Genomic DNA, 243793 nt, shown 5'->3' on the forward strand with positions numbered 1-243793 from the left:
AACGCTGGGCACAGTGGCACATACTTGTAATCCTTGTGACTCAGGAGGCTGAGGTAGGAGGATCTCCAGTTCAAAGCCAGCCTCAGCAACTTAGTGAGGCCCTAAGTAACTTAGTGAGACCCATCTCTAAATAAATATAAAAAGTGCTGGGGATGTGGCTCAGTGGTTATGTGTCCATGTATTCAATCCCCAGTACCAAAATAATAATAAATTAATTAATTTAAAAAGTATCAGAGGTATGAATCAACAGGGAACATTAGGAGGCTTGGTGATAAGTTAATGGGGTGTGGGGGGAGTTAGAGAGTTCAAATTGGATCCTATAGTTTACAGTTTACAATGAACAGTTCTTAATGTTTCCCTCCAAATATTTTCCAAACACATTCTGTATATATCCAATTTCTAACAAATGAATCCATTTTATGTGTGTGTGTGTGTGCACATCCCACCATTCTAATTTTTTTTTTTTTTTTTTTTTTTTTTTTTTTTTTTTCGGGGCTGGGGATCGAACCCAGGACCCAGGGCCCTGTGCTTGCAAGGCAAACACTTTACCAACTGAGCCATCTCCCCAGCCCCATTCTAATTTTTATTTAATAGAGTCTAGGTTTCTTTTCATGTTACATATAGATACAATGTCATTCTTTTTAACAGCTGCATAGTATCCCATAGTATAGGTGAACAAATTACCTTCCAAAATTATACAGCACTTAGACTGTATGAATGAGCCTGTCTCCTTGCCAATATTCAGGCAACCTTTCTCTTTCTCTTTTGCAGTGCTGGGGTTGAACCCAGGGTCTTGTGCAGCTCCACCACCGAGCTGCATCCCCAGTCCCTGCCAATCTTAGTAATCCTGACAATCTGATGGGTAGAAAATGGGTTTCTCGTTTTGATTTGCATTAATTTAATCATCGGTGAGGCTGCTCATCTTTTACTCTGTTTATTAACTATTTGTGTTCTTTTTATCCAAATTTGTTCATATCTTTAATCTGCCCTTAGGTTTATCTGTTCATTTTATTAATTTATGAAGATGATTTCTACTTTTTTTTTTTTTTTTTTTTTTGCAGCACTGGTAATGGAATCCTGTAGCTCAGGCATGTTAGCTCTACCATTGAGCTACATCTCCAGTCTGAGTTTATTTCTACTTTGATGAAATTAAACTTATGTTTATAGAATAAATTACACTAGCTCTTATGCATAAATTAATTGTCAGCTGCCTTTGTTTACAGTGTTTTTGCCGTATGGAAATTTAAGTGTTTGTTCATTTATTTATTGCAGCACTGGAAATTGAACCCAGGGCTTTGTCTATGCTAGGCAAGTAAGTACTCTAGTACTGAGCTAAGTCTCCAACCCCTGCCCCCAACTTTTTTCTTGAGCCAGGGTTTCCCTAAATTACCCAGGCTGACCTTGAACTTTCAAGCCTCCTGTGTCAGACTCCCAAGTAGCTGGGATTATAGGTGTGCACCACTAGACTCAGCTTAAAGTTTTAATTTATAATTATTTTCTTCCATAGCTGCTAGGTTAATGTTATACTTAAAAGTCTTCACCACTTCCTGGGTTTAGGAAACAATTCATTAATGTTTTCCTCTAACACTTTCATGATTTCATCACGTATGTTAAAATCTTGATCCTACCTGGAATTTCATTCAGGTCAGCAGGTCCTGAGCACTTGACTTGCTCTCTTTGTTGCCCCCTAGATTCTCAATTACTTCTTCCATCTGCTCAGTCATGTTTGCATTTTCTTCCATTCCTAACCAGTGGATGAGACTCATTATGAGGACTCATGCCCACCTTCCAAGCAACATGGAAAAATTAAGAGGAAATTGGGAAGCTTGATGCCATGGCCACATCTGGACCTTTCACCTTCTGTGCGAGAGGCGTAGGTAAGTGCAGGTGAGGGCACTCATTTCCTGACAGGGAGTGGAGTAGAACCCGGGCCAGTGCTGGTGATCCTGTGGTGGCTTGGGAAGACTTGTGAATGCTGCAGGGACCACACTGCCTCTTCTGAAGGGTGGGGGATCAACCTGTGTCAGGAGGGCTTATTCTTTGACTCAGTAGGTATACTGCTGGAATTGAAATAACCAAGTAATATTCACAATCGTGAGAGTTTACTATAGCAAAAAGCAAAATCAGACATCAGAAAGAAAGACATTGAAACAGTTTTAACAGCAATAGGTTACAAATAGATAAATTAATAATGCACGGGTTGGGCTGGGGCTGGGGCTTGCCTAGCATGTGTGAGGCACTGGGTTTGATCCTCAGCACTGCATATAAATAAATAAATAAAATAAAGGCACTGTGTCCATTTACAACTAAAAAAAATTTTTTTAAATGCATGGGTCATATCAGAAAATATTTTATAGTTGCTAACAATCATGTTTTAAGGAATGAGTCAATGTCAGAGGAGAATGTTTATGATATGATTTGAAGTGAAACATAAGAATACAAACTATTGTTTTGTCTAAAACAGTTTTTAATTTTTTATTTTTATGTGGTGCTGAGGATCGAGCCCAGGGCCCCACATGCGCCAGGAGAGTACTCCACCACTGAGCCACAACCCCAGTGCCCCGTATAAGACAATTTTTATGGAAGTTATATGAGTGTGTGATGTACATATCAGTTAGTAGCTCTGAAATTGAGCAAGTCGCTTTTCCTGGCCATCAGTTTTCTCCTCTGTAAATTGGGAAACTGATGGTGTTGATCTCATGGAGTGGCTGTAGGAATTACATAAGACTGAATTAAAAACAAAAAACAAAAAAACATGAAATTATAAGTGAAGAAAGACCAAAAAGAAATATCTTAAAATGCCAGTGCTAGGGCTGAGTCTGTAGCTTAGTAGTACAGTGCTTGCTGAGCATGTGTGAAGCACTGGGTTTCATCCTCAGTACCACATAAAAATAAACAAATAAAATAAAAGCATGCTGTCCACTTACAACTAAAAAATAAATTAAAAAAAAAATGCCAATGCTGGTGGGGCTACAAACGCTTCTAATTTTCCTCTTCACAATATTTTGGTATTTTTCAAATTTTCTAAAATGACTTAATTAGGAAATAAATATAGTTTTTGAGGTAAGAAAATTGTTTAATTTTTTCTATTGTTCTTTAAATAACAAAGTAATACGGTTTGAATGTAAGCAATAGAATTTTTAAAACAAAATATACTTTCATAGTCAAAAGTTAAAAAGGCATAAAACTATGTGGAAGCTAGAGAGGAAAAAGGAAAAGAAAGGGAGAAGGGGGGGTGTCTCATGAAAATGGAAGGGAGACCAGTGGAAGAAGGAAACTGGGGTAGAGAGGAGTAAAAGGAAAGGGAAATATGGGGAACGGTATGAACCAAATGACATTGTTATTCAGTGTGCAGGAATTAATATGTAACAACAATCCCATTATTATGTATAATTATAATGCATCATAAAAATATGGGGAAAATCAAAATAAAAAGGTATGAAACTGTATACATAGGGAGAAAGCGACTCTCTCACCTAGCCCTGTTCACAAGCTCTGAGGTACCACCACTACGAGTTGGCTAAGTTGCTGTTTCATAATATGATTTTTTTTTTTTTTTTTAGTACCAGGGATTGAACCCAGGGGCACTTAAACGCTGAGCCACATCCCTAGCTCCTTTTTGTATTTTATTTAGAGACAGGGTCTCACTGAGTTGTTTAGCACCTTGCTTTAGCTGAGGCTGGTTTTGAATTTGTGATCCTCCTGCCTCAGCCTCCTGAGCCACTGGGATTACAGGCATGCACCACCATGCCCAGCTTCCTAATATGATCTTTGAAACAAAGAAAAAAAAATCATTTAAAAAAAAAAAAAAATTCCGTACCTAGCAATTTAATCTGGACCTAATGGATTCCCTGTTAAGCAAACAGGGACTTTTATGGCTTATGTAACCAAGAAGCCAAGGGGTGGCACTGACTTTAGTGCTGCCTGGGCCCAGGGCCTCCGATTCCACTGCGAGTTTCTAACTCTTCTCTCTGCCTCATTGGTGTCAACCTCACTTTAGGCTCTGTCCCCAATGCCCCAAAGACACCCACTGATGGGTCCAAGATTATGTTCTTTGGGGGGTGTGTGTGTGGTACTGGGGTTTGAGCCCAGGGGCTCTCTACCATTGAACTGTACCCCTAACCCCTCCCCTGTCTTTTTTTGAAGTGGGGTCTCTCTGAGTTGCCCAGGCAGGACTTGAACTCGCCGTCCTCACCAGCTCAATGGTGAAACGCCCTTTGACTCGATCTTTCACTTACCCACTCTGCTAACACTCACATTCCGCTTTCAAATAATCTGTGTGAAAGGGAGGCCACGGCAGTCCGCCTGCGGCTTTGCACGTGTGTGGTGTGAACGTTCCCAGCAGGCCGAGCGCTGCTGAACCCCTGCCCTGGTACTCACACCGATGTCCCCTCGCACTGGTGAGTTCACTTCTTAAGTTACTTTTTTGGTTTCAGTGAACTAAATAAGCACTTTAAACAGCACACACACCGTTGCTGTATGTCACAAAGGGGGAAGAGGAGTGGATGGAGCACAGAACTGGTGGAAAGTAAAGAAAACATGGGGGCAGGGATGTAACTCAGTGACAAAGCATCTGCCTCGCATTCCAAAGCCCTGGGTTCGACGCCCAGTTTCCAAAAAAAAAACAAAACTTGCCAAAATGATAAGAAGAAGAAGAAGAGAAAAAAAAAAAAAAAAAAAAAAAGAGGAAAAGAGGAAAGAAAACAGACTCCTGGCTGAGGGCAGGATGGAACTCATTTTCTGAAGGTCATACATATGCCAGATTCTTCCACAGTCACTTCAATACTCCTCACACATACTCAGAAGGCGTGAGGCATTGTTGTCCCCACTTTAAGGATGAGGAAACTGAGGTTCAGGGAATATAAAATCTTTGCCAAAGCTACTCTGAACCAGTCACAGAAAAGGGATTCAAAGGCAGGTCTCTCTGATTTTTTTTTCATTTTTTTGGACTGGAGATTGAACCTAGGGTTCAAATGAGCCACATCCCAGCCCTTTTTAATTTTTTATTTTGAAATAGGATCTCATTAAGTTGCCTAGGGCCTCGTTAAGTTGCTGAAGCTGGCTTTGAACTTGTGATCCTCCTTCCTCAGCCTCCCAAATGACTGGGATTACAGGCGTGTGCCACCACACCCCACGATCTGACTTCTTTTCTTCTGCTCCCTCAGAAACTTACAGATGATCCTGTTAGGTTCCAATGGACCCAAAGTCTCTACTCCAAGTTTCAGGCCTCTCCACATGTTTTTCCACAACAGAGAGAGCCAACCAGGAGGCAGCTCTGTTTAAGTAATGTTAACAGCCCGGTTTATCATATCTAGTCTGGTAATTAGCAATCTCTCCCTTGCTCTCTTCGGTTTGCCAGTCACCGCTCCTGCAACGATAACCCTTCTTCTGTGCCTCCGTTTCCTAGCCTAGGGAAGAACTCTGATGTTTGTCCAAGTCCAGGTAGAGAAGTGACCTTCTTCGTCCATCTGTTCATTCATTCATGGGTTTATTTGGGCAACGCTCACTAAACTTCTGGTGATGTCAGGCCAATGACAGGAACTTAGTGAAACAAGTCCTGGGTATAGGAAGCTCACAATCCAACCACAGCAGATACGCAAGCTGTGTCACCACCATGAAGTCTATGGGGCACTAGGTGGCACCTAGGCAGAGCTGGGACAGGAAGGTGGGAAGGCCTCCTAGAAGAGATGACACTTGAGGATGCCTTAGAAAATGAGTCGTAACTCACTAGATACTAAAAAGGACGTATCAGGCTGAAGGGACAGTGAGTGTGTGTGGAGGACATTTGTCATATTCCTCACTTTCTGTCCTTTAAATTGTTTTCCTGAATTTGAGGTGACTCTCCCTAATGAGTCCCACTTTCTCAAAGTAGAAGACAGAACTCCTGTTCTAGCCTCCCCTATATCTAGAAGGCAGAATTGCATCCAAGGCTCTGCCAATCAGGTGTGCTCATCCCACACTTGAGTTTTTTGGGTTTTGTTTTGTTTTTGTACCAGGAATTGAACCCAAAGGCACTTAACCACTGAGCCACATCCCCAGCCCTTTTTATTTTTTATATAGAGACTTGGTCTCACTAAGCTGCTTAAGGCCTCACTAAGTTGCTGAGGCTGGCTTTGAACTTGCAGTTCTCCTGCCTCACCAATGATGTTTGAGCATTAACTCCAGAGGGAGCAACACGAGGTTCTCTACCTTTTTCTTTCTTTCTTTTTTCTTTTTTTTTGCAGGGCTGGGAAGGAAATCAGGGCCTCATACACGCCAGGTAGGTACTCTACCACTAAGCCACATCCCCAGCCCAGAGAAGCAACATGAGGAAACAGACCCTGGAAAAGACTCCTTCTCTGGTTGGGGTATTACACCCTGATCTGGCTTGGAGGGCAGTGCAGGTTGCAAGGTTGAGTCCCTGGACACAGATGGAGCATTAGCATGTGTGGCAATAGCAGTCGCCACTGAAGTTGAGGCCTTTCTTTCAATGCTTCACCTTAGACTTTGGTTTTGGTTATGATGGTGGCAAAGATAGTAGGTGCCTCAGAGGCCACTTCTGCAGTTTGAGTGGGACATTGTCCCTAAAAGTGATATTTACTTTTTAAGATTTATTTTTTATTTTTTATTTTTTTTATTTTTACAGACTGCATTTTGATTCATTGTACACAAATCTGAGCAACTTAGTGAGACCCTGTCTCAAAATAAAAATGGCTGGGGATGTGGGATATGGCTCAGTGGTTAAGTGCCCCTGGGTTCAATACCTGTACCATTAAAAAAAAAAAAAAAGTTTAGAATTTTGTTCTTGATATGTGCTTCATCATTCTCTTATATAAAATGGAAAAATAATAGTACTTGCCTTATGTTTTGAGGATTGAATTAGCTAATATATGTAAGATGCTTAGGGTAGTGTCTGGCATTTAGTAAGGACTTTGTAAATGTTAGCTATTATAATTGGGAACAATACCAAAAGAACTTACTTGGTCCTAGAGTTCAGAATACAGATTTCTACTCCTCATTTGACATGTGACCTTGATGCTTCCTCTCCCTCGGCTTCAGTCTCTGATGAATGAAGACTGAACAGTGACTCTCGGACCTGCTTCCACATGAGCCAGCTCTTCCCTCTGACTCAGGGACTCCCTTGTCCTACCCCTGCCTCTGTCCTACAGGAGACCTGGAACTAAATCCAACCTGGGTCCTTTCATCACCTGGCCTCTTGCTGGCATCAGATAATCACTCCCTTCTTGGAACACGATCTTCCTTGCCTCCATGACACCTGGGCTCCTGAATTTCCTTCCTCCTTTCTGTCTGTCTGTCTCCATCTGCGTTGGCTTCTCATCTTCAGTCTACCTTTTAAATGTGGGCCTGTCTTGGGCCTCTCCTCTCTTGGCTCTGCACTTTGTCTCCAGGCCACATCCTCTGTTCTCTAGGCTTTGATCACTCTTCTCAGCAGAAGACATCACAGAGACATCTCTGTCCAGACCCCTTCCCTAAACTCTGGTCCTGCTTGGCCTTCTATCTCCTGGTAGCTCTACCTGCATATCCACAACACATCCCAAAGAGAACTCCTCATTGCTGCCAGCCCCAGACCTACAGTCTCCTTCCCTGAGGCTGACACCATGACCATTCACTTAAAGCTGTGTTAACTTTCTGTTACTGTGACAAAACACTTGAGATAATCAATTTATAAGGTGGAAAGACTTCCACCTTATAATTTCAGAGGTTTCAGTCAATGGTCTCTTGGCTTTCTTGCTTTGGACCTGTGGCAAAACAGAACATCATGGCAGGGAGCTTATGGTGGAGCAGAGCAGCTCAGCTCATGGCAGCTGGGAAGCAAAGAGATAGACAAGAAGGGGCCAAAGTCCTAAGTTCCTCCTCAAAGTTATGTCCAACTTCTTTCCACTAGGCCCCCCTCCTATAGTTCCACTATCTGCCAATCATTCCATCAGCTGAAGACACATGAGACTTTGAGGGACAATTAAAATCCAAACCATAGGGCTGGGGTTGTGGCTCAGTAGTACAGCACTCGCCTGGCATGTGTGAGGCACTGGGTTCAATTCTCAGCACCACATATAAATAAGTAAATGAAATAAAGGTCAATCAACATCTAATAAAAATTAAAAATATAAAAAAAGAATTGGTTTTAAAAAAAAATTCAAACCATAACAGATGTCCAGATGGGAAGTTCTCATTCTCTATGAGACTCAAATCTAATTCATTAGAGTCCTGTCCACTCCACCTTCCCAGAGTGTCTTCCTCATCCACCGTAGTCTTCACTGTAGCCCAGACCCTGCTCCTCACGTCCTAGGACACTGCTTCAGCCTGCACATGGTCTCACTACCTGTGGTCTTACTCATTCCAGGCCCTGCTGTACACTGGCATATGGGAATGATCAAGAAGGACTTATTCCAGAAATGCAAGTTCACATCAAAGTAGATCATTATAGCTGGGCAGGTGATGTATGCGTGTAATCCCAGCAGATTGGGAGACTGAGGCAGGAGGATTGCAAGTTCAGAACTAGCCTCAGCAACCTAGCAAGGCCCTAAGCAACTTAGCAAGACCCTGTGTCAAAATAAAACATTTTTTTAAAAAAGGGCTTGGAATGTGGCTCAGGCATTAAATGTCCCTGGGTTCGATCCCTGGTACAAAAAAAAAAAAAAAAAAAAAAATCAATATAATTTATCATATTCAGAGAACAAAAGAGAAATATAATCATTCTAATAAATGGAGAAAAAGGTATTGATAAAAGTCAATACCAGTTTGTAATAAAAACTCTCAGCAAACTAGGAATAGAAAGGAACATCTTTAATCTGAGAAAGGATATTCATGAAAATCCCATAGCTTAAATCATATTCATATAAAATATTGGTCAGGAGCAGGGCAAAAATCTTCAATTACAAATTTCTCCCCACTAGTACTAGGAAACGAACCCAGGGTTTTGTACATTGAGCTATATCTCTAGCCCTTCTTCATTTTTGAGACAGCATCTTGATATGTTTCCCAGGCTGGACTTGAACTTTGCCTCAGCCTCAAGAGTTGCTAGGATTACAGATGTGTGCCACTGTGCCAGTTGAATATCACTATTTTTGTTCAATAATTATACTAGTGGTCCTAGCCAGAATAATAAGAAAAAAAAAATACAACCAAAAATGTAATAAAAGGAATAAATATTGAAAAAAGCAAAACAATTATTCTTTTCTTTTTCTTTTTTTTGGTGGTGCTGGGGATTGAACCCAGGGCTTTGTGCTTGCAAGGCGAGCACTCTACCAACTGAGCTATATCCCCAGCCTCAACTATTATTTTCTGATAATATGATTGTATACATAGGAATTCCAAAAATATCTACAAATAAGGTATTAGGGTTCAATTGTCACAGTTGCTAGATATAAAAACACTATACAAAAATAATTATATTTCTATATGCTAGCAACAATCAGAAGATCAAGTTTAAAAACAATAGCATTTATAATAGTATCGAAAAGCACCAAATGTCTAGGGTTAAATGCAATGAATTAGGATATTTCTACCAAACATTTTATAAATTACGACTGCAAGAAATAAAAGAAGACCTAAATAAATGGGAAAATATACCACATTCATGGATTGCAAGATTCAGTATTGTTAAGAGGGCTAGTCTTCTCAAATTGACCTAAAGACTCAACGGGATTTAATCAAAATTCCAACTTTTTAAAAATTAACAAACTGATTCTAAAATATATATGAAAATGGAAGAAAAAAAAGGAAAGGAAACTAACAATGTAATGTTAGAGAAGTACAAAGCTTGAGGACTTATACTACCACATATAAAATTAGAAAATTTCCATAATTGTAAGACAATATAGTATTGGCCTAGGGTAGGTAAGTAGATCAATGATACAAAGCAGAGAATCTAGAAAATCCAGTAATAGGCTCATACATACATGATCATTTGATTTATGAGAAAAAGGACCAATACAATTCACTGGAGGGAGGAGTCTTATTAAGTAAATAAATAAATAAATAAGGTGCTAAGGACTGGGGATAAAGCCAGCATGTGCAAAATTCTGGATTCAATCCCTAGCACCTAAAAAAGAAAAAATTGTGTTTATACAGGATATTTCTGGGAGAAGATGTAGGAGCATCCTCTGGGTATTGGAATGCTCTGAATTTTGATCTTAGTGGTGGTTATAATTCATCAAGTGGTACTCTTAAGATTTAGAAAATTCAATGTTTATAAGCTATACCTCAGTTTTTAAAAATGAACATTAGTTTGGGTGCAGTGGTGCATACCTATAATCCCAGCAACTTGGGGGGCTGAGGCAGGAGGATGGAGAGTTCAAAACCAGCCTCAGGAACTTAGTGAGAACCTGTCTCAAAATTAAAAAATAACTTCCCCCATACAAGAAAAATGAAAATTAAGAAATCTAAACTGATATCCATCAATGTCTCCCCATTGCTTACAGGAGAAAATCCAGATTTTCTTTCACAGCACTAATTCCAGATGTTGCTAGTTTATCATTTGTCTTCTGCCCTTTCCCTGACTAGACTGCAAAATTCCATGAGTTCAGAACTATGCCTGCACTTAAAAAAAAAAAAAATATATATATATATATATATATTTATATATATATATTTTTAGTTGTCAATAGACATTTATTTTATTTATTTATTTATATGTGATGCTGAGGATTGAACCCAGTGCCTCACATGTGCTAGGTAAGAGCTCTACCACTGAGCCACAACCCCTTCCCATCAGTACACATTTTTAATAAATTAATGATGGAGTAGTGGCTTTATTTTGTTCCAAAAACAATACTTCTGAGCTCAATCTCCAGCCTCCTTCCATAGGTTTCTGGGATCTTCCCACAACTTTCCCGCCTCTCAGAACTGCTCACTCCTGCCCAAGAAGCTGTGTTCTTGCCCATCTCTAACTTTTGTATGTGTTGTTCTGGAATGTTCTTTTGCCTTTTTCTGACAAACTCCTGCCTATTGTCTGGGTCCTTTCCTGTGAGTTCTTCCCCAAACCCTTCAGCAACTCATCCCTTCATGTTCTTAAAACTTCATGTTCTTAAAACTTGGGTATGGTTGTACATGACAGTAATCCTAGTGACTTGGGAGGCTGAGGCAGGAGGATTGGAAGTTTGAGGACAGTGTGGCCAACTTTATGAGAACCTCTTATATTTGTAAAAAAAAAAAAAAAAAAGAGCTAGGAATGTAGCTCAGTGATAGAGTGCCCCAAATTCAGTTCCCAGTACCATAAAACTTGAATACAATTCATATCAATTTGACTTTATTTTTATGACTCCACAGCTCCCTGACTTGGAGAGCTTAGACACCTTGCCTAAGTCTCTGGCCATCTGCCCCTACCCAAGACCTAGTCTTTATCTTTCTCCCTGTTATTCTGTGCCCAGGAGGCTGACCTCTATGAACTCTATCGCCTAAGAAGCCTGGCCTCTGATTTCCTCTAGATTCCACTAGTGGGAGGCCCCAGCGGGAGAGAGAAGAAAGAGCAGTAATTCCTCACTTCCCACCTACATTCTCTATGGTCAGGTGGCCCCATTCCACAACTCCAGTGCTCACTTGATTCTGGCGACAGTCTCCCTAGCCCTTCACCCTTGGGACTTGTAGGCCCTATGGCTCCTGCTGTTGCCAACACCAGGGTGCCTTCCCTCATTCCCTCACCTAAGTGCAGTTGTCCTTTAGTATCCGTGGGGGATTGGATCTAGGACCCCACACAGATAACAAGGTCCACAGATGCTCAAGTCCCTTATTTACATATAACCTGTCATACTTTAAATCATCTCAAGATTACTTCTAAACTCAGGCATGGTGGTGCACTCCTGTAATCCCAGTGCCTTGGGAGGTTGAGGCAGGAGGAACGCAAGTCCAAGACCAGTCTCAGCAAGTTAGAGAGACCGTATCCCAAAATAAAAACTAAAAAGAACTGAGGATGTAGCTCAGTGGTAAAATACCCCTGGTTTCCATCCCCAGTAAATCCTCCCCCCAAAAAAAGATTACTTATAATATCTCATAGTTATACTGTATTGTCTAGGTAATGCTGACAAGAAAAGGGTCTGTACATGTTCAATACAGACACATTTTTTTTCCTGAATATTTTTGACTACACTTGATTGAATCTGCAGATGTCAAACCCAAGGATACAGTGGATCAACTGTAATCTATTAAACTCTCTTTAAGAAACCCTTTCAAGAGGCTAGAGATGTGGCTCAGTGGCTCACCTGCCTAGCATGTTGGAGGACCTGAGTTTGATCTCCAGCACCACATGAAGGAAGGAAGGAAAGAAAGAAAGAAAGAAATGGAAAGAATCCTTTTAGTGGTGCTGTATGCCTATAATCCCAGTGACTCAGGAGGCTGAGACAGGAAGATCTCAAGTTTGAGGTCTAAGTATCCTAACAAGATCTGTCTCAAAATAAAAGAAAAGAAAAGAAAAGAAAAAGGGCTGGGGATGTAGATCAGTGGCAGAGCTCCCCAGGGTTCAATCCCCAGCATCAAAGGGGGAAAAAGAAACCTTTCAGTTTTCTTACATTTCCCCCCAGGGCCTCCTACATGCTAGGCAAGTGCTCTACCGTGGAGCTACATCCCCAGTCTTTTTTAGAGGCATTTCCAGTCTGAAGAGTCTAGCTCAGATTTTTTTTTTTTTTTTCATACCAGTGGTTGAACCCAAGGACACTTAACCACTGAGCCACATCCCAGCCCTTTTTATTTTTTATATAAAGACAGTGTCTCACTGAGTTTCTTGGGGCCTTGCTAAGTTGCTGGGGCTGACTTTGAACTCTGGCTCCTGCTACCTCAGCCTCCTGAACCTCTGGGATTATAGGTATGTGCCACCGCACCCAGCCCCGAGCCTGTTTTTATTTTTTATTTTGAGACAGTGTCTTGACAGGTTGCTTAGGATCTCCCTAAATTGCTGAGGCTGGCTTTGAACTTTCTATCCTCCTCCTTCAGCCTCCTGAGCTGCTGGGATTACAAGAATGTGCCACAGAACCCAGCTTGGCTCAGATTTTTAAGATGAACAAGGACAAATCTATACAGGGACTCATCATATTTCAGTCCTGGACAGTTCTTAAATACCATCCAGTTGGCCAGCCTCGTTTACAGTGGACTAAATGAATTCCCGAGAGAAGGGTATGGTCCAGGTAAAGTTAGACAAGCTAACCCGAGGTCTCCAAACTCTCAACCTGGCCATGCCTCTCCATCAGTCAGCTTTCCATCTCCATAATAAAATACCCGAGACAATTAACTTATAAAGAGAAAAGGTTTATTTTTAGCAACTGTTTTGGAGCTTCCAGTCCAAGATTAAGTGAACCTTGTGTTGGGCCTCTGGAGGGTACACTGGATAGCAATGGAGTACATGGCAGAACAAAAGAGAAAGAGGCTGGGGCTGGGGCTGGGGTCCCACTATGCCCTCCATGAGTACATCCCCAATGACCTAAGGACCTCCCACAAGTCACGTCCTCCTGAAGGTCTATAGCACCTCCCAACAGCACCACCCTGGGAACCATGTCTTTAATACATGATCTTTTGGGGGTCATTCAACATCCAGACTAAAGCAGCTTCCATATGCATTAGGCCTGGCAGTGGGGGGGAGTCGGGGATGTGTTTCTTTTCCAAATCTACAAAATGACTACTTTCCATACCTTTCAGATACAAATGACAGCAATGAGTGGGTGAGCGACAAGGGACCAGGGTGGGACAGGGAGGAAGCACCATCTGAGATCCTTCCCAGGATAAGTCACGAGGCAAGAAGATGTGGGGTTGGGGTAGAGACAGGAGCCATGTCCTTATCTTTTGGGGGCTGTTGGGACAGAGGGAACAGATGTGGTCAGTGTGGCCCAAAGCAGAGCAAGGGATCCTGGGAACAGCTACAAGGAGGCAACTCTCAGAACTTTCCAGCAGAGGTGACTGATGGGCACTCGTCCCTGTGGGCACGGCAGGGGCTGCTTGCTTACCCGTCATCAATTTCTAGAGAGGGAATTTCTGTCAGGTTGGGAGGAAAGACTTGGAGTGTCTGAGTTTCATTCCTTAATCCTCAAAATACCAGAATCTTAAGGTTGAGAAAATCACATTTTTCTGGTTCATCCCCAGAGGATGTCTGAAGCATCTCTACCGCATCCCTTGGTAGCCCAGGATGTGTCGGAGCCTTCTCCCTGGGCCCCTGAAGCATCGCGGGCTCCCTCATCTCAGGACTCATCCCCTAGGTCCCCACCCTCCTTAACCCCCAAGGGGCCTTCCACAGCCTCCCAACTGCTCTCCCTTCCCTCTGCACATCCCCCACCCATTCTCCACCCAGAAGCCAGGGTCACTTGTTATGAGGTAATCATCATATCGCTTTTCGCTTAGCACTTAGCATCAAGTCCCATGGCTCACAGGCCCTGTGGACTGCCTTTGCCCACCTCTCTGGTTGCTGCCCTGCTGAACCCCCTCACTCAGCCACTCTGGCCTTCTTTCCTGCCTTGTGCTTGCCATTCTCTCTGGAATGATCTTCCTCCAGAACTTAGCATGTATAGTGGATGCTGTGGTGTGCCCCCCAAATCTTCCCTCAGGGCTGAGGTACTTACTCATCCCCCAGTGCCTCAGAGTCTCAGCAGTGACAGGTATCTGTTGAGACTGTGGAAGTGAGTGTCCTCCGCTTGCCTAAAGTCTTCCCCATCCTGTGGCATCCACACCCAGTGGCTGGTCAGCGAGGTAGAAAGCCCTGGCCTTGTTGCCTTGTGCTGGGACATCTCAGAAAGGTGATCCTTGCTCCAGAGTTCCTTGGAGTCTGCCAAGGCCTTTGTTGTGACTGCAGCATAACAGACTCCTCTCTTGACCTCACCCTACTTTCTCACTGGCCCCCCAGCCTAGCCCAAGAATGCTCCCCAATAAACTTACTGCATGCAGATCTGACTGGAGCCAGGTTGGTGGGTGTCTGAGTTCCAGTATTATCCTCTCCACTGCTGTGTGGTTCCTCACTCTGTCACCCTGCCCAATTTTGGAACTACCTTTTTGTGTTGTTTGTTCAATTCATTTTATTTGTCTGTTGTCTCTTTTCCTTGCTGGAACCTAAGTTCCCTAGGAGCTGCTGCCTTGTCCTCCTGTGTCCCCAGTGTGGATGATAGCGCCTGGTGCATAGCTGATGCTCACTAAATATGTGCAGACTGAACAAATGCACGTGGAGCGGTGAGCAGGTGAAGGAGTGAGTGGCTGTGAGTGACACTCGCCTTTCCAGTTCTCCCCAGCCCCGCCCCCAGCCCCTGAGCTAGGCATTGGCCCCTCCCCCATGTGACCCCGGCTGAGCTGGGGCCTCCTGGGAGGATGGAGCCTGCAGCCTTCTTGGCTGCTTGCCCTGTATTGATCAAAGCTGGGAGGCCTGCTGGCTGAGGTCTGTCCCAGCCGGTGGGGGCAGGGAGTGGAGAGGGATTCTGGCTGAGATTTGTCCAGGGCTTGCCCGGGGCAAAGCAGTGCTGCTAAAGATCCATCTGCTCCAGGAGCTGACAACGCCCCTTCCCTGTACCTCCCAGGGGAGGCCAGACTGGCCTCAGGAGGATGACTGGGCAGGAGGCTGCAGGGGACAGAGGCAGGACTTCCCAGGGGCTCTGGCCTCTTGCGAAGCCATCCATTGGTCACACATCGGTGTCTGTGGAGGTCTCCTGCACTTCCTCCTTAGGTGCGAGGGCATGGGTGGTCTCTGTCCAGCTTGTGGAGAGGCTCTCCCTGCAGACCACTGTACAAGACCAAGGGGTACTGCTCACACTGAGCTGGGACTCTGGTGGAATCACATTTAACAGCTTGTCCTCATCTCGTCATGATCCTGGGACATAGAAAAGGGAATGCTGAGTGGAGGTGCTGTGGAAGAAGCCCAAGGACGATCTCTCCCTCCCAGTGAGTCCTGACCCAAGAATGAATAGTAGGGATCATTCCTGTGTGGGCCTAAGAAACCATCCGGAGGGCAGAGTGACTTGCCCAGGTCACACAGCTATTAGCAGTTAACCAACCCCACCCTGCGGAAGGACTCAAAAGCACACAGCTACGGAGCATCTCTTCTGGACCAGGCCAGGCAATGAGTGCTGGAGATGATACAGGGAGCAGGGGAACCCAGGTATGGGGCACAGAATGAGCAAAAGTGTGAGGCCAGCTGGGCAAAGGTGGCAGCCCCTCCCAGGTCTCGAGACTCCAGGCTTTGTACCCTGGAACCACTAACCACAGCACTGCACAGAAGGTGCTCTGACACAGGACTCTGGTCTTGCCATCTTCCTGCTCAAAGGCCATCAGAGTCTTCTCACTGTGTCCAATCACACTAGAACCTAAATACTATCAGTCACTTCAGGTCTCCTGTGTCTTCCCCTCCTTTTACAGATGGGGAAACTGAGGCCCAGAGAATACACAGCAAGTCAGGGCCACCCAAGAACTAAAATAATGGGCATCGGAATAACGATCGGAAGCCCTCTCCCCGACACATGCCCTGTGCCTATCCCTACTGCTCAGCTGGCATTTAAAGGACTAGGGAAGTCTGGGCTCCACACAGAAGACCAAAGGAGGTGTGCAGGCCAGCCGCACTCGACCCAACTCCAGACAGTAAGCTGGATCCGAGTATCATGCCCATTTGACAGACAGGAAGCTGAACCCAAGAGCAGAGTGATGGCTCAGGGTCATGTGGCAGTTCATTTGTTCCTTCTTCATATGTACACTGGGCATTTGCTCTGTGGCAGACCCACCCGGGGGGTGGGGAGGACACCTCAGGGGACTAAAGGCCAGCACAGGAAGCCCAGGGGCTGGCAATCCACTGCAGGAGGGGTGGGTATTTCAGGGAAATCCAGAGTGGGGGCTGGAGGCAGAGGGAGCTCCAGGCAGGGCCCTGGCCTGCCTCCTGCTTCCCGCCTGCCAACCCAACCCAGCGAGTGCCTTCCTGGAGGATTTAAGACTGTGTTGAGCAGTTGTTTTAAATTTCCGGGCAGGGGGCTGCAAAGGGGGGAGGGGAGGGGTGCTGCAGGCTGTCTGGGGTGTGGGCTGCTATTCACCAGGGCCCTTTGTGGGATGCAGCTCCAGGCTGGGGGCTCCCGCAATTGCTTCCAGCTGGGCTGTCAGCCAGGCAGAGGGGGAGTTGGGGGTAGGTGAAGGAGGTGGCAAAAGAGGACCACAGGGGCATAAAGGGTCCCTTCCAGTCCAGGGTCCCCTCTGCCTCCCTGAGAGGCTGCTCTCGCTAGTCTATCAGGACAGGCAGGACATCCTTGAACATAAATGTGTCTATAAACTGGGAATCCATCCGGCCTGGACGTTTCTGAGCTGTATGGCCTTTATGCACTTAATCTTTCATTTCCTCTCCCTGCTTCATCTCCCTGCACACTTCCCCTCTTTCCCGGGAGGAATTGCTGGCTCCACCTCAGGTCCCCTCTCCTGCCCCTCCCCCGCAGCCCCTTTGTCAGAAGTTACCTGCATGCAGGGCTGTCCCAGCTTCCATGCTCTCTGCCTGGGCCCCACCATTCATTCCCTTACAGGGTGGAGAATAACTGCCTAGCAAGAAATTCCCAGGCTCCTCAGCACCCACAGTTTTGTGGGGGTTTTTTTGGTACCAGGGATTGAACCCAGCAGCACTTAATCACTGAACCACATCCCCAACCCTTTTTATTTTTTATTTTGAGACATGGTCTCACTAGGTTTCTTAGAGCCTAAGTTGCTGAGGTTGGCATCAGACCTGTGATCCTCCTGCCTCTGCCTCCTGAGCCACTGGGATTAAAGGTGTGCGCCACCAGGCCAGGCTTCATGGATGACTCCTGAGTCAGGCAGCCCAGTCCCTCCAGACTCCTCTCCCTCCTCTCTCTCCTCCCTGCAGGTATACCCTGGGCAACAACCCAGTAGAGCTACAGCAGGGTGCTCCCTGCTTTCTGCCTGTCCTGGGCTAGAGTATTCAAGGCTTGTTTAGTGCTGGCAGAAAGGTGACCAACTTTCTCCAATGTGCTCAGACACCACTTTCCAAACACTCCACCCTCAGAGCAGGGTGGGGCCAGTTTTCTGACTGTAGCCTTACTTTCTGCAAAAAGAGGACAATATTTGGTCTCATTTGTCACAATTTGTTGATAAATGGGCACAGTGACGGCTTCATGGGTTAAACAATACTGCATTAGTTTGAGGGTAGGGAGGACTATTCTCCTCCACCATCTTGAGGGAGGTCCTACTTTAATGGAAACATGACTTTTACCTTAAGTAACTCTGTGCTGTCTCCTGATGGACTCCCAAGGTCTTGGGACCATGGCTTGTCTCTGGTATCCCACACCGGGCCAGGATCTGGCTCAGGAAATCTCTCTTGTGAGATGCTCCAGTTCTTCCCCTTCACTTTACACAAAGGACACCAAGTCCCAGAGGGGGAAAGGAACTCACTCAGGGTCAGAACCAGGGCAGAGTTGGACTCGTTCCTTTAAGACACATAGAGAGTAATGTGGTGGGGCATACCCGTGATCCTAGCAACTTTGGAAGCTGAGGCAGAAGGGTTGCAAATTCAAGGCCAGGCTCAGCAACTTACGAAGACTATTTCTCAAAATAAAAAATAAAGAACGGTTGATGATGTAGCTTATGGAAAAGTGCCCCTGGGCTCAATCCCCAGTACTATAGTGGAAAAGGGCCCCTGGGCTCAATTCCTAGTACTATAAAGTATAATAATAATAATAATAATAATAATAATAATAATAACAACAAATTGGGACTGCAATTGTGGCTCAGTAGTAGAGCGCTCGCCTAGCACACATGAGGCACTGGGTTCAATCCTTAGCACCACATGAAAACAGATAACATAAAGGTATTGTGTCCACCTACAACTAAAAGAATGTTTTTAAATTTTTTAAAAATAATAATAACTTAAATTTAAAAATAAATAAATAATAAAATGTGTCAGAGCTAGATGTGATGACACACACTTACAATACCAGCTACTCAGGAGGCTGAGGCCAGGGAATCACAAGTTTGAGGCCAGCTGAGGCCATTTAGGGTAACCCTGTCTCAAAAACAAAAAGGGTCGGGAAAGTAGCTCAGTGGTAGGGTGCCTCTGCAAAAATTAAAATTTAAAATAAAAAAATTTTCTATCTATCTATCATCTATGTATGTATGTAGTATCTATCATCTATGTATGTATGTATCTATCATCTATGTATGTATGTATCTATCTATCTATCTATCATCTATGTATGTATGTATGTATGTATGTATGTATGTATGTATGTATCTATCTATCTATCTATCTATCTATCTATCTATCTATCTATCTATCTATATCTGTCCTGACAAAGCAGTAATTGGGATGGGAGCCCGGGGAGTGGGTATTAGCTCCAGTTTAGCCCCCAGTCTAATCTCAGGCAAAGTACAGGACTGCAGTCCCCTCGGACTCCTTTCTTGTCTCCCCTGTCCACCTCCACTCCCCACTGGGTTTCCTTCCTGCTAATTCTGATCTTGGAAGAGGGAATGTTCTCTGAAAGAAGGTTCCGCTCCTTTAAGGTCCCTCCCTCTCTCTTGTGCAAAGCCTCCCTAGAGAGCTGGACCAGGACTGGGGGAAGGTGGCAGGTCCCAGCTGCAGGGCTTGGTGGGTACTAGACTCAGAATGAGTCTGCACAGGACAAAGAATGTCAAATGTCCCTTTTGTTCTGGGGGTGGGAGAATTGGGCTGGGGTGGGGATGGGAGGTCTGGGCCCCGATGGGGTGGGAAGGAATGGAGGACAGAGGTATCTGGACCAGGTATCTGTGTATGTGTATGTGTGTGTGTGTGTGTGTGTGTGTGTGTGTGGTCTGCCCTCTCCCAGGCCTGACAGTGCTCTGGTCTCCTGGGGCTGGGGTGGGGGTGGGGGTCACTTACCTGGTTCCTCAGCAAGGTGGTGGGAACTTTGCAGGCCTGGGTCCCAGGGCTCTTGCAGCCACTCCTTCCCACCCAGTTTCTTTCCACCCCTCACCCGCTATCTGTGGAGTGCACTGCTGTGCTGTCCTCTTCCAGCCCTCAGAAATGAGGATGGCCTTATCACCTCTCATTCCACAGAGAGGACAAGTGACATTTGGAGAGGGGAGTGGGAAGAGCAGAACAAGAATTTGAAATCAAGCCCAGATCTAAGCTCAGGCACTTGTCACCTTCTCCTGGGAGCCAAGGTCACCCCATGCCAGATTGCACCTGAACAGAGGGATCCTCAAAAGGTGACTAGCCTCAGGCCACCTGAATGTGTGGGATAGGCTCTGGTCAGCCCAGCCCTCTTGCCTGCTCTGAATGACCAAATGGACTCACTGCCTCAAGGACAAGGTAGATGCTTGTCCTCGGCTCAGTTTAAACTCCTGGATCTGCTTTGGAGCCCTGGAAGAAGAGGGGAAGCAGGAGGGCTGGCTCCCGGTTAATTGTGTGGCTTCGTTCAGAAGGCCCATCCTCTTGGCCCCTCCTCTGTGAGACAGGTTCTGCCTTGCAGGGAGCTGGGGAGACTGGATGAGAGGATGGAGGCAAAGGAGCAGCCGGTACCAGGGATTTGGTGAAGGCAGATGCCCTCCCCCTTCCTCCTCCCTTCCTCCCAACCTCTGCTCTGCTCTTCCTGGAGGTCAGGCAGGCCTGACGCCTGGGCTGGCAGGAAGCTAGTTCAGTCAGGCCAGGGAGACAGGCAAAGGGGAGCAGGAGGAAGGAGGAGCAGCAGAGGGAGAGACTTGTCCTAAGATTCCTGTTCAGAGGCAAGAAATCACTCTTGGGAGCTCATGTCCCTGGAGTTGCACACTCAGGCTAACCTTCCAGAACCAGAGACCGTCCTGGTAGGGGGTATCCCCCCTCACTCCAAATTATCCAAGGCAGTGGACTAAACAGACCTGGAAAGAACTTGTCGGGGCACTGGGAGAATAGCTGTAGAGGGCCTGCCCTGGGGCCTGCCTAGACTTCCCCACCCCAGGCTGGGCAGCCACTGGATGAAAGCGGTGGGTGCTGGGTGGGGAAGAGCTTGTCTTGAAGCTAGTGAGCACCTTCCTGCCCCTTAAGCTGCACATTTATTTGGTGCAACCTAGGGTGACTGGAGGATCTAAGACTGGACAAAGCCCCCATCTCAGGGTTTCTTTGGACATGAATCTCCTGAGTCTGCTTCACCTGCAGGCAGGGGACCCACATGTCCCCTGCCTTCTACTGAGGTTGAAAAATGAAAACCCTTCAAATGAGGAGGTGTTTGATTTGATTGCCTCTCTGACCACATGGGCTGATCCCTGAGTCCATTCATTTAAAAATAAATAAATAAGCCCCAGCAGGGTGATGTACACCTATAATCCCTGTGGCTGAGGCAGAAGGATTGTGAGTTCAAGGCCAGCCTCAGCAATTTAGTGAGGCCCTAAGCAACTTAGTGAGGCCCTAAAAAATGTAATGAGACCCTGTCTCAGAATAAAAAATAAAAAGGGGCTGGGAGTGTAGCTCAGTGGTTAAGTGCCCCTGGGTTCTATCCCCAGTACCAAAAAAAGAAGATAATAATAGGTAGATACATAAATAAATTGAAGACCAGATTTAACATCTTGTCTGAATGCTCCAGCTGGCTTTACCCTCCTTCCTTCCCCTGGAGCTCTTGGGGTCTCCCACTGCCTAAGCCCCCCAGGACATTGAGAAATCTCTTGTCACTTGAGGGCCTCTATGCACTGCCCCCGGGCTCTCTGGTCATTTCAGCCTTCTAACAGCCAGGTTTCAGATCCACATTTCTACAGAATCTGGCAGAGGAGACAAGTCTGGCTGAGAAGGGGCTGGTTCTCAGGTCTAGCTCACTGCACTTGGGTTCCTTCCTGGGAACAGCTTTGACCCAGATGTCCTGGGTAAAATGGGCAGGTGTCAGCTGGAAAGGGGCCGCAGGAACCATTTCAGATAATCCTTTCTCATAGGGACAGAGAAACGGAGTCCCAGAGAAGGTAATGAGTTTATCTGGGGCTCTATAGCAAGTTATTCTAAATGCCATGCAAGGTCCTAGGGGCTGAGGACATCAGAAAATGAAAGGACGAGATTCTGGTCTCATGGAGTTCTTACTGAGGGGGTGACCAGCAGTGCAGGACACTCAGGGCTCTAATAAGAAAAACAGACGCTACCTAACCCAGCCAAAGGCCATTGTGGAAGAATTGAAGGGTAGAAGGAGACAGGCAGAGAAGTACCAGTGGGGGAAGAATGCTCCAAGCAAGGGCGCTTTCTCCACCCTCTGCTCCCCAGGGAGCCAGTGGAGACTTTTAAGTGGTAAAGACCATTGGCATAGGGTTGCCAGGTAAAATACAAGACACAGTAAATTTAAATTTCAGCTGGGTGTACTGGCCCATGCCTATGATCCCAGCTACTAGGGAAGTCAGGCAGGAGGGGGGGTCGCAAGTTTGAGTCTGGGGCTATAGCTCAGTGGTAGCATGTCCCTAGGTTCTAAATAAATACATACATACATACATACATAAATAAATTTCAGATGTATAATAACAAGTATGTTTTTAGTTTAAGTATATCCATGTAATATTTGGGATATACTTACACTAAAAATTATTCATGGTTTATCCTGAAATTCAAATTTCACTGATTTGGAATTGAAATTTAATTTAAAATTTGATTCTGCCTCTACCTCCTACCAGCTGGGTGATCCTTGGGCAAGTCACCTCTCTCCTGAGCCTATAATTGGGAGAATTCTGCTGGAGGCAGCAAGAGGTAGCTAGGCATAGAAAGAGGAGATGAAACCTCGCAGAGGCTTCAGGAGACGGTTTGGACACACCAGGCAAGAGGGAAAGCAGCCGTCAGGTGGTCAAGTGGTCACTTGTGGGTATGGAGATGACATTACCAGGGAATGCTGGGAGGTTGGCCGGGAGTGTGGTGAGTTTAGTGTGGATGGCTTATAGCTGAGGTTCTCTAGGGCTTTCCAAGGAGAAATATTAGGGGTAGAGCAGCTGACATGTCATTGGCCGTGCAGGGGAAGAAGACTGTGGTGACAAAACAGCAGAGGTGAAGTGCAGCATATTCTCCTCCCAACTCTTCCACTGTGTGCCCCAGTTTTAACTGGTGGCTTGGGAAAGAGTTGGGGAGCAGGCCCCCAGCTGCAGTTGGTCCCCTGGTCCCCGTCCCTGGCAGTACCACCCCAGGCTGCCTCTGCTGGCCTCTTATGACTGGAATTCGACTTTATCTCCCCAAAGGTCACCTTGCCCAAGGCCCAACCATGGGGATGGACATTCCTCGCATTCCACGGCCCTGGCTGGAGATGGCAGGCCCAGGTTCCCAGCTATCCTCAGATCCTCTTGGCAAGACTTACTAAAGACCCACTATGGGACCCGGTGGTCTGGGCTAGGGCTCTAATCAGCCAGAGTTTTAAATTCTCACCTATCTCCTACCAACTGGGTGATTAGGGCAAATCACCTCTTCTTCCAGAGCTCCCAAGTCCTCACACCTCTACTCTGACACTTGTTACAGAGGTTGTAGGGTCCAGTCTTTAAAAGTACCTGCTTCAGCGCTTGGCATTTAGTAGGTGCTCTGTAATGCCAGCTCCTCTTGACTTCTCTGAGCCTCTGTTTCCTCATTTTTATTTTATTTTTCAAAAATTTCTTTGGTACCGAGGATTAAGCCCAGGGCCCTTAACACTGAGCCACATTCCCAAACCTTTTTATCTTTTTTTTTTTTTTTTTTTTTTTGGTACTGGGGATTGAACTCCAGGGGCACTTGGCCACTGAACCATATCCCCAGTCCCCTATTTTATATTTTATTTACAGACAGGGTCTCACTGAGTTGCTTAGGGCCTCACTGAGTTGCAGAGGCTGGCTTTGAACTCATGATCCTCTTGCCTCAGCCTCCCGAGTTGCTGGGAAGGTGTGGGCCACCGTTTCCTCAGTTTTAAAGGAGGACAATAACAGTACCTCTGATAATAAGTGAGGGACTGGGCACACACTGGTGTGACGGCCCATGATATGGCCGAGTGGGAAGCCTCAAAATTCCACCCTCTCCCAGGGCCAGCATAGGCTAGCTATGGCTGGAGGCAAAGTCTGAAGTGACCTCAGGTGGTCAGGGAGCAGACAGATGGACAAATGACTTCAGCCTCCATGATACAGCTGCTGGGAAGCAGTGGGCTGAACAGAGGCCTTGCTGGGAATGGCCAATGGGAAGAGCGGCAGGTGACCCGTAGCTCTGGGCATCGTAGCCTTCTCTGAGCTCTATTATGTGGGGCTCCCCTGCTTTTCCTCCAGTCCCGCCATTCCCTAAAGGTGTGTACAGGCACGGGAACGTGTCCACCTGGAGCCCAAGACCACCATTCCAGGTTACACTCTAGGTACCTGCATCTGGAATTCCGTGCCCCATGGCACTGAGCCCACCCCCAGGACAGGTGTGTGTACCTATGCCCAGGAGCTGTTTGGGGGGGTGAAGGGACATGTGCCCGGGAGCTGGGATGGGGGGCCATGGCCCACACATGCGCTCACAGGACTACAAGTGAGGGGTGAAGCAGGAGGAAAAGAGTAAGCTGATAGGAGGGCTGCACTCGACCTCTTGCCTCAGGCTGCAGCGTGACGGCGGGCACCTGGGGAAGGGGCATACCACCCAGTCTGTGGCAGTTGGAGGCCTTTGATCCAGTGCTGACCAGCTTACCTGCACATCCCCAGTCCAATCCCTGGAAGTTAACATTCCCCACTCCTGGGGAGCATCTGGGAACAGGCACATTTAGCAAGAATGCCTTCCTTGTGCCAGACCCCAAGCTGAGAGCTTTGTGTCCAGTACCCTGTTTTATTCTTAAAATGACCCTGCAAGGCAGGTAGTAACAGGAAACTGGGGCTTGATGAAAAGACTCCCCTAAAACTCAGAGCTAGAGAGCAACAGAGCTGGGCCAGGCACCATGGTACATGCCTGTAACCCCAGCCTCTCCCGAGGCTGTGAAAGGAGGATCACAAATTTGAGGCCAGCCTGGACAATACAGCAAGACCCTATTTCAAAATAATAATAATAATGATAATAATAGTTAATAACAATAATAAATACTAATGGGCTGGGACCAGGTACTGTGGTGTATGCTTGTGATTCCAGTGGCTTGGGAAGCTGAGGCAGAATTGAGAGTTCAAAGCCTCAGCAATTTAGTGAGGCTCTAAGCAACTTATTGAGACCCTGTCTCTAAATAAAATACAAAAAAGAGCTGGGGATGTGGCTCGGTGGTTAAGTGCTCCTGATTCAATCCCTGGTACCAAAATAATAATAATAACAACAACAACAACAATAATGGGATGGGGATCTAGCTCAGTGGTAGAGTGCCCCTGGATTCCACCTCCAGTAAACACACACACACACACACAACTGGGACACGCCAGCATAGAAGACTAGCTGCTTGTATTCTTCTGCCCTTCCCAAGCAACCCTGTAAACCCCCCAAAAGCTCAGAAAGAGATCATAGCACAGGTTGAGTTTGTCAGAATTCCAAAATTCCTTTTGGACAGATTCCACTTGCACCCAAGGGAAAGGGGTGCTAAGAATTAAATCATGAAAGACAATCTGTCCTCTTCTCTGTGGTAGGGCTGGTGACCTGGTGAGGGTGCTCCACAACCTGCTGATTCTCCAGACTCTACTGTCTTCTATGACCCCACTGTCCCTACTGTCTTCCATGCTAGTCCTTTGAGCCTAGGCCTCGGGGCTCCACACTGAAGTGTCCTCAAGCTGGACAGCACCTCACCCCCACCCTTCTGCACACCCCTTGCTCCCCACCCTAGACCTGCCTCTCTTCTGGCCAGGCCACCTCTCCCACTGCTCACCCCAAGAACCCGAGCATCCCTGTCCATCACCATGTCCACAGGTGCAATTCTGCACTCTACTTCTCAGGGCTCTGATTCTGTCCACACCTTCCACTGGCTTTGCATCTCCTCTTGTTCAGGTCTCATCACGTTCCAGAAAGACCAGCAGCCCCTCCAAGCCATTCCACCAGGGCGGCTAGAGTGACCTCCAGGAAAGCAAGAGGCCATGCCACACCTCCTTCAAAACCCTTCAGCGGCTCCTGCCCCGGAACCCTCCCACTACCTGACGGTCTTCTGCACTCTCCTGGCACCCCCGCCTCCAACACACACACATCCTATTATTCGCCTCCAGGTCCTTGCCCATGCTGTCAACTGGAATCCCCTCCTCCAGGAAGCCTCCCCTTGCCGCCCCCAGTCTGGGCCAGGACCTCTCCCCTTCTCCCTCCCCTGCGGTGGGTGCTTGTGGCCTGCAGTAAGATGTTACCGAGTGCTATTCTCCCCCCCCCCCCCCCGCACTATTCTTTATTGACCCCTTTACTCCTCACGACCATTCTAGAAGGCAGGTCTGTCACCTCCATTTTTCAGAAGGGCAAGTTACTCAAAATGCCTTCTCAGGCAAGGAACTCAGGCTGGCTGTGTCCAGAAAACTGGCCACACATTCTGAGATGCTGCCTCCGGGGCAGCTGGGGGTCTCTCTCTGTCTCCACCACTAGAATGTGAGACCATGGAGGGCAGGGTGGCTCCTGGACCATCTCGTGCTCCCAGTAGCCAGGCATCTCCATGGCCCCGGGGGGCGCCCAGCGCCTGCGCTGCCCGCGCTGGTCTCTGGCCGCTGCGGGGCTGCGAGGCCCCTGGCGAGCCGGGCCTCGGGCGGCCCAGCTGGGGCGGGCTGGGGGCCAGATGGACTGCGCCGCGGCAGGGAGGCCCCGGCGGCCGGGGCGCGCGTTGCCATGGGGACCGGGGGCGGCGGCCCCGCCCCGGCGGGCGGGGGAGCAGGTGGCGGGACGGTGCGCAGGCTGGGGGAGGGGCCGGAAGGGGCCCTCGGGGTCGGACGGCCGGCGCCCCGGGCTGCGCCTCCTCCCACTGCTCCCTCCGCGACCCCGTCGCCGGCGCAGAGCTGGGGCTGGGTCTAGGACCAGGACACCTGAGCATCTTGATCCACTCACCTCTCCCACCTCCCTTTCCAGCCTCAGTTTCTCCAGCTGTGAAGGGAGGGGTCAGCCTGGGAGGTTTCCGTGGACACTTCCAGGGCACGCTACTGTTTCCAGCTCTGGGACGGCCTGGAGGATCGAAGGCTAGGGAGTTTCTCATCTTCGTAGATGGAGGCGTTTTCTCATCAAATGAGGCCCTAGACCCTGAACCGGGGAATGCCTGCTGGGAGAGTTAGCAGTCTCCACACCCACGTCTCCATTGTGCAGAGAGAGCAAAAGTAACCCAGAGCGGGCGAAGGACCTGTCCAGGGTCATACCGCGAGTGGGAGACAGACGAGGATGGGCAAGCAGGCCTTGGCCTCCCAGTGCTCCACCCCTCACCTCCGGCTCTGGAGCCCACACCAGGCTGGGGAAGAAAACCACTCAGGTTCTCGGTTCCGCAGCTCCAGTTGCTAAGCCGGCTGGAAGACTGCCGGAGGGCGCAAAACCGAGGCAAGGGTTTCCTGCCTGCAATAGAGACCCTCCTGGCTGTCTTGCCACCACGTGCCTCACAAGGTGTCCTGCGGTGCCTGCTGTGCAGCTCTGTGCCTTGTCAGCCCTGGAAAGCGGTGTGGAGGTTGGAGGCCCAGCGTCCAGCCCCAGTGAGTTAAGAGCTAGAGCCCCCTCCACACCCTCTTGTCCCTGGCAGGCCCTAGTTCTCAAGGGAGACCACCCTTCCTCTGGAATAAAGCTCCTTTCTTCTTCCTCCTGTCGGACCCGTTCCTGAGCTCTCAAAAGCCCAGTGGTGGAGGACTGGTTCTGAGAGTGGTGGGCTTGCTTCTTGCCCCTCAGGAAGGAGTCACTGGGGACAGCTTGCCCTGGGTGCAGCTGGTGGTAGTGGGTAAGCTGCAGTTCAAGCTAGAGGCAGAAGTAGAGGGGCGCAGGAGGATGCAGGGTCTGTGCCTTTAAGGTACAGCCTGCCGCTGGAGCGCCACACACACACACACACACACACACACACACACACACACCACAGACTCCTGCACACAGTCACGCAGTCACACAGCCACACACATACACTCCCAACCTCTGTTCTCTCTCCCCCCCTCCCTCTCTCACACACATACTCCCAGGCTGTTCTTTCCCTGTCTCTCTCTCTCCCTCTGCACAGACATCCACACTCAGCCACACACACAGAGGCACCCCCACTCCCTCTCTCACTCTCCCCAAGGTCTAGTTTTGAACAACAAGAGCAAGGGGAGGAAGGGCAGGGGCAAGGAGCTCTGACCTAGAAACGGGCCCTGCCTCCTTCTGTCCACCCCAGGCCCAGGAAAGGGGGCTTATCTTTCAATTTGGCATCCCTGCCTGGGTCAGGGCTGCAGGGAAGAATGAGCCCTGCGCAGAAGGCAGGTCAGGCTTTTGGAGAGGGAGGGAAGGGGGCTGCTTGGCCAGGTGCCCAGCCTGTTGGACACAAACCCAAGAATCAGAGGGGAGCCTTCCCCACCCACAGAAAGGTGGGGCTCACTTTCAGCACAAAGGAAGGAGGCTTAGAGACAAAAGTAATTGTAATTGGGCAGCTCTGCCACAGAAGGGTGGACCAGCGACCTTTTGGTTTATGATGAAGGGACCTTTGACCCTTCTTAGGTTATTTTGCACCTTTAAAGACTAGATTTTTTTTTTTTTTCTTTGAGTGCTGGGCATTGAACCCAGGGCCTCGAGCGTGCTGGGCAAGCCCTCTACCACTGAGCTACACCCCAGCTCCCTTACCAGAATTCTTCCCAGAGCTCTGGGATAAGTCTTTCTTCTTCTTTATCAAAATTTTTTCTTCCTGAAATTCCACATACAGACTGGGAGTGTTCCCTGTGGGACCTTCAGCCTCTTCATTTCAATTTCCATGTTTTATTTCCTAAGTCTTCTGGATAACTCAGTAGGGGAACTCCTGTTTATACCTCAAAGCCCAACTCAAAAGTGCACTCACGGGTATGGCACTTTCCCTGCCTGGCTTCCTTGGCTAGAATGAGTTCCTGTTTCCCATAGTCATTAAGGCTTCCTGCACGTTCTATAGTTGGAACATGTAATTAATAAGGAAGTGCATAGCTGACCTGTACCTGTTGCTTTTCTCACTTTATCTCACTTATTTGTCACACCCTATCTGCCTCTGTGGAGGGAGTTAGGATCACCATTAAATACACAGGAAAAACCTGGCCCAGCTAAATTAGCTCTGATTGAACAGCTAAACAGGATTTGAACCCGTGCCACCTGGTGTTAGCTCCCTGGGCCTTTAGCTATCTCTAACACCTCTTCATAGGACCTTCTGTCTCCTACAGGAAGACGAGGCCCGTGAGATTCCCAGAAGGATCAGAGCTGAGGTAGCCACAGAGTACCTTCTTCAATTCAGCCAGGCGTCGTTGAGTACTTCCTGGTGCCGGCCCCTGTGCTGGGTGCCGGGAGATAGAAATAAAACAGACCCTGCCTCCCATCCGTGGGGAAGGGTGGCAGGCACACAGGAAGCCCTGACTCGGAGCGGGCAGGAGTGCTGGGAGATGGAGTTAGGCTCCCAGAAGTGCCAACTCGGAGCTCGGAGGGTAAGCAGGAAGCTGCCAGGTGGACTGGGACGATGGAAAGCAGTCTGGGGGAGTGCAAAGAGAACCACACATGGGGTGTAGGGGGGTCCTCACCAGTCTTTGGCTTCATCAGTCCTACTCCCAAAATGGTGGCAAGGTCATTCTGCGCAGGAGCCTCCTGACAGCTGCTCTTGATTGACTCTACTGTAGAAATTCCAGAGTTGCCTGCCTGGAGTCTACCCCAGAATCAGAAAGATGAGGTTGGCAGGATTGGGGCAGTAGAGTGCTTGCCTAGCATGTGGGAGGCCCTGGGTTCCACCCCCAGCACTGCAAAGAAAACAAACAAACAACAACATAAAAATGAGGCTGATAATGGCCCGTCACCCCAACTGGGTTCCTTCCTCATCTTCACTTAATGAGGTACAGCCCTGGTCTGTCTCAGCTGGTATTGCTGATATTGAAATTGCTGAGGGAATTGGTGCAACCGTGATGGAAAGCAGTATGGAGATTCCTCAGGAAACTTGGAATGGAACCACCATTTGACCCAGTTATCCCACTCCTCAGGTTATACCCAAAGGACTTAAAATCAGCATACTACAGTGACAATGTTTACAGCAAATCAATGTTTACAGCAGCTTGATTCACAATAGCTAAACTATGGAACCAACCTAGATGCCCTTCACCAGATGAATGGATAAAGAAAATATGGTACATATATACAATGGACTATTACTCAGTCTTAAAGAAGAATAAATGATGATATTTGCAGGTAAATGGATGGAGCTGGAGAATATCATGCTAAGTGAAATAAGCCAATCCCCCAAAACCAAAGGCTGAATGTTTTCTCTGATATATGGATGCTAATTCACAATAAGGGTTGGGGGCTAGGGAAGAATAGAGGTATTTTGGATTAGGCAGAGGGGAATGAAGGGAGGGGAGTGGGCACTGGGGTAGGAAGTATAGCAGAATGAATCAGACATTATTATCTCATGTACATATATGACTATACAACCTATATGATTCTACATCATGTACAATTAAAAGAATGAGAAGCTATGCTCCTTATATGTATGATATGTCCAAGTGCATTCTACTGTCATGTATAACTAATTAGAACAAATGAAAAAAAAAAAAAAAAAAAAAGAAAGAAATTGCTGAGGGGAACTCCTGGGAAATGGTTTGATTTCACCATTAAGTGCCCAGTGAAATGCTGACCTTCTCCCTCCTTTTTTATTTTTCTTTACAAAGAGATGATAGCGTCTGAACCCTAAGTCATTTGGTTAGGAATGACTGAGGTTAGAAAAGAAGAGTCAGAGGGGATCCTACCCAGGATTTCCCCAAAATCTGGTCATTTGTAACTCCCCCATGATTCCCCCCGCCCCCCGTAGTTGCTTACCTTATCTACCTAGTGTTTTTCTGTAAATTAATCCAGTTTTGCAAAAATTGTATTTAACAAGGGAACTGTATCAGTACTCTAAATGGAAAACCAGTACAGCTTTCCAAAAAACAGAAGGTAAAGATAAAAATAGGGTTGGGGATGTACTCAGTGGTAGAGCACTTGCCTCGCAAGTTCCATCCGCAGCACCAAAAGGAAAAAAAAAAAAAAAAAAGATAAAAATAAATTCAGTGAAAACGAACCAGTTCTACAGTCCTAGCTTAGATACCCTTGCTTGCTGAGAGGCCTCCCTCTTTGTGACAGAGGGAGATTCACAAGTGTTAGAAAGGCGTTAAAGACCTATTAGCCCCTAGGGAGCCTTTTTCCTTCTCCCCGATTTACTCAGAAGAAGCAAACATGAAGAACTCTCATTAAGATGAGGTGGATGTTCTGTTTCCAATGGCCAGGCCTTGTGCCCCCTGCTCCTTCTCCCCTGTCTGGCTGCAAGTGCCTGACCCACATCTTGGGGAATTCTGCCTCAGTCCAAGTCTTGGCGTCCAGGGAGAGGAGGAGACATGCCCAAGGTCATTCAGCAAAGGAGTAGCCAACCCAGAACCCAGGATTTCTGACCAAGGCAGGTGTTGGTTGGAGAGAAGCTGGACCTGGGGACAGCTGAGGGAATTGGCAAGGGGGTGCAAGCACTGGCTGAGAGTCACAGGGGCCCATCCCTCCGGCGATGTCCTTGAGCGAGACCCAGCATACTCCTCTGAGCCGCAGGCCCCTCATCTATATGGTGACATGGGTCTCACGAAGACTCTTCTCCTCCTACCCTCTGGCTCTTTACACCGGGGAGATATGAGTCCTCAGGGCCTCCCCACAACTTGCAGGCAGACCTGACTAACCTGCAAGACGCATAGGCCACCCCCCACCTCGTCTCACTGCTACGATCCTGCCACTGCTTACCCCCAGCTCACCCCTCCGTCCAGCATAGAATCTGCTGGGCACGGTGCCTGGACATCACAGGAGTGCCATCAATATTTGTTGAATGCGCGAGTCAATGAATTCTCCGCCGCGTGCTCCAGGCTGCCTGGTCTCTGCATCGGCTCTGAATGCCCTTTCCTCCTTGCTGGTCTCCATGCTTATAGTCATCATTTCTTAAAACCCTGCTTAGGTGCAACCCTTTGCTGCAGAGTCTTCCCCAAAACTTCCCAGAACTACTAATTCAACAAGTGTCCACTAGCACTTGCTATATGCCATGCCCCATGCTGGGTGCTGGGAAGACCAGCAAGGTTCCTCCCTCCTCGCTGTCCATTCTCTCCTCCGGGCTTCCCAGGACCCAGTTCCTGTGCTGTCCTGGAGCTGGCCACCGTGCATGGAGCTCCTGGGCTGTGCACAAGGTCCCAGCTTTGCCATGGGTTGCACTGTCAACCACCAGGCAGCCCTCCCCACCCCAGAGCATGAGCTGGCTGTGGTTCACTGAGCGCTGGGGGCTAGTGGGTGCCAGGCACCTGACTGCCTCTCTACAACCTTTACAGTACACACTGTGACCTGGGACTGTAACCCAACCTTGCAGGCCGCACATCTTACCCAGCGGCCCCTCAGCCCTAGGGGAGCCTCTTTCTGAGGCTGGATTCCAGGAGCCTCCTCTTTTTGGAGCCCTGCTCTGCACACCCCCATCCCCCCAGCACTGGCCTGGCTTCCTGGAATTTGTCCTCCTAATTGAAACCAAACACCGGGGCTCCTCAAGGGCTGTGCCCCAGAGGCCCTGGTGGGTTTCTCTTTTCCTCCCTCCTCCCTTCCCAGGCTGGGGGTGGGGTGCTTAGCCTTAGGCAGCATGGTTTGGGGGGTGGGGCTCTTCCCGTGCACAGAGTGTGGGATAAGGGGCCCTCCCTGCTGCTGGGATGTGACTTAAACTGTGCTGTCTCACAGGCTGGAGTCATGGAGGACACGGAGCAAGTGGGAGAGAAAATGGGGAGTGACTTGGTTAACTCAATCCTAGGAAACCCTGTCTCAGACTGAAGGCCTGGGGACTGGAGCACGGATTTGTGAAGGTCAGCTCCATCCAGACTGACTGTGTGACCTTGGGCAAGTCACACTTCCTCTCTCTGAGCCTGTGGTTCCTCCTGGTATAAAAATGGGAATATCTGAAGCCTTTCTTGCAGAATTATGGAAAGGTTTAAACAAGATAATCCACATAAGTATCAAGTGGCCCATGGTTGGTGCTCAATGAATGAAATCATGCACTATCACTGGCTGTAAATGGGTCTGAAGGGTTGGTGGGAGGCGTGTCTGAGAACACGTGGTGTGGGAGGTGTAGTTAGAAAGGCCACTCGGGGTCAATAAATGTTTGTTGAAGGAATTCTCTCCACTGTTTTTTGTTCTTGTTTCTTGTTTCTTTTGGTATGGGGGATTGAACCCAGAGGCATTCAACCACTGAGCAACAGCCCCAGTCCCTTTTATTTTGAAACAGGGTCTTGCTAAATTACTGAAACTAGCCTCAAACTTGCGATCCTCCTGCCTCAGTCTCCTGGGTCTCTGGGATCACAGGTGAGTGTTGATTGGTATTTCACAAATGTTGAACATCTCCCCGTATGCCAAACCCTGGGACAGGACTGGGAGGAAGCCTGGGGCTGCCGTTGGGAGGGATGCAGGTGAGCTCAACATCAAAGGTCTTGACCACACAGTCTGGCCACTGCTATGAAGGAAGAGAGAGGAGGCTCACCCATCCTGTGCAAACAGGGGATGGGTGGTCAGGGACAGCTTCCCAGAGAAAGTGACTGAGTGATAGAAGAACCTGACCCTCCTCAATGCAGTTATTTCAGGCAGCACTTGTCATTGTGTGCCACCTGGCCCTGGGTGCTGCCAGAGGCAGCAGCCATGCTGGGAAGCCTAAGCTGACCTTTGCCCTGGGAGTTCTGCCCTCCCCACGCCATCCTGGCCATCCTCACCCCATCACCTGATCACCATAACATCTTGTTCCATGTCTGTACTCCTCACAAGCCACAGATAAGAACAATTTCTGTCATTTCGAATTCTCCAGTTGCCACTTTTTTTTTTTTTGGCAGTACTGGGGATTGAACCCAGGGCCTTGTGCTTGCCTTGCCTGCCAACTGAGCTGTATCCCCAGCCCAGTTGCCACGTTTTAAACAGAAAAAAGAAATAGGTGAAATTACTTTGAATAATATATTTTATTAAGTACTATATACCCAACCTATTATAAACATGTGATCAATATGAGGAAATTATTAACAAGCTATGTTACCATTTTTGGAGGGCCAAGTCTTTGCACCCCCATTTCAATTGGCCACACGTCCTGGGCTCAGGAGCTGTGGGTGGTGAGCACTTGCTATCTTGGTTGGTAGAGCTCTAGAATGGGTTCTTCTAGGGCAGGGACCCTGGACTATTCATCTCTTTCTTTAGTAGTTAAGGGTTGTCCTAGGAGAGGGTACAGCATGTACATAGCTCCAGAAGCATGAAAGAGCAAAGAATATTCAGGTGACAGTAAACCACTTGCCATGGCTGGAGTGTAAAGTAAGTCACCTGGGAAGAGTGAGCCATGGTTGCATGCGTGTCTGGAGCCAAGGCCAGAAAGGCCTTGGGTGATGTGCTACGGAATCTAGACTTTGGTTATGTGGGCCACTCAGGTGGGGGTTTATCATAAGCAGAGGTTATGGCTTTCAAAGAGCCCCCTGGAAGGCCACCTGGAGGACAGTTTGGAAGGAACCAGTCATGTGGCAAGAAGACCAGTTAGAAAGCTGACATAACTGTCTTAGGATGACAATGAGGCCAAGAGGTTGGCGTGGAGACTGACAGCAGAGATGAGGAGAAGGCAGGCCCTGCAGGTGGAGTGGGAGGTCAAGAGTAACTACCGAGCTCTTAGCTTGTGCAACCTGAGCCAGACACAGGAGGATGGGAGAAGAGGAGGACTTGAGGACTTGAGAACACTAAGATTTCAATCTTTTTTTTTTTTTTTTTGGCACTGAGTATTGAACCTAGGGGCGCTTACCACTGAGCAATATCCTCAGCCCTTTTTTATATTTTATTTTGAGACAGGGTCTCACTGAGTTACTTAGGGCCTTGCTAAGTTGCTGAGGCTGGCTTTGAACTCTGGATCCTCCTGCCTGAGCCTCCTGAGTCTCTGGAATTACTGGTGTGCACCACTGTGTCCAGTTAAGATTTTAATCTTGGTAAGTGCTAGCTTTGAGATATTAGTAGGACATCTTGGTGAACATGATATGCTGTGTTTCATAGATGGTAGCTGGGCATGCTGGTGCACATCTGTAATCACAGCAACTCTGGAGGCTGAGGCAGGAGGATTGCAAGTTCAAGGCCAGCTGGGGCAACATAGGGAAATCCTCAGCAATTTAGCAAAATCCTGTCTCGAAATACAAAATAAAAAGGGCTGGGGTTGTAGCTCAGTGGTAGAGCACCCTGGGTTCAAACCACAGTACTGGGGTGCAGGGGAGTGGAGGAATAGTTCATAGATGACAGTGAGCTCCCTGTCACTTGTGGCATTCAAATAAGGGCTGGACAAACACTAAAATGGGATGTGGAAGAGGGCCTACGTGCATCCCAGGTGAGTTGGGCCTCCTGACCTCCCAGCTTGAACAGTTTCTGACTCCAGGGTTTTACTGCCTGTATGTGTGTTTGTATGGGGTTGCGGGGTATGACACTATCAGAGCTTAAGTACGTCTGTAATCTGGGGACATCTGTGATCTACAGGTGGTTTGCTTATTGGCACCTTGGACCACAACCAGACCTGGGGACAGGATATACGGAGGATGGCTACATGGGGACAGAGGCTGCTTTTCGACAGACCACAAGGGACTAACCCCGAGGTCCTGCTGGACCTGCATTTTATAACCACAGAACAAGAAGGATCCTTTGAAGGTGCCCGCTGAGGCTGCATCCTTGAAAGAGGCTGATGTAGGAAAATGGCAAATGGTGGGAATGTAGTTCGGTTGTGGACCCCTAGGTTCAACCCTCAGTAGCGAAAAAAAAAAAAAAATCCTCCATCCTTACCTAACCTCCACTCCTCCCCTTACCAATCTGATTTGTGGGCAAAAGGAGGGCCTGACTCAGGGTCGCACCTCAGGGCATGACTGATAGGTGGGCTCATGCTGAGTCTCTAAACCATCTCCTACAATCCCCCCATGCCTCTAGCTTCTGGAGCCCCTTACCTTTCCTTGGTGCTAGAAAAGTTCTGCAATGCAGAGAGGGATCCTAGTTCTTTTTAATTAGGAGGATACAAAGGCAGAAGGCAGAAGACAGACAGCCGCCCCCACCCACGGATGGGAGACTAAGTGCCCCCCAAATTACACAGCAGATGCCAGGGCTCCAGCAACAAGACCCAGCTTGATAGCTCTGTGGTAACCACGGCCAGCACAATTTTATTTTTACATTTTAACTCCTCAGTGACATATAGCTCTCTCACAGGCAGGAGAAACTGCATCCGGAATGTCTCCCTTTAAAAAAATTTTTTTTGAACTTGTGTAACACATGCCCAGTTTAATTAACCCTTTTGTCAGGAAGCTTGGTCTGCCCCAGGCTGGGTGAGAAAACTGTTTCTCCCCTGTGAGCTTGGGGTTAGTGAGAATCACTTGGGGTGGCTTGCGTGCTCTGCTGCTGCCTTGCTGTGTGGGACCCTGGGCCCCTCTGCTACCTCTGGATCTTTATTGGACAAATTATTATAATTATTAGTTTTTCTTTTTTGGTGGTGCTGGGGATTGAACCCAGGGCCTGTGCACGCTAGGCAAGCACTCTGCCAACTGAGCTATATCCCCAGCTCCCAGACAAATTACTTTATGGACAATTTTATGTGCCTCCTTTGGGGGTCTCTTATTTTCTGTTTAAAAAATTTCAGGGCTGGGATGTAGCTCAGTGGTGGAGCCCTTGCCTATGGGCAAGGCCCTCCCCAAACAAAACCCACAAAAGTAGCCTAAGGTGCTGTGTGCTCTGGGAGTCCCCAACTCACCTCATTGTACCCCACCAAGTTCCTGTTTTCATGCAGACTTAGGACTCAGAACTGGAGGCTGAATGTTTTGGATCAAAGCTCACCTCTGGGCCTCATACTCCCTGGTTCCAGGTACTGAGGCCCACCACCCCTGCCCTGCACCTCTTCACTGGATCCTTTTTTTCCCTAGCCACACACAGACTCTGCTTATTGTCCCTTGTATTTATTTCTGTACCTCTTTCTGGTCTTCCTTGGCTTTTAAACACTTAGCTCTGCTCTGTGGCTTCCAGACAACTTCAGTGACCCCCTGCCTCATTGTCTGAGGAATGAAGCCCCATCTCCTGCACCTCCTGTACCCCAAAACCTTGCCCCTGGTCACTTTTGCAGCCAATCCTGCAGCCATTTATGTTTTCCATACTCCATTCATTTACCCTGTAAATATTTGTTGGGCTCTTACTTTGTGCCAGGAATTGTGTTGGCACTCAGGAAACAGTCAGTGCCCACATGCTCAAAAAAAAAAAAAAAAAAAAAAAAAAAAAAAAAAGTGTGTTTTGAGAGCTCGGGGTCCAGGGGCTCTGAGGAGGGGCACCAAATTGAGACAGGGACTGGGCTGCGGCCAACTCCCTTCTCGCCGGTTTCCTGTTTACTTCTGACAGCTGCCCATCCCGCCTAGCACACAGATGCCCCAGCGAACCTTGGTGTTTTCAGACCGCAGTTCAATCACAAACGTGAAGCAGGCAACTTGAAATCTGCCTTCAGCTGCCCTGGAAATCTGCAAGGGAGCCCCCTCTAATCCTCCCGCCCGGTCCACTCCTCAACTTCTGCCTTCCTCTCCCTGCTTGGAGGACATATGGCCCCTTGAAGTTTTTGTTTGCTTGCAGGGGGAAAAAACCACCCAGCCACAGTGTGGAGGGTTTTTCCCTTTTATTTTTTATTAAGCATCAAGAGACATAGCAATCTGCTTGCAGATTCTGTACGTGCATAATTAATAAAATCTCATTATTTATTTATAAAGCGACACACGAGGAACTGGAGAATTAGGGTTATCCCCATTATGTGGGAAGAGAGGGGGAGAGAAAGAGTGGGAGAGAGGCGAAATACTTTTTGAACGTTGGATCCTTCCAGAGAAGTGAATCTCTTAATATGCAATGAATAAAAAGACATGTTCTCCTCATCGCAGCGGTGCTCTGTGCCCAGGAGGCATCAGACAGCGGAAACCTGGTTCAGGAGCTTAAAAAAGGAACGGGACCGATTCGGTGCTCTCAGCGCCCATCATGTTTGCCGGGGGAGTCGGCAGGGGAGACGAGCGCGAGGAGGCGTCGTGGAGGGCCTGGCCGCGGGGAGAGAAGCTTGGGAGCCTGTCCGGGTCTTGTTAAGGAGGGGGACTTGGGGCACCGAATTCCTGGCAGGTGTGGCAGAGGCGAGCAGTCACCCCGCTGGGCGCCACAAAATAACGGCATCCCCTTAGAAGGCGGCTAAGGGGAGCCCTTGGTTTCTCTGGCTAGTCACAAGGCAGGTCACTGTAACTTGGCGGTGGCGGTGGGCTTCTAAATGGCAGCTCTGCCCTTGGAATTTCGCATCCCGGATGTCTGGGCAAGACCGCCAATATCAGTAACCCAACTTATTACATAAGAGCCCCTGAGATCAGGGAGGCAGGGGTCAGATCCTCCCAGGCTTCTTGAGTTGAGGGTGGACCTTCTCTCTGTTTTCTCTCCCTCTCGTTTTTTTTCTTGAGACATGATTTAAAATAGAAAACAGGCTTGTGCAGGAACCAACCCCATAGAAGGGGGTGGTTTGTAAGGATTTTTCCCCCACCTCCCTCGAGTGCATGCAACTCCGGCAGCGGAACGCTCAGCCCTCCCCGGGCGGCGGGCTCCGGGAGGGGTGTGGGGGCGTGCTGGGGGGTGTCGGCTTGGGCAGCAGCCCCCGCAGGGTTACCGGGGCGCGTGCAGGGAAACGTCTCAGCAATTCCAGCGCCCGAGCGGAGCGCGCGGGGGGGTGGGGGCGCGCGGCGCGGGGCACCTTGAAACCGCCGGCGGCCGCGCGCTGATTGGCCGAGCCGCCGCCTCGGCGTTCCAGCCAGGCGCCCCTCCCCCCGCGCCGTCCACCCCGGAAGGAATTTCCTCCTCTGGCGGCCGCTATTGTTGTCCGCCTTCGCTGTTTGGGTCGGATCGCGTAACCATAGTATCCAAACTGTGTCCGCGCGGGGCCCCAGCCCGGGACCCCCGTGCCCCCCAGCCCCCCAACCCACCCCCCACTTTTTCTTCTTTTTGCAGCCTACTTATCATGACTTCATCGGACTCCGGGGAGCACGGGAGGGGGAGGGGGCGGGGGGCGGGGAGCTGGCCCGTTTCTGGCGGCCCTTACTTCGAGATGTTTTCAATTATAATTTTTTAAAAAGTCTGCTTTGTGGGTTCGGGGCTTTTACATTCTTCCTATCTCCCCCCGCCCCACCATTCAGCCGTTGGACAAAACTTGAATGGGGTTTTCCCTCCGTTTCCCCTTTACCGCCCTCACTGCAACCCCCGACTTTACGCTCACAGCCAGGGGTGGGGGGAGTTCGCAGAGGAGTCGCCCCCAAAACGCAGCCCATCGGGTCCTGGCTCTGTCCGGATTCGGCCTGGGTTTGAGCTGGGGAGGTAAAGGCTGCGGCGGGGTCGGAAACAGGGGACAGTGCAGCCCGGGGCTCTTCCTGGCGGGGTTTGGGGGTCCCTGGAGATGGATGCCTGTCAGACGTTGGGGAGGGGTGGCAAAGGGATAAAGGGGCCAGGACGAAGCAGCTGACAGGTTCTTGGAAGAACAAGCCCCTCTGCCCCTCCAGTTTCTCCCACAGATCTCTGAGCACAGACATCCTACTCCGCACGAGCAGCCCGAGCCGAATGCCTGCCCCCCACCTCTGCAAAGAAACAACAAAAACCCTGCGAAGTGCATTCTGCTGGGAGAGGTGTGGAGCCAGCAGCTAGTCCGCACCGAGCGGGCGGCGCGGGAGCCCCAGGGCTGGGGCCGACGGCGGGGGGCGGTGTGTGCCGGGGGTCTCCAACATTCCCAGAACTCTAGTATTCTCCCGGCGCTCGGTGGGGCGGGGGCAGTGGCGGCGGCCGCCCAAGTTCGGGGCAACACTGCCCCCTAGGGGCAGCCGCCCGAGCCTTGCAGGCGGGTCGGCATGGGGTCTTGAGGTCTGGGTCTAGTACTGGGACGAGGTCCTCTGCCTGCAACATTTCAGAGAATGGCCGAGGCAGGGAGTATCTGGGCAGGGGCTGCAGTGATCCCTGGCAGACCCGTGACAGGTCAGAAAAGGGCCTCCAAGAGCCAGTTTTTGGGGGTCAGGGGATGGGGTAGTAAGTAGGTTTGTATTTTTGCTCTAGGATTTTAAACTTTGGTGGAGAGTTGGGTGCATCCTACACAGCCTTTCAGGGATGGACTGGACATTCATGATCACTAGATCAAGTCCTTTTACTGTGCGGTTAGGGAGACTGGCCCCCAAAGAGGGAAATGCTGGCTATGGACATGGGGTTTGAACCCAGACCTCCTGTTTCCCCCTGGGTCCTGTGACTTTGGGTTCAGAGTCCTCTTTCATCCCTTATGATGGCTCTTTGTCAGGCATTGGACACATTTTGTAAATAAGCAGAGGCCGCCACTCGGCTCTGACACATGAGTGAGAACTCAGTCCCCTGTCCTTTAGACCAGTGTCTTTGGGGCTAGGGTCAGTGAGCAGACCGCCTCTCTGTGCTGGAGCCTCCTTGGTGTTCCACAACGGTCCCTGCCAGACCAGGGAGAGGTGACTGCTCCCGGCTGCGATTCAGGGAGAAGGCACCCCACAGAAGGGTGTGTTTGCCAAAACCTGGGTTCTAGGCCTCTAGCCAGCTGTCATCTCAGGGCCTCAGTGACCCTGTCTCTAAAATGGGGGATGGCAGGAGGACCAGGAAGGCATCTGGCCTCCCTGTGGTTGGGGACAAGGTCCTTCTCTTGTGTGGGCCACGCCCCCTCTTCTCTCTTCGCTCCAGGTTCAGGGTCTGCCAGGCTGGCTTCCTCCGCCCTCCCTTCCTCCCGCCCTGCAGGACTCCTGCGGCTGCCCCTCCCTCCCCGCCTGGCAGGCGCAGAGCTGGCTGCGGGAGGGAGCAGTGGGCCAGGAGCCAGCGGAGCGTCGAGTCAACCCCTGGGGAAAACGGGGTGGGAGACCGCTGTTGGAAGCTGCAGCTCGGCGCTGGCGGGGGCAGGATCTCCAAGGGTTATTTGTGTCCAAGGTAACTGGTGTCCAAGCTGGCTACTAGCCCCTTCCCTCTCTCCCCGGAGACAGGGGAACTGCCCAGAGTCATCTTGACTCCTCCTTCTCCCTTACCGCCCACGAGCAATCGGGCACCAAGTCTGGGCCTTTCTTCCCTGAAGTATCTTTCCTGGCTACCTCCGCTCCATCCTCTCCGCTGCTGCCGAAATTTGAAGGCTGTGGCCTGCTGGTCTCCCTAGGACTCTAAAATGGCCTCTCTGGCCTTCCTGCACAGGCTTCAACCTGCTTCACACCCTACCAAGCCTTCCATTGCCCTCAGAACCAGCCCCTGCTCCCCTGTGCCTGGGGCTTGCCCACCTCTCCAGCCTCATCTTGGATCCCTCTCTGACACATACTTTGTGTCCTAGTGACACTGCATGGTGACTTTTAAAGTCTTCCATGCTGTCTGGTTCCCACATACTGTTGGTCAGTCAGGACTGCCGTCCTTGGGGGATATGAAGGGAAATTGCCCTATGTTGGGAGGGACAACCAGCATAGTCACAGAATGACTGTTGGCAGAGGTCCTAAGTGGCCTCTTACCCTGCCAGGGAATCTGGGAGGGCTCCCTGAGGGAGGTGATGCTTGGGCCCGAGTCCCATGAGCGGTGGGGTTGGTCTGATATATAGAGGAGAAAGGAGAGGCAGTCCAGGGAGGAGGAGTGTCCAGGGCATGCACACGTTGTGAGAGAAGGGACTCGCGGAAAGGCTGAGACTAGCTGAGGTGTAAGAGGTGGCAGGAAGCTGAAGAGCAGCAGATCCGGGTGGTTCTTCTGTGTCGACCCACAGAGCTGGGACTTCCAGTGCAGTTCCCGGGGAGTCGCAGGGATTCTGAGCCCTGGGTTGGGTCCCGTGGATCTTGGGAAGGCAGAAATGCCTATTTTTGTCTGCCCAGTCGACCTTATTCCTGCTTCAGTTCCATGAAGGGCACTCAAGAAGAATCAGGCATGGCTCTTGCCTTGGAGCTGGCAGACGCAGTAGGTAAAGAAGAAACTGGGTCAAGGCAGTGGGAGGAGAGCGCAGAAGAAACTTTCTGAAATATGTACCTAACTGATCTTCTGCTTCACACCTGTTCACTGGCTCTTGGGATCCTCAGGGATCAGCTCTCCACTGTGTGGCACGCAGGGCTCCTGTGGGCTGCCCTGGTGGCCCTCCAGCTCCTCCCAGCCACACCCCTCCTCACTTTGTTTACTTCTGCCCAAGTTCTTTGTCGTTCCCCCAGTACACCATCTGCCCTGTGGCCCCTCTGGTTTGCTCTGTGGGTTCCTGCTCCTGGGCATGTGTCTCTTGCCCTTTCTTCATTCAGCTAGCTCGTGTGAGACATTTCTCAATATGCCACTTCCTCCAGAAGTCCTCCCTGATCCTCAAGGCTGGGTTTGCTTTCTCTTCTCAATTCTTAGGGTTCCTTGTACTCCCTTTGATCACAGCATCCATTCCAACACTGTTTCATAATCCACAGGAAACTGACATCTCCAGCTCTGCCTCACCCTTGGGTTTTCTGCATGCTCATTCTGAGCACAGAGTAGATGCTCAGTTAAAGTCTTCGTTGAATGAGTGCTTGTTAGGTCCTTCACCTGTGATTCTGCTGGGTTTCCTGGTCTCTTTTCCTTTTGCGTGCTTCGTGAACAATGACCATCAAGGACAGCCTATGGCAACCCCAACCTGTGGCAACTACAGGTCAGTTTGACTTGAAGGGTCTGAGGTCTGGCAGATGATCACTCTTGATACCTGGTATCACTACTATTTGAATTAATGTCTTTTCATAAACCTTTCCTGAGTGCTTACCCTGTATTGGGCCCTGTGTGGTCCCAAAGGACCCAAAGGACTCAGGCTATTCTTGTTTCTAAGAGCTCACCAGGCAATGAGGGACACAGACGGGAGTTATTGCAAAGATTAAATGAGATGATACATATGAGGTGTTTCCCGCCTAATGGTCCTGGCTTGAATAACAGAGGAAAACATCCATCACTGCATCATAAAATCCACACCAGCCTTCTAAGGAAGGCAGCTCCCAACTGGAAGGCCCCATTGGGTGCTGAGCTCCCTGAAGGGTGCCAGGGATTGAATTTCAGCCCAGTTAAACTAAGTCATTGACAAATTTAGGATTGAGGTTGGAGTTGGGAGGAAAGGAGGAGGAAGAGAGGAGAAAAAGGATAGGACAAGGTGTATGTAAAGAGGTCATATGAGCCAGCTTTGTGTTGCTGGGACCTAATACCTCACAGAACAACTTAGAGGAGGGAAAGTTTAATTTTGGTTCTTGGTGGCAGAGGTTTAATCTATGGTAAGGCAACTGTGGTGCTCTGGGCCAAAGGAGAAGCAGAACATCATGGTTAAAGAGGGTAGTGGAGAAATGGTGCTCGGCTCAGGGCAGCCAGCAAGCAGGCACAAAATATAGACCCCGAGCTGCCCAGAGGGATTCTGACCCTGCTATACTTCGCCAGTTTTCTTTGAAAACTTGGTAGAATCTTCCATGACCCCCCCTTAACGCCAGCACCCTGCGTTCCTGCAGAAGCGGCACCACACGGTCAATGTCAAGATACACTATCAGCTCAAGAAGTAGTCATCCCACCTTGGACCACAGCTGCAGCAGCCTCTGAGTGCTTAGGCAGCTTAGCATGGTGAAATGAATCCCAGGGAAACAACTTTCTAGGCCTCCCCCCATATGAGCAGGGTGCCCCCCAATTCTCCTTTTTTTTTTTTTTTTTCATTTTTACGCCTTGAGCCTGACATGCATGTGGTCCTTCTGATTCCTGAGATGCCCTCAAAGCATCTTATCATTTCTGTGCAAAGTACTTTGTTTCTCCTTAGTGGTGTAATCTCTTCAACAACCGCACCTTCCTTGGCCCCATTATTACATGTACTTTTCTGACCAAACTGCAAGTTCCAAATATATTTCTTCTCTGCCTTCTGCTTCTAATTATCACAGTAAACCTGGCTAATGCCATCAGCAATACCAATGCTACTGCCCAAATGCTGTGCTGCCTTGAAATTTCCTCCACCAGATTAGTCTATCACCTTTAAATTAGTCCTCGCACAGTCTCAGGACATGGGCAAAATGTAAGCAAGTTCTTTTCCAGAATGTATCATGAATGACCTTTAGTTCAGTTGTCGACAGAGTCCTTGTTCCCCTCTGAAACCTCATGAGCAATCTTTACTGTCTGCATTCCCATCTGCAGTCTGGTCCTCTGAGTGCCTACCAAAATCGCCCATTAAACTCCACTTACAACATTCTAAGTCTTCTTAGAATCCATCACCAAGCTTTTCCAAACTCCTCTCATAAACCAGTTCCAAAGGCTCTTGAATCACATGGTCAAATTAGACACAGCAACAACCCCACTCCTGGCACCAACTTCTATATTAGCCAATTTTATATTGCTGTGACCAAATTACCTGGCCAGAACAACTCAGAGGAGGAGAAGTTTAACTTTGGTTCACGGTTTCATAGGCCTCAGTCCGTGATCAGCCAACCGCATGGCTCTGGGCCAAGGTGAGGAAGGACATCATGGCAGAGGGCAGAGTGGAGGAAGGCTGCTCAGCTTCCAGCAAGCAGAGAGACAGGGAGAGCAAGGTGCTAGAGACAAAAGAGAAATCCCAAAGATGTGCCTTAGACACCTACTTCCTCCAGCCACACCTTGCCTGCCTACAGTTACCACCCAAAGTCCTTTCAAATTATTAATCCATCAAATGGTCACTTCAAAAGGGACTAATCCATTGATCAGGTTACAGCTCTCTGAGCATTCCTGCATTTTGTCTCACACATGAGCTTTCTGGGGATACCCCATATCAAACCAAACCAGAGGCCCTGGTGTAAACCCAAGCCATGAGCAGAGATGTCTTAGTATTCAATTTCAAGTCACTCTTTGTCTCCTTAAGTCCTCAGCAAAGCCCACTGTAGCTTAATTTGCCTTAGTTGAGATTTTGTGGAAATGGAGGAAAGGCTTCAGTTTCTGTGGCAGTCTCTTGGCTGTGACAGACTTAGTATCTGCAGGCCAACAGGAGAGTCCAAAAATTGGTCAAATAGAGTAGAAGGAGGAGTTTGAAATCAGAGGTGACTCTGAAAATATCAGTCAGTCCCAGGGGAATTTGCAGAAACATGGAGAAGTCTACTTAGGGGGCCGAGGCAGGAGAATCACAAGTTTGAGTCCAACCCCAGCAACTTAGCAAGGCCCTAAGCAACTTAGTGAGATCCCGTCTCAAAAAAAAAAAGAAAAAAAATAAATATAAACTACTGGGAATGTAGCTCAGTGGTAACACATCCCCAGTACAGAAAGAAAGAAAAAGAAGAAAAAAGAAAAAGAATGAAAGTTAGTAGACCGTGCATGGTATTGGTAGCAGGGGCTGTGGGAGCCAGAGGGGATCCCTAGCTCAGGCGGGGTGATCCAGGAAGGCTTCCTGGAGGAAGCAGTGCTGCTGAGAGTCCCTGGGTAGGGCTGGGCTCCCGAGGAATGTCTGCTTCTCTGGGTGCTGCCTGCTGGAAGCCGCTTGCCCCACTGAAGCTTCCTGGCTCAGTGTGTGGCCTACAGGTCCACTCCATGTCTGTTTGGGGCCCCTTCCTCATCCCTCTTCCCACCTGCTTCTTCCTCCTCTGCAGCTTCAGGCTCACTCTTGCTGCCTCCTCTAACTCTGGGTCTGGCTGGAGAAAATTAAGTCAATGGGGAGGGAGGAGTTGACAAATAGATGGTCTGGTAATTGAATTTTTTCCTCTCACCCTCCCTCTGCCCCCCAGAGAGCAGGAGGAACAGCTCTGGAGACGGTGGCTTTTCCTGCTTACCGAGCCCTGGTAATTGCATCCCCCTCCCCTGCTAGGCTGGCCAGGGAAGGGCTGAAGTGCCAGCGGAGCCAATCCGCCTTAGGATCCATGCGGCCAAGCCTGGTCGAGAGGGAGAACTGAGGGTCGTGGGTAGTGATTTGCCACAGCTGCTCAGTGGTTAGAACGTGAGCAGCACTGGAAGAGAAAGGCCACCCAGGCCAACTCCGCCACCTTCTAAGAAGGCCGGGAATTGGACTGGGAAGGGTTAGCCTTCGGTGTGGGCAGGCTCCAACCAGTTGCAGAAAACCTGGGGGCTCATGGGTCCCACGCAGCAGGCAGCCCCGTACTGCTCTCCCAGCACTGGTTGGGGTTTCCTTGGCTAGAAGCAGGTGGAGTTGGCACAGTGGCACCTGGGAGGTAAACCTGTTGCTCTCAGGTCCAGCCGCCCTAAGCGACCTCGCTACTTAGCAGCCTTTCTTCACCTAGAGCACCCTCTAGGGGCGGAGGTGGGGGCCACCAGCTGGGTACTGACTGGGCAGAGGGGAGCCAGGACTGGAAATAACCATCCGCTTCAAGGCTCATCATTCTGAAAAGCAGGGATGGCAGATGGATCTCACAAGGCTGCGGTGTGTTGGGGACGGCACCTGTTCTTAGCTGGCACTCAATCAGTAATATGCGTTATTGACTCATGGCAGGGATGAAGATACTGAGGCTCCGAGAAGACTCCAGTCCTGAGTCTCGGCTTCAAGTGGCACAACCAGGATTCAATCCCAGGGCCTGTCCCTACACAGGCTTTTCGCCTGGTGAGGAGGCGGCCGGGTCGGTGCGGCGCCTGGCTCCGCAGGGCAGGAGGGAGGGAGGCTGGCGGCCTGCGCCTGCCCCCAGCCCAGCCCAGCCCAGCCCAGCGGGCGTGGGCGCCACGGCCCCGCCTCGCGCAGCGGCGGAGGCTGCCGGCTGCGGGAGCGTTTGATTTATTAAGCTAATGTTCTCGCACATTTTCCCCATCCCGTAATGAGCTCTTTCCACCAGGGGGTGTCTGCAGAGCGACTGCGGCTTCCGGCCGCTCCGGGGGAGGCAGGGCCGGCGGCCGGCGGGCGTCTGCGGGAGGCTGGGGAGTCTGGTCGCCCGGGGAGGGCGAGGTTGGATAGTCTGGGTTGAAGAGTCGCTCCACGGTCGGGGTCTGGGAAGGGAGGCGGGAGGCCGGCCCGCCTGCCCGTGCCGCCTGGGGGCGAGCCCACTTTCTCCCGCCGGCTTCAGAAGGCCTGGCAGGGAAGCCCCTGCCCACACCCTGGCCTGGTTCCTCTGCCCTGCTCCTCCTCCTCACTGGGGATCGAACCCAGGGCCTCACATGTGCCAAGCAAGCGCTCTACCTCCGAGCTACATCCCCAGACCTTTTAATTTTGTTTTGAGTTGGGATCTCGCTAAATTGCCCCAACTTGCAATCCTCCTGCCTCAGCCTCCAGAGTAGCTAGGATTACAGGCATGAGCCACCCACCCCCTATTCACACTTCTGAGGATTCTGAGCTCAGACTGCCTGTCATCTCCCCATAGTTAGGACGTCTGTGACTTGATGTGACAGTTATGTCCTTTGCAACCAGACAGTCCAACCACCTTCTAACTGGGGAATCCCTGACCTTTTTGGGCCTCAATTTCCCTTTTTAAAATGGAGAGGAGGAGTTGATTTTTGTGGGATTGTTGTGAGAATCAACAATAACCCCTGTGGACTTCCTGGGTAAGTCCAGTCCATCATGTGCAGCGGGGAGGCACCTGGGCACCTTAATCCAGAAAGGGTGCCAGTAGCTGCAGCCTTATCACCTGGGGCCAGAGTGCTCACCTGCTCACCTGCTCACCCAGAGGCTTTGCCCAGTATGGGCAGTTCTTGGCCTTTTGTGTGTGTGTGTGCTGGGAATTGAACCCAGGGGTGCTCTGCCACTGAGCTACATCCCTACCCCTATAAAAATTTTTTTTTTGAGACAGGGACTTACTAAGTTGCTCTGGCTGGCCTTGAGTTTGCAGCCTTCCTGCCTCAGTCTCCTAAGTGACTGGGATGACAGGCCTGGGCCCCCACTCCTGTCAGCTCTTAGTGTTTTGCTTTTAAGAGACGCACTTCGGTTTTCCTCACCAAGCCCCCTCCCTCCCCACTTTTCTGGACTGGTGGTCTGCTGGCAGGAAGCCATTCTGGTCCATGCGCACTCTGGTATTTCGTCTTCATCGCTCGGTTCCTTTAGCACACGCCTGGCACCTGGAAGGTGCTCATGGAGCCAGCATGACTGTCCGGGCTCTGTGTGTTGCAGCAGATGCTGTCTCGCTGACTCCTGCCAGGCAACCAGGGATGATTAACATGGGCTCCGGAGAGCTGCCAGTCTGTTTTCTGTTGCTAATCACCCAGTGCCACAGACCGGGTGACTTACCAAGGGGAGGGCTTAGGGTTCTGGACCCGGGTCGAGGGGCTGCGTCTGGTCTGGCATTGGTGTTTTACTGGTAGAGTCCCGAGGTGGCGCAGGGCCTCACATGGCGAGAGACAGGGAGTGAGCCTGCATTTTCTGTTCTGTCTTATAAAGCCACCAGGAGGGGCCCAGGGTAGTGAAGCCAGAATTAAGGACAGGTAGTTAGTGTAGAAATAGGGAATCGGGTCAATTCGAGGAAATGAAGCCATGAAGCCGTCTGCCTCTGGAAGTTGGAGACTGCCCCTGGAAGGATGGAATGTCAAGGATCTCCGGAGCCCATTGATTACCAAATTTACCTGCCTTTATCAAGGACCACAAGCAAGGAGCTGCTAATTGGTGCCCCCTGGGCCCTTACCTGCCTGAATCACCTTGGCCCTCCCCCTGCCCCTGGCTTCTTGCTTAATGCAAAACCAGGCCTAGTCACGTAGGCAGGGAGGAGAGATAAGGGGGAGAGAACTGGAGAACAAAAGAGACTTCAACCTATAAAAGATGTAGGGTGCTCACTTCTTGGGTCTTTAGAACACCAGCCATGGCCCCCTTCTTCCTGCCGGTAGAAGTCTGTATTATTACCTTTAAATAAAACCTGCTTAATCTGCTTGCCTTGGTGTGCTTCTCTAGTGTTCAATCTTCAACATTAGAAGGAGCAGAACTCGGCACCGGTAAACGGCGGTATCAGTAGTTCAGTGGTAGAGCACTTGCTCAGCATGTGCAAGGCCCTGAGTTCCATCCCTAGTACTGCAAAAAAGTAAGTAAGTAAATAAAGACATCAGGATTCAATTGTGGGGACTCTGATGACCTTATCTAATCTAATTGCTCCCCAAAGGCCCACCTATACACACCATTGTCAAATTAAGTTTTTACCCCTAATGTCTCACAATGGGAAATCAAAAAAAATTTTTTTTTTGTGAGACTAGGGATTGAACCCTGGGGTGTTCTCCCACTGAGCTACTTCCTCAACCCTTTTTAAAAGTTTATTTAAAAGGTCTCCCTGAATTTCTAACGTTGGCCTCCAACTTGCCTTCCTTCTGCCTCAGCCTCCTGAGTAGCATGACCGTACCTGGTTGGGGGTTAAGTTTCAACAGGAGCTTTTGGAGGGGACAAAGTATGACAAGACTGGCATCCCCTTACATGGAGCCAAGATCTGCTTGGCTTCCCCGGGAGACGTTGCCCCGTGGAGTAGGGCAGGGTGGCTGAGGTGCTTGACTGACTTGTCCGGGTACCTAGGAAGTACATGGCAGAGCAGAGATGGAAACAGTCTGCTCAACTGGCCTCAGACTCATGTCCCTCCCGCTCCTTTCTGTAGATCACTAAGGACATCTCTGGGTCTTCAGCCCGCCTCCGTGGCCCTCAGGACAAAGGCGAGTTCGCAACCCTTCTGCAAGGAAGCCTTGCAAGCCCTGGCTCTGGGTGGACATGAAAAGATGGGTGGTGGGGGGCTGCCCTGGCCCCCACTGGTCACCTGCACTTGCTGTCTTGGTTTGTGCTCCCTACTGAATTTGGAACCTCCCAGTATCCACCTGCCTCCCCAAGAGAACTGAGCCTCCCCAAAGCACCACAGAGGCGGGAGAGGCCGTTTCCATGCACACCTTCCGCAGAGAACCGTGTCAGATGTGCTGTTCCCCTAAGCCCCTGCTTGGCTGCCTGCTCGGGGGATTTTGCCCTTCTCACGGGTCACTGCCTACCTTGGTGGCCTCGCCCCTCCCCAGTCTTTGCCCCTGCTGTTCCCTCTGTGGTGCCTTCCCTCTGTTGGCGGGTGCCTGTGAGCATCCCACCTCTCAGCCACTTCCTCAGAGAGGCCTTCCCTGGCCTCCAGCGAGAGGGAAGTCCCACAGCCAGCCCCTGTCACATGTCACATTACTGGCATTGGGTGTCTTTGTAGAGGTCATCTAAAAGTTCCCTGTTGCTGGATGTGGAGGCAGGAGGATCGCAAGTACAAAGTTAGCCTGGGCAACTTAGTGAGGCCCTAAACAACTTAGCAAGACCCTGTCTTTAAATAAAATATAAGAAGGGCCGGGGATGTAGCTTAGTGGTTATGAACCCCTGGGTTCAAAACCCAGCACTGCCCCCCTCCAAAAAAAAAAATCCTTTCTATGGTGTAGTCCCAGCTAGTTGGGAGACTGAGGCAGGAAGATCAACTGAACTTGGGCGTTCAAGGCCAGCCTGGGCAACACAGTGAGACCTTGTCTCAAAAAAAAAAGCAGGGGCGGCGATGGTGGTGGATTCCTTTCTTCTCAGATTCGCCTGGGCCTTAGCACCTGGCTCCAAATATGCGCAGCTGTATTCCCCTCAGGACTGCAGCTGCCAGGGCTATGTGTCCCCACTTGTCACCTTGCTAACACACGCCTGGTGTTCAGGGCTTGGATCGGCCCTTTGAGTGGGGCACTCTCTTCATCCCCACTTTACAGAAGCTAAGGTGGAAGAAACTGGCCCAGTCTTCCAGTCATCGATACGTGGCAGGGCTGGGGTCAAACCCAGATGGTCGGTTCTTGGCGTCCTACCCTAGACTCCTTCTAGAGGCAGCATGGGTGCTTGCCTGATGCTCAGAAGGCCGCTTCCCACCACCTGTGCAACGAGGACAAGCTCTTGGAACTTGTTCCTGACATCCACACTGCACCTCCAAGGACTTTTTTTTTTTTTTTTTTTGCAGCACTGGGGATCAAACCAGGCCCTCATGGAGGCTAGGCAAGAGCTCCATTCCTAGCCCCTCCAAAGAGCTTTTCTCCACACGTTTGGAAGAACAAAATTCCCTCCCTTGTGTTAATCATTTAACAGAAATCATCATGAGAAAGGGCTGCGTGTGCACACAGGAGCTGTCCTGGGCCTGGTGGGACTGGGTTTGCTGAAGGCGTGGCCAAGCTCGCAAAGCCGCCTGGGATCTTCTGTCTTTGTGCTTACTCCTTTCATTTGGCCTCTCTGCAGCCCAGTTTTCTCTGTATTTTCTGGGCTCCAAGTGCATGATAACATTCACGAACATTTATACACTTTCCACATCTGGAAAGCTGCATTCATAGGGTAAGAAAGATACTCTTCCAGGACTGGAACAATATCTGGGGTACAGTCGTGGCTGTTATGAACAGGGCCTCTGCATGGGGTGTGGCCTTTGGAGAAGGGGTGGCAATGAGTTGAGCAAATGCCTATTGTGGTCATGAAGAACATGGACTCCAAACTAGTAGATTACCCTCGGACCTATCCTCAGGGTGAGGAGGGTTTTGAGTGGTGGGGTAGCAGAATCTCATTTGCAGCTTTCATAACTGGCAGTTTTTTTTTTTTTTTAAACCCAGGGGTGCTTTACCATTGAGCTACATCCCCAGACTCTTTTATTTTTTATTTGAAGACAGAGTTTTGCTAAATTGCTGAGGGTCTCCCTAAGTCATCCAGGCTGGCCTTGAACTTGCAATCTTCCTGCCTCAGCCTCCGGAGTTGCTGGGATTACAGGCACGTGCCAGCATGCCTGACCCAGTGGCTGGCAGGCTTGCTTAGGGCAGAGGTTAGCTGGAAAGGCTAGAGGGGACACAGGACCAACGAGGGAGCAGTTACTCCTGTGTAAGCTGCTAAGGACTTGGACTTGGGGGCAGAATCCTCTGAGGAGGAGGCACTGGCCCACTCTGCCCTCCGCTCTGGTCATTTTGTCTCCTGCCTCCTGGGCTAGCTCTAAGGCTTAGTCATCCACTCACGCTGAGCTCCCTCCTGTGAAACTCCCTGCTGTGCAGACAGGACCCACAAGCCTCAGCTACTCCTAGAGTCTGAGTGTGAGGAGGATCAGAACGTCCTGCAGGAGTTCTAGGGGGCCCAAGTTATGTGGAACTACAGCGAGGGCCTGGGCCATATTCTGCAGAATTTTGATGCAGACTTGGAAGAACCAGTAGCAGTTAAAGGCATGGAGCTCTGGGTGAAGGGCTTTCCAGGCAGAGGGGATAACTGTGGCAAAGGCATGGAGCTAGAAAAGGGCCTGGATGGCTGGGGACAGCAGGGGAGAAACACTTAGGCCTTCAAGGTCTGAGGGAGAGGCTGCTGCCTTGAAATCCCCACAGAGATGCCATGCCCTGTCCTAGAAGTTTGGAAGCTCAGCAGGGTGATCCATGAGGCCAGGTGTGATATACACAGGCCAGGATGGTGTGGTGGCCACCGCAAGACAGAAGGCCCGCAGAAGCTGCCGATGACTGGGAGATAATGAACTGTAATCACTCCCATCACGACCTTATTAAACTCCGATTTCACCGGCTGGGAGGCTGACGGATGGGCCCTGGAGTCACGGCTTAGAGGGAAAGTCAGCATCCTTCGACTGCAGGTGGAAGACCAGCAGTGGAGGCCCAGGTCTCTTGTGAGGAGCTGCTGCCATCCTGGACCTGGCCAGCGTAAGTCAGGCTGGGACCCGACCTTGTACCGGTGCAGACACCGCAGCACTGGACAATAAATCTGACCTGGAATGTCTTAAGAAATCATCCAGTGGGTGGTGGTGGAGGTGACCTGGTGCTCTGTGGAGGGGGTGAAGGGAAGGCGGGGTAGTGGGGTTCCCCGCACACCCCTTGTTCTCCAAACTGCCTTTCTCTCTCTAAATAAAAATGTCATTATCGTTGGCTATTCATGATTATGGAGAAAGAAATCCAAACATGGAGGAAGCATGGTTCTTCACAATTTCATTCCCTGACCATGATCATGGTTAAAAGTTTGCTGACGTTCCGCTTCCAAGGGCCCCGGAGCTACCTTCCACCTCCTGCCCAAGACTTCTGTTCTGTGTCTCTCCCAGTGACCGCCCAAGAAGTCCCCCGTTTTACTTAAAAATATGGGAACACTTTCCCTCCAGGTGTAGTCATACTTGAAGAAGACACACCAGTGCTTGACATTACCCCAGAAATGCCACCCCCTGTCCCAGGGCATTGGGAAACACAGCTGGGTTGTGGATGAGGCTGGAGTCTTCTGTTCCCCATCCCAGGCTTGATCCTGACCTGCAGCCTGCCATTCTCATTCAAGATGGGCTGCGGAGGAAGCTTTAAGTTTTCAGCTCCTGCTGGGTCTTCCTGTTGCCAGAAGCCAGCTGTGCTAGAAGGCTCTGTGTTTAACTAGGGCCCTGAGTTCCTACAGATGCTGACCTGAGACCTGGAGGTCAGGGAGAGGAGGAAGAAGAGCTAAAGGGCATGCAAGGACAGCAGGAATGGGGGTGCTGTGCACGGGACCTGGGACAAGAGCCCAGGAATGTGTGGGCGTTACAGGGGTGTCTCTTCCTGCCTCTATTTCCCCTCCTCGGCCATAGCTGAAGATGTGGCGGGTGAACACTTCCGATCCTTTCTCTACTCCTCTGCTTTATTCTATCTGAGAGGAAGAGGGGTGACCCACTTGATAAAATCAGAGGGAGCCTGGTAAGCCTGGTGTAGAACCACTGCTTTAAAATGCAGTATATTTGGAGATAGAGGGTGTCCAGTTATTTTGTGTGTGTGTCAAATTAACCCAAAACTTAGTGGCATGAAGCTCATTTATTTATTTATTTGTTTCGCGGTATCGGAAATTGAACCCAGGGCTTCATGCATGGCAGGCAGGTGTTCGACCACGACTATGTTACATCCCCAGCCTCCCCCACCACTTATTTTTGGTACCAGAGATTGAACCCAGAGATGCTTGACCACTGAATCACATCCTCAGCCCTTTTTATTTATTTTGAGCCAGGGTCTTGCTAAGTTGCTTAGGGCCTTGCTAAATTGCTGAGGCTGGCATTGAACTTGTGATCCTCCTGCCTCAGCCTCTCAAGTCACTAGGATTACAGGTGTGTGCCACTGTGCTGGACTCCCAGCCCTTTTTATTTATTTTGAGACAGGGTCTCATTCATTATGTTGCTGTCGCTGGCCTTGAACTTATACTCTTCCTGCCTCAGCCTCCTGGGTAGCTGAAATGACAGGTGTGTGCCACTGTACCTGGCTCCTGTTTTTGATTTGTATTGTTGGGTCAGAGGCCTGTCATTGTACAGGGTGTGCCAGCAGCTGGGGTGGGTAGAGGCCCTCCTTTTCCATGTCCAATCGAGCCTGACCAGTCATAAAGCCAATTTTTCACTGTAACATTCCCAGAATTTCTGAGGTCCGTGAGACAGCCGTGGAATGATGGGGCTCCCCTGCCTACCAGTAAGGGAGGGGAGATATGAGATAGAGCCTGTGGGCTTGTGATAGGAGCACGACCCGAAGGAGGGACACCACGAGGGCGGTTCAGGATGAGGGTTCATGCAGCAATATTGGACAAGAGCTTTGCAGGTGTTTCCTGCCCTGGGCCCCACACCTCTGGTGCCCTGGATTCTTGGAGCACATGCTATACACCACTGTCTGTGTGTGTGGGACTTGGAGGTGGTGTGGAGGGAGAGAGGTGCTCCAGGGTGGGCCAGGGCTGAGGAAGCAGGCAGTGTAGGCAGCATCCTGTGCACACGAAGCTCCCCAGTGATTGGACCTCCTGGTCCTGTCTGACACTGAATTGGAGCTGGCCTCCCATGGCCAAGACAGTAAGGAGAGTGAGGACCGGTGACTCCTGTGGCTGGATGGTAAAGGACATTGCAGCTTCTGCTTTGGGTTCTTGCTCTCTTGCTCTGGGGACACCAGCTTTCTGACTGTGAGAACACTCTAGCAACCCCAGGGAGAAGGAATGTGAATAGGGGCTGAGGTCCTCGCCAGTGGCCAGCCCCAGCCTGCCTGCCAGAGGGTGGCTCACAGAGGATTCCCAATCCCTATCCTGCTCACCTTAAAAGCGTAGATGTGCATCCTTGAGCAGGGCATGGTGGCACATTCTTGTGATCCCAGTGACTCGGGAGGCTGAGGCAGGAGGATCACATATTTACATATTTGAGGTTGGCCCTGACAACTTAGTGAGACCCTGCCTCAAAATACAAAATGAACAGGGCTGGGGATGTAGCTCAGTGGTAGAGCACCCCTGGATTCAATCACTAGTACTGCAAAAATAGGTAAATAAATAAATAAACAGGACTGGGAATGGAAGAGTGTCTCCAGCTCAATCCCAGGACTATGGGATAAAAAGTGCTTGACCTTGGGCCAGCTCAAACCTTCAGATACTTGCAACCCCAGCAGGCGCCTGACTGCAGCCACAGGAGAGACCCCAAATGAGGACCACCCAGTTTCCTGAAGTTCCCGACTGTTATGGTTTGGAGATGAGGTGTCCCCCAGAAGCTCCTGTGTTCCTGCAGGAGTATTCAGAGGAGACATGGTTGAATTGTGAGAGCTGGCCCTTCCCCCTTATCTTAGGCCCTGAGCAATGGAGTTGACCATCTGTGGCCTGAAACCTCCAAAACTGTGCCCCGAATAAACTTTTCTCCTTTAAGTTGTTCTTGTTGGGTATTTTAGTCACAGCAATGAAAAAGTTAACTAAAAAACGGACTCACACAATTTGTAAGCATAATAAATAGCTCAGTTACATCACTAAGTTTTGGTATAATTCTGGCATAGCCTTTGCTAACTGGATCCCTCTCCGTCTTAGTCTGTTTGGGCTCCTATAACAAAATATGTGAGACTGGGTAATTTGTAAACAACAGGGATTTATTGCTTAGAGTTCTAGAGGCTGGAAAGTCCAGCAGATTCAGTGTGTGGTAAGGGCTTTCTGCTTCACAGATGGTAAGCTTCTTGCTGCATCCTTGCATGGTAGAAGGCCCCTCAGGTATCTTTTATCCCATGAAGGATACTTATCCCATTAATGAGAACCCTCATGATCCCAAAGACCCGACCTCTCAATACTACCCATTGGGGTTAGGTTACCACACATGAATCTGGGGGGACAAACATTCAGACATAGCACCCCTATCTCCATATCCTCCAGATCGGGTGGGGAAGATGATCTGGAGAGGGAGACAGGGGATGAAAGGGGATGTATAGAGAGAGCTCCCACATCCTCCCAGAGCTGGGGGAAGCTGAGGGCTCCAGCAGCCTAGGTCCTTCAACCTGCTCCCACAGGATACCTCTGCAGAGTTCCCAGGGAGAGGGCAGGCCCCGCAGCACCCTGAGGCTTGCCTTAGATCATCGGAGGCAGGCGCGTTTGAACAGTGCGAGCTGGCAACAGGAAGCTAGGTAAGGAGTGGGATGAGTCTTACTTGAGATGCGTGGGGAGAGAACAAACTGCACGCCGTGACGCCTCCCTCTGCTGCCGTGGGGTCTGAGCCTCCACCTTCTCTCAGCACACTACTCGGCGGAGAAGAAAACACCTTGACTTACAAGATGTTGGGACTGGAAATCATAAGACTCTAAGGTGACTGGGGACATCTGGGACTTGGGGACAGGAAAGGGACTGGATGTCAGGGAAGGGAAGCAACAACAAGCAAAAGGGACAGAAAAGAAAGTTATTTGGAAAAAGATTTTACATTTGTCTGTCTCATTGAGCCCCTGCCCCCTCCCCCATTTTGCAGCAGACTCGGGGCACCCCAAATTCTATTTTCCCATCAGCAGATCCAAAAGGACTGGAATGCAGGGTCTTTGGAAGGGGGTCTACCAAGCCCAGAAGGAGGCAGGGGGAGTGGGGAGGGAAGGTCAGAGGAGGGGTTGTTAGGCTGGCTCCCACCGTGGGCATCTGGGGGAACAGGCTCCACTTTGCAGCCCAACAAGAGACAAGGAAGCAGGGTACTTACCCTAGTCCCCCTGGTCACTCGAAGTTGCCGGGTCTGTCCATCTGTCCTGTGCTTCACAGCCCGGACCCTTCCGGCTATAGGCAGAAAGAGGCTCACGGCCAAGGGAGGAGCCTGGGCTTGCTGTCCGGCTGCCTGTTCAAAGTCTTGCTCTTCTGGTGACCCAGCTCGTGTCAGTCTGTGTGAATCTCTGTCGGATTCACCCCGTTTTCCGAGTCCAGGCCTGGTGCAGGGCAGGGTCAGAGCTGACTCAGGATGAAGCCGCTGCTGCCTGGGAGACTCCTTTCCCAGTGACCTTGACCTTTGCGTTAGAGTCCCAGCTCTGTGTCTCCTACCAATCCTCTTTCTTGTCAGCGTTCAATTTTTCTTCTCACCTTAGTGGAGTGAAGCCGGTGGAGCAGGTGGTACCCCAAAGAGATGAATTTCCCCAAAGCCTGCTCACTGCAAGGAGATGAAACCCCCCTATCCCTTCCATGCTGGAGATGAGAGGATGACTCCCAGCTCTGCCGCCCAACAGCTGGCTGACCGTGGGCCAATGCCTTAGCTTCTCTGGGCCTCAGTGTCCTCATCTGGAAAGTGAGGGTAGTTCATTCTTTGTGGAGGTGTTTGAAGATGAAGTGAAATACTGTCAGTGACGGGGCTGATCACAGAGCGCAGCACAAAGTGCAGAGAATTGCCTTGGCTGTGGCATGGCTCAGGGTAGGGCAGCTCCTTAGCATTTCAAGGCCCTGGATTCATCCCCAGCACCGCCAAAAAAAAAAAAAAAAAAAAAAAAAATTGCCCGCCTCCAGCCTCCACCAATGGATCGATCTCACAGGACCCCATGTGTCTACATATGTGTGTGTGCATGTGTGTGCACTGTGTGCATGCTATGCTTGTGTGCACCTGAGGGTGGATGTGTGTAAACACGTGTGTGCACACGTGTGCTTGTCTGCGCGGATTGCATGCGTGCTTGCGTTTTCCCGGCAGGATTCGTGGAGAGCTGTAATTATGTTTTATGGCAGCGGCAGCGGCGGCTCTGTTCCCCCAGCCATTAGGCTGCCTCCCTCCACTCGTGTGGGTGGGAGGGGCTGGAGCCGCAGCCACCCTCCCTCCCTGTCCCTGCATGCTGCATGAGCATCCCCTCTCTCACCATATGCCTGTCTTTTACAGTTCTTTGGTGCGTGGTGCTCATCGAGTGGCTAATTAGCTAAATGAATTAATTGACATCCATACGTGTAATTAGCAAATGGTTATAAGCAGCTATTCTCCTTGGGATGTCTAAAATTTCTGAGGGTCAGATGCTGGAGGGGGTACCGTAGGGGGTAAATAAGAGATAAGAGCAGCTAGTGTGAGTGCCAGGAGCAGCCTGGGGGCTCTGTGAGCTTCAAGGCCTGTCTGTGGGGAGAGCAGGCCAAGAAGGGGGGTGCCTGTGAGCCTGGGAGGGGAAACCGAGTCCATGCACTGGGACGCAGGAGGCCTGGGTTCTGGCGCCATTCATGCGACTTCCTCTGTGACCTTGGGTGGCGCTCTTTCCCTCTCTGGGCCTCCGTCTCTGCTTTAAATGGGAATGGATGGGACCAGCCTCTCTGGGGACCCTCCTCCTCTGACATCCTTCCTCGCCTTAAACCAAACTTGCTGACAACGAACAGGACGGTGCAAAGATGGGGTGTGCATCCCTCCTTTATTCCAGGGATACCATCATCACGCTGTCGCACACAGAGAGGCTGCTACATGCTGTGCCTCTGCTCCAGATGACCTGTTCACCTGAGGTCATCCAGAGCCATGCTGTCCAACACAACCTTCCGAAATGAGGGACGTGCCCCATATCTGTGTTCCTTATAGTAGGCACAGCCCACCTGTAGCTCAGAATGTGACTGCTACCATGAGAAGCAGAATTTAAATGCATTTAAATTTGAAAAGGCACATGTAGCTAGTGACTGTTGGATTGGACAGAATGGCTCACTGGAGATCCTTTAAGATTCAATTAATTCATTCATTTAATCGTCTAACAAATATATATACATATATTTTTGGTACCAGTGATTGAACCCAGAGGGTCTTAACCACTGAGCCACATCCTCAGCCCTTTTTATTTTTTATTTTGAGACAGGGTCTCCCTAAGTTCTGTAGGCCCTCGCTAAGTTTCCTAGGGCCTTGCTAATTTGCTGAGTCTGGCCTTGAACTTGAGCTCCTCCTGCCTCAGCCTCGTCACTGGGATTACAGGCATGTGCCACTGTGCCAGGCCAACAGATATTTATTGGGTGCCTGCTGTGGGTAGGCACTGGCGACACAATTGAGAATAAGCAGGTGTGACAGAGTCCCCAGGAAGTGTTCATACTGGAAAGGGAGAGGAGGGAGAAAATGAAAGAGAAAAAACAATTGGAAGCTAGAATAAAAGCTAAGAAAGAGGTTGACTAGGAGCTGAGCCAGAGAATAGAAAGTCGGGGAGATCATCTTCAGATGGGTGATTGGTTTCTGAGGAGGTGCTGTTGGAGCTGAGCCCTGAGGGGTGAGAAGAAGCCCTCCCAGGACAAGTGCTCCGGGCAGCGGCTGCAGGCATTGAGCGGGCGGGCAGGAAAGGCAGGAAAGGCCGGGCGGGTTTGGAGGAGCGAGGAGACTTGGGGAGATGATGGATTTCTTTTCTTCTACTGGGAATTGAACCCAGGGGTGCTCTGCACCTGAGCCACATCCCCAGCCCTTTTAGTTTTTTAAAATTTTGAGACAGAGTCTCATTAAGTTGCTTAGGGCCTCGCTAAATTGGTAAGGCTGGTCTCCAACTTGTGGTCCTCCTACTTCAACCCCCCCATGCCCATCACCAAGTCACTGGGATCACAGGTGTTTGCCACCCATCGCACCTGGCAGGATTTTTTCCTTTTTCTGTATTTTGTTTTTCTTGTGGTATTGGAGATGGAACCTGGAATGCTCTATCACTGAGCTACATCTCCATCCTTTTTTATTTTTGATTTTGAGACAGGGTTCAACTAAGTTGCCCAGGCTGACCTTGAACTCGTGCTCCTGCCTCAGCCTCCCAAGTAGCTGGGATTTCAGGCGTGTGCCACTGTGCTTGGCAAGATGGTAGATTTTGTTGTGAAACCCACGGAGGTCACTCAGGGGTTCCAGGCAGGAGCATGGTACAGCAGGTGCACGTCTTCAGAAGCTGGCCTGCCACTCCCTGGGGCAGGAGGGCTGGAGGAGTCCCCAGGAAGCTGGGAGATGGTTGCCTAGGGGACAGCCTGGCCAGGGTAGTAAAGAGTGCTCAGAGGTCACCTCTGCCAGGAAGCTGCCCAGCATCTCAGTTTGTCCCAGGCTTTTCTGTGCTGCCACCCCCAGGCCTGACTCTGCCATGGCACCTCACCTCTTGCTGGCATGGCCTGTCAAGGTCACCCACTGGGTAGAGTCCTTCCCCCTTGTGACCCTGTCTGATTCTGTGTCCCCAGGTTGCTCAGCAGGGGCTGGTGTGGAGTGGGGCTCAGCCTGGGTGCTGCCAGGGAACAGGGCAGTGGTGGCAGGTGTGGAGGCAGGCTGGGCCTCCCTGCTCTGCTCCCCAGGCTGCTCAGACACTCTTGTCCATGCCTGGTCTGGACTGCCCTCTAACAGCAGAGCAGGACTCCTCATTTTCCTCCTGGAGAGGTCAAATGCCAGGCCTGGAGTGGGGCCCTTTCAACCCCTTGGGTGGCTAGAGTATAGAGGTCAGATGTATGGTTTTGAGATCAGACAACCTGGGCTTGAATGCTGGCTGTTAATTTCCTGTGTGACTTTGGACGAAGCACTTAACCTCTCTGAGCACTGGTGTCCTTATCTGAAAGATAGGGCGTATAGTTGCATCTATTTTTCAGGTGATGGTGGGTCTTATAGAGTGCTCAGGGGAACACCTGTCCCATGAGAGGCACATAGTGCTATTGGCAATTGTTATTTGGGAGTCTGACAGGAGTACAGAACTGCACACGCAGTATCTGAAGGTTCACAGAGCCCCTGGAGCCCTGTCCTGGATGCACTGGAGACCGTGGGCCCTGGGTTAAGAAACGGAATGAGAAAGACCCTATTTATAACAGCAGTAAAAGAAGTACCGAAGGAACGAAGTGTCTGAAGAATCAAAGATGTGCAGAAGCAGCATGTAATAACCAATTTAACGCTTAACTGAGGGAGATTAAAAAAGACAAATAATGTAACACCCAGCTCTAGTTCCTGCTACTCAGGAGGCTGAGGCAGGAGGATCACTAGTTTGAGGCCAGCCTGGTCATCTTAGTGAGACCCTGTGTCAAAATAAAAAAATTAAAAAAAAAAAAAAAAAAAAAAAAGAAAGAAAAGAAAAGAAAAAAGGAAGGGTTCGGGATATGGCTGGGTGGTAGAGCACCCAGAATTCAATCCCAAATCCCAGAAAAATAAAAGACTTAAATAAATGGTGAGAAAGACTTAGCATTGATAAAGATATTGATTATCCCTAAATTAATACATTAATGTATAAATATATTTAATGCAACTCTAATTTAATATTTCAGCTGGGATTTTCTGAAATATGCGTTTAAGAATAAAGATCTGGGCTGGGGTTGTGGCTCAGTGGTAGAGTGCTTGCCTCCCACGAGTGAGGTGCTGGGTTTGATCCTTAGCACCACATAAAAACAAATGAAGTAGAGGTATTGTGTCCACTTATAACTAAAAACAATTTAAAAATTAAAAAAAAGAATAAAGATCCATAAAATAGCCAATACATTTCTGAAGAAGTGTCAGATGGTTTGACTTGCCCCACTAGATTTATTATAAAGCCCTAGAAGTTAAAACAGGGTGGATTGGCACAGGAAGGACAAGTGACCAGTGAAGTAGAATTGAGAGCTGACATAGACCTCTGATCTAATGTTCACAAAGAAGCATAAGGCGGCTTTGAGCAGTGGGAATGGCAGATTCTAGAGCAGTCTTTGCATCCTGGCTTTGACACCTATTGGCTGTGTGAACTTGGACAAATAGCTGAATCTCTTTGTCCTCAGTTTACCCTGTGGGAAAAGAGGGACTAGTCTATAAATGCAAGTGGAAAACTTGAAAAAAATTAGATCCATACCAACTTTTTGTCAAAAACCCCATTTCAAATTAGTTAAAAACTTACATGCCAAATCAATACTTGGAAATGTTGAGCAGAAAGTATAAGTGAAAGTCTTTTTGACCTAAGGGTAGTTCTTTAAAAAAACATTAAAAGTGCTGACCACGAGGTGCGCGTGGTGGTGCACGCCTGTGATCCCAGTGACTGGGCGGCCGAGGCAGGAGGACCACAAGGTCAAAGTCAACCTCGCAGTTCAGTGAGATCCTGTCTCAAAATAAAAAATTAAGGCACGGGGCTTGCGGATCAGTGGTAATGTGCATCTGGGTTCAATCCCTAGCAATTTTCAAGTGCATAATATATTTTCGTTAACTGTAATCATTATGCAATAGATGTATTGATCTAATTAGAAATTTGTAGCCTTTGACCCAAGTCTCCCAGAACCTCTATTCAGTTCTCTGAGTTTGACTTTTTTAGATTCCCATATATAAGTGAGCTCATGCAGTATTTGTCTTTCTGTGCTTGGTTTATTTCATTTAACAACATATTCCGGGGTTATCAGTTTGTTGCAAATGATAGTATTTCTTTTTTAAAACTGAATAGTATTCTATCTGTGTGTGTGTGTATGTGTGTGTGTGTGTGTGTGTGTGTGTGTGTGTGTGTGTGTGTTTATCTATATTTCTATCTTTATTCATTCTTCTGTTCATGGACACTTTGATTAGTTCTTTATCTTATCTATTGTAAATAAAGCTTCAGCGAATATGAAAGTTCAGATGTCTCTTCCACCTGCTGATTTCATCTCCTTTGGCTATATATCCAGTAGTAGTAAGATTGCTGGGTCATATCACAGTTCTGTTTTTAATTTTTTGAGGAACTTCTATATCTTCCCCAATGGCCATACTAATTTATATCCCCACCAACAGTGTACAAGGGTTTCCTCTTCTCATTCTTACCAACACTTCTTCTTCTTCTTTTTTTAAAATAACATTGGTGATTATGTGTATGCTAGGCAGGCTACATTCCCAATTCCCATATTTTGTCTCTCTCTCTCTCTCTCTCTCTCGGTACTGGGGATTGAACCCAGGGGTGCTCTACCACTGAGCTACACCCCTAGTTCTTTTTATTTTTTTCTTTTGAGACGGAGTTCACTAAGTTGCTGAGGCTGGCCTTGAACTTGCAATCCTCCTCTCTCAGCCTCCTGAGTTATATCTTTCATCTTTTTGATAGTAGCCATTCTCACGGGTGTGAGGTGATATTTCCTTGTGGGTTTGTTTGGGTGCTGGGGCTTGAACTCTTGGACTTGTGCATGCTAAGCATGTATTCTGCCAGTGAGCCCACCTGCAGTCCTTCATTGAGGTTTTAAATATGCATTTCCTTGAGGATTAATAATAGTGAATATTTTGTATGTAAGTATGGGCCATTTGTATGTTTTCTTTTGATAAATGTCTATTCAGGTCTTTTGCTCATTTTAAAAATGGATTTTTTTTTTTTTTTTGCTATTGAGTTGTTTGAATTACATATTTTGCACACTAACCCCTTATAAGACACATAGTTGACAAATATTTCCCCACATTCCATAGGTTGTCTCTTCACTTTGTTGATTGTTTCCTTTGCTGTGCAGAAGCTTTTCAGTTTGATGTAATTCTATTTGTCTATTTTTGTTTTTGTATGAACTGTTTTATCCATATCCAAAAAAGTCACTGCCCAGACCAACGTTGGGAGTGCTCAACTTCTGCTTTCTCCTAGTAGTTTCGCCGTCTCGGTGCTTATGTTTACGTCTTTCATCCACTTTGGACTGATTTTCTGCATACGGTGTGAGCTGAGGGTCTGCTGCAATTCCTCTGCATGTGGGTGTCCACTTTCCCAGCATTATTTCTTTTTTCTTTTGGGTACCAGGGATTGAACCCAGGGGTGCTTAACCACTGAGCCCCATCCCCAGCCCTTTTTATTTTTTATTTTGAAACAGGGTCTCATCATGTTGCTTGGGGTTTCACTGAGTTGTTGAGGCTGGCTTTGAACCTGCGATCCTCCTGCCTCAGCCTCCCCAGCCACTGGGATTACAGGCGTGCACCACTGTGCTCGGCTCCCAGGACCATTTCTTGAAGAGACTGTCTGCAAGGTCAGACACAGGTCTTCACAGGGCATGTTCTTGGCATCTTTGTTGAAAGTCAGTTGAGCGTAAATGTGGGTCTATTTCTGGGAATGTCCATTCTGTCCCATTGGTCTGTGTGTCAATTCTATGCCAGCACCATGCTACCTGATTACTATAGCTTTGTAATATGTTTTCAAATCAGGTGTGTGAAGCCTCTGGGTTTGTTCTTTTTTTTCTTTTCGTTTTGTGCTCTTAGGGTTTGAACCCAGGGGTGCTCTCCCACCTATATATCCTCAGCTCTTTTATTTTATTATTTTAGGGATTACTGGGCATTGAACCGATGCTATGGGTGCTTTATCACTGAGCTACATCCCTCCCCCGCTTTTTTGAGACAGGATTGCAGTAAGTTGCCAAGGACCTTGCTAAGTTGTTGAGATTGGCTTTAAACTTGTCATCCTCTGGTATCAGCCTCTGGAGTCTCTGGAATTACAAATTGTGCCATGGTGCCCAGCTTTATTTTTTATTTTGACACAAGGTCTTGCACAATTGTCAAGACTGGCCTTGAATTTACAATCCTCCTGCTTTGGCCTCCCTAGTAGTTGGTGTTAATAGGCATGTGCCACTGCCCTTGGCTGGCTGTGTCTTTTTGCTCAGAATTGCTTTGGCTATTTGGGGTCTTTCGTGGTTCCACACAAAATTTAGGATTGTTTTTTCTATTTATGTGAAAAGTGTCATTGGAATTTTGACAAGGATTGCATCAAATCTGAAGATTGCTTTAAGTAGTTTGGATATTTTAATAATATTAATTCTTCCAATTCGTGAATATGAGATATCTTTCCATTTATTTGTATCTTCTTCATTTTCTTTTGTCAGTGTTTTAGATTTTTCAGTGTATACCTCTTTCACCTCCTCTGTTAAATTTATTCCTAATATAAAATAATACACTTCTAAATTACCCATGGGTCGAGAAGAAGTCATAGAGAGATTAGAAATGATTCTAACTTGAATGAAAATAAAAACACAACATTAAGTTTTTGATGCAAATAAAGCAGTGTTTGAAGAAAATATACAGCATTAAACACTTACATTAGGAAGAAGAAAGCTCTTTCATAAATCATCTGAACTTCCACCTTTACAAAACTAGAGAGCAAACTGAACTGAAGTAAGTAGAAGACAGGACATAATAAATATAACAGTGGAAATTAATAAACATAAAACAGGAAAAGCAATAAAAATCAATGAAACAAAAAATCTGGTACTTGAGAGATTTAATGAAATTGATCAACCTCCAACTAGTCTGACCTGGAAAATGAAAGGAGACATAAACCACCAATATCAGATGATAGAGGGAAGATCACTGCAGGTTTGATAGACATTAACTAGATAATAAGGGAATGTTATGAATAACTTTATGCTGATAAATTTGAACTTTTTTGATAAAACAGAAATATAAAGCACCCAAATTAATTTAAGATGAAATAGACAACCAGCTCTATATCTTTTTTTTTTTTTTTTTTTTTTTTTTTTGGTGGTGCTGGGGATTATGAACCCAGGGTCTTGTGCTTACTAGGCAAGCACTCTACCAACCGAGCTATATCCCCAGCCCTAGCTCTATATCTATTAAAGAAATTGAAACTGGATTCAGTGGCTCACACCTGTAACCCCAGCAGCTCAGGTGGCTGAGGCAGTAGGATCTCAAATACAAAGCCAGCCTCAGCAATGGTGAGGCACTAAGCAACTCAGTGAGACCCTGTCTTAAATAAAATACAAAATAGGGCTGGGGATGTGGCTCAGTGGTTGAGTGCCCCTGAGTTCAATCCCTGGGACCCCCCCACCAAAAAAAAAGTTAAAAGACAAAAAAAAAAAAAAAAAAAAAAAGATGACCTTTTTAACAAATAATGCTGGGATAATTGGTTATTCATACATAGAAGAATGAAACTAGACCCTTATCTCTCAACCTGCACAAAAATCATCTTGAAATGGATCAAAGACGTAGGAGTTAGACTAGAAACTATGCAGCTCTTAGCAGAAAACATAGGGTCAACACTCTAATATGTAGGCACAATAGGACCCCTAAAGCTCAAGAAATAATGCAAGAGTTAATACATGGGATGCCACCAAATTAAAAAGCTTCTGCACAGCCAAGGAAACACTTAGAAATGTGAAGAGGGAACCTACAGAATGGGAGAAAATCTGTGCTGGCTGCTCTTCTGATGGAAGATTAATACCTAGAATATATAAAGAACTCGAACACTTAACACCAAAAACCCAGATAACCCAATTAATAAGTGGGCAAATGAACTGAAGAGATACTTTTCAAAAGAAGAAATAGAAATATTCGACAAATATATGAAAAATGTTAAACATCCTTAGCAATTAGGGAAATGCAAATCAAAAACTACACTGAGGTGTCACCTCACACCAGTGAGAATGGCAGTCACCAAGAACATGAATAACAAATGCTGGAGAGGATGCGGAGAAAAGCGAACGCTCTTACACTATTGGGATTGTAGATTACTACAACCACTATGGAAATCTGTATGGAAGTTCCTCGAAAGACTAGGCCTGGAGCAGCCACCATATGACCCAGTTATACCACTCAGTATTTATCCTGAAGAATTAAAGTTGTCACACTACAGCGATACATGCACACCCATGTTCATAGCAGCACAGTTCACAGTAGCCAAACTCTGGAACCAGCCTAGGTGTCCATCAATGGATGCATGGATAAAGAAAATGTGATATATACATACAATGGAGTTTTATTCAGCCATAAACAAAAATGAAATTATGCCACTTGCAGGAAAATCAATGGAACTTGAGATCATTATGTGAAGTGAAATAAGCCAAACTTGGGATCTCATGAAAATCAAAGGGAGTTCAGTAGAGGAAAGGGACCAAGGGGTGGCAGGCGGGAGGGAAAGGGGAGGGAAGGGGGAGTGGTGGGAGCGACATTGGCCAAATTACATCGCTACATTGTGTGCATGTACAGATATGTGACCAAATCCCGTCAGCATGTATGACTAATGCACCAATAAAAATGTGAAAAAAATTAAACGTGACTTTGAAAGAATAAAAAAGAGATTTGAATACGTACTGGATATTTGATGATATTAAGAAGTTATAGTGCTGGGAAAACTGGAAATCCATATGCAACAGAATGAAACTAAACCCCTATCTCTCACCCTGCACAAAACTCAACTCACAATGGATCAAGGACCTTGAAATCAGACCAGAGACCCTGCATCTTATAGAAGAAAAAGTAGGTCCACATCTTCACCTTGTTGGCTTAGGATCAGACTTCCTTAACAGGACTCCCATAGCACAAGAAATAAAAGCAAGAATCAACAACTGGGATAGATTCAAACTAAATAGCTTTCTCTCAGCAAAGGAAACTATCAGCAATGCGAAGAGAGAGCCTACAGAGTGGGAGAATATCTTTGCCACTCATACTTCAGATAGAGTACTAATTTCCAGAATATATAAAGAACTCAAAAAACTGTACACGAAGAATACAAATAACCCAATCAACAAATGGGCCAAGGATATGAACAGATGCTTCACAGAAGAAGATCCACAAGCAATCAACAAACATATGGAAAAATGTTCACCATCTTTAGTAATAAGAGAAATACCAATCAAAACTACACTAAGATTCCATCTCACCCCAATTAGAATGACGATTATTAAGAATACAAGCAACAATAGGTGTTGGCGAGGATGTGGGGAAAAAGGTACAGTCATACATTGCTGGTGGGGATGCAAATTAGTGCAGCCACTCTGGAAAGCAGTGTGGAGATTCCTTAGAAAATTTGGAATGGACCCACCATTTGACCCAGCTATCCCACTCCTCGGCCTATACCCAAAGGACTTAAAATCAGCATACTATGAGATACAGCCACATCAATGTTCATAGCTGCTCAATTCACAATAGCCAGATTGTGGAACCAACCTAGATGTCCTTCAATTGATGAGTGGATAAAGAAACTGTGGCATATATATATAATGGAATATTACTCAGCCATAAAGAAGAATAAAATTATGGCATTTGCAGGCAAATGGATGAAATTGGAGAATATCATGCTAAGTGAGATAAGCCAATCTCAAAAAAACCAAAGGACGAATGATCTCGCTGATAAGCGGATGATGACACATAATGGGGGGTGGGAGGGGGGCAAGACTGGAGGAAGGAGGGACTGTATAGAGGGAAAAGAGGGGTGGGAGGGGTCGGGGGGAAGGAAAAAATAGCAGAATGAATCAAACATCATTACCCTATGTAAATGTATGATTACGCAAATGGTATGCTGTTACTCCATGTACAAACAGAAACAACATGTATCCCATTTGTTTACAATAGAAATAAATTAAAATTTAAAAAAGTTATAAACTTCAGGGGTATGGTCATGTTATGAAAATGTTTTCACAGAGTTCCTAATTTTCAAAGATATATATTTAGAAATAAAATTGTATATGTCTGGAATTTGTTTCAAAATAAATCTGAGAAGGGTGATGGCAAGAAAGTTTAGGCCTATAAATAAGGTTAAAAAAAGGACTTGATAATTGTGGAGTAGGGTGATGAATACTGGAGTTCATGATTCTGTTCTCTGCAAATATTTGTTGAAAATTTCCATAATAAAAAGTTGGAAAGCTTAAAAGAGAGAGAGAGAGAGAGAGAGAGAGAGAGAGAGAGAGAGAGAGAGAGAGAGAGAGAAGGACTGGGGATGTAGCTCAGTGGTAAAGTGCACTGGGTTTAATCCTCAGTACCCAAAACAAACAAAGAAACAAACAATCAAATCATGCAGACTTAAAAGAAAGAAAGAAAGAAAGAAAGAAAGAAAGAAAGAAAGAAAGAAAGAAAGAAAAAAGAAATTGACAAGCTAATTCCAGATTTTGAAAGGGATTGGGGTATAGCTTAGAGATAAGTGTGTTTGACATGTGCAAGACCCTGTGGTCCATCCCCAGTACTGCAAAAATAGAAAAAGAAACACAAAGAATTCAGAATAGTAAAACAACTTTGGAAATGATAAAGGACTTACTACATGATTACAAGACTGGTTCTACATCATAATAATTGAGAAAATGTAGTATTGGCTTAAAGAAAAAAGTATAGAACAGCAGAACAAAATAGAAATGTTGCTGAGACGGGCCTTGAATTTGAGATCCTCCTGCCTAAGCCTCCTGAGTTGCTGGGATTATAGGTGTGTGCCACCGCACCTGGCTCATCTTAACCATTTTTAAGTGTAACAGTTCAGCAGTGTTAAATATATTCAAATTGTCATTCAACCATTCTCTAGAACTTTTTCTTCTTGTAAAACTTGAACTCTGAAGTCATTAAACGATTCTTTTTTCCCCTTCCCCCTGCTGCTGGTAAATACAATTCTATTTTCTTTTTTTAAAAATACTTTTATTAGTTTTTGATGGACTTTTATTTTATTTACTTATTTTTATGTGGTGCTGAGAACCGAACCCAGTGCCTCACACGTGCTAGGCAAGTGCTCTACCACTGAGCCACAACCCCAGCCCCAGTTCTACTTTCTTTTTCTACCAGTTGACTACTCTAGATAACTCAGTGAAATCATATAGTATTCATCTTCCTGTGATTGGCTTATTTCATTTAGAATAATGCCCTCAAAATTGATCCATGTTTAAACGGGCATAGTGGTGCATGCCTATAATCCCAGCAACTTGGGAGGTTGAGGCAGGAGGATGGTGAGTTTAAGTTCAACCTTGGAAATTTAGCAAGACCCTGTCTCAAAATAAAAAATAAAACGGACTGGGGCCATAGCTCAGTGGTAGAGCACTGTTAGGTTCAATCCCCAGGAATGCAAAAAAAAAGAAGGGACCATCATGGCTTGTGTCACTCCAATCATCCTGCCAATGTGGGAATTCCTCTTCTCTGCAAAGTCCACCAGTCCCATAGGTTTCTGGGTGTCCTCAGATGTGGACACTAGGAAAGGGTCTTGGATGTCATTTGCGGTTGCTGACAGCCAGGACCCCTGCTGAGCTGAGGTCAGTATAATGCTGCCTGCTGAGCCAGAGATGGTCTGTGTTGGCACATAGACTGCTGCCCAGGCCCACCCATGGGGTACTCATGGTTCTGGCCCTGAGGGTCTCACCCTTAGGGTGCTCTGAGAGCGTGGCTGAAGCCAGTGACAAGGGCCCTCATCTTTGTTACCACCGCAGGTCCCCACAGGAGGCTGCTCGGGGCCCAGCTATGGCCGGTTGCAGCTCTGTTTTCACCAACTGTCCCTTTCTCCCTAGAGTAATGGGCAGGATGGGTTCCGGCATCAGCCCTCTGGGTGCCTGGAATGCCCGGCCCCTTGGGCCCCAGACCTGGTGTGGAATATACTCCCCGTGCTGCCCTCCTCCTCCTTGGAGGCATTTTCTTCGGGGACCACCACTGTACTTGGGCAAGTCTGTCTGCTGGATGAGCACGTATCCCAACACTGGCTCTTCTATCTAGCGAGCTAGCTGGCCCTTCCACGCCCATTACTACTGGTGTCCTAGGCCACAGGCCTGACTCCCAGGCTTCCACCAAGCCAGATCCAGGCACTTACCCCAAAAACCAAATAGGAAAAGTAATGGCAAAAAGCAGGAAAAGAACTTTATCAATATGGCTGTATTGGGAAAGTAGAGTGAGATCCAGCAACTGAGCCCTGACTTTGGGGGATTCACATGATCCTTAGTTTTAGATAAAGAATTGGGGTGGGGGAAGAGGTAGGCATAATTAAACAAACTGTGGTCTGGTTGATCATGATCTTTGTTGTGCTGCAGAGAGGTGGCTCCGGAGAAGTCCTCATTACTTGAAGGGGCATTTCACTTACCATGAGACGATTACTCCTGCTTACGAGGACAGTCTCATCATACGGTGATTTGCTGCAAGGTCTACTGTCCTGAAATGTATCAGGCAACAACTGAAGACTTATAGGCACTACTCCAGGGGTCTGAGACAGGATGCTATAGAAGCTGACAGTCAAATGTCCTTGGGTCATAGGAGATGAGGTGCCTCAGAGAAGAGTCCAAGAAGCTCCCACAGAGAAGGGGGAACTCAGCTCAGGATGAGCAGGGTCTTCGGCTTACGTTAAAAAAAATAATTTCAGTATGCACCAGAGGCATAGACAGGGGTTTATTTAGGAAAGTAGATACATATCCAAGAGAGAAGGTAGGCAATCTAAAGAGAGAGATGAGCTTTTGCCTGACTCCTTTTTTTTTTTTTTTTTTTTGGTACCAAGAATTGAACCCAGGGGTGTTTTACCACTGAGCTACATCCACAGCCCTTTTTATTTTTTATTTTGAGACAGTCTCACTAAGTTTCCCAGGCTGACCTTAAACTTCTGATCTTCCTCCTGCCTTAGTCTCCTGAGTTGCTGGGATTACAGGCACATAGCACCGTGCCTGACCTGGCTCTTCTTTTAAAAGGGAATTTGGGCCTGGTTCAGTGATACACACCTGTAATCCCAGGTTCTCAGGAGGCTGAGGTAGGAGGATTGAAAATTCATGGCCAGCCTGGGCCACATAATGGGAACTTGTCTCACAATAAAAAGGGCTGGGTTATAGCTCGGTAGTAGAGCACCCCTGGGTTCAATCCCCAGCACCACAAAAAAAAAGTAAGGCAAGTAAGTAAGCAAACTTGGTGAGGGGTGTGTGTGAGAGAAGGGATGTAGGGATATCAGTTGGGTGATCACCAGGCATTTTATGAAGGTCAGGTCAGTCTCAGGATCTTTAGGCTGACATGGTCTTCATTATATAATCATGGATAGTGCTGGAAAGCTCCCTAAATGACAGGTTTTTCAAAATATGGGGTAATTCTCCTTATTTAATCTATTTACTGGGAAGATTAATTAACAGTTCTCAAGGTAATTATCATAAAGTGAATAGATTTATTCAACCTTAAAATTTACAGATTTCCCAGGAATTTGGGTGTGACTGCCTTAGGAGAGAGATTGGTTTGGGGAATGACAGGCCTGGAAGAGTATGAGGAGCTTCTGAATCAAAATTTCATTTCCTTGTCCTTTCTGTTTTCTATTTCTTCCTTTTCTTTCTTCTTCTTCTCCCCGCCCCCCACCCCACCCCCGCCTCCCACCATTGGTACTGGGAATTTAATCCAGGGGTACTTTACTACTGAGTTTCATCCCCAGTCCTTTTTTATTTTGAAACAGTTTCACTAAGTTGCCGAGACTGCCTTGAACTTGCAATCCTCCTGTCTCAGCCTCCTGAGTCACTGGGCTTACAGTCTTGTGCCACCTCACCTGGGCTCCTTTCTATTTCTTTTATTTTGGGGGAGGGTACCCACGGATTGAACTCAGGTGCACTTGACCACTGAGCCATATCCCAAGCCCTATTTTGTATTTTTTTTTTATTTTTAAACATATTTATTTCAAGCAGTCTAGACCTCCTAAGTATTTTTTTTAAATGGCACATTATATTTTATTTGTGTTTAGACAGTGACTTTATTTTACAAATTCATTTTTTTAAGTATTGTTTCCAAATACCTTTATTTCTTTTTTTTTTTTATTGTAAACAAATGGGATACATGTTGTTTCTCTGTTTGTACACGGCGCAAAGGCATACCATTTGTGTAATCATAAATTTACATAGAGTAATGCTGTTTGATTCATTGTTATTTTTTCCCTTCCCCTCACCCCTCTTTACCCTCTATACAGTACTTCCTTCCTCCATACTCTATTTTGTATTTTATTTACAGACTGGTTCTCACTGAGTTGCTCAGTGCCTCACTTTTGCTGAGGCTGGCTTTGGACTCACAATCTTCCTGCCTTACCCTCCGGAGCCACTGGGATTACAGGCCTGTGCCACCACATCTGGCTCCTTTCTTTCTTATTTCTTCTATTCTACCTCACTTGCAACTCTTGGCTAAGTCTTGAAGGGAAATGAGATAGGTCAGGTAAAGTTAGAGCTAATAAACCTTGAGTTATCAGTTTTTAGATGAACATCCCTTAAATGATTAACATGCCTATGTACAGAGCTGAGTAGGTCACAGAGTTAGTAAGATAATAAAGGAGACAGATACACAATGAAGGCAGGGATGCCAAGCAGTATTCTGTTTTCAGTTACCTTAAGACGTAGGCAGGTCTAGGCAAAGTCACTGCTTTTAGCCAAAGCAGCCTCTCTGAGTCCATGATGCTATGAGTGATTCCTTATTAGATAGTTCATGTCATATATAATGTAACATATATACTACACTGGGGGAGGGGGGGTGCCCACATCTCTCCGCTCCAGCCTGACTGGAAGCACATGTTCCCAGATGTTGACAGTGGTTCACTCTGAGTGAAGAGACCCCCCGGCTGGCATTCATTATCTTTGAGCTGTGTGGAACCATTCATTTTGTCCTTTCCCGGCTCTCAATACCCATAAGGACAAGGATAGTCTGTCCTACTCAGAACCTCATCCCAGCACAGGGCTGGGCACATAGTAGGTGTTCTATAAAGGTGAGGTTGACTAGCAGATAGTCCTTTCTAAGACTTTAAGGGTCTGGCTTAGCAATAACGAAAGCAGTTTTCGCGCCCCAGCGCCAGGGGCACTCGGCCAGGACCCGGTGCCAGCATCTCCGCCTCTGTCCAGTACTCGGGAATTGACGCCTTGGGGTGGGCTGGAGAGTCTGGCGCCGGCCAGGGGACCTGGACTTTTGTGATCTGCTGGCCCAGCAGCCCAGGGCCGCCCCACCCGCTCCAGGCAGGGGAGGGACCCGAGCGTTCTCGTCCAGGAACTCGTCCCTACCGCTCCCGCCTTCGCCTCTGCCGGCGCCGTTTCCGCGCCTCCCTCCAGCCTCTCCGCAGCCTCCCGCGTCAGACTCTGCTCTGGCGCCTCCGACGCTCCCCCCGCAAGCAAGCCGTTGGCTGAGGGTTCCAGCACCTGGGTAAGCCCGCTCCGCTCGCCAGCCCCTCCCCCACGCCCCTGGAAGGGCCACGTTTCCTGGGAGTCTCCCCTCCGGGTCCTCCTCCCCGCGGGTCTCTCCGGAGGCAGGTGGGCCTCTCTCCTAAGCTGGCCTCTCGACAGGCCAGGTCGTGCCCGACGCCCTCTCGCTTTGGCATGCCAGGGCCTGAAGCATCCTGGGATGTGAAGCTGGGGTGGGCGGGCCTCTCACTAGGACGGGGAGGACTGCAGAACTGGCCTGGGGGGACTTAGGGGCTTAGGGTGCAGCCAGTGCTGACTTAGTCGGGCATGTGCTGGGGCCCCAGCACTGGCCCTTGTGGTGAACAGCCCCTGTGCAAGGAAGTCAGGCGGGGCCAGAGCTCCAGCAGCAGGGCCAAGGAGGGGGTTCCAGCTGGTGGAGTTCAGGGCTGGCTGCAGCTCCCTCCTGGAGCTGGCCTTCATGACTTGCTGGCGTACCCTCTCTCCATCCCCACCTTGCCAGCTTCTCTCCCTGGACCATTTAGTCTGCTTCTCACAGGTCTCCCTGCCCCAGCTTCTTCTCCACAAAAGGCTGGGGATGTGAGTGGGCCTGGCTTTTAACCACACTGGCATCACTACCCCCTTCCTCCACCCCTTCCTCCTTTGTGGGTCCCTGCCCACTCCTACATTTATCCCACAGCTTCCTGTATTCTGCCACGCCCCAGGGGACGTGAGAAGGAACTAAGCCTTCAGCCTGGGGAACAGGAGGGGACTGAGGAGCATGCGCTTGCACTTCATTCATTTGATCCCATGTTTATGCACCTGTTCTTCCATTTGCTCACACAGCACCTTGTCCTTTCACATTTACTCATTCATTCATTCTGGGGACACTTATTAAACATCTACTATGTTCAAGGGTCTGAGTGAGCTGGGTGCAGTGGTGCACGCCTGTAATCCCAGCAACTAGAGAGGCTGGGGTAAGAGGATTATGAATTCAAAGTGAGACTCAGCAACTTAGGGAAGGCCTAAGCAATTCAGCAAGACCCTGTCTCTAAATAAAATATAAAAAAGGGCTGGGAGAGTGGCTCAGTGGTTAAGTGTCCCTGGGTTCAATTCCCAGTACAAACAAACACACACACACACACGTGCACGCACGTACACACACACACACACACACAAAAGCAAAACTCAGTGTTCAAAACATACACAAAACTCAGTGTGTGTGTGTGTGTGTGGTGGGTTGAGGATACTCTGATGATGGATTCCATCTCTGCTGCTAGCTTCCTTAAGGTCAAAAAGGGGGAAGTTAGCACAAGTTCTCTGAAATTAAGAGAAGAAGCACTGTGAGACATAAAGGGCTGTGAAGTGTGTGTGCCATGCATGCCACTTAGGATGGGCCAGGAAGGCTTCCTGGAGCTGGTGGCACTTCAGCTGTGCCTCCGTGGTATAAGTAAGGTCTGGATGTAGACTCTTCATTACTCTGAAACCGTGGGGTAGAGGCAACGGAAGGAATAAAAGAAGCCCCAAGAGCGTAAGGGAACAGTGGGCAGCAAGCTCAAGGCCTGAGAAGGATTAGAAGAGAGCCTGAACAGGGAGGCCGCACATAGGCCTGGGCTGTGCTCCCCATCTCAGCCAGCTGTCTCAGGCCCCAGGGGAGCAGCCTTGCGCTGAGTGGCTGTTCGAGCTCTCTCATTGTACAGGCAGCCTTGATGGCGTTCACCCTTCATCCTGGGGCATGCAGGTGGAGACTGGGATCCTAGGGATGCGTGTGAGCTGCAGATTCTGGCCCATGGAGGGTACTGAAAAGTGGAAGTTAGAGTGGGAGATGTTGGAGGGTCCCTCCTACTCAGGAATCTGCAGTCCTATCTGGGAAGGCTAAAGGCCCAACAGAAGGAATTTCTTGGGGCTTGGTTATTATTCACTCATTAACTTTCTCACTTAGTCCTATACCTATTCGTTCATTCAATTCATCCATCCCTCCATCACTTTGTAATATCAGGGCCTATCCTGGGGACTAAAATGACTCTGATGAGGTCCCTGTGCTTATGAGTCAAATGGGAAAGACAGACCCTGCCTGACAGTGACAACTCAGTGATACCGTGGAATATCAATGAAGATCGTTCCACTGTGATTTATCACTGGGTGGGGAGAAAGGACATGGACCTGAAAAATGAATGCAGACATTTGTGCTCCATCCAGGAAGGCCCATTCGTGGGGCCAGTGAAGACCGACGTAGCGTGGGAAAAGGAACCCTTGGAGGAGAAAATCCTCTGGGTTCACAGGGCTTCCAGAGCAGGCTTTCTGCAGACATGGGGTGCCCCAGAGGCTCACTGGAACACTCGGCCTTTGTGCTGAGGACATCACAAGCTCTTTCCACATTAAAAACAAGCCCGCTGGGACTGCAGCTTAGTGGCAGAGCACTTGCCTAGTATGTGTGAGGCACTGGGTTCAGCACCACATAAAAATAAATAAATAAACTAAAGGCATTCTGTCCATCTACAACTACCAAAAAAAAAAAAAAAAAAAAAAAAAAAAAAAAAATTAAAGCCAAAAACAAGCCTGTTGTGCTGGGTGTGGTGGTGCACATCTGTAGTCCCAGCAGCTCAGGAGGCTGAGGCAGGAGGATCATGAATTCAAAGCCAATCTCAGTAACTTAGCGAGACCCTGTCTCAAAATAAAATGTAAAAAAGGGCTGGGGATGTGGCTCAGTGGTTAAGTGACCCTGGATTCAATCCCTGGTACAAAACAAACAAACAAAATAAATCCAGGCTTCATTCCCCCCAACTGTAACACGGGAGGACTGACCTAGCTTATGGGTTCTCAGAGTGAGATCCCTGACCATCAGCATCAGCATCACTGAGGGGCTTGTTAGAAATGCAAGTTCTTGGGTCTGACTTTGGCTTTGTGGAGCCAAAAACTCTGGGGATGGGCCCAGCAATCTATTTTAACAAGCCTTCCAGGTGGTCCTGACTCAGGCTGAAGTTTGGGCTTCTCTGGACTATGATTCATGCATGGGTTTTATGCCTCCTGCATTTGGGCCCTGGTCTGGGGGCTGGTGGGCAGGGAGAACAGAGATGAGTAAGATGTGATTCTAGCCCTCAGGGACTGCCAGGTGAGTTGGAAAGGGGAAGCATACACCCATGAGAATATTCTCTGCAGGAAGAGACGGTGAAGGCTGCTGGGGTGATGAGACAGGAGCTAATTCTGTAATAAATAGCGTGAAGAAGAGGAGGCCTTTGTGGGCTGGATGGGTCTCTGCAGAAAGATATCTAGCTCTCCATTGCTTGTTTCTGACAATAAGATTGATTCAGTTGCTCTGGAAGTCTTCTCATAAGTCTAACTGAAGCCTCTCACTTTATGCATTGTTGTGGGGTCATGTAGAGAGGGCTCTGGACTTGAGGTCAGGAGTGATTCTAGACAGTGTCCTCATTTTGGGTGACTCACTCTCCATCCTTGGACCTCAATCTGTCCTTTTCTAAGATGGGGTCACTGGGCTAAATCCAGTGAGGCTGACATGGTGGTCCTCTGGAGAGAAGGTGGCTGGGGGCCAGAAGCTCTCTGGGTTTCCAGTCCTTACTTTACATAGTGAGGGCCCTGGCATTGCTCTGGCTGCCTGCCTGTCAGCTTATCTCAGGGACCCAGTGAGACGAGCTGTCCCTCTTGGGGCTTGTTTCCTTACCCATCCAGGGAGGTTGCGTGAGACCTCTTCAACTCATGAGGCCTTCGTCCTGTCGGGTGTGTTCGTCATTCTCAGAGGCACTTAGCATCCTAGGCCCTCCATGACAGGCTCCCAGACTTCCTGCAAGATGGGGCTCCTCAGAGCCCTGCATCCTCTTCTGATCCTGTTAGGCCTCCCACCCGCTCCTCCTCTCAGCCTATCCAGATCCATTCAAACTTCAGGCCAGCTTTAGCACTGCCAGGAAGCCACCTGGATTGCCCCAATCCTCAGTGCCATTGCACTGAGGGCCATCTTGCTGTCTTTAAGGTCTTGCTGACTCTAATTTCTCGTTGTAGACACAGAACTGCTAACAGATATAAGCTTTTGAGGGCAAGGCCTGAGCTCACAGGAAAGGACATTATAGTCCTTGATTCCCAGAGCAGGGAGGCCTAGAGAGGCGGGGACTTGCCTGGAATCACACAACACATTAGTGTGTGGAATCCATGTCTCATAGGCAAGACATTCCCAGAAAAGACATTATTGAGTTTGTAGTGAATGAACTAGAAGCATGAGGGACAGAGGAGAGGGTAGAGGGCTGGGAGCCGGCCTGATCAGTTCCCAGGTGCTTCGTGGTTATTGGCTGTTCCATGTGGGGCACCTCCCTGCCCCAGGGAACCTTCCTGGTGGGGCTGGATGGAGGACCAGCATGAAGCCTGGCTCACAGCAGGGGCCTGGTTGTTATGGGGTGCTTGTTACCTTCCTCCATTCACTTGTCTACCCCAGCTCCCTTGCCTGGATTCCCCCTCCCCCCTTTTTTTCTTCCTTCCAGCCTTTTTACTGTCCCACGTCTAACATGAGTGTCAAGGCCTCGTGGTCAAGCTTCTTGCAGAAGCCAAAGGGAGAAGGGGAAAATCCTGGTGGTGACTACAAGGGGCTGTGCCCTGCTTCTGGCCATCAGCTGCTGGACATGACAGCCTGGATCGGTAGAGCTGGCGACTGGCTCTCCCCAGGGTGAAGAGTCCTAGCAGGTGGGTCGGCCCTCTCTCTGCGAAGTGGCTGGCAGCTCCCTGGCCTCCCGCCATGCTGCAGCCTGACCCCTTGTGGACAGATGGAAATCTGGGCTGGAGCTGAATCTCCCGCCCCTGGGGACCATCCTGGAGCCAAGAGTCCCCATGGGGAGGATGACGGAGCGGGTGTGGGGGCTGGAAGTGGAGGTGACTGGAGTTTGGCTGGGGTTGGAAGCCGAGTGAGCTTCCGGCTGGGTGCCCAGTGGGCGGGCACTGGCCTCCAAGGTGGCAGTTCCCGGCTGGCCGCCGATGGCGACCCTTCTGCGCAGGGGTTCCAAGAGGAGGGTGGCAGGGGCGGCTGCAGAGAGGCCGGGACGCGGCGAGAAGCGCTGGCTGCGGAGGGCGGGAGCTCGGGAGGAGGAGCCCGAGGCCGCCGGCTGCATTTGGAGCGGGAGCCGGGAGCCGGCTGTGGCTCAGGTGACCTGCGGCTGTCTCTGGGAGCGCGCTGCTCCCCACAGCCTGGTCCTTACAGCTAGCGGCCGCAATGATCCAGAATGTCGGAAATCACCTGCGAAGGGTATGGTCGGTGGGCTGGGGCACGGGAGGCTGGGGGCCCAGAAAGAGTAACGTTTCCTTTTTAAGTTAGAAGTTCTGCATCTTCTTTTTCACTATCCACGGGCCATTTTCTAGCTTTCTTCGGGAAAAGAAATTGCAGAACCCTGGGGCTGCTTAATTATAAGCAGCAATTTCCAAACAAGCCCCAGGGACTGGATCCCCCAGGGCCTGCTGTTTGACTGGAGTCACTTGCCGCGAGTTCTTCTGGAATTCTTCTGGGGTGTGCATTTCTCCAGGCGCAGTCGTGTGTGGGTTTCTGCTGGCCACCTGAACTGGCTCTGTGGTGTTCCAGCTCTGGCTCGAAGGCCACTGAGCGATCATGGAAGTTACACGATGAGGGTGTGACCGAGTGTGACAGAGCAAGTGCAGGACCACGGGAGGGCAAGGCCTTGTGGAAAAATGTTCTGTGGGGTGACCTTGAAGAGTTCTTTTCCCTAGAACCTCCTAACTTTGGAACTGAGGTTAGGTGTTGAGGCCAGGGAGAGCCAAGTGCCTCCCAGTGCCTGTCAGGGGCCTTTGACCTGGTGCATGGAGAAGGGCTCAGGACAGACTGGCAGAGCTTTGCAGGGCGTACAGTGGCAGTCTATTGAGGACATTTTTAGCAAAAAACTTTTAAAAAGAGGTTGGGGTGAACGAAGAAATGTCTTATTTATCCCCCACCTCCACCTGCACAGCCACTGTTCAACCTGGCACCGTCCCCCTCCCAGTGCTTCTCTGGCAAGTTCTTCCTGAGCCCTCAGATTCAGCTCAGATGCCGCCTCCTCTGGAAAGCCTTCCCACATTTCTCACGTCACTCACTGTGCACCGCTACGTGAGCGCCTTCTCATACTGGAACGTGTGCTTGACTGAATGTCCACCTCTCCCACATGCCAGTGAGCTCCTTGCAGCTGCTCCTGGTGGACCCAGCACAGAGCTAGGTCTGGCCAGAGTCCAGGGAATGATTAGTGAATGAATGGGAACTGGCTGACTTCTCAGTCAGGCCAGGTGGGATCTGAACAGCAGGGCCTCTTGCTCCTGTCCTCTGAGCTCAGGGGAGAGAGGGTCTTCCAGGTGAATAGGATACTGTCTTCTCTTGGGCCCTGTCATATGTAACCCTTCAGAACTGTTTTCCCATTAATCCTCATTGGTAACTGGGGACAAGGGAGTGGGTAAGAGAAGTGTCATTACCACCATGTGTAATGGTGATCCTCATGTGTGCTGACTCTGCCAGGCACCAAGCCGAAGTCAGGAACGTATTAACTCAATCAGTTCTCTTATCACCCCCGTATTCCAGATAAGGAATCTGAGGCTCTGAGAAGTGAAGTGATTTGTCCCAGATCACCCTGGTAGGAAGTGGCAGAGCTGGGGTTTGAATTCAGTGCTCCTGGCTCCAGAGTTTGAGCTTTTAAGAAACCTGAGACAGAGCCCGTAATGGTGGTGGCACTCTTATAATCCCAGTTCAAAGCCAGCCTTAGCGACTTAGCGGGGCCCGAGCCACTTAGCAAAACCCCGTCTCAAAATAAAAAATAAGGACAGAAGATTTAGCTCAGTGGTTAAGTGCCCCTGGGTAAAATCCCTGGTACAAAAAAAGAAAGAAAGAAAAAAACTGAGATAGCCAGATGAAGGTCCAGAAATGACATTCAACTATTCACCCAGCCACCATTCAGATCCCCTGCACTGCCTCCATTGATTCTTGGAGTAGAGGAGGAAATTGGGCTCATGAGAACACAAGGGACCTCACATTAGCTAAAAGCACTGTGGCCTTGATTGCTACCTTTGAACTTGTGCCTGGTTGGCAGAGCTTCTTGGATTTCCTTGCCTCTTCCCTTAGGTCTTCTTGAATTCAGGAGATTTTGGGGACATTTTCTTGTTTGGTGTCAAAGCTGTTTTTAATGAAAAGCAAGCAAACCAAAAAACCCCATGAAACTGTCTTCACTGGGAACTAAAGAAACCAGATTAAACTGGCAACAGAAGTGGGGGTTGCCTCCCAAGTCCTGCTTTGCCTGGTTCAGGGACCCTTTCCAGTATCCTAAGGCACTGTGGACTGAGTGGGGGTTGGAGTCTGGTAATTCTGGCTCCTACTCACTACTGGGTACCTATCGAACGCATGATATGTATAAGTGACTGAGTGAGTGACTGAAACTGTGAGTGCCACCAAGTTTGGTAGTAGGCAGGGTGCTTTGTACTGATCTGGGGATGCTGGAAAGTTCCCCCTGTCCCGTCTCAATGGACGTCTCTTCTTTCCCTGTCCTAGATGTCAGTCTCTGCTGGGAGCTGAGTCCTGCCCTCCTGGCTGCCAGGGGCCCATAGGCACCCTAGTGGGAGGCTGGCCAGACCCTTGAGAAACTTGGGAACCTATATCCAGCCTCAGGTCTGGCCTGGCCCAGGTCAGTTCCCAGTACAGCTCAACACCTTTTTTTATTCCAGCAATGGTGACGGGAATGTTTGTCCCAATTCTCCCAAGATACCCTGTGCCCAGGCAGTGCTGGCATCAGGGTGGTGGAAGAGCAAACAGCTTGGGCGTCTGTGCTTATTCGCAGACCTGTGTGTGGTTCCCTCCCTGCAGCATGATTGTACTACCTCACTTAGAAACTGAGGAGTTTCTGTCCCACCTCAACCTTCCCAGCCTTCTTAGGGGTCTGGCCGAGTGTGGGGAGGTTTAGGACATGGCATTTGGATTAGAATCTTAGGTTCACCTCCTTATTCACTGAGTGACCTGGGCCAGGTATTCCTCTCTCTGGGCCTCAGCATGTTGGGTGATCATGAAGGTCTCCCAGCCTTGACATCTAGGAACCTTAACATTTGTGACAGTTCTGTGTGCCACCTTGAGGGTGGTCTTGACAGAGGAAGGCAGGGGCTGGTCTCCCTGGAGGAGGAGGAGTGGCGGAGGAGTGGAGACTTGTAGACATAGAATGATGTGCCTGTCACATAGTAAGTGTTCAGAAACAACTGAATGAAGTTGTGACCACAGGGACTCAGAGTAGGCTGAGGGGGTCCCAGAGGAAGAGGTGAGACTTGCACAGTCATCAGTAACCTGTTCAGGAGCTGCATGTGAAACCCAGGCTGGTCATGGGCAGATACCCTTTGTGCTCTTCATCTGTCTGGAGGACTCTTCCAACCCTTCAAAATCCAGCTCAGCCATCACTTCCTATTTGAATCCCCATTCTACCTGGCCCCAGAGTTAATGATGTCTGCTCAGGATGTGCTCCTCCAATCCCTCCGCAGGTGCTTACTGGGGGATTAACATATGGCCCAGGGCTACATGGAGCTGACAGCTAATACAGGACAGATGGTGAAATGATAGTCAAATAAATTCCAACGAAAATCTGTATGAAGCGCTGTGAATAAGAGTCATGGCCATGTAAGTGCTAGTTGTGGACCAAGCACCCATTACCTCACTTATTCTTTACAGCAACTCCGTGAAGTGGATAATGTCCTTGTGTTCATATTAAAGGTGAAACTGAGGCAGAGAGATTAAACAACTTTCCTCACGTCACACAGCTAGTAGTTGGCATTGCAGGGCTTCACAGGTTGCCTGGAGCCCTAGGAACTGAGAGAGAAGTGAGGGAGGTCAGGGGAGAGCTTTCTGAGCAGGTAACAGCTGAGCAGAGACCTAATGACTGAGAAAAGTCAGCCAAGGGAAGATCTGGGGAGGAGCCTTCCAGGCAGAAGGAACAGCGTTCATTTGGAGGCTGTGAGGTGTGAGAGCTTGGCATGTCTGACAGCTGAATGGAGCCCATGTGGCTTGGAGTGGTGAGAATCAGGGGCAGGACAGCTGGAAGAGGCAGAGACGAGGCTCTGAGATGCTGCAGCTGTGTGTCTGGGCCTCGTAGGCTGAAAGGTTTGGTGTGCTGTGAGCTCCTTGAGGCTCTCTGGTCCCTGGACTTAGTGCAAGATGCGCAGCCCCAGTAGGCTGGACTCAGGGACCCAGGGGCAAAAGCCTCCTGACTCTGCTTCTCTATATGGCTAGCATGGTGACGGTCCCAACTGCCTTCCCAAGGACTCCTAACTCCTTGTAGCAGGGAGGCAGGGTTAGGATGAGCCCCAGTACAGACCAGGCACAAAGAAATAAGGTGAGGTGTCTGGGTCATGAAGCTGGCCAGAGACTCTGGCTAGCCTGGGACCCTTCTCCAGGTCTTGTCTTGGCAGGGAGGCATCTGAACCCTCTGTGCACGCAGTGGGTGGTCTCCATCACCCTTGGACCTGTCCCATCCAGCCTCCCTTGCCCACCATTGCACACTGACAGCATGGGTCCCAGGCTGTCTGAGCTGATCCTTCCATGCATATATCAGGGTCTGGGGAAAGCTGTGCCATCGCCCCACGCATGTGCCTGGGCTGGTAGCGCGGCTACGTTGGCATCCTGGGACCTTTGGAGAGCTACCACTCCTCTGCCAGATGGCAGAAGGATTCAGAGACCTGCCTACCCACTTTGCCTCTGTAGGCTCCAGTTTCTTCATCTATGAAACAAATTTGCCAGATTGTTGATAGAATTAGACATTGGAGGAATGTAGACCTCGGCACACAATTGGCCGTGGTAAGTACTCGCTCATTTTTTCCCCATCTCATTTGGACTTGAGTTTCCTCAAGGGCTCAGTGGTAGGGCTGGTTGGTCAACTGAGATGGTAAAAGCTAACTTTTCTGTTGAGGACCTACTAAGTGTCAGGCATATTTAAAAATCCTAATAGCTCTGCAAGCCTGCTGGTATTCAATGGACTTTCTTTTCCCCTTTTTTGGTATGGGGGATTGAACCCAGGGGTGCTTTACTACTAAGCTACCTCCCTAGCCCTTTTTATTTTCCATTTTGAAACAGGGTCTCACTAAATTGTTGAGGCTGGCCTCGTACTTGTGATCCTCCTGCTTCAGCCACCCAAGTTGCTGGAATTACAGGTGTGCACCACCATGCCTGGCTCAACTGACTTTTCAGATCAAGGCTCTGGAATTAAAGTCACTCTGAGCTAGTTAGACAATTTGAAGTCTTGTCTGATCCTAGGCTCCAGCTGGATAGGGACGCTGGGTCCTGGGGTTCTTTATTTGTCCTGGTCTGACCAGGCTGAGCGAAGAAACTGACATATTTGCCTTGTACCTGCTCAGTCCTGTGGTTTGAGGGACAGATGGTATTGCTGGCTGGGTCCTCTGACAGCTCCCTGGCTTCTAGCTTGTGCTCCTGTCATTCCCAGGAGCAGCCTCATTGCAGGTCAGAGGTGGCATCAGGGCAGCCTTAGGCCCAGAGTTTGGCACTTTGGGGATGCAGGAATGAGTCAGACTAGAATTGTCCTCAGGTGTCCCCAGGTGATGAGGAGATAGAGAGAGGATCACCTGATGATGGCAATACAATGTGGCCAAGCTGTGGCAGATGAAAGCCTTGAGTGGCCCTTACCAGCTCACGGAGGGTCAGGACAGGCCTGCTGGAGGAGGTGATGGGTTCGCTTACCCTGAAGGCTTTTCGGGGTTAGGAAGTGCGGTGCAGGCAGACGCACCTATATGTGGGAGGTGGGAAAGAGCCAGTTCCATGAGGAAATGAAGGAATTTAGCAGTGACTCCTTAAGGACACTTTTCCTGGCTCTCTTGGCCATGTAATTAGTATGTGTATATATATATATATATATATATATATATATATATATATATATATATATATATATATATCCTGCCTGGGTCTTCCTCAGTGGTAATAATTTGCCCGCAGCCAGTTACACATTAACTCATTAATGTCAGTAGACGCAAACTGGTAAGACTTTGGGAGTGAGCAGAACCACAGCAGGGAGAAAGCAGAATCTCAGCTCTACCGCTCACAGGCACAGAGCCCTCAGCTCCCCTGACAATCATGCTTCATTCAGCTCCTCTCCTGTGCCAGAGGCACGACTCCTCGTCCCTCAAAGGGCTAGGTGAGGAGTCAATGGTATCCCGCAGAGCCATTGTAGAATATCACAGCCAGATGCTGGACCTTGGAGAGACATGTGCACTGGCCCCTGCTCTGGCGCTTTTTCTGGCTTCTTGTGTGTACTTTGTTGTCTAGAATGTGCTGTCCGTGCTTCACCATGTTGGGCTGTTCAGAGCCAGTGAGTCAGCAGCTGGGCTGGGCCCAGGCTGAACCAGGGTTCTGGAGGCTTGCTGTGGGGGGCGGGGGAAACAGTGCCAATTCTCAGGTCTCTCCACTCCTAAATTTTGTCCTATTTGTGACCCTAGAACAGGCCATGATTCGCCCCAGGGTGTGGCCTGGCCCAGGTGTGGTCCTGGTCCCAGGTCAGAGTTTGTTACGGGGAGTAGCCCTTTGGCTTCTCTTAAAGCAGCTCTGGTTTCCAGCAGCCTCCACGCCTCTGAACCAGGTGGATCCATGTTTTCTTCTGATCCCTTGAGAAGGTTGTGGAGAGACCCAGTACCTTTCTCTTCCTTCTCCAGGGATCCAGCCCCAGTGAGTAGTGGCAGGGACAGAGGGGAGGTCTGGAGTCAGAGGACCCTGGTGCACTCTTGATTAACTGTTTCCCCGCTTCAGCTTCTTCTCTGTATGGCAGGGCTACAGGGTAGTGACGGACCCTGTCACTTGAGCAGGTTCACACCATGAGCTTGAGGAGGAGATTAATGTTAGGTGGGTCTGCATGCCTACAGACTCTGCAAGCAGTGGGGTACAGGAAAGAGTAGGCCGGAGAGAGGAAGGGGCCAAAGGTTAAATGACTTGGGGCCAGGGGAGGGGCTGTTCCCCAAGAGAGTCAGAAGGGAAGAGCCCCACTCTGCTTCCCAGCCTCACCCTGAGGGCCTCCTGGGACTCTGAGCTGCTCTGGTCCCACCCTTCCCTGGATTCTGAAGATAAAAGCAGGGCTTCTAGGCAGCAAGTCTAAGAGAAGGTGTGTCTCCTGCAGAAACTGGTTCTTAGCTAGGCAAATAGGTGAGTGGGAGGGACTTCTGAGCTTGCCAGGCTGGCCCTGTGGACAGGGAGTGGTGGTGTGATGGTGACAGCCAGGGTGCCTTTACCTTAGAGATCCTTCCACAGCCCAGGTGAGACCCACTCTTCGGAGACCACCTCCCCAGTCAGCTGTGTTCCCCTCTTGCCTAGAGGGCAAGGGAGCGGGGAGGCTACCAACAGGGCTCTCTGAAGTGCCAAGGGCAGGGGCTGGGGATGAGGCTTGGTGGTCGAGCACTTGCCTAGCTTTGCGGGCGACCTTGGGAGGGATCCCCAGCACCTATAAAAAAAGAGGAAAGGAGTGCTGTGGACTGGTGACCTGACCTCCCTCTGGGGGTGTGCCCTCTGCAGAGCCCCTGCTGGGTGCTGGAATCAGGAGAACCCCAGTTCAACCTCCCTTTTGCCTTCTGCTGGCCAGGTGTCCTTGGGGAACTCTTTTGTTGATGAATTTTGTTTTCCTCACCTGTGAAATGAGGATTTCTGCCTCAGAGTGGAGTTGAGAGATAAAGGAGGCTCAAGGACTGGACCTGGCAGCCAGTGGGTATGTGGCAAATGGTAGCCTTAGATTTCTAAAAGCCATCTTTTTTTGTCGGGGGGTTTGGGGGTTGTAAGGGGCATCGAACTCAGGGGCACTGGACCACTGAGCCACATCCCCAGCCTTATTTTGTATTTTAATTAAGGACAAGGTCTCACTGAGTTGCTTAGCACCTTGCTTTTGCTGAGACTGGCTTTGAACTTGAGTTCCTCCTGCCTCGGCCTCCTGAGCAGCTGGGATTACAGGCGTGTGCCACGGTGCCCGGCTCTTAAAAGCGATCTTTGAGGTTCTATCAGGGTACTTCTTGGGCAGCTCCTGTCCTGTGGGCAGCCCTCTGGCTCTGTGGCACCCTTCCTACAGTTCCTTAGTGCACAAGAGCCCTAACATCTAACTGCTAGGTAAACAAAGTCCTTCCTGTCCCCATGTCCCCTTCCAACTACTACCATGTTTCTTTGCTCCATTTGCCCCTTAAAAACCATGAGTGTTTTGTGGTTTCCATTTCTCCTTCCTTTCTTTCTTTCTTTCTTTCTTTCTTTCTTTCTTTCTTTCTTTCTTTCTTTCTTTCTTTCTTTCTTTCTTTTCTTTCTTTCTTTCAGGAATCAACTTTTTCTTTAAATATATTTTTAGTTGTCAATGGACCCTTTTTTTTTTAATTTATATGTGGTGCTGAGAATCAAACCCAGTGCTTCACACATGCCAGGCAAACGCTGCCACTGAGCCACAATCCCAGCCTTGCGGTCCCCATTTCCACTTGGTTACCTCTCATCCTTTCCCTAAGTCACTCTGACAGAAGCCCCCCTTCCCTTTCCTTCCGACTCCCTTCCTTGGTTAAATTGGGGGCAGCTTCTCTCCCCATTTGCTTCAGCTCTGCTAGCGGACCAGCAGGGCACCTCCTGAAGAGCCACCCTCCCCAGGGGCTGCTCCCACCTCGCTGACTGCTCCCTATGGTCCCTCAGTATGGAGTGTGTGTCTCTCTGGCTCCCTTCTCTCCTTGGACATTGTCCGTACTAGTTACTAAGACTGCAAACAAACCACCTCAAAACAAAGTGGCGTAGAACAACTCTTTTATTACATCTTGTGATTTTGTTACCCAGGAGCTCGAGCAGGCCTCTGCTGGGTGATTCTTCTGCCCTGTGGGCACTGGTGGAGGTAACTTGGTGGTTTTTAGCTGGCAGAGGGGCTTCATTGGCTCCTCGGTAGGGATGGCTTCAAGGTTGGGCTTAGCCGGGACTGCCATTCGGAGTACCCACGTATGACAGCTTCAGTGTGACAGTCTCGGGGGAGTCAGATTTCCTATCTGGCAGAGGGCTCCAGAGCAGGAGGTCCCAGAGGCCTGGGTAGAAGTAGCAAGGCTTCTCATGATCTGGTCTTAGAGGCACAGTTGAAATGTCACTGAAGGTGACTCAGATTCAGAGGAGGGGATTAGATTCTATGTCTCAGTAGAAAGAGTAGCAAAAAATCATCTGCCTTTTGACCACAAAGTTGCAGAGTCCTGTGAGTTTTAGACACCCACATACTGGTGTTTCCAGGCATAGCCCTGTCATCTCCACTGGACTACAAGCTGGAACTTGAGCTACATCCCAGTCCTTTCTTTCTTTTCTTTCTTTTTTTATTTTTATTTTTTTACCAGGGATTGAACCCAGGGGAGCTTAACACACTAAGCAACATCCCCAGCTCTTTTTTATGTTTTACTTAGACACAGGATCTTGCTAAGTTGCTTTAGGGCCTCACTAAATTGCTGAGGCTGGCTTTGAACTAACAATCCTCCTGCCTCAGCCTCCCGAGCTGCTGGGATTACAGGTGTGAGCCACTGTACCCAGCTCCATTCTATTTTTTCTTTTGAGACAGAGTCTCACTAAGTTGCCAACACTGACTTTGAGTTTGCCTTCCTCCTGCCTCAGCCTACTGGATCACTGGGATTACAGGCAGGTGCCACCATGCCTGCCCTGGAATTCCTTGATACCTCTCTTTAAATATCTAATTCTTGCCAGGTGTGGTGGCACTTACCTATAATCCCAGCAACTCGGGTGCCTGAGGCAGGAGAATTGCAAGTTCAAATACAGCGTCAGCAATTTAGCAAGGCTCTAAGCAACTTATGGAGACCCTGTCTCAAAAAGAGAAAAAAAAAAAAAAAAAAAAAAAGGGCTGGGAATGTGGCTCAGTGGTTAAGTGCCCCTGGGCTCAATCCCTGGTACCAAATACACAGATATAGAGAGATGTCTAATTTTTGATTCCATCCTCTGCTTACTTCCCCACTGGGTGTCTCTAACTCAGTAACCAGCCCCACCATCCGCCACTCATTCCACTCCTGGGCCTTCCCTTCTCACCGTCCTGCCTGGAAGCCCTCAGCAAGTGGTGCTGGAGGGAAATCCAGCCGCTGTGGGGACCTGCGTGGCCTTGGGCCATGTGGGCGCCGTCTGCCCTCCTGACTTTTCCCCCACCGCCTTCTCTTCCTCTGACAGGCAAACCCTCTGTTCTGTCGCCTGTCACCCTGCGGCCCCAGGGCCTTGCAATCGCTCCTTGCCACTTAGCTTAGACAGGAGTTCTCCGTCTCCCCTCCTAATTCACCTCCTCCCACCTGCCACCTTCTCTCTTGATGACATTCCTGTTTTTTTCTCTTATGGCACTGTCCATTCTCTAAGATGACCTTGTTCCCTTTTGCTTTTTGTCTGTCCGTGAGACTGTGGTGCTCGGTGCTGTGTCCCCAGCTCCTGCAAGTAACGGATAGGAGTTTTAACCAAGATAAACGTGGATCACCTGCTAGAGTTGGCCTCTTTCTGACCTCGTTCATCCTTGTGTGGTCTTGATTTTATACCTTATTAGGTCTCCTGCCCTCTGACCCAGCCAGCCCTCTGCTCTGCAGCCAGAAGCCCCCCCCCACTCCCAGGCTGGCCCCCGCCCCCCCCACAGTCCCTCCTGCAGCCTGGTTGTCCCTCCTGGTCCTGACCCCTCTCTTCCCCCTCACAGCGCCAGGCCTCATGCTGCTGCAAAACCCAGCTGTCTCCTCCCAGCTCTGAGTCACTCCTTCCCTAAATGGGACCCCTCACCACCCACCCCCACCGCAGCAGTGAGCCTTCAGCAGCCACAAGGCCCGGGTTTGGTTACAACAGGATTGTCACTGTTGAGTTTGTGGACAAACTAAATCATGAGGCTGTTTTCACATAAACAGCTATTAAGCTGGAGCCACCCTCACACACAAACAAAGGGATGGCGACAGAAACACATACATGCAGGCCAGCAAAATGAGCTTTTTCATTTTCATCTGCTTGGTCTGCTTGGTCTTTTTTTTTTTTTTTTCCTTTCAGTACTGGGTTTGGGACCTGGGGGTGCTCTACCACTGAGCTACATCTCTCACCCTTTAAAAAAATTGTTTAGGTGCTCTACCACTGAGCTACATCTTTCACCCTTTAAAAAAATTGTTTAAAAAATTAATTTTGAGGCAGGTCTTGCTAAGTTGCCCAGGCTGACCTTGAACTTGTGATCCTCCTACCTAGGTCTGCCAAGGCCCTGGGATTACAGGTGCCAGCCACTGTACTTGGCTTCATTTGCTTGGTCTTGTGTGTTACAGACTTTCAGGTGGCCTTCCATGACCAGGGATCTTCACTTAATCAATCCAATCCAGTGTCGAATGGAGCAGGCACAGGGTACCCCACTGGAGACGCCTCTTGGTTTCAAGTTCATGTATTTTCACTGAGCACTTAGAATGTTTGGGGTCTATGCAAATGCAAAATCTGCAGCTGTGTCTACTGGTTTTGAAGTGGGCCCCTCCCTGTGCCTGGCATGTATCGTTCTTAGTTACCCCAAGCTGGATTCCAGTGATTGCCACGTTTGATTCCAAAAGCTTGTTTCCCTCCTGAGGGTCTTGAGCCTTCCAGGGGTCTGGGAAGTAAGAAGAGTCAAAGCAATTGAGTGTTGGACTGTGTGGACATCTGTGGGAGGTCACATGAAGGGACATGGACTTTGTCTTGTTCAACCCTGATTCTTCACTGAAATGAAGCCCTGGTGGTAGACAGATTTTGTGTTCATCTGGCAGTACTGGGAGGAAAAGTGAATGTCATTGTCACAGGCTGAGGCTGGGAAGGCCACCTGACCAGTCTCAGCAGATGTCTCTTACCCAGGGACCTACTCAGGCTCTTCCTCTCTAGGCAGTTTCTTGTGTCCTTCAAACATGCCTTGCTTTTTTTTTTTTTTTTTTTTTTTTTCTTTCTTTTTTCTTTTTGGTACCAGGGATTGAACTCAGGAGCACTCAACCACTGAGCCACATCCCCAGACCTATTTTGTATTTTCTTTAGAGACTGAGTTGCTTAGGGCCTGGCTTTTACTGATGTTGGCTTTGATCCTCCTGCCTTGGCCTCTGGAGCCGCTGGGATTACAGGTGTGTGCCACCTACCGGCCATGCCTGGCTTTTTAACAACACAAAGATCTGCAGGGTTGGGGGCCCTTCCTGTGGGTCAGGTCCTATTCTTTCCACATGTAATCTCTTTGAATCCTCTCTTTGGTAGTCCTCTTCCCATTTTAGAGATGTGGAAAGTGAGGTTTGGAGTGGCTTAGGTAAATGGCTTCCGGTTATCCAGCCCACCAGACAGGGCAGGAGCCAGCACAGTCTGAGCCTGCTCAGCCAGGCCTCCACCCTCTGCCCACCCAGTGCCTTCCTGTGTTTTTCTTTCTTTTCTCCACCTTTCTTGTTTTTTTTTTTTTTTTTTTTTTTTTTTTTTTTTTTCCTTCAATAAGCCTGTCTTGTGGGCTCCAATTCCTCTGTGTGTGGGAAATATTGGGGGTATTGCGGGGACAGGACAGGTTAAAGGCACGTTGAGGTCAGGGAAGTGTGCTGTGCTCAGCCTGTTCTGCTCCGCAGCCTCTGCTGGGCCAGCTAAGCTGGCTGGGCCTCTCAACCCTCAGGTTTGACAATTTAGAGCCTTTGAAGCAGCCCCACAGGGTTGGTGTTCCTCTGCTAAGCCTCCTTCTGAGGCCTGCTCCACCTGCACAGCTTAAGAGAATGTCCTCAGTGGGCAAATTACAGCCCTGGCTGGCCTGCTCCGCCCTGCCTGGGAATGCTCAGAGAGAAATAATTATTTCAGAGAGAAATAAGTTGAGTTGTGCGGGGAAACTGGGTAAGGTGGGAAGGAGGAGGCTGAGGTGGTGGAAAAGCTCTTAGGCCAGGGCCTGGGGGCTGAGGGACTGCCCAGTGGGGAAGTGTGGCCTGAGGGGCTGGGAGAAGGGCCCCACTTGCCCTGAGCAGGAGGGGCCCACCAGGCTGCTCCTTCCTGGGGCAGGAAGTCCCAGCTGCTGCCAGAATCCCCAGGCTGAGAGCAGCTCAAGCCAGAGGAATGTGGTGTGTGGTGTGTGTGTGTGTGTATGGGGGGGTGGCCCTTCGGCCTCCCTCCTCCCTCTGCTGTGTGTGTGTGTGTGTGTGTGTGTGTCTGTGTGTGTGTGTGTCCCTTCTGCTTGCTCTGCTCCCTGTCAGCCTCTTTTTCCCCTCTCTCTGACCTCTTCCCTTTTCTATTCTTTTTCTTTTCCCTCCTCTGCCTTTGTTCCACTCTCTCTACAACTGTTTTTCCCTCTCTGTCTATAGCTATTCTCTCTTGTTCTCCCTTCCCGCCTGTGCGCTCTCTCTCTCTCTCTTTTTCTCCCTTTCTCCCTCCTTCTTTCCTGCCAGGGAATCGTGATGCTGGTAGCTGCAGTGCCCAGTTCCAGGGTAAATGAGGCGGCTTGCAGGATGGCAGGGCCTGGGCCTATTGCCTGGTTGCCTGTTGCCATGGTGACCTAGAGGTGGTGGCAGGCAGCAGCCTTGGCTGTCTGGCAGGGAAGGCATGTAGGGCTCTGATGAGGAGAGGCCAGGTCTGTCCTTCACAGCCCCTGAATGGCCACCGAGCTGCTGGGGCTCACATGAGGTGATTGCCTGTGAAAGCGGGTTCTAGGTTGGGTGCTGTCCTGGTCCTCAGGGGAGTGACCAGGACAGCACAAGGCAGGGTGGGGGGAGGCATCAGTCACGCTTGTGGTCGGAACCCTCCTGGCCTCTTTCTGAGGCATGTTGGAGGAAGGGAGTGGGGGTGGCAAAGGGCCCAAAGGGTGGTGGGAGCCATAGGGAGGCAGCAGGGGTGGAGGTGAGGTGGGTGCTGGGAGAATGGACAGGCAGATGTGCTTCTCAGTAAAAGGGTTTGTGTCAGAGCGTGAGCCTGTGGTCTGAGGGAGCAAGCAAGCTCTTGCTGGACAGTCAGTGGATGGGGTGTGGCAGGTGGCATTGCTGCACTGGAGGGAGGCCCGTCTGGCGGACCATGAGGTGTCTGCTCCTGAGAGGGGAGGATTTGCAAGGTACAGTCTTCAGCTCACAGAGAGCTCCCAGTGTCCTCACTGGGGGTAGCTCACTGGGTCAGTATTCCAGAAAGCACCTTGACCCTGGACAGTAGGTACTGACACCACAGCTCTTCCTGCAGGGGACTTGAGAGTAGATGGGGAGCTTCTAGGGAGTCCTGACTCCACAGCTGTCACAAGTGCCTGGGAGGCAGCAGTGACAGCTCTGCCTGCCAGGTGGCAGAGGCAGTTACAACAGAGTGGCCAAGCAGCCTTAGCCTTGGAGTTAAGTAGACTCAGCCCAAGTCCCACCCCTGCCCTTTGCTGGCTACATGATTTTGTGTATGCATATTCAGGGTGCCCATCCTCCCTGAGCCTCTGTTCCCCCATCTGTAAAATGGGACTAATAACCGCAGGGCTGTGTGAAGATTAAAAGAGAAACTGCATCTGAAAGGCTTAGCGCAGTGCCCGGTGCACACTGAACCCTTAAGGGAGAGCCTCTGTTCTCCATCTCACTCTGCATGCCTACTGAAGAAGCTCGTGAAAAAGCCCAGGCCGGTTAGAACACTTGCTCATGTCCCACGCGGCGTCAGTTCTGGGCATACTGCAGGCACAGTACCCAACAATACAGAGAAGGAGTGAGGAGTTGGCTGAGCTTAAGGAGAACCCCAGCCCCCACAGATTGGGCCCGGTCTTGCAGGCCTCGGCAGCCAGCCCCCACGCGGGCTCAGGCCCCACACACTCCTGCAGCCACTGCCCCTGTGGTTACCAGTGTCCCCCAGGCTGCCTCTTATTCCATGCCTGTCTTCCCATCTGGACCCCGTGACGGTGGCCCTCACTCAGCTTGCCCACTGGGGTAGGCCAGGGGAGACCCTAGCCTTTGGGTAACAACTTGAAAACACGGAGGACAGAATGACCTCTGCCTTTGCCTGTGTTCTCTCCTTTGTGCCTTAGGACCACTCTCAGTATTTAGGATTCCCATTTTCCAGGTGAGGACACTGACCCTGTGGGGCTTGTGCTGTGGTTGTTGAATGAATGTCTAGCTGAGTGACAGAGGGAAAGCCAGTTGCCTGAGGCCCCTCTGCTGCTGAGGGTAGGTTGGGATTCCAGTGCCATCTGTGAACTCCAGAACCCCCTGTTCCGTGCTGCCTCCCTTCTCCACATTTCCATCTCCTCAGGTGAGAAACCAAGGCTGCCGTCTCTGGTGGTCCAGAGAAGGTGAGCGCCCACAGAGCCAGCCGCCCTGTCTGCAGTCTCCCTGAGCGATACTTCCTCGCATGTGCACGGCACCTCGCCGGTAGCCTTTAGTTTTAGGGATCTGCTTTTTATTTTTTCAGTCCCTCCTACTGAACCCAGGGGCACCCTACCACTGAGCTGTATCCCCAGATGTTTTCCTTTTACATTTTGAGACAGGGTCTCACTAAGTTGCTGAGGACTTTGCTAAGTCACTGAGCTTGCAATCTTTTGCAATCTTGTGCCTCAGCTTCGAGTCGCTGGGATTATGGTCGTGTGCCACTGTGCCTGGAGGAATCTGCTTTGATCCTTGTCCCGCTCCTGGGTGGAGGTGGGGTGCTTGTCCTGTTCTTCCCAAGGAGGAAAGGACTCAATGACTTGCCCAAGGACTGCCTGACTCTAAGCCCATTTGCCTAAGATCTTGGACAGAAAGCCCTTTGTGCCTGTTTCCTCATCCATACAGCCATCCAGGTGTGATCAATCTCCAAGCTCTTCTCACTCGTAGTGCCCAGGGAAGGCCTGCAGGGTAGACAGGCAGGAGGCCTGTGCTCAAGTCCTGGCTCTATGACCAGAGCTGGGCCGCTTGGGCAGGACTTGGGACTTCTCTGAGCTGGGGTCCTTATGTACTTGGTCGGTGATAGGGCCTCAAATATTTGCTCCTGGGTCAGATGAGATGCATGTGGGGTGGCATTCAGGAAATGCTCTTTCCACTTGCTTTGGCCCCTGGCCAGCTTCTTGGTGGGCCCTGGCAGTTCTGATGACCCTGACCTGGTTGAGGGTAGGCAGCCAGGTCGGCGTCAGATTTCAGACAAGGTTATTTTTACCCTTGGGGGTGGAGGAAGGCAGGTGATGTTCTGGCTGTCTGTTCTAGATTGGGTTGAGGGGACAGGGTTAGGAGCAGGGCCTCATGATCTGTGTGTTCCCTGCCTATGGGAGGTGACACTAGTGAGAGTTGGGAACTCACTGAACAAATACATACAGTTGGACCACAGCAAGCTACACTCTGTGCTTCTGGGCCCTGTAGGCACCAGGAGTACAGAGAGGGCTCCTGCTTTGTGGATCTTCTGTTTGGATGTCAGTCAAATACCCCATGATTAAGTGGGCATTGTCACAATGGAGAGCACTGCAGAGGCGAGGTACTCCGTGGGTGCCAGAGTTCTGAGATGGGGAGGAGATAACACAGCCAGGGAGAGCAGGGTTACTGATGTGAAGATACCATCTGAGGTCTGGTTTATTTATTTATTTTTGTACTGGGGATTGAACCCAGGGGGCACTTAACCACTGAGCCACATCCCCAGCCCTTTGTATTTTTTTTTATTTTGAGACAGGTTCTTGCTAAGTTGCTTAGGGCCTCGCTAAGTTGCTGAGGCTGACTTTAAACTTGTGATTCTCCTGCCTCAGCCTCCCAAGTCCTCCGGACTACAGGCAGGTGCCACTGCGCCTGGCACAATCTGATGTTTAGATAACCAGAAGCCTGTGGTATTCTTCCTCCCAGGCTCAGGATGGCTTGGTGGATGAAGGCTTCCTCTTTTACCTAAGAATTTGGTACCCACTGCTACCCTTTGTCTCCTTGTCTGCTAGGAACCTCAAGTGCAAAAGCAGTTCTCTATGGCAGGATCTGGATTCCTACCATACTCTTTTCCTCCCTTATTTGGTCTTTTAACTGGATTTGTTTGCATTTCTGACCCAGTACGTGTGTATCCTGTGTGCGTCCCCTGTGTGTGTGTAGAATCTACCTCAGAGCCTTTTTTGGGAGGAAGGTAGGGAATAGGCCTAAGGGGGAGCTTTGGAATGTGGACTGAGCTCCTGCTCGCCTGGGGGAAAATGGCTTAGGGGCTGTCCTTGATTGCACCGGTCTCTCGGAGAAGCTGGAAAAGTGCAAAGTGCTGGGCGGGCCTCCCTGGTGGGGACAGGCATCCAGTTTAGGCAGCTAGCTCACACTGTTCAGCCTGACCTGGCTGGGACAATGAGGCCTTTCATGGGGCCTTGCCCATGGCTCCAAGGGTGGGCCAGAGGCCTTCTCTCCCTGCCCCGTCAAGGGACTGGCTCACAGCCCCACCCCATGCCCTTGGGAGAGTTGGGGTGGTTGTGGGAAGGAACTCTGGCTTTGTGGTCTTTGGCCAGGATTGAAGTCCTGCCCTGAGATCACTGGCTTTATGAATTGTCTCAGAACCTCTTAAAGAAGCTCATAATCTGGCCCCTCACCAGGCTGTGGCAGGGTTCTGGTGAGCTTATGGGTAGAAAGTACTATGTAAACAGTTCAGCGTCAAGTATGTTTGGGTCTTTCCTGGCTTTCTTTCTGAAGTTAATAGTAAGTGCTCAGTAAAAGCTAGCCATAGAATAGGAGCTTTATACACTCGATCTCCTTTAATTTCATTTCCATAGTGGCACTTGGAGGTAGGTATCACAATCCCATTTTTATGGGTAAGGGAATTGAGGCCCATAGATGTTGAACAGTGTGCCTGAGGTTTCACAGGTAGGTGGTAGAACTGGACTTGAACCCAAGCCAGGCCAACCCCAGTGCCTGTGCACAGCCTGTGTCACGGTGGGCTTCTTTAGAAGCCGTCCAAGCCTGTGACTCCTGCCAGGGCAGGTGGTGTCCTTTGCACTGGGCCTGCTGTTTGGAGTGGGACCCACAGGCTCTGCTCTCTGTCCTGACCGATCGCTCAGGGCCACACTGTTCTCCAGGAGTCTGCGGTGGGTTCTGGGAGCTCCGGGTCTGTTCACCACGTGCCTCACACTGCTCCTCTCCTGTCTCCACCCCAGCTGGTACGCCTGGCATTTCCCCAGCTGCAGCGCTTTGCCCTGATACTCACACTGCCCGAGCCACTGCTGTGCCTGGCCCCTTCCTGCTGTTCCCACAGCCTCTCAGCAGCTCACACAGGCCTCCGGGTCGTTCAAGTCTCGGCCCTAAGGCTGCCTCCTCATTGGTCTTTTCCCTCCTCTCCTCTACTGGCCATCGTTCGGCATCCTCTGGGCTGGGCCTGGGTCTTCTCCTGTGGGTGTGGTGGGGGTGGCATGGCTTGGTCAGTGCTGTGAGGGAGACGGGAGCCTGCAGGAGCCTGGGAGGCCCTGACTCTCCCTGGGGACTGTGGGGCTGGGAGGATAAAAGTGGCAGAGGAGGGGCTCACAGGGCAGAAGGGGCGGATGAAGGGAAGCTGGCGGAAGCAGCATTCCTGGGGGGTGGGGGAGACCTGGAGCTGGGAGACTGGCCGCTGGGTCTAGCCTAGAAGCTGCAGTGGCTGGGCCTTGCTGCTGACAACTGTGGGAGCCATTGAAGAGACTTGAGCAGGGATAGTGCCTGGTGAGGACTGTTCTTTGGAAAGGTCATTGATTGTAAGCTGGGCACAGTGGTGCACCCCTGTAACCCCAGCAGCTCAGGAGGCTGAGGCAGGAGGAACGCAAGTTCAAGGCCAGCCTTAGCGCAGCCCCAAGCAACTTAGTGAGACCCTGTCTCAACATAAAAAATGAAAAGGGCTGGGGATGTGGCTTGGTGGCCTGGGTTCAGTCACTAGTACCAAAAAAAGAAAGGTCATTATGGTCCTAAGGTCAGAGGGCGGGGTGAAGGCCGTAGTAGGGGTTCTGAGGACTTGACCAGGTCTCCCTGCCAGGTGGGGCATAGTGAGTAACTGAGGTTGAGTCTCTGGATTTTCTTCTGGGACGGGTTCCCCTGGTCTGTGTGGAGGCTGGAAGGCAATGGAGGGATGAGCCCGTGGACAGTTTGTGGAAATAGTCCACAGCCAGCTGCTCAGGGGCCTGAGCAAGTCAGGACAGCGGGAGGCTGAGCATTTAAGGAGGTAGAATTATTGGGACTTAGACACTCAGGGGAGAGAGGAAATCATGGTTAAGCCTGTTGTTGAATTGCCCAGCAGGAACCTTGCCCAGGATGGCCAGTCTCTGCCCCTTCCGCTAGGCGGCACTGGACCAGTCTTTCCCTCCATGCTTCTCTCCCCCAGCCACAAAGGGATTGGGCAAGGTGGTCTCTCCTGCTCTGACTCAACCGGTCTCTGACATGACTGGCCAGGAGGAGGGACACAGAGTCCACGGTGTGACCAGCTGGGGCCTACTAAGGATCGTTAAATCTGGCCAGGTTGGCTGTGGCCTGGGGCCAGCACTTGGCCTGGCTACTCTCAGGGAGGGCACTTCTCTGACCTCTGAATGCCCTCCCTTTCTCAGCAGCTAGGCCCTGTCAGCAGCCTTGGTCCTGACTCTAGCCAGGGTCTCTGCTCTCCTGGGAGGAGTGGCCCTGCTCTGGGATCCCATTGGTTAAAGCTTGCCTGACTGCACACACCCCTGCCTCCCTGGCTGGCTGGCTGCCCACCTGAGAGGGAGGCCTGGCCTGCCTGGGGCAGTCTGCCTCAGAGCCCAGGGGAGGAGGTGGGGTCTGAGAGACTGCCTGGGGCTGCCTGGGCTGCTCTATCCCCAGGCCCGCCCAGCTCTCTGCACCCTCCTGTGAGCGGAATCCTGTGATAGCAGCAGTGAGGTCTTCAGCTTGCCTCAGGGTGCAGGGCTCAGCCCTGATCTGAGGAGCATAGTGCTTCTGTTTGATGGGGTGTCAGTGCTCGGCACCTTCCTGATTGGGAATCCCACTGTCGTGCTAGGCCCCGGGCAGGCTTAGACCCCAGATTCCTGGAGCCAGGTCTGTGTACCTTAGGGAGTGATGGTTCTCTCCTTTGCTGGTGAGGGGCAGGTGTGACTCGGGAAGGAAGGTCCCTTGCTCATGATCACACAGTGCCTGAGGGACAGGCTAGAGTTTGCACTTAAGTCTGTCTTTGGTTGTCCTTCTGAAAACCTTTGAGGTCCTACTGTGTGCTAGTCCCCTCTAGGTTCAGGTTGTCATTGTATTCTTGGTGTTTGGCCCAGGGTCCAGTACAGAGAAGATCCTGTCTTCAGGCACAGGAGACTAATGGAAGGCAGGGTTCCTCTTTCACAGAACGGGAAGCACGACAGTAGGGACTGCTTGACCAAGAAATAGGGAGAGGACTGGAGCTCAGCATGCTGATTGCTGGCCCAGGGCTTTGTCCATCTTCAGTTTCTTCATCTGTAAGATGGTCTCAGTCCTCGCCTCGGCTTTCCTTGTGAGGGCCCAGAGAGGCGGGGGGTGGGGCTTCCCTGTATGTGTGTCCAGACTGCCCAGGAACCTCAGATGGTTGGCTCCCTTTACTCTGCCCACCTGCCCGCTGCATCTTGCCTCTCACGTTTCCTCAGCTCTCCCCAGGCTTCTTTCTGGACTGTTCTTCCTAGAACTCCTGGGAGTGACAGGGGTTTGGAGCGAGGGTGGGTAAATGGACCCTACCTGCCTCCTCCCTCTCTACCTGCTCCTACTCCCAGAAAGCCAGCTACCCGAATCCGTGCAGGCCTCTGATGCACGGACAGACAGGCGATGCCTTGCAGTGGTTACCATGGTGACAGGTCATGCTGCTTGGACCACAGCGGCCTTCAAGCCACCTGTGAGGACCTGAAAGCTGGGCAGCCTGGCACTCCATCAGCTGCCACCCAGGCTGAGAGGTCTCAGGGCTGTGTCACTCTTCTTTTCCGGCTCTGTACCTTGGTACCCAGGGGCTCTCAGGAACGAGCTGTATCTCCGGGAACCATAGCAGTTCTGGGTCAGACAGGCCTGGTTCAAATCCTGGTTCTACCACTTGAGGGGTCAAGGACCTTGAACAAATCACTTTGGTTTGTTGTGAATATATTGAATTAGCTTAGGGTCGCCGTGGGGGGAATGATCTGGGTACACAGACCCCCAGCACAAAAGCCAGCACTGCTCCCAACTGCAGCTGTGGCAGCCTCGCCGTCTGGTCATGACGCTCTGCTGCTGTGTCTGAGGCCCTGACTCCTCGTCTTGGCCTCCGGAGACCTTGCAAGCAACTTGTTGTGGTGGGCAGGAGCTCAGACTGCACCAGATCTCAGGGATGGGAGCCAGGCTCTGCCATTTCCTTAACCTCAGTTTCCTCATCTGTACGATGGGGATAATAATGTACCTGTCTCACAGGTTTGTTGTAAAAATAGAATTGAATTGATACACGTAAAGTTCTTGGCAGAATATGTGGACACTTAAATGCTATATAAACATTAGCTGTGATTGTTATCATCACCATAGACTTGGCATTGACTGTGACAATTGGCATCCACGTGCCTGTCCATTTTTCTTACACACAGGGTTGCCCAGATCCTGAATTCACAGACTGACCAGGGAGGGTAACTCAGAGAGAAAGGATGGCAGGTTGCCTCCCTCGTCCCCATTGGAGGGGCCAACAGGCAAGGCCCCCTCTTCTGCCTGGAGAGGAAGACAGGGTGGGCTGCGAGCTTGACACTCCACCTCTCGAGAGTGCGTTTGAAGACCTTCCCTGCTGTTCTCCAGCTGGCAGCTGCTGCAGCCCTGCCCTGGATCAGACAGCTGTCCAGTGACTGCCCAGAGCCCTCCCAGTCAGTAGGTCCAAGTGCCGCAGGGCATTAGCACCCACTGGAGGCTCCTGATGCCAACTGACGAGCCCAGGAGCTCAAGAAAGGGGCCCTGTGGGGATGAAATCAGAGCTGCTCCTTGAAACACTTTGCTGGAAATGGTTCCCGGCTGGCCAGCTGGCCTACTGCAGGGCTCGCTAGCTCACTGGGCCTCGCTGCACAGAGGGGTCAGTCCCTGTCTCTTCCTCTCTTCCTTCTCTTTCTCTTTGTGAGTGGTTCTTGCTTTATCAATCTCCTTTTAACTGGAGTGTTGGCACTATTTACATTTTTAAAATGTACCATTTTCAATATTTTTAATTGTATAGTTTAGTGGCATTAAGCACAACCATCAAGCAACCATTCTTACTGTCTCCAGATCTTTTTCATCTTCCCAAACTGTAACTCTATACTTAATAAACAGTAACTCCCCATTTCTTCCTCCCTAGCTCCTGGTAACCACAGTCCTTCCTTTCTCCCTCCCCTCTCCTCCCCTCCCCTCTCCTCCCTTCTCCTCCCCTCCCCTCTCCTCCCCTCCCCTCCCCTCCCCTTCCTTCCCCTCCTCTCCCCTTCCCTTCACCTTACTTTTTTACAGTACTGGGGATTGAACTCAGGGTGTTGTACCACTGAGCTACATTTTGAGCCCTTTTTATTTTGAGACAGTCTCACTAAGTTGCCCAGGCTGACCTTGAGCTTGCAATTGTCCTGCATCAGCCTTCCAAGTCACTGGAATTATAGGCATGTGACACCACGCCCAACTATCGTCCTCCTTCTGTTTCTCTGAATCTGACTCCTCTAAGGACCTCTTGTGAATGGAATCACACAGTATTTGACCTTTTGTGACTGGCATGTTTGAGTTAACATAATGTTTTCAAGGTTCATCCATTGTGAAGCATGTACAAGAATTTCCTTTCTTAAGCTGGATACCATGGCACATGCCTGTAATCCCAGGAGGGAGGCTGAGGCAGGAGAATCACAAGTTCAAAGCCAGCCTCAGCAATTTAGCAAGACCCTAAGCAACTTAGTGAGACCCTGTTTCAAAATAAAATATAAAAAGGGTTGGGGATGTGGCTTAGTGGTTAAGTGCCCCTGGGTCAATCTCTGGAACAAAAAAAAAAAAAAAAAAAAGCAAAAGTTGTCCCACGGCCAGAAGCAGAAGTGAGGAGGTGAAGTTTCTGTATTCTTCTCTTCCCTCACCTTCCTCAGATCCAAAGTTGTGTTAGTGCAGCGTTGTTGGCCAGAGGAAACAACACAGGCGGCTTCCAGGGAGCCTCTGGGGTCTGAGATCATGGGCTGGAGGGTGCTCCCCTCTCTCCTGGTGGGGCTGTGGGAGGTGGTCCTGGGCTGTTGCTCCTGTCCCTGAGGCCCTAAGGTCTCAGGGCTGGGCAGACCCGGAGACTGCAGACAACTGATCTCTCTGCCTCCCCTGTTCTCTAGGGCCTCGCCTCTGTGTTTTCCAGCCGCACATCTCGAAAGTCGGCCTCACGTGCAGGGGACGAGGGCGCCATGGCAGAGGGCGAGGGGTACCGGAACCCCACAGAGGTGCAGATGAGCCAGCTGGTGCTGCCCTGTCACACCAACCAGCGTGGAGAACTGAGTGTCGGGCAGCTACTCAAGTGGATCGACACCATGGCCTGTCTGTCTGGTGAGGCTGCGCTTGGCCTGGCCATCCCAGGCACGATCCCACCTACCCGGAGCAGAGGCCTCCATTTGGAGATGGTTACTGCCCGCTGAGTGTCCCCTCTGCCCATGCTGGCGCACATGCCTGAAGTGCCCTCCTAGTTTCCCAGTGCTCAGGGCAGCCTTCCCTCTCCCCCCGAAACCCACCGCCCTGGGTGTTGGTGTCGTGCCCTTGGGCCCCTGTGTCCACACGGTGCAGCCACAGACAGGGCTGCTTCACTACGAGCTTGAAGATGCTCTGAGCAGAGATGGCAGCTGGCTGCTGATTGTGGTCCCCGTGTTGAGGGGAGCCGCACCCTCTGCTGTGGTGGTGTTCTCCAGCCCACCGGGAATTCCCAGTCTGGTGAGGCAGTGGTAGGGGATAGCCAAGAAGACCTAACCCCCTGTTTGAGAGACCCTGACCCAGCTCTGGGGACAGGGAGGAGTTTCTGAGGGGCTAGGGTACCTGAGCAGGTCCTGAGGGTGAGAGGGGCTCAGGGAAGGGAACAGGTGGGTGATGGGCGAGTGCTCAGGAAGTCAGGCTAGACAGCATTCAGCAGCTGCTTAATCGAGAGTATTATATGCTGGGCTCTGTTCTGGGACCTGGGTGAAGTAATGAACAAGAAGGTAAAAATCCCTGCCCTCAAGTACTTCACAGTCTAGCAGAAGGGGCAGTCACTAGATAAATGGAACCAGATTTGTGAAATAGGGTCAACGTGTGGCAACGGTGGGAAGGGACTGGAAAGAAGGCTGGGGTTGGTTTTGGTGTGGGCAGATGGAGAAGCTTCTTGGGGCAGTGACATTTGGTCAGAGGCCAGTGACGTGGGAAGCCTGTTAACATCTGGCTTTCTTCTTCCCATGCCAGCGGAGAGGCACGCTGGCTGCCCCTGCGTCACAGCCTCCATGGACGATATCTATTTTGAGCACACCATCAGGTAAGCAGCCCTTCCTGCTTCAAGGCCCTTCCAGTCTCCCTGTCACAAACCCAGGGACACTCCGCCATGACCCTGCCTGGCCAGGCTGCGTGCTGCCTGGAGTCTGACCATAGGCTTTTGAAAATGGAAGAAGGGGAGCTTCTGGGTGGGCCCTCTGCCGGGGTGGGGCTGAGTGGGTGTGGCTGAGATGCCATCAGGGTCCCTCAAGGTCCATGTGACTCTGGGAGGTCGGTCTCTCTTGGGGCCTCAGTTTTCTTATCTGAACATAGAAGGCATTAGGCTTGACTGGTGAATGCCTTTTTGAGCTCAAACATTGTCTGCGGTCACTGGTCACTGGACTGTAGGAGGCCCCTAGGCAAAGTGCCTTGACAAAGCCTGAGCTGGAAACTTGGCCCAGCTCCCTCCGTTCACACACACGCAGGTCGATAAGCAGCTCATTATCCAAGGGAGACCGTTTTATCTTTCTAATGACTGTACTGGTTGCACTGTGCTGAGCTTGTCTTGGACTGATGGGCAACGTCATGGGAAGACAAGCTTACATTTATAGGGTACCTTTGTCATAATTAATGAACCCATATCAATACCTTATTTGGAATGCCTTTTTTTTTGGACCAGGAATTGAACCCAGAGGTGCTTAACCACTGAACCACATCCTCAGCCCCTTTTATTTTTTTATTTGGGACAGGGTCTCAATAAGTTGCTTAGGGCCTCGTTAAATTGTTGAAATTGGCCTTGAATTGTCATCCTCCTGCCTTAGCCTCCCAAGTTGTTGGGATTACAGGCATGCTCCACTGTGTCCAGCTTGGAATGCCTTTTTAATATGTTAACTTATTTAATTCTCAGAACAACAGTATGAGGTCATGGCTATTAGTTCCCTCATTTTATGGAGGAGGAAACCGAGGCACAGGGAAGTAAGGTAACTTGTTTAAGGTCGTATAGCTAGTGGAGGACCCAGAAACTACTATCAGGCAGCTGGTCTGACCCAAGTCTCTGTTCCTGACCAGGGGGCTACATTTCCCATATGTATGGGGGTGAGGGTGGTGGCATGAAGAGTAGTCAAGGGGGCTTCCTGGAGGAGGTCCAAACTGGCTGCGGTACTGTCAGCTCTGTACGTAGCAATGCTTTGGAGGCCTGTGACCGTATCTGGCCTACTCAGAGTCACTGCTGCTGACACAGAGGGGCTAGAAAGCTTTGGGGGCTCCTGAATAATGAATGGACTTGCTACGGGCCCAATCAAGTGAAGGCGAGTCTGGATGGAGAAGGGTGTGGGAGGCAGAGAAAGTGGAGCGGACCCTGGGGAGGGATCTAGAGCACGGCTGGTGGCCAGGAAGGGCCTAGCTGCACCTGAGGAAAGCTGGAGAAGGTTTTGGTTTGTTCCTACTTTTGCCATTTAAAAATATTTCCAAATGTGTTTCTAAGGACTAAGTACTCTTTTAAAACACAACTTCAACAACATTACAATACCTAAAAAAATTAACCGTAATATCCCACAAATGTCCATATTGTCATTTTTTTTAGATGCCCACAATGTCTCATGAGATTGTTTTCATTTTTATTTATTTTTTGCTTTAGAGTTATTTGTGTCATTCAAGTCAAGATACAAATAAGTTTGCACAACCAGTTGCTGTGTATAAGTTTTCTTTTCTTTCTTTTTTTTTTTTCTTTTACGGTATTGAGGATCGAACACAGGGCCTTGAGTGTTCTACCACTGAGCTACATCCCCAGCCCTTTTTAAATTTTATTTTGAAACAGAGTCTTACTAAGTTGCTGAGGCTGCCCTTGAACTTGCAATCTTCTTGCCTCAGACTCCTGAGTAGCTGGAATCTCAGATGTATGTAAGCACACCTGGTTACTTAAAAAAAAAATCTTTAGATAATCCCCCCTCATCCCTAACACCAGAGTGCTTCTCTCTCTCTCTCTCTCTCTCTCTCTCTCTCTCTCTCTCTCTGTTTTTTCCCTTGACATTTGTTGAGGAAACTGGTCATTTTCCCCCTGGAGTTCTCTACTACTGGATTTTGCTGTTAGCATCACCATGGAATGTGGACTCTGACATTTTCCTCTGTCTGCTGAGAGTGATTGGTCTTGAGGAAGGGCTTACAGGCTTCAGGTTAGTCAACTCCTCAGCACTGTGAAGAATACCTGGAGGGTGTCGAGGAGCAAGAGGCTCAAGAGGACTTGAAGGAGCCAGCGTGGTCTGAGTGCTGGGATGCAGGATAGTTGGGAGGAAAACAGCTTCAAAGTCTAAATGGCATCTGCTTGGGCGAGCTGGGGAGGAGCAAAGGGAGGATGGGAGAGAATCGCAAATCTCTTTGTTTGGGTACAGTAACCCTGGCCCCTATGAGATTCTGGGGATTGAACACAGGAACTCATGAATGTTACGTAAGTCCTCTACCACTGAACTACATCCCCAGTCCTCTTATAGCACCACAGAAAACAGATTTTTTTTTTTTTTTTTTTTTTTTTTAAAAACAGCAGTTCTGCCTTATCTGTGGGAATGTGTTCCAAGAGCCCTAATGGATGCCTGGAACAGTGGATAGTACCAAGCCATATGTAAACTGTATTGTTTCCTATGCACACATATGATAAAGTTTAATTCAAAATTAGCCATAGTAAGATATTAATAACGATAGCTAATAATAAAATAGAACAATTATAACAATATACTTTAATAAAAGTTATTAAACCCTATAAATTTTTTACTTCTAGAATTTGCATTTACTGTTTTCAGAGTGCAGTCGACTGTAGATAACAAGCTGTGGACGTGAGCCATGGATGAGGGGAACTGTTGTACTTTGGGGTCCATAGGAAATTAAATTTTTTCTAATTTTTGATCATGAAAACTTCCAAACATGTAGAAATCTGAGTAGTGAAGTGGTCACCATTACCGAGATCCATTCATTAACACTTGCTAACTTCGCTTTTTCTAGATATGGATAAATAGACACATCCTTCTCTCTCTCTCTCTCTCTCTCTCTCTCTCTCTCTCTCTCTTTGTTCTGAGCCATTTGAAGTATGTTGCAGACATCATGATACTCTGTTCCCCACCTTGTCAGCATGCATCTCCTAAATGTGCCCCCCCCCACGCCATGTGACAGGAGCAGAAGTCCAGCACGCAGCACCTGAGAGCTTGTGATTTGAGCCCTGCAGTGGCCGGGGCAGGACCCCCCTTCCTCTCTCCTGACCCTAGAAGCAAGGCGGTAGGCACACATCCTCCGTCCTTCAACAAGGAGGGAGTGGACTCAGAGGTGAAGTGGCTTGCCCAAGGTCACATAGCTTGGCAGTGTGGTAGTCACCCTCCTGGGTGCCCACTGTGGCTCCTTGACCAGCAGGCGCCTTGGAGTGGGTCCTTCCCGGGCCTGGGCAGGAGGCAGTGCAATCTGAGGATCAGTCAGCTCTGTGTTTTCCACGTTCATGAGCCAAGGTGCAGAAAGATGAAAGGACTTCTCGAAGTCACACGGTGATTGAGCAGGGCCAGCCTTCCAACTTCCTGTCCTCTCACCCATAGCCTACCAGCTGGCCCCCCACTATTGTCTCCAGCTAGGCAGAGGGTAGGCTGGGCGGCTCCCCTGGGGATTTATCTGGATATGGAATCATTCCAGAAGGATAGGCTGTAGTCTGGAAAAAGTGGGGTTGGGCAGCCAACACAATCACCTAGAATCCTGGCCCTGTCACTTTTTAACTGCATGAACTTGGACAAATGGCCAGACCTCTCTGATGCCCAATTGCTCCTAAACCTACCCGCAGAGCTCGTTTTGAGGTTCACATCAGATCATGCACAGTGCCTGGCACGAAGCACTCATTCTTTAAATGCTTCCATTTCCCTATCCACCCTCTCTCTATCCCTGTGCACTTAGTAGGCATTCAATCAATGTGGAAATCATTAACTCACTTGGCTGCTGTTTATGGAGGCCCACCCTCTGCATTGTGCTAGGCTTCAGAGAGCCAGCAGTGAGCAAAACACATGCCCCTTGGGCTGGGGGTGTGGCTCAGCGATAGAGCAGTTGCCTAGTGTGCACAGGCCCTTGCTGTGCAAAACCAAGTCAAAACACAACAGAAGCATGTGCTCTTTACCCAGTGGAGCTTAAGGGCCACAGGAGACGGGTCAGTCCACTGGGAGGGGTTGGAGGGTGAGCCTTAAGGGGGACGGGAAGGCAGGGAGGGCTGCCCTGTGGAGCCAACCGTGGAACTAAGAGCAGAAAGAAGCTCAGATCTATCTGGATAAGGGAGCAGGGGAAGGAGGGAGGCAAGTGACACCAGGCCACTTCTCCTGCCCTCAGCTTGCCTACCTGTGAAGTGGGTGCCCAGCCTGCTTTGAGGACTCTGACATCACAGATGTGAACACCTCTTGTAAGCCCTGAAGTTTTTCTGCCAGTTGCCCCCAGCTCTGCTTGTGAGTCCCTCCCCTGCCCCTCTGGAAGGCTCACCTCCTGCTTTTCTCTCCCCAGTGTTGGACAAGTGGTGAATATCAAGGCCAAGGTGAACCGGGCCTTCAACTCCAGCATGGAGGTGTGTGGGTGGGCGCTGCCTGGGGTTGGGGTGGGCCTTCCTCCTCCCGGTTCCTCTTAGCTCCAGCCCGAGCACACTTAGCTGCAGAGACCTGGTCAGGGCAGCTGAGTTCTGAACTGACTGGTAGGGCGAGGAGGATCCTAAGACCTTCCCATCTGACATCCCATAGCACAGACAGGAAAATCGAGGCTCCGCAGAGGGAAGGGCCTTGCCTTAGCTTTCTGAGCCACATGGTTTCCACTGTGGGACTTGCCTTCTGCCCCTGGCCCAGGTCCTCTTCAGCAGCTGGTGGCTGTGGAGATGGAGGGAAGACAGCTGCTGTGTCTGATCCCAGAGGCAGGGGGGCCACAGTGGAAGAGTGCTGTGCTTCCACCCATTAGCTTACCTCCCTTGGCCTCCGTCTCCTCATTGGTAAAATGGGATGTGCTTCCTGCATTGCAGGGGTGTTGTGTGGCAATGCACAGGGCCCTGGGTTCTGAGGGGGACTCCATTTTCTCCCTGTAGACTGAAGACCCAGGCAACCTCATCTAGGCTGGGACAGTAGAGTCCTGACTTTGCCCCGGTCACCCCTTTAGTGCCTAGGTCCTGCCCAGGCATCCCCAGGGGTCCATACTTTGAGTTTTGCCAAGATATTAGCTCTCAAAGTCCTTTTGCAGACTCAGTTTCATTTTAGTCTTCTCGGTAGCCCTGAGAGCATAGCTACGATCACTCTCATTCTACAGATGAGGAAACCGAGACTCAGAGAAGGGAAGTGACTTACCCAAGGTTCTCCAGGGAGCCAGGAGCAGAGTCAGAAGCAGCCACAGGTCTCTGGCTTAGACCTGGTGGGTGGTACAGGAATCCCAGAGGCCCAGCTTGGAGTGGCTCCTCTGTCTTGTCTGGTGTAGTTGATGGGCTGTTTCTTCCCTCCCACTCTTCCCATCTCACTCTTCCTCTCCAGGTGGGCATCCAGGTGGCCTCTGAGGACCTGTGCTCTGAGAAGCAGTGGAATGTGTGCAAGGCCTTGGCCACCTTTGTGGCCCATCGGGAGCTTTCCAAGGCAGGTGCCTGGTCCCCTTGCTCAGTGCTGCCTGCCATGGTGGGCCCAGGTCACAGCCCTGGAGGAAGGCTCATTGCCACCCAACCTCTCTCTCCTTTCCTCACCCTCTCTGCACATTTCATGCAAAGAACATTCCACATGAATTCACAATGACCCCTCTATTCCCTGGGACTTTGCCCAAAAGGGTAACTGGGGGGACATTTGGAGGATGGATATGATATACCAGGTCAAGACGGAGGCAGGAAGAGGGGCACCAGCAGAGGAGACTGCCTCGTAACCCGCCAGCATGCCAGGTCTAGTAGGTGCCAGCCTCGGGCATGCTGTGGGTCTGGGAGACAGAACTTGTGCTATTTCAGGAAACTTGTCCTGAGCATCTGCCATCTGTCCCCTGGCCAACAGGTGAAACTGAAGCAGATCACGCCACGGACGGAGGAGGAGAAAACCGAGCATAGCGTGGCAGCCGAGCGCCGGCGCATGCGACTGGTCTATGCGGACACCATCAAGGGCCTCCTGGCCAACTGTGCCATTCAGGAAGGTGAGCAGCCCACATGGAGGGATGGCGGCCCGTGTCCAGCATATCCCTGTGCTGGGCCTCCACTGGGCAGAGGAAGGGAGCCTCTGGGGACCTCTGCCCCTGGTGGCCTCAGGCTACCCAGCCCTCTAGGCCTCCTGGACTCCTTCAGAGAAAGGAGGTTCTTGAGCCTCACCCAATGCCCAGGACCCCAGGACCCCAGAGCCCTGGTGCTCAGTGCCCTGAAGAGCCATGGAGATGGTGACAGGAAGCGTAGAAATCTCTTTGTTACAAGGCCACAAAGTACATTTTGAATCTCTAGAAACCAAGGTGTTTAGGAAGGTAGTATTGAGCTAGGACTCAAAGACTCTGTTGGATTTTTAAAAAGCATCTGTGTATGTGTATATATTTTTTTTCTCCAAAAAGACAGATAAAAAACCAAGACTCCCTCCTGCCTCAGAACCCAGGTTGCCTTCCCAGAGATGATTCTTTCTTGAGGTACTGGGAATTGAACCCAGGGATGCTCTACCACTATGCTGTATCCCCAGCCCTTTTATCTTGAAATAGGGTCTCACTAAGTTGCTGAGTCTGGCCTTGAACTTGTGGTCCTCCTGTCTCAGCCTCCTAAGTTGCTGGGATTACAGGTATGCGCCACTGTGCCCAGCCGTTACCTGGTTTTTAATACCTTTCCAGAAGTAGTCCCTGCATATTTAAGCATAATGTGCATTATTTAGCACTCTGCTTTTACCCAAAAAGGGACATGTAGGACATATTGTACTGTGTGTTGGTTCATGTCCCTAAAATTTCTGGAGGTTATCAGCCCAGGAAGACCTCCTTTGGAGAGACGAAGGAAGGTGTTCCTGACAGAGGGCACAGTCCCTGCAAAGGCCTGGAGGCAACCTTGAATTTCCTTATCAATCTCTAGAATGTTCAAATGCAAGATCTTTCTTAGACCCGAAGGGAGAAAAAACAAACAAAACCTAAGGAAGGCAGTTCGAGGACAAATAAAAGGTAATTCAACTGCCCAGGTAGGGAGAGAGCAGGTAGAAGTCCCTAACCCCAGCGAAAGCAGGACACTGAGCTTGGAATTTCGATTGCTTCCCCTTGGCCTCCTCACATCCGTCCATTCACCGCGGCCTCCTGGACCCCTCCTGCCCTGACAGCCTTCTCCCCAAGGGCCAGTCCAGATGCCTTTGCCTGACATCCGGGCCTTTGGGCTGACTGCCGCCCCATCTGGTACAGTCCCTTTCCGTGCCCCAGCTCCAGCTAAGCAAAGTCCTCTTTGCATCCTCTGAGTGTCCTGCCTATCCCACCTCCAGATCTGGGCTTGGGCCATCCTCAACCTGCTCCCCCTGCCCCCCAACCCCCTGTGGCATCTTGGAGAATCTGCTGGCTGAGCAAAATGCCACCCCTCTCATGGACTGTCCATAGGGCATGGGAGACAAATGGCACCGCCTTGATCTGGGAGGGGTGTGTCAAGCACAGAAGTCCAAGAGCCTGTCACGCTCTGGCCTCTGCTACTGAGGGTATCCTAAGGCCATGGCTGCCAGGGACAGGGCATGGCCAGGGCAGAGGGTGGGAAGAACTTCAGTTTCTGAGGTACCTGCACTGAGTTTGGAGCTGAGCCCTTAATAACCGCCACCACAGTTCACCTTCAGACGGTGGGGTGCAGTTGACACCCGCCTTTACAGATGGAGCAGCTGAGGTCTGTGGGGGTTGCTCGGCTTGCCCAAGGTCAGACAGCCTGTGTGGGGTGGAGCTGGGGGTCAGACCGGGTGTTCTGGCCACTTCCCCCTACAGGCTCACGTCCCCGCTCCACGGCCTTCCGCCTCTCACCCAGGAGTGCCTGTGCCTCATTTCCCTGTTGCTTAGCAAATTAAAGATCCTGGGTGGCTGCAGGGTAGGTGGGGATGCCAGGGCTGCAGGGGAGCGTCTTCCCTGGCCGCCTTCTCACCTGCCTCCCTCTCCCCGCCCCCTCCCTGGCCAGATCTGGACAGCAGGGACGGCAGCTTCGTAGTGCCGGCCGAGAAGACCCGTGTGGAGAGCGTGGAGCTGGTTTTGCCCCCCCATGCCAATCACCAGGGCAACACCTTTGGGGGTCAGATCATGGCCTGGATGGAGAATGTGGCTACCATTGCAGCCAGGTGGGGGCCTGGCCGCTGCTCGCTCCTCCCTCCCCTGCTCCCCTCCGCGCTCCCTGGCTGGGGAAACCTTGCTGGCACTGCCATTCAAGGCCTCGGAAGCTTGGTCTTCTGTTAGGGTAGCCCAGGGATCTGGGACCCAGTGAGCCAGGGAAACACTTTCTTGTGAGCTGGCCATTCTTTCCCCATTCATAAAGTCACACGTTCCTCATGGCGTGCTGGGACACGCCACGCCCCGGCCTGGCCCTGCGGCCTCCCCTTGATCCGGTCCTGCCTGCTTCTCCTGATCATTTGCACTCCCTTTCAATCAAGCCATGGCCGCCCTTGTTCCCGTGTTCTGGTTCCCGGCCTCTGCTGTCATCCTGGTGTGGCCTCCTGCCACGCAGACTCCACTGTGCTTTGTTAACCTCCGGCCCACCGGCCCTCAGAGCCGCCTCTGACTCTTTCCATCTTCCTGGTGGTGATACCGATTCCTGTTCTCCTGTAACCCCGGGTACTCTAGATATCAGAGTTTTTTTTTTTTTTTTTTTTTTTTTTTAACATTCACTAGTGGGCACTCACACACCTCCCAGAATGTACTTGCTGTCCCCTCTGCCAGGAGTGTCCTCCTAGCCCATGCCTTCCCGTACCGGGCCAATTCTTCTCATCCCTAGTGGCTGGCTCAGGCGGCCCTTCATGTTAACCTGGGAGAGAGGAGCTGGAGCAATGCCATTTGGGGCAGCCCCCCACTGTGATGAGATCTGAGAGGAGAGGGACAGCCTGGATGTTCAGGGAGGGCTTCTTGGAGGAGGAGTGCTTCCGTGGGGGCTTGACTGACAGGTAGCTCTGGGAGAGAGGGGCTTAACAGATACTGAGGTGTAAAGGTTGGGAGGAAGATGGGGACGGGGCTTTCTTCTGTCAACTGAACTCGGCTCCTTTCTAGCCATGCACCTAGACCTCAGCATTCTAAGCTGTGAAATGGGACTTAGTGCAGAACTGTCTCTGGGTTGGGTCAAAGGGCATACCTCTGGTCCCAGGCTGTCTGGGGGTGGGGGTGGGGCACAGGCTGGCCCAGGCCATCCGCCAAAGCACTGGGGGACATATGTCTCCTGTCTCCCCTCTCCCTGCCCCTCAGCCGGCTCTGCCGTGGGCACCCTACACTGAAGGCCATCGAGATGTTCCACTTCCGAGGCCCGTCCCAGGTTGGGGACCGTCTGGTGCTCAAGGCCATCGTGAATAACGCCTTCAAGCATAGGTGAGGGGCTGGGATGGGTGGGGCTGAGGGTGCTTCCTGACCCTGTAAGAGGAGCTTAGTGCAACCCTCCAGGACCTTCACCCTGTCCACCAGGTCTAAACCCTACCTGGCTGCCGGTCCCTCCACGTCACCCAGTGCAGCTCCAGGGTTCCCTCCTCTGGAAGCTTCCCTGGCTCCACTGCTGTCCACCCTGGCAGAGTCAAGGGTCCCTCTCTGGCTCTCCAGACCCTGCGCCTCCTGCTGTCTTGAATAACACCGTGTGCTCAGTATGTCTGTCTCTCCCACTTGCTCTGGCTCTGGGACTGGCCATTGAAGGTGTGCAGACCATGGGGCCACTTTTAGCCAGAGTTTGGTTGTTGGTCAGATCCTTTCCCATCTTTCATAAAACAGCTAATCCCCACGGTCTTTACCTTTGGAGTGAATCCTACTACCAATTCTCATGGAAGCTGGTTTTGGATAAGTATACGTTTTGATGATTTCAGAAATCATAATCATTAAAAGTGAGGGATTCAGAACCAGCCTGTCAGGGTTCAAGTTTGGCTCCACATCTTACTGGCTGTGTGGTCATGGGCAAGTCACTTCACCTCTCTGAACCTCAGTTCTTTCACCTATGAAAAGTTCACCAACCTATCTCATAGCTGTGAGGGTTCACTGAGGTGTTACGAGTGGAGGAATACCACAGAAAAGGTTCAGTGAAGGTCTGCTGCCATCGCTGCCACTTATTGCCATTGCTCTGTTGGTCTCTGTGGTCTGGCCTGCATGCTTCTGCTGCTGTGCAGGGAAAGGCCTTCCAGGAGCTGTGCGGTCTGGTTCTCTTCCAGATTCCCTTGCTGCCTGGCTACATGAACTTGGGCGAATGATTGCCCTGTTCTCAGTCTTGGTTTCCTGTCTGTGTGAGGTGCACATGCTCGGCCACAGACTTCCTACCCAGGGGATGGTGGTGGCTGGGCACCTGGGAATCTGTAGATTGGGCATTTCCTCCAGCAAGACGGTCCACCTCCACCTCCTTGTTTGTGACCTCTCATAATGACCCTTGTGGTCTGCGGTGACATTTTTATATCTGCCTCCTCCCCTGTTGGGAGCCCACGGGGCACTGACTGGACAGGTTTATCCATTTCTGTGTCCCACGGGCTAGGCACTATGCTCTGTGAACACTGATGCCTGGAGGGGGCGCTTCTAGGTTCCTGTCGGTGGGACTCTGATCCAGGTTGCTGGAAGAGCTGCAGGAGAGTGTGTGCTGGGGAGGGGTGTGTGCTGGGGAGGGGTGTGGCCTGGGGAGGGGTGTGGCCTGGGGAAGTTCCATCCAGCATGGCAACAGTCCCTCCTCCCCGCAGCATGGAGGTGGGTGTGTGCGTGGAGGCCTATCGCCAGGAGGCTGAGACCCACCGGCGACACATCAACAGCGCCTTCATGACCTTTGTGGTCCTGGATGCAGATGACCAGCCCCAGATGCTGCCCTGGATTCGGCCTCAGCCTGGGGTAAGCGGGGGTAGCACCATGCCCCCCACCAGCTCCCTCCCTTCCTCTCTGCCTGGGGTGGTGTGGCCTACCAGCCCCCTGAAAGGCCTGGGGCCTGAGGGGCCCAGTCCTGCCCCTCTGCTGGGGCGCAGCCAGCTCTGAGGGCCATGGCTGTGACCCTGGGATGCCCCCAGTGAAGGCATGGCGGGCAGGACTTAGCTGGGGTGTATGGGTCTGGGTGGTGTCGGTGTCCATGGGCCTGCAAGCGCCCGTAGAATTGGGACGAGGCCTGGCTTTTGGGTCGGAGGGAGTCAGAACCTCACCTTGCCACATTCTGAGGGGTGGCCTCCTGAGTGCTCAGTCCCCATCTGTGAAGTCGATGTGTCTGCAGTCTGTGCCTCCCAGGCTGTGGGGCTCATGGGGCGCCTGGCTAAGTCTAGAGGCACTCCATGAGTGACGACTGTCAGGACGAGGGGACAGGAGCATGAGAGGCACAGGGCAAGGCTCAGGGGCCTGGACTCAAAGGCCATCTGTTGAAAAATGCTGCTTGTGCTTCTTGTGGGTCAGGCGGTGACCTTGAGAGGACACCCTGTCTCTCCAGGCAGGCCCCTGCCCTGCCCTGCCTGCCTGTCTTACAGGGGGTCAGGGGCCGTGGAAACACCTGTCTCCAGCACAGAGCAGGCAGGCAGGGGTGGCTGGGGTGCAGGGCCCAGCCTGGGGTTGGGGGGCTGTGACCTTTGGTGTGCAGGAGTGGGGCCTTGAGAGCTGGGCTCCTGGCCAGCCATCAGAGCTCTGATCCCTCCATGCTCCATGACCTGGGGCAGCTACACAGCTCTGGGTGTCAGTTTCCCCCTGTGTAAAATGGGTGGGCTGTGTCCCGCCCTTGGGGTTGCTCTAAGAGTAGATGGAATTTGCAGGGGGAGTGCTTGGGCCAGGGACTGGTTCACAGCAAATGCCCAGTAAATGTGGGCTCCAGTGACCACTGTGGGTGTCCTCCAAGGACCCCCATATCCCAGAGGCCCTGTGAGGGGAGATGGTGTTCCCAAGGCCACTCCCTGAGGGGCCTGGTGCTGTGGCTCTGTACCCTGGCACTTTCCTGGCTAGGATTTTTCAACTCCAGCCGCCCCAATGAGACATGAGCTCCACTTCAGGGCTCCAGGGCCTCTCCTGGCCTGGGGACAGGCATGGGCAGAGTTGGGGTTAGCTGGTTGTGCCACCTGCCCCACACCTGTCCCTGCTTCCTTCCCAGGAGGGTGAGCGGCGGTACAGAGAGGCCAGTGCCAGGAAGAAGATCCGTCTGGACAGGTGAGGGGCTCGCTGCACGTGTCAGGGCTGTGTGCTGCTCCGCTGACCCCAGAGCACCTGGCTTTCTCCAAGGCTGCTCATGGCTGGGCACTGGGCAGGCCCTTTCATCCACACAGCCTTTTGTTTTGGCCCCATTTATATAGTGGTCTCATGGCCCATTGTGGTGGGGGCACTGAGGACATGGGAGTTAGGTGGCTTGCCCCCAGGGACACAGATAGGTGCCATTACAGTCAGCATTTGAACCTGGCCAGGCCTGGGTGATTTCAAATTCTGTATTCATCCCATCAACCCTGAGGCCTGTGTGTCAGAGGAAGAAAGGTTTAGCTGAGCATGGTGGTGGCCACCCATCATCCCAGTGACTGGGAGGCTAAGGATCTCAATTTTGAGCCAACATGGGCAAGTTAGTAAGACCCTGTCTCAAAATAAAAAAAAATATAAAAAGACTGGGGATGTGGCCCAATGGTAGAGAACCCCAGGGTTCGGTAACAAAAATTAAAATTGCCCGGGCATGGTGGCGCACGCCTGTCATCCCAGCGGCTCAGGAGGTTGAGGCAGAAGGATCATGAGTTCAAAGCCAGCTCGGCAACTTGGTGAGGCCCTTATCAACTTAGTGAGACCCTGTCTCTATTTTTTCTTTTTCTTTTTTTTTTTTTAGTCATCAATAGAAATTAATTTATTTATTTGTATGTGGTGCTAAGGATCGAACCCAGGTCATCACACGTGCCAGGCAAGTGCTCTACCACTGAGCTATAACCCCAGCCAGAGACCCTGTCTCTAAACAAATAATATAAAGGGGCTGGGGATGTGGCTCAGTGGTAAAGAGCCTCGGGTGGCACAACCAGCTAACCCCAGTACTGGGGGCAGAATCAAAGAAAAAAAATTTCTGAGGGGAGGTGTCGTTGCTTGCCATGGAAACCTGGTCTGACTACCTGCAGAGCAGCACCTTACACGGGGGTCACAGGCCATTGCGAAGGAGAAAGCGACTGTTGGTGGTGCACTCGCCATATGCCAAGCTCTGTGAAGCCCCACGTGGCAGGTGTGATCCCATTTCACAGAGGAGGACACTGAGGCCTTGGGTGGAGTTGCTCAGCAGGGACATGGGGACCGAGCCTTAAACCCTGCTCTCCCTCACAGCCTGGTCTCCCCTGAGCTCCTCAGGGCACTAACTGGGGTCCTGTGCTGTCGGCTGCTGTTGTCTGGGTGTCTGCGCAGACCAGTCTCTAGCCAGACAGGACAGGAGTGCTGATCCTGCTGGGCTCTGCACAGGGCCTGGCAAGTAGCAGTGAAGTCTGTGGAGAGTGATGGCCTCCTCTTCTCTCCCTCCCAGGAAGTACATTGTGTCCTGCAAGCAGGCGGAGATGCCTCTCTCTGTCCCCTGGGACCCTAGCAACCAGGTAAGGCCCTCTGCGCCAAGGAGGCACACCAGGGTCCTCTCACCCTCCCTAATGGAGGGAGACCCGAAGGGAACAGGGACTAGGAAGGCCGACCGGCTGCTCACGGGTGGCAGGTCTGCCAAGGGCTGGCCTGTGTGCCCAGGGGGCTTGTCTAGGTTCGAGCTGGCTGCAGCCCTCCCCAGGCCGGTGGCTCCCACCCCAGCGTGGCCGGCCCGGGTGGCAGCCTCTGTGTGCTCTTCCCAGGTGTATCTGAGCTACAACAACGTGTCCTCCCTGAAGATGCTCGTGGCCAAGGACGACTGGGTGCTGTCCTCGGAGATCAGCCAGGTAGCTGGGTGCCCACCTATCTCTCCTCTCCCTTCTGAATGGCCAGAGGAGGCTGGTGGCAGGCGACAAGAACTCTCAGGCCACTTACAGCAGAAGGGGATTTCTTCAAAGCTACTCAGTGAGATCATGAAACCAGCCCAGTTCTAGAAACAAGCCTGTCCCCAGGGCCCGGAGTGGAGAAGCCCCGGCCTTTCCCTCCTGCCTACCTTCTTGCTCAGATGCGTGTCTGCTGCTCTCTACCCAGCCACTTCCTCCCTCCCTCTGTCCCTTCTACAGCGAGCCCCCGCAGGCATGAGGGAAGTGGACTAGCATGGGCTGAGGGGACACCTGAGCTCTGCCATGCTTACCTGTACCTTGGACAAATCACTCGCCCACCTTGACATGAGGGGTTGCACGGACACCTGGCTCTGAGGAGCCACTGCACTGCTGCCACCACATTACTTAAGACACCTTCTGGTCCCTTTGCGCTGAGTTTGCTCAGAGATCCATTTTTGTGGAGTGCAGTTGAGGCTCAGAGAGGTTTAGGCGTTTTTTTAGTCACACAGCAAGTCAGTGGCCACGCTGAGCTTTCAGCCCCTGCCTCTGGTATCCCACCACCCAGCTCAGCCTGGGAAGGGGACCAGGGCTGAGGCTGCCCTCGGCCCCTGCAGGTCCGCCTGTACACCCTGGAGGAAGACACGTTTTTCTCCTTCCATCTGGAGATGGTGGTGCATGTGGACGCAGCCCAGGCCTTCCTGCTGCTCTCAGACTTGCGGCGCAGGCCAGAGTGGGACAAGCACTACCGGTGAGGGCCTGGGGTTACCCAGGCGAGTCTCCTTGGGAGCGGGGTGGGGGTGGCATCTCCTGTGGAACCATCCCACCTCATGCTTGCCCTGCCGGCCTTCCACGGGGACTGGGAGGGGTGGGGTGGGAGTCACGTCAGGGGTCAGGGTCATGGGCGTTTTGAGCCCTCAGGGAAGAGACCGAGCCTGGGATTGAACTTGGAGGCCTGGACTGAAGTCCTGTTTCTGCCCCAACTAGCTGTGTGACTCGGGGCCAGTCACTTCCCTTCTGGGCTTCAGTTTCCTCTTTCTTAAAAGAGTACTTGGAGTGGGAGTCATGGATTTATACTCAGGGATAGAGGATATTCAAACCGTGTTCTGTGGAGTTCTGCTTCAAGGGGGCCCAGGGTTTGCTTGGGGTGAGGTTGCGGGACTGAGAGGTGAGTGGGTCCCCACCCGCTAGGTTGGATCCATCTAAACAATTTGGCCAACTTGCAGAACTTAGTTTGCCAATTTTTTTTAAAGTATGTACATGAATTGTTATGGGGTGCAACTTAAGAACAGAAGTGAGAAGTCCAAATTTGAGGGTCTTTATTAAGCTGGCTGGCTGACTATATCACACAATGTCCCAAAAAATGGCTATTGGGAGAACAGCCCCAACCATAGTGTTGTAGGGGTTCTTATACCAAATCACGTTAATCATAAGTGTCTGTTGCTGTGATTCAAAATTACACATTAACATCATGAGATCATCGACAGAGGGGGAAGTGGGTCAAAATGACCCTTATCTAGGTACAAACTAAAGAATGGTTGCTAACATCCACACAATCACTATTTACATGGTACATTGTTTAGGAGCAATAGAAATCAAAAGAGCAGTTTTTCATTACATAAGAATTGTCATTTTGTATTGCTAAACATGTCACGCTAAGCAACTGATGATTGGCACAGAGGTAGGGTGCTCCCATGGAAGAAACTAAGCAATTGTTGATGGGTACAGAAGTGGGGTGTTCCCATGGGAGAAGCTTATTTCCTACATAACATGGAGTCTCAGAGCAAAATGGAATCTGTCCAGTCGTTTCCCCCATAGTCTGGCCTAGGACATTCTCCTGGAGCTAGATCTGTCAGCCCATCACAGATGTTACTTTTAAATATAGTGAATGGCTATGAATGTCATTTCTTTGAATACTTTTGTTCCCCAAATTTACTGATCCTTCATAAATCTTTCCCCCCCCCCCAGCAAGCAGGAATTTTTTTAAAAAGGAAGGTGAAAAAAAGATTCAGAACTCCTGGTGCAAGGCACCTGGGAGGGCCAAGAGCGCCTGATTCTTTATGTATCTTCTCGAATTTAGTCAGGGAAGATATTTTTTAGGAAAACAGCCAAATGTCAGAACTTAATATAGGGGAGTTCATGTTTACAATGGTGTTTTCATCAACACTCTGAAAGCATGTTCTGTTAGGCCAACACCCTAGGTCTGGGGGTCTTGGTCACCTCTCCAGTTGCTTATATGGGGAACCTCCATCAGGAGGGTCTGTGTGTGGTAAATCAGGGAGCTGTCATTTGGCAATTTTTTTTCCCCCTTGGGCTGCTGGGAACCACACCCAGGACCTTAGGCATGCTAGGCAAATGCATTACCCCGAGCCATACACTTCTCACAGTTGGACAGATCGCCCTTCCCCTTTCTGCTTGGTCTGCCTGCTCCAGAGCAGGCCAGCTTGGCAGCATTGAACCTGCCAAAGATCTCTTTGCAGGAATGGCAGTGTTGCTTTAAAGAGCCCAGGCCTGCTGGGTGCACTGAGGAAGACAGAGCTGGTGGGTGGTGGATGTGGGGGAGGCAGGGTGTTGGAGGAGGGCTGGTAGGGGCACATTGATCTTGTACTTGATGGGCTCTTGGGGGGAGTACCAGAGGGGAAGGAGAACCTCTGGCTATTCCCCCTTTCCCTTGGCCACAGCCACCCCACTTTTGAAGCAGCCTCCCAGTGCAGGGGGAGAGCCAGGGAAGTCTGGACATGGCCATGCATCTGTGTGGCTTTCCTTGTGTATTGACGTGAGCCTGCATGCATGTGCCTGGGCATGTGTGCCACATGCCTGGGGTTGCAGTTCTACTGCCTGGAGGCCAAACGTCCCAGGCCTGTCTCTCTCCTCTGCAACCAAGTGCAGGTTATTGCCTTGTCTCAGCCCCTCTTATATAAAGTGGGGATTCTGGCAGGGGCCTATTGCACAGGGCCGTGCCAGGGACTAAGGACACATGTACACACAGGGCTGAAAGCAGTACCTGGCAAACACTAAATATTAACTGCAACTACCAAGCCTTCACACCTGTGGGATGTACAAATGCACACAGAAGTGTCCACGGGTGTCCGTGTCACATGTGTACATGGGTCTCTATGTGGTTGGTCCCTGTTTGCTTATGTGCCTGTGTATGAATGTGTCTGTCTACATGTGTCCTTGGCTGGGCTTCCATGCCCTCCCTTTGGGCTCTGCTGAGCAGTGCAGGGGATGAAGCATCCATCACAGAAGCTGCTAAGGGCAGCTGCAGCATGTGGGGCCTGGCAGGCCCGCTGTGGGGGCAGGTGTGGCTCCCTGGCCCTGAGCTCTGGCCTCCCCCAGGAGTGTGGAGCTAGTGCAGCAGGTGGACGAGGACGACGCCATCTACCATGTCATCAGCCCTGTCCTTGGTAGTGACACCAAGCCCCAGGACTTTGTGATTCTGGCCTCACGGCGGAAGCCTTGTGACAATGGGTAGGTGCCTGCCATCTGGGGATGCAATAAGGTGGCGGGCTTATAGCAGGGCAGGAGCCTCAGCCTAGAGCCAGAGCTCTGCTTCCCACTGGTTGAGGGACCCCAGGCCCCACTAGATTTCTCTGGGCTCTGTGGTTTTACTGTGGTAACATGGGAAACAGAGGCCCACACTTCATCTTGAGTCATCTATGCCCCAAAACATGGCCCTCTGTGGCCTGGGTGGCCAAGGTTAGGCACTCCTCACATGCACTTTGGTCTTCCCTCTACAGGCCTTTGTGACTGGAGGGCAGTGAGCCTACTAGCCCTGTCACTGGTGGGAGGCCAGGATTGGTGGTATGGCTTTTGCTATAGCCGTGGGCAGCGGAGGGACTAGCCAGGCAGCCCGTGGGGTGGTGTAGCTTTCTCCCCAACATGGCCTTGAACCAAAACCAGGCTCAGGTTTGGGGGATGGGGTGGACCCACTGTGCTGTGGCTAATCCCTGCCTCCTCCCACCATTCCTTCACTCCAGGGACCCCTACGTCATTGCTCTGAGGTCGGTCACGTTGCCCACTCACTGTGAGACACCAGAGTACCGTCGTGCGGAGACCCTCTGCTCAGGCTTCTGCCTCTGGCGGGAGGGAGACCAGTTGACCAAGGTGAGGCCTGGCTTCCCCTCTCCCTCCTGCCCGGTTCCACCTCAACAGCATTTTTTTTCCTTTTTTTCTGAGCTGTATTGAGCTCAGTGCTGCTGGGCCAGGACAAGTCCAGGCCTGGGTCCCCTTCCAGCATCCTCCCTCTCCCAACCTAGGGGACTCTCAGGGTGTTGGGGCCTGAAAAGGAGGCTTCATTAAGGTCTGATGGGTGCAGCGGTAAGTTAGAGCCTGAAGAAAGCTCTGGATGCCGACAGCAGAAGGCTGAGTTCTGATCTAAAAATTCATCTCATTATTTATTTACTTGTATACGTCTTGTCTGGGAAAGCTTTATATGGCTCTGAGGCCCATAAAACTCAGCAAGACAGTCAACATTAATTGAAAAGGTGGGGAGGAGGCTGAGAGAGGGGGTAACTGTAGCTGCCCGACTGGCTCACAGCTCCTGTGAGGCCCTGTAGCTCGTCTAGCCCTGAGTCTCAGCCAGGTGGGGACTCAGCCAGTGTTGGCCACATTAACACACTTGAGCCAGCCAGCTCAGGGGGGCCTGTGCCCCAGGCTCAAGTCGTCTTTCTCTGCAGGCCCCAGAGCACCTTATTTAAGTGGGATTCTGTGCTAGGTTCTGGAGACCCAGCCCCTGCCCTGTACAGCCACTCAGCTGGTGGGAAGATGCGCAAGGACAGTACAGTGTGTGGTGACAGGCAGCCAGGGTTGTCAGCACTCTGAGGGTCAGGGGAAACCTGCCTGGGAAGGTCATGCCACCAACTGATCTTCAAGACCCCAGGGAGCTGGGCTGTATTTGCTGCTCTCCCAGAAGGTGACTCCCTACCTACCTCATGCACGGGGCTGTGGCCCTGCCCCACCCTTCTCTGCCTCCCTGAGCATGGCTTCCCACCCTGCAGGTGTCCTACTACAATCAGGCCACCCCGGACCTCCTCAACTACGTGACCACCAACGTGGCTGGCCTCTCCTCAGAGTTCTACAACACCTTCAAGGCTTGTGAACGTTTCCTCCTGGACAATCGGAATGACCTGGCCCCCAGCCTCCAGACACTCTAGGCTCCTGCTCCAGCCTGCCCCAAGGACCCACGTGCTGTGCACGGAGGAAGGCAGGATCCAGGAGTTGGCTGGCCTGGCACCACTTGGTGGTCAGTTTCTGCCAACATCTGCCCACGAGTCCTCGTGGTACCCCTGGGGTGGCCTACAGTAGACTCTGGTCCTGTCCACGCCACTGGCTGCCAGCAGCCCTGCCCACACAGCTGCACAGTTGCTCCCAGCAAGGCTGTGCTGCACTGTGACGGTGGCCCGAGGCGAGGCCGCCAGCAGCCTGGCCACAGCTCCTGCCACGTTCTGGTCCAGTGGTCTGGCTTGCAGCTGGAAGGACACAGGTTGCCAGAGCCCCTGGCAGAGCTCCAGCATATCTGTGATCAGCTGCTCCCCATAGCCACTGCCCAGCACCTCCTTGGGCCAGCTGGGTGCCACTGTTACATGGGGGAATACCTCAGCCACAGCCATAAGCAACTCTTTGCCAGCCATGTGGCCAGGGACCACAAAACTCCCATATGAGATTGTGGCCCCTACCCACACAGGGCGAGGCAGGTGGCCAAGGACCGAGAGGCGTGCCAGGAGGGCCAGGGATGGCCGGAGGGCTGCGGGTTCTGCAATGTGCACATGGATGCCCCAGCGCCCAGGGCGCATGGCCAGCTGCAGCAGGCACAACTCCAGCGTCAAGGCAGGGCTGCCTGGGGCACGGATGATGGGCACAGGGTCTCCGGCTGCAGTTCCCTGGAGACCAACATCCAGCAGGATCATGCCTTCTCTGTCTGAAAGAGGCAAGGGTGGCAGGGGCTCAGGTTCCCATGGGAGCCAGAATCCCTTGTTAGAGGGGCGCCAGGGGCTACGGGGACAGTCTCACCTCTCTGGAATCCTCCAACCTAGTTCTGGGTTCCAGTTGTGTTTGGTACCCGTTAACACTAAAAATGATTAGCTGCCAGCTCAGCTCTTGGCCTTTACTTGTGATGCAGGACTGTGTCAGATGCTGGCTCCTCCTACAGCCTGATGTGGCTGAGGACTGAAGGGTGCTGGTCTGAAGGCCAGGAAGCCCCTGCTCCACACTACTGCACTCCCCCTGCCCACCCTACTTTGTATCCAGTGTGTGCCTTACATGGGCCCATGTTGCCATGGCAACAGAGATCCAAGGTATCCACCAGGCCAGCGACACCCCTGCAGGTCAACTAGGGGTACCAGGGCTGTCGGCAGACTTACCAGGGAGCGTAATCATTGCTGTTCTGCCATTGCCTTGGACTGCTGGAAGCAGCCACTCCACACCCAGACCATCAGCCCCGGGTGGCTGGAGAACAGGGATCAGGCTGCTGCCCGTGTAGTACGTTCGCTTCCTTGTGGCATTCACTGTGGGGTCCGAAACGGTTGAGATTAAGTGGGAACCATTCAGAGTGCCTTCTATATGTCCTAGTTCTATCAAATTCTGCCTAACTCCTGCTGTCCAATCCCCCTTTGATAGATTAGAAGTGATTTGCCCACGGTCCTTCAGCAGTTACTGGATTGGAACTGGATGGACCCAGAACTGGCTATACCCCAGCTAGTATCCTCCCCTTCACTTAGGTGGCTCCCACAGTGGGAACCTGGACTCTGGTGGGTCCCCCCTTGTGACTGCTTAGCTGCAGTTTCTTCTACGTTCAGGGAACAACTTTGCACAGTAGCATCTGGGTGATTGATGAGTGTCACCCACAGAGAAACTGTGCTACCTGGAAAGTCTACAGGGATGGAATTTGCCGAGTTCTGATAAAAGCTGTGCCTTGTAAGATCTGATGACGTATAAACTCTAGCTGTTTGCACCTGTTTCCCTACCTATAAACTGGAACCCTGGCTTCATGGATATGACACGTAAATCGAATACCATCCCAGGGGCTGGACTGCAAGAGGCACTCGGAATTTCTTCCTCCTATTCCACCCAGGATTTTCCCCTTCTGATGGCCCTTCCTCTAGCTCTGCTGCAGGATCCACCCAGGGTCTGCGCTATACAGAATCCAGCCCATACCACCCCTCCCAGGCTCCCTCCCTACAGGCCAGGTCCTTGAACTGCGACAGCACAGGCTCAAATAGGTCGTAGTAGACTTGGTGGGCCGCAGTGTTGTCCCGGATATAGAGGAGATCATCCACTGACACAGGGTCGGAGGCGCCCTGCCACAGGGTCAGGCTGTACCTGGTGGGCCCAGACAGTCTGCTCAGTGCCTGTCTGGGCCCAGCAAGACCCGCGGCTCCACTCCTGTTCCCAGAACCAGAGGCTGGCTGGGCCCAAGGGTGGAGCATCCGGCCTCCCGCTTCACACAGCCCCTCCTCCCTGAGCACTGCACATTCCTGGGGGTGTCTGAGAGCAGAGGTCAGGGAGGACATGGGAGGTGTCCACTTGGAGTGTGTATGTGAGTCCTGTCTTAGGGAAGGGACATGGACAGAAGGGCAGGATGCACGGAGGAGATCAATTGTGAAGAGGGAAAGGGGCCTGCCTTGGGACTTCTGTGGGGAGTGACTGGGGAAGGAGGGCTGGGCAGCTGGGAGCTGGCTGCAGGGCAGGGTGGGGGTCCCTCCAGCTCTATAGGGCTATTTTGGGCAGAGTTGGTGTCCTCTCTGCAGCCCCAGGGGCACAGGTGGCCTATGGAGGAAGCTATGGGGAGGTGATTCTGTCTCATCTCAGGATAAACATTCGTTAATAGGCAGATAATTGCCCACCAATGGAAACCTGCCCTCCCCACCCCCAGGGAGTAGTGAGCAGCCTATCACCAGAGGTATACAAATAAAAGACAGGAACATTGTAGGTGTGAGCACCAGTAGGGGTTGGACAAGATGGTCTTTAGGACTCTCCAGCCTAAGGGCCTGGGATCCGGGACTCCCCCAGGCAGTTAGGCCTGGAGGTGGGTTTGGAGCAGCAGGGGCTGTGAGCAGCTGTAGGGTCTTCACCTTTCAGATTGGCCCAGCAGCCAGCTGAAGTGGGGCCAGGCGGCGCGCACCATGACGGCCCGCACAGGGAAGGTGACCCTCTGTGGCAGTGCTCCCACCAGCTCCTGCATCTTCTCCACCATGGCTTGGGTGTAGGTGCTGTTTGGGAACAGGGGCACATAGAGGGTGGTCCAGCCTGGGGACAGGGTCGCTTCAGGATACTTCTCCTGGACCAGCGTCAGGAACCTGCAGAGAACAGAAACGCTGGTCTCTCAGAGCCACGCTGGTCCCTTCCTCTTTTCTTGTGTTCTCATCACTGAGAGGAAGTAGCGGGGGCTGTTGAATCTGTGACACAAGGACAGCAGCAGAGCCTGTAGAACAGCAGTGGGGCATGCACTCTGGAGTCAGGGAAGCCTGGGTTCAGGTCCTGACTCTGACCTTGGTCTGGTCAACCTCTAGTTCTCAGATGATAGCATCAGTTCCCAAAGGGTAGGGCTTCTTCTGTACTCAGGATTGAACCCAGGGGCTCTCTACCAATCATCTACATACATCCCCTTTCCTTTTTAATTTAACTTAATTTTGTATTTTGAGATAGGGCGTTACCACGCCTGCCAAGTTTCAGATTAAAACATTTAAAAAAAATTTTTTGCTCTTAAGACAGATGCGGAGGCACATGCCTGTAATCCCAGTGACTTGGGAGACTGAGGCAGGAGGATCATGAGTTCAAAGCCAGCCTCAGCAACTTAGTGAGGCTCCAAGGAACTTAGTGATACTGTCTCAAAATAAAATAGAAAAAGGACTGGGAATGTGGCTCAGCAGTGAAGTGCCCCTGGGTTCAATCCCTGATACCCAAAAAAATTGCTCTTATGCAAATTTTAAGAGGCAAAAACAATGCTCCCTGCTGCCCCCTGCCCTGAGTAGAATCAATCCTCCGAGACCAACCACATTTCTCTTGGGCCATTGACTATATTTTCATACCGCCACTTTCCAAGTGCACCAGTTTGAGAAACATGATAAACGTTGGATGGATGGACTGTTGGCTGGTTGGATGGACAGATGGGGGCGGGGGAGCCAGGGTAGGTAAAGCACATGGGGCTTAGAGTTGCAAAGGCCTAGGTTTGAATCTTCCCGCTGCTACTAAGCCTGCTACTTCCCTTTAACTTCCCTAAGATAGTTCCTGTATTTGTAAAACAAACAGGATAGCACCTACCTCATTCTCTTTGCAAGTGTTAACTGGTATTCTTCAAATAAAGTGCTTAAAATAGTGCCTGGGGTGAGTTATAAACTTTCAACAAATTGAGCCTCAGTTACTATGATTTTTCACATCTGTAGAATGGGGAGAACAGACACTCCTCACGTAGCAGTGCTACTTAGGGAAGGACTCAGTTAAGGACATCCCTCCCTTCCATGCAGACCTCCTTTGTCACCCTGCGGATGGCGTCCCAGGGCTGTTAGTGGAAGGAGGTGCAGGGGGGCTGGGAGGAGCCAGTGTTTTCTCCCAGCCAAGTCCTGTGCTAGTCACTGTGGAGACAGAAGACGTGGCCCTGTCTGCCCTCCTGGAGTCCCCAAGAGGGAGTGAAAATCTGTGAACCCACAGTGACCGCCCCGTGAAATTAGGGCTGTGTGAGGAAGAAATGTGGGGACTGAGGAAGTCTCTCAGCAGCTCAGGAAGTCAGGGATGTTTCTGGAGGTGGTACCGACTGGGCAGAAGTTCCTCTGAAAAGGGGGAAAGGTACTCAAGGCAGAGGGGACAGCAAGTGCGAGGACTCCGGTGAGGCCGCTATGTGGTGGACTGAAGGCGGCCTCCAGGCAGGTCCCAGCTGGGGCAGAGAGCACGTGCTTACTGTGTGGCGTTGACCTCCGTTGGGATGGGCACATTGGGGCCCCTCAGGATGTCAGCATTGACCCACACGGGCCTCCGGACTCTTCCGGCTTCTGTCAGCTGCCGCAGGAGGTCCAGGGAGGGGCCCACGGCCTTGAGGCTCTTGAAGTCCAGTTTGATGCCTGTGGAGAGGAGGCAAGGGCTGGCACGCGTGGCTCCAGTGGCTGGTGAGCTGGCAGGGGTGTGTGTGTGGCGTTGGGGAAGGGGGAGGACCAGCAGACTCTGGCCGGGTGTGAGGACCGCCTACAGAGCCAACCCAGAGAAGGGCTTGGCCTCTAGAGCTGCGAGTCCCACCCCGGGGCGCAGAGGCAGAGGCCAGCTGCTGAGGGTTTGGGCCTGGGGATTGTGTACAGGGGAGTTTCAGGAAGCAGCCTAGGCACAGACAGGTGGTGCAAACGGAAGCCCATCTTATTCGGGGTGGCGGAGGAGATGAGGCTGGAAAATGAGAAAAAGATGTGAAAGCGAGGCCAAGACAATGGGGAGCCATGGAGGGTTACAGCAGGGGAGTGTTTTGAAAACACTGGCCTTCTGGAATGGTCTGTGTGTGTGTGTGTGTGTGTGTGTGCGCGCGCGCGCACATGCAGGAGGCAAGGGAAGGCCAGAGCTGAGTTTGGGACAGGAGCCCATGAGGAAGGAGGCCAGGAGAGAGACGGCAGGCTGGACTGGGCTGAGAATTGGCAGACGCAGCAGCTGAGTGGAGCAGGAGGGACAGGGAGACGTTAGGAGGGTGCCCAGGTTCTGACTGTCCCCGACGATGGGGCCTGGGGACAGGTGTGAGGCTCGGCCCTGAACACCTTGCGTCCAGTCCCGTGGATACAGGAGGGGACGCCTGAACACGGGGCACTTTGTAGTTTGCTCTGCACTGCCCCGGCACCTCACCTCATCTGTGTGTCCAGGAGAGGACACCTGGACCTGTCACTTCCCCACCTCACCTGGCCTTTAGAGCCGGGGCACCTGGCACACTGGGAGGGAAAGCCAGGGCCGTGAGTGGCTTGTGGGGACTCTGCCCAGGACCAGAGTGCTGGGGAGGGGCCTGGGGTTCCCATACCCTTCAGGGAAGAGGCCAGCACGGTCTCCAGCCACTGCTGCAGGGTATTGTCGCTGTAGATGGCTGGGGGATGGGCCATGATGGGGACCCCTGTCTCATTAGCTGTGTTGAGCCCTTGGACAGTGACATCTGCCTCCAAGACCATGGCGTTGCCTGTTTAAGGATCAGAACATAATCCATTTTTAAAAAAACATTTTTTCTCCTCATAAGGGCATTATACATTTGTCATAAAACATTTTAAAAATGCAGAAAAACAGAAAGAAGAGGAAACTGTTTAGCCACATTCCCATCATAGTTCATGTTTTATTGTATTTTTGTTCGTTTTTGCCTATGGGTAGTTTTTACAAAGTTGAATCTCCTTGCGTTTTTAATTTTTGTTTTCTCTTGCAACATTATGAGACATTTTCACAATCTTCTCTACTCTTATTAAAACAACTGGGCGCAGTGGTGCACACCTGTAATCCCAGAGACTTGGGAGGCTGAGGTGGGAGGATCACAAGAAAGGTCAGCCTCAGCAACTCAGTAACTTAGAGAGGTCCTAAGCAACTTAGTGAGACTGTTTGGAAATAAAAAATGAACACTGGAGAATATAGGGATAGCAGGAACATATCTCAACACTGTAAAGGCCATCTATGCTAAGCCCAAGGCCAACATCATTCTTAATGGAGAAAAACTGAAAACATTCCCTCTAAAAACTGGAACAAAGCCAGGGATGCCTTCTTTCACCACTTCTATTCAACATTGTCCTTGAAACTCTAGCCAGAGCACTTAGACAAAAGAAATTAAAGGGATATGATAGGAAAAGAAGAACTCAAACTATCACTATTTGCCGATGACATGATTCTACAGTTAGAGGATCCAAAAAATTCCACCAGAAAACTTCTAGAACTAATAAATGAATTCAGCAAAGTAGCAGGATATAAAATCAACACTCAAACTACTTGGGAATCAATCTAACAAAAGAGGTGAAAGACCTCTACAATGAAAACTACAGAACACTAAAGAAAGAAAGTAAAGAAAACCTTAGAAGATGGAAAGAGCTCCTTTGTTCTTGGATAGGCAGAATTAATATTGTCAAAATGGCCATACTACCAAAAGTGCTATACAGATTCAATGCAATTCCAATTAAAATCCCAATGATGTACCTCATAGAAGTAGAGAAAGCAATCATGAAATTCATTTGGAAAAATAAGAGACCCAGAATAGCCAAAGCAATCCTCAGCAGGAAGAGTGAAGCAGGAGGCAGCACAATACCAGACCTTCTACTATACTACAGAGCAATAGAAACAAAAACGGCATGGTATTGGCACCAAAACAGGCACGTAGACCAATGGTACAGAATAGAAGACACAAGAGACAAACCCACAAAAATATGGTTACCTCATACTAGACAAAGGTGCCAAAAGCATACAATGGAGAAAAGATAGCCTCTTCAACAAATGGTGCTGGGAAAACTGGAAATCCATATGCAGCAAAATGAAAATTAAACCCCCATCTCTCACCCTGCACAAAACTCAACTCAAAATGAATCAAGGACCTAGGAATTAGACCAGAGACCCTGCACCAGATTGAAGACAAAGTAGGCCCAAATCTTCACCATGTCAGCTTTGAACCTGACTTCCTTAACAAGACTCCCAAGAATCGATAACAGGGATGGATTCAAACTAAAAAGCTTCTTCTCAGCAAAGGAAACAATTAATAATGTGAAGAGAGAGCCTACAGAGTAGGAGAAAATCTTTACCACACACACTTGAGCTATAGTACTAATCTCCAGAATTTATAAAGAACTCAAAAAACTCAACACCAAAAATACAAATACCCAATCAATAAAGAGGCTAAGGAACTGAGCAGACACTTCACAGAAGATACACAATCAATCAACAAATATATGAAAAAATGTTCCCATCTCTAGTAATTAGAGAAATGCAAATCAAAACTATTCTAAGATTTCATCTCACTCCAATTAGAATGGAAATTATCAAGAATACAAGTAACAATAAATTTTGGTGAGGATATGGGGGAAAAAGGTACACTCATACATTGTTGGTAGGATTGCAAATTGTTGCAGCCACTCTGGAAAGCAGCGTGGAGATTCCTCAGAAAACTTGGAATGGAACCACAATTTGACCCAGCTATCCTACTCCTTGATCTATATCCAAAGGACTCAAAATCAGCATACTACAGCCACATCAATGTTTAGAGCAGCTCAATTCACTGTAACTAAATTGTGGAACCAACCTAGATGCCCTTCAGATGAATGGATAAAGAAACCATCATATACATATATACACAATGGAATATTACTCGGTCTTAAAGAAGAACAAAATTATGGGATTTGCAGGTGAAAGGGTGGAGTTGGAGAATATCATGCTGTGAGATAAGCCAATCCCAAAAAACCAAAGGCCAAATGTTTTCTCTGATAAGTGGATGCTGATACACAACAGGGGTGCTGGGGGCATTAAGGGAAGAATGGAGGAACTTTGGATTGTGCAGAGGGGAATGAGGGGAGTGGAGGGGGCAGGAGGTGGGAAAGATGGTGGAATGAGACAGACATCAGTACCCTATGTACATGTATGATTACACGAATGGCGAGACCCTACATCATGTACAATCAGAGAAATGAAAAGTTATACTCTGTGTACAATGAATGGAAATGCATTCTGCTGTCATGTATAACTAAATAGAACAGAAAATAAATAAAAATAAAAATGAACAAATAAAATGGGCTGGGGATGTAGCTCAGTGGGAAAGTACTGCTGGGTTTAATCCTCAGTACCAAAAACAAATAAATAATAATACAATGAAAAGTAGTTGAAAAAACATCCTCCACCCCTGAATCATTTTGATAGTTTCTAATTTTTTGCAGATTTTCCGATCCCTCCTTATAGAATCTGAGTGCAGGCCAACACAGGATATACCTAAAATTGGGGATTGAACATGGGCCCTCACAAGGCTAGGCAAGCACTGTACCAGTGAGCTACGGCCCTAGCTCATACCCCTCCCTGGCAACACAGGATCATTTAAAAGATTATCAAGTTACTTTCCAGAAAGGCTGTTCTGCTTCATGTTTCCGCCTAGAGAATGTGGATTACCTCCCTCACTGCATCCTTATCACCACTGATTGTTATTTTTATCTTTTAATTTCACAAGGTTAACGCCATCAGGAGAATGTCCTCTGATCCTTGGCGTTGAGAGCTCATCTAGTAGGGCTCAGACCTTCCTAAAAGGAGGCGGTCTCTGGAAGACCATGCAAGGGGCGCTTGAATTTGGGAAGTGTAGTGGGCTGAGGGAGGAGTCGAGCCCAGCCTCCACAAGGGCACAGCCTGGCGCTGGGAGGGGCCGCTCTTCCTGTCCTGAGCCTCACTGTTTTGGTCCCTCTAGCACTGCTGCAGGCCTCTTCTCTGTAGAGCCACTAGAGTGCGTGTTCTAAACACCTACCTGATCACATCACTGTCCTGATAAAAAACAAAATTTAAAAAGCCCATTAAAAATCCACCCAGGGGCTGGGGATATAGCTCAGTTGGTAGAGCGCTTGCCTCACATGCACACGGCCCTGGGTTCAATCCCCAGCACCATGAGAAACAAACAAATCCATCCATGTTCTTGAGATTCAAATCCAAACTCCCTAAGGCCATCTTTCCTGTCTTCATGACCAGGCCCTGACACATTTTCCAGTCACATCTCAGGTCTCTCCCTTCCTGATGCCTTGGGTTCCAGCCTCTCCACCTTCTCCACCTTCAATGTGCACAGAGATCATTCAGGAACTGTTAAAATGCTGGTTCTGATCAGCAGATGTGTGGCACCACCAAGATTCTCCATCTCTAATGTGCTCCCAGGGAGGTCTGGGCTGCTGGTCCTTGGACCACACTTTGAGGAGCAAGACTCTAGCGTGTCTTGTCTTTCCTCTCTGGGTTCTTGGTGTGGCTGCTGCCTTGCAACCCTCCTCCTTCCACAGCTTTACTAGGGCCCCTCCTCTCACCCAGAGTTGGTGGAAAACATCACTGCAAGGAGCCCCCAGTCTGTTGGTTAGGTCACCCTGCTGTGCTGCCAGTGAAACCTCCTTCTCCTTTGCGTGCTCAGCCAGGGTGCTCTTGCTTACTGAGTGCCAGCCCTCCTATCACCTGTGACAACAGGGTCTGGGTGGGAACTGACTGTCCCTCGAATTCCTGGTGCCTAGATGGGTGCTTCAAAGATGGGTATTGAGTGATGGATGTCTGAGTGCATTAATGATAAAGTCAAGAAGTACCTGCCCAGGCCTAGGAAGGTTACCCAACGCCCTGGAGAATTTTAGCAGATTTCTCTACACCCGAGGTGTCTGGGTTTCCAGGAGGGAGGACACTGACCACGGGCGGCTGCCAGCACCTTGTGTGTCAGCACACTTCATCTTGGAGTTATACCTCGAGCTTTGAGGCAGCTGGGACTCATCAGCGAGGGGACAAGCTTCCCTGCCCCAGAATACAAGATACGGCCATGGAGCTGATTGCGATTCGTGAAGGGCTTTATGAATGTTGTGAATATGGACTTTGTGACCGAAACACAAAGTCCTTTTTAATCTTAACTTTTGGCCGAGGGGTCCAAAGGTTTTGGGGCTCCACGGGGCCTAGGGAATCCAGGCCCAAGGTGCACCTGGTAGATAAGAGGGTGGCTTCTGAGTGTGAGCACGAAGGTCCCCTCCCCCATGTCACTGGGGCCAGTTCTGGTCTGGCAGAGGTGGTGGCGCCTTGAGGAAGCAGGGTAGGTTTGGGGGAGCCATGTTTCTGCATCCCAGTGACTCTCCCTTGAGACCCCAGGAGTACCTTAAAGACAGACCATGGCTTATTCATTTCCCATTTTTCTTTCTGGGTCAGGTCCATGCAAACGCTCAGTGGGTGGAACAACATACTGGTGGTAATTGCACTCTGGACCTAATCAGCCTCCTTGTGATCACCACCCAGACCCACCTTCTTCCCTTGACATTAAAAACCGTTTGTCTCCCAAGGACTCTCTTGGGGAGGGGTCACAAATAAGGAACAAGAGACAAGGGCAGGATGGGGTTCCTGTGGCCACAGCAGAAGCCCTGGTCCTCAGGGGCTACCATCAGACTGAAGGACGCTGCTCTCCAGAGGGAAGGGGACATGCACTTTCCAAGTCTTCCAGCCACCCTCCCTGTGCCAGGTTTAGGCATTGAGGAAGGAGGGCATGGCGGCTATGTGTGCAGACCCCCAACTCACACTGCTGCCTTCCAGCCCAGCCAACTGGGGACCTTGGGCAGGTTCTCTGACCTCTCTGTAATTGTTTCCTCATCTACAAGAATTAAATAGTAAAACATCCCTGGTTAGTGTTCACTAAGTGTGAATTATTATTTGCACAGAGTAGCTCACTTACCTAAGGTAACCTGGGACTGTCTGGTTTATTTCTGTTGTCTCAGCATATTTCCTGATCCTGACCTCTTTCACAGCTCAGCCTGCCCTGGCTTGGATGACAAATGGTCACTCTGCCAGCCTACCCTGCACAGAGTGAGGAGCTTAGCTGTAGACTGGTGGAGTCACTTGTTCCAAATCACTCTGCTGATAAATGGCCAAGGTAAAATTACAGCCCAGTTCTGTCTGCCTTCCAGGTCTCCTCTCCACATGAATGTCTGATTATATCCAAGAAGGTTTTCAATGAGCTGGGCGTGGTGGCGCACGCCCATAATCCCAGTGCTCAGAAGGCTGAGGCAGGAGGACCCAGAGTTCAAAGCCAGCCTCAGCAATGGTGAGGTGCTAAGCAACTCAATGAGTCCTTGTCTCTAAATAAAATACAAAATAGGGCTGGGGATGTGGCTCAGTGGTGGAGTGCCCCTGAGTTCAATCCCTGGTACCAAAACAAAACAAAAAACACCCCAAAAAACAAGATGGTTTCATCAGCCCACCTCTATACCAGCTCCCCTCTGGGTGCCAATACCCTCCTCCTCTTAAAGGTCTACCTCAGGAACCTGGCAGAATCCTCAGGGAGGAAACAAGGCCTGAGGTCTTTTTGGACCCCTGGAGCTATGCTAAGGGGAGCCCGTGCAGTTTCCTGCTGGTGGCTGGGGCTTGTTAGGCTGTTTGTCTATCTTCTCAACCAAGGTCCTGGCTTGTTGGGGCTTTGATCGTTCGTTCCTACCAGTGTCAGGGCTGAGCTGGGAAGAACAAGGGGATGGCAGTTCCTTTAATTCTCTGCCTTGGATCTCTATCAGGGCAGAGGGCTCTTTGTCCCCCTAGTCACCATGGCCCGGCCATCAGCCTCCAGAACAGAGAAGACCCTTGGAACGGCTGCAAACTTCGCCACCCAGGCTGCCTCCCCTGGACCCACCTCTCCTCATTCATTCATCAAACATTTCCCAGGCCTTCCTCCCAGGCCCACAGATGTGGGGAGCCTGCAGGAACTAGAGGCTGGCTCCCAGGCCTCACTGCCTCAGAACTACTGTGTGACCCGGGACAAGACCCTTTTCCACTCCGCACCCCAGTTTCCTCATCTGAAAATTGGGAGGTTTTTCTTGGGTAACGGTTCTTAGAGTGCAGTCCTGTGTCCAACAGCATGAACATCACCTGGGAACTTGTGGGAGATGCAACTTCTCCGGCCCCACCCCAGAACCACTGAATCAGAAACCCCGAGGTGGGGTCAGCGCCCTGTGCCTTCCAAAGCTGGCTCAAGCTTGAGAACCATTCCCTTCATCTCTTACAGCTTAGAGTACGGGAACTTACACAGACATTTTCCACTGAGCTCCCCAAGTGTCCTGAAGGAGAGAGTTTCCTCCTTGACCCAGGGATCAAGCACAGGGCAGTGGCTTGGCGCATGCCCTCTGGGGCTGCTGCTCTGGGCTCCCCCATCGCCTAACCTCTCTCAGACCGCAGAGCCTGGAGTAAGTCACCTGACTTCTCTGAGCCTCCATTTGTCTTCTGTAAAATGCTGCCCATGGAAGGGCTGCAGTGTTCCCTGGGGAACCCCGGTGTGATGGTGGGCGGGTCCCACCCTGTGAGTGGCTGCTGACTGGTCGCCATGATCATTTTGCATCTGAGACTCAGGAGTCACACATGCTGCTCAGGTGTTCACCATTCATTTTGGTAGCTCCAGGCTCCAAATTCAGATCTCTGGCTTCCTTAGACCTTAAGGGCAAAGGCCTCCTTAGGAGGGACAGTGGGCGCCTGACGGGCGGAGGGACACAGACAGTACATGGTGACTTTGGAATCAGATGTCTGCTCCAAATCCCAGGCTTGGAGCTCATCAGCTGCACCACCTTGAGCCAGTTCCTCAGCTTCCAGGGCCCCATTCCTCAGGTGGAGTGTGACAAGAACACGAAGATGGCCATTCTAAGCCTGCGGTGACCACAGCTTCTCAGCCTCCCCTCGGCCCTCCTCCCTCTCTCTTCCACCCCACCCCCTGGCCTGCCCCAGTTCTGGCAGCTGGACTTACTGCTCAGGGCAGCCTTCATCTCTTCCTGGCTGTTGGCCGCGTGGTACCAGGTGACTGACAGGCCATCGGGGTGACTGATCTGCCCCAGGCTCAGCAGGTACTCCAGCATGTCTGCGTCGGGGCGACAGGTGTCCTGCTCACAGCCTGGAGAGAAAGCAGGGGCTGTTGCTGTCTATCCTAGCCCAGCCCAAGACACTTACCTGTCACCCCCCCCCCCCCCCAACCCTCTCTGGACTCCCACCATGTGCCGCAGGGGACTGTGATGCAGAGTCCCGAGGCTGCCAGGGAGGGGATCGCACAGGATTCTGGGGCCATGGAGGTTCAGATGCTGGCCTGGGACAGAGAAGGGGAGCTCACTGAGAAGGGGACAGTCAAGGGGGCCTTGAAGGATGGGTGCATATTTAACCACAAAATGGGGACAGAACAGCAGAAGTGAAGGGTTGGTTGGCCATGAGAAAGCACAGCCGTCTAAAGGAATGGCCATTGGCCTGGTGGGGATGGAGAGATGGGCTGGGCTACGGTCAGGTAGTGAAAGGTCTTGGAGGCCAGAAAAGGCACTGGGCGCGTCCTGGGGCCAGGGAGTGGGTTGTTTAGAAAGAGCTCGCTGGCTGCAGAGGGAACAGGCACTGGCAAGAGCAAACTAGGGGCAGAGGGACTGTGGGAAGGGAAGGCCGCCGCGGGTCCAGGAGGTCAGGAGAGGCCTCAGAGGCAGGGCTGGCAGTGCCCTGCATAGGCACCAAGCTTGGGGCACAGGGAGGCTACCCCAGGCTCACCGAGAGGGCTAGGGAGGAGAAAGGATGCAGGCAGCCGAGTGCAGCCCAGCCTTCTGAGTTTGGGTGCCCCCGAGATGCCCAAGAAGGAATACCCATCCGAGGGTAAAGGAGGGAGGGCTGGGCTGAAGGCTGAGAATGGGTGGTCTTCAGGCAATTGACCAGGGGGAAGAAAATCAGGGGACCCTCCACGGGGGTTGAAGTCTTGGTAGGGTTGTTGTATGGAAGGGGCAGCTGGGGGTGAGCCTTGGTGGGGACAAGGAAGGACAGCATGGGGTGGCCACCCTGGGTGGCAGTAGGATGAGTCTTACCTGTCTGGGTGCCCCGCTGCAGGGTGAAGCCCAAGACCATCCCGATGGTAAACACCAGAGCCACGCTGGCACTGCCGGCAAGGACCCACTTGGTCTGATGACCTGAGCAACTCTTCCTGCAGGCCATGCTGACCCTTTCTAGAGAGTGGCCCCTTCCCTACTCTTCACAGCCCAGAGTCCCTGAGACTCCCCACAGCTGGGATTGGGTCGTGGGCAGGAGCCCCGGCAGCACCTAACTCCCTCCCAGGCCTGGCCAACTCCTGCAGCCCTGGATGTCCCGGTCTGGAGACAACTTTTGAAGTCCCTCCTCCTTCTCCGCCCTCCTCTTTGTCCCCTCACCCGCCTGGCATCCTAATAGGTCAAGCAGAAAATCCTGCCATCCCCCAAATGACCTTTGAGCACAATAAGAATAGCGGAGGACATGGCCTGAGTCCCCACCCCTGCCTGTCACCCCTGCCTGAGGGGTGGGAGGCCTGAGATCTAGCCTAGCACAACCTTGGTTTCCTGGTGGCCTGGGGCAAACATCTGCCCTTCTCTGGGCCGCATTTGCCCCTGTGGTGATTTGTAATGGCCCTTTCTAACTCTAGGACTTTTTGCCCTGCCCCAGAAAATCCCTGGGTCAGGGAAGGGTTGGCAACAAGGAGAGATTAAAGCTGCCTGAGGGACATAAATTTTCCTTTTATCTAAGATCACAGCTGGTGATTGAACTGGGATTGAAACTGATACCCCTGGCAGGCAGGACACCCCTGCCACTTCCTGCATCGAAGTGCATGAGCAGAGGCCTGAGTCCCCTTCCCACGCAGAGGGAGCTCCAGGAACACGGGAAGCAAGTGTAGAGATAGCCCCTATTTTAGGGACTCTGGAGTTTAAAAAGAGTCCCAAGAGTTGTCTGTACTCAGAGTACAGAGGCTGACAGAGAAATCCAGCAGGGGGCACTTGGTGACTATTAGTGAGTGGGTAGGGGCAAGGTGTCTGACCTGGTCTGGTTTGCATTTTTTCTACTTTCATTACCACTAATAGTAATAAAATGTTATTTATTGATATCCTATAAAATCCATCTTTATTTCATATACTCATTATGTAAGAAATAGAAAGTTCAGTGATCCATTTTCAGAATATAGTATTTAGCCTTAATTGGGATGTAATATCCAATTGCAGTCATTTTGAAATCCATTGTAGCATTTTGACTACAGCCCTTCCCTTTGCCTGCCCAATTTTACAATGAGCCAATCACATAAAACATAACCCCCAGCCCCTCCTATCAGAGCAAGTCTTAGGGATGAAGATAGGTGTATTTCTAACAGTTACAACACTGCCAAATGGTTCTTGTGTCCCCATGATACAGGAGAAGAAATTGAACCCAGAGAGGCTGGAACTTGACCCAAGTCACCTCAATATCACATTCAAACACAGGCCCAGTTGCTTGGTTTTATGGTATCTGCTGATCTTTTCTTGTTCATAACCATGGACAATGGGATGGTCCCTCTTTTTGGTTATAATATTTAACCAAAAATATTTGCCCAGAAAAACCCCCAAATTTAGTTCTTACAGTTCATGAGGGCTCTCGATGTACAAACCACCCTCATATTAGAACCATAGCTCAGTTAATATTTGTGACACCCATGGGGGTAGCATCACCCCCCCCCTTACATCCAGGACTCAGGGTCAGTTAGCTCTGAGGCTGGGGTGTAAACCCTGGTCTTCCTGCCCACCCCATCCTCTCTGAGATGAATGCGTAAGTTCTGAGGCGCTGAGTCTGGCTGCTTCTCCAGGCTGCAATCTGGGAGGAGAGGGGCTTCATCCAGCTCTGACTTTTGCAGGAGGAACAAGCTTCAAAGGACTTCTGCGCTGTCTGTGATACCGCTTGTGAGATGTCAATGAGGTGCACTCCGTGCTGGGCACCATGCTAGGCTCTGGGACCCAACCACGACATTCTGTAAGAGGAAACATCTGCAGACTCGGGCAGTTCAGGTGTGGAGCAGCGGTCTTAGGGCTGGCGTGCAGCAGGGGACACACACCCCAAGAGGATGTTGGGCATGGAAAGTGGCAGTGGGCACGAGATGGGACACATGGGATCAAGAGATGGGGGAAGAGCCCCAACGTCCTGCATGGGCCAGGAGGCTATCAGAAGAGTCATGGCCTGGGCTGACTGGGAGAACCAGAGGGACATTCCAGATACCTTGAGCAGCGTGTGTGTGGAGCCAGCCAAATTTTGGAGTGTGTAGTGCAGTATGGCTCCAGCACCAGGTGGGACATGGGGGAAGAAGTCAGGAGATGAGGCTGGGGAGCTGGGCAGGGCTGGGTCACCCTGGTAAAGAGCTTGGCTTCAGCTGGGTGTGGTGGTGAAGCTGAGGCAGGAGGGTCGAGAGTTCAAAGCCAGACTCAGCAATTTAGAGAAGCCCTAAGCAACTCAGTGACACCCTGTCTCAAAATAAAATATAAAAAAGGGCTGGGGATGTGGCTCAGTGGTTGAGTGCTCCTGGGTTCAATCCCTGTTACCAAAAAAAAAAAAAAAAAAAAAAAAAATCTTGAGCCAACTTCAGAAGATGCAGGGTGCTGACCCGACCCCGGGGTTTCCGATTCAGTGGTTCTGGTTACAGTTCAGTGGACCATAGTTACAGTGGGAGGTGGCTGATTGGATTTAAAATCTCTTTAGGTCCCTGAGCTTTTCTGTTTGCTTGTTTGAAGGACAATAGTATTAACTTTAGACTTTGTAACTAGAATATGAATGTTAACATGGTTAGAGTAACCCTGAAGGATAGACACAGGGCATGTGTAATTGTGTGAGACTCTGCCTCTACACAAGTAAAAAGAACTGGCGATGACATAATAGTGGTCCACTTTGTGCTTTGAATATAGCCCCTGCTGTTCTGCCACTGCAACTTATTTTTTAAATGGACTTGTTTCTCTTCCTCTTTCCCTGCTCCTCCCTAATCGCCCTGCTCCTCCCTAATCGCCCTGCTCCTTAATCTCAGGAGAAACAGAATTTCCTTTTTTCCCCATCCTAGGCAGAGTAATCTGTCCCTGAGCACACACCCACCAGAGGAAGGAAGTAATCCAGACTTTAGGGATGGTATCAGAAGATCTCAGAAAAGACTGTCTCCCAAATTAACAATCCAACAGAGAACATGTGGAATGTAGCCTTTAAACCACCTCCTTAAAAGCCCCCTGTTTCTGCTGATGGACAGAATCACAGCCTTTGGGACAGGAGTCCCCTGTGTTTCTCCTTTGTTAGTAAAGCAATAAACCTGCTTTTTTGTTCTTCTCCAAAGGCGTCCTTATTGGATTGGCATCAGGGACAAGGACCTAGCTTTTGGCAACGATGAGAAGAAAGAGGAGGAGGAGAAAGAGCTATCAGGTGTGGAATAGGTCCAATTTGAACCAAAGACAACAGAAACAAGAGTGTGTGCTTCTCCATTTTCATATGGTGCAAAACCAGGCAAATCTAAAGCCAGTGTTGGAAGTGCGGGTGGTGGTTGCCCCTGTTGTGGGGATAGCGAGGATCCTGGGGTCGTGGTCATGTTCTAGGTCCGGGGGCTGGCTACATAGCTGTGCTCTCGGTGAGAGTTCATCAGACTTGATTCATGTGCAAATTTCTGCATATGCATAGTCTTCAGTGAAAATTTTAAAAATCCAGATGGGTGCAGAGAATGCCAAGGGACCCAGGGACTGGGCTGTGACCATGCAGGTCATGGGGGAACCTTGAAGGTGTTATGGAGGAAATGAGTTGTCAGGGAGTTGCCTTCATGGTGGGATGCAGGAGGTTGGGAGAGGGCTGCACCTGCCCTGGAGGACATTTTCTAGAAGGCGCGGCCACTGTCTGGGGCTCCCATAATGAAGATCCTAGTGAGGACTGAAGGGTGGGGTTGGAGGGACGGGGCAGACTTGTGGGTAAAATTGGAAGGACTCGAGAGGGAGGAGTCAAAGGGTCCTCGGGAGCGGCTTGTTGTAGCTCAAGAGATAGTGAGGGGCTGCTGGGGGAAGAGGCAAGTTGGTGGGAAGGAGTTTTCTCGGAGAGAACTTGATTGTGTTTGTAGGCGGGGGAAGGAGCAGGGGGAGTTCTGGATGGCGGCTGAAGGACGAGAGGTGGGAGCAAGCTGAATGGGAGGGAATTCAAGAGCCCGCCCATCATCAGCTGCTCATGGACGGTCACGGTGAAGGGTTGACAGGCGCTGGGGGTGAGGAGTGAGTCTGGTCATTTCAAGCAGCAAGTCACAGAATCTGTTACTTCTCATATCTAAGAATATCCTGAGGTTGACCTGGGTGACAAACGCCAATCCAACCTCACGGACAGGTTCATTCTCCTTTTGTAAATGGTGCCCAGTGAAGTTTTCCCATCTAGTAAGTATAGCTTTATTATCTTAGTTACTGCTTATCATTAAAAAGATGTTCTTTAGAGAGATAGCCGCAGGGTTCTGATCTCCTTATCGAAGAATCTAGGTCTTCCAGTTCTGCCTTTCCCGGCTGCTCCTCCCCGCCTTGCTCCATGCTATCATTGCACCTGGAGGAGGAGGCAGGGTGGAGTAGGGAAAAGATCAAGGACTCTCCTAGCTTGTCACCTTGAGCCAGTATTTTCCCTCTAAGGGTATTAATTTCCTTACCACGGGCTACCTGGCTCAAAAGCCCTTGTTTTCCCCAGATAAAAGAGCCATGAGATCAGATGGTGAGGGTTTTTTAATGGGGTTCTTCAATGCCCACGGGGACCTCAGTCTGCTGCTGAAATCTTGGTCCTTATCCTTGATGCTAATCCAATAACTGGGACATGGTTTTGAGAAAAATGAAAAAGAAGTTTTATTGCTTTACTAGTTAAGGAGAAACACGGGACTCCTGTCCAGGGGGTGATGATTCCACCCATCAGGAGGAAAAGGTGACTCAAACGTTACTTCCACATGTTCTCTGGAGTTGTGATTCGCTTGTTAATTTGGGAGATAATAATTTCTTAGCTCTTCTGGTGGTCATCCCCAATTACTTCATTCCTGTGGTGGGTGTGTGCTCAAGGACAGATCATTCTGCCTCGGATGGGGAAGAAAGGCAATCCTGTCCTCTCCCCCAGATTAGGGAGGGGGAGAGATTAGGGAGGTGCCAGGAGACAGGAAGAGAAACATATCTATTTACAAAATAAATCACAGTGCAGAGCAGCAAGGGCTACACCCAAAGCACAACATGATCTACTGTTACAAGTCTTTTTTTTTTTTGGTGCTGGGGATCGAAACCAGGGCCTTATGCATGCAAGGCAAGCACTCTACCAACTGAGCTACCTCCCCAGTCCCTGTTACAAATCTTCATTTAGGTGAGGTCCTTTCCAGGCCAATTGGGGGTGGGGCTGAAGGCAGGTCATTTTTTTTTTTTTTTTTTTGGTACTGGGGATTGAACCCAGGAGCACTTCACCACTGAGCCACATCCCCAGCTCTTTTTATATTTTATTTTGAGACAAGTTCTTGCTAAGTTGCTCAGGGCCTTGCTAGGTTTGCTTGGGTTGGCTTTGAACTAACGAACCTCAGCCTCCCAAGTTGCTGGGGTTACAGGCATGCGCCACATGCTCAGTGACATGCCTTTCTTTGGAAGGACATTTCTTTGGTTCTCCTCACTGTGTAGGCAGAGGCCTTATTGGCTGGACGGCTTCCAGATCATGGTGACCTCACAAAGACCACAGACCAGCCTGGGCTTGGGGGAGCCTAGGTAAGCTGAGGGGTAGCTCCGAGAAAGTCCCAGGGGTGGGGTCAGCCTCCTTAGCCTCCACAAGGCTGTTACCACCTTGACCCCACCCCCCTGGGTAAAACTTCCTCCTCTGGCTGTAATTTCACAGTTAGAACTTCATACCTTTGGCTTAAAGCTGAATTTTCTGTTACCAGGTGGATGCCCCAGGTGGAGGTAACACATTGAACTTGACATGAACAGCTTGAGGCTCACAGAGTATAGGCTAGTGCATCCTGAGAGTGTGGAGGGTGGGAGCTGGGGGAGGGGGAAGAGGCAAGAAGACTCAGGAGGGAAGGAGAAGGCAGAGAACCCCGAAGCCAACTGTGTTCTTTTCTCCAGTCCCCTACCTCTCCACTCGGGGACTGGGAGGGACGGTGCGGGTGGACACTTGTTCAGGGCTTGCTGTGGGCCATGCTCTGTGGTCATCATTTTATGTGCCTGATCCTGTCTTTGGAGATGGGTGCTTGGAGTGGCATGGTGGCCCGTCCCGGCCCCCACAGCGGGAGAGAGACAGGGCTGGTTTCCAGTCCAGGTCTGAATCCAAATCTCTGGAGTTTGGTATTATAGTAGGAATTTAGGCAATTCGCCTTGTTTTCATTGAATTATTTTCTCTAGGTTAAGGACCTAAGGGTGGCAGAGGGAATGGGAAATGAGAAATAGGAAGATGTAATATGCTTCCTTGTTGATTTATGCCTTGGGAATCTCTTTGGTGTCATGGGGAAAACTGGGTTGAAAGGAGCTGAGTTTGATTCCTGCTTCTGCCCCTTGCTGGGGACTTTACATGAATCAGTTTAGAGCTGTGAACAGTCTAGATTAACATGCTAGTAAATGAGGATAATGAAATTTACGTTGGAGAATTGTCATTTATTCACTCATTCCCTCCATAAATGTTTTCTGAGCCTCCCTTTATGCCAGGCTGTGGGCTAGGTCCTGGAAAAAAGGGTGGCAAGGCAGCCAGACACTCGTCAGGCCTCTTTTCTGGGGTGGAGACACGCAAGTAAACCAAGCGATCACACGGAGAGGGTGCCTCACCCCACTTGGGGGTCCCAGGAAGACTTCCTGGAGGTGGTGCTGAAGTGTGACTAGATTAGACATGAGAGGAACCATTTGGAGTTTAGGTTGATGGTCTTGGGGAAGTTTACAGGAATAGGAGTCTCAGCAGAGGCCCTGAAGCAAGAGGGAGGCCGGCACGCTGGAGACTGTACGTTTGAGAAAGAGTGGTTCAGATATGGGGTGCTAGGCCAGGGATGGGGATGGATGTAGCTGGAGAGATGGAGGGGACAGACCATGCTGTGGGCCGAGGACTCTGGTCAAAGAAACATCATCAATCTACAGACCCCAGTGTCCCCACTCATGGCTGGGCTACCAGCTCCATAAAAGTCGTCTTAGGGAGAGATAGGGGGAGTGTTTGATAAAGAGTTGAGCCTGAGCTACCAAGGGGCATCTGAGCATGATGCTGCGGATCAAGCTTTTTAAAATACAAGCTCCACCTGCACCCCGGAATTTGAGACCTCATGATCAGGGGGGTTCTCCTGGGGACGGTAACATTGGATTTACGTGCGTTTTCCCTCCGGCTGAGGGTCTCTCTTTCCTCTTCATTCCAGAAGCATAGTTTTGCCAGATCTGGAATGTGTGATTGACAGTTCATTTCTTTCAGTGCTTGAAAACGTGGGCCACTTCCTTCCGGCCTCCAGGGTCTCAGATAAGAAGTTGGCTGTCCTTTGAATTGCTGTCCACCTGTACGCATTGCCCTCTGGTTGCTTTTACGTTATTGCTGTTGATGTGTTTAGTTTTTAGAAGTCTAATCATGATGCGTTTTGGCATGCATTTCTTTACGTTTACGGCTTTGCCATTTGCTCCGTTTTCTGAATCTGTGATTTCACTAAATCTGGGACACTCTCAACAGTTGCTACTTGGAATATTTTTTTGGCACCCTTTCTCTTCTCCTTCTGGGATTCTTTTTTTAATTGAATTTTTAAAAATTTGTTCTTTTTACTTACACATGACAGTAGAGTGCATTTTGACATATCATACATACGTGGCGTATCACTTCCTGTTCTTGTGGTTGAACTTGAGGTGGAGTTTTACTGGTCGTGTACTCATATATGAGCATAGGAAAGTTGTGTCCGATTCATTCTATAGTCTTTCTTATTTCCATCCTTCCCCTTTCTTTCCCCCATTCCCTCTGTCCCAATCCTGTGAACCTCCACCCCCTCCCCACCATCGCCTGTTGTGAGTCAGCATCTGCATATCGAGAGAGAACATTCGGCCTTTGGTTTTTGGGGATTGCCTTATTTCACTTAGCATGATAGCTTCCAGTTCCATCCATTTACTGGCATATGCCATAATTTCAATCTTCTTTATGGCTGAGTAATATTTCATTGTGTATATGTACTACCCTTATGGGATTCTGATGATATAAATTATGAATATTTTGTTATGGCCCCACAGATCCCTGAGGTTCTGTTTATATTTTGTTTTCTCTGTTGTTTAGCTTAAATAATATTTATTGATCTGCCCTCAAGTTCACTGATTATATTCTCTGTCATCTTCCCTCAGCTCTTGAGCCCATCCAGCAAGTGAAAAAGATTCAGTGATTCATGGGAGGAGAACGTAGGGAGCTGTTGCTCAATGGGTATAAAGTTTCACTTATGCAAAGTGAAGTTCTGGAGATCTGTACAACACAGTGGCTTGTGCATGCTAGGCAAGTGTGCAACACACTGTAATAATTTGTAGTGTAAAATATGTTAAGGAATAGATCTTTGATTAAGTGTTTTTAAGCACAGTATAAAAGGCAACAAGAAAAAATTTGGAAATAGTAATATTTTGTAATTCAATTGGATATATGCATATGTCTCAATTCTTTAAAATATGCACATTAAATATATTCAAGTTTTTGTATACCAATTATATCTCTTCTGTTGTTGTTTTTACTGGGGATTGAGCCCAGGAGTCCTTTATCACTGAACTACATCCCTAGTCCTTTTTATTTTGAGACAGGGTCTTGCTATGTTGCTGAGGCTGGCCTTGAACTTGCGATCCTTTTGCCTCAGCCTCCTGAGCTACTGGAATTACAGTGGCGTGTGCCATTGTGCGTGGCCCAACTATTCCTCAATAAAGCTAAAAATTTCCAGTTATTGTATTTTAAAATAACTTCTATTTTAGTTTCAGTTATTATTGTTTTTTCAGTCTGGTATTGAACTCAGGGCCTGTGCATGCTGGACAAGTGCTCTATCAGTGAGCTACAGCCCTTTAAAATATTTAAAGTCTTTTAATTTTATCTAATATGAGTTTAATTTAGTTTAATTTAATTTAATTTTTTTGAATACTGGGGGATTGAACCCAGAGAGAGTCTCTTTACCATTGAGCTACATTCCCAGTCCTTTTTTATTTTTTAAGAGAGGGTCTCACTAAGTTGTTTAGGGCCTCACTAAATTACTGAGGCTGGCCTCAAACTTGTGATCCTCCTACCTCAGCCTCTGGAGTACTACTTATCATTCTTTTTCATAACTCCTGTTTCTTTGTTAAGATTTCCTATTTCTCATTTGTTTTAAGAGGATTTGCAATTGCTTCTTTTTTTAAAAATCTTTTTTATTTTTACAGACTGCGTTTTGATTGCAATTGCTTCTTGAAGTATTTTTATGATGACTTTTAAAATCCTTGTCACAAATTTTAGCATCTGATTAATCTCAGTGTTAATGTTAGTCAATAGTCTTTCTCCAAGATGAGATGAGATTTTGTTTTCGAGGTTTTTTTTTTTTTTTTTTAACAGCATCCTTGACATTTTAGACTATCACATTAAGGTACTCTTGTTCCTACTTTAATCTTCTATTTAGTGCCTACTTTGGTGGACTGAGGTTACAGTGATGATTTTTAGAGCCCTGGCTTGCTTAATTTGGGGGCACTGCTGTGGCCCTTGATCATTCTTGCTGGTGCTGCTTGAAGGGGCAGAAGTCACTTCCCCTGGGCCATCCATTGCCACTGGGAAGACCAGCAGCTGTGGAGTGTGGTCATTTCTCTGCCATAGGGTGGAGCTCTGCTGATATTCCCACTGCAGGTGGATTGTCCTGCCATTGCTCCAGGTGTGGAGTAAGGATTGGGGACCCCACTGGGGCACACACACTCTGTTGGGTTTCCCCTTTCCGGGTTCTTCATCTGGAACTAAAAAAAAAAAAAAAAAAAAAAAAAAAAAAGACTGTTTAGGCTTTTGGTAGATCTGTGTTGCAGACCGCCCTGGTGTCCAGTTTGGATATATGGGAGATTTAAAAAAAATCCCAAGGAACTCATCATAGTGTCACCCTCCAAGTGCTGATATTCTTGACCAATCTTTTTTTTTTTTTTTTTTCTGTTTTCTCAGTCTTTTTTTTTGCAGGGGTGGGATACTGGGGATTGAACTCAGGGGCACTCAACCACTGAGTCACATCCCCAGCCCAATTTTGTATTTTATTTAGAGACAGGGTCTCACCGAGTTGCTTAGTGCCTCAGCTTTGCTGAGGCTGGCTTTGAACTCATGACCTCCTTCCTCAATCCCCCCGCCCCCCAGCCAGCGGGATCACAGGTGTGTGCCACCATGCCCAGCTAAAAGTCCTTTTATGGTTGTCTGTTGGACTATTTCCAGAATATTTAGTTGTCTTTAGAAGGGAGAAGCAGAGAAAAGCGAATCTAGACCCTCTTGTCTATTACAGGCAATTCTTAAAATGTGGTCCTGTCACAAAGCATAAAATATACCATTGGTGACATGCAGTGTGTTCACAGCCTGTACAACCATTGCACCTTCTAGTTCCAGAACATATTTGCACTTCGAAAGGAGACCCTACACCCATTCAATAGTCACTTCTCTCTCCTTTCTGTCTGCTTTTATCTGCTTTCAGCCTCTATGGATTTGACTCTTCTGGATACTTCCTATAAAGGGAGCCACATAATATGAGGTCTTTTGCGTCTGGCTTCTTTCTCTTAGCATATTTTCAAAATTCACCCCTATTTAGCATGCATTAGGAATTCATTCCTTTTTATGACTGATAATCCAGTGTATGTATATACCACATTGGTTTATCCATTCACCATTTGATGGGTATTTGGGTTGTTTCTGCCTTTGACTTTTGTGAATATTGCTGCTGTGAATATTTGTGTACATTTGGAACCCAGATTTTCAATTCTTTTGGTTATATACCCCGGAATGGAAATTTTGGGTCAACGTTTTGGGGAGCCACCAAGTTGATTTTTAATAGCGGCTGTGCCAGTTTACATTCCCACCAGCAATGTATGAGATGTTTGAGGGCTCTAATTTCTCTACATCCTCATCAACACTTACTAATTTCTGTTAAAAAGTGATAACTGGGGCTGGGGATATAGCTCAGTTGGTAGAGTGCTTGCCTTACAAGCACAAGGCCCTGGGTTCAAATACCCAGCATCGCAAAAAAAAAAAAAAGTAATAACCATCCTTAACCCAGAGACTCAGGAGGCTGAGGCAGGAGGATCTTGAAGTCAAAACCAGCCACAGCAAAAGTGAGGTGCTAAGCAACTCAGTGAGACTCTATCTGTAAATAAAATACGGAATAGGGCTGGGGCTGTGGCTCAGTGGTCCAATGCCCCTGAGTTCAACAGCCCCCCACCCCGCCAAATTAAAACCATCCTAGTGGATGTGTAATAGTATCTCATTATAGTATTTTTTTTTTTTTTCAGTTGTCATTGTTGGTATGCAGGATTTAACCCAGGACTGCTTGCCCATTGAGCCACATCCCCAGCCCTTTTTATTTTTTATTTTGATTCAGGGTCTTGCTAAGTTGCATAGGGCCTCACTAAGTTGCTGAGGGCTGGCAACTTGTGATCCTCCTGCCTCAGCCTCCCAAGTCATTGGGATTACATGTGTGCATTGCTGCACCCAGCTCATTATCGTTTTGATTAGCATTTCTCTAATGACTAATGATTTTGAGCATATTTTCATGTGCTTATGAGTCATTTTTTTAAAATCTCTGTAGAAATGGCTATTTAAATTGTTTGCTCAATTGATCTTTCTTTTTTGCTTTCTTTCTTTCTGTCTCAAAATAAAAAAACACAAAGGACTTGGGGGTGTAGCCTAGTGATAAAGCTCCCCTGGATTAAATCCCTGGACAGAAAAAAAGTAAAAATATTTGTACATTAAAAGGCACTGTCGGGGCTGGGGAGATAGCTCAGTTGGTAGAGTGCTCGCCTTGCAAGCACAAGGCCCTGGGTTCGATCCCTGGCACCGCAAAAAAAAAAAAAAAAAAAAAAAAAAAGGGCATTGTCCACAAGCAAACAGACGACATCAACAATGGTAGAAAATGTTAGCAATTATATATACGGTAAGGGTATTGTATCCAAAATATATAAGGAGCTCCTACAAGGCAACAACATCAAGACCAACAACCCTTTTAAAAATTGGGCTAATAGCTGGGCACAGTGGCCCATGCCTGTAATCCCAGTGACTTAGGAGGCTAGGGCAGGAGAATCACAAGTTCAAAGTCAGCCTCAGCAACTTAGGAAGACCCTAGGCAGCTCAGTGAGACCCTGTATCTAAATTAAAAAATATAAAACCAAAAAAGGGCTGGGAATGTGGCTCAGTGGTTATGTGCCCTTGAGAAGCAGAGCTCTGGCTTGCAAGGTCCTGGTTCCATCTCCAGCACTGCAGAGAGAGAGAGAGAGAGAGAGAGAGAGAGAGAGAGATGGGAATAAGCTTGAAAGCTGTTCTGGAGCCAGAATTAGCAGAACTTGATCAAGACTGCAGGCAGCAAGTGAGAAACAGAGTAGTCAAGGATCCTACTGTTCCTGCATCGGGTGATGTCATTTCTTTGTGATAGCGGCTCAGAGGGTCTGGGGAGTTCCGGTTTGGGTTGTGTGGATCTGGGGTGCCCCAGTGTCAGATGCTGAGCATGTGCACATCTGTTTGTACATCTGTTTGTGCACAAGTGCCCACATATTCTGGGCCCGTGCACCTGATAAACCTGTTCTCAAGGAGGAACTGGGCGATCCGTTGATGGTTCTACTTGTTAAGGCCTCTAGCAGCCCCTGCCCAGGGCCTGGAGAGCATGGGTGAGTCTGGGGAGAGAGATGGCCTCCAGCCTGTGCTTCTCTCACTCTTGCACTTGCTGTTTTATAGCCACGCTCTGCCTTCCCTACTGTGGACGTGAGAACTTGGGGCAAAGGTCAGCGGCAGCTTGTGGCTCTCTGTAGGGAGCAGAGAGCTCTTAGCTCCCTTGGGTCCCACACAAGCCCCTCACCTCAGCGCACAGCATCTGGTGGGTGGAGGGCAAACCATGGGCTGCCCCGCTGCTTGTCGGGGGCAGCTCCGAAGGCTTGCTCCCTGTAGCAGGGTGGGGGAGGAGCTGATCTTTTCTCATGGAAGAGGTTCAGTCAGGGCTGAGACCTGTGGCATTGCCTGACACACATCTGCTGGGTTGCGGGGGGGGGGGGGGGGGGGGGGGGCGTTATTGCCCTCTCCTGCTGCCCTAACTAGTTAGTCCTTTCAAGATCCCACTCACTGCCCCATAGCTATACTGCCCCTATTTTTCCAGGTTGAAAATGCCTCTCTCATAACTGTGACTTCTATGTGTGTGTGGTGTGTGTGTGTGTGTGTGTGTGTGTGAATGCCTGTGTGCATGGGTGGGAAGGAAGATCAGGGAGAAATCCAGACTTCTCTTTAAGTAAAAGAAAAAAAAAATATGAATGCAGAACACAAAGTGAAGTACAGGGCTTTGGCAAGGGACTTGGGAATCTAGGACCCACATTTAAAATTCGTTTACTTCCGTGTAAAGCTGCCTCTGGTACCGGAGGGCAGTGCACGATTCCGGGCAGATGCAAAGCTGTGGGAATGATGGCGGCAGAGGGCACTGCCACTTTCTCCCACAGTGCCCAGCTGTCATGTGGGTCATGAAATGAGCTGCTGTCATGTGGGTCAGGCCTTGGGCAGGTGGTGAGCTCCATGCCAGGCACGGTAACTCCCACCTTCTGGTGAGACAGGGAGCTTTATGCCTCTGAAGAAGACAGGGCCAACGGGACATGTCTCTTGTCCCAGTCCACCCAGACCAGTGAGAGGATGAGCTGGGATTTGAACTCCCGACTATGTGAATCCAGATCGATGATCTTCCCAGGCCAAGTTAGAAAGAGCACAGCACATCTGTGGAGGGAGGAAATGATTTAGTGACTGAGTCAGTGTGAGCGCTTAAGGGATGGAAGGACCCAGTGAAAGTGGAGGAGAGAGAAAAAGATAAAACAAAAGATGCAAACCTTTTTGAACATTGTCTGCCTGCCAGGTACCATGCTAGACACTAGACAAGACCAGAGAGCCAGGTAGTCATAGCTCCTGCTCTTAGAGAGCTCACTCTGGGGGTTGGGGTGGATCCAGATTCTGCGTGCCAGGGAAGGTGATGTGAACGAGGTGTCCCGAGAACTTACAGGTGGCCCTCACCTATCTAGGAGACCCTGAACTCTGATAGGGTGAAGCCGTGGGCTGGGGAGGGGGAGTAGAAGCTTTGGGAGGTCCAGACCTAACTGGTTCCTTGGAGAGACTCAAAGGAGCCGAGCAAGCGGGGAATGGAGAGGGGAAGGGAGTATATGGAGGGCAAAAAAAAGGGGCCCAGAGACAGGCAGAAGGCCTTTTCATGACAGGGTACTTTTCCTAAGGATGGTGGGAAGCCATGGAGGAGTTTGGGCAGGAGTATAGAGATGGTCTTAGCTGCCCAGAGGGCCAACAGGGTGAGTGACCTTTCTCATTGTGGCCTTCACCAGCAATATCTAACTCCAGAACTTGGTCTCTGTGTGTGTGCACAAAGTGGGGCACGGCGCCCGTGTGTTCACACCTGGCCTGTGGGCTGCTCAGTAGGGGCTGAAAAGCTGTTCTTTTCCTGACCTGGGTTCCTTCTGCATCTCTCCTAGGGGCCCACTCCTGCTTAAGAACACCATGCACGCAGGTGAGCCAACCCTACAATTCCCGTAGGGAGGGTGGCCCGGCCTGGCGCGGGGTGCAGGTGGGATGGTGGAGGACCGGGAGTCACCCAGCAGTTAGACTGCTGCATGGAGCAGTTCTGTTTCTGGTATGGCCTGTGCTCTTCTCTACAGAGTCTGCCTCGCCCAGAATGGGCCAGCTGTCCAGGGCCACAGGCAGCTCTGACAAGGCAGCTTTGAGACTCGTGCTGTGACCACATGCAGAGTAGTTTCAGCAACTTCAGGCTTGGCCTCCGGCTTGGGGTGCCCCAAGGCTCAGGGCTCCCTGCCAGTGCACCTCGGTGGCTATGTCCCATGTACCCTGCTGGAAGTCGGCTCCTCCCTCTTTCTACCTAAAGTGGAAGAGTTTCCTCATTTGTCCATTGTAGACCTCCACCTCTGTGCCTGGCACTGTGTTAGGAGCTGTGAGTGCCCAGGGCCCAAGATAAGCACGGTTCTTGACATCCAGAGCTCGTCTCTAGCAGGGGCCAGACCACCCAGTGAGTGGCCCAGATGAAGGCTGAGTTTTTGCTCGGAGCGGCAGGATTGGCGAAGGATTGCAGGAGAGGTTTGAAGCCAAGGGCACTGTACTTCTTCAGGGTCATGAGCTGAGGGGGAGCAGGTGTGATCAGAGAAGGGGGTTACACACCAAGAGAGCAAGGATGGGAACAGGGCCATGGGGCCACCAAGGATCCTGTAAGTCACACCCAGAGGTCCTCATCCCAAGGACTGTGGGGAGGCAGGGTGAGGTTTTAGCGGGTGCAGCACTGTGGCCTTTGTCTTCTCTCAGGAGTCCTGCAGGCAGCTCGACAGTTGGCCATTGGAAAGAAGGGGCAGCGGCATTGAGAGACCTCCAGACTGGACATGGCCCTGAGTCCAGTGGCTAGTCTGGTCCTCCACGAAGACCCAAAGATGACACCAAGTCTCAACTCTGGCACCCACTCTGGGCCCGAGCCAGATGCGGCCCTCCATCCTATGTTGAATCCACCCCTCGGTCCTGGTGTGCTTCTGGTTCCTGACCTGAATCCAACCCTGAGTCCTGTGCCAGTGGAGGCTCCTGGCCTGGTTTCCGATAACACCCCCGGCCCCGATGACAGTTTGAGTCTCATCCCAAAGCCTGACCCACAGGAGTCCCCTAGTCTAGCCGCAAACGCCGCTCCGAGCCCCAGCCCGGCCGAGGCCGCCAGCCTGAGCTCGGGGAACCACTCTGGGCTGAATCCTGAGCAGGCATGCCAGCCTCTCCCAAGCAAGACGTTTGATTTGGGTCAGAGCAACTCCAACCCTTCCAGGCCCGAATCCAACCCGTTTCTGAGGCCCCGTTCTAGAGAAGCCCTGGTTCTGGGCCACTGCGTCTCCCGGTCCGGCTCGCAAGCGCCTCTTGTTCGAGTCTCCCACGCTTCTCTGGGTCCTGGCTCCGATCAGCTGCTCTGTGTGGGCTCAGGAAACATCTCCACACCAAACCTGAATGTGACTGCAGATTCTGGTGGCACCCCAATCCCAGACACAAACGCCGCTGTCACTTTGGCTTCACATAACATCTCTGGGCCTGTTTCCAAAGGAACCTTTGGTGCAACCTGGAGCACAAGTTCCAAGGGGACCATCAACGTGGCTTCTAACAGTCACCCCAGACCTGATGTGAACATGACTGTCACTCAGTCCTCTTGCGTGACCCTGATTTCTGCCTCCAGCGATGGTGTCAGCCTGCACTCCACTGCCCACGGACCCAAATCCATCCTCTCTCCACCCTCGTGCATGACTCTGATCCTGGGCTCCAATGAGACCCTGAGCATGGGCTCCAGCCTCATGATCAGTGACACCTCCACCTTGACCTTGAGCAGCCAGCAGGAGTATTCCGAGGACAACAGCATTCGCACCGTGCCGCTGGAGGGGCACCTGGAGAGCTGGGCCGAGGTGTCCAACGCCGCCGGCAAGGACACCAAGGCCTTCTGCAGCCTTCCTGAGGGTGAGTCAGTTAGGGCTTCAGACTCAGGGCAGAGAGGGAGCAGAGAGGAAGGGAGCAGCCTGCAGCGGGTAACAGGTGGCAACCGCACACAGAGGCCTACCACTTGACTTCGGATGCGTGGTGTACACTCCCTGAGTTCTTTTCTTCTTTCTTTCTTTTTCTTTTCTTTTTTTTTTTTTTTTTTTTTTGATACCAGAAATTAAACCCAGGGACATTTTACCATGGAGCTACATTCTCAGAACCTTTTTAGAAAATGTTTTATTTTGGGCTGGGGATGTAGCTCAGTTGGTAAAGTGCTTGCCTTGCAAGCACAGGGCCCTGGGTTCAATCCCCAGCACCGCAAAAAAAAAAAAAAAAAAAAAAGTTTTATTTTGAGACAAGGTCTCACTAAGTTGCTTAAGGCCTCACTAAGTTGCTGAGGCTGGCCCTGAACTTGTGATCTTCCCGCCTTAGCCTCCAGAGTCACTGGGATTCCAAGCGTGAGCCACCACACCCAGAACCATATAATACTTCTGTTCTCTCCAAATAGAAATCTATTCAGCAACTATACCTTCCGTTCAGAATGTGCACCTTTTTATGGAAAAATTTCAGGCCCTGCTCCCGAGGTTTGACGGGTGGGCAGGTATTGTAGACTCAGCTCACCACTGTTGAGACGTCAAGGTCCCCACCAGGGCAAGGCCCTTAGTCCTGTCTGGAACCCGTGTCTCCTTCCTGATTTGCAGTTCTGTAATTAATCTTCTATCAGCTTCCGATTCTATAAATATCTTCCTCTAAAGAATTTTTGTTTGTTTATGTACTGATACCATGTGTGAGTTTTTAAAAATTATGGCTTTGTAAATATATATTTACAAATATATATCTGTAAATATATATCTGCTAAGGTGAGAGAATTCCTCCTCAAAAGGAAATTCCTCCTCAAAATAGACTTAGCAATTAGTAGACCTGCATTCTTCCATATATATTTCAAAATGCATTTGTCTATGTCCTCAAAAAATTTATTGGCATTTTTATTAGAATGTTACTAATTTATTAAAGTTTTCTTTTCTATAGGGTATATGGAAAATTTGAAAATTCTCCATGGAGGTCTAGTGCATTCTTTGATGAATTAATCTTAGCTACTTTATGGTTTTAATTAGGGTTAGGTACTGATGATTCTGATACTGTAGAGGAAACTTTTTTTGACAGTTGATTTTTTTTAATATATTTTTAAAATATTTTAATTTTTAATATTTAATTTTTTAAATATTGAACTCAGGGGCACTTAACCACAAAGCAACAGCCTCAGTTATTTTGAGACAGTTTTGCTAATTTGTCCAGGCTGGCTTTGAACTTGGGATGCTCCTGCCTCAGCCTCCTGAGTAGCTGAAAATACATGTGTGCACCACCATACCTGGCTCAAGGTGGTTTTTTAAAACCAATTTTATTGAGATATAATTTACTGTAAATCTTATTTCCTCCCTTAAAGTGTACCGTCTAACATCTATATTATGTACAGAGTTGTGCAACTATGGCCATGATCAGTTTTAGAACAATTTCATCACCCCCAAAGAAACCCTTGAACCATTTAGATATAATCCCCTACTCACATCTAGCCCTAAACAATCACTAATTTACATTCTGTCTGCATAGATTTGCCTATTTTTAAAATCTTATATAAATGGAATCATGTACTATGTGGTTCTTTGTGTTTAGCTTCTTTCAGTTGGCATAATATTTTCAAGTTTTTCATGTTGTAGCCTATATCAGCATTTTTTATGGCTGAGTAATAGTCCTCTGTATGGACATACCACATTTTGTTAATGGCCATTTGATTTGTTTCTATATTTTGGCTATTTTAAGTAATGCTACTGTGAACATTTACCTATAAGTTTTAATAGACACACATTTTTATTTCCCCTTGATATATGCCTTGGAGTGGAAGTGCTGGTAATTCTAGGTTTAGCTTTTGAGGCACCACTGGTAGTTTCCACTAACGACATAGGAGAGTTCCATTTTTCCATGTTTTTACCAACATTTGTTTTCCTTCCCTTACTTCCCAATAGCCGACTTAAGGGGTGTGGAGTGATACCTCCTTGTGGCTTTGGTTAGTTACTAAAGATGTGGAGCATCTTTCCATGTGCTTTCTGGCCTTTTGTGTATGTCTTCTGGAGAAATAACTATTCAAATCCTTTCCCTGTTTTTGAATTTGTTTGTGTTGTTGAGTTGTAGTTCTTCACATGTTTTGAATATTATTTCCTTATCAGATATATGACTTGCAAATATTTTCTTCAATTCTGTGAATTATATCTAAATGGTACAAGATTTCTTTTGGGGTGATGAAAACGTTCTAAGACTGATCACTCTGTCCTTGTGTGTGTGTGTGTGTGTGTGTGTGTGTGTGTGTGATACTGTGTATTGAACCCAGGGCACTCTACACCGAGATCTTTTTATTTTTTATTTTGAGACAGGGTCTTGTTAAGTTGCTTAGGGCCTCACTAAGTTGCTGAGGCTGTTTTCGAACTTTCAATCCTCTATTCTCAGTCTCCTGAGTGCTGAAATTCCAGGCCTGTACCAACCCAGCTTGCAATATACTTAAAATATTAAGAATATATTTGTGTATGCATACATGTGTATATATATGTATCTCTATGTCTGGTCCAACTTCATTTATTTTTGAATCAAAAGGATTTTTTCCCCCAGTTTTTTACTGTGTTAAAATACACATAGTATAAAATTTACCATTTAGACATTTTAAGTGTGCATTTCTGTAGTATTAAGTACAATCTTGTGCATCCATCACCACCCTCCATCTCCAGAACTCTTTTTATCTTATTAAACTGAAGTTCTGTCCCCATGAAACAATAACTCCCCATTTCCCCAGCCCCATTCCTAGGCACCCAAGATTCTACCACCTGTCTCTGTTGATCTATAAAGATCTTATATACCTAATTCATTCTTCTCCATGTGGATATCCAGCTTTATTAGTAGTTTGTGTTGAAAAGACTGTCTTTTCCCCAGTGAAGTCTTAGCACTTTACTCAAAAATCACTTGACCATGTATGTGAGCATTTATTTTGGGGTTCTCGATTCCATTGGTCGGCATGTCTGTCCTTGTGCTGGTACCATGTTGTTTTGAAATCAGTAACTGTGAGACTTCCAGCAGATTTGTTCTTCCTTCAAGATGGTTCAGCTATTCAGGACCCATAATAATAAAAACAATAACAATAATATTAATATTTTTAAAATAATCATTAATTATTTAATAATTTAATATTATTTAATAATTATTTAATAATAATTATTGTTATTATTTTGGTACTGGGGATTTAATCCAGGGGTGCTTTCTCACTGAGTCACATCTCCAACCCTTTTTACTTTTTATTCTGATAAGGATCTCACCAAGTCCTTAGGGCCTTGCTAAGTTGCGGAGGCTGGCTTGAAACTTGCGATCCTCCTACCTCAGTCTCCCAGATTGCTGGGATTGCATGCGTTCGCCACCATGCTCAACAATAATTGTCTTCGATAGGAGTATTTTATCCATTTCCACTTTAAACAACCCAATATGTTTGAATACTATTGGCCTTTAAAAAATCCTTTTGGAGGCATGGCGTGGATTGGTAACGTACGCAGAGGGTGCTGCTGATCCCAGGTTCTCAGTGTGCTGAATGTTTACATAGGTGTGCATGCTGGCCACCACCAACCAGGTGGACCTATGGGCTCCTCCAGCAGCCCAGAGGCTTGCCCTGGGGCCCTTCACGGTCAGCATCCCTTCTCCAGGGCAGGGATTCTCCACCATGGCACTTCTGGCGTTGCATGTTGGGTGATTCCTTGTTGAGTGTGTGTGTTGGGGGCGGGGGACTGTTCGATGCACTGTAAGTTGCATCTGTCCCTCAGCTACACCCAGTAGCAGCCAGTTACCCGCAAGATGTGAAAACCAAAAATGTTTCCAGACATTGCCCAGTGTTCTTTGGAGGGCAATGTTGCCCTTGACTGATAACCACTCCCTAGAGAGAACAATTGTTCTGACTTGCCTCATCACAGACTCGTTTTTGCCTGCTCTTGAACTTATTATGAGTAATACAGTACTGTGTTCTGTGTTTTGAATTCAGCTTCTTTAGAGTCTTCTTTTGATGTCTGTTGGACTCATCCTTGCTGCATGTGTCTATCAATAGTGGATTCCTTTTCATTTTTCTGCAGTATTCCATTGTATGAACATAGCACGGTTAGTTTATCTGTTCTTCTGCTGATGGACATTAGTATTGTTTTGCCTTTTGGATATTATAATAAAGTTGCTGTGAATTTTTTTTTGTTTGTTTTTTTGGTGGTGGTTCTGGGGATTGAACCCAGAGGTGCTCTACCAATAAAGCACACTTCCCCCACCCCCAACCCTTTTGTAATTTAAAAAAATTTGAGATGAGTTCTCACTAAGTTGCTTAGGTTCTTGCTAAATTGCTGAGTCTGGCCTTGAACTTGCAGTCCTCCTGCCCCAGCCTCTTGAGCTGCTGGGATTATAGGCATGCTCCCAGCAGTGAACCTATTGGTATATAACTTTTGGTGCAGAGACCTTTATCTAAGAGTGGAATTTCTGGGTCACAGTGTATACATATTTATAGGTGACTAGATATCACCAAAGAGATTTTCAAAGTAGTTGTCTTGGTCCTTGCTGCTATAACAAAATACCAGGGTTGGGTAATTTTTAAACAAGAGAAATTTATTTCTCAGAGTTTCGGAGCCTGGAAGTTCAAAACGAAGTTACCAATATTTGGTGTTTTGTGAGGGCCTCTTGCAATATCTTCACATGGCAGGAGGGACAAGTGTTGTGTTGTCTGTCATGAAGGTAAAAGGGGTTGAACAGGTTGAAGGCTGTGTAACACCTCTTTTATTTTGTTTTCGCGGTACTGGGGGTTGAACCCAGGGATGCACTACTGCTGAGCTACACCACCAGACCTTTTTATTTTTTCATTTTGAGATAGGGTCTCACTAAGTTGCAGAGAGTCTCAACAAGTTGTCCAGGCTGGCCCCAAACTTGTGAACCTCCTGCCTCAGCCTCCTGAATCACTGGATTATGGGTGGGCTCCACTGCACCTCTTTCGTGGAGGCCTCTTTTGTAAGGGCTCTCAATCTCCTTCATGAGGGAAGAACTTTCATGACCCAACCCTTCCAAAGTCCCCACCTCTTAATACTGTTGCTTTAGAGATTAAGTTTCAACATGAATTTTGGAGGGACACAAACATTCAAGTCATAGCAGTGGTTGAATTAATGACTCTCCCACAAACAATGTGAGAGTTCCAATGTGCTACACATCCTCACCAACATTGGGTATTGTCAGTAATGATTCAAGATGGCTGCAGTTGTGTCAAGCTGTACCTTTAAACTTTCCCTTAATTACTGGGTTTTAGAGTTACTCTTTTTTTTTAACTTATTTGTACACGTACATCATAATTCTACATAATAGTGGGATTCATTGGCTGTATTCTTACATGCACATAGCATAATTTGATCAATCTCATTCCCCAGAACCTTCCATTTCCTTCCCTTCTCCCTTTCCCCAATCCACTGGCTCTGTCCTACTGATCTCCCTTCCATTGTTATTGCTGTTTTAATTAGTGCATCATAAATACATGTGTGATTCATTGTGATACACTCGTACATGAATGCAGCGTGATTTGTAGATTTTATTCCCCAGGACTTTTCCATGTCCTCCTGTCCTCCTCCCGCTCCATCTACTTTCTTTACTCTGGTCTCTTTCTGGTTTTCATGAGCTTCCTTTTTATTCCTTTCTCTTTCTAGTTTCCAAATGTGACAGGAAGACATTTAGAGTTTCTCTTTTTGAGGTGCTAGGGGATGAACCCAGGTCTTTGTGCATGGGGGACAAATACTCTTAACACCTGAGCTATATCCCCAGCCCTACTTAGTCTTTTTTTTTTTTCCTAATAAAAAGTCACCTGTTTTATTTGGTATTGCACATCATTGGTCTCTTTTTTTTTTTTATTAAAATCTTTTTTATTTTTACAGACACATTTTGACTCATAGTACACAAATGAGGTACAACTTTTCATTTCTTTGGTTGTACACAATGTAGATTCACATCATTCATGTAATCATACATATACACAGGGTAATACTGTCTGTTTCATGCTATTATCTTTCCATCCCCCCCCCCACCCCTTTTCCTTCTACACCATCCAAAGTTCCTTTATTCTTCTCTTCCCCCCATCACCCCCCTCATTATATACTGTCATACACTTATCAAAAAAAACATTTGGTCTTTGGTTTGGGGCTTGGCCTATTTCACTTAGCAAGATATTTTCCAACTTCATCCATTTACTAGCAAATGCCATAATTTTATTCTTCTTTATGGCTGAGTAATATTCTGTGTATATACACCACAGTTTCTTTATCCATTCATCAATTGAAGGGCATCTAGGTTGGTTCCACAATCTAGCTATTGTGAATTGAGCTGCTATGAACATTGAAATGGTTGCATCACTGTAGTATGCTGATTTTAAGTCCTTTGTGTATAAACAGAGGAGTGGGATAGCTGGGTCAAATGGTGGGTCCATACCCAGATTTCTGAGGAATCTCCATACTCCTTTCCAGAGTGGCTGCACCAATTTGCAACTTCACCAGCAATGTATGAGTGTGCCTTTTCCTCCACATCCACACCAACAATTATGATTGCTTGTATTCTTGATAATAGCCATACTAATTGGAGTTAGATGAAATCTTAGGGTGGTTTTAATTTGCATTTCTCTAATTACTAGGGATGATGAGCACTTTTTCCTGTATTTGTTGATCACCTATATATCTTCTTCTGTGAAGTGTCTGCCCATTTCCTTAGCCCATTTATTGATTGGGTTCTTTGTATTTTGGGTGTAAAGTTTTTTAAGTTCTTTATAAACTTTGGAGATGAGTGCTCTGTCTGAAGTGTGTGTGGAAAAGATTTTCTCCCATTCTGTAGTCTCTCTTTTCACATTATTGATTGTTTCCTGTGCTGAGAAAAAAACTTTTTAGTTTGAATCTATCCCATTTATTGATTCTTGCTTTTATTTCTTGCTCTATGGGGGTCTTGTTAAGGAAGTCTGGTCCTAAGCCAACATGATGGAGATTCGGGCCTACTTTTTCTTCTATTTGGTGAAGGGTCTCAGGTCTAATTCCTAGATCCTTGATCCATTTTGAATTGAGTTTTGTACATGGTGAGAGATGGGGTTTAGTTTCATTTTACTGCATATGGATTTCCAATTTTCCCAGCATCATTTGTTGAACAGGCTATCTTTTCTCCATTGTACATTTTTGACACATTTGTCTAGTATGAGGTCACTGTACTTACATGGGTTTGTCTCTGTGTCTTCTATCCTGTACCATTGATCTTCCTGTCAATTTTGGTGCCAATACCATGCTGGTTTTGTTACTATTGCTCTATAGTAGAGTTTAAGGTCTGGTATTGTGATACCTCCTGCATCACTCTTCCTGCCCAGGATTGCTTTGGCTATTCTGGGTCTTTTGTGCTTCCAGATGAATTTCAAAATTGCTTTTTATGTTTCTATGAGAAATGTCAGAGGGATTTTAATTGGAATCACATTAAATCTGTATAGCACCTTTGGAAGTATGGCCATTTTGATAATATTAATTCTGCCTATCCAAGAATATGAGAGATCTTTCCATCTTCTAAGGTCTTCTTCAATTTCTTTCTTCAGTGTTTTGTAGTTTTCATTGTAGAGATCTTTCATCTCTTTGGTTAGGTTGATTCCCAAATATTTTATTTTTTTTTTAGGCTGTTGCGAATGGAGTTGTTTCCCCCATTTCCCTTTCAGATGTTTAATCGCTTATGTATAAAAATGCTTTAGATTTATGCGTGTTAATTTTACATCCTGCTATTTTGCTGAATTAATTTATGAGGTCTAGAAGTTTTCTGGATCCTCTAAATAGAAAATCGTATCATCAGCAAATAGTGACAGCTTGAGTTCCTCTTTTCTTTTTCGTATCCTTTTAATTTCTTTAGTCTGTCTAATTGATCTGGCTAGTATTTCAAGTACAATGTTGAATAGAAGTGGTGAAAGAGGGCATTCCTGTCTTGTTCCCATTTTTAAAGGGAATGCTTTCAGTTTTTCTTCATTAAGAATGATGTTGGCTGTGGGCTTAGCATAGTTAGCCTTTAATGTTGAGGTATGTTCCCACTATCACTATTTTTCTCTAGTGTTTTGAGCATGAGAGGGTGTTGCGTTTTATTGAACACTTTTTCTGCATCAATTGAAATAGTCATATGATGCTTATCCTTAAGTCTATTAACATGATGGATTACATTTATTGATTTATGGATGTTGAACCAACCTTGCATTCCCGGGATGAAACCCACTTGATCAGGGTGCACTATCTTCTTAATATGTTTTTGGATTTGGTTTGCCAGGATTTTGTTAAGGATTTTTGCATCTATATTCATCAAGGATATTGGTCTAAAATTTTCTTTCCTTAATGTGTCTTTGTCTGGTTTGGGTATGAGGGTGATATTAGCTTCATAGAATGAGTTTGGTAGGGTTTCCTCCTTATCTATTTCCTGGAATACTTTGAGAAGTATTGGAATGAGTTCTTCTTTGTAGAACTCGGCTGAGAATCTGTCTGGTCCTGGGCTTTTCTTGGTTGGTAGGCTTTTGATAGCTTCTATTTCATTGCTTGATATTGATCTGTTTAAATTGTGTATATCTTCCTGGTTCAGTTTGGGAGGATCATATGTCTCTAGAAATTTGTTGATGTCTTCAATATTTTCTATTTTTTTGGAATATAGATTTTCAAAGTAGCTTCTCATTATGTTATGTATTTTAGTGGTGTCTGTTGTAATATTTCCTCTTTCGTCACAAATTTTAGTAATTGAGTTTTTTCTTTCCTTCTCTTTGTTAGTGTGGCTAAGGGTTTGTCTATTTTGTTTACTTTTTCAAAGAATCAACTTTTTATTTTGTCAATTTTTTGAATTGTTTCTTTTGTTTCAATTTTACTGATTTTGGTTCTGATTTTAATTATTTCCTGTCTTCTACCACTTTTGGCATGGCTCTGTTCTTTTTCTAGGGCTTTGAGCTGTAATGTTAGGTCATTTAGTTGTTGACTTTTTATTCTTTTCTTGAATGCACTCCATGCAATGAATTTTCCTCCTAGGACTGCTTTCATAGTGTCCCAGAGATTTTGATATGTTGTATCATCGTTCTCATTTACCTCTAAGAATTTTTTTAATCTCCTCCCTGATGCTTTCTGTTATCCATGCTTCATTCAATAGCATATTATTCAGTCTCCAGGCATTGGAGTAATTTGTTTTTTATTTTGTCATTGATTTCTAATTTCATTCCAGTATGATCTGATAGAACGCAAGGTAGTATCTCTGTTTTTTTTTGCATTTACTAAGAGCTGCTTTGTGGCATAACATATGGTCTATTTTTGAGAAGGTTCCACATGCTGCTGAGAAGAAAGTGAATTTGCTCATTGATGGATGGAATATATGTTTGTTAAGTCTACGTTATTGATTGTGTTATTGAGTTCTATGGTTTCTTTGTTTAGTTTTTGTTTGGAAGATCTATCCAGTGGTGACACAGTGTGTTAAAGTCACCCAGAATTATTGTGTTGTGGTCTATCTGATTCCTGGCATTGAGAAGAATTTGTTTGATGTACATGGATGCACCATTGTTTGGGGCATAAATATTTATGATCATTAAGTCTTCCTGATTTATGGTTCCCTTAAATCAGTATGAAATGTCCTTCTTTATCCCTTCTGACTAACTTTGAGTGAAGTCCACTTTATCTGAAATAAGAATGGAAATCCCAATTGGGGAGATAGCTCAGTTGGTAGAGTGTTTGCCTTGCAAGCATGAGGCCCTAGGTTCAATCCCCAGCACCGCAAAAAAATAAAAAAAAAAAAAAAAAAAAAAGAATGGAAATCCCCACTTTTTTACTGAGTCCATGTGCATGGTAGGTTTTTCTTTTTACCATCCTTTCACCTTTAGTCCGTGGATGTCTTTTTCTATGAGATGAGTCTCTTGAAGGCAGCACATTGTTGGGTCTTTCTTTTTAATCCATTCTGCCAGTCTGTGTCTTTTGATTGATGAGTTTAGGCCTTTAATATTCAGGGTTTATTGAGATATGATTTGTATTTCCAGTCATTTGGGCTTATTTTTGATTTTTAACTTGACTTGGTTTCTCCTTTGAATGGTTTTTCCTTTAAGATAATTCCTGCCTTTGCTGACCTACATTGTTGCTTTTCATTTCCTCCTCATGGAATATTTTGTTGAGAATATTCTGTGGCACAGGCTTTCTATTTGTAAATTCTTTTAACTTTTGTTTATCATGGAAGGATTTTATTTCATCTTCAAATCTGAAGGTTAGTTTTGCTGGGTATAGGATTCTTGGTTGGCAACCATGTTCTTTCAGAGCTTGAAATACATTGTTCCAGGCCCTTCTAGCTTTTAGAGTCTGGGCTGAGAAATCTGCTGATATCTGTATTGGTTTCACCCTGTATGTAATCTGATGCTTTTCTCTTGCAGCCTTCAAAATCCTATCTTTATTTTGTATGTTAGGCATTTTCATTATAACTGGCTTTGGTGTGGATCTGTTGTGATTTTGTGCATTTGGTGTTCTGTAAGCTTCTTGTATTTGATTTTCCATTTCATTCTTCAGGTTTGGAAAGTTTTCTGATATTATTTCATTGAATAGGTGGTTCATTCCTTTGGTTTGTATCTCTGTGCCTTCCTCAATCCCAATAATTCTTAAATTTGGTCTTTTCATGATGTCCCATAGTTCTTGGAGATTTTGTTTATGATTTCTTACCATCTATGTTTGGTCAACTTTATTTTGAAGATTAAATATTTTGTCTTCATTGTCTGAGGTTCTGTCTTCCAAGTGATGTAGTCTCTTGATGATGCTTTCCATTGAGTTTTTTTATTTGGTTTATTGTTTCTTTCATTTCAAGGATTTCTGTTTTTTTTTTTTTCTTTTTTTGAGAATATCTGTTTGTTGAAATGATCTTTTGCTTCCTGCAGTTGGTCTCTCAACTGCTTATCGGTATGATCATTCATTGCCTGCATTTGCTCTCTTATCTCATCCTTTGCTTTGAATCATTTTAATCATGTAGAATCTGAAGTCCTTTTCTGACATTTCTTTTGTCATACTGTCACTGGATTCTATTAATATAGTATCTAGGTTTGTTTGGATCATTTTCTTCCCTTGTTTTTTCATGTTGTTCACTTATCTTCCCCTCTAGCAGTCCAGATCTGGGGTATTGCAGTTTCCCCCATATAGGCTTATAGTGACCCTATAGGTTTCCAAAACTTTTTCTTTAAGGGCGAGATCAATATTAGCAGTGCCCAGTTCAGACAGTAGGCAACCCAAAACCAAATAACCCCTATGAGGATGTTAACAATATTGTCAAAATAAACAGAATGAGTTCAATTATCATCTTCAGTATAACAAACAGATTTGCAATAAGGTCTGCAGTTTCTAATTGAGGACAAAGAGGATGCGGAGGGGTGTAGGATGTAGCTGTTATGGGATAAGAAAAGAATATATGGAAGTTCTAGATCATAGAATGAGTTAGTGTAATCAAAAGAAGTTGGTTGTTAGCATGCAGAAAGGGAGAAAGAGCCTCTGAGGGAACAGGTAAACAAAAGGAAAAGACAGCGAGAAAAGTAAAGAAATAAAAACTTAAAATTTTTCAATAAGGAGAAAAAATAAAATCTACAGTATAACAGTCATAGTATCCAAACCTCCCAATCTTCAGTAGCCTAATGTATGAGAGGTACCTGACAATGAGCTTCAAGTTTCCAGCAGGCGGCTCAGGATGGGTTTTGCCCCACCTAAAGATGGGATATATGGCTTCCAAGATTATCCAAGATGGCCGCTCTGGCTTCCAAATGTGTTAGCAAATGGGGAGTTGCATTCTGGGGTGTGGGCTTGGTCGGCTGGAGGTCCTGGTGGCCAGGTGCAGTGGGTCTGGTTGCGGGATCCTGGTGGCGGGGAACAGTCAGTCAGTCTGAGGACCCTGGAGGCAGGGAGTGGTCGATCGGGCTGAGGGATCCTGAAGATGGTCGGCCAGGGGTTCTACAGGTCCTGGCTGTTTTCTCAAAATGGCGGCCACCACTTGTAATCAAACCTGCAGGTACTGTAACAGTGAACTTCCAGGCAACCATAGGCAGCTGGTGCTCCACTGGTGGTCCTCGGTCAGTCTGCTGACTGTTGTCAGACTATTGGGAGGTGAAATTTGGTCGGTGGGTGATGGGTAGGTGAAAGGCAGGTGATGGTCAGGCAAGAGGCAGGCAAATGGTGGATGGTCCCCTAGTTACCCTTGATATCTAGTATCATAAGTCCTCCAACTTAGCTCTTCCTGAAGATGCTCTGTTCTAGGCTGGGCATGGTGGTGCACACCTGTGGTCCCAGCAGCTTATGTGTAATGTGATTATGGATGACTTGGTATCTGTGTGTCTTCACCTGCTTGAGTCCTTTGTCTTGCTAATTCTCTTTGTTTTTCTGTCCTTTTTTGGCTTTGGGGTGGTTGTTTTTCCTCACCTTCCCTCCTTTCCTTGGGTGGAAGTTATATCCTGTGCTTTTATTTATAGAAGTTTGTTTGTTTGTTTGTTGCTCTTCTGGAGATGGAGCCGAGGCCCTGGAGCACACTGTGCACTGAGCCACCCAGTGCCTGTGGGCTGTTTTTTAGTGAGTTTGTAAAGCTTTAATGTACATGTTGAATCAAAGGTCCAATTTAACCAAAGCAAATATCCTCCTTCCAGAGAGTTTAAGATTTAGCAACACATTAATGCCATTTAACTCACTTTCCCCAATTTATATGCTATTGCGGTAAAATGTTTTAATTCTAAGTTCTTAACTTCATAAACCATATTTATTTTATATAGTTCATGTTCTTCTATTTACCCAAATGTTAACCTCTTTCAGTCACTTCTTTATTTATTGTGTCTCAGACCTTCTATTTCAGATTAATTTTCTTTGTCCTGAAGAACACTCTTTAGAATTTCCTTCGGTGAATTCTGCTGATAGTAATCTCAATTTTTATCTGAAAATGTCTTTATTTTGCCTTTGTTCTTTTTAAGATTTTAAGACAATAGAAACTTAGAGTAAGGTGCATCATTATTGAGCTCTCAGCATAGAGTTTATCCTGGTCTTGTACACTGCATCATTTTTAGTTATTACGACTTCTTCTCCTTCCCATTGAAATGTGAGCTCCATAAAAGTCAGAACTTTGTTCACTTTTATTAAGTGCTCGTAGAATACAGTCATTCTAAATACTTGTGAAATAGTTTATTTTTAATTTAAATTAAATATTTTTTAATGGTACTGGGGATTGTACCCAGGGGTGCTCTGTCATGAGCTATATCTCCAACCCTTCTTATTTTTTTATTTTGAGACAGAGTCTTGCTAAGTTGCCCATAATGTCTTCAAACTTGTGATCCTGTCTCAGCTTTCCAGTTGCTGGGATAAATCTTTTTTTTTTTTTTTAATTTTCCTTTTTCCCCATATTTTTTTTATTGGTGCATTGTAGTTGTTCATGATGGGATTTGTTGTGACACATTCATACATGCACACAATATAATTATTTAATTTGACCAGTATCATTCCCCAGTATTTCTCCTTTCCCTTTTCCCCTCCCTTCCCCTGGTCCTTTCCTCTACTGATCTCCCTTCCATTTTCATGACATATGTTCCACCTTTCTTTTCATTTTCCCTCTCTAGCTTCCATATATGAGAGAAAACATGTGACCCTTGACCTGAGTTTGGCTTATTTTGCTTAACATAATGATCTCTAATTCCATCCATTTTCCTGCAAATGATAAAATTTCATTTCTTCTTTGTGGCTCAAAAACCTCCATTGTGTGTGTGTAAAAAAACTCCATTGTGTGTGTGTATGTGTGTATTCCACATTTTCTTTATCCATTTATCCATTGATGGACACCAAGGCTGGTTCCATGTTTGGATATTGTGAATTGTGCTGCTATAAACATGGGTATGCATGTATCACTACAGTATGATGACTTTAATTCCTTAGAATAAATACGAAGGAGTGTTTTAGCTAGATCACGAGGTGGTTCCATGGGATAAATGGTTTTTAAACCATACATCTGGGTACGGTGATGCTCACATGTAATTACAGTTCAATGCTATCCTGGACGACTTAGTGAGAGTCTATTTGAAATAAAAATAAATAAATAAAAGATTGGGGATGTGGCTTAGTGGTAGAGTGCTCCTGGGGTTCAATCCCCAGTACCAATAAATAAATAATAAAATAATAGAGTAGATAACTTGTAGAAAAATTGAAGGTACAGTATACACATCTTTTTTCTCCCACCTTGCGTGATGGTGCATTCCTGTGATCCCAGTGATTTAGGAGGCTGAGGCAGGGGTATCGCAAGTTCAAAGCCAGACTCAGCCAGGAAGCAAGGCCTTAAGCAACCCAGTGAGACACTGTCTCAAAATTAAAAAAAAAAAAAAAAAATTGAAAGCCCATGAAAGAGAATACAAAAAGAAAAGGAAAATGGAGGCAGACCTCAACAGACCAGCAGTGCTTTATTAATTGATCGAGGGGCACATTTTCAAGAGGGAAAAATGGCAACTGGCTCCAATAAGGGGCTGAGTTTTAGGGTTTAGAGGGGCTGAGTCTGTCAGGAAAAGTGTTGGTTGCAGAGGAGTAGTCAGGGGACTGGTTGTAGACAGGGAAAACTGCAACAAATCCAGAGCCCAGCACTCTACCTTTCTCGTTGGGGGGCTGTTGGTTTCCAGTCTTTCATAGGGTGGGGTGGGGATAGAGATCATGGGGGTACAGTGCTGGGGACAGCAGATTCAGCTATGCGTGGGGGCCAGGTGCAAGTCCCCTGTGCTCTCCCATTTTGCCTTCCTACCTTTCTTCCACCTAAGGCCTGGACTTCTCTTTTATCCCCCCGCACTGACACAAGCTCCAATTTACCACAGACACCTCCCCACATATGGCAGGAGGGTGGGAAGGGGAACAGTTGTAGATGAGGGAAGTTCCCTGGGGCCTGTTTTCTATATCCTTCAAAGAGGGCTGGGGATGTGGCTCAGTAGCACAGTGCCCCTGTATTCAACCCCCACTACCAAAAAAATCTTTTTTCCCCCCTGAATCTACTTGATAGCAAGTCGCTCACGGGTGCCCCAACACCCTGAATTTCATACAACAAAGGGCAAAATAGAATCCTTATAACCTGAAGATTAATATTGGTATACAGCTAGCATCTAATTCCCAGGCCCCATGCAAGTGTCTCCGATTTTTCCAGCAACATTTTCTGTAGCAAAAGGATCTGGTTCAGAATCTCTCCTAGCAGTTCGTTGTCTAGTCTGTCTCCTTCAGTCCTCAGTCCTTCCTTGACTTTGGCCTTAGGACCTGTGAAAACTGTAGGATGGCTCTTTTGTTGGGTGTATTTAGTTTGGCTTTGTCAGGGGATGCACTTCTGCAGGAATAGCACAGAATTGATACTGATTTCCTCCTTGCATCCCTTCTGGTGGCTCATGATTTTTTTTTTTTTTTTTTTTTTTGGTATTAGGTGTTGAACCACGCAAGAGCTATTTGCCACTGAACCACATCCCCAGACCTTTTTATTTTTTATTTTGAGACAAAGTCTTGCTAAGTTGCCTAGAGCCTCATTAAGTTGCTGAGCCTGTCCTTGAACTGAGATCCTCTTGTCTCAACCTCCAGAGTCCCTGGAAGTACAGGCATGTGACACCGTGACCAATGCATGATTTTGATTTGTTCTATGACTGATATTCACTTTGTTCACTTGTGTAAGATGGTTGCTGCCAAAGTTCTCCATAGTGACATCATTATTTCCCCCTAGTAATAAATATTTTGTGGCTTGGTACTTGGGTGTGTTTTTTTTTTTTTTACTAGAATTGAACTCAGGGGCACTTGACCACTGAGCCAGGTCCCCAGCCCTTTTTTGTGTTTTATTTAGAGACAGGGTCTCATTGGATTGCTTAGTGCTTCGCTGTTGCTGAAGCTAGCTTTGAACTCTTGATCCTCCTGCCTCAGCCTGTTGAGCCACAGGATCCTCGCTTGCGCCACCACGCCCAGCTAGGTACTTTGAAACTATGTAAAGATCCCAGTTCCCACCGAACTTTCCACTTAATCATTTATTTATTTACATTAGTATTGTCTCTTGGGTCCTAGTTTATTCACTCTTTTTCTTGATACTCGGCTTTTCCTTTGCCGGGTGGCATCCCCTTCAGGAAGTGTTCATCTTCCCTTGCCCTCTCCCCCTACTCTTTGGGTGCTCTTCCTTCTTTTCTGAAACAATATATCCCAGGCTCATCCTGGGCTCTCCTGCCCAAGTCTTGGAATCAGCCATTTCTCCGAGGAGCCCTGCTGGTGGCAGTGGAGGATGGTATTTGGAAGCCAAGGTCTTGGCACCAGCTGTGGGTTGCTTTCCGTTCTCCATATTGGTGCCACACTCTGGCAGCCTCTGGTGGTTGTAGCCAAGATGCTCCTGGTTCCAGGTTCTCACAGGTACTGGTTCTTGACCTCAGAAAGAGAGAGACCTGCTCTCCTTCAGTGTCCCGTCAACTCCCCTAAGTAAAGGACCTTCAGCGGGCCCTGCTAAACCAAGTGCGGGTTCCAGAATCAATCACTATGGCTCTTATTGGCGAAGCTTGGGGTCAGGCCCCGCCCCATTTTAAGAGGGGGTAATGGGCGGGGCTTCCAGCATTCCAGCATTCAGCTGGACCTAGTTGTCTGAAATAGCTGCAGAGCCCAGAGGAAAGATGGGGCTTTCACCCCCCAAAAAAGTGAGAGATTTGGGGTTGACAGAGCAACAGATGCCCAGCATAACAACTGCTGAATTAGAGAATAGGAGGCTGCATGGAGGAGGCTGTGGGTGCTCATTTGGCCCAAAGGTCAGGAGAGGCATCTCTGAGGAGTGGCAGGCAAAGACGGAAGGAAGGAAGCCCAGGGGGACAAGGAAGAATGGCAGGAGAGTTGTTAGGTAGTGGAAACAACCTGTGCCAGGGCCCCCAGGGGACACTTGCCCAGGACTGGAGGAGGCCAGAGTGGGAGATGAAGCTGGGAGGTGGACAGGGAGGGCTGGCCTGACAGGGGTGAGGGCCCTGGCAAGGGTGGTGGCTTCACGCTAAGTGGAATGTGGCTCAACTGAAGGACTCTAGGGCGGGGAGGTGACCTGAGCTGACTTAGATTTTAAGCTCAGCCTGACTGCTGGAGGAGTGAGGGTTGGGAGGAGGGACGGGACTCTGCACCCTGAATCCCCCATGTTTTATTTGCTTCTCTTCCCATGGAACCCATGACATGCAGAAGTCTTTGATGAAGTGACCTCAGGCCTGAGGAAGGTGCCAGGGAAGAGAGAAGATGGCAACCAAAAGGCGCTGGTATGCCTCTGCCCACCCCTAGCCACTTTCCTGGGACACCCCTCCCGATAGCCAGACATTTCTGTTCCTCTGCGTGTTTCTTCCTCCTAAGTACTCAGCACCCTCTCGTGCACCGTGTGCTTACTGTTCATCTCCCTCATTAGAATGAGTCTTTCACAAGTCAGAAACGTCTGTCTGTCTTACAGAAGTAATTTCAGCCTTCAGAGCAGTGCACTGTACCACAGTAGATGCGCTATAGGTCCACCTAGGCCAGGCCAGGCCAGCTCCAGCCCCTAGGCAGCGGGGGTGGGGAGAGGGTGACAGGAGCAAGAGGCCCTGTGTTTGACAGCATTCGTCCCCATCCCAGAGCATTCTAGTCATCTGCCTTCCTGTAGCCCTTCCCTCTTCTCACACCCTGAACTCCTTCCTGACTCCAGGTCTTTGCCCTGTCCATTGATAGAAGAGGAGGAGAACTCGTGGCCATCTTTAACCCAGCACGCTCTCCATTCTGTTTTTTCTTTACTGTTTGAAGTTTGTTTACTTATTTCCTGGCTATCTTGTCTTTGTCTTTAAGATGGGGGAAGGATAGATTAATTGGAGATGGGTCCGTGTGTTCCCTCTCTCACATAGCAGAATGCCTTAATTTGACTGGTATGTTCTAGAAGATTCCTAAGTGTTGCTGATGGTGGAATTTCAGGTTGAGATGTTGAGACCTTTTCTGTCTCTCCCTTGTCTTCTCCTGGAGAAGGAAGAATGCTTTCCCATCCCTCATATCTGACCCCCCAAAATGCTGGCCTTCAGGATTACCCTTTCCACCCCCACCGCTAAGATTTTTCTCCTGTCCTCACCCTACCCCAAGACCCCCCTGTGGGAACTTGTCATTTCTCTCAAGCTGATGCTGGGAGCTGGCTTGCCCATACCTGCTGGGTGTTAGCAGGTGCCATATGCACCCCCAAGGGCTGGCTTCAGTGGGGCTCCCCCTGTGATTCTGTTCCAAGGCTGACAATGTCATCCAGAAGAGCCAGGACCTGCTGGAAGGGGAAGGAAAGAAGAAGACCATGATGAAGAAGATGATGGTGCGGGGGCCACAGTGGGGGTGCAGCACTGGGTGGGGAGGGTGGAATTCCTGAGTCTACCCCTTGATGAGGCTGGGCCGGGGCGAGGTGGGAGGAAGATAGGATGAAGGACAGGTCACCTGGACTTGAACCTCAGCTCCCCCTCTGCCTGCCCTTCACCTGCCCTGAGGGAGCCTGGGCAAGTTATTTCTCTTCTCCGAGTCAATCTCCTCATCTCACAGATGGGGTCACAATACCTGTGTCTTTGGGAGAACACAATCCAGTGGGCTGTTCCCTGCAAAGCCTTGTGCGTGGGAAACAGTTATCATTCTTTTCCCAGAAATTCCTCCTGGTGGGAACTTCGGAATTGCTAAATGCAGTCTCCTCTGCAGGGTTAATTCAAGTTTAGAAAATTATATTTGGCTTTGTGTCCCTTGAAAGGAGAAAGAGAGAAGAGACTGGGGGTGGGTAGCTCAGGGGTCATGCACCTGCTTAGCATGTGTGAAGCTCTGGGTTCAATCCCCAGCACACCTTCATTTAACTGACATCCATTGAGCACCTTCTGGATGTAGGTGCTAGATCAAAAGTAAGAAGTAACTAGAAGGTCCTGTTAGAGGAATCCAACCAGGCAGCTTTCAAGGGCCATGAGTAGTGGTTTTTGCTTGGGCAGTTCCATGGGTGACATAGTCTTCTGCCACCAAGCTGCCGCAGGAAGTTTTACAGAGTTCTCCATGTGGGGTGCAGCAGGTGAGGGCTGGGGGCGTTTTGGGTGGCCTTGAACTGACATTGCAGGATGGAGTTTGAGCAGTGAGCTGGCTCTCTGGATCCCACTGGGGGGCGGGGTGTCTGCCCAACTGAGGGGCTGTTGAACCTGCTCCCTTGAGGAGGGGCGGCATTGGCCTTGGTGGTCTGCAGCAACCAGCTGTCCTCACTGGCCCCTCTGTGGTCCCTGTCCAGAGGCAGATCCAGGATGAGCCGCTGGATTCCCTTTCAAGCTCCGTCCGCAGGCAGGCCATGGAGACCCTGACCCAACTGAGGTGTCCACACCCTACCTCTGGGCTCTGCCTGTCTCTCCTGGGCCCTTCCCCTGAGCCCCGCCCTGCTCCTAGCCTTCCCCTCTCCCTTGCCTAGTCCTCGCCTGGCTGTCAGCCCCCACACCCACTCTCCTGGTACCACCTCATCTCGTCCTCTTGTGGGTCAGACCTCAGCATCGTGCCAGGGGCCCTCACCCCTGCCCTGGTCTGTGGCCCCTCCCTCATTCCATGCCTCACTTCCTTTTCCCTCCCAGCCACACCCAGCCCATCCTGGGTGTGCGGGAGAAGGCAGAGCTGGTGAATACGTGCGTGCGCAGTGTGTTCTCGCTGCCCTCGGTGCAAGCCATGCAGGAGAAAGATGAGGCCAAGGCAGAGGCCATCCAGGTGAGGCACCTGCTTCCCTCCCGAGGTGTGTCCCCAGGACTGCGGGGAGCCTCACTTGGGCCTGTCTCTGGACACCTAGTGGGCCAGAGAAAGGGCCTTCTGGGAGTAGGTAGGAGCCTCTCCACCCTTCCCCTTAGCTATGTGGCCTGGGGCACTGCCTCACCTCTCGGCCTAACCGGGCATTTGGTAACTGTTTGGTGCATAAATGAACCACCACAAAGGATGCTTCCCCATGTGGAGGCCCTTCACTTCTGGGTCCTGCCCCGAGAGAGGAAAGTGGGCAGATGTTGGTGTGGCTGGAGGAGGTGGCCAGGGCTGGGGGAGGGGTGCTGAGGACTGAGTCACGATGAAGAAAGTGGGAGCTGGAGCAGACACCTAGAGGAGCAGAACTTCAAGGACCTCGTCTGAGCATCTTTGAACCTCTGTGAGGCCATCTCAGGAAAAGCGGTGGAAGTGACCTTTAGTGCCCGATTGAGTGGGGAGCTAGGGTCAGTGGGGGAGGTTCAGGAAGAAGGCTTCCAGCTCAGGGTCAGTCATGTTCACCCATCCTTGCCATCAGCCAGTGTTAGCCGGGTACCTCTCCGCACCCAGCTCAGCGTGGGGGCCTCACAGTAGTGCTGGGGGCAGGGGAACATTGCCAGAGGTTCACTCGAAGAAGTGCAGAATGACTTCCAGCGGGCAGTAAAGAGCCTGGAAAGGGAGACGTGGCCTCGAGATCATGGGTCATGGGTCACGATTCTGGAGTGAGGTTAAAGAGGAACTGAAGAACTGAAGGGGTGGCAGAAGGAAGAGCATTTCAGCCAGAGGGAACATCCTGTGCAGAGGCCTGTGGACAAACTGCATGGTGACTGCAAGGACGACAGGAGGCAGTGGGGCTGGAAACAAAAGTTCTGGGAGGTCAGGCTAGAGAGCAGGTGGGAGCCAGGCCATGCAGACAGCTGGAAGGCTCTGGGTGCAGAGCTGGTGCTCTGGGAGAAGACCAGCTGCCAGGCAGGGAATCCTGCAGGGTGGGAAGAGCAGGAGGCCCTCTTGCAGTACCAGGTCTGGCCAGCAGAGGGGAGTTCTGCGCAGTAATCAGCAGCAGATGGGCGGGAAGGAGGAGGTTGTTGGCAGTGGAGTTTGCTTGTTGGTTGTAATGTGCCCCAAAGGGCCACTAGCTCCAGGGTGTGCACAGACTCAGGAAGCCTGCACAGTGACAACTTGGGAGATAGGCTTGGGGAGCCACCAGGAGGAGGGGAAGCAAGGAAAAGAGGGCCTTCCCAGAGTGGCACAAACCCACCACCCAGCATTGTACATTGGTACATTGCTGCACCCACAGAACAATTCCAGCACTGCTCCGTGGGAAGCTGAGGGAGAGATGGCTCCTTTAAGGCAGCTTGGAGGATCTGCGTGTGCTTTAATCAGAGCACTAGCCAGAGATAATAAAAATAAGACTGGCCCTCGCGTTTATCCAGCCTTTAAAGAGCTGGAGCATTTTCTGGTGCCTCCTCTCATTTATTCCTCACAGCCTGACAGCTCCTTGTTTGTGACTTTGGACAAATGTATTCTCAATCTGAGGGTATGGATGTGCAAATCACCAGGCACATATCTGGCCCATGGCAGAGTCTCAATAAATGCTCGTTCTCTGCTTCCTCCCCCATTAAGGTAGGAAGTGCAAAGATAAATTACCAATTTGTTGGTAAGGAGACTGTAACCCATGAAGGGGGAGTCATTTGTCCAATATCACACATCAGGTGAGTCTCAGCAGTGGGGCCAGAAAGTGGTTCTTATGGGCCCAAGTGCCCCCTCTTCCCTGATCACCTAAGTGCGTGTCAACCCAACTTGGTCCCCTCCTGTCCACAGACGCTTTATCATCAGACCTTGGATGCTCTACAGACATTGCTCAATGCCCTCTTTATTGAAGACCCCACTCCTGCTGGACTGAAGAGCATTTTGGAGGTGCAGGGAGTGGGGCTGGGGGATGGAGGGGGAAGGGCAGAGGGAAGCAGGGAGTTAGCCCTGAGTAGCTGGAGGCTGGGCCAGAAGGAGTGACTTGATCTTGGGATGTCATTTTGTGCCAGTGTTCAGCCTCCTGGTTCTACTCACAGCCAGTTGCCAGTCTCCTGCCCCTCACCCTCTCCCCATCCCCCACACTGCACATAGAGCCACCCCACACAGCTCCTGCTGTGGCTCCCATAGCATCACCTCTCCATCTGTCCCTGTCTCTTTCTGCTCTCCTGACTCCCGTCCTTTCATCTCTCCTCATTGACCTCCCTCCCTCTGGTCCCTGAGTCCTGTTCTCAGCTCCAGGACCGCATCTCTCCCTAAGCCCCAAGAAGAGGAGGAGGGCTGTGGAGAGCTGCCTCTGTGCCCTCTCAGAAGCTCCTGCAGATGGGTGAAGGCTGGCCTGTCCGCCCAGCAGCAGGGGCTGGCATCCCACCTTAGCTGTCTTACCCTCATCCCCGCAGCCCCTGGGGCCCTGGATGAACTCGGGGAAGGCCCATGAGCGAGCTCGGGCTGTGAACAGCAATGTCTCGGTGTTGAACCACACGCTCCTGACTCTGCCTCTCTTTGTGAGTGTCACCGGGAAGGGTGGATGCTCCTAGGGAGACTCTTCCCAGCTCCCAGGGCCCTGCCGTCAGGGCCGGCCTACCCAGCTCTGTTCACCGGTTACCATATAGCATTACTGAACCTGTAAGACTCCATCCCGTGACTGTGACACCAACAGATGTCCTCGGGGTTCCCGGCTCTGGGGCTCCTCCTGGGGAGGCTCATCCTTCGCATTGGGGATCCTGATGAGGAGATTGGCCGGGAGGCCCTGGACGGCATCACCATCCTCTACACTATCCTGGAGCTCCAGAAACGTAAGCCTGTGGGAGCGCCCGGGCAGGTCTCCCGGGAGGCAGCTCAGCCGGCCTTGGGCTGGAGCCGGGTAGTGGGGCCTGAGTGGGAGAGGGACCAGCCTGGAGTCAGACGGCCACCGTGGAAACTGGTGTGAGACCCTGTCCCCAGGGAACCAGGGGACAGGGGCTACCTACAGACAGACCTATTTTGGTGTAAACAGTTCTTTCTGAGCTTTTCCTCATCCTTCCATGCTTAATTTGTGACTGCTTTGGTGTCCCCACAGTACCACATACACTCAGGCAAGATGGTCCTAATGTCTTGTTTTCTTGTCTGTCTTCCCCACTCAAATGTAACCCCATGAGCCGAGGGCAGGGTTCCGTCTTGGTCACCACTGTGTGCCCAAGGCTGTGTGGTGGGTGCTCAGTGAATGTTTGTTGAAGGAACTCACAAAGAGCAGGTCCTCTCTCAGGATCTGGAGTGGCTGGAGCCTGTGCATGGAGGAATGTTCCTAGGTTCAGTTTCAGGGAGCCAGTGCTGTGACGTATTATTCAAGCGCCCGGCTGGCACTGTACCTGGGGCTGCACAGTATACACTGTCTCTTGTCTTCTTTCTCTATAGTCCCAACTCTGCCCCAGTCCAGGGGACCCTGGCCTGCTGTTTAAGCTCCTCTGGCTCTGAAAGAGTGTCATTGTCTACAAGGACATCTGGCCCTTCCTAGTTGTGTGACTTCAGGCTAGTGTTTTGCTTGTCTAGGCTCAGATTTCCTCATATATGAAAAGATCACAGTAGAATAAAATCTATAAGCTTTTGACATCTTTTCTAAGAACTGGGCACATGCCTGGCCCATGCCTGTAATCCCAGGGAGGCTGAGACAGGAAGATCACAAATTTGGGGCCAGGCTGGGCAACTTAGTGAGACCCTGTCTCAAAATAAAAAAGATTGGGGGCATAGCTCAGTGATAAAGCACCCCTGAGTTCAAACCCCTGTACTGGGGGGGAAAAGAAAGAGTATATGTGGAGACCAGCCCAGGGTCACACACCATACAAGTCCATTTATAAAGCCAGGAACTCCAGCTAGGGGTTCAGGAATGACTGCCCGGGGGAGCAAGGGATGGCCCCGAGAGGGGTATACAAGAGTGCCTTCTAGGGTGCTGATCATGTTCTGCTTCTTGGCCTGGGCACCAGCTACCTGGGTGAAAGTAATCAAGCTGCTTATGCAGGAGTTGGATCCTTCCTACAACTGCTTTTAATAAAAAGTTAAGAACAGGAGTCTGGTCGGGCCTCACCCAGAAGGTTCTTCTCTTGCAGGAGCCAGAGATAAGGAAGAGACCAACAAGAAGGAGCTATATGAGAGTAACAAGCGCTTCCTGGGACCCTACAACCCCGTCAGCCCCTGCCAGAACATCCTGCGTGTGATCGCGGTGACTGCTGCCCATCAGCCCGGGCCTCCCGGGGAGGGAGCGCAGGAGGACAGTGGCACAGCCCCAAATGCCAGCTCAGCTTCCCCAGAGCTCCAGCCCCTCCCCCTGCCCGTGCCACGACTTCCTTCTCCCTGACACCCAGCCCTGGGTGCAGGGCCCATGCACCCCCTTTTGTAGCTCTTCCCCAGAGGGGCCGTCTCTTGCTAATTGAGGGGGCATGCAGAGTCCTCCCTGTTGCCCTCTGCAGTGGGTCAGGTGGTCTTTGAGTCTCTGTATAGCTCTGGGTCTACCCATCAAGGTCTGGAGCTCTCTCTGCGCCTTTGTTTCAGGAATTTGGAGACTTCCTGGGGCCCCAGCAGGTAAAGGACCTGTTGCTGGCAGCCCTGGAAGGGTTGAAAGGCGGCTCAGAGGCTCGGGGGAAGGACTCCGGGGAGATGATGCAGCTGGCCTCGGAGGTCACGCTCAGCTCAGTGCTGGAGTGGTACCGCCACAGGGCGCTAGAGGTGGTAAGGCCTCCTGGGGGCAGAGGCTGGGGGCCGCTGGGGCCTGGGAGACTCCGCTGTCCCCTCCACCTACTCATCACTCAGCACATCCTGCCTGACTGTGATCAGGGTGGGAGGGTGGTGGGCCCCCTACTCACGGGGCAGGGCAGGGGTAGCTTATCACCCTGAGAGAAGCCATCTCACCTGGTGGGTGGGGTGTGGAGGAACTGGCTTGCTCCCAGGGCAGCAGCAGGCCTCTGCTCTCTCCCCTCTTCTCTCCTGTGGTGCTCTCCTCTCTCTCTCCTGTCTCCATCTTCTTCCCTTCTCCCCCTCCCCTCCCCTCCCCTCCATGCCTTCTCTGGTTTTTCTGATGGACCTTTGTTCTGCCTGCTCACGGCTGTGCCCTAGATCCCAGAAATCATGCAGGGCATCTACATGCAGCTGAGCCACATCCAGGAACCTCGGGCCCGCGAGGTGGCCCTGTTGCCCGTCTCCCTCTTGGCCAGCTCCTTCATGACAGAGGTTGTGGTGGCCCTGCTCATGTGCCCCCTCCCACTGGACAGGTACCAATAGAGGGGGGCTCCCAGCCACTTCACCTCAGAGGGACAAAGCAGGCCTCCCAGGCTGGAATCCCCCCTTTCTACCTAGGGAATGCCCTCACCCTCCCAGATGGCCCCTCTTTGGTGATCCGTGTTTCTTATGACAACCATTAATCATTTCCCGAGCGTTGCTGGGTGTTGGTGCTGAGCATCAGTACATTCTCTTGATCTCGAAATAGCTCCATTCTACAGATGAGGAAATTGAGGCTCAGGGGAATTTTCCTGCCCTAGGAGCCCACTGAGGCACCAGCTAAAGGAGGACCTAAATTTGACCCTGACTGACTCCAAGCCTAGAACTCTTTAATGGTGCCCTAGGAAGGAGGCCTGCATGTCCTGATTCTGCCTCCAGCAACTGGTGGTCTTGGGCAGCCTGCTTGCCTTCTCTGGGCTTCAGCTTCCCCCAGAAGCAAAAGGAGGAAATGATCCCTGTATTTACACCCCAGATAGGCAGTGTGATGAAGTAATGCAGCCAACTGGGCTGAGTACCTGCTTGGGTCTGCAACTGTTCACTGCCTCCAGGGAGCTCCTGGTCTGAGGGGCAGAGGGGACAGTGGCCAGATGGTGACCAATCTGGCTGACTTTGACCTCTCAGCCCAGTAAATGCTCCCACCATGCCTTTGAATAAATAAAATAAGGCAGTGGCTAATCAACACCCTAGGATGGTTGTTTTTGAGTAAATGCGAAAGAATTATGCAGAGCCTTGCAAATGGCTTTCTGGGGTGTGCTCTGGTTGGGGTCATTTGCAGATCGGCAGGGATGGTGACCCAGCCTCATGTCCCATTCTCCCACTAGGACAATTTTAGCTCTTTCAGGATGCACTGTATATCAGGGGAATTCTTCTTGGGTTCCCTAAATAGTCTGACTCACAGGATGACCAGGATGACCAGGATCGCACTCGATATCAGAGTCACTCGGGGTAGAGGACAAGGCAGAGACAAGCCAGGCACCCGGGCACAGTGTTTAAGGAGACCCCCCCCCAGGTGCCAAGCCTGCACTTGCATGAGTCTGAGTGTGAGGACCTCCTTGAATTTTGTACTCCGGATGCTTGGGTCTGGGAACTGGTCTCTTGGGCCTCCCAGGTAAAGCTCAGGTGTGAGGAAAAGAGACCCAGAGTGACCCCTGGCTGAAATGGAACCACAGGGACCAGAGTCTCTCTTGTCAACTCTATAGGCTTCATTTTGGGATTCCCCACAGGGACAATTCCATTAAAGAGTCACTGCTCCCTGGCAGAACCCCATCATGCACATCAGTTCTTACAGTTAATTGATAGTTTCAGTTCAGATGCAATTTACCAAATGGTCATAAAGAAGACCATTTTTACCATAAGTAATGTTGCCTAGCAACATAGTTGACATACTATCTTTATCAGGTTTCCAGGGGAACAGAGCTAGAAAGTGAATGGAAGGTTCAGATGCTCATGTAGAAGGGGAAAGGTTTCTGTTAACCCTGTAGCACTCTATCAGATTCCCATGGCAAGAACTCTGTGGGCTGGTGTCTGCTGCATTCAGATGTTTCCCCTGCCTGGGGAACTGCCTGCCAAGGGGCAGGAGCCGTGCTTCCTGGTATTAGGTGACGAGGGTTCCCCTTCCTCGACTCCTGCTTCCTGGTATGAAGGAAGGAGCCTGGGCTTTGGAGACATCAGGTCTGGCCACTCCTTTCCTCTGTAGCTCCTTAGCCGTATCATTTTGGATTGGCAATTTACCTCTCTGAGCCTCTGTTCTGCATCTGCAAAATGGGAATAATACCCATGCTTAGGGTCATTGTGAAAATTCAGTTACCTGAATGGATCGAATCCTTTTTTTGCTTCTGTATCCCTAGAGATTTGTCTAGTGCAGCACATGCTCAATAAATATTTGCTGAAATAGTAAATTGTATGTAAAGCACCTGGCATGGTCACTGGGAACAGGGTTTTCAATCATCATTAGCCTCCTGCCTCTTGGGGAGTGTTTTCTGGACCATTCCTTACTGTCATGCCTAACCAACCCCCACCCTGGCCCTCAGTAATGGAGCGGAGATGTGGAGGCAGTTGATACTGCGCAAGCCCAGTTGTGATGTCCGAGACCTCCTGGATCTGCTTCTGACCAGCTTGAAGGAAAAGCCAGTCACCAAGAAGGGCCGGGCCTCCATTGTGCCCCTGGCGGTGAGGACCCAGCCCACCAGCCCCATCACTCCATCCTCCCTCCCCTGCTCCTTCCCTCCTGCTGTGCTCAGTTTACTGGGTTCTCTGGCCCACCTGCCAGTGATACTTGTCCTTCCTTGGGCAAGTCCCTGTCTCTGGGCTCTTTGTGATCCACTGGACAACAGTGGTGCCACCTGTGGGGAGAGCAGCCTGGAGCAGTGGGAACAGAATGACCTGGAGGCCCAGATGGTGGCTGGGCCTTCTTGGTGATGGAGTTCTCTGTGCCTCTGTCACCTTTAACTTTCACCTGGCTCACCCCTGCTCACCTTCCTGCTTGCGCTCCTGCCCCTCTGATCCCTACCAAAGCATCCTCCAGAAATGCACGCCTGCTCTTAGCGCCCGCCTTGGCTTCCCGTTGCCCAGGAGAGTACCATGGTGCTCCTACCTGTGCTGCCAGGCCCAGTAGCCCTCGCCCACCTTGCCTCCCTCCACGGGCTTCTTGCTTGCTCTAGTGCAGCCTCACTGGTGTTGGTCACAACTTCAAACATCCATGCAGTCTTCTGCAACAGAGCCTTTGTGCCCTCTCCCTGGAATGCCCTCCACCAAGCTACCTTCTGCTTATCCCTCAGCTCAGTGCAAGCATAGCCTCCTTGGGGAAGGCCTCCCTGTTCTCCCTGACTCGCTCCAATCTGGGCATGGTATACTTCGCTTCATATACTTTATCTTGGAAGAGTTTATCCCAGTTGTGATTTGATAATAGTGTGGGGACCATTTGGTTAATTCATGAGATGCAGGAAGCCAGTGCCTGTCCTATTTGGCTCATGATGACATCTCCAGTGTCAAGCACATACCAGGCACTGAGTAGGTACTCAACTGTTTTTTCTTGGGCTGATTTGTTTAATAGGTATTTATTAGCACCTACTAAGGGCCAGGCACACTGATGAGTTCTGGGGATTCAGCTGCAAGACATTCTCAGACGGTCTGTGCCCTGCCCAAGCTCATACAACTTAGCACTTATTGGCACCAGAGCCCAAGCCCAGATCTCTCCCCATGTACTGGGCACCTGTGTTGTGAATAAGGAAGAGGCAGGAATGCTACAGCTGGTATCTGAAAACCTGGGTTCAAGTTCCAGCTCTGCCCCTAGGGGCTGGGTTTCCTTGGACAGCTGCTTTATCCCTCTGAGTCAGTCTCTTCAATTGCAAAATGGAATCGGGCTTGTTTAATTCTCAGGAGGTGGGAAGGGATCCCTCACCATGATTCTTCCCAGGTCACATGGCGTCCTAGCCCTGGACTGAAGCTAAGAGGCAGGCTGTGGTTCTCACTCTGGGGTAGGACCTGGCCAGAGGTCCGGGTGGGAGCAAAGACCCAGGCGCAGCCTCCCAGAGCAGCAGCCCAGGCCTCAGGCAGGAGTGCGGGGAAGGTGGGCCTGCTCATGCCACCAGCTCCCCCTCCTCCCCCAGGCAGCCAGCGGCCTGTGCGAGCTCCTGTCTGTCAACAGCTGTGTCTGCCGGGTGAGGCGCATCTACCCGCAGCTGCTCCTGGCCCTGCTCATTCAGGTCCACTACCACATTGGCCTCAACCTGCCCGGCCGCGTGGTTCCTCGCAAGGATGCCAAGAATGACACAGAGCCTCCTGTCTTCGTACCTGTGCGGTATGCTCTGCCATCTCTCTCCATCCCTCTATCCCTGGCAGGGGAGAGGGCCACCCAGCAAGACCCTCCACAAGTCATCAGTCCATCAGTGGATGTTAGTTCTGGGACTAGGAGAGAAAGCAGAAGCACACTTTTATTAGAGTTGCTACTTCATCCCAAAGCTGTCCTTGAGCACCTGCTCTGTGTGTCTGGCGCTGTGCTTAGCACAGGAGCACGGGAAGGAGCCCACCTCTCCCGAGGAGCTCAGCATTGAATTTTCTTCCTCCCTCCCTAGAGACATTATTTGTATTAGGTATTTGGTTTATGTATAAGACTCAACCAGTTTAATTTTTTTTTTTTTTTTTTTTTTTTTGTGTTGCTGGGGATTGAGCCCAGGGCCTTGTGCATGCAGGACAAGCACTCTACCAATTGAGCTGTATCCCCAGCCCTCAACCAGTTTAATTTTTAATTATTTATTGGAATAAGTAGTACATGCACATGGATATTTATATATATATATATATAAAAAAAACAAACCAAAAACAAAACCTCAAAGGGCATTAAAAGGGAGTCTCCTTTCCTGCCCTTAATGCCAGCTTCCCCTAGGACAAGAACATTCTTTCAGGGGTGGTTTATGCATGAACATGTCTGTTTAAGTTCTCTCTTTTTATTGTAGTGGTAGCACACCTCACACAGGTACATATTCTTGCTCCTATCACATACCACATCTTAGAGATCATTACACACAGAGCTGTCTCTTATTATTATTTTTGGCACCAGGGATTGAACCCAGGGGTGCTTAACCACTGATCCACATCCCCAGTCCTTTTTGTTTTTTATTTTGACACAGGGTCTTTCTAAGTTGTTTAGGGCCTAAGTTGCAGAGGCTGGCCTCATGTTTTCTTGCCTCAGTCTCTTGAGTTGCTGGGATTATAGGTGTGTGGCACTGTGCCTGACCGTTTGAAGATTTTTCTTATTAATGTGTAAGAGCTCCTTATATATTAAGGAAATTAACTCTGTCATTTGTAGTCCATTTTTTAACTTGACCTGAAATTATTTGATTGTCTTTTGCCACTTAAAAATTAATTTTTTTTTGTACCAGGAATTAAACCTAGAGTCGCTAAGCCACTGAACCACATCCCCAACCCTTTTTATGATTTATTTTGAGACATAGGGTATGACTAAATTGCTTAGGACCTCACTAAGTTGCTGAGGCTGGCTTTGAACTTGTGATCCTCCTGCCTCAGCCTCCTGAGCTGCTGAGGCAGGTGTGTGTGTCACCAGGCCCCGAAGAAATTGAAAATTTTTACACAGTCAAGTCTTCTCTTATGAAGCTGTGTTTGGAAGGCAGAGGGCAAGCTGTTGTATAGCTGGGCTCAAAATCAGAAGGCCTTCGATGGAATCTGTGACTTAGTGCTCTGCGTTTTGGGTATACTAATTTGACTTCTTGGCAGTCAGTTTCCTTCCTTATGAAATGGGTCAGTGACTTCCAACCCTAGGTCTGTTGTGAGAACCAAGTAGGTTCCCAGTCCTGCACAACATCACCTGCCATCAGTGGCCCCTGCCCCTGTTTCCACCCCCCTGTACTGCACTCAGAGTCACCTTGGACTCAGAAAGCTGATGGGCTCCGGGGAAAGCTGAACAGGAGGAAAGAAAGAGGTGCTGCAGGAGAAGGAGGAGCACGGAGTGGGCAAAGTTCTCGCTGTGGAGGACCACAGGGAGGAGCTGGAAGAAGGCCTGAGTGTCCAACCTCACCTCTACAGAGAGGCGGCCTGGGAGGCAGAAAGCAGGGAGGCCAGGGCCAACCTGAGGGGACCCAAAAGCCACAAGTTGCCTGGCTATAGTGACTGAAAGGCGCATTCCCTGCGATGCCCTCCAGGAACCTATGACCGTGACCTTATTTAGAAAAAGGGCCTTTGCTGATGTAATTACACTAAGGATCTCAACTGAGATCTTTCTGAGCTAACCAAGTGGGCCCTGAATCCACTGTCAGTGTCCTTAGAAGGGGAGAACCGTGGACTCAGAGGGGAGAAGACTTTCAAAGACGCGGGCAGAGAGTCAGTGACACTGCTTCGTGTGGGGAAGCTGGAGGAGGCAGGGAAGGGCCTCCCAAGGAGCCTGTCAGGCCGTGTGGCCCTGCCAACATCTTGAACTTGGGTAGCCAGCCTCTAGATCTAAGAGACTCAGTTCTGCTCTTTTAAACCATCCAGTGGTGACTGGCTCAGCAGCTAATGGTAATGAGCACACTGGGGTGCTCCAGGCTCCGTGGTAGGATGGAACCGTGCTGCGAGGCTGTCAGCGCACACAGGTGGTCACTTCCTCCAGCAAGGAGAGGGACACAGGCAGTGAACCAGCCCCAACACTGCTGGCGTGGGTTTGAAGGACTTGATCTCATGAGCATGGCTTGAGGCTTGTGCTCTGAAGTCCAGTTTCTGTGCTTTGCAGCACCTATATGTATTGAAGCTGCTCTGTGTTGGATTCTTGGCTCTCCCGTCCTGGTGCAGGGACACTTTGCCCAGAAAACCCTCCAGGAGGGTGAAACTTGAAGAGCTGCCCAACCACACATAGACTTCTCCCCCAAAGTGTCAACTCCGCCCCCTTTTTTTTTTTTTTTGGTAGAGGGATTGAACCCAGTGGTGCTTAACCACTCAGCAACATCTCCAGCCCCTTTTATTTTATTTTATTTTATTTTTTTTTTTTGAGACAGGGTCTCACTAAGTTGCTGAGGCTGGCTTTAAATTCGTGATCCTCCTGCCTCAGCCTCCCAAGCCGCTGGGATTACAGGTGTGTGCCACTGTGCCTGGTTCAACTCTGCCTTTTTACAAAGTGGCGTGCTGTCATTTTGGGCTGTTACAGGCAAATCTTTGGGAGTGAGGTGAAGAGGAAGGGAGATGGATAGGGTCATTTTTTTCAAATGTGAGGCCAGAGTGAGGAAATGGAAAGAGCGTAGAGGATGCACTAGGAATTCTGTGTTCAGAAGTTTTGGCCTAAACACATACTCATCCTGCTGCGGGCAAGGCCCAGGAGGGGCAGGCCCGGCTGCAGCTGTCTGGAACTTCTGAGCTCAGTGCCGTCTCAGCCATGCCTGAGAAGGTGACCAAAGCTGCTCTGCAGATGGAGCCTCTCAGGAGGGAAGACCTCTGCAGTGGCAGGGGAACACTAATCTGTCTAATGCTTGAACTTGAAGAGAAAAACCAAAGTTGGTGGTTCTTCAAATGCAAACCTTAATAGCTCAGCTCAACCACTGCACCAGCACAGGGGGCTCCTGGGGCTGGAAGAAGGGTGGAGAGGCCAGTAGGTCAGCTCCTTCCCCAGCACCCTCCCACTCCCTCCATGACTGGTAGAGGATGCTCCTGACAGCACAGGTTCCGAAGAACCAGCATGAAGCCTCCATGATTCCGATTCCGAAGGCCCAGGCCCCAGTTGGAGCTCTTTTTTCACACTGGATTGCTCTACGTTTAAAAAAGTAGAAACAAGACGGGCGTGCTCCTGTAATCCCAGTGACTCAGGAGGCCAAGGCAGGAGGATGGCGAGTTCAAACCCAGCCTCAGCAACTTGGCGAGACCCTGTCTCCAATAAAATATAGAAAAGGGCTGGGGATGTGGCTTGGTGGTTAAGTGCCCCTGGGTTCAACCCCTGGTACCAAAAAAAAAAAAAAAAAAAAAAAAAGTAGAAACATAACAGATGAGGTGGTGCACACCTTTAATCCCAGGTACTCAGGAGGCTGAGATAGTGTCACAAGTTTGAGGCCAGCTTGGGTAACTTAATGAGACCCTGTCTCAAAAAAGAGAGGGCTGAGGTGTAGCTTGGTGGTGGAGCATCCCTGTTCCAACCCTGTACTGAAAGGCAAAAGTATGAAAGCAAAGGGCCAATTCCTCAGGATGAGGATTCCCAATTTCTGACAGGATTTGTTTTGAGTCACAAGAACCAGCAGCTCTGTCATCTGAGCTCCTCCCACCAGTGCACAGCAAACTCTTCAAGTGCTTGGCTAGGTTTTGGGAAACTGTGTACACTTAAACTTCATTCCATTCATGTCAGTTTTTATCTTAGTAAAGGTTTATATGCAGTCCTGTGACTCACAACAAGGATTTGCTCGATGGTGGGCCACATACACCTTGGAGGTCCCCTAGGATTATGGTGGAGGCTGGGTGTGGAGTAGGCTCTACGGTCGAGGTTCGCGTAAGCACCTCTACGATGCTCATGCAAGAACAAGGTCAACCCACAACGCATTTCCCAGGATATCTCTCAGTGTTAGCCAGGCATCTGGTAGGATCTCAACAGATGGCAGCTCCCTCCCAGGACTCCTTGAGCTTACTCAGGAGCCTAAGAAAGCAGAGTCCTGAGCCCCAGGTCTATGAGCGCCCAGGGTGTGAAAGCTCCCCAGGGAACTCTGCTGGGCACCCTGAGGGGAACTTTTCTTTTTCCCTTCCCTTCCCATCCCTTCCCTTCCCTTCCTTTCTTCTTTTTGCTATTGGGGATTGAACTCAGGGGCACTTAACCACCAAGTCGCATCCCCAGCCACCACGCCTGGCTGGGAATCATTTCTTAAAGGTCCCGAGGAAGGAAAGGACTCCGTACTGGATAGGACAGTGAGTGCCCAAGTGAGCAGAGAGGACTGATCTGCAAGTCGCCCACCCAGCCATGGGCTGGATGGGAAGTGGAGGGGAGAGGGCTGGGGAGGCTGGGGAGGCCTTCTTCAACCTCTTCCTACAGTGCATGAAGCTCAGGAGAGGGAGCCCCTGCCCACAGGGGCGGGTGACCCAAGCTCTCGGCCCCCTTGTCTTGGCAGCTGGGTGGTGAAGGTGGTGAAGACCCTGCTGCTGAAGATGGGCTGCTCTTACGAGGCCACCTCCCTGGAGGACCAGGGTGGCTGGGAGCTCATGGGGCAGGCCGAGAACCACCATCGTGGAGTGTCCCTGCTGGCAAGGTGAGCCCAGGGGACACCTTGGGCAGGGACGGGCGGGACCTCCAGATCTTCAGACAGACTTGGGTTCCCATCTCTCTGAGCAAGACTAGTTGCTCCTTCTGCCGACTCTTCTCTGAAGCGAGGGGTTATTGTCCTCCTTGACAGGTGGGCGACACGAACATGAAAGGTGGCACTTACTCTGGGAAGTGACTTTGGCCATAGTGGTCCCTGGCAACCTTAGAGCCTGTAAATTATTTACCAAGCACCTTTACATAGGAAGTTGGTTCCCACACATTGTAGTGGAAATGATGGTATAAGAGCATCTAGAAGTGGCGGTGGAGACAGTCTGCCTGCATCTGAAGTTGAGCCTCTTCCCTGCTGTGTGACCAGGGGCCAGTTATTGCCCTCTATGTCTCTGTTCTCCCTCAGTAGCATGGAAACAGTAAGACCCACTTGCCAGAATGGAGTGAGGATTAAATAAGGTATTTTGAACAGCTCCTGGCACGTGGTAGGCTCAGCACAGACTAGCTTCTGCTTCCATTACGGTGCCTAGGACAGGCATTAATATGTGTTTTGCACAGGAGCATGCCTAGCTCCAGAGAGGGCAGCCATGTGCCCAAGATCACACAGCCATGTGTGACCTGCTGGTCCTGACCAGAGCTCTCCTCTCAAACACACACAACTTCCTGTGAGTCAGGAGGGACACCTTGACTTCCCTGATGTGTCCCCTGTAGGAGGACCTACCCTGGAGTGCTCAGGAGGGCCCTCTCCCCAGGGTCTTGAGAGACAACCTCATTTACTGAGCACCAGCTATGCTCTATACACCTTGTGAAGAGGTGTTACATGGATGATCTCATTTAGTTCTCTCACCACACCCGGTGGAATTACACTCTTGCTATCCCAGGGGCACACATGAGGATGCTGAAGCCCGGAGAAGTTAAGTGACTGCTCCAAGTCACACACCTAGCACTAGGGCCAGAATTTGAACCCAGGCCATCTCACTTCCAACCCTGTGTGTGCCTGCCACATTGTCTTGGGTTCACTAATGGATGGAGCATGTGTGAGGGCCTCAATTTGAGCATGCATTGAGACCGTCTCCAGAGCCTGCTGCCCCTGCCCCGAGTTCCTGCTTCAGGGGTTCTGGTCAGGGGCCTGAGAATGTGCATTTCTCAGATTCCCAGGTGGTGCCGATGCTGGGTGGTGGATGGAGGGAGCACAACTTGCTTAGTAGAGCGAGTGAGGCAGCAGGAAGCGGGGAGCCCTTGGCTGGGGATTCAGCTCTGCTATCTTCTAGCGCTGTGTCTTGAGCAGCTGAAGCTGTGAATGGGCATGGTAACAGCTACTGCCTGGAGGGCGATAGTGAGGATCAAATCAAGTAGTGAGCTCGAGGCTTTGGCTGCCACCGGGCACGTAGTAGAGGTCCCTCGCTTCCCCTCCTTCCTGTCCCTCCTGGCGTGGCCCTGTGCATCCAGGGTCTTCAGCTTGTCTCTCTTACCGACTGGCTCTGTGCCCTTAGGCACATTGTTATTTGGGCCTCAGTTTCCCCTTCTGTATAATGAAGCAGTTAAACTAGATGCCTCAAAGACCCCCCCCCCCCAGGGGAGAGGGCCTGGGATCCCAGGAACCCAGGTGACCCCAGCTTGGGGGATTTCCAGTGCCATGGCTGAACTCCTACCCAGCAGGTCCCCTGGGGCAGGAGAGCCTGAAGGGACTGTCCCCTTCCCCAGGGCCATGGTGCACTACTCCTGCCAGGAGCTGTGCCGCATCCTCTACCTGCTCATCCCTCTCCTGGAGCGCGGCGACGAGAAGCACAAGATCACGGCCACCGCCTTCTTTGTGGAGGTACCAATGGGGACTGGGGCATGGGGCAGGCTTGTCACGGGCTTCAGTTCACAACAGGGGCTGCTGCTTCTGTGCACACAGTCCTTTCCAGCATACAGAGCCTTTCTAGGAGGATGATTTCTCCAGATACGAAGACCTCATGAGCCTCCCTCCCTCGCCCCCTCCGCTCCCACTCCTCCTCCCCACACTCCCCTGCTGCCCCAGGCCACCACCGACCCTTGCTGGGCACCTCTTTGGGCCAGGCACTGGAGATGCTGATATGAACTTGATCCCACCTGGCCTCCAGGAATTCTTAGTGCTTCAGGGGAGACCAAGGACACCCTGATTGAAAATGGGGGGCTATAATGTGACTTGTTTGAAGGTGGGGAAGTACAGGCTGTGTTGGGAGAACAGGAGACTCGAGGGAGGAGGTTTCAGGAAGAGGTTCCCCAAGGAGGGAACACCTAACCTGAGCAAGTGTCCATGGGAGGTGCTGGAGGTGGGTGCTAGAGAAGTCAGGAAAAGTCAGAAGGGACAGATCCAGAAGAGGAGTCACTAGTAGCAGCTGCTAATGTTTGTTGAGGACTTCCCTTCTCCCAGGCATGTTCCAGGAGCTTTACATTTACTGATCCAGTTCGTCCTCACAGTAATCCTGGGATTGTATTAGAGGAGGAGACCGAGGCACAGATTTTAGTACCTTTCCCACGATCCAAGTGGCAGATTCAGAATTCTAAGCCAGACATTTGGGCTCCAGAATCCCTGCCCCCCACCTCTTTGTCTTTTACCCCCTTCTCTTAGTTTATTCTCATTGGGGCAAAATATGTATAGCATAATATTTGCCATTCAACCCTTTTAAGTGTACAGTTCAGTGACATTAAGTACATTGCATCATGGTGCTTCCATCACTGTCCCATCTCCAGAACCTTTTCATCTTCTCCAACTGAAACTACCCATTAAATATCAGCTCCCCACCTCCATCAGCCCTGGGAACCTCCATTCTACCCTCCTCTTTTTTGGGAGTGGGGAACCAGAGATTGAACCCAGGGGTACTTAACCACTGAGCCACATCCCCAGCCCTTCTTATGTTTTAGTTTGAGACAGGGTCTCAAGGTTGCTTACAATCTTGCTAAGTTGCTTCAAACCTGCGATCCTCCTGCCTCAGCCTCCCAAGCCACTGGGATGACAGGTGTGTGCCACCGGGCCTGGCTCCCTTCTACTTTCTATCCCTATGAATTTGCCTAGTCTAGGTTCTTCAAGTGAGTGGAGGCTCTGTCCTTTAGTATCTGGCCATTTCACTCACTGAGGCAGTCTTCCCAATTTATCCAGGCTGTGGCATGCGTAAACTTCCTTTGGATTGCTGTCGTATGTACATACCACATGTCGTTTATCCTTCATCTGTTGACTGACAATGTAAAGTCCGCTTTCTTGGCCACCATACTTGTCTGCCTTTTGTGACTTGACAGTTGTCATGCAGGTGAGTCCTGGATATTACCAGGGTTTGTTGCTCAGAGGCAAGAAGCTCACTGTCTGCTTAGACAGTAAGAAGGACAAGGAAGGCTTCCTGGAAGTGGTGACATTTGGGCCTTGACAGGTGTGTAAAGTTTGCCAGATGGATGGGAAGCAGCGAGGGCATTCTAGGAACTTCTCGCATCTTTTTCTGCTCTCTGGGTGGACTGTGAGTCTGGAGAAGGGGCCAAGTTGTGTTTGTATTCAGTCCCCAGGCCCATCCTGGAGGGGCTCCAATAAGTGGGATTTGGATGGGCAAGTGAGTGCCCAAAGGAACACTGCCAGGCCCTGTGGGCATCTGCAGAATGTGTCACCTCCAGGGAGGACAAACTTGGACTTGGAGTCAGGAGTCCTGGGCGCCAGCTCCTGCTCGGTTCTACTTCTGACTTCCCTGACTTGTGAGGGAGGGGAAGGGCTCGGTTCCTGCAGGCCTACTTTGTGCAAACTTCTTTGTGTGTCACCCCACCCATCCGCACACAACCCCGCAAATAATTGTGGTGCTCATGGCTGGGGGAGGCCAGGGGTCGCTTTCAAGGCCACACATCCCAGGGAATACAGAGGTTCTGACCAGGACAGAAGTCTGCTAGAGGCTGACACACAGATTCTTGGGGAAGGGGATGGAGGTGGGACCTTGCGAGACCTCAGGGGGTGTCCCCATGTCCACTGCAAGGTCAGGGGCTCTAGGTTTACTGATCCCAGCAGTCCGTAGGACCCCTGAGCCTCTGGGCAAAGGTCTGGCCCTCCCTCTCTGGGGCAAAGGTCGTCTTGTGGGCTCAGGTTTCTCCACCTCCCCAGCAGAGGTACCTGTGCCTGGACAGAGCCAGACTGGCCAGGTTTGCTGTGGCCCAGGTGCCCCTCCTTTGCGCTCCACAGCCCTCTTCCCTGTGATTGTCCTTGTGTGTACTTGCTGCTCCTGAGGGCAGGTAAACTCAGGGAGGGAACGATGTGACTTGGGCGAGTCACTTAGCCTGCCTGTGCCTCAGTTACCTCACTTGCAATTTGAGGACTGAATTGCCCGCCTTGTTGAATTTCAATGAGGGTGACGTGTTCACATGTGTTCACATGTGTCTTAGAACAGAGCCTGGCTGTAGGAAGTGCTTTCCGTGCATCAGCTGTGTCGCCATCACAGTGAACATCACGGCCTCCTGTGCCTGACCCAGGACCTGGTGCAGAGCAGGCCTGAGTATCGCTGTGTGCAAGGATGGGTGGGCAGTGGGTGCAGCCACTCTTCCCTGTCCCCTCCCTCTGGTCAACACCCTGCCCTCTCCTGCAGCTCTCCCTGTCCCCTGTGCTCCCCATCTCACAGATAGGGGGTTTAATAGTGGTGGTAGGTATTAGGCAAGAGCGCGATGGAACAGGTGTTTTGGAGGCTGACAGCAGGAACTGAAGGGAGGGCGTGAGGGAGAGGAGGAAGAACAGGTCCGTGCCTGTTGTTGGCTGGGACCTTGAAACAGGGTTAGCCATGGGGACAGGAAGGAAGGAGCCTGAGTTCATGTTAGGCCGCACCAAGGCCTCAGGTGTTCCTAGTCTCACGTTTCAGCCCAAGGAGGAAGGCTTGATCTTCGCCCTCATGGAAGCCCCCAGGTGGCCATGAAGGTTTCCAGGTGCTGCTTCAGGATGTTCTGGGTTCCCTGGGCCCGAGGTAGTCAGCCTGGGAGAGGCCCAGGCAGTGTCAAGCATGGCTCCAAGGGCTGAGTTTTGGACAGAGCCACAGAAGGTGATGGGGTCAGAGAGGAGGTGGGCATCCCGGCAGAAGGCCATCCTGCCAGCACAGAAGGGACAAACAGCCCAGCCATTCTGGAAACAGAGTGCAGCTTGGCTGGGAGCTGGTTGGCCAGTGTAGGAGTGTGGGCTGTGGGGTGGGCGTGGTGCGAATGAGGCCACAGGGGCCAGCAGAGGCTGGATAGCACAGGCAGGGAGAGACGCAGGGCCCTGAGTTGGGGAGAGACATGGTTAGTTTCACCATGAGGTGGTGATGGACATCCAGACGAGGTCTCTAGCCGACTTGGTTTACAAGTCTGCAGCTCTGGGCAAAAGCTGAGCCTAGTTTTCCCCAGGCATGGGAGACCGGTGGGTGAGCCACCCACACCTCAGCCTGGGAGTAATTGCCTTTGGTTTCCTCAGCTCCTCCAGATGGAGCAAGTGCGCAGGATCCCCGAGGAGTACTCTCTGGGGCGGATGGTGGAAGGTCTGAGCCACCGTGACCCTGTCATGAAGGTGCTGTCCATCCGAGGCCTGGTCATCCTGGCCCGTAGGTCTGAGAAGGTGAGTGGAAGTTACCTAGCCCAGCGGAGACACCTAGCCCAGCCTAGCCCTGGGCTGGAGGAGTATGGAGCTCAGTCATCAGTATTTCAGGTGTTCATGGCTGGAATCAGAGTCCATTTTTGCCCATCCTCAGTGGTTCCATCTGTACAATGGATCTGCCTTTGTAGTTTCTAATCCAAGTTTCCCACAATGACTCTGAAGGCAGGTGCTAGGAGGGAAAGGAGTGGCAATAGTTATTGTCTTTTTTCAGATTATCAGGAAACAGAGTTGCAGACTGTTGGTGCATTATTAGCATTTTTAAAAGTGCTTTGTGTTTCTGCTGTATTGTTGCAGCTCAGGATGTAGCCAGGACAAAGGGACAGGGCATAGCTGTAGGAAGCTGACTGAAAATGCAAGATGTCACCTACCTAGTGCCAACAAAGGGGATTGACGACAAAGAGCCTAGGGATCCTGGCCAGGAAGGAGTCAGTAAGGCCAAAGAGGGCTTCAGGGAGAGGGAAGATCTTGAGTGAGGGCATTCCAGGCAGGTGGATATACAAAGGCCCAGGGGGTGGGAGTTGGTGAACCAGAGACCGAGTCTCCTGCCTGCTAGCCCAGTTAGGAACCCCTCTCCCAAATGGCTCTGTTCCACAGACGGCCAAGGTGCAGGCCCTCCTGCCCTCCATGGTGAAGGGCCTGAAGAGTGTGGATGGGGTGCTGGTGGTGGAGGCAGTCCATAATCTCAAGACCATCTTCAAGGGGCAGGACCGAAAGCTGGTGGACAGCTCAGTCTACGTGGACATGCTGCAGGTCCTACTGCCGCACTTCAGTGATGTAAGGAATCCCAGAGTGAGGGAGGCACAGGGAGGGGGTCCTCTACTAATATGGGGACTGTAATACCTCTCCTCCTGACCCTACCCGTTGGGTTCTGGGTAGGGCCAAGTCAGCCCAGAGGAAAGGGCACCTATTCCAACCAGTCCATGTCTTTTTGTAATTAGTTCAACCAGAGAAGATTGCTTATTCTAATCGGTCTTCCTGGAGGGAGCAATTCTTTGTAATCAAGTCTACCCAGAGAAGGTGATCCTGTACCACTCGTTCACCTAAAAAGGGGATACATTTTTTTTTTTAACCAGTACTGGTAGATGGGGGCATTTTCCCACTTGGCACCAAGGCACCTATTAGGTTAGTGGGGACCCTGGCTGGGAAGAATTAAGAGAGCTCCAGACCTGGGCTTGGGTTAAGAGACCACTGGCCCCGGACGAGCCCCACTGGGTGGCCTCGGCTGTTCTTTGTCTCTGCGTCTTCGTGCCTGGAGGGCCCCTCAGGATGAGGGAAAAGAAGGCCCTGGAGCCTCCTCCTGGAGGAGGGGCGTTCTGAGCCTTGGGTCTGCTGCAGTCAAGAGAGGATGTGCGCCTCTCCTGCATCAACATATACGGGAAGGTGGTCCAGAAACTTCGGTCGCCCCGCACTCAGGCCATGGAGGAGCAGATGATCAGTACCTTGGTGCCCCTACTGTTGATCATGCAGGAGGGCAACACCAAGGTGGGCCAGGTGAGTGTGTGCAGGCAACTGGGACTGCAGGGTCTTCTCCCTTTGTGGAAACAACCCAGGATCGCAAACAACCCATTGGGGGGCAGTTATTTATGTCCAGCCACGTCTGTTTTCCAAAGGTGTCCATATCAGGATTCCTCCTAAAAATGTCTGACTTCACTTGTATGTCTTCAAATAGGAATTGATTTTCCAAAATCCGGTTTTACATTTTTTTTTTTTTCTGGAACATGTTCAGACTGTCTTAGAATTTCATAGCTCTGGTATTCTCTTCCTCTTGATCCCCAGAAATGCGTGAAGACCCTGTTCCGCTGTTCTTGCTTCATGGCTTGGGAGTTGCCAAAAAAAGCTTATAGTCGGAAGCCCTGGGACCACCAGCAGCAGACGGTGGCCAAAATCTGCAAGTACCTTGTGAGTTTCCAGGCTCTGCCCAGTCTCCTTATGAGTGGGTGGAGTTGGGGATTCCAGCCTTCTCTCATCCTTCTTTTCACACCAGCATCCTGATGAACAATTTCCATGACCACCTACAAGATTTTGGCTCTGGAACACCCATCTCTGACTTCTCCCCACCTCTGTGGTCCCTCTCCACTGGCTTACCAAACATCTCCAATGACCCACAGGCACTTCAAGTTATGTGTCTCTTTTGAACTTACAGACTTCCCTTTCAGTCTTGCTTTGACCCTCTAGGTCCTCAAAGCAGAAACCTAGACTCACCCTAGACTCCTTTCTCTCCTCTCCTTCCACATCTGATCAGTCTTAAAAATCCTAAATATCTGTCAGTGGGGCCATTGGTCGAACTGTCTGGGGGGTCTCCCAGCCTTTAATCTTATTGCCTTTACTTTTAATCTACTGCCCACCCAGACCACCAGGGTAGCATTGTTAAAACACTGGCTTCTCTCTATATTTACATATATAATATATATTACAATACATATTTATATTATACATTTACATATTATATTATATTATAACATACATAATATAACATATATATATATTTATTTATAATAATGGTAGATAATATTTTCTGTGTTGCTCAGGATGGAACCTAGGACCTTCCACATACTAGGCAAGCACTCTATCACTGAGCCACATCCCCAACCCCTAGCTTGTCTACATTGTATCCCTGCCTAAGGGGTTACAGTGGCCTCCTTTTCTGCAATAGCAGTTCCCAGGATGAAATGCTGGTTTCATTACATATGCCCCAGGTTGGGGGTGGGGTGGAGAAGTAGTTCTAGGACAAATAAATTTAGGCAATGCTTCATGATATGTGTGTCTCAGCACATGAAAGTCTCTGAGATATTCTGTGCTAAGGAAAAGTGTTTGTGGTTGTTGGCTTCAAGGTCGACTTATTTAACCACAGAAGCCCCTCGCTAGGTGGTACCGGGGGACAGCCTGAGTAGGAATGAGCCATGCAGGCGCTGTGAAGTATGGCAGTGCAAATGCAGAACGTTTGGCAGGCTTACTGTTGGGTCCCACTCTCCCCTTCCTGTGTGGTGGGCCAGATGAGATTAGCTTGGAAGGTTTAGGAGGAGCTGCGTTGGGTCAGCCCTGAAGAAGGGAGGGGAGGGGTCCAGTGCCAGAGGAAGAAGTGGAACTGCAATGAAGCTTCAGCGGAGGTCTCAGCCAACCCTATGACCCTGCCGTGAGAGCCTCTAAATGGGCCCAGGGTTCGGGCCACATAGAAATATGGTCTATATAAAATTTTATATATATGTAATATAATAAATATATAACATATTTATATATATAAATATTGGCCACATAAAAATTTTATACATATTTAAATATATATGGATATATATTTATATGTATAAATATATATAGGTCATATAAACTTTTTTTTTTTTTTTTTTTTTTGAAACTGGGTTTCACTGTATTGCCCAGGCCAGCCATAAACTCCTGGGCTCAGGCAATCTTCCTGCCTTAGTCTCCCAAGTAGCTGGGATTGCAGGAATGTGCTACCATACCTGGCTGGAGTCAGGTCTTTATGTTCCTGTGTCCCTCTGTCACTGGATGCCAAACACCCTGGGAAGGTACATGGCCTGGGCCAGGCAGTTTCCAGCAGGCAGTCCCAATAGCTGGGGGACCAAGTTCTTCCCATGTGAAGGCATGAGCCGGCGATATGACGGGAACCTAACATGAATGTGCGAGTCTGAGGCACCACCGCTCTCAGCCGTGCTCAAAGGCCCCACAGTCAAGTGTGTGATATCATTTCCATCACTTTACAGAGGGGAGAGAGGTCTGGAAGAAGTTTGGTCAGCATCACTAATTCACATGCTTACAGTGGCCAGTGACAGGCAGCCAATGATCGTGAGTGACATGGACATAGTGGGGCCTGTGAGCCAGGAGAATCCCAGCCCTGCCAAAGATGCCAAAGGAGGGGAGAGCTCCAGCTCCCACATAAGACCCTCTTGCCAGGTCCTCTGGTTTTACAAGAAAAGTTTGAAACCTACACTTTTATGACATTAATAAACAATCAGTGTAGCTTATTTAAAACACTGCTGGCCATTGCTTGGCCAGCTACCTGTGGAGCCAGCTTGTGCCCCTCCACAGCAGACCTCTGTGGATTCTCACTTTCTTTTTTTTTTTTTTTTTTATTGTAAACAAATGGGATACATGTTGTTTCTCTGTTTGTACATGGCATAAAGGCATACCATTTGTGTAATCATAAATTTACATAGAGTAATGTTGTTTGATTCATTCTGTTATTGTTTCCCTTCCCCCCACCCCTCCCACCCCTCTTTACCCTCTATACAGTACTTCCTTCCTCCATACTTGCCCCCCTCCCTAACCCTAACTCTAACCCTAACACTAACCCTTCCCTCCCCCCCATTATGTGTCATCCTCCACTTATTAGGGATATCATTCGTCCTTTGGCTTTTTGAGATTGGCTTATCTCACTTAGCATGATATTCTCCAATTTCATCCATTTGCCTGCAAATGCCATAATTTTATCATTCTTTATGGCTGAGTAATATTCCATTGTATATATATACCACAGTTTCTTTATCCACTCATCAATTGAAGGGCATCTAGGTTGGTTCCACAGTCTGGCTATTGTGAATTGAGCAGCTATGAACATTGATGTGGCTGTATCTCTGTAGTATGCTGATTTTAAGTCCTTTGGGTATAGGCCAAGGAGTGGGATAGCTGGGTCAAATGGCGGGTCCATTCCATGTTTTCTAAGGAATCTCCACACTGCTTTCCAGAGTGGCTGCACTAATTTGCAGCCCCACCAGCAATGTATGAGTGTACCTTTCTCCCCACATCCTCGCCAACACCTGTTGTTGCTCGTATTCTTGATAATCGCCATTCTAATTGGGGCGAGATGGAATCTTAGGGTGGTTTTGATTTGCATTTCTCTTATTACTAGAGATGTTGAACATTTTTCCATATGTTTGTTGATTGCTTGTAGATCTTCTTCTGTGAAGTGTCTATTCATTTCCTTAGCCCATTTGTCGACTGGATTATTTGAATTCTTGGAGTAAAGTTTTTTGAGTTCTTTATATATTCTGGAGATTAGTGCTCTATCTGAAGTATGATTGGCAAAGATATTCTCCCATTCTGTAGGCTCTTTCTTCACATTGCTGATAGTTTCCTTTGCTGAGAGAAAGCTTTTTAGTTTGAATCTATCCCAGTGGTTGATTCTAGCTTTTATTTCTTCTGCTATGGGAGTCCTGTTAAGGAAGTCTGATCCTAGACCAACAAGGTGAAGATTTAGACCTACTTTTTCTTCTATAATCTGCAGGGTCTCTGGTCTGATTCCGAGGTCCTTAATCCATTTTGAGTTTAGTTTCGTGCATGGTGAGAGATATGGGTTTAGTTTCATTCTGTTGCACATGGATTTCCAATTCTCCCAGCACCATTTGTTGAAGAGGCTATCTTTTCTCCATTGCATATTTTTGGCCCCTTTGTCTAGTATGAGAAAATTGTATTTATTTGGGTTTGTGTCCGTGTCCTCTATTCTGTACCATTGATCTACCTTTCTATTTTGGTACCAATACCATGCCGTTTTTGTTACTATTGCTTTGTAGTAGAGTTGAAGATCTGGTATTGCAATACCCCCTGTTTCACTCTTCCTGCTAAGTATTGCTTTAGCTATTCTGGGTTTCTTATTCTTCCAGATGAATTTCATAATTGCCTGCTCTATTTCTGTAAGGTACGTCATTGGGATTTTAATTGGAATTGCATTGAATTTGTATAGCACTTTAGGTAGTATGGCCATTTTGACAATATTAATTCTTCCTATCCAAGAACATGGAAGATCTTTCCATCTTCTAAGGTGTTCTTTAATTTCTTTCTTTAGTGTTGTATAGTTCTCATTGTAGAGGTCTTTCACCTCTTTTGTGAGATTGATTCCCAAGTATTTTATTTTTTTCGAGGCTATTGTGAATGGGGTAGTTTTCCTAATTTCTCTTTCTGAAGATTCATCACTTATGTATAAAAATGCGTTGGATTTATGGGCATTGATCTTGTAACCTGCTACTTTACTGAATTCACTTATGAGTTCTAAGAGTTTTCTGGTGGAATTTCCAGGTTCCTCTAAATATATAATCATGTCATCAGCGAACAGGGATAGTTTGAGTTCTTCTTTCCCAATTCGTATCCCTTTAATCTCTTTGGTTTGTCTAATTGCTCTGGCCAGAGTCTCAAGAACGATGTTGAATAGAAGTGGTGAAAGAGGGCATCCCTGCCTTGTTCCAGTTTTTAGGGGGAATGCTTTCAGTTTTTCACCATTTAGAATGATATTAGCCATGGGCTTAGCATAAATGGCCTTTACAATGTTAAGGAATGTTCCCACTATCCCTATTTTTTCTAGTGTTTTGAGCATGAAGGAGTGCTGTATTTTATCAAATGCTTTTTCTGCACCTATTGAAATAATCATGTGATTCTTGACTTTAAGTCTATTAATGTGGTGAATTACGTTTATTGATTTCCTGATGTTGAACCAACCTTGCATCCCTGGGATGAAACCCACTTGATCATGGTGCACTATCTTTTTAATATGTTTTTGTATGCGATTTGCTAAAATTTTGTTGAGAATTTTTGCATCGATGTTCATTAAGGATATTGGTCTGAAATTTTCTTTCCTTGATGAGTCTCTGTCTGGTTTAGGTATCAGGGTGATATTGGCTTCATAAAATGAGTTTGGGAGGGTTCCCTCCTCTTCTATTTTATGGAATACTTTGAGAAGTATTGGAATGAGCTCTTCTTTAAAGGTTTTGTAGAACTCGGCTGAGAACCCATCTGGTCCCGGACTTTTCTTTGTTGGTAGGCTTTTGATGACTTCTTCTATTTCAGTACTTGAAATTGGTCTATTTAAATTGTTTATGTCCTCCTCGTTCAGTTTAGGCAATTCATATGTCTCTAGAAACCTGTTGATGCCTTCAAAATTTTCTATTTTGTTGGAGTATAGATTTTCAAAATAGCTTCTAATTATGTTTTGTATTTCCATCCTGTCTGTTGTGATATTTCCTTGTTCATTCCGAATTTTAGTGATTTGGGTTTTCTCTCGTCTTCTCTTTGTTAGTGTGGCTAAAGGTTTATCAATTTTGTTTATTTTTTCGAAGAACCAACTATTTATTTTGTCAATTTTTTGTATTGTTTCTTTTGTTTCAATTTCATTGATTTCAGCTCTGAGTTTAACTATTTCCTGTCTTCTACTACTTTTGGTGCTGTTCTGTTCTTCTTTTTCTAGGGCTTTGAGCTGTAGTGTTAGGTAGTTTATTTGTTGAGTTTTACTTCTTTTATTAAATGCGCTCCATGAAATAAATTTCCCTCTAAGTACTGCTTTCATAGTGTCCCAGAGATTTTGATATGATGTTTCTTTGTTCTCATTTACCTCTAAGAATTTTTTAATTTCCTTCCTAATATCTTCTGTTATCCATTCATCATATAATAGCATATTGTTTAATCTCCAGATGTTGGAATAGTTTTTGTGTTTTACTCTTTCATTTATTTCTAACTTCAATCCATTATGATCTGATAGAATACATGCTAGTGTCTCTATCTTCTTGTATTTGCTAACATTAGCTTTGTGGCATAATATATGGTCTATTTTAGTGAAGGATTCATGTGCTGCTGAGAAGAAAGTGTATTCGCTCTTGGTTGGATGGTATATTCTATAAATGTCCGTTAAGTCTAAATTATTGATTGTGTTATTGAGATCTATGGTTTCTTTGTTCAATTTTTGTCTGGAAGATCTGTCCAGTGGTGAGAGAGGCGTGTTAAAATCACCTAGTATTATTGTGTTATGGTCTATTTGGTTTCTGAAATTGAGAAGGATTTGTTTGACATACATGGATGAGCCACTGTTTGGGGCATAGATGTTTATGATTGTTATATCTTGCTGATTTATGCTTCCCTTAAGCAGTATGAAATGACCTTCTTTATCCCTTCTGACTAACTTTGGCTTGAAGTCCACATTATCGGAAATGAGGATGGATACTCCAGCTTTTTTGCTGAGTCCATGTGCATGGTATGTTTTTCCCCATCCTTTCACCTTTAGTCTATGGGTATCTTTTTCTATGAGGTGAGTCTCTTGCAGGCAACATATTGTTGGATCTTTCTTTTGAATCCAATCTGCCAGTCTATATGTCTTTTGATTGATGAATTCAGGCCATTAACATTCAGGGTTATTATAGAGATATGATTTGGTTTCCCGGTCATTTGGTTCATTTTTTAAATTTTATTTATTTATTTGTTTGACACAACTTGTTTCCTCCTTTATTTGACAATTCCTTTAGGATAATTCCTCCCTTTGCTGATTTGCTTCTTTGTTTTTCATGTCTTCGTCATGGAATATTTTGCTGAGAATGTTCTGTAATGCTGGCTTTCTTTTTGTAAATTCTTTTAGCTTTTGTTTATCATGGAAGGATTTTATTTCATCGTCAAATTTGAAGGTAAGTTTTGCTGGGTATAAGATTCTTGGTTGGCATCCATTTTCTTTCAGGGCTTGAAAAATGTTGTTCCAGGCCCTTCTAGCTTTTAGGGTCTGGATTGAAAAATCTGCTGATATCCGTATTGGTTTCCCCCTGAATGTAATTTGGTTCTTTTCTCTCACAGCCTTTAAAATTCTGTCTTTATTTTGTATGTTCGGTATTTTCATTATAATGTGCCTTGGTGTGAGTCTGTTGTAATTTTGTGTATTTGGAGTCCTATAAGCCTCTTGAACTTGATTTTCCATTTCATTCTTCAGATTTGGGAAATTTTCTGATATTATTTCATTGAATAGGTTGTTCATTCCTTTGGCTTGTTTCTCTAGGCCTTCCTCAATCCCAATAATTCTTAAATTTGGCCTTTTCATGATATCCCATAGTTCTTGTAGATTCTGTTCATGATTTCTTACCATCTTCTCTGTTTGTTCAACTTTGTTTTCAAGGTTAAATATTTTGTCTTCAATGTCTGAGGTTCTGTCTTCCAGGTGTTCTATCCTATTGGATATGCTTTCTATGGAGTTCTTAATTTGGTTTATTGTTTCCTTCATGTCAAGGATTTCTGTTTGTTTTTTTTTCAATATCTCTAACTCTTTATTGAAATGATCTTTTGCTTCCTGTATTTGCTCTTTTAACTGTCGATTGGTGCGATCAATCAATGCTTGCATTTGCTCTTTCATCTCATCATTCAGTGCGTGCATTTGCTCTTTCATCTCATCGTTTGCTTCTCTGATCATTTTAATTATGTACATTCTGAACTCCTTTTCTGTCATTTCTTCTGCCATGCTGTCACTGGGTTTTATTGATGTAACATCTAGATTTGTTTGCAGCATTTTCTTTCCTTGTTTTCTCATATTGTTCAGGTATCAGAGGACCGTTGAGATATTGCAGATTTCCTCTATTGACTTACAATGTCCCTGAAGATTTCTATATATATCCCCCCTTAGCCTTCAGTAGGCTGAAGTCTTGGAGGAAGTTGATAATGCAGTGCTCCACAAGGAAGCTGCCTCTCTAGGAGTGGTGGCCTTCAGGTGGGGTATAATCCCTGCTAGTGGGCAGAGGTGCCTCCACTTGTTGACCAGTGGTCATCCAAAGGGGACCTAGGCTGTGGGCTGAGGCAAGGCCTGTTTGGGCCTGAGTCTCTGGTTTTACCGTCCTTGTGGGGAAACCTCACCCAGCAGGGAAGACTCACCCGGTGGGGAGGTCTCGCTGGTCAGTTCCCTCCTAGAGGTTCCCCTCAATTTACAGCTACCGCCTGGGCTGGGCTGCCTTCCTCTGCAAAGTTCCCAGGGGCCCGGCCCTACCTCCTGGGCCTGGGAGCCTCACCCTTTGCAGATGACTCTCCTTAGGCTGCCCTTCCTCAGAGAATCTGCCCACAGGCCTGGAACCCTCGCTCCGCCCTAAGCCTGTCTCTGTGCGGCTCTTCCACCAAGAAGCCTCCTAGATCCTGGGACCCTGCTCTGCACCCAATCGCCTGGCTATGCGGACCCTCCTCTGAGCAGCCACCTGGGGCCCTGTACAATCGCTCTGAATCCCAGAGACCCACCACACGCCTCTTCCTCCAGACAGCCGCCCAGTATTCCGGTGCGGTCACTAGGAGTCCAAGAAACTCACTGCGTGCCTCCACCTCCACCAACCACCTGTAGCCCTGGGCAATCAATCACTCCGAGTCGAAGTGACTCTCCCCGTTCCTCCTCCTTCTCCAGATAACCCCCGGGGTGTTCAGGAGCGGTCGCTCTGAGTGGCTCTGAGTCCACGTGACCCGCAGCACAGGTCCTCTGGGCAATCGCCCGGAGCTCTGGTGCGGCCACTCAAGACCAAGCGTCCCACCACGCTTCTCCTCCAGGCAGCCCCCCTGTGTTCAGGAGCTGTCACTTTAAGTCCAAACAACTCACCACTCGCCTTCTCCTCTGAGCAGCCGCCTGGAGCGCTAATGCGGTCACTGGGAGTCCACACGACCCGCCGCGCTTCTCCTCCTCCTCCTACTCCTCTGGGCAGGCCCCAGGGTTCAGAAGTGGTCTGAGTCCAAACAGCTCGCCACGCAGCCCCTTCTCTGGCAACCGCCTGTAGCTCTGGTGTAGTCACCCCGAATCCAAGCTGCTGCGCTCCTCTTCCTCCTCCTCGTCCTTAGGGCAGGCCCCGGGGTTCAGAAGCGTCGTTCTGAGTCCAAACAGCTCGCCGCGCAGCTTCTCCTCTGGCAACCGCCTGTAGCTCTGGTGCAGTCACTCCAAATCCAAGTGGCCACGCTCCTCCTCCTCCTCCTCAGGGCAGGCCCCGGTGTTCTGAGTCCACACAGCTCTCCTCGCCACTCCTCCCCTGGGCAGCTGCCAGAGCCCCAGTGGTTGCTCCGAGTCCCAGCGCTGTGCCGAGCGGCCTCCTTTACGGCGCTCCCAGCTGTCCGAGTTCACTGCTCCAGCGGGGGGAGGGGCGTCTCGCCGGCAGTTCTACTTCACAAAGTTTCCTGCGTTCAGCGACCACCGTCCCATCCGGGATGCCTCCCCAGGGGGTGAGAGTCACCCGGCTGCTTTGAGTTGGTCCCAAGCGTCTCAATATCTCCTCTTTTGAATCCTGAGTCCTGGAGCAACATGAAATGCAGCCACCCTCTAGGCCGCCATCTTGAAACCCCCTGGATTCTCACTTTCTTCCTTGCTCTCCAGGCGATCAACAGCTTTGCTCATGTGAAGGTCACATGGGCTTTAGCTTTAAGAAAGGTCAGTAGCTGGGTGTGGTGGCACACGCCTGTAATCCTAGCAACTCGGAGGCTGAGGCAGGAAGATTGCAAGTTTGAGGCCAGTCTCAGCAATTTAGCAAGGCCCAAAGCAACTGAGTGAGACTATGACTCAAAGTAAAAAACACAAAAAAGGGACTCAGGCTACATCCCCAGTACCAAAAAAAAAAAAAAAAAGGAAGAAGAAAACAACGAACAAGAAGAGGAAGAGGAGGAAGAAGAAATCGATAACCTGTTGAACCTGCTGTTCATTTGTTCATTCATTCATTCATCCAACACTTTCTGGGCACTAGTTCCAAGCCAGGCCCTGTCCAGGGTGCTGAGGACTCAGCTGAACGAAAGGGTCCCTTATCTTTGGAGAGCTCCCTGTAAGCAGGACAATGGCATAAAGAATCTCAACATGGTGCCATGATGGGATGTGCAAGATGCTGCAGAAGCATCAAGGGTGGTGGGTGAGCTCAGCCTGAGGGTTGTGGAAGGCTTCAAGGAGGAGGTGGCATCTGAGTTGAGGCTGGAAAGGTGAGAGGCAATTTGTTGGATGAAGAAGAGAGGGAAGAACTTTCTGAATAGGAGCAATTGCTTGTGCAAGGCACAGATCTGGGGGAGCAGGGCATGTCCTTGGTCCCTAGCAGGGTGTGTGGCAGGTGGAGTGAGGGAGGGGGAGGGGTGTTGGTTGGAAGCGCAGCATGCTAGCCCTGCAGTAGGCTCTGTGAAGTCATTGCATGCCAGGCCATGGAGTTTAGACTCGGTGTGCAGGCTATGTCCACAGGAGAGCGATCCAATCAGATTCTCATCTCCCTCAGCCTCTTAGCTGGACACCTCCCTGTTCCTACTCATCAAATCCACTCTGACTGCTACTGTCAGACTATTTTGCCCTAACGCTGCTTTGCCATTGCCCTGCCACAAATGAATGCTGGCTTTCTACTTTCCAATGCATGAGTTAATCCCTTTCCTGTTTGGATTTTCAGAGCCTTTCACTCCCATTTATTCCCCCATTGCACTACAACTTGAATCCTTGACCCTGGTCAGACCTATCTCTCTGCCTGTCACGTCCTCATGCCATGTCCATTTCCATCTTGGGAGTAGTATCTGCATTTGGGAACTTTCCCTCAGGCTGCTGCAGGGGAGTGGATTGAAGGGGAGACACACAAGGCAGGAACACCATTGCAGTCGGCTAAGAGGAGATGAGGCTTGGCCTCTGGGGGCCTCAGGCAGAGGACAGAGACACGTAGGGAGCAGGAGACAAACACTTGGCTGTCGGGCAGGGTCACTACTTCTAAATTCAAGATGGGTAGATGAGGAATGAGTCTCTCTGAGGACCCAGAACTTTTGAGGTTTCTCTTTGCTCCAGGTAAACACCCATCGAGACAATGCCTTCACCTTCCTCAGCCAGAGCCTGGAGTATGCCAAGAACTCAAGGGCCTCCATCCGGAAATCCTCGGTCATGTTCATAGGTAAACTGCTCTTGCATAACCAGTTCTGCTTCCAGGGGCCTGCCTGCTGTTCAGTCTGCTTCCTTATAGGATGCCAGCCCAGTTATCTAGAACTGGGCAGATAACCTCCCCTTATGTGCAAGGCTTAGCTAGCTGTCAGCTATGCTGCACATTACAATGGTCTTCCCTCCTCAAAGATTGTGGCTAAGGAGGTGGGCCTCAGGCTGATTCAGCCTAAAGCCTTTGTACAGGTCACAACCCTGGCAACTCTACACAGCAGACTGCTATTTCCCCTTGGAGTATAGCATGGGTTTGAGCTCAGTAGGAGCCTACTGAGCAATGTAGGCAAATCCCACATTGACTGCAGCAGTAGGAACCAACTGGGTGGACAGTCAAGTAGAATCTCCCTCCATTATCCCTTCCTGTATCACCCCAACTGGGTCATTTATTCCCATGGAGTCTCAGTTTTCCCATCAGTAAATGGAGATCAACTCCTTTTTCACAAACTGGATGAGGATATTTTTTAAAAGGTGAGGCCTGGCCCATCAAGGTGCTCAATGTCAGTTGTTTTCATTCTTCCCACAATCCCATCCTCAGTATCAACCAATACTTCTCACAATCATAATTTCTGCCTTTCTGTGAAGAAACCAAATAGCAGGTTCCCCTTGCCCAAAATCCTCCCAAATGACCCTTCTGATGGTATGTTGGGATGCACACCCATTCCTCTCTCTTGCCCCCAAATAACCTTGTTCCCTTCGCTGAGGGCCAGGAGACCTTGCTGCAGACAAGCCTGGAGGTGATGACCTTTGTAAAATGAAATTTCTTTTATTGTTTTCCCCAACTTATTTGCTGTTTCTCATCCATCCATCCACCCACCCACCCACCCACCCAGTCAGGCAGTTATTCCTGCATCCACCCAGTCAGCTATCTATCCATCTGTCTATCTATCCATTCATCCATCCATCCATCCATCCATCCATCCATCTATCCATCCATCCACCCACCCACTTATACACCCATCCAACTACCTAGCCACTGCTCATCGATTCATCCATCCACCCATGCACCCATCCTTCTGTTGGTTTATTTGGCAAGTATTGGTTGACACCTACTCTGTACTAGGCATGATGCTTCGGCTAGAGAAATAAAGAGCACCTTGGGAGGTATGCTGATAGCGGGGCATGGAGTGGGAAAATGATCTGTTGACATGATCATGCTGGGACAGGGAAACAATGCCTAGGACTGAGGGCATGCCTGAGAATGTAAGGAGCTGCTTAGAGGCAGCTTCTCACATGGAATGACATCTATTTCCTAGCTGCTGATTTAAGTCTTGCTCTAAATCACTTCTGAAAATGCTAGTGTTTAACACCCTGTGCCAGAGCCTGTGCTGGGGAAACAATGATGAGCAGAGCCTGGCTCTGCCCAGACAGCTCCTGGCACATTGCAGTGCTTCTTCACCTCTTCTGGGTCGTAGATTTTTAGTGAGACTCAAAGAAAGTTATGAATGCTTTCCCTAGAAAAATGCACAATATGCATATAATTTTGCATGTTATTTTAGGATCATCAGAGACTTCCTTTCCCATTCTCACTCTCCTAGTAAACTTAAGATCAAGAAACTTCTGGTCTGGTGGAAGTTAAAGATTCATAAATCACAAGCAAAATTATAATATAGTATAGGCAGAGGAAACTCAGGTACTCTGAGAACCCAGACAGGCATCTAACAGCCTGGGAGCACGATCAGGAAGGACTTCTCGATAAATTGAACATGCAAGGACAAATAAGCTGTGAGGGAAGAACCTACAGAGAAGTAAGAGGGACAGGGCCCATGCAGGGACTTGTAGGTGCTGTGGGAGCCAGACGCACAGCCTGGCAGCAGTAAGGGATGAGCAATGTGGCTATGGGGTCACTGGGAGCAGCTCCTTGACCCTGCACAGCTGAGTCTCAGCCCCTCCTGAGAGGGGTGCAAGGTACAGAGTGTCCTGAATGTTATTGCTGCCCATACTCCCCAGAGAAGTGGACAGCAGAGGCAGCTCTTTCCATGAGTAAGGGCCCAGCCTAAGGTGGCACTGTTGGTCCACTGTAGATCCTGCCCCTATTCTGGTGCTATTACTGCCCACTGGAACTTTCCCAGCCTGTCTTAGGAAATCTGCTCCCTGTCAAAATAAAGTTCGCCTTTCCTGTCCTCATTGTGGGCTGTAGGAGGGCCAGGAAAGCTTCCTGGAGGGTCTGGTGGGGGGTGAGGTGGGTGGTATCATAATCAGGTGGACACCCTCACCTCTTGGATTATGCTCAAGGGTCCCTGGTCCCCTGCATGGAGAGCATAATGACGGAAGATTGGCTGAGTGAAGTGAAATGTGGTAAGTCATGCCCTGGGTTGGTGATATGTCTAGGGCAGTGATTCAATGAACAGGATCAGAGTGGGCAACAGGGAAAGCAGGACATGATCTAAGACCAGGGTCTTCCGCTTACTTCAGTTGTGCTCGTCTTTATCTGGAGTGGGTACAGTGTTAGATACCTCGGGGTTGCTAAGAGGCAGAACACACAGCCCCACTCTGGGGAGCTTGCAATCTCATTAAAGATATGAGTTTCAAGAAGGAGAACAGAAACCACATTGAGCAAGGTGAATAGTCTAGACCCTTATGGGGGCACATGTTCATTTTGCAACAGGGGAAGCTGATAGGACCTGAAGGTAGGCTGGGGCAATCTGAGGGCCTCTGAGAGGAGGCTGGTGTTGATTCAGGCTTTGAAAGGTGTGAACCAGCAAAGGGCTGGGAGGAAAGTGAGATGAGGGGATGCTGAGAGAGGGCACCCAAGTCAAGGAATGGAGGAAGGATGAGGTGTGAGACCTGCTTAGGGGCCTGATCTTGACGTGTGACCTTTTTCCTCCCCATGACTCAGCTCTGGAAAACTTGAGACATGATCCAGAAGCGTCAGTGTGCATCTATGCAGCCCAGGCCCAGGACCACATCCTGGCCAGCTGCTGGCGGAACTCATGGCCGCTGCCACATGGGGACTCATGGATGTGTGACCCAGCCACCACGCACCGCTGGAGCCCCAGCTGTGAGAATCTGCCTACTTCCCACCAACGGCGCTCTTGGATCATGCAGGCGCTGAGCTCCTGGAAGATGTCCTTGAAGCAGTGATGTCCCAGAGCCTCCAACCCTGCTCAAGGAGGCCAAGCACAACTGTGCTCACTATAAATGCCGTGTGGCTTACCCCTCCATCGTGAGCGTTTCCTCACGGAGATGCCCCAGGCTCCAAGCAGCCGTCACTCTGTGCGACAAATCTGTAAAGATTTGTCATGGCCTTTGCTTGTTGACTCGTTTGACATTTACTGATAAATGTAGGCTGTTTTGTCCACTTTGTATAACTGGGGAAGCTCAGGCTCGGAGGGGTAAAGTGGCTTGCCCCAGGCCGTGCTGTAAGCCTGCTGGACATGTTAGTCTACCTTCCCTTCATTATAAGAGCAAAAGGAGGTGATTATTTGGGTGGTCTTTGGGGGAAGGAAAAGGAGGGGAAAAGAAGAGACCCCCCCACAAATCTCATGACATCTGCATATCCCAGAACCCTGATCTGAGTCCCACCCTTGGGTCTTGACCTGGTAATTTCCCACCACTGACACGAGTAGTATTTGTTGAGTTCTTAACCCGGGCCAGGACTGCTCTGGGTACCAGTGATAAGACATGAGTGAGACCCAGCCCCAGGTCAAGAGCCCAGATCCAGAGTCTGATGCAGCAATTCTCAACTAGGGGTGCTTCTGATTCCCCAGGAATATTTCCCAACATCTGGAGATGTTTCTGGCTAACGACTTGAGGGAGGGGATGCTATTCACATCTGGTGGACACAGACTCGGGATGGTTCTAAGCATTCTGCAGTGCACAGGACAGTCCTCACAACAAGGGATCATCCAGCTCAAATTGTTGAAGTTCTGAGGTTGACAAAGTTTGGTCTAATAGACGATTAAAACATATATAAAGACACCAAAAGCACACTGGGGTTTGGGAGACTTTTGAGTCCAGAGGAGGTGCATGGGCAGCTGGAGGTGGGGGTCAGACAAAGCTTCCCAAGAAGAGAACCCCCTGGGGGCTTGGAAAGATGACTACATATGGGGCTTGTATTGAGGGGCACAGGGCATGCAGGACCAAGGATCAGCGGCAGATTCGTAGTGTGCTGGAGCCTAGAGAGCAGGGAGAGGAGGGCAAGGCCTTGGAGGCTGTGTTGAGGAGGAAGACTTCATCTACAGAGCCATGGGGAAAGCACTGTGGGGTGTGAAGCAGGGGAGAGGTGTGCAGGTGTCAGCTTTAGAAAACTTCCTCCTCCTGGGGATACATTGTGCAGTTATTCTGGATAGGGACCTGTCACTGTTTGGTCATAGTTCATGCATACCCATGACCCAGCAATTCCACTTGTGATGGATAACTGAGCCAATGGTGCCCCCACAATTAGGGGTGAACCAGGAACAGGGTGGGTGGGGTGTGGAACGAAGCAGGCAATCAAGGTCAGTCTGAACACAGTGAATTCAGGTCCTTGTCAACATGGTAGTGAAGACATCCATGAGGATGCTGGCTGCTTCCGTGGACAGAACATGTCACTCCAAAATTTATATGTTGAAATCCTAAACCCCAATATGATGGTATTAAGAGGTGAGGGTCTTTAGGGGGTGATTCAGGATTAATGAATGGGCTTAGTGCTCTTATAAGAGATACCCCAAAACTCCCTCATCACTTCTACCATGTGAGGACACGGTAAAAAAAGATGGCACCTACGAAGCAGAAGCTGTCCCTTATCAGACGTAAACTTGATGGTGTCTTCATCTTGGATCCTCTAGCCTCCAAATTTGCGAGGAATAAACATTTGTTGTTTATAAGTCACAAAATCGGTAGTGGTATAGCAGCCTAATCAAACTGAGGCAGCTGCATGAGGGCTGAGATGGAAACATTTGTGCACAAGGAGGGGGATGAGATTCTCTGGGAGAGTGTGTGTGGGGGAGAGAAGCCTGAGGAGCTCATCATCTAAGCTCTTGCTGTGGATGAGGAACCCATGAAGTTGACCACACAATTGTACTTCAGTAAATGATAGACCAAGGCCATTGGGATTCTGGACCTGAGAGGGAGGGGGAGGGGTGGTCCATTTGCATAACCCTTTCATTGCCAAGAATGTTCATAACCATTGACTCCTTTTGAGACTCAACAGTAGCCTTGTGGATTGACAGAGGATAGATCAGCTTTCTTGCCCACAATCCACAGATGAGGACACAGCCTGACACATCTTAAGGAGGGATGGCCCTTGCCAAGGTCACACGAGGGAACCAGTGGGGGCATGGATATCCAAGGTCTTCAACTGACATAGCCAAGTTCTTTCTACTCAGAGATACTGCTGCTTTCATTCACCAGTATGCAGGTCTGGGATGGCCTTGACAAATGACAACTGCTGTATTCTGTGTTTGGATGACCTCTGAGCATAGCAGTCATTGATTTGGTCAGTTATTAGCCAAGGCCCCTAAGTAGCCTTGGGTTGGAAGGTTCAAGAACACTGGGAAGGTCACTTTCTCTCTCTCAGACTCCCTTACCATTACTTATAAAATGAGTTTGTATAGTTCTTATAGGGATCAAGTGAAAAAGATGGAAGCCACCATTGACTGAACATGGTTTGTCCCCACCCAAACTCATGTGGCTTGGTCTTCGATGAGTGGTGTTGGAGGGAGATGTGTTTGGACCTGGGAGCAGAGCCTCATGAAAGGACTGCTGCCTTTCTTGCATGAACTCTTGCTTTCACAGGACTGGCTAGTCACTGTAAGAGAGGGTTGTCATAAAGCAAACCCACTAGGGTGTTCTCTATTTTGCACACGCTTGCTCTGGACCTTTGCATATGCTTCCTGCCATGAGTTGAAGCTGCAGGTAGCCCTTGCCAGAAGCTGAGAAGATGCTAGAATCATGCTCTTGGACTTCCCAGGCTCCAGAATCATGAGCCAAAATAACTCTCTTTTTAAAAACAAATTACCCAGTCTCAGGTGTTCTGTCATAGCAACTGAAAATGGACTAAAACAGAAGAAAAAGCACTTTGTAGGCTCTGTACTTAAGAAGGGAAAAGATAATGAAGAAGGGAATAAGGAAAGAAACCAGGGTTAGGGGGTAAGCATGGAGGAAGAAGTATAAAAAAGGAGGCTTGGATTTGGAGGAAAGAGAACACTTGGACCAGGTGTTCTGGATAGATGTAGAGAGTTAAAAGACAGACACAGTTCAGGATCTGGAAGGGTCATGATTCCTCAGCATCCTCTTTAGCTTTGCTCTCTCCCTCATCCCCATATCAAATAATGGCCAAGCCTGCCAACTCCACTGCTGGCTCAGCAGCTGCTTCCTTATCGATTTCATAATTCAGCCTCCTTCCACCAGACCCTTACCTGGAAGTTCAGGCCTTCCAAAGAGAAATTGGCTTATGGGTTTCGCTCTCTTTAGGTCTTTTCAGTGGCTCACTCTTCTCTGCAGGTTAAGGGCTAATGGGGCACTCAAGTCCTCTGGCCTCTGTCCACTTTGCTGGCCTCACCTCTTAGCTCTTGCAGTACCACAACAGGCCACTGACAGGTGTTAGACACCCACATGCCTTTCTCTGCACATGGGCAATCACTGTCTAAATTTCCCAGCTTCCTCCAGGCTCCTATTCATGTGTAGAGACCTTCCTCATCTGCTCTCATCTCTGTGTCACCTTCTATGTGTGGCCTTCTTAGACCCCATCCTTCTGTGTCTCCACTGTGCACACTTGTGACATAATGCTGGTTTAGATTGTTCTACTACCTGTTTGCTTTTTATTCTAGATCAAGGCTGTGACACCCCATACTGGGCCCTGCAGCCATCTGCAGGGTGACCATGTGGTTGCTGAAAGTCACTTTAGAAAGCCACAGTAGCTGGGTAAGCAAACCCACCTCATCTGAACTGCAGACCCTGTTCCCAGTCCAGCTGTGGGGGCTGAGGAGGTGGTTAGACTCAGAAATAAACACATCTCTTCAGTTACTCCTTCCCTCAAAACACTCCTGAAGTCCTATGCCACCTGAGGAAAGCCAAGTCCTCACAATCACACCCCCTTTGGACCTCCCACCTCATCATTCCTGGCTGGGCCTCATTCTGCTCCAGACACACTGGCCTCCTGTTCCATAGGAGGGCTCCTGCCTGTTCCATAAGCACCGTGCTCACCTGCTCCTGCTGCCCTCTGTGGGAACCGACACCTCCTGGTCTCTCCCAGGCCTCCTCTTTGCTTGAATGCCAGCCCACCCTGGTTAACACTTTTCTCCAACAGCTCTTGCTGACCAACTCTCACATCTCATCCCTTTACTCTGTCTCCTCTCTACCTTACCAGTTCCTAAAGGGCAGGTGTCATCTGCTGTGTCCACCACTCTGAACCCAGCGTCTAGAAGGGATGGCAAACAGAAGGATCCTAGTAAATACTTGTTAAGAAATAAGTGAATGAAGTGATAATGGGGACTCCGCGGGGCCTGGGCTTATCCAACACCCATAAAGCACTGGGGGCGGTCAGGGCAGGGGAGGTGCAGCTTAGGGAGGGGTGGGGCCTGGGCGCGCAGGCTGGCGGAACTCGAGGCGCGCGGGTCAGTCAGGGCCACCCGGAGGATTGAGCAAGGGGCACCCGCGCCGCCGGAAGAAGCCGCGCGCTGGTCTGACCCAGGGTCGGAGCGGGAGATCCTGGCACTGCTATGGAGCGTTCTCAGCCTGACGCAGCCGACGACAACGCCATGGACTCGTTCCTGGAGAAGTTCCAGAGCCAGCCTTACCGCGGCGGCTTCCACGAGGACCAGTGGGAGCAGGTGGGCAGTCCCGGGGGCTCAGCACATGTGTGGGCGCGTCCTCTGGACTCCTGGGGCTCCGCGGTGTCTCCCTCACGCCCAGGTCCCTGTCGCTGCCTGCGGATGGGTGGTCTCCAGTTGAGTGTTAGCAATCGGCCTCGAGGTTTCAGGGGTCTTCTTAAGCTGTCAGTGTTTGCAGTCAGGCCCGTGACGCCGTCACCTACCTGCTCCGACACTGGTTAGTTTACTAACTTCCTGAGCCGTTTTCCTCACTTGGAAAACTGCCCTACCTGTGGCACCAATTACTTAGGGTTGTGGCAAAGATGAAGTGTCAGGGACATAAGAACGCTCAACTAATGGTAATTACTACCCCCTTGTAGAATGTGAGCACTGAAAGAACAGATATCTTTATGCTACATTCTCATTTTACAAAAAGGCCATCGAGACCTGTATAGATACAGCCAATCACGATGATTTGCAGACTGTGATGAATAAGAAGATGTGAATGATGGGTCGTGGATCTACTCAATAGGAAAACTATTAATGTAATTCATTCTTATCTTAAAATGCAGGAATTTGACAAGATTCCCCTATTTATGAAGAAAGCACCGTCAGAAATTGATCCCAAGGAAAATCCTGATTTGGCTTGCCTCCAGTCAATTATTTTTGATGAGGATCGCTCTCCAGAAGGTATCTTATGTGACTAGCATTTGTTTTTTGTCTCCATTGAATTGAGATAATGTGTGAGTCAGAAAGGTTCTGATTGATATGAAGTAGTTGTATGAACCAGTTGGTCACTTTTCACACATATTTCTTTGGACTTACAGATTGTTAGGCACTGGGGACATGGGGGTAAAGAAGACACAGTTCCTGTCCTCAAAGGTCAGGCTCCTGTGAGAAGCTAAGTTGTACTGAAGAATTAGGACAAACTTGTGTTTAAGTGCCAATAGGTATACCACAACTGCAGTGAGTGCTATTGGAACACTGAAGGGGCAGGAGTGGCCTCTCAGTGGATTGGAAATTTGAGCTGAATCTTAACAATTTTGTAGGCTTTTACTAGGGTAAGGAGGGGGATTTGCATCCCAGAGAATAAAATTGCATAGATTAAAGCAAAATTGTAATCCCCCCCATTTCCTCAATAATAATAAAAAAAAAAATCCTGTTTTCAAAAGCTAGGATAAGTATACTTTTTTCTTTTATACTTCTTTTTCTTTTTGCTAAGTATTTAGTAATGTGCCTTATAACATATTTGGAATTGAGTGTAGCAGTAAGTTTTCATGACATTGTTTCTCCATATCAACACCCCTATTTGTTAGTTTTTTATTTTTTTGTTTCTGGTACCTAGGATTGAACCCAGGAATGCTTTACCACTGAGCTACATCCCTAGTCCTTTTAATTTTTTATTTTGAGTTAGGATCTTGCTAAGTTGCTGAGGGTCCTGTAAAGTTGCTGAGGCTGAGGCCTTGAGCTTGGGATCATCCTGCCTCAACCTTCTGAGTCTCTGGGATTACAGGCATGCTCTATCACACACCACAGTGCCCAGTTGATACCCATTTTTATTACAGTATTACTTTTTATTTTTTTATTTGTTTATTTTGATTCATTTTACACAAGTGGGGTACAACTGTTGTTTCTCTGGTTGTACATGAAGTAGAGTTGCACCATTTGTGTAATCATACATGTACATAGGGTAATGATGTTTGTCTCATTCTGTTATTTTTCCTTTGCCCACCCCCTCCCCATCCCTCTTTTTTCCTCTATACAATGCATCCTTCCTCCATTTTTGCCTCTCTCCCACCCCCCCGTTATGTATCATCATCCACTTATCAGAGAGATCATGTGGCCTTTGTTTTTTTTGATTGGCTTATCTCACTTAGCATGATATTTTCCAACTGCTTCCATTACCTGCAAATGCCATAATTTTATTCTTCTTTATGGCTGAGTAATATTCCATTGTGTATATATACCACAGTTTCTTTATCCATTCATCAGTTGAAGGGCATCTAGGTTGGTTCAACAATCTAGCTATTGTGAATTGAGCTGCTGTAAACATTGATGTGGCTGCGTCACTGTAGTATGCTGATTTTAAGTCCTTTGGGTATAGGCCAAGGAGTTAGATAGCTGGGTCAAATTGTGGGTCCGTTCCAGGTTTTCTAAGGAATCTCCACACTGCTTTCCAGAGTGGCTGCACTAATTTGCAACCCCACCAGCAGTGTATGAGTGTACCTTTTTCCTCACATCCTCGCCAACACCTATTGTTGCTTACAGTATTACTTTTGAGTTTCCTTTCCCTATTGATTTCTTATCTTGTCCCTATTGGTTTCTTCTCTTTGGTTTATCATTTATTACATTAATACATGATTTAGAATCTTCTTAATGAGCTTTTGAAAAGTAGAAAATAGTGACTATTTTTCTTCTTTTTTGCAGAACAAGCCAAAACCTATAAGGATGAAGGCAATGACTACTTTAAAGAAAAAGACTATAAGAAAGCTGTGATTTCTTACACTGAAGGATTAAAGAAAAAATGTGCAGATCCTGATTTGAATGCTATCCTTTTTACTAACCGGGCAGCAGCACAGTTCTATCTGGGTAATTTATTTTATTATTAAGTTCTTTCTAAAGAATGTATTTATCATAAGAGCCATTATGGGGCTGGGATTGTAGCTCAGTGGTAGAGCATTTGTCATGCACATGTGTGGCACTAAGTTTGATCCTTGTCACCATGTAAAAATGAATAAGTAAATAAAGATATTGTGTCTACAACTAAAAAATACAAAAAAAAAAAAAAAAAAAAAAAAAGCCATTACGATGGCTAGAGGAGTGTTTGAGATTGTCAGAGAAAGAGGATCTATTCATCCCAGAAACCTAGACTAAGGATCATTTATTCTAATTGAATTTTTTTTAAAATATTTTTTTGTTGTCAATGGACATTTATTTATTTATTTATTTATATGCAGTGTTGAGAATTGAACCTAGGGTCTCACACGCTAGGCAAGCACTCTACCACTGAGCCACAACCCCAGCCCTCTAACTGAATTTTGATCTTCCCAGTAGACATGGTGAGAAGGGAAACACTGATTGTATAATTTTTACTATCTGAAACAAAAGAAAGCGACTTGGTCACTTTGTAAGGTATTTGATTTATGAGTCAGTATGATCTGTGATCTTTGAGCCCAAATGCTTCTATTCTCAAAAAGTGCCCCCCTCCTCCCGGGCCTAATATCTGTTTCTCAAGGATGCTGGAAGGGTTAAAGCAGCAGAGCTCTTTAGGTGAGAGAAGCTATAATCTAAGGGGAAAGTTCTCAGAGTATTTTGTGGAACTCTTGAAGTAAAAAATATTTCTTGGATGAGGAAGTTTAGTGAATGCTGCTTCTTTGCTGGAGATTTTCAACATACATTTTATTTTATTTTTTATTTTTACAGACTGCATTTTTATTCATTGTACACAAATGGGGTACAACTTTTCATTCGTATGGTTGTACACAATGTAGATTCACACCATTCGTGTAGCCATACATATGCATAGGGTGCATTAACATTTAGCACTGAAATAACCTACAACAAAAAACCTTATCCTGGGTTTCTCAAGTTTTGTTGTAACACTATGCAGGGCTGTTCTGCTGATGTGACTTTAGGAAGTGCTGATTATTTGAGTAACAGTATTGCTGGTGACTAGTTTGGGTCATATTAGGCCCTTGTTTCTTATCACAGAGTTTAGAGAGGACCTGGGAGTAACCTCAGGCGTTTCTGAAGGGCCAGTAGAAAACAAATGCTGTCGTCTTGCTGGAGTAGTTTGTTGGCATTCATCACCATTTGAGCAATTTATCTCCACGTCAAGTCTGTTTGAAGTATTTTCTCCCTCAGTCTGTTTCATTAGAAAATATTGAAAAGTTCAAGTGATACAGAATCTTAGAGACTATTTAAGCTAGCAAACCCCTTCCATTTACATAAGCCCAAAGAGGGTCCTTATCATTAATGCCTGAACCTGAACTAGAAACTTGGTCTTTAATTTCAGGAGGAATGTTTTCTTCATTCCTGTCTCAATAAATAAGAATTAAATTCCTGTTTCAATTTTATAAAAATAAAAAAGAGCTGGAGATGTAGCTCAGTGGGTAAGTAAGTGCCCCTGGGTTCAATCCTTGGTACCAAAAAAAGGAAGAATATGCATTAATCAAGTAGAAGCTGATCAGGACATTCCAGCAAAGGGGAAAAAGCAGGAGAAATTCAGGAAAACCAGTGTTGCCAGTGGAGGTTCAAGATGGGAAATGGTGAGGAGGCTAGAGAAATTGGTAAGGCCAGGTTATGTAGTTGGTTGCCACATTGGGCTTGAGCTTGATATAGCTGTCAGTGTAGAGACATTTAAGGCCTTATTGCAGGTCAGTGATATGATTACATTTCTACACATTTTCAGAAGGATCACCTTAGTAGGTGATGTGAAGAGGACAGACTTAAAGAATTTGTGTGTGTGTGTGTGTGTGTGGAACTGGGAATTAAACTCAGGTCTTTCCACATGTGAGGCCAGTGCTCTACCACTGAGCTATAGCCCCAGCCCCTTTTATTGTTAATTAATTCTTTTTTTGGTACCAGGGATTGAACCTAGAGGTGCTTAACCACTGAACCACATTCCTAGCCCATATATATATTGTTTTTTTTTTTTTTTTAAGAAACAGGTTTGCTGAGTTGCTTAGGGCCTTACTACCTTACTAAGTTGCTGAGGCTTTGAACTTGTGATCCTCCTGCCTCAGCTTCCTGAGCTGCTGGCATTATAGGTGTGCTCCATGACACCTGGCTCTATTTTTAAATTTTGAGATAGGGTCTTGCTAAGTTTTCTAGGCTGACCTCAAACTTGTGATCCTCCTGCTTCAGCCCCCTAAGCCTCTGGGGTTACAGGCGTATGCCACCACATCTGCTGGATTTGAAGAATTTTGAGGAAGGTAGTGGCAGTGAGGATGAAGAAAAGATGGATTCAATAGAAATTAATTTGAGCATAGTGATTTGGCTTGTTGATGTAGGGGAGAAATAGGGGATGAGTTCTTGGTTTCTGGGGAAGATAGTAGTGCCATCACTTGAAACAGGTAATCTAGAGAAGAGGAAGTTGGTGGGGATGAGGGATTCAAAGTTAACTTTAGGGAATACTCGAGTTTACTTGGGATATTAAGTTTGCTTGGAGTACCTCTGAGATATCCAGGTGGAGAAGTCTAAAAGTGAAACCTGGGGAAAAGGCTTGGACCAGAGAGATCTGTATTCACAGTCATCAGCAGGAGAGGCAGGTGAAATCTAACCTAGAGAGCAATCTCCAGGGACAGTGTACAGCAGAAGAAGACAAATGACTGAGGAAGAAGCTTTGAGGAACTAGATTCAGGGAACTTTTGAATGAAGTAGCCCAAAAGAGAGGTTAATCAGGAAGAAATGAGGAGAACCTAGGGAAAAGGTTATGTTATAGGTATCTGAAGAATTAAAGAAGTCTCTGTAGCAGAAAAGTAACAAATATGGCTTTCCAGCAATTTCTCATTCCAGGTGGCGATCACAGGTATTTCTGTAAAACTGGACCTGAGCAATATGTCTTGGCTACTCTTCCTTTTCTTTTCTTTCTTTCTTTCTTTCTTTTTTTTTTTTGGTACCAGGGATTGAACCATTAGAGATAGGGTCTCACTGAGTTGCTTAGGGTGTCACTAAGTTGCTGAGGCTGGCTTTGAACTTGAAATCCTGCTGCCTAAGCCTCCTGAGCCTCTGGGATCACAGGCGTGCACCCCTGTACCTGACTTGGCTACTCTTGTGAATGGAGGTTTTCTTACTGTGTACTCCACAGGTTCAGGGCTGTATCTTCATATGAATGGATGTCTGCTTTTAGAATCAAGGACCCTTATCTGCTGATTTAGACATGAGGTATTTTAGGAACTTTTATTATAAAAGTAATACAAGTGTATTATAACAATGAAACATACAGAAGGGTTATTATAAAAGAAAAGTAAGACCATCCATAGTTTCACAAGCACCACTTTGAACATTTAAAAGCCTTCTGGTTATATTTATTTATTTAAAATTAGTCTTGATTTGTGTTCACAGTTTCTTCTACACATAATTTAAATGGGCAAAGTTCTGTAAGGCCTGTTATGAAGGCATCAGCCCCTTGACTGCCTTTTCTATTTCCTGCTCCCTAGAGGCAAACACTACTATTTTAGCTGTTTCTTTTCTTATGTACTTTCATATGACTAAATAATGTGCTTGTATTGCTGCTGCTTTGACTTTCCAGTTTGGGGCATTACCTGTTGATTCCCATTGCTGGAAGTGAGTACTTTGTTCTCTCTCTTGACTGCCAGCACAGATCAACAAGTATCCTGTTGCCCTGTGCACATACTGATATGTTTGTTATTTATTGTTTTCATTGTAACTATGTAATTGTTATTCACAGCTGAACCATGTTGAATATTCTGATCATTTTCCTTTTTGGTAATAAAACTTTAAAATTTTAATTCAAGTAATAACTGTCTTAATTATTATGCTTACTTGGTTTCAATTGCACTTATCCCTGAGTCCATACTGTACTCTTGCCCTCTTTTCTTACTCCCTTCCTCATCAAGTGTCATATCTATGTTATATCTATTTACCTGTTTGGTGACACCCCTCTGGAGTCTCTGGCGTACTCCAGTATGGACTGGTTGGTTTCTCTGCCTCTGTTATCCTGCCATCACTTTTTTTTTTTTTTCCCAGTAAGTGGGGATTGAACCCAGTGGGACATTCTACCACTGAGCTGCATCCCCAACACTTTTAATTTTTTCCTTTGAGACAGGGTTTCTCTAAATTGCCAGGGCCTCGATAAATGGACCTCAAATTTGTGATCCTTCTGCCTTAGCCTCCTGAGTTGCTGGGATGATAGGTGTGCACCATTCACTCTGCCAGTTATATATAAGGCATTTGTATACATAACTCTTTTCTAGCTTCCATTATTGCTGTTGAGATGTCTAGAACTATACTGATTCTGGCATTCTGAATTTTTCTCTTTGGAAGCTTCTAGGATTTTCATTTTATGTTTGGTGTGCTGAAACATTTTGTTTAGGATATGGTTCTATGTGTTGGGTAATCAATGGACCCTTTCAGTCTGGAAACTCATTTCTAGGACATTTTCTTAAATTATTATTTCTTTGGGTGGGTACCGGAGATTGAACCTAGGGGTACTCAGCCACTAAACCACATCCCCAGCCCAATTTTGTATTTTATTTAGAGATAGGGTCTCACTGAGTTGTCTAGTGCCTCGCTTTTGCTGAGACTGGCTTTGAACTCAAGATACCTCTGCCTGAGCCTCCTGTGCTGCTGGGATTATAGGTGTGCAACACCATGCCAGCTTGTTCTACTATTTTTGAGTGTCTAAACTATGTGGAGGTTTTTTAATCATGTAAAAATGAACAAAGTTAGACATAAAGTTTTTTCAGTAACTCTGATTATTCCTTAGATGAAAGCAGGATTTGATAAACTGTGGCTCAGACCATTTCTGGCCCCCGACTGACTGTGGACTAAAATTGTTCTTTATATTTTTAAAGGATTATTAAATACACAAAGAAGAATGTGTAGCAGACCACATGTGGCCTGCAAAGTCTAAAGTGATTACTATTTGGCCCTCCACAGAAAGATTTGCTGATCCCTGGTCTAGAGTTTTAGAAGTGAAATTAATAGGCAAATAGTAAACCATTAAGTAATATTTATAGTCTAAACTAGGAACAGTGTAAACTAGAAATAAGGTTATTATGGCCAGGTGTGGTAGCACATGCCTGTAATCCCAGTGGCTTGGGAGACTGAGGCAGGTGGATCTAGAGTTCAAAGCTAGCTTCAGCAACTTAGTGAGGCCCTAAGCAAGTCAATGAGACCCTGTCTCTAAATAAAATGTTAATTTTATATAGATATAAATAAAATATTTTTATATTTTATTTAAATATAAATTTAAATGGCTCAGTGGTTAAGCACCCCTGGGTTCAATCCCTGGTACCAAAAAAAAAAAAAAAAAAAAAATCTGGTATTACATTAAGCAATATTTATATTGTAAGCCTGCCTCATGCCTTCTTCTTAGTTTGAATAACTTGGTGTGTGTGTAATTGTACTCTTTTTTTTTTTAAATGTTGATAGACCTTTACTTTATTCATTCATTTGCATGCGGTGCTGAGAATCAAACCTAGTGTCTCACACGTGCTAGGCAAGTGCTCCACTGCTGAGCCACAACACCAGCCCAATTGTACTCTTTTTAAAATGCACTTACGTGTGTGTGTGTCTAGATATTTAGTTTGGTTTATTTTACACAAACAAATCTGGTATCTACCTGGCGTACTACCACTTAAAACAGTATAGTACTGACATCCTACCATATCTGTTACCTGCAAATCTGTCTCACTCTCCTTTTAATGACTGAATAATATTCAATAGTATGGACTTACCAAAACTTATTTAGTCATTACCAAATTGAAGATATTTGAGTTATCTCCAGCTTTTTGAATTAAAAGTAATGCTGTAATTAATATGCTTTTACATCTGTCCTTGCACATATATACAAATTTTTTTGAGGATAATGTTGAGAAGAAATTTTGGGGTCAAAGTATTTACACAAAGTACATGCTAATTCGCTCTCTAATTTATACTGAGTGCGCTTTATATATAATATATATATATAATTTTTAAAGATGTTGATAGACCTTTATTTTATTCATTTTATTTATATGTGGTGCTGAGAATCGAATCCACTGCCTTACAAATGCTAGGCAAGCACTCTACGACTGAGCCACAACCCAAGCCCATCTTTACTTTTTACCAGTTTCATGTCAGTTTTAATTTCCTGATCACTAGTGACGTTACTTCACATCTCTTCACATGCTTACTAGCCATTTGTAGTTCTTCTGTGGATTGCTTGATGTTATGTACATTTCTAAGGCCTACATGAGCAACTGATGTTTTCTAAAAACGGCATTCTGATATGTTTTCCCCAAGATTGTTCTTGTTACATAAAATTTTGGAAACATTTGATCTCAAAACTTGTTCTTTCTTTTACTAAGTGACTTTTTTTTTAGGCAATTTTCGTTCTGCTCTCAATGATGTGATGGCTGCCAGAAAGCTAAAACCCTGCCACCTCAAAGCAATAGTACGAGGTAAGACTTGTAGAACTATTGTATGATTATCATTATGGAAAAGCTGGGATTCACCTACCAAAAATTGATATTTAAAGCTTTCATGTTGAGGTATTAGGATACTTCCTAGTGAAGTTATCTTACTTTTGCACTCTTGATATTAAGCTCCTCTTCCTGTATCAATAGCACCATGCCAGTTTTAAAAGAGAATACTCTAATCCTTTATGCTTTAAGCATGTGTATAGAAATTGAAACTCTTCTTTTTAAATTTGTAAAGAATACATTAATCCCAGAAGCTACATTCTAATTTTTTTCCAAATTAGCTGATTGAAAGGCAAGATCTTCAAACGCCTTGTTAATTTAGTGAAAAGATAAGTTATGGGACCTTTGCTGGTAGCTCTGATGCTGAGATGGCCCCAGATTATTTTTCCTTTTGTAGTCTGACCTTATATTACTTTTATACTTCACCTTTTCTTTGAGAACCTCAGAGATGCTTTGCAAACTTTATTCATCACACATTAATCTTCCCTGCATTCTTATGAACCAGCTTAAAATGCTCTGTTAAGTTATGTTTCTTTAGGTGTTCATGGCTAGCAGATGGTTCTAAGTCCTTGTTCCTCAGCTGTATAGAAAGAAGGTACTGAATAAAATTTGGCATATAGAATGTAGTCCTGTGGAATTAGCCTTAGGCTAGAAGTCCATAATCCTGAATTCAGTTGTTGTAACTATACCTATGATGTAACTGTACTCATTCTGAGTATTAGTTTGTTCATCTCTGGAAGATGGGGTTATATTCCTTTGACATCTAAGTCTTTATAATTCTGATATTTTGAAATTCTGTGGAAAGCCTAAAAAGGCTAACTAGAGAAAAACACACGATTTCTTTAAAACATTTTAATGGAAGAGGCAACTTAAACTAATGGTCATAAGGAACAAAATTAGGAGAGACCTAACGTCTTTGGTCTTGTTACTATCATGATAAATAGCTGAAGCAAACTCTGCTTTCTTCTGTTTTTAAAATCATATGAGATGGGATTATTTTTCCTATTTGCATACAAGGAAACTGGAGCTTGGAGTTGCTCAGTCCTTTTTCCAAAGTCTAGCTGATTTCCAGAGCCAGACCAGTCTGATTCCAGAGCCTTTGTTCTTTGCCAGTAAGCCCTACATAAACTTCCCTACTTTTAGAGTCCTTTATACCAGGGAGACTTAGAGGAGTTTTGAACTGAATGGGCACTAGGGGTATTTTTGATCTAAAAAAAAAAAAAAAAAAAAAAAAAAAAATTCTTCTTTGTCTGGGTACTGAGGTTCAAGGGACTCATCCTCTGTTTTCTCTTCAGGGGACTGACTGATAGCTGGAAGGGGAAAGGTTTGTTCAAGGTAGGGCTTTTCTGTGTATGTCATTCTAGATCTTAAGGGCCCTGGTTTCTGTAGGTGCCCTGTGTCATCTGGAACTGAAACACTTTGCTGAGGCTGTGAGCTGGTGTGATGAAGGGCTGCAGATAGATGCCAAGGAGAAGAAGCTTCTGGAAATAAGGGCTAAAGCAGACAAGCTAAAGGTTGGTAACAGCAGATGATTGGCTTTTGCTAATTAGTCTATACCAGATTGCATCTCTCAGGTCACTGTAAAGTGTTTCCTGTTAAAATCAAAAACAAAAAAAACCCTGGGTGCTGGAGATGTAGCTTTTGTAAGTGCATGCTTTGCATGCGTGAGGCCCTAGGTTTGATTCTTAGCAATAAACACACACACACAAAATCAGTTCCTGTCCTTGGAACTCTGTAGAGAACACAAAAGAGTAAACAAATAAGTAAATTGAGTTAAGCCAGAACATACAGTATGTATAATAGTGGTATCTAACTTTGCCCTCCTCCTGCTTTTTCTTCTTCCTTTTCCTCCTCCTCCATTTCCTGACCTACAGTAATGACTTTATAAAAACTGACTTTTGAATTGAATAATATTTCAATCAATAGGAAACAACATAAGAGTACATTAGTTTATCTGTATAGTGTAGAGTTCTTGAAATAGAAGAAAGAACAGCTAAACATTTAAATAAAGCCTTAAGCTTCTACAATAATGTGTGACTCCCAGTATTTAAGACACCTGTTACTTACTGATGCAAGGCCACATTTCTGACACATAACAGCTAAACTAATGATAAAACAGTAATAACAGAATACCATCAATACCAAAAATATTACCCAATATTTAGATAGTATTTACTATGTATATGTTCTAGGCTCTAGTTTAAAAATTTCCCTTATATTAAGCCATCTAAACCACACAATACCCCTATGAGGTAGGAACTATTCTAATTCTTCTTTTACTAGTAAGATAGCTAAAGCACAGAGAGATCAGGAAATTGCCCACATCATATGTCTGTTCAGTACAAAACCAGAACAAAACTTCACATCTCCTTTTCCTGAATTAGGTATCTTCACTGCTTATTCTGTGGAATAGGAAATTTTAGTGACCAGAGAATCTGAACAGGGAGTCAGAAGTCATTCTCATCACTGAAATGACAGAAAAGGTAGATATCTATGGCCTTAAGTAAACAGAATTTTAAGCCCAGGTGATTGGGGTTTTCTAGCATTTCTAAAAGTGTATATACAGGAGTGAATGTCCAGAAGACTCCTGTGAAAAGCTGTGGCCACACCTGTCCATGGAGAACCCACAGTGGACTTAAGTGCAAGCTTCTTGGTCCTGTAGCAAAGATGCAATTTAGGGGAGATTTCAGGGCCCAAAAGTCTGACATCAAATCTAACTGACTTTGCTTACTGAATAGCAGAATTATTCTCATATGTCTCGTATGATTCTGGATTCCTATGTGCTTGGTACATGTAAGAAGTAGATGTCATGTGGCTAAATCTGAAGTGAACTTCAAAGCAGTATTGCTAGAAATAAAGTGAGACATTTTTAAAATGTCATAGGATCACCTTATAAGAAGATTCAATAGTTCTAAATGTGTAGGAACTTAATAACAGAGCTTCAAAATACATAAAACAAAAATTGACAACCCAAGGAAGGAAAAGACAAGTCCATAAATAGATGGAATTGATAGTATTCTTCTCTCTCAGTAATTGATAGGACAAGTAGATTTAAAATAAAGGTGATATCACTGAAATAGTTTACTAAAGACCTACAAAAATTATCTCCTCCATAAAATCAATGAGAAAACTGGCAGAAATGGTCAGAATCAACTTTTCTAGAACTCTGGAAATGAACTAGAAGCTTGCAGCAGTCTAGGACGTGTTTATTCAAGAAACATGGCTAATGTTCCATGAACTTTTTAAGTACAAAAATATTGATGAGGTTGTGAAAATAACACACAAATGAAGTTCTAACTCCTTTTTTCTCTAGGTTTAATTGCTTTTTAAAGGGAGGATAGGAGGGAATTTCCTAAGTGAAACTCATTCTGTTCCCATGGCTCTTGAACGCAATTTCACTTGGAGAGTCTTTGTGATCTCTCTCTAAGTCCCTGGAGTTCTTTTTTTGTTTACTGTGCAAGATGGTGAGCTGAGAGCTCCCCCTGGAGAGGGTAGGTAAGGGTAGAAAGTCACCTTGGCCATGAAGGGACAGCTTCTTGAGGTCTGAAGGACAGAGAATTTAGGTACTTGCCTGGTGTGCTGCTTGCTTTCTTGGTGGTGCGTATGGGTAGAATTAAGTGTTACAAAGAACATTCAGAATTTAACAGGAATAAAAAGCAGCAGTTCTAAGACTGTGATAGCAACTGTTTTCACATAAATGGAATGCCTGTTAAGGGAGTGATTTGACCTCACCTGCTATATTACCCATTGACTATAGGAAATACTGCATATAAATCCTTTAGTATACTTTTCTGTTTTCAGAAATAAAACTAATGTCAAAAAAGAATAAAGCAAAACAAAACAAAACAAAACCAAAAACATTGGGAGGTTGAAGCAGGAGAATCGTGAGTTCAAAGGCAGTCTCAGCATTGGTGACACGCTAAGCCACTCAGTAAGACCCTGTCTCTAAATAAAATACAAAATAGGGCCAGGGATGTGGCTTAGTGGTTGAGTGCCCCTGAGTCCAATCCCCAGTACAAACAAACAAACAAACAACAACAACAAAAAACACAGCCAAGTCTCCATACGAATAATAAACTGGTGACATTTCAACTTGCTCTGGTCCTATCTCTCCCTTCCCAGTTCCACAGTGGCTATGAAAGCTGGTAGCCATAGTCATGGTGACAAAAAACAGCCTGGCAGCCATGGGAGAAAACAGAAAAGGATTGCAGCTCCTTCAAAGTCTCATTCCCAGAGAGCTCTCATTATTTGACCCGCTAATAGATCCCTAGAGGACCCTGCTCACAGGTTGTCTTTGTATGACCCAACTTGGAGCTCACCCAGTATGGAAAGATTTTTCACACAGGGTAGGGAAACAGGGAGATTAAAAGGGAGAACATTCATCAGAAACCATTAGAGTTAATTATTTAAGATTCCACATACCTAAGGCACCAGATAGCATTTAGGACAGACAATGTAGGCTTATCAGAAAGCTTAAAAGGAAAAGCTAGGGATGAAATTCTGTAGGGGCTTTGGAAAGCTCCAGTATTCCTGGAAATCTGGAAGGTTACATGTATGTCAAGGGTGTTATACATGTGCTTAGAAAAGACCTGAGAGGAGCCTAAACTCTCCACCTCACTGACCAAGTAGGAGGTGGTGGCTAAGGTAGAATTCTAAGCTGAAGCTACTCAAATGTGTGTTAAAGGTGTGCTCCAGCATGGCCACAAAGCCTCTAGGTAGCTGCTGGAAGCTTACTGGCTCAGGCATTTAGGGAAATCTGTGTTTAGTTATTAGCTGACTACTGAACTAATGAGTCAAGACTATAATGGTCATGTGTGACAGAATACAGACGTTTTACAGAATTAGTTCAGAAAAAAATAAGCAAACACAGTAACAGCAACAATAATAAATTCCAGGGGTGGGTGGTAAAACTACAATTTCTGGAGTTGCCACTTTATAGTGTCTGGCTTCCTTCCTTCCATACTGGGGATTGCTTTACCTTCTTATTTTTTATTTTGAGACAGGGTCTTGCAAAGTTGCTGAGGCTGGCCTTGAACTTGCAGTCCTCCTGCCTCAGCCCCTCAAGTTGCTGGATTTATAGGCTAGTGTCTGGTTTTCAGCAAAATAAGACATGCCATGAAGGAAGAAAATACACAGAGGAGGAAAAGTCAATAGAAACTGTCCTTGAGGAAGCTCAGATATGGGATTTACTAGACAATGACTGTAAAATTATCTCGTTTAAATATGTTCTAAGAATAAAAGAAAATAATGTCTAAAGAACTAAAGAAAAGCACAGAGTAATGTCTTACCAGGTCGTAATGCCAATGAAGAGAAATTATTTAAAAGAACCTAATAGAATTTCTATAGTAAAAAAGTACAATAACTGAAATATAAAATTCACTAGAGAAACTCAGCAGTGAATTTGAGCATGCAGAAAAGAATCTGCAAACTTGAAGATAGCTCTGTTGAGAATGGAATAAAAAAAAAAAAAAGAAAAAAGAAAGATGAAGAGAGACTGAGAGACCTCCAAGATGCCATGAAGTGTGCCACTATAGGAATAACAGAGGTTCCAAAACTGGAGGGGAGAGAGAAAAAGGGACAAAAGAATATTTGAAGAAATGATGACTTAAAACTTGTCAAGTTTAATGAAAAATAGTAATCTGTACATCCAAAGTGGTCTACATCTAGACATATAATCATCAAATTGGTGAAAGACAAGAAAAGAATCTTAAAGCAGCAAGAGAAACCCTTCATGTGTAAGCAAGCCTCAGTGAAATTAACAGCTGATTTCTTATCAGAAACTATGAAGGTTAAAAGGCAGTGGGACGACATATTCAGAGTGCAGAAAGAAAAAAAAAAAAACTCAAGAATTCCATATCCAGCAAACCTATTCTTCAGAATTGAAAGAGAGGAAGAAGTAAAAGTATTTCTCTTGCAGATGATATAACCTCATGTATAGAAAATCCTAAGGGATCCAGTAAAAATTTCTTGGGACTTACAGGTTGAGCAAGGTCGTAGGTTTACAACATCAATATACAAAAATTAGTTGTATACCTTAGATTTTTAATGAACATCCTAAAAATTGAATTGAGGAAACAAAACAATTTCATTCATAATACCATCAAAAAATAAAATACTTAATAAATTTAACGAAAGTAGCATAAAACTTATGCTCTGAAAATACCAAACACCATTGAAAGGAACTGAAGAAGATATAAATAAATGGGAAGATGAACCATTTTTTCTGGATTAGATCTTAATAATTGTTAAAATGGTAGTACTCTCCAAATTGGTGTGCCAGAACATATGATCTTTCTTTTTTTAAATTAGAACACTATAATTATACAGACCATACAATCTTCATCAAAATTTCAACTGACTTCTTTGCAGAAGTTGACAAGCTTATCATAATATTCATTTAGAAATTCAAGGGACACCGAATAGCCAAAACAGTCTTGAGAAACAAAGTTGGAAGACTCATACCTCCTAATTTCAAAATGTACCACAAAGCTATAGCAATCAAGACATGGTAGTACTGGCATAAAGATAGATATGTAGATGAGTGTAGTAGAATTGAGAACTCAGAAATAAACACCATTTGTAGGGAATTGATTTTCAAGAAGGGTGCTGAGGTTATTCAGTGGGGAAAGAATAGTCTTCAGCAAATGATTCTGGAACATCTGGATATCCACATGTAGCAGAATGATTATATAAGAAATTTTAGATTTCCAAATGGATCTAAAAGCTAAATGTAAGAGTTAAAATAATAAAACTCGTAGAAGGAAAATAGGCATTAGTCTTTGTGACCTTGAATTAGGCAATGGTTTTTAAGATATGACATAAAGCCCAAGCAAGAAAAGAAAAAATAAATGGAACTTCATCAAAATAAAACCTTTTTGCTTTAGAAGATACCATCAAAAAAGTGAAAAGATGATGGAGATGTAGTTCAGTGATAAGAGTGTTCACCTAGCACACACAAGACCCTGGGCTCAATCCCCAGTACTAACCCCTGCCTCCCCCCCCCAAAAAAAAAAAAACAAAAAAAACAAAACCCAAAACCTCAAAAAAGTGAAAAGACAGTCCGCAGAATGGGAGAAAATATTTGTAAGTCATCTGGCAAGGGACTTTTATCTAGAAAAAAATATGTATATATGTTTATTATTTTATATATAATTTTTTGGGGGGGAGACTAGAGACTGAACCCAGGGGCTTTTACTGAGCTACATCCCCAGCCATCTTAATCTTTTTAATTTAATTTAATTTAATTTTGTTTTATTTTATTTTTGATACCAGGGATTGAACCTGGGGCAGTTAACCACAGAGCCACATCCCCAGTCCTTTTTTATATTTTATTTAGAGACAGGGTCTTGCTGAGTTATTTAGGACTTGCTAAATTGCTGAGGTTGGCTTTGAACTCACAATCATCCTACCCCAGCTTCCTCAACCACTGGGATTATAGGTGTGTGCCACTGTGCCTAGCTTATTTTTTATTTTTGAGACAGGGTCTTGCTAAGTTGCTGAGGCTGACCTCAAACTTGTGATCCTCCTGCTGGGATCACAGGCATGCTCCACAACACCCATCTATCTGGAATCTATACTGAACTCTTAACATCTCAGCAATAAGATAACTCTGTTTTTAAAATGAGCAAAGGATCTGAATAAACATTTCTCCAGTGATGATACACAAATGGCCAACAAACCCATGGAAAAAAGCTTAATGTCATTAATAATAAGGAAATACAACTTTGAACCACAGAGAAATACTATTTCACAACCACTAGGATGACTATACATTTTTTTAAAAGAAAACTAACAAATGTTGGTATGGATGTGGAGAAATTGGAAACCTCATATATTGCAATGGTGCTGCTGTTGTTGAAAAGTTTGGCAGTTCCTCAAAAGGTTAAACAAAATTGCCATATGATCCAGCTATTCTACTCCTACCTTATATACTTTCAAAGAATTGAAAACAAGTATTCAAACAAATACTTGTACCTGAATGTTCATAGTAACACTGTTAATAATAGCAAGAATAGAACATCTATTCATCAGCTGATGAGTGGATAAAATGTGGTATATCCACTTAATGGAATATTATTCAGTCATAAAAAGAATGGATTGATTCATGCTAAAATGTGGATACCTCAAAAACACTATGAAGGAAGACAGACACAAAAAATATCGCATATAGATGACTCCATTTATATGAAACATCCAAAATAAGTAGATCTGTGGACACAGAAAGCAGATCAATGGTTGCTAGGGGTTGGTGGGGAGAGTGGAATGAGAAGTGACTGCTTTATGAGTATGGGGTTACCTTTCAGGGTACGGAAAAGGTCATGGAGCTGGTTGGAGGTGTTGATTGCACAATATAGTGAATGTACTGAATGTCACTGTATACCTTAAAATGGTCAATTGTTAATTTTTTAATGTGAATTTCACCTTGATTTTCAAAAATTAAAACATTTACCAACCATAAAAGACAATTTTATTAATAAGTGGAACTTAGTCAACAATAAAAAATTCTGATCTATAAGGCATCATTAAGAAAACTAAAAGGCAAGCCATAAAATGGAAGAAAAAATTTGCAGTACATACATCTAATAAAGGATTTATATCCAGAATACATAAAGAAATCTACTCAACACCAAAAACACAAAACACCAAAATTTTAAAATGTGGTAAGCCAGGCACAGTGATGCACACCTATAATCCCAGAAGCTCAGAGGCTGAGGCAGGAGGATTGAGAGTTGAAATCCAGGGCTGGGGAGATAGCTCGGTAGAGTGCTTGTGTTGCAAGCTCAAGTCCCTGGGTTCGATCCTCAGCACTGCAAAAAAAAAAAAAAAAAAAAAAAAAAAAAAAAAGAGAGAGAGTTGAAAGCCAGTCTCAGCAATTTAGCAAGAACCTAAGCAACTCAGTGAGACCCTGTCTCTCAATAAAATACAAAAAAGGGCTGGGGATGTGGCTCAGTGGTTGAGTGCCCCTGGGTTCATTCCCTAGTACCAAAATAGATAAATAAAAATGTGGTAAAAAAAATAGACACTTCTCAAAAGAAGATTTACAATAAGCACATGAAAATGTGTACAGCATAGTTAATCATCAGGGAAATGTAAATTAAAACTCAAGGATGCCAGGTGAGGTGGTGCACATCTGTAATCCCAGCAGCTCAGGAGGCTGAGGCAGGATTGCAAGTTTGAGACCAGCCTTGGTAATTTAGTAAGACACTGTCTCAAAAAACAAAACAAGCAAGCTTGGGGATATAGCTCAGTGGTAGAGCTCTGCCTACCTGGCATGCCTGGCATGCTCAAGACTTGGTTCCATCCCCAGTACAGCAAAAGAAAAGAAACATCAATGAGATTCCCATTCATACCCACCTGAATAGTTAAGTTAAAACTTTAAAAAGACTGACAATATCAAATATTGGTGAAGATATAGACCTTTCATACATTGCCAGAGACATATAAAATGGTAAAACCACTTTTGAAATCAGTGTTTTGTTTCGGATACATCCTGTGACCTAGCAGTTTCATTTCTAGGTGTCTACCTAAAGAGAAATTAAAACATGCTCACAAAAAGACTTATATACAAATGTTCATAGACTTTTCCTTATGTAACAGCCTAGAAACAGGGTTTGTGTCCAACAACGGGAGAATAGATACGCAGATTATAGTATGTTCATGCAAAGAAATATTATTTGACAATAAAAGGAAAGAAACTTATAAGTGATGGGTTGGGAGGGGTACTGACTATAAAGAAGCAGAGGGGATGTAGAAATGTTCTTTATCTGGATTGGTCTTTTGGGTACTCAGGTGTATACATTTGTCAAAACTCATTGAACTGTGCCCTTAAAACCTGCCCATTGCATTTCAGCAAAATTGGTTTTTATGGTAATACAAGCTGGATTGGTGGCATGTACCTGTAGTCCCAGTACTCAGGAAACTGAGATGGGAAGATTATTTGAGCCCAGGATTTCAAGATAATCCTGGGCAGCATAGTGAGACTCCATTTAAATTAAAAAAAAAAAAAAAAAGGTAGGGGGTGTGGTTATAAACAGACAGCCAGATAATATGCAAGAGAGATCATCCATGGTCTGCACAGCCTAAAATATTTGCTGTCTTGACCTTAACAGAAAACATTTGCTGACTCCTATCAATGCACAATTCTGAAGATGAAAGCAGGATCAGTGGATAAAGGGTAGATTAGCAGGAAAAGAAAATCTGAATTATATTTCTGCTAGATTGAGTAGAATGTTGGTGTTTTTCTCTCATGGCTTGTAATTGCACAGAGCCTCTGATAAGTTCTTGTCCTAGTTTTTTCCTGTGTGTTATCCTATACTCCAGTCAAACCAGAGAAGTCGAACTTCTCCATGGGGTACTCATCTGCCCCTGCCCTTGGTATGGAGACTGCCCTTTCTCCTTTATCAGTCAGTCTTCCTTGTCTAAGCCTGCCTAAGTAGGGCATGATCAGTCACTCCCTCTGTGTTTCATAGCACTTGGTTCACTCCAGCAGAATAACATGTAACATACCTGGCACATGGCTCTTCACTGGTCTGTATCCCCCAGCAGACTGTGGGTTCCTTGAGTATGAGAACTAGACCTTAAACTCCTGCCGACAATACCTTGGTGTGTACTTGTGCATGTTTGTAGAACTGAATCAGCCCCTGGCAACCTTCAATGTAGGAGCATGGCTTGAACAGAAACCTGAGATAGGCATTCAGGCACAGGCTGCAGGGGGGAAAAGAGGAAGCAAGTTCCCTGGGGCTGATGCATCTCAATTTCATTTCCAGCGGATTGAACAGAGGGATGTGAGGAAAGCAAAGTTGAAAGAAAAGAAGGAGCAGAGTCAGAATGAGGCTTTACTCCAAGCCATCAAGGTAAGTTCTCAAACCTTAGACCCCAGTCCTGCGAAATCCACTAATCCTGTGATGCCTGCTGGGGACCTTTCTTACCGGAATGACTGTGTTCATTTTCTGTCTGCTTTGGTGAAGCAGTGTGACAAAGGAGCTCAGGCTCTGGAGTCAGACCCCCCCGAGTTTAGTCAGCTCTCCCACTGTGTGGGTGTGCTGGTCTCTAACATACTGAGTGCTGCTCTGGGTCCAGTGACCTCTCCTTTCATCTTCGCCACTGCATCTGAGGGGAGTCTTCTTGCTCCTGTTCTGTTAGCTGTTGAAATAGCCTCAGAGAGGTGAAGAAACCTCACACAGCTAATGAGTGTCAGCCAGGGCTTTGCTCTTCATCACTGTGTTGTACTGCATCCTAAGAGGCTGAATTTTTAGGATGTTGCTCTTTTATAACAACAACAACATCCTGCCTTCCCTTTCCCTCTGTTTCCTACATTTTGAAATGAATGTAGTGTTACTCAAATGTTACTTGAACCTTGTTAGCACTGGCTTCATTTCCGTAAAGTACATAATACCTATTGAGAGATTGTGGGGTGGGGTGGGTTTTGGTTTGATTCTTTGTTCAGTTAAATCATGCACACATTGAAGGTACTTGTTGACTTGGAGAGCTTAACACTACTAAAATGCACTTCACTTGTCTTTCCAACAAGCAATCTGTTAACATGTATTAACAAATAGAATGTGGTACTCCAGATTTCTCATCTAATTTTCATTTACAATGAGAGATTTGGTCATTTTCTCAAAGGTAGAATATTGGAATGAAAAGACATTTACATAGAGACTATTTTTTTAAATTTGGTTTTCTCCTTTAGTTCAGCCTGGCATTGTAGACTTCAGTGAACATGGTAATTACTATCAGTAGTACACAAAGCCATATTTTACTGATTTAGAAAATTTTTTTTTTTTCCTTTGGTACTAGGAATTGAACTCAGGGGCACTCAATCACTGAGCCACATCTTCAGCGCTATTTTGTATTTTATTTAGAGACAGGGTCTCATTGAGTTGGTTAGTGCCTTGCTGTTGCTGAGGCTGGCTTTGAACTTGTGATCCTCCTGCCTCAGCCTCTCAAGCCGCTTGGATTACAGGCATGTACCGCCATATCTGGCTAAAAATATGTTTATAGATGGACACAATACTTTTATTTCATTTGTTTATTTTTATGTAGTGCTGAGGATCAAACCCAGTGCCTCATATGTGCTAGGCAAGTGCTCGACACTGAATTACAGCCGCAGCCCTTACTGATGGTTTAATGCAGTCAGCCTACTACAGCCATTGGAGCACAGCCTTGACTGTATTATCTATGGTAGTTCTCACACTACAGTAGCAAAGTTGGTTATTTCAACAGAGACTATTTAGCACACATTATCTGATTCTTTAAGAAAGTTTGCCAATCCCTGTTTTAGGGGATATCATCAAAAGTAATTCCGATTGCATGTGATTACCCCCCATGTGCTAAACTTACAAACCTCCACACACATATAAGAGGTAACCCTACTCTTCAGACCCTTGATTGACCCTCATTTCTGAGAGACTGTCAAGATAAAGCCAGTGTGCATTATTTGTAGTATCCAGTGTCCTAGCCAAATTGAAACACTTGACATTTTTGTACAAGGCTACACTCTTGATCTTTTCTTTGCCTTTGCACATGCTGATACTTGTGGTGGAATATTATTCCAATCCCCTACCCTCATCTCTGCCTTTGAAAGTCATCATTCAAGGCTTACCTCCAACCCCAGTCTGAATTATTCCATTGTCTGAAGTTCCACAGTTCTACTTCTTACCTTTTATTGTAATTATTTCCATAGCTGTCTCCCCACTAGACCATAAAGAGAGGCTTAAGGGCAGGGAACCATGTCTGCTCCTCTCTGTGACATGGTCCAGGTGGTAGATGCCTACTGAAGGTGAGTTAAACAAATGGTGCCTACTGTGTGCCAGGCTTCAGGGATCATGATGATCAGTCATGTGTAGAGCTAGCCCTCAGGGAGCTTACATTGTTAGGTTTCCTTATTTCAGTGAAAAGGATTTCTGCCTTCCAACATAATAAGGTTTTGGTGTGCGCCAGGCTAGGAACATCAAGCTCGTCTCTGAAGCTGTTGGTGAGGATGAAGATTCAGCCTCAGAAGGCATAGGTGAGATTTTCCTGGATGGACTTAGCTCTGAGAATCCCTATGGAGCCAGGCTGAGTCTAGATGAGCAGGGCAGGCTGAGCTGGCCTGTGCTCTTCCTGTACCCGGAGTATGCCCAGTCGGACTTCATCTCTGCTTTCCATGAGGACTCCAGGTAATCACTTGCCCAAAAACCTTCTACTTTGGCTTGCATGCTCTCTCCCTGTGGTCTGTTTGTTTGTTTGTTTGTTTATTTTTTTATTTATTTGGTACTGGAGATTGAACTCAGAGGCACTCAACCACTGAGCCACATCCCCAGCCCTATTTTGTATTTTATTTAGAGACAGAGTCTCACTGAGTTGCTTAGCACTTCATCATTGCTGAGGCTAACTTTGAACTCGATATCCTCCTGTCTCAGCCTCCTGAGCCACTGGGATTACAGGCATGTGCCACTGTGCCCAGCTATACCTGTTGTCTTGATAGGTGGGACAGGTGGAGTTTTGGTTGAGAAGGGAAAATAATAGTTTAGAGGGTTTCATACAATCTGATTTGATATAACCTCTACATCCTGTAGTGAATTGAACTCCTATTAACTAGGTTTTAATGACAGACATAAGTCTCACCTTGGGCTGGACTGGTCAGCCCAGTATAGTGTTTGCCAAAGCATGGCACACCTCTTTGGTGAAGCATGAAATCATTTTAGATAGTACACACACAGTAATTTAAGTGTATATTTATTAGGAAAAGTATAAATAGCACATTTATCTTGTAATTTCATTGGGTTAATGCTTAGAATATGGCTAAATATGAGAAATGTTTTTAACTCTTGAGTGTGTTTAAAGAAATTATGCCATAGGATAAGTGATATGCATATACCACATTCTGGGCACTACTGTCAGAATGGATAAACCTGCTTTGTGTTTTATACATTCTTTTTATCTCTGTGAATTGGTGTCCAGGGACTGATGTGGGAAAGTAGATCTTGAGTTTTTGATACCCAGAAAGTACATGTTATATCCTTAGGTTTATTGATCATCTAATGGTGATGTTTGGTGAAACACCCTCTTGGGACTCAGAGCAAAAATACTGCCCTGATAATCTGGAGGTAAGAGAAGTTTTATTTTGTTCTTCTATGAGATTTTATTTTGCATAAGGGATAAGACAAGAGAGATTGACTGCTTCTTTTTTTTCTTTTTTAATTGTAAGGTATAAATAACATTTAACATTTAATCATTATTAGGTACACAGTTCAGTGGCATTAAGTACGTGCACATTGTTTTGCAACTTCATCCTTCTCTAGAAGGTTCCATAATCCCAAACTGAAATTCTTCACTCATTCAACAATAGTTCCCCATTCCACTTTTCTCCTAGTGCCTGGCAACCACCATTCTCTTTCCTGTCTATGAATGTGACTACTCTGGGTACCACACATAAGTGAAATTGGAAAGTATTTGTTCTTTTGTGTCTGGCTTATTTCACTTTGCGAGTACCTTCAGGATTCATCCATGTTGTATTATATGTCCTATTATGGTATGTGTCAGCCTTCCTTTTTAAGGCTGAATAATATTCTATTAGTGGGATTAAAAAAATAGTTTATAGTATAAAGAATATATCTTTTTGTAATCATTTAAGATTAAGATGCCAACTGATGTCCTAACGTCCTGTACTTGTGTATGTTTCCTACAAGGACATTTTTCTTCATAATCTCCAAAGCCCTCAGAGTCAGGGAATTAACATTGACAGCATGTTGCTCTCTGGTCCTTGGGCTCCACTCAGGCTTCACAGGTTGTCCAGGAATGTCCTTCCCAGCCCTGGGGCCCTTTAGAACCATGCTGGGCATTCAGGATCATGTCCTTCTCTGCACAGAAGTGTTCCTCAGACTTTTTTCCACTTTCTTAACTTCTGTGCAGATTGTAGACCATTTATGGAGTGCCTGTCAATGGTTTGCCTCATGTTTCTGTGACTGAATTGGGTTTTACATATTTGGCTGGAATATCACAGAAATAATGAAGTGTTCTGATTGCATCCTATCAGGTGGTACCTGATTTCAGTTTTTCCACTACTGAAATTCAGGGATCCCCTGATGGAAAGGGAGTTTGCCTGGCTTCTCTAATGTACGGTTACTCTTTCTCTTTTATAATTGATAAGTGTTTTATAGGGAGTTTATTTTGAAATGATGTAAATATCCCATTGCTCCTCAAACCTTCCACATTTTTTTTATGTTAGCAGATTTAGGGCTGCTTCTTTTATTCAAATTTCTTTATAATGTGCTACTCTGATTGTTTATTTTATGCTTAATTGTCCTAGATTTGGCTAGTGGGAATCTCTTCAAATTTATGTCCTTTCTACTTTACTCCATGTATTAAGCACTTGCTTTCTGGCACAAGATGTTCCAGATTCTGAATGTGCTTTCCTTGCCCTAGCTCTGAAATCAGCCATTTTTCCCCAAGGAGCCTTGGTTCTTTCTGGTGAAGCCAACAGCTCTGTGCAGTAGATGTGCTCTTAGTATGCGGGGAGGGGTCTCTCTGCTCTAGTGCCTTCTCAGTGCCTCCTAGCTAGAGAATCTCTACATGTGTATAAAAACATGAGGTATCTCCAGTTCTAATCCATCACCACAGGATTTGTTTTTCCCTTTTTATGTTTGTAACAATGACTTCAGTATTCTTAATATGCTTCCTTGTCTAATCAACCCCCTTGCCTGTCATGAGCACTGGCCCCTCTCCTACACAGAACAGTCCTCAGCTTTCTGGACTCCTGACTCTGTCAGGCTGCTGCCCCAGCAGGACTGCCTTCCTTCTCCTCTGCAGAATCTGACATCCCTACCGGTACTTCCTCCTCATCCTGCTTGGGTTCTAACTATACAGGCCATCCTCTGCCATGACTACTTGCCCTCTTCAACCTGCTTGTGTCCTGATAGTCCATTTCAGACACCCTCCTCGTCCCACTTAGGCTCTGACCCACCCTGGACAGCCATCTTACAGAGAAGCCCTTCTCACCTTGCTGAGGCTGGCTGGCTCCCAGCACGGCCCCCCTCCTCCACTGGTCCAGCTCTGACACCCCTCACCCCTGGCAGACATCCTTCTCACCCTGCTCAGGTTCTTTGTTCTGGGCTACTATGGCTTTCTTCCAGCTCCACAATGACTCTAGGACTAAATTGTTAGGGAAGAAAAGGTTACATGGGCTTGGGCTTGAGCCTTGGCTTCTCTCTTTACTACTGGTGACACTGAACCTTGGTTCTGTCTTTGGAGAGTGGAGCAGCTAGCCTTTCTCATGGTGTCAAGGGGAGGACAGAATGCAACTCACTCAGTCCCACTGTAATGGAAAGGAGCTTTTCAACTAGCAACGGTTGACCTTAACATGCCTTGTGCTGCTGAAGCTCTTTGTTTCAGACTCTCACTCCATTAATCTTGCAGGTCTACTTTGAGGATAAGGATGGGGAAGAACTATACCAGGTGCCTCCCAAGAGCACCCTACTGCAGGTGCTGCAGCACCCCAGGTGAGCAGCTCCATGGGGCTGAGTAGACTAGGGAAGATGCCCAGGCTCCTCCCCAGGGGTACAGCCAGTTTCTCATTCCTCCACTCAGTGATCACCTTGTACTCTCCTCCCTTCTGCCCTGGCACAAAGCTGTATGGGACAGCAGCCATGGGGACTGGCTGGGCCCATGAAACCCAGCTGTTTGCCAAACAGGTTGCAATGCGATGACAGTCGTTGCACTACAGCCATGAGGCCCCCAGGCCAGGGGAAGTGAACAGGCTGGTTTCATAGGAAAAGAGTATATAGAAGTTCTAGATGGTAGAAAGAGTGAAAGTGTAATCAGAAGAAGTTGGTTGTTAGCATGAGAAAAGGGAGAAAGAGACTCTGAGGAAACAGGTAAACAAAGGGAAAATAGAGCAAGAAAAGTAAAGAAATAAAAACTTAAAATTTTTCAAAAAGGAGGGAAAAAAAAAAAGAAATCTGCAGTATACCAGTCATATAGTATTCAAACCTCCCAGTCTTCAGTAGCCTGATGCATGAGAGGTACCTGACAATGAACTTTCAGTCTCTAGCAAGCGTCTCAGGATGGAATTTGCCCCACCTAATGATGGGAGCTATGGCTTCCAGGATAATCCAAGATGGCTGCTCTGGCTTCCAAATGTGTTGGCAAATGGGGAGCTGCAGCTCAGGGGTGTGGGCATGGTTGGCTGGTGTTCCTGGAAGTGGGATGCAGTTGGTCTGGCAGGGGTCTTGGAGGTGGGGTGTGGTCAGTCTGGTTGAGGGGTCCTGGAGGCAGGACACTGTCCATTGTTCTGGGGGTCCTGGCAGCTGGGCATGGTGAGTTGGTCCGGGGGTCCTGGAGGCAAGGTGTGGTTGGTCAGGCTGAGGGGTCCTAGAGTTGGGGCTTAGTCAGTCTGGCCAGAGGTCCTACAGGTCCTGGCTGTTGTCTCAAAATGGTGACAGCTATTGTGTAACCAAACCTGTAGGTACTGTGACAGTGAACTTCCAGGCAACAACAGGCAGTGGCGATCCACTGGTGGTCTGTGGTCGGTCTGCTGGCTATTGGCAGATGATTGGCAGGTGGACCTCGGGTGGTGGGTGATGGGTAGGTGAAAGGCAGGCAGTGGGCAGGCAAGAGGCAGGCAAATGGGGGATGTTAGGTGCCTGTCAGTGAGCAGTCTGCACTCAAGAAGTAGTCGATATGCTGGCAGACTGCAGGTGATCGCAGTAGACAAATGGGGTAAACAGCAGGGGATTGATAAGCAGCAAAAACTGCCTCACAGAGAAACAGATATCCTCTGCTTGAAACCAGAGTTACGGGAGCAACAAGGAACGCAGCCTTCCTCTAGTCCACCATCTTGGCTCTCTGAACAGGCTGGTTTCAGAAGGGAAAAGCTGCCTGGCTTTTGTACCTAAGGGCAGTGGAACAGAACAGCCTACTTTTACTAATTGTACCTTTGTCCCCTGATACTGCCATGTGAAAGGGCATTGGCTTTTGAAGTCAGAAACCTTCATTCACCATGTGACCCTGAACCCACTCTGCCTCCCTGGGGCTCGTCCCTCATCTCTCAAATAGGAACAGTAACTCTCACCTACGTGTTTCTCAGGCACTTGTGAGTCACTGAGCCAGTAGCAGTCAAAGTGGTCTAGTAAACCACACAGGGCAAGCCCACTGCAAAGGGCACCTGTGTTCCTAGCAGTGGCAGCAGGTGGGATTTGGCAGTTGTCTCTCAGCTGCTTATGTGAGAGTGCCCTCAGTGTTCGTAAGCTGACTGATGGACTACTTTCTCTAACTTTGAGCAAAGAAGAGAAGAATGGCAGGTGCTTTTGCACTTAGGTTAAAAGAGCCCAGTGTTTGGGGGAGAAAGAGGGTGGTTGGGTGTGGCAGAAAATGAGGCTAAAGAGCTAAGTTAGAACCACACATGAAGCATAAACTTGAAGGCCCTGTTAAGGCACATCAACTTTATACCCTGGTAGGGTATAGAGTCACAGAGATATTTGTTCAAGTAAACTGTACACAGTAATATAGAGGTTTGAAAGGTACCCTTTGGTGAGCCCTGAAGTGGGAGGGGATGGATTGGAGAAAGCTTTAGAACAGATGGGATAGGTGTTGGTGAAGTGCTGACTGACTTGGTAAGGGTCAAGATGTAGCTGATCTTTATGCTCCTGGTTTGTCCTGGGAGGCAGGTAGGGAAGACTCTAAATCTGATTAGTAGTTCTCTTAGTGGTGTTTTTCTCTGATCCCAAATCTCCCTTCTAGTTTATGGACAGAATTTCAGCTGGTTATTTTCTCTGTTGTTAGCAAATTGCCCAGAATTCTTAAGGCCTAAGGTCTACCTGTACCCCATTTCCAAAAAGTAAAGCAGACTGACCCATAGAGGAACACCAATTTCATACTTTTAGAAAATGTAAATGCTATTAGGAGTGATTACTTAGGCTATCTGGGATGAGTTTCTGGCAGTTCCAGACCCTGAACTAGGTGGAACCAAGAAACAGACCCCTCTGTCCAGAGCCAGCCACTGGGTAATGCCAGTTCTCCTAGACCTGGGAGGCCAAGACCCTGCCAATCTCTCCAACCTGTCTTGCTTCATTTGCTTTATGCCCCAGCAGTAACTTTATACTCCGGTAGTCTGCATCTCCTGGCTTTTGCTCCCCTACCCACAACCCCTTCCCCAAGTTAAAGCCATGTTCAGACATGACATCTTCCAGGAAGCCTTTCCTAGTTCCCCTCCCTGCAGAGGGAATTTGTGCCTCCTTGCACTGAGGCTGTACTTCACAAATGCTTTTACAGTTGTGCTCACTGTGCTCAATTGGTTCTGCTCCCACCTCCTAGGATTGAACTTGAGAGAAAGGGACAATGGTTTTTTTACTTTATTCCTCTACTTTTTTTTTTTTTGGTTACCGAAAATTGAACTTGAGGTACTTGGTCACTGAGCCACACCCCCAGCCCTATTTTGTATTTTATTTAGAGACAGGGTCTCACTGAGTTACTTAGCACTTGCTTTGGCTGAGGCTGGCTTTGAACTTGTGATCCTCCTGCCTCAGCCTCCTGAGCCACTGGGATTACAGGTGTGTACCATAGTGCGTGGCTTTCCTTTACATTTTTATATGTCCATTTTTTGATCTATTTTCAGCACAGGGCCTGGGTTGTCCTTGTTACTCACAGTTAAATGAATAAATGAAAACATGTTTTATGATTTTATTTTGTTTATCCATAGACAAGCATGATGCTGGAAGACTGGCCTAAATTAGGTTCTGACTAGGTTGTAAGGGGTAGAGTGTCATGCCAATTTACCAGATTTATAAACAGCCAAACAAATAAATTTGCTAAACTTGAATTTTAATGTTTACTCACATTGAAAGGTTCACCTTGAATGCTGTTGGGAAGGGCCATGGATGATTAAGATCATAATTCAGTTAACCCCTTCCTTTGTGTTCACTGCAGGTACTCTGTAAAAGCCCTGACGCCAGCATTTCTGGTCTGTGTAGGATCCTCTTCTTTTTGCAAGAATTATTTCCAGGGGAGGCAGGTACACCAGGTAAAGTAACTGAGCCAGGCTGTGACAGCCAGGTCCCCTGGATCTTCTGCCTCACAGGCCTCTGCCTGGAATTTAGCACACTTGAATCAGCAGGACACATCCTAGAATCCGGCAGTTTTTTTCTGTCACCCCAGAGACAGTCCTTCCTAGCCTCATGCTGGGGAAGCTACTGACTTCCATAAATTGCAGCCTCTGGTCAAGTACTGTGCTCTGGCTGTTCATCACTCTCCTAGTGGATACAAAACTGTGCCTTGGTCATGACGTTTTGTAGTGCATCTCTCAAGAGACTGTCTGCTGCAGCTACCACAAGCAACTGACCCAAGCAACTCACTGGCCTGTGGAGACCGACTCACAATCTGACGTGGTTCTGATCCTTCGTGGTGTCATGCCCTTTAGGAAAGGACACCCCTCTAAGTCAGTAAAACCAGCTCTGCGTGGAGTTCCAAGGCCTTTAGGCTAGGATCCTTGGTACCCTTCAGAAGTTTGCCAGTTTCCCTGGTCTTTGCAGTGTGAGAACTCCAGCAGACTTGAACCGTGGTCTCTCAGTTCCTCTCTGGTTTTCCCATTTTGGGGCGTTACGCCTTTTCGTTTGAGTGTTGTTTTTGAGATGAGGTCTCGCTATGTTGCCCAGGCTGCTCTCTAACTCCTGAGCTCAAGCGATCCTCCTACCTCAGCCTGCCAAGTCCTGGGAACCGGCATGTGCTATTATTATGCCTGGCTAGGCTTTTATACCTTTTAAAATAGAAAGTCTTTTTGTATCTTGGGTCGTATTTTTGTCTTCAGCCGCTTGCTCCTCGTGTCCTGGAGGGCTTGTGTATCCCTACTGGTAGCTAGCTGTGTTACTTCCTGCAGGAACCACCCTTCCCCTGATGGGAGCGTACTTCCTGCTGCTCATATAAAGTGACCTGAGCAGATGGGACCTAGGCTGCATCTAGAAGCTTGAAGAACTGGGACATGGTGGCTTGTGCTCTTTGCCTCTGCTGTGAGATCCCAAATAAGACCTGTTCCTTCAGCTTGGGTGCCAGAGTGGGAAGGCACAGGGAGCAGAGCCGAAGCAGCTGGCCAAAAGCCACTGATTGTAACATGAATGAGAAATGGATGTTTGCTGAGATTTGGGGTTGCTGGTTACAATAGCAAAGCTGACTAATACATCATTAAACTGAAAGCAGCTGCTGTCCTTCAGATGGGCTAATTTGGGGTTTGTGTCATGTACTTCATTGTTTTTGGAGGAGAAATTGGCTGTGGAATGTTTGTTTACAAAGAACCATGCAGCTTTCCCTCCAGGTGCTGGTTCCTGCCAGGCCGGCCTCCTTCCCAAGCCGGCTTTTGGCCACACTTAGGCCATCCTCTCTCACTTCCCACCTGTCTCCCTTTGTAAGAACTTGGAATTGGGGGGGAGGGGGGGGTTGTAACATTTAGTCAGCAACAACTGGCAGGCATTGAGAGTTCCTGTAGCAGCTGTCACTGGCCACCTCACTGTTGTGGGGCAAGGCAGGCTCCACTGTGCCCTCACTTATCTCTGATTAGAGATGCCTGCACAGCCCCCCTTCCTAGACACTGTGAGACTGAGATGAAGTGCTGGATGCCACCAAGTTGTTCAATGAAATGCACCTGGGAAGGGTTCTGTGACTTTCATCCTCAGCACCCAGCCCTCTCCTTACGCTCCTGGCAGGCTAGATTATCAGGTAGACCTTCTCTTTAGTTCCTACTCCCCACCTCCAGCTTGGATGGAGCAGACGGGAGAGGGGGACTTAGAAGACAGTGTTAGAACAGAGGTAGGTCTCAGTGGCTGCTGCTTTGCCATGAATGTGGGTGGGTAGGGACTGCTGCTTGGAAACCGCTTCATCTGTAAAATGGTGGTGACACCAGCTTATGATGGCACTTCTGTGCAATAGTACATGTAA

General features: G+C 48.4%; 4 protein-coding genes across 9 annotated transcripts; 3 read left to right on the plus strand and 1 right to left on the minus strand.

The window, feature by feature from the left end:
* The first annotated feature begins 72749 nt into the window (after positions 1-72749).
* ACOT11 (acyl-CoA thioesterase 11) lies at positions 72750-122080 on the plus strand. Of its 6 annotated transcripts, none has more exons than XM_079140975.1 (17): positions 73489-73704; positions 83380-83472; positions 101771-101978; positions 102858-102927; positions 107373-107433; positions 108374-108472; positions 108872-109007; positions 110971-111127; positions 112239-112358; positions 113693-113837; positions 115066-115121; positions 116449-116515; positions 116759-116842; positions 117493-117626; positions 120215-120346; positions 120856-120982; positions 121876-122080. In XM_079140975.1, the coding sequence occupies exons 2-17, from the start codon at positions 83398-83400 to the stop codon at positions 122029-122031; spliced, it is 1827 nt and encodes a 608-aa protein (XP_078997101.1). In that variant the 5' UTR covers positions 73489-73704; positions 83380-83397; the 3' UTR covers positions 122032-122080. The 6 variants fall into 6 exon arrangements, with proteins under 6 accessions (XP_078997098.1, XP_078997101.1, XP_078997096.1 ...); XM_079140970.1 differs by lacking the exon at positions 73489-73704 and adding an exon at positions 78529-78921; XM_079140972.1 differs by lacking the exon at positions 83380-83472 and having other exon boundaries at positions 72750-73704.
* Positions 122081-122082: 2 nt separating this feature from the next.
* On the minus strand, positions 122083-136646 carry FAM151A (family with sequence similarity 151 member A). The gene is made up of 8 exons (XM_079141023.1): positions 136351-136646; positions 135270-135413; positions 127857-128009; positions 126771-126930; positions 124948-125172; positions 124056-124195; positions 123238-123381; positions 122083-122795 (listed from the first exon to the last, which is right to left on the minus strand). The coding sequence occupies exons 1-8, from the start codon at positions 136475-136477 to the stop codon at positions 122122-122124; spliced, it is 1767 nt and encodes a 588-aa protein (XP_078997149.1). The 5' UTR covers positions 136478-136646; the 3' UTR covers positions 122083-122121.
* Positions 130669-209378, plus strand: MROH7 (maestro heat like repeat family member 7). The gene is made up of 25 exons (XM_079140956.1): positions 130669-133418; positions 139623-139708; positions 150940-150974; positions 151778-152950; positions 170227-170300; positions 171278-171355; positions 172292-172371; positions 172623-172752; positions 174595-174690; positions 175200-175304; positions 175460-175595; positions 176883-176995; positions 177325-177501; positions 177886-178040; positions 180078-180216; positions 181656-181846; positions 186615-186752; positions 188459-188573; positions 192183-192323; positions 192957-193136; positions 193698-193853; positions 194139-194261; positions 204868-204970; positions 207244-207306; positions 207848-209378. The coding sequence occupies exons 4-25, from the start codon at positions 151852-151854 to the stop codon at positions 208090-208092; spliced, it is 3837 nt and encodes a 1278-aa protein (XP_078997082.1). The 5' UTR covers positions 130669-133418; positions 139623-139708; positions 150940-150974; positions 151778-151851; the 3' UTR covers positions 208093-209378.
* Positions 209379-212578: 3200 nt separating this feature from the next.
* On the plus strand, positions 212579-243081 carry TTC4 (tetratricopeptide repeat domain 4). Its single transcript, XM_079141033.1, has 10 exons — positions 212579-212762; positions 213314-213431; positions 215169-215330; positions 221792-221869; positions 223280-223404; positions 232657-232743; positions 234833-235050; positions 235899-235980; positions 238289-238371; positions 241796-243081. Exons 1-10 carry the CDS (start codon positions 212652-212654, stop codon positions 241896-241898), a joined length of 1167 nt encoding a protein of 388 aa, XP_078997159.1. The 5' UTR covers positions 212579-212651; the 3' UTR covers positions 241899-243081.
* The last annotated feature ends 712 nt before the right edge of the window (positions 243082-243793 follow it).

Source organism: Sciurus vulgaris (genome assembly GCF_902686455.1).
Source record: "Sciurus vulgaris genome assembly, chromosome: 1".
NCBI lineage: Eukaryota > Metazoa > Chordata > Mammalia > Rodentia > Sciuridae > Sciurus > Sciurus vulgaris.

Excerpts from the sequence above, each read along its gene's own strand:
- ACOT11 (XM_079140970.1), top strand. The coding sequence starts at position 78,889 with ATGATCCAGAATGTCGGAAATCACCTGCGAAGG. Across the intron at positions 101,979-102,857 it reads CACCATGGCCTGTCTGTCTG|CGGAGAGGCACGCTGGCTGC; the intron begins GTGAGGCTGCGC and ends TTCCCATGCCAG. Across the intron at positions 120,347-120,855 it reads CGGAAGCCTTGTGACAATGG|GGACCCCTACGTCATTGCTC; the intron begins GTAGGTGCCTGC and ends CCTTCACTCCAG.
- FAM151A (XM_079141023.1), bottom strand. The coding sequence starts at position 136,477 with ATGGCCTGCAGGAAGAGTTGCTCAGGTCATCAGACCAAGTGGGTCCTT. Across the intron at positions 126,931-127,856 it reads GCTGGCCTCTTCCCTGAAGG|GCATCAAACTGGACTTCAAG; the intron begins GTATGGGAACCC and ends TCCTCTCCACAG. Across the intron at positions 124,196-124,947 it reads CTGCTGGGCCAATCTGAAAG|GTACAGCCTGACCCTGTGGC; the intron begins GTGAAGACCCTA and ends TGGGCCCACCAG.
- MROH7 (XM_079140956.1), top strand. The coding sequence starts at position 151,852 with ATGGCCCTGAGTCCAGTGGCTAGTCTGGTCCTCCACGAAGACCCAAAG. Across the intron at positions 172,753-174,594 it reads CCAAGGCAGAGGCCATCCAG|ACGCTTTATCATCAGACCTT; the intron begins GTGAGGCACCTG and ends TCCTGTCCACAG. Across the intron at positions 180,217-181,655 it reads CCTCCATTGTGCCCCTGGCG|GCAGCCAGCGGCCTGTGCGA; the intron begins GTGAGGACCCAG and ends CTCCTCCCCCAG.
- TTC4 (XM_079141033.1), top strand. The coding sequence starts at position 212,652 with ATGGAGCGTTCTCAGCCTGACGCAGCCGACGACAACGCCATGGACTCG. Across the intron at positions 215,331-221,791 it reads AGCAGCACAGTTCTATCTGG|GCAATTTTCGTTCTGCTCTC; the intron begins GTAATTTATTTT and ends CTTTTTTTTTAG. Across the intron at positions 221,870-223,279 it reads CCTCAAAGCAATAGTACGAG|GTGCCCTGTGTCATCTGGAA; the intron begins GTAAGACTTGTA and ends TGGTTTCTGTAG.